The 261,369-nt window shown below is 39.9% G+C and overlaps 1 protein-coding gene and 1 long non-coding RNA gene across 5 annotated transcripts; both read right to left on the bottom strand.

Annotated features, from left to right (window-relative positions):
* Positions 1 to 41,186: 41,186 nt before the first annotated feature.
* LOC121526543 lies at positions 41,187 to 137,984 on the bottom strand. Of its 3 annotated transcripts, none has more exons than XR_005993325.1 (3): positions 137,861 to 137,984; positions 137,426 to 137,780; positions 41,187 to 41,591 (listed from the first exon to the last, which is right to left on the bottom strand). It is a non-coding gene; the product is annotated as an uncharacterized LOC121526543 (long non-coding RNA). The 3 variants fall into 3 exon arrangements; XR_005993323.1 differs by lacking the exon at positions 41,187 to 41,591 and adding an exon at positions 53,267 to 53,564; XR_005993324.1 differs by lacking the exon at positions 41,187 to 41,591 and adding an exon at positions 69,763 to 70,394.
* A 13,821-nt stretch (positions 137,985 to 151,805) lies between these two features.
* Positions 151,806 to 244,230, bottom strand: LOC121526062 (protein jagged-2-like). 2 transcript variants are annotated; one of them, XM_041812358.1, is made up of 26 exons: positions 243,925 to 244,230; positions 242,724 to 243,047; positions 211,505 to 211,562; positions 193,359 to 193,613; positions 192,803 to 192,863; positions 183,553 to 183,683; positions 181,079 to 181,198; positions 180,831 to 180,944; positions 179,997 to 180,110; positions 176,191 to 176,304; positions 175,011 to 175,057; positions 173,361 to 173,534; positions 173,115 to 173,265; positions 172,834 to 172,998; positions 172,326 to 172,439; positions 170,504 to 170,617; positions 169,949 to 170,062; positions 169,661 to 169,777; positions 168,148 to 168,175; positions 165,591 to 165,676; positions 163,609 to 163,722; positions 163,038 to 163,153; positions 162,683 to 162,946; positions 161,499 to 161,630; positions 158,454 to 158,613; positions 151,806 to 156,245 (listed from the first exon to the last, which is right to left on the bottom strand). In XM_041812358.1, exons 1-26 carry the CDS (start codon positions 243,991 to 243,993, stop codon positions 155,734 to 155,736), a joined length of 3,768 nt encoding a protein of 1,255 aa, XP_041668292.1. In that variant the 5' UTR covers positions 243,994 to 244,230; the 3' UTR covers positions 151,806 to 155,733. The 2 variants fall into 2 exon arrangements, with proteins under 2 accessions (XP_041668292.1, XP_041668293.1); XM_041812359.1 differs by lacking the exon at positions 176,191 to 176,304.
* Positions 244,231 to 261,369: the final 17,139 nt, after the last annotated feature.

Below are 261,369 nucleotides of genomic sequence, written 5' to 3'. Positions count from 1 at the left end.
TGTAATGAATAGGTATACATGCATACAGGACAACCAAATGATAAATGACATTAACTCTGAATCTTAGTATACTTTTTTGTCAATTACATTGGTCACTTTGTCAGATTAGGTGAGCGTACAGCCATAAATTTCTGTCATGAATTGACTGACTTGAAGCAATAATCTACAACATTGTATTGTAAACCCATATTATGAAGCCAATGATGAGCACTGGTTCTTTAAATGCTTATTCTCAAAAGGGGGGCCCTTGGGGGGGTTTCCTACTGTCACTGCAAATTTTGCATATTTTGATGCACTGCTGAGGCTGAGAGTGCGTCAGCCTTCAGGGACCACTTGCTTGAGGCCTGATGGAGTTGGGTGCCTTGCCTGGTGTCAAGCAACATCTGTGGCTTGAATGTTTCAACTGATATTATGAGCAACTGAACCAACAGGAGACCAGAAAAAAAACACAATAAACAAAGTACTTAGAGTGTATGTTTGAATCTAAGTGAAGTCTGTCCTCCTGTATAAATGTTTTAATATTTATTAGATTTTCTTAGGATGGGCACCAGTGTAGCTCAGTGGGTACAGCAGGTGTCTATAAGCGCAGGCTATAGTCCTTGTTGCACTGGTCGTGGGATTGATTCCTGGTCTCGATGCATGTCTCTCCCATTGACTGTAGAAAGAATTGGACAAACCCTACGTGACGTCACCCATCTGCTTACAATAAGCGGACTCAAATGGCTTTTGAAGCCAATCCACGGAGGCCTCCATATTGAAACTGCAGTCCCAACGGCCCGCCCACTAAGTGCAACTTCCTGTCAGCTAGCTAGCTAGCATTCTGGTAGACAGAAATGGAGCCTCTGCCTGCTGAGCTATCTGTCAATCAAATGATACGCGCCAATCAGCGGGAAGTGAGGTTTATCCTGAATGTAATCCAAAGATCGTGGTACAAAAATTTCACCCCCCGTACAGTGAGAGCACAATAAGACACTACCTAATGAGACACGTTTGGTTTTTTGAACCAGGCTGTAAACCAGTTTATTTCTAGTGTAAAAACCAGCTGTTTAACAGGTGTCCAGACGGGACTTCCGGTGTTCCTGCAGCCAGCCTCAAGTGGACACTCGCGGTATTACAATTTTTTGCACTTCCGCATTGACTTCATTTTTCAGGACCCGAGGTTGCTGCTTGGTCTTGCCCCTCTCTTCGCACATATTCTGTGTCTTTTCAGCTGTCCTATTAAATAAAGGCAAATGCCTGAAAAAAATAATTTAAAGACTGAAACATTCAGAATAATCCCAACATAAGCTTAATTTCTTTACCACATACACACCTTGAATTACAGTAATCTGTACCAAAAAAAATTCAGTGTGTGAATTCATTCAAGCAAACACCAGCCTTGCAAATATTTTAACTTGCTTTAACTGTGTTTTAATTTTTGAGGCTGTAGTTCATTGTGTTCCTACATTATATAACATATTATCATGAGGTATTCATGGTATTGTGCCAAATTCTTCCTTGAGCAGATACCTGCAGACCGAGAGGTGCCAAGGTAAGGACAGTGACTTAATAAAAACAGCTGCCAGAGATGGTGATAATGGTCATGCTGTCTGCAGGCACTCATGATGGTGACTGACAGATTTTATCCTAAACAAGATCCAGTATCAAATAATGTGCTGAATAAACAATAGCTGCCCTTGACAGCAGGAACTTTTCCAGGAACCTTTGCGGAACTCTGTGCATTTTCTAAGAAACAGCCAAGGTCTAAATTTAGTCCCTGCTGTCATGGTTTAGTGGTTTTCACGAATTATAAACCTTTATACATTACATTTCCTCACATGTACTAAAAAGACGTCTAAACCTTTTAATGATGCTACAGCATACAGACAGATTCAAGCTGATTATAGATGAAGAGTTTATGGTTAAAGCAGACACATTAATTGCTTGGTGAATGTCCATTTGCCATTCAAGTGCCGAATTTATCACCTCACAAAATTAAAACCACCCTAATTATTTCAATTTGATGCTATTAGTCTTTTTGTTTATCTGTGGTGTTTTTACACTGTGAAGAGCCGATCAGAATAACCTTTTCAGAGAGAGCTTTATGCAGTGTTATTTCACTGTAATGTGGCTGTCATCTCTGAGCAGGATTTAAATCTCCTTAATTGCCCCTTTTTGATTTGATTTCCGACTTTGATTTATAATCTCAGCACTATTAGGTCAGGCTGCTTTATTTCATCCATCTCCTGCTGTAACCTCATCTCCATTTTCAGATTTCTGGGACTTTTTTGTTCTTCTCTCCACATAACCTACAGGTGAGGTGGTCAGCACATTCAAGGTTGTACAGTTGCATATTTTAAAACGAATATGAGCTGAGATGAAACGCAAGGTTGAAGATTTTTAAATAGTTCCTACTGCCACACAGAGGGCCAAAAGGTTAAATTGTTCTGACTTTGGAGTCATCTCTCTTTGTGTCTGCAAGACAAGAAAATAGCTCTGTAACATTCATTTTTCTTGCAAAACTTGTGCTAAAAAGTGAATAGTAATTGTGTCCTTGTTGCTAAACAAGACTGGATTACAGCTTTAACTCTAGTGCATTTACTGTACATCTACCACTCCTTTCTAAGAACTGAAAATAAACCCTGCTCTCTCGATTTGGTGGACATTGTGATTCGTTTCCGCCAGAAATGACATCCATACTGCATGATGCAAAATATTAGGGTTTTGAATTAACATACAGATCCAAAGCAGTAAGTAGCAGTAAGTAGATTGGTTATCCTTGCAGAGCAGGCAAACCCATCCTGAAAGCTCCAATCCACAGCGGTGGTGCCGAACCAAACACGGTTAGGACCAATCAGTGTCTTTTGAGGAGAATGAGGTGGTAGCTACCGATGGGGTTTAATCGTATTGAAAGCCATTTACAATGGCTGCCACTAGTGTGTAGCATTTAGCTCTAATGTAGCAGCAGTTTTTTCAGAACTCATTTATTTCTTTATGAAATGAAGAGCAAAGAACTGCACTGAAGGGTTTTTATGATGGAAAGGCGTTTTTGCTCTTCTCCAAACCTGCTTTGGCATGGGTTTGTGATCGTTACGAGGGAGGGTGAATTCTACTGTAAGCCAATAGCTACTCCTGAAGCATTTAGCAGTCGAAAAAAGCATTCATCTTATTAGAATTGTGCCACATATGTTTATTAGGACAAAGAGCAAAGAATGACACCATAAGCTTGGCTTGGTGGAGAACACCTTTATTGCTCCTCTGCTGACAAGCCCCGGCGTATGTTTTATCCACATCATGCTCTACTGCTTATGCACTACAGCATAGTCTGCCTGTCAAGCTGACTTTACAACTGGAGCCGTGCATGTGAACAACATTCTAACTTGTCTCCCTGATTGGCCTCTCATGAATATGTAAGACCGAATATTTGCCCACTCACCTTCTTAGAATTTTTAAAGAAGTCCTGCCCTTCTCAAATAGTGGTTTCCCATTTGAATGTGAAATATATCCATGCAATGGACATATGAAACAGTCCATCCGGTGTGTCAGGTGAGATGTTGGTGTTCACAAGATTTTGAGTGTTTCTGTTGGAATTTGTGTCCATTTATTCTGTAGAGCATTTATGAGGTCACTGGTGTTGGATGAGAAGGCCTGACTCACAATCTCTGGTCCAATTCATACCAAAGGGGCATAATGGGCTTGAGGTCAGGGTTCTGTGAGGGCCAATCAGGTTCATTAACACTAAACTCATCAAACCATGTCTTTATAGTCCTTCTTTGTTCACTGGGGCACAGTCATGTTGGAATAGGAAAGGGCCTTCCCCAAACTGTTGCCACAAAGTTGGAAGCATAGCATTATCCAAAATGTCTTGGTATGCTGAAGAATTAAGACTGTCACTGGAGATAAGGGGCTTAGCCCAAACCCTGAAAGACAGCCCCTTACCATTATCCCTCCTCCACTGAACATCACAGTTGGCACAATGCAGTTAGGCAGGTAACGTTCTCCTGGCATCCACCAATGATGCTTCCACTGCTTTCAGTGCCGGTGTGCTTTACACCACTCAGTCTGACGCTTGGCATTGACCTTGGTGATGTGAGGCTTTCATGCAGCTGCTCCATTCATGAAACTCCAGCCACACAGTTTTTGAGCTTACATTAGTGCCAATGGAAGTTCAGCATGGAATCAGCAGAGAACTTTTACACACCATGTGCCTTAGCGGTTGTTGACCACGCTCTGTGATTTTACATGGTCTTCTGCTTCACAGCTGAGTTGCTGTTGTTCCTAAACGCTTCCACTTTCTAATTAAATCACTTACAGTTGACTGTAGAATGTCCTGTAGGAATAAAATTTCACAAACTGTCTTATTTCACAGGTAGCATTCATCACTGTACCACACTAGAAGTTGCTGAGCTCTTTGGAACAATATTTTTTGGATCACAAATGTTTGTGAATGGAGACTGCATGGTTGGGTGCTTGATTAACATGTATGGACTATTAATTTTATCAGTCGTGTATGTCCGTTATAAATACAGTCATGGATGAAAGTATTGGCACCCCACAGTGGACAAAGGAATTTCAAGATCTCTGGAGATGGTCTTGTAACTTTGAGATTGTTCATATTTTTTGTTTTTGTTGTTTAACAGTGTGATAATTGTCCAAATTGCTAAAAGTTATTCATTTAATTTATGACTGTATTGTTTGGTAGAAAGGTTTATTTATTATTGTGTGTACCAATAAATAGTCAAGTAAATAAAAAAATAGACAATAATGGACAAGAACAACAGTCAGAGGAGTGCATACAGAGAGTGAGTCAGGCTGAAATAGCAGCCAGTAGGTGGCGATATGACATTTTTTGTTCAGCCTTCTGGCACATACTGTATGTGCCATACATACTGCATAAAAATTTAAAATCTAGTCTTTTTTCTAGTATTTGTGAGATGGCGATGACGTCATTTTCCACGGCCGGAGTAGTGTCCGAAATCATTTTTGTGTTTTGCAGTTGAGTCCACTATATCGTCCACTATGTGCTGCTCACTATATAGTGGATAGGGAGTAGGGAATGAGTGTGGTTTTGGACATAGCCATAATGAGCATCACATGCTTGAAATAAAATAATTTACCCACAGTTTTAAAAGGGTGCCAATCATTTTGTCTGTCCAATTTTTTTAGTTTTGTGTAAAATTATGTCAATGTTGGCTTTTTTTCTTCTGCTTTTTTTGTGTTGTTTTAATGCACATAAAGGAAATAAACATGTGTATACCAAAAACATTTGTACTTGCAACAATTTCTGGGAGAAATGGTGTATTTTCTGAAAAAATTCCAGGGGTGCCAGTACTTTCATCCATGACTGTACTGTGTAATGTAAATGATGGCTGAGCTAGGTGGAAGAAAGGCAGAACACCAGGGCTGCACCCTCCATTCGATAGGGCTAAAGGTCTTAATCTGAATCAGTTTTGTAAACACAAAATTAGTCAAAGTGCCTAAATGTGCTTTTCATGATATCATAAAAGCATAAACAACCTAATCAAATGAAATATTGCTGCTACATGTTTATGTGGCATGTCTGGATACTTTAAAGGTGATGTACTGGGCATAATCAAAAAGCAGCGGAAACATTGGAGAGGAACAAACTGAGCTTTGAATGAAACCAGCTTTGTTTTCTGCCCTTTGTTTGTTTTCCTCACATGATTCATTCATCTGTTTTCTGGTCTATTTAACAAAACTAGATTCTTTTTCTGACTCCTGGAGTCTTTCTCTGCCTACTTCAATTATCTTCCGATAATTCTATTTGCCATATATGAGCTGCTGACACACACACCGCTGACAGCGTGATGCTTTATGATCCGAGGCAGAAGCAGGGGGGACTATTTCCTTTCCAAAAAATCCTGAGTGGAAGGAGGAACTGTGTGTTCCCTCTTATGTCCTCTTGTCTCCTTTAGCCTTTGCTCCAGTAGCACAGAGACCAGTGAGAGAGAAGAAAGATAAACGTGCCCTCCCTCTCAGACTGGGAAATGTGTGTGTGGGAGGGTTGTGAGTTTAAGATCCCACGTGTTCGGACAAGGTTTGGGCATGAAACGTGGAGTCGCTCTGATTCTTTGGAGTCCAAATTCTTTGCAAATGAAATCTGATTCATCCTTTGGCCACATTTCTTTCCTTAATCATTTCTGAATGAGTTTCATCTACCCTCTGTGCCTCGCCTGCTCTGAAAGTAATGACTGATGGGGAGAAGGGAATGGCTTCCCAATGCTTCGGTGTGCCTGCTGCCCATTTCTCCAGTAATAGATTGAATATACAGCTGCATATACTTGGAGGTGAAGCACAGGTTAAGCTAAGATTGTTAACATTAATTTAGATGTAGGCTATTTCTAAAAGTGAGGAGCAAAAGAATCAGGACCAACTGTATTGCAATCAAGCCAAATGGAGAAATCAGAGTTAACAAGACTGAAGCTCTGGAGCTCTGAAGTCACGGCAGGACCCCAAAAATAGTCCCTGAGTATGCATCCTTTCTTAAAGTCTATTTCTATAATCAGATTCTGCATAAGAATGCAAAATCTGTAACCAATTCAACACAATTTTGTCTGTATGGCACATCAAATACAGTGGGGAGTGAGTGGGGCACTTTTGCAGTGGAGGCTTAAAAACCTCCCTTAAACCATTGTTCTCAACTTTTCCCAAAAGGCCCCCCTTTGACTGATGAAAATGTTTCAAATAAATAGAGATTCAAACATATTCCGGAGAGTTCTTTCCCTGATATAACACTTTAAAGCGTCAGATCTAACATCCTGAAGTGTGGAAAATGATTGTGCCAAAGATCCTTGTTAAACAGGGAGTTTTACAAAAAACTGCTGCAGGGTTTTTTGTGTCTCGTGGTCTCAAAGTAGCCGATGTCCTGCCAGAGAATTTAGCAAAAGCCCTAAATTGTCCAGACAAGAGAAGGATTTCCACAGGACTGGAGGATCAAGAGTTCAAGGTAACCTCTCCTGCAGCTCCTCCTCACTCCCACGCTGCTGTACTCCGTGAATCCGGATCACAATTAAGAGCTCAAAGATGCTCTGCTAGGAAACTGTTCTAAGGAAAGGAGGTGATGTCAGTGTTTGTTTTAGAGTGTAACTTAACTGTGAATGAAGAATGATCCGAAACAATTGGTCACTCTCTATAAAGGAAGGCTTCAGAATTAAGCTTAATTGAAAATGTTTTGTGGATAAAAGTTTGTTGTGTGTTTTCTTTAGTATGAAGGATTTTAGATAGTGTGTTTTTTAAATCTGCACCAGTGGGCTTCTGATAAGAAACTATGTTGACCCTTACCCTATTTTGTCATCAAAAAATTCCAAAAATCCAGACAGTCTGCATGCTAGTTTGGCTTTTGGTCAAACTGAAAAGCTAAAAGAAATAATATTTTCATCCAGATTCCATTTTGATAGTATCATCGTGCTAACTTGTGTAAAAGTCCTAATGTTTTCTGACTTGCTTTATCCTAGTTCATTATTTTATGCAAAAAAGTTAAGCTGATGTCACCCATTTGCTGACTGAGAAATGAGTTCACATGAACAATGTATACAACATATTTGAGCCTCTAAGTACAACATAAACACATTAAAGAAGTGCTGTCCCATCTGTGTGTGAATAAAGAGCTGAACAACAAACTCAGAGGAAGTTTGACTTCATTGTTTTACAGACGCTACTCCAGCGTACACAATACCCTGCAGAGCTTTTAGGTATGTTTGGGCCAGAAATATTGTGGCTAGTAACACCACCTGATGGCACAAGTGGCATCTAGTTATGCTCTACAAATTTGCAGAGGCATGGGAAAACGGTTATGTTAACAAAATAACACTCCTTTAGGGCAGAGTAAGGGGTGGATGTGGCGAGTAAGCACGTCTTTGGGTACCGTCCCTATGTCTTATATTGCAAGAGCAAATATACTACTGTTTTCTCAGGCTCAGTACATTTTTTAGGAATCACTAAGAATGGAAAAACATCACCTGTACACTACGGTTGTCATCAGAAGTTTCTTTATCCATCTTATTCCTGGGGCCGCTACTGTAAATCTGAATATGGGCGAAACTTCCGGTGCTAAGGCGGAAGTACATAATTACATTGTAATTTAATACAGAAGCTAACGATAGATGCTAACTATGAACGACAGTTGTTTGATAGAAATTCACCGTCAGTTTGAAAATATTGATATATTTTTGAATATCACATGTTCACATTATTTGTTTTGTAAGCTCTAAGTAGGTAAATAAGGTGGATACTACATTATTCCTGGGGCGTCTACTGCTATAAATATGGTTTGAATTTCCTGTACAGCAGCAATAATAGCAAAACACGGTTCTTCCAAGGGATTACCAAAGTGATTTAGCATCAACAGTGGTTGTTCTGAAATAAATAAATATTTGCTGCAATAAATACTGCTTCATTTTTGTTAACTCAATAAAGTTAAATGAGCTGAATGTTTAAATAATATTTTCTGTAATGCTCAGTCCTTGTGGTACTAATTATGTGACAAAGTTAAATATATGTCTTTAACAAAAGTTTTTTAAACATGCTGTTCACTGTTTAAATGCATGTGGGGTGTAATTCTTTCAATATTAATTCATCATTAATTCAAAACTTGACATTTACTAAACTGAAGAGCTGACAACTTCAGTCATGGATAATTTTATCTACTGTAATTCCCACATTTTAAGAGGGATTAGTTGGTGGAATAAGGATTTCAGCAACCCAAAAAACCTGAAATGTTATGTGACGGTGGTGTCCAAACTCATTTAACAAAACATGATTATTTATTATTATACTGATATGAAGCTAATAAAGTTAGCTAAATATACTTGGTTATCTGTGGTAATGTCTCACTTTGTACTCTTTACTAGAGGGCAGAGAAATAATAATATTGTCCCAATTGAGTTGAAGCAGTCGAAAGTTACATATTTTAATGTCCAAATGCTCTAAAAATCACGTTTCACATCTTGTATTCAATGCAAAGTCCCATTTAGATAGAAGGGACCGGAGGTTGTGCCCATATTTCACACAAAGAACCATAGGGACTTGGAATAAGGTGAATACACTGAGTATGAGCCCTACATTTGACAAAAAAGTGTACAGATCATACCTGGCACAAATGACTTGGTCCTGCAGACCACAAACAACAACATTAGCAAGATTAAGGAAGAAAGGAGTCTTGTACTGAGCTAAGAGGCTTGCTGTGCCTCTTCAACAGCTTTACTCCAATGTTTTGACATAAGCATGTTTTACTGGAAACTCTGATGTACTTTAATAACCCTCGTTGGGTAAGTGGCCGATAGATGCATGTTAAACACATGTATATCGTTCCATTCTGTCTTGAAAAAAACTGCAGTTTTCTGTGGGAACAGGCATTTTGGGAGTGCAATTTTCATACTTTGGATTTTCATTTACCACTACACAGTAGATTAGCATCAAACCCACAGTTGGAAAACATGACAGCCACAGAAATATTCAACTAAAATATCTCAATCGCCCTCTTGTGGCAGGCTGCAATAAAGGGACTGATATCACTGTTCGAGCCTAAAGATTACTTGAATTTGGAAGAAAATAAAACTACTTAAACAGAAATGTGTTAACTAGACTATTTTTTAAAATTTCTTTAGTTTATTTGAGAGTTCGGCCCCCTAAAGTGCCTGATAAGGGAAAAGCTGGCCCTTGCACGAATGTAACTGATGACCCCTGCAGTAGACAAAGTAGTGGATGAATACATGCACAAATCTTTCTTTTTTTTTTTTTTTTTGTCAGATTTGCAACAACAAATCTGACAAAACAAAACAAAAACAAACAAACAAACAAACAAACAAAAAAACAACAGACAATTTTGGGATACATTTGGAAACCCCACAACTGTAATCCTTTTTGAGTTTCATTATACACTGCAAAGTTTATTTGGCTGTTATCTGTCTGACTTTAGGCCATTGAAAGTTGTGTCTTTAATTAGGAAAGTGTTTGTTCTCCATCAGTTTTACTCTCCTGATGACACTCTATCATTATCATAAACAACGTCCCTGATTGGGTGGGGCCATCTTTCTTCCTTAAAATACCTTAAATAAAGCATATTTGACTCTCTGAGTAAAGCATGAACAAGCAAAAAGGAAATACTATCCTGTCAGTGTGAACAAAGAGCTGAGAACAACAAATATAGAGAGGGTTTGGCATTGCTGTCTTTTTAGGGGAGTCATTCCTCAACAGTATACAGTACTGTGCAGAACTTTCATGCATGTTTGAGCAAAAAAAAACAAAAAAAGGGCGTAGATGTGGTGAGTAAGCCGCCTTAGAGCACCATCGGTTTGAAGGAGGATTGATACAACTCTTGTCCCAAAGGCCAAAAAACCACCAGCAGTCTCAGGGCGTATTACCAGGGGTGAAAAGGCCTGGACAATGCGTCACACACGTATCAAGCTTGACTCTGTTTTAACTAAAGCTTTTTCCTGCTTATCAACTTTATAAAAATCATCTCTTATTGGGGATCTTGCTTTTCTAACAGCTAATTTTTTCACACCAGTCCCAGCTTTAATGAAAAAAGACCCCCACTATTGTTAATAAAAAGTAGAGGAATCTTCTGAATGTGTACCGAGGTAATAAAATCTGGATTAAAAACTGATCACTTATGTTTCATCTTTCTGCCAGCACAGATTCTCACGTCTCTGTGAGGCTACAGGCCGCTCTAACACAGCTGTCCTCTCTCCTTTAACCTTATGTGTGTCTCTCTGTCCTTGTGCTGGCTGTGTGTTTATTTGTGCTTGTTGTTGGCAGCGTGGGTGAGCACGCGGCAAGTGGTAAAAATCCCATAGCAACAAGCAGATAAAACATAGATAGCAGCAAACAACATAAATGGGAGGTAGACTCGATCGACCAGTTTGTGTTTGTCTTTTGCTCTGTGTGTTGCGATGAGAGGTGTGTGCTTGTGGGTTTTTGTGTGTGAGAATCTCTACTTTCAGCTAAAAAGGCCAAAATACATCTGCTGCTCTAGGTTCTGCTGATTTGGTTTACTTCAATGTAACTGATTCTCTGCTTTTGTTTGACCATGGTTTTATAGTTTTGGACGAACAGAGGGTACATACAGAACAGATCACAGAAGTAAATCTCAGTGTTGATTCATGCAGGAAATGGTAGTCATACGTCCAGCTGATCCCAATTATTGCCTTCCAGCTCTAACAGCCAATCACAGCTTTCTCTCTCAACACAGCGGTGTATTTAAATATGACGTACTTCTCACTGATCCCTGCTTGCATTAATGCTGATGCACCACTCTGCTGCTGCTGGCAAAGCTTAACCTCCTCCACCCCAGCCTCCTCCTTTATAGCATAAAGCTTGTTGCACCCTCAGATTCATGCTACTATGGATTAACTGCCTTTAACTAATTTTATGGTATTCAGTATGCATCGTCATAAATGTGTCCATCCATATGGGGGTTTCAAGCATGATGCTTGGCTAACCTAGGGAGCATCTTTTGAGCAGAGCCTTCTCTGCCAAGTAAAACTGTACACCCATTTTCATTAAAATGGTCAAATTTATGACGACAGTGTTCCTGACTGAACCAAATTCTCACAATAATCATGTTCTGGTGACATCACGCTCAGGACAGAAGGCTCATGTGTTATTTTTATGTTGCACTGCTGTATTTTAGGTCGTCTCTGAGATGACTTTTCATTTTAGAATTTACTGGTGGAAAAGCAAAAACAAAAACAAGGGATACTGAAAAGTCTGAGAGACTAAACCACATTGTACACTATATTGCCAAAAGTATTCACTCACCCATCAAAATAATTGAAATCAGGTGTTCCAATCACTTCCATGGCCACAGGTATATAAAATCAAGCACCTAGACATGCAGACTTTTTCTACAAACATTAGTGAAAGAATGAGTCGCTCTCAGAAGCTCAGTGAATTCCAGTGTGGTACTGTGAAAGGATGCCACCTGTACAACAAGTCCAGTGGTGACATTTCCTTGCTCTTGAATATTCCACAGTCAGTTGTTGGTGGTATTATAACAAAGTGGAAGGGCAGCAACTCAACCACAAAGAGGTAGGCCACGTAAAATGATGGAGCAGGGTCTGCGGATGCTGAGGCGCATAGTGCTCAGAGGTCGCCAACTTTCTGCAGAGTCAATTGCTACAGAACTCCAAACTTCATGTGGCCTTCAGATTAGCCCAAGAACAGTTCGTAGAGAGCTTCATGGAATGGGTTTCCATGGCCAAGCAGCTGCATCCAAGCCATACATCAAGTGCACCAATGCAAAGCGTCTGATGCAGTGGTGTAAAGCACGCTGCCATTGGACTCTAGAGCAGTGGAGACGCGTTCTCTGGAGTGACGAATCGCGCTTCTCCATTTGGTAAGCTGATGGACGAGACTGGGTTTGGCGGTTGCCAGGAGGACGGTACTTGTCTGGCTGCATTGTGCCAAGTGTAAAGTTTGGTGGAGGGGGGATTATGGTTTGGGGTTGTTTTTCGGGAGCTGGGCTGAAACTGAGAGCCAGGCCTTTTCGTCCAACATCAGTGTGTAACCTCACAAATGCGCATCTGGAGGAATGGTCAAAAATTCCCATGAACACACTCCTAAACCTTGTGGAAAGCCTTCCCAGAAGAGTTGAAGCTGTTACAGCTGCAAAGGGTGGACCAACGTTATATTAAACCCTATGGATTAAAAATGGGATGTTACTTAGGTTCATATGCGAGTCAAGGCAGGTGAGCGAATACTTTTTGCAAAATAGTGTATGTTAATAAGCGTACTTGTTGATGCATCTGCTATCATTATATTGAAGCTAACCTTCATATCAACCCACTGAAACCACTTAGCATGTAGCGTGTGTGAGTTGTTCGCAGAAGGGGGGGGCGGCAGTGATCCTGTTAAGAGGAGCACTATCAAAATGCCAAATTTTGCGGAGGCTATGCAATTACTGTGAAAGCTGCAAAGACAAGAGTCAGAGGAGACATGCATGTCACACTTGAGCAGAAAAACATGCAGCTAGTCTGAAACGGACGTTAGAGTGACCAGTGTTGGCTACATTAACGGAAGAAGAATAACCCAGGTTGACTGACAAAGGTGTACCAACTGAATCAGGGATGTACATTTTAATGCCGATCCAAAAACACTGTTAAAATTGACATTTTTATAATGATGGAGGAATTTAGCATCATAACCAAGAAGCACAGAACTGGTTTAATACTTCTTCCACCCTGATTATATGACGGCTCCTCTGTCTGTTGGCCCTTCACCAAGCCAAGCCCTGAAACTGCAAGGACACTTTCACCGGTCCCAATCAGATAACGACAGTCACATCTGTCCTCTAAAATTTAAGGTCACATAGATATATTTTCTAGAGGCGGATGCTCCACAGAAAAGACCAACTTCACTCCCACATTTAGAGCTGGGGGTGTTTTTGCATCAGTGTTGAACTGCTCGCAGCACTCTGCTACCATGGAGACGCTGAGGTTGTTTACTCAGCCCGGCCTCATGTGCGGAGGAAAGTGAACTAATTCAACTTGTTTTTCCACTAAATGGAAGTAGATTTCTGTTTTAGTATGAATGTTTTAAGCGTGTTTTACTTTTATCCTTAAACATAAAATTAACAGCCTTTCTCTAATTTTCATTTATAGTCCCTACATTATATCTACATTTGCTTTATGGCATTATTGCTAAAGAAACAGCAATAAATGAAATGCAGAAACATGTCATTAAGGGATAATGGATGCTCACCGGAGGACTGGTGTTGTCTAATGGATACCAGCGAGGTCAAAACTGATGTTTGAAACTACTGCAGTTTATTCATCTACACCATCTGATCAAAACTACAGACTCAAAATATCTCATTTCTTATCATAGCTGTTGCCTTTATATCTGCTTAAACCTAAGAACAGATGAAGACATTTTCTCCTCTTGTTGAATGCAAAGTTTGGATCTGATTGTCAAGATCAAAAGGTCAGCAAACGTCATCAAGCACATCATCCTGGTTGCTATGCCAATTCTGACATGGAGGCCAGAAATGATTATTTTCTGCCTAATACATGGTAACAAGAAGATAATGATATCCAAAATAACCGTTAGGAGAAAGCTTCTGATGGTTGCTCTTCATGCTGCTTAAGAAAATTACAAGAAACTGAAGACAAGGGTACAAGACGTCCCATTAGAGGAAGCAAGTTGGGTTAAATCCTGCCTGCAATAACACTTCTATTGGAGCTAATCAATCCTGGAGTTCTGACCAAGTCAGCTCCATTTGGCGTGTCAACAAAGCCATAAGTTTTGGTTTAGAGAATCCCGAGGCTATCACAGATATTGTGGAGGCCAAAGTCATTGCATGTGACCTGTCAGCTTTGTAGATTCATCCCTGCTATGGAGACCTTGAGCGGTGATTTATATTAAAATGTACTCCGTGTCAAAGAACATGGAGAAGCGCACAGTACATTCATTGTCAGACTGTCCAGTTTTATCATAAAAGCCTTGAACGAGCTTTCGAGTCATGCCAATGTGCAATAGGAGGATTCATGTAGAAATGGTACTGACATAGGGGGATGATTACAAAGATATGGGAGAGCCAGAGAAACACAGATGTTTCAAGGAGAGATTTTCCCGATATGAATGTAATCTTTTGGTAAATAGAATACAAAATTCTTATTCAGTCTATGCTGTAGTTTATGATTGGCGTTTAAATGTTTGCTTTTGAGTACTAAGGTATCATAGCAGCTTAACATTCTGGTCAAAACTACAATTTTTGTTAAGTTGGTTTAGGACAAAAGACCACACCAGATAACCAAACCTTACCCGTAACTTCTTCAACTGATGCTGCTTCCATGCCCATTCATTGGCTATTTTGATTAGAGCACGAGGAGACAGTTCCTTAAACTCCCTCTCAACCCAATTCTTTTCAAGCCCAACATTAACCTGTTCATTCTTTGACCCTTACCTTTATCCCCAGCCTTTACCTTTCTACCCTGACCCCCACTTTATCCCATTCATCCTTCCAACCTTACCTTCATACTCTTTATCCCTTAACCCCTAACCCTATCCTTTCAGTCCTTGGTCTCTACCTTTATCCTTTCATCCCTTAGTCCCTTCACCCTCACCTTCATTCCTTTATCATTTGACCCTTACTTCATCAGTAATCCCTTGACCCCTACTTTCATCCCTACCCCCATCCCATTGATCCCTTGACTCTTACCTTCAACCTTTCCTACCTTGACCCCTTCCCCATCCCTTGATACATCCCCACTTATCCGGCATCAACCCCTTCTAAATACCTTCATCCTGCCCCCCTCTTCATCCCTTAACCCCTATCCTTTCATCCTTCAACCTCTTCCCCTCCCTCTAACCCTGAGCTCTATCCCTTAATCCTCAACCTTATCCCATTTATCTGTCAACCCCTACCCCCAGAATCCATTAACCAACCCCAGTTCCAATCTGTTCTTTCACCTCACCTGAATCCCTTAGTCTTCCAACCCCTACCTTCATCCATGACCCCCATCCCCATCCCACTGTTCCTACCTTGACACCTTCCCCATACCTTCCTACCTTCATACCCCATACCATCCTCTTCATCCCTTAACCCCTATCTACATGCTTTCATCCAACGACTCTTAGCTTCATCCCTCTAACTCTTCCCTTTATCCTGGCCCTCGCCTTAATCCCATTCATCCATCAGTCCCTACTACTATCCCTTTATTCTTCTACCCTCACTTTTATCCCCAAACCCCTATGTTCATCCATTAATCCACCATTCAATAATACTCAATCTTATCCCATTCATCTGCCAACCCCTACCCCATCCCTACATCCTTCCATCCTCACCTTCATTCTCTTCATCCCTTAACACCTATCCCCATCATGCACCTAACCTCTAACTTCATCCCTTTATCCCTAAACCATAGCGTTCATTCCTTAATCCCTTAACCCAACTTTATCCTTTGATCCTTCAGCCTCTATCTTCATCCCTTGACTCCTACCCCTATCCCATTGATCCCTTGACCCTTCCCTTCATTCTCTTCCCTGGCCCCTTCCCCATCCCTTCATCATCTTCATCCAACAACCCTTACGTCATCCCTCTAACCCTTCCCTACATCCCCTTACCCACACCTTTTATCCCTTCATTCATACATCAGTCCCTACTCCATCCCTTCATTCCTTAATTCATCACCCTTATATTTATGCCATAACCTCTAAGTTCATCCTTTCATTCTTCAGCCTCTACCTTTACCCCTTCATTCCCCCTTCTTTTGGCCCTAGCCTTCACCCCTTAATCCCTGGACTCTTATCTTATCCTCTAAGCTTCATTCCTTTTGATCCCAAACCCTAACTTGACCTATGTCTTCCATCAACCCTGACTTTGTTCTTTGTTCTCGATCCCTTGACCTATACCCTCACCCCTTCAACCCTTGACCCCTACCTTTATCTCTCACCCCCCCTTAACCTTAATACCTCCATCCCTTGACAACTGCCCCATCCCTTCATCCCTCAACCCCTCCCCTCATCATTCATTCCTCAATCCTCTCCAGATCAGTCATTTTAGTTCCTAATCAGTCCATACCATCAACTGTATGTCTGATTAAAAAGTCTAAATCCATACCTCCTCTAAATAGTCATTGTTTGTGAATATAACATTAAAATTAGCATATGTGGCCTCAATTTGATTGATTGCTAAATGCATAAACAGTGACATTGCATTTGCATATTGAATTCAAATAGGAAAACATAACTTGCTTCCATGAATGGACTTCTCACCAGGGTGGACCTAGGTAGAGTCTGCTGCATTAAAATTATTTGATTTAAATATTGAATATTTCTGAGCTGCTGGGTGTTTTTGTGCTTCTTTAACAATCTACAACAGGTGCAGGGCATGTAAGGTAATAAAGATTTATGATAGCTAACACAGTCAATTTGTTTTTGCTCATTCCTTTGTTCACTCTCCAGACATTCAGATCAATTCATTTCAGACACTCACTCTCAAAGACATTTTGTGCTCTAACCTTAACTTCAACTTGGCTGAACAAAATCTCAGTTTACGTATAAGGATTTCGAATTGTAATCGCATTTTTTTCAGTGCTGGAGTGTCCACTTTTATAGTAGGGTAGAGCACCATGAATATGAACTGAAAGTTTTCAGCTGTCTCTTTAACCTGATTGTGACTAGTGAAAAGTTTGTATTTATTTCCTAACATTTGCTGAAAGCTTGTTGTTTATTTCAAGTTATCTCTTGTCAGTATTTGAAAAAAGTCAATTTAATCAATAAAGGTCTAATTAATGAAACAAATATCCTCACTTATATTTCAAGAGACGTTAAAATGCTCCTTGGATTCAACTGATACTCGTGCTTTTATCTTTCACAGCCTTCATGACAGCTTGACGGATTTCGATGCTTTCCAGATGAGACTCAACTTTTTCCCTCATTTTTAAACTTCTTAGGTGTCAAGAAAAAGCTGGAAAATTCAACTGCAGTGTAATGTTTTGGTGCTTTTGATATGTAACAGCTGTAATCACTTGATTAATTTAACTTATTATAGTGTGCTTTACTCAGATCTTGTGCAGTGTGAGTAATGTGCAGTATGCTTTATGCTGCTTGTATTTTCTCTTGTATGTATTTTTTTATATTTGGATTTTTTCTTTTATTCTTTTTGAAACGTATTAGTCCTTGTGTTGAAGAAGCTACATGTCTGCTACACTTGAAGTCAAAGAAAAGTTAACCCTTTAGATGCCACAGTTTTTTCAAGAAAATATTCAATTGTGATATCAAGTTTTCAAAAGGCTGTAGCTTGAAAGTGGTTAGAGATAAAGGCATACTGTAAATGAGAAAAATCTTCAGTTTGACCAAGAGTTTGTGATGGAAGTAAATTCACTCAACTAATTTGCATATTCTGACATCATATGACCATATGGCGACCTCCACCGCCACGGCTTCTACCACGTCTGCCTCTACCTTTGCGGTGTTTTTTTATTCCTTCTACCACTGTCAATATTCGTGTTTTGACCACCCCTGCAACCCCTACCATGTCCCCACCCCTGCCACGGTGAGGAAAAGCATCGGCTTTGGTATGTGCTGCTTGTGGACTCTCATGGCGCACAGAGTCGCTGTGGCTCCGACACACCGGCAGTCTCGGTCTCACCGGATGACTGAACGTCATCGTCAGAGGGGTAAATTGTGAGTATTCTCGCTACAATTCGCTCTCTTTCTCTCTTTTACGCACCGACTTCAACCACTTCTACCACTTCCTCATTTCCTCAACCGGCGGTGCGTCTTCAAACTCTCTCTCTCCAAAACTCTGAATAGAAACACGCCCACAAATGCTGCTGGGATTGAAGATACTCATGTCCGCCATCTTCTGGTGTAAAGTAGTAACAACATTAGGCACCATATTTGCAGCTACAGCCTGTTTAATTCAGCAATGTTTCTTGTCGCAATTTTGCGACTTTGGCGCTTAAAGAGTTAATCTTGTATTGGATTGTACAGTATTGTACTATATTGAATAATGTCACTTCCCGCTGTATCGTATCACATCCCATCAGATCAGATGGCTTTATTTGTTGTATTCAAATACATCTTATCAGATTGTATCATATCTTGTTGTGTCAAATCCCAGAGAGCCACTATGTTGATCAATTGCTTCTAGCTTGCAATACAACCAAACTCTGCCCATAGCTACCGCCTTCTTCTTCTCAATTGATAATAATTGTTCTGGTTCATTCTCAGTCCTTTCAGATTGGCTGTTTGCAAGATGACTGATGTCACATTGCATTGTACACTCCTGATCAAAATTTTAAGACCAGTTGAAAAATTGCAAGAATTTACATTTTGCACTGTTGGATCTTAAGAAGGTTCTAAGTAGAGCTTTAAAGTGCAAAAAGAAGAAATAGGAGTGAGACAAAAAAACAAACAAACAAAAAAAAAACTGAGTAAGCAATTAATTGAAAACAACAATTAAACTGAAATAGGCTGTTCATCAGCTGATCAAAATTTCAAGACCACAGCCTTTAAAAGCCCAAATCTGTGCAAAATATGTGGATTCAATGTCATTTTCTGTCAGGTATTCACACTGTCATGACCTCCTGATGGCAAAGGCCAAAAAGCTTTCTGTCTTTGAACGTGGTCAGATTGTTGAGCTGCATAAGCAAGGCCTCTCACACTGCGCCATCACTGCTGAGGTTGGATGCAGTAAGACAGTCATTTTAAGGAGGATCCGATTGGCTGTCCGTCAAGACATGGGACGATCCTTGACCCAAATTAAGGCCGTTACTGGTGCCGATGCATCAGACAGCATCTGTGAGGGAAGGGCTTAATAAACAAAAAACGTCTTCAAAGGCCTCGTCTCTCTCAATGCCCCTAAATTGTCCGTTTGGAATTTGCAAGGGAGCACCAAACATGGCAGATTGAAAGGTGGAAGAAAGTTTTATTCACTGATGAGAAAATTTTACCTTGATGGTCCTGATGGCTTCCAAGGAGATCCCACTTCAGATGTTTTCTTCGCGGCACAGTGGAAGGGACAACATCATGTTCTGGGGTGCTTTTTCCTTCAGTGGAACAATGGAGCTTCAGGTTGTACAGGGATGTCAAACGGCAGCTGGCTACATGGAGATGTTGCAGCGGGCAGCACCCTCGTCTATGTGGTAATGACTGGGTTTTCAACAGGAAAATGCTGCAGTTCACCATGCCTGACTGTCAAAGGACTTTCTTCCAGGAGAATAACGTCACTCTTTTGGACCATCCTGCGTGTTCCCCTGATCCAAATCAAACTGAGAACATTTGGGGATGGATGGCAAGAGAAGTTTACAAAAAGGGACATCAGTTCCAGACAGTGGATGCCCTTCGTGAAGCCATCTTCACCACTTGGAGCAACGTTCCCACTAGCCTCTTGGAAACACTCGCATCAAGCATGCCGAAACGAATTTTTGCAGTGATCAACAAGAACAGTGGAGCTACTCGTTACTGAGTCCTTTTCTGAAACTTTATTTTCTGTTTTGAGGGGGTTTTGGTTCATTTTTTTGGAGCTGTGTTCTTAAACTTTTGATCGGCTGATGAACAGCCTTTTTCAGTTTAATTGTTGTTTTCAATAAATTGCTCACTCACATTTTTTTGTCTCTCTCCCATTTCTTCTTTTTGCATTTTGAAGCTCTACTTAGAACCTTTTGAAGATCCAACAGTGCAAAATGTAAATTTCTGCAATTTTTCAACTGGTCTTAAAATTTTGATCAATTTGATAGTGCTTTGCACAGCAAGTCATACACAATCATTCAACACACTGAGGACTTTCAGTGTCTATTATATGGTTTTGCATTGTTCTGTATCGTTTTATGCCTTATTTCATTGTAACATGTTGTATCACACTGTCCCTTTCCATACTGTAATGAAAAAACTCATAAACTTTGACATACACAACAAATGCTTTAGATGTCTTAACAGCATCTGGCAGGAATCTGTTTTTAAGTGTGATCATACTCAAAGTCAATTATGTGTATTTATGTGCGTTTCTGTCTGAATGTGTTGCTGCTGTAACAAAGCAATTTTCTGCGAAGGATTTATAAAGTTTCTATCTAGGATCTTGCATACATTTTTTTATATGCAAACAACATTTTGTCTCTTTTTAACTACAGTTGACTGTTTTCAAAAACCGTTTAAGGAGTTACTGAGTACATTTGAATTTTCATGAGAAAACGATGCACTTTTAAAGTGTGGTTTTTTCTTAAAAATCTTCATCCAAGTCAGTAACAAGTGTCAGTTTTTCTAACCTGGATGCTTCAACTTTTCTCATCCAACTGATCTACAGTAGTGGAGTCATGAAAGTTGGGAGATTTTCAGAACAGCTTATCCACCAAATCTCTGCAGATAAACTCAGCCAACCATTTAGTCTCATTAATTCTGAGACTGATACAGTAAACACAGTTTTATTAGAGTGCAGGGCTGTAACCGCAGAGGAATGTTTGCTCACTTTTAATAACGCTGACTTTAAAATCCTCTGAGCTTTATGGGAGAATCAGGGCGAGGTGATGGCTGAATACTCATGCAAGCAAATCAGAGGAGGAGACCTAATACCCTCATTTGACTACGGCTTTACTGGTGAAACTTCTGTCAAAGAGGTAGAATTTCCTTTTTTATCAGCCTTTTTATTACAGTTTTTCTCTCTTATTCCTTCCCAGTCTTCACTGTGAACTGACAGATACTTAAATGCACCGAGCAGGCTTCTTCTTGCAATGACGCTATTCAGCTCTGACCTTTTATTCTCTGTTGGCACTGCACTATCTCCCACAAAGGAACAGGAGGAGGTTAATACAAGTTTGGCGCTGGAAAAAAGTGAGTTCGGGAAGGTTCGAACCTGCTTTTCTCTCCTTTCATTGTTCTGTCATCACACAAAAGAGGGCCTTTTGGCGTTCAGATGTGATGGAAATTGAAATCTGGAGTAAAATCAGGGAATAGTGTTCAACACAAAGGAGAAGACCGTTCAATCAGGGAGAAATCCTGTTCGCTCAACGGTATATCTGCTCCAGATGTTACGTTTGTTACCTGTTATACATTAGCACCAGAGGAACGGTGGACAGAAAAACATCTTTTTATAGTAAAGAAACGTACATTTGATCATTGGCAGGTGTAGACCAGAGTCTTAGCGAGAGATTAAGCTGCAGGGTTTAAAGGATGACTTCACAGGAAAACAACAGCGTTTGCTGTTCACTTCAAGCTACAATTTTACTGTACATTTTAGCATCTTTAGTTTTAATAGTACTTTTGCAGGAACTAGCTGGTGGGTTTGGTTTGTTTGTAGTGGTGTGAAAGCTGTTAAAAGAACCAGACCAAACAACCATACCAAGACTGCTTAAAATAGGCTACTGGCTGTTGGTCTGCCTTTATTTGCATTTGGTTAGTGCTTTGATTTTGACGTCACACTTCAGTGCGGGTTTGGTTCATTGGGAATAAACCCAATAAAAGCTCCAGATTTCAAGGTTTCCTCTCTTTCAGTAGGTCCTGCTGCATTACTGGCAGTAGTGCAGCTCATAGTTCATTCCATCTAGTTTGCTATTCTAGCAAAACTATCTGCCCTTGGCCTGTCCACAATCCCCCAAAGAATCAGAACACCTCCCCCCCTTCAGAAAATGTGTGCTGAAACAAGCTGTTCTCAGATTTTCCCCTTATGATGTCATGTGGGGAGTCAGCACTGCCCCCAGGTTTGGTTGGCCCTCCCCTCTTGGAAGAAAGTTCCGCCCTCCTCTCCTGATCCCCTGATCTGGTAGCTGAAAGGAAGATCAGGAGAGCCACATCCATTTCCTGAGGGGGGCGGAGTCAGACAGATCAGTAACATTTAAAGCCACAGACTCAGAAACACCTCATTCAGAGCAGGGCGGAAACAGAGGGGTTTTTAGACATGCAAAAATCCAATCCTGGAGTGTTTTTTCAGCAACAAACTTCACGGGCATGTTTTGGGGACCCCTGAGACCAATATAAACTTTTCATAAAGGATTAAAATATGTGACCTTTAAACGTTAAACAAAAGGAGGAATATCAAAAAGTAAAAGATGTCAAATAAAGAAGCAACAAAGAAATAAAATGCCTAATATTTTCTGGTTTGATATGATAAATATGATGTCAAAAAAATCCAAATTAAAATACATGCATTTTTTTAGCAATGTGCCTTATCTATTATTAAGACTTCTATGATCCCATCAAACAGTTGTGGGTAAATTACAAGTACAGTTTTTGCAAAATCCTTCCTTATATTTATCTCATAAATTTACATGCAAAGTCATATTTTACTTTGCATGGGTGTTTTTGTCAGAGTCAGCAGTTTTGAAGAACCACGCAAACATAATAGTTTGAAACTCATCCTTGGAGCTAAAGCTAAAACTGACTGTGAGGAGGCTAAATGGCGCCACCTGTTGAAGGGGGCATGTCCTTCCATTTGGTTCATTTTCTGAAATCATCACAATATGAATTGTCTTTTATGGACTTTTTACAAAAGTAGTCAAAAAATATTACAGCAAGGGTCAGGGTTTTAAAACAAATAAAACTAGAAAAACTCAAGACTAGATTTGAGGTGAAAAATGCAAGGAAACTTTTAAAATGGCCAAATATATTTATATTAGTGCTGTCAAACGATTAAAAATTTTAATCCGATTACATCACAGGGTTGCTGTGGATTAATTTCTGTTAATCATGATTAAATAACATTCATTTTAATCTATATTACTCGCGTTTCATTTTGCAAGCTTGGCGACACGTTAGCCAAAGTGCTAACAGAATCCCAGATGAACGTGTGCTGTGCGTTAATGTGGTATTTTAAGATGGAAGTGCTTTCAGTGAAAAGAAAACTCCTTCCTGCAGAATGTGCATAATACTTTATGTCGGTCGACTGTTCCGTCTTGTTTTTTCTTTGTACTCAAATTTCCCATTGAGAGGGCCAACGTGCTCTTTAATGTCTTCCATATCGGGTTGGTTGGTCACTACCGGATCAACGGCCCATTTGCGAATGCGCGGCAGCATGCTGGACGGTAACCCTACTTGGACATACTGCCCGAAATGCGTTGCCGGAGATGTTCCAGGGATTTTGAGTCAATCTGCGCTGTAGATGGATTAATTGCGTTAAAATTTTTAATCAGATTAATCATGATGATGGATTAATCCGGATTAAAGCGTAAATTTTGACAGCCCTAATATATGTATATCAATTTTAAGATTTTTTAAAGATATGTTTAGAGAAAAAGAAGACTGATCTAGAGTTAAAGATAATCCTATTTGCTCATCAATGATGTGTTTGGAAATTTATACCACAAAGCCTCAAATTTTTTCAAATTTTTGTTCTTTGCACATCATAAGTATAATGTAGTCTTCTGTCCAGTTGCACTCATTTAAAGTGACAACCACACTTTAAAAATGACAGCCTGATTTAAATCAGAGGATTTTCCTGATGAATGCAGGGTAACTTAACTCCAAACCTGACATGATGATAACACCTCAAGATGTCAATCTCTGTTTGACAGAGACGGTACGTGATAAAAGGATGCAAGAACAAAGAAGTGAAATCTTTTACTCTTTGAAACAAACGCACAAAACTTTTGTGCAACTTCTAAAAGTTAAAAGACCCCACAGAGATAATAAAGTCTGCATAAACCTGCTGCATCCACTCCAAACCTGATCAACTGTCACCCTCTCTAATGACAAACTTCTTTCTAGGAATCTGCTCTCACTGCTTCCCAGAATCTCACTGCAGCTAATTTACTACATAAATATTCACCTGGCTAAGTTTTGCTGCTTTCCTCTGAATAATTTACAGACACAGGCAGGTGGTCACTAATGAACAGCTATATGCTAAAGTCTCACAGTAGCTCCATGATATAAAATCAGTTCATTTCTTTGTGACAATAACTTTCAGCCATCACTATATAATGATAGAGCTGCATTATTAAATCAACAGTTATCACTGCTCTGTATTAAGTATAGTATGTTTCCATATCCAGATACATGGTATTCTATCTCACAGAGCTCCTAATAACACTTCAGTGAGCCTCAGTGTTTCTCTGATTTACATAAACACATACCACAGTTTGTCTTGACTCACACTCATAAACTTCCCTGCTTGTTTACACGCTCACTGGAGGAGTGAATGTGAATAATCCACTGCCTAAAGTAGTCTCTATTAGCAGTCCTAATGAGGAAGTAATGCATGATTACACTGACTGACTGCTGCTCTGACTAGCTGCTGCCAAGTGTTACAGAGGCTTTTTAAAGTGGAAAACAAATAGCATTCAGATCTAACACTCTTTAATGTTTTCTCTGTATGTCATTGTCTGTGATTGTTAATAAATGTGATGAAAAGCAGGAACAGGCTGACATAATGATTTAAGCTGACAGTTTAGCTCCATCCATACTAGGGATGGGCAGCTTTTGTTACGGAGAGGGCCGCATTCATTTTATTGCCAAAGGGCCACATTTTTACAGATGGTTGGATATTTTGAATTTAAACCTGTGATCACTAATTCAAAGACAGGATGAATATGCTGCTTTCATGATCATGTATTATACCAACATTTATGCTTTTGAATTTAACATGGGCGTAGCACTGGGGGGGGGGGGGGGGTACTGCTTACACGGGCCCACAGTAGGGAGGGGCCCTTGAGAAGCCTAAAATGAAAAGTGTGTTTTTGTTTATTTTTTCGTAGTAATTAGAATCATCACTGAATCAAGAGCGACTAAATGAGTCTGTGACCAGACTGAAATTTGTATCAAACAGAGTAAGATACAATACTGGGGGGCCCCTGCTCCCCCCTTAAAAATATCCAAATGGTTTGACCATCGCTGCAAAACAATGCAAGTAAATTTAGATTAACAATAGCAAAATATTGCTCATATTATGCCAAGCAATATTGCTCATATTGCTTGGCTAGCCCGTTAATAGGGGCCCTTTGTAATATTCTTTCTGGGGGCCAAAAATCCCTAGCTACGTCCCTGGAACTCAAGTGCCATTAGAAATAGTTAATTTAATCAGAAACACAGAATTAAATTGATTTGAAGCTGTCTTTTCAATGCATTTAACATGATAGTTACCTGTTATTTCAATTACATATTCCTGTTTTTTTACAAGTGCATTTAGTGATGAAAATAAAATTGTTTCATAGAAACACTTGTGGCCAAAAAATCTACTAAAAGGAAAAACAAAATAAAACCAAATAAAAGAAATTAAGAAACAAATCGCAAATAACATTTAAATAAATAAAATTTGGAAAATAAAAAAATAAAATGAATTAAATTAAGGAGTTAATAAATGAATTAATGAACTGGCAAACATATTACGTTTTTTGAAGCATTTCTCCTCTTTCCTTCATAGTCAGTCATTTTTGTAGATGCTGTTGGGGTTGTTACGGTAACTCACTAAGCACAAACGTGAGCGCTGCACTAATGTATGTGAGCATTTAGAGAGGTCTATTCCCTCATTCTTGCTGTTCACATTGACAGCTAACAGCAGGCCAGGCAAAATGTCCCTGTCCTCCAGCCATAGGAGCTGTGCCTGATGTAAAGTAAAAACTGCTTTGCTTTGTGTACTTAATCTTTAACTTATCCAACAAAAATGCTTTTCCCTCCATAAATGTGCCTTTAGTTCATCAAGATGGAAAAGGAAAGCATGGATTACTACACCAGTTTAACGTAGGAGCTGAAAATGTGATTAAAGTTCACCAATCAAAGTCAAACTTCATTTCAAATTTCAATATTTCAACCCATTAGAGTCAGAATTTCACCAACTGCAGCTTTTAATTATTCCGAGCAATCATATTAAACCAAACAGGAACAATTTCTCACTTAAACTTTGCCTTTTTATGAACTTTTTAATAAGGTTGCAGGGAAATTAAAACTTTTTATAAACCGCCAGATTATTGGAAGGAAAACTCATTACAGCTTCAGTCAGATGCTGATTTTAAACAGAAGGTTCAGCTTTAAAAATAACTAGTACTACTATTCCTTCCTGAAGGGCATTTGCAGCAGCAAAACTATTGCTTTTTTAAAATTTAAAGCAACATTTTTTCCTTTATGCGACACTTTTATAAAAAGTGGACACAGATACAGTCACTAAAATACGATCATACAGGAACATGGAACATGTTGAAACTCTTGGTGAGACTAAACATCAGACAAATGGAAGGAAACAACTGATTGCATCTTTGTCAACAAAAAAGGCTTAAAATAAAGCTTTGTGATTTAGGGTGCCACTTAGCTGCAGTTTAAAAGAGAGCTACCCTCAACAGTTCAAATAAAGTTGAAGAAAAACTGAGATTTCAAGTCTTCATGACCATGAAGCTGCAAAACCACAATTTCCCCAAGACAGTCCAGCTGCATTTCCTGGTGCATCTAAAACATTCGTACGCATTTTTCACAGTTTATCTTATTATCAGGTTCTAATTTTTTTTTTTTTTTTACATAAAATACATGGCATGGGTAGTGGCGTACGTCTGTTTCGTGCATACACAGCATTTACAAATGACACCTCAGGTTAGCAGAGCCAACAGGGCTAGTTAAGTCTACTGAATAGTAATAAATAACCGAGCAGCAACCTCCATCGTTGAACGATGAAGCTAATGCAGACGTGCCAACACCTGCGGTTCCTCGAGAGTCCACTTGAGGCTGACTGCAGAAGCAGCAGAACTCACATACACACCCTATAATAAAATACAGATTTTTACACAAGCAATAAAACATGTTTACAGCCTGGTTCCAAATATTTTAGTGGTCAAAATAGTTGCTGTCGTAATGAACACATGTATATTATTCTTTTTTTATATAACATGTCTATTTTTCTCTATACTAATTTATGCTTAACTCTCTGAAACACCTCCATGAATGGGAAAATTGCGTCTCACTTTCACCTTCACTTGCCATTCCATGTGATTCACAGCCAAAGTTAAAGGGCCAATAGGAAAGCAATGGGCACATGTCGCCACCTCTCACTGTGCTTCATTGGTTAAGTCCATCAACCGTCTCTCAACCACTCTGGAATCTCTATCAGTTTTTGCAGGAGAGATAAGACAAGAGGCAGGACCTGTTGATCTCCAATGATGGCGAAGCGTTTGAATATTGCAGAAGACTTTTAAACAAATACTGAGAAGCTTTTATGAAAATCACACAACTTCATTCAAGTGAGAATAGACTGACATGCAACATTTATGCTCAAAAACAATATGACAAACTTTCATTTTAGACATGTTTTCTGTACTTAATTTTTATCTTATTCATATATTCCGCTTCTTTTGTGAAGCTAAGACTTTGATAAACCCATTTCAAGCACCAAAACAATTCGTCCACATGAGTGAAGGTGTGTTTTTAAATGAGATTCAAAAACCTGATTTTAAAATCCAGCATTTGGGCTAAAATAACACTTTACACAGTCTTCTAGAACAAAAAATAGGCCCCAGTATTCATAAAGCTGAGATTGTCCTGAAAATGTTGATGTATAAAACTTTGGTATTGTGTTATTTTCAAGTAACTTAAAAAGGTGAATTAAAAAATTACGTAAAAATCAAGGAAATACCCTTAGACTTCAGAGGGTTATCTAGGAACATGACTACAAGTCAGCATGATTTGGGAGTTGAGGCCACCTCTTTGTCTGCATCCATAGGCACAGATTGAGCTCAGAAGCCAGCTCCAGTAGGCAAATGGCCCAGGCCCAGTTTTTTTCTACAATCCATGCAGATATCAGTATGTCTCTTAGACTGTCCCTTACAACAGAAGTTACTGCGTGAATGTTTTCATAAGATAGAGAGTGCAGTCAGTGATGGCAAAGCTGATTTACAAGTTAAAGTATTGTATATTTTTGCTATTTTTCCAAGATTTTATGCCCCTTGCCTTTATTAATGAGATAAGACAGTGGATAGAGCTGGAGATGAGGGAGCCACAGGCCGGACCTGAACCTGGGTCTCCTGCACACATGGGTCATGACCCCACCATTAGACTACCTGTTTTACTATTTTAGCTTCTTCTATACCATCATGCATGCAAAGCTTGACGTGAGTACATAAAAGCCCTTTGGAGACAGAGTGCACCAACCTAAACACACCACTAGAGTGCAGCATTGGCCCATGTTTACTGATTGCTCTGCCTTACGGTGAAACATGAGACCATTTCACACTCTGAATGCCTTCCTGGTTCTCTGAGAAAAGCACAAACACCTGCTGAGACTGAGGATGACAGTCTCTCTACATAAGCAGATATGAAACAGACTCAACACAGGTCACTTTATCAATATGCTCAGCATGTAGGACAGTGTTTGATTACTTTTGCTGTACTTCAAGATGAAAAATGAATGGTTTTTATTCATCTCATTTGCGATCCACAAATGCTCCTTTTTTGTTACCTCTTGACTTGAAAACACTTTGCTACTGTTAGCAGATAGCCTGCTCAGCCAGACCATTTAATGAACTTGCAGGACTACAGAGCATGCAACACTTACACTTCAGACAAGACTTAACAAGCTCCTTGAGGACTTCCACTACAGAAGTGATAACAACATTATAGCGAGTGTTTGCTGCAGAGCACCATGGGAATCTAAGCGTTGCATCGAAGCTACTCGCTGATGTGACACGTTTACACTTTCACTCCCCTGTTTATCACTGACATCACGCGATCTGTCGGGCTACAGCTGAATCCTCCTCTACGTCTTCATCCTTGACCTCCTCTGGGAGGAAGTGGAGGAATCTGAGCTACTTTGGATTTGTATGCTGGAGCTGCAGGAGGACTCCAGTGTCTCTTTTCTTCCTAGAATTATAACAGCTGTTAGGTACTCCATAAGAAATCTAATGTTCCTGGTGAATGTTCTGTCTTTTTGTTTACCTATATCTGCTCTAATGAGTTGAATATTTACCTCCGCCAAGGAGGATATGTGATCGGTAGGGTTTGTTAGTTAGTTTGTTAGCAACATAACTCAAAAAGTTATGGATGGATTTTGATAAAAATTTCAGGACATGTCAGAAAAGGCATAAGGAAGAAGTGATTAGGTTTTCGGAGTGATCCGGATCACCATCTGGATCCAGGAATTTTTTAAAGGATTCTTTACTATTGGGAGATAGGGGTAATGGCAGAGGTCTGCGCTCGCTGAGTGCTTTTCTAGGTATTAAAAAGTTGACAGTAAGAAAGAGAAAGACAGAAAAAGAAAAAGAAATTATATTCTGGGCAGATTTTCCAGTTTCCACTCTTTTTTCCTGTTTATTTTTTCCCTGTGACAAAAACTTTGCCATATACTCCTGATTTTGTTTCCGTGTGGACAGGGCCTTAAAGCTTTTCAAAAATCAAAAGATTTTTTCACTCTTCTGCTAACCTGCTTAGGTATGAATGTGTGAGAGTGAAGGAGGAAAGGGTTAGTTGTAGTGTGTGTGCTTGTATACTATGGCTGCTAGTGGAGTGATGTAGCCACAGCGGCAGTTTTGTCAAAACTGGACATTTCCTTATTATAACAAGAGAAAAGAGCCACAATGAAAGCTTTTCATGACAGAAATTATGTTTTTGCTCTCATGGTCAGCTTTGGCATGAATTTGCGATTGTTACAGGTGGGGTCTATCGCAGGATTGCCAGGTCTGGGTGACAAAACTAGCCCAATGGCCAATAAAAACAAGCCAAAACCATCCCAAAACCAAGCCTGACACTGAAATTCAAACTAAGCCAAACCTCTGCCACACCACCTATATTGCTTGTGTGTGCAGGCGTGCTGCTTCTGTGTGTGGCGTGTCTTTGTGGCAGTGCGGCACAGCAGGTCTGTAGTTGTGTGCCATGTTCTGTGTTGTCCTGCTTCTCTGCTGGTTGATTTTATATGTATTTGTGGGTAAATAAAGTAGTTTATTATGCTTTTCTGCTACACACACACAAGGCATCAAAAATGGGTCTGCTTAAACTGAAGACCAAAAAAAATCTACCCACAGCAGTATGTAAAAGTAGCCCAATTCTGCAGGAAAACTGCAAACCTGGCAACCCTAGTCTACTGGTGTATCCAGTGGCTGCTGCTGTGGTAGCTATTAGCTCAAATGTAGCTGAAGGAAAGCGGGAGTTTAACTGAAACTAAACCACATTTTCCTGTGAAACATGAAGTAAGAGTCATGGCGAAAGTTTGACATGGCAGAGCCTTGGCATTGGTTAACTCACCGAAGAGCTGCACCATTCACGACTACAGCAGTGGTAACCAGTCTGCTCAGCAGAAGCGCATGCGTAGGACCTTACTTTGCCTTGTCGCTCTGATTGGCCCATCAGGAATGTCACAGATGAAATGTTCCTCCAATTACCTTCGAATATTTTTGAAAATTTTAGCCCTTCACTAACACTTTCTATGGAAGCTTTCCCAGATGAGTATGAAATAAATCCATACAGTAGACATATTAAATAGTCCGTGTGTCAGGTTATGATTTATCAGCTTTGTTTTCTTAACCTTTTAAGAGACCCCAGATTTGCTCCCCTCTAATTAAATGGAGCTATAAGAATAGGACCATTCCTCTGTTCTGATGTCACTTTCTGTTTGCTGTTGTGGTCTAAAATGAGCTGCTGAGCATCGTTTAGCGGATTCTCTGAATGCTCCACTGAATGATGGAGGAGGCCTTTTGACTCTGACTGTGTTTGTTTGTGTTATATTTCAAACAAGTCTTAGGTTTCATGGCATTTTGAGTCATTTGTTTTCACTTGTTTTCTTTTATTTTAACATCATAATTAACCGTACTAAATTGTTTTAAAGTTAAACAGGTTATGATTATTTGACTTGACTTGTTTTTCTTGTGTTTGTGCTCAGAGTTTGAACTAAGGTGCTCCTTTTGTTTAAAAGTCATTCAGTATTCATTACAAGAGGATCTCAGGAAACAACCAACCTTTGTTATGTCAGGACAAAATCAGAAAATAAAGTTTATTTCTGATCCAATGTGCTACTTTAGGGTTAGTTAGTCATTACAAATTCAAAAGGTTGATATAAAAGACAATACTTCATTTTTTTATACTAAGGAAATAAAATGTAAAACCAGGGCCAGTCATGACCATCAGGTAAAACTTTTTAAAAAGTAAGACGGCTCTGAGAGAACTACAAATACAAGAACGATGGTGACTTGAGCATGTACAGCCCTTTTCTAGTCATCTGACTACACCACAAGTCATAACTACCCATTCAGACCCATTCACTACATTCATTCAGTGATGGCAGAGGTTGCTATGGAGAAGTGGCAGTCATTATAAGGATACGTTCACACTACAGGCCTTAAAGCTCGGTTCTGATTCTTCTCAGATCTGATTTTTTTGGTTGCCTGTTCACACTGCATTTGAATTCCAAAAAGAACAAATACACATCTGGTTTAAAACCAAATATGAAATTGGCCTGAATCTGATTCGAAAAGGCTGGATTCAATGTGATTCATGCTGGTCACACTGTCAGAAAAAAATCAGATTCAGGTCGAAACCCACAACCTTCTGATTGCCTGTGAACCAGAATTGCCCCAAATATTGCTGAGCTGCCTACCCAGGATTCAGGGTAGGTTGCTCAACTCCCAAAGAGGATCTGGCTGCAGACCTCTATGGCTGCAGACCTCCACAGTGGGGTGACCTCTGCTGTGGGCTGGTAAGTGACGTACATTACCCAAGCTGAAACCAGAATGATGCACTGAATGACGTATATTTTCTGCTCACTGGCAGAGATGAGTAATTGCTATTTTTCACAACAGCAGGATTTTATAAATAAAATTGAAAATTTACTGAGAGGGATATGTTTTAATCTAACACACCACAAACTAAAGAAAATCCAAAGAGGGGTAGGGTTAGCCACCTGAATTGTATTACTGGGTAACTGGGAGAAAGACAGAATTTTAAAATTAAGACACCACAAGCTAAGGAAAAACCCAGCAAGGGTTATCTACGTCACTTCCCACCCCACGGTCAAGGTCGCCCCACCTTAGAGGTCTGCAGCCAGATGCCTCTTTAATCTGTGGGTTGTATGTGTATAAAATGTTGGGATAAACCATAAAAATTAGATTTACAAAAAATGAGGAGAAGGGAAAGTTTAATAAGAAAGAACAGCATCCTGACAAATACATAGCAATTACTTTTAAAGAGAATAACATGATGAGAACTGCAGGTTTGTATTTAAAGAGAAGATAGTACAATTAAGGTTCAAAACAGTATTAATTCAATGCAATACATTTCTAACAGTCACATAAATCACCAGCTGTTTTGCCATTGTAGAGGCACCATGGTTACACTACCACGCTGGCAGAGCATTGACTGGACATTGGCTTAGAGCACTGATCATCAAATGGCGGCCTGGGGGCCACATCAGGCCCCCCCCCCATATCTCCCTATCCGGCCCCCAGATCGTGATCAAATTCAAAATATGTGCAGAGAAAAAATTCAAGAGGAAATGTGTTGCTGTATTTTGGGAATATTTTTCACAATTTTATTTAATTTTCTTTAATAAACTCCCTACAGCTATTAAAATGACTCCAAAGACAGCTATCTACCTGTGAGCCATTATTACCAAATATAATATTTGTTAAACATGTATTTATAATTTCATTCTTATAAAAACTTTCACTTTCTATGGAGACTTTCAGCTTCAGGTGTTTTGGGAGTGCAATTTTCTTGCTTGGGTTTTTCATTCATCACTAAGCAGCACAGACAACATGGCAGCCATGGGTATATATAGCTAAAATATCTCAGTTGCCCCCTTGTGGCTGGTTGCAATATAGAGGCTGATGTTGGAGCCTAAAAATTGCATACATTTTAAATTTAAAAAACTGTGTACAAAAATAGGTTAATTAGACTATTTAAAAAAAATCTTTAGTTTATTTGTATTTGTTTATTGATTTTTTTTTAAATTATTTTTAGTTTGGCCCCCAAAGTGCCTGTTTGGGAAAAAGCTGGCCAAATGTAGTTGATGACCTCTGGCTTAGAGCATTAGCCGCCGCCCTCCACCTCCTCAGTGCCTTTGAATGTCTCATTTCAGTTTGAAAAACTATTCTTCAGCTATTTTTCCCCTGTGGTAAAGCAAATGTTGTCATATTTGATCTGCCAAAAGTTCCTTATTAGCTTTTACATTTAAAGCACATTTCCAATTTGAACAGGAAGTGTCATACCCTTAGCTGAAGACCGCACACATTACAAAGTAAAAGCATGATGAACTGTTTATTGAGAAAATCTCTCAGCCTTAATGTTAACCTTTAATGGGTTACTTGAGCAGATAAAACAACTTAACTGGAACTCCTGAAATATGCAGATGCCATCACATTAACCGTGGATCATTGGACTTCAGTGAGTCATTTTGTACATGCACTCCATATTTCATAAACACCATATTTCACAAAATTGTCCCTTCTACCTCAAAGTAATAGTTTAAAAAACACACTGTAACAGCACAGCATCCCTTATCTACTGCAAATAATAGATCTGAAGTGAAGACGATGTACAATATATCGATTTGCAGCCCCAAATCAAGACATGGATTGCTTCTTATTGTCAACATGGACTCAAAAAAATGAGTTTTGAAATGCAAAATAATTTGAAAATGTGGTTTATCAAAGTTAACAACCAAAATCCAGTGATTAATCAAAGTTTCAAACACCCTCATTTAGCAGCCCAAATTAAAAATGACAACTGCTGTTTAGAATTTAATGCCTTCTTTGGGTTTCACATTGTCAGCAAAAAAAAAAAAAAAAGGTTTTAGGTTATTGCACTCAGCTGACTGTTTATTGACTGACTGTGTATTACTGGCACCCTCTCCTTGTCTAAACTAGTAACGTTCAGTCGGCTGAGAGCTCCATTAAGCTAATTGCTTAAACCACTAGAAGCTAGTGGCACTTTAACCACACAGTACCAGACCCAGGATCAGATCTAGGACTAGACTTATCAACCAGCTCCCCTTGAGTGGCCCCCACTGAGAATCCCGCCCCTCTCCAGTCCAATAAGTGGCCCCTCCTCAGTTGAAACGCCTAATTATTCGTCTCATTGTGGCTCAAACTGCTCACGCTCACATTGTTTTCATATATTCATGTTTGGTTACCATGGCAGGGGGAGGCATGGAAACGATGGGGGTGAAGTCAGGGCACATATATCTACAACAGGAGCGTGGCACCAGCCGGGCTGACATGTAACCACGCTTTTATTCTTATTGCCCTCCCTCCTCTGTCTTTTTACCACTTCAGTTACACTGAGGGACATGCGTGTGACAGCGGTAGGATTACACAACAGAAGGACTGGGGGTGGGGGGTCCAAATGTATCCAGAGGAGGGAAAAATAGTCCCATTTCTCTGCTGTGTTATTTGTTGGTGTCAAGGGCTCTTCCAAATGCCTCCATGCAGCCATAATAACATACTATAGAAGTACCACGCTGCGTGCCAGTGTATACTGCTACAACTGACCTGAATAGAAAAAAGCAAACACATGCTGAGTTTTACTGTCAGTCAGAAGTGTTTGGAGAGTGTTTGGATGGCAGGGGTTTGGAAAGTGCTGCAAAATGTTACAAGGAAACAAACAAACAAAAAAAAACAGACTGGAATAGTAGGGGGTTATCCAGACTCTTTTGACTGGGGTGGGATGGCCCACATGAAGAACGTATGCACATACACTGATTTATTTAGCCTTTCTGTCCACACTTATCTACTATTACATCTTACGTGTTCCTGTGCATGCTTTTGTAACTTTTAAAAATAACCCAGTTTTGAAAAATGAAGCCAGAAGTATAAAAAGGATAGCTCCTTATTGGTCCAAGAAATCCCATTGAGTCCCATGTTAAAATGTCCATTTTGGCAGCAGAAATAAGCATGCTGGTCAAAAATGGTTTTGGTCTGAATAGCTCATGTCTTTATTGGTACGTTTCTCTGTTTTTATTACACTAAAAATGACATTTCATACTCATTTTCCACCTTTTAACAGTCCTTTGTGGTCTAAGTGAAACGTCTGTGCCATGTTTAGTCAATATGTAGTACAGATCAAGCACCACAAGAGGTTTTTGACCCTGTTTAAACCAGCTCTTACAAGCCTTTCTCAGGAAGACTGGTTTTAGAGTGTCTCTTTAAATGCAAGTGAGCTCCTTTTCATCGAACTTCTTTCTTCTACTGCTGGGCACAATTCATCCAAGTACTTGGACACTTCTTGGGTAAAACATTCCATGAACATAAATGACAGAAAATTGAAAAATGGGATCTTCGTGGATTTAAAAACTGAAAGTATAAAAACTGTACAGTGCAATGGTAACTTAGAGCCCAAATCAGGTCAGCCAGATAAAAATGGTAACTGTTTTTAACAGAGGTTTTCAATAAACTGGACAAACGGGCTTATCTTGTGATGAAACACCACAGAGTGCTTCTTCACACTCTTGTGTCATGTGCAAATAATTAAAAAGCTAGAGAGCACTTAAAAATGTTTTATCAATAAACTCTGGATGGCTACTTTTATTATGATTTTTCCACAGGGAGATGACCTTAGAGGGCACTTTATCACAAATTGTCCATTGGGAGGGCCACCGGGAGGGAGTTTTATTATATGGTGCCAACTGGGAGGGTTTTCTGAAGGGCACTTTATCTCCCTTTTGGCAACTTAAAGGGAACAATAGGGAGCACTTTATCACATATTGTCAACTGGGAGGGCACTATATCATATTGGTCCAAATAAGAGGGCACTCTATAGAGAACGTTATTACTCATACAATAAAAGGGCACCTTGGAGGTTCATATACAGTATTGTCAACAGGGAAGGCACCATGAAGGGCACTTTATCATGTATTGATCCAATAAGAGGACACTCTAGAAAGCATGTTGTTATTGGTTGTACAATGAAAGGAAACCATGGAGGGCACTTTATCATATTTTGTTCTGTGAAAGGGCACTCTGGAGCTGACTTTAGCATGTGCTGATCCACTAACAGAACACTCTGGAGAGTATATTATCACCTATTGCACAATGAAAAGGAACCCTAGAGGGCACTTTATCATACATAGGCCAATGCACCCTGCAGGAAAAGTTATAACGCACTCTCCCATGGAAGAGCACCCTGGAGGGCTACTTATCATATACCGTCTGTTGGGCAAGCACCTTGGAGGGCACCATAATGGGCACTTTATCACATATTGCCTACTATAAGGAAATCTAAAGGACACTTTATCATGTATTGTGAGTTTGATGAAGGGCACTATCACATATTGTCAACTGTGAGGGCACCATAAAGGGAGCTTTATCAAAGTATTTCCAACCAGAAGGACACTCAAGAGAAAACTTTATTACATATTCCCAACTGGAAGGAGACTCTAAGGGACACTTTATCACCTAATGTCAACTGGCAATAGGTGATAAAGGTGATAAGTGAGCACAATAAAGGGCACTTGTTGCCTAATAAAATGACACTATAAAGGATACTTTATCATCCATTGCCTTATAGACATACACTCTAAAGTACTATCACATATTTCCTACTAGAAGGACACTCTAGAGGGAACTTTAGCACATATTGCCCATTTGGACTCTATACTAGATACTAGAAGGATATATAAAGTGCACTTTATCATGTATTGCCTATTAGACGGACACTTTAAAGGACACTTTATCATCTATTGACTACTAGACTGACACTCTAAAGGACCCTTTATCATATATTGACTGCTAGAAGAACACTTCAAAAGACTCTTTTGCATGTATTGCCTTAAAGAAAAGGCTCTATGAAGGGCACATTATCATATTGTCATCTGGGAGGGCACCATAAAGGGCACTTTATAGCAAAATGTCCACTGAAACGGCCCCCTCAGGGACACTTTATCATATTGATCCAAAAAGAGGGCCCTCCAGAGAGCACTTTATAACTTGCTGCACAATGAAAGGGCATGAAGGTTCACCTTATCACACATTGTCCAACGGAAGAGGCCCCAGAGGGCACTTTATCACATATTGTCCATGGATAGGGAACCCTGGAGGGAACTTTATCATGTACTATCCATTAAAAGCGTATCGTCCCAGCAGCTTTGTCGTGATTTATGTACGAAAATTAGAATTGAGAGACCACAGTTGTCATTTGTACTGATTTTAGTTTAATTTTTCACTTTTATCTTTTATGCAATAATTCTTTATGCTAATTTTGTACACAGTGGATTGTCTAATATTGTTAATGGTAGCTTTGAAATGTATAAAACTTCAAAAATTAGTTTTAATTTTTTTTTTTTTTAGTTTTAATAACCGATTTCTCAGCTTTTAAAGTTTATGTTTCTTTACTAATTTAATAAAGTCAGTATTCTGCAATTTTCCTCTCCTTTATGTGCTAACATTCATTCCTGTGTGTCTGTGGAACCTTTGAGATAAATAATATTTTTAAAAAACCTGCAGAAAAATGCTGTGACTGAAAAATAAGTACTGTTTTCACTAGTCGGAGACCGTGTATCCACTTCAAATTTCATGCCATGGTGAAAACGAGGCTTGCAGTTGCAGCTTGCCTCCACCGTTCACCACAATCTCCTAAATCATACCGGGGTGAGGAGGGTGACGGGGGTTGTGGGTAAACCAGCATGTTTGTTTTACAGTGATTAGCCTATTATGGGATCCGCCGCTGCCAAGCCCCGCTGAGTGCTACACGCATGCCTCTGTGACTTTGCTGAGCTGCGTGGGCGAGTCACAGGCGTCATGATGGTGGCTGTCGTGAAAACGGGACAGACGGGGGAAAGAGAGGTCTGCGAGTTCAACATGTAGAGAGGTCACAAGAGGTCAAAGACAGCTAGATTCGTGCTTGTGTTGCATCAACCCTGATGGCGTAACAGCACAGAAAGTTGAGTATATTTGAGCTTTTAAAGATTAAACTCTGGTCTGCTGTGAGTTTTTCTCTGCAGTCGTGAGAGGAACAGTTGTTTATAGCTGTCAAAGACAGCTATCCAATCTGTGGTCACTTTGGCTTCACCCACCGATGGAAACACAGAATAAGAGAGAGGGAGGGGGGGCTGCATGTATACTTTCTCTTCTTGTGTGCTTCTCAGTGTGTATGTTTGAAAGTGTGTGTTGCATGTCCATAAAATTGTGAAAGCTGCATGAGGCGGTTGGTCACACTTGGCCTGCGTCGTTGGCCTTGTGGATTTCCTAAAACAAACTGAAGCTCTGACAACTTTGTGGTTTCTGTGAAAGCAGAGACTACAACTGCATTTACGTATGCAGAATGAAAACAAAACAGACGCAGCGACTAAAGGCTCTTAAAATAAACTTCTTTTACTCTTTCCTCATGCGGACTTGAGACTATTCAAAGCAGCAATACAGAGGATTTCCTCTTTATCTTATCATTATGAGGTAAATGTCTATTGCACAATATATGGCTCCAGAAGGATAACAGAGAACAGTTTAGACTGGTTCTCTGTCTGCTCAGTTCAGTCTTCAGGGAGAATGGAGACTCCTGTAATAGTCCCAGAAACTGTAGACTGTTGAACAGAAATTTTAGAAAAACTCCCAAAAGACATGCAGAAAGAGGACGCCAAAGATGATTATGGAAAAACTGAGAAAAATGTTACGGTGAATTTGTCCAAATCACGCCATGTCATGCTCCGTCTGCCTACGTTGCTAGCTTTTATTTGAATTGAGTAGACCTACCATTGCTCTCTTAATGACGGATCATAACCCAAATTCCTTAAAGTCCTGAATTTTTGATTTAGACCATTAGAAAGTCGTTCACCTTTTTCTTGGCCTGGTTTTATTTGAGACCATTACATCACAGTCTTGATGGGGAATAACCCCGCCCCCCTAACACTACAATGATATAAAATCACTGAATCAAAAATTTCGAAGATATCACCCACAGTGGACTATGAGCCATTAAAAGTCTCTTAACAGAGAGATTTGTACCAGAAAACAGTAAATTTAAACCCCGTCTTCTGTCCCTGCTTTGGTAAAGAGCTAGGCAAGTGCACTCTCACCAGGAACATTTATTTAAATAGAGTAGTGCAGGAATAAGTCCTGAAACGTGGAAGTGATTTAGCATTGTAGCACTTCCGGTTTTCTCACCTGAAAGTCTATGGGTCTTTTGACTGAGTTCTAGGTTGGATGCCTGAAATAAGGTCTGTGGTGAGCACAAGCTCAAGAGAGTATAACGTTTAATACAACAACATATAAAATACATCTGAAGAGAGCCCCGCCTTTGAATTGTGTATCTTTTCTTTATAAAGGCAGTTGCTGAAGGCCAGCAACCAAGGACTACAGCGTTTGTGGGGACCATATACGTCATCGCCCTAAGTGCAGCAACTGAGCCTGCCGCTCACTCGTATCCGCGGGGATGACGTTAAACTCAGTTGACCGCATTGTAGTTCAATAAAGCATGGGATTAGCTATTTACTTTCATCAGTTGTATTTGCGAAACAAATATGTTGCTTATATTATTAATCTATGAATATTATCTTTATGAACAAAATGTGTAAGTTTCATAAACTTTCATTTTTCTTATTTCAGCAATGATCAAAAAAATTTTTTTTTTGAAAAATCCCATAGACTTGCTGCCAAGGGAACCCATGTGACGCTAACTTCTGGGTTTTGCCAACAAAATTACATCATGACTGCACCACTCTGAGAGGACTGTATTTCTTGTGAGTGGGCGTGGCTTTAGTTCATTCAACTGACACGCCCACACCACCTTAGAGCTGATTTTATTGCCTCATTTTTCATGATTTTGAAGCATGATTTTATAAATTTAGAGATGCTTTTCATGACTGAAATTTGGCCTGGTGGTTCATAACTCAGTTGCCTGTCATAAAACAAACATGAAATAAAGATTTAATTGATCACTTTACGGGGACTTTAACCTTTTCAATCATAATCAAATGTTTTTAATCTAAAATGGAGAGTCTAGACTTGAAATGGGACAAAAGATGTGAGAGAATATAGAGAAAAAAAAGCCTATCGTACACTTTTGGCCATATATTTTTTTAAATGGCTTTGCATGCCACTTTTGGCTCTCAACCCACCTGTTAAGGAACAAGGCTCTGCACAATCTACAGAATCCTGCGCTGTTCTTGCTTGGTAGAAGGCCCGTTTAGCATGATCAGCATACAGGACCAAGTTTCTGTTCAATTTGGGGGAAAAAAACATTTTTTTTTTAACTGCTTATTTCATCAACCAAAACAATGACTGAAATGTTTGTAGATGAGCTATTTTCCATGAGATAGACAGGGCTGAGATCACTTAAACACAGACCTTTAATGACTAAAAACTCAAACTAAATGTAAGTTAAGTTTTTGTTAAGGTTACTACCATGAGACTAAAACCAATCAGACATTAAGAATCCATGATATTTCTCCACTGTGAATAAATGCATACAAACACAATGCATCTGTACATGTAATCACTTTCTATGAACTTAAACTGGACTAAAATGTCATTTACTTTTTGCCAACTAAAACTATTCTAAAGTGGTTGCTAAATATTGGATATTTCTATACTCTGAAGCAGACTGGCATTTTAAATGTTTTCTCTAATTAGGCTATGGTAAAAAAAAAAAAAAAAGGTAAATGCATGGGTCCGTCTAAATTGTACTTGACACATCAACCACTCCAGCCTGAAAAACGTCTTTCTCAGCCTCTGATTGTACTGAAAGAATAGTTTATGAAGTTCATTTTTGGTAGCCTAAAGCAGCGACCATCAGATATCACAATAGCCTCACCACAAGATTCATTCCATTTTATTGTATTACTAGCTCTTTCCACAATTTCAGAGCACATTTAAGGGCATTTAAGGAGAATGAAATTATGTTGACAGCTCGTCAGTCTCCATGAATGCAGATGTGTGATATAAGTAACAAAATGGACCTCTTAACTCATTTTGGTTTAGACCACAGAAATCAAACACAGCACTATTTTTGGATGTAAGCTGTAGTCTTCAAAACTCATTTAGGTTTTGTTTATTTTCTCTTCATTAAGTCATACCTAAAATTGTGAAGACCAGAACAGTTATTGGGGCTTTGTGGAAACAGTTTGTTCCTCAGGCAGAGGAGAGCGATGGAGGGAGGATCATCTGCCTCCACACTGCTGATTAGGTGAGTGCGGTTTCAGCTTTGAGAAGGTGATGATGAAAAGACTGAATATGGATTGTTTTCACAGTTTAAAGAGTTGCATCTCTGCGCCATCCCATTTAGTGTGGCAGGTTGATCCGTATGTGAGTCAGCTCTTCTCTGGCACGCTTCTGTAAGCAGAGAGAGTACAGGTCACGCCCTTTATCCTGCATCACATCTAATGTGGTTATGTAACTTTATAGGAGCAGAGCTGATACAAGAATGACAACACACCGTTTTCATATATATACACTTTTTAAAGATTTATTTTTGGGCTTTTTCTTGCCTTTATTCGATAGAGGAGGACAGTGGATAGACTCGGAAACAAGGACAAGAGTGGGGAGAGACATGCGGCAAAGGGCCTCGGGCCAGATTCGAACCTGGGCCACCCACATACAGGGTGCATGCCTTAAACCACTCGACCATCTGTGTTCCCTCCTGTTTTTGTAATTTACGTTTCCCTACGGATGTATTTTAAAATTTTTGAAAAAAAATAATTAAACTTTCTTGATGCATTATAAAATAAATCTTAGACAATCACTGAGATGATGGGTCCATTCTCCACGAAAAATCGTCAACATAAGTATTGGAGTCCTACATGTTGTACAGTACGCATTAGCTCATTAGCAGGTCGCTAAAGGGTGGTAGGCTACTGACGTTAAAACAAACAAAAAAGAATGCACTTTTTGGCTTTGTAAGTACAAGAAGAATTCTTCAGGTCCAGTTGATGTGAAAAAAAAAAAACTACACAGTTTGTCCCATGTCTGCCTTCGCAACGTTCACTATGCTACTAGTGTGCGCTAATGTCGAACATTCACACTATCAAAATTTTTTAAGCATTTTCTTTTGCAGTGCAGGCTTTGGCTACCGACAGAAACACAGAGGCTTTCAGGGTAAAAAAAAAAAAAAATCGTATTACCTCTGCCAAGGAGGTTATGTGATCGGGTGGGTTTGTTTGTTTGTTCTTTTTTAAAAATTGTTTTAGCAACATAACTTAGAAATTTGTGGACAAGTCTTGACGAAATTTTCAGGAAATGTCAGAAATGGCAAAAGGAAGAACTGATTAGATTTTCAGAGTGATCGGGATCACCGTCTGGATTCAGGAATTTTTTAAAGGACTCTGTTCTATTGGGAGATAGGGCTAATGCCGGAGGTCTGCGCTGTTACCACTTTACACCAGGAGATGGCGGACATGAGTAACTTCAATCCCAGTAGCATTTTTGGGTGTGTTTCTATTCAAAGTTTTGGAGTTTATAGTGTTTGAAAGACGCACGCCCGGTAGAGGAAAAGAGTCGGAGCGTAACAGAGAGAAAGATGGCGAATTGTAGCAAGAATACTCACAATGCTGGGAGGAATAGAGGAATATTCACCCTCTGCCATGACTTCCAGTCCTCCAGTGAGACTATGGGTGAGACTATCAGTGCATCTGTTGGCACCGGCAGGCAATGCTTCCGCCATGACAGTCCATCCATAGTGAAGCCAATGCTTTGCCTCACCGTGATTCCACCCCACCAGGGAGGGAGTAATCGGCAGATGCCGTGGTGGGGGGCACATGGGGATGGATCCAGGAATTTTTTGAAGGATTATTCACTATTGGGAGATAGGGCTGATGGCAGAGGTCTGCGCTCTCCGAGTGCTTTTCTAGTTTATTATAGGAACACTGCTCACTGAAATCACTGGAGGCTAATGCCACTTCTACGGCATAACCGCCCAACTTCAAAAAACTGAAATAACCCTTTAACACAGGTGGTCTTACCTTCTTGCAGTTTACTATGACTGGAGGCATATTGTCAACATCAGGTGCCAAGGAGGGGGTGATGGTGGCAGCTGTGCTTGCAGTAGAAAGATACTTGACTAAGAATATGTTTCTGTCACATCATTATACAGGACACAGACAATTTTTAGATACATAAAGATTTTGCCTTATACAGCAAACTTTGCTGTATGTCAGTATGACTAATGTCAGCCAGTTTAGGAATTACAAATCTGTAGAGTATCTTTAAACAGCCACAACTTCTGAGATAGACTTAGTTTAGTGGTAGAAATTAAAAAAAGGACAGCCATCTTTGACACCTCTGTGACACCATGGAATCCAGATATCACATTCCTTCTTGGTTATAGTGATTTCTTTGCAGCTTTTTGGAGAAAAAAACTACAAGGTTCCAAAAATGTTAATAAAACTAAGTTTGGGGGCGGGTTAAATAATGAGGCCACCCAAAGCTAGCTACACCCTAACTTGTAACATGGAAAAAAAAACTTACAGGAAGAAAGCATTTGACTCGATAGATATTTGAAAGTATTTTATGACTGAAAAAATGTGAGGCTGACAATGAAATTGCTTGTGTGGTGCATGTATTTTAAGGAGCAACTGCACTGAAGCAATGTTTAAAAAAAGAATTCAGATTGTTTGGATACTGTCATCTCATTGAATGGAAGCGTGGAGACTCATTCATTAAACAGGAGTGAGTCATAATGGAAAATTACTGTATGATCTACATGTTCAATACATGCATAGCTGAAGGAGCCTCTCTGGTCATTCATTTTCTAAAGCATCACAACACTACGCCCATAAAGAAACATCTCTGCCAAGAAGTGAAAGCTGACTGATGCAGGGGACTTCTGATTTAGACCAAAGTCAATAAAAAATCCCCGACATTTGAGGTTTATTAACAATAGTGGAGGATGGAAAAAGCAGCCTTGACAGGCTTGGTGCCGCTGGGAGAGCTCCAGTGTCTCCACATTGTCTTGCGTCTCGTCTCTCATCTGACGTCCCCGCCTCACTCTCGCTGACTGGCTACATCATGTCTTGGCACGCAGATAAAAAACTCTGTGGAGGTTCCTTGGACGTGGAATGATAACCACATGAGGGCAATTACAGCATTACAGAAAAAATTACAGCCGTTCCTAAAAAGACTGCCTGGATCAATAAATCAAGCTGGAATGAGTGTCAGCTCTTAAAGGCACAATAGATGTGGTGAGGTTATTTGTGAAAATGCACTTTAAAAGGCAATTTAAGGCTGTAAAATGAAGTGGTTGTAGAGTGTGGGGTACGCTGCATTTTGAACTCATTCAGTCATCCTGTCAGCGCCTGTGACACCCGTCTGGTGTCTGTATCAAAGCAGAGAGATTTATCAGACACATTTAACTCTTGTCAGAGAGAAAAGATGAAGCTACACTACAGGATTCCTAAAACCAGATTTAATGCTTCAGTTCAGGGGATTTGGATGGCATATGTTAGACAGAAAGTTGTAGTTGTATCCAATCAGATTCTTTCACATGTTACTATTGGCACAAAAAGGCTCAGTTGCAGGAAATACATGGATTTTCTTTTTACCTAAATGGGACAAGCCAAAGATTTAGTTTTACTCTTGAAGAGGACTGATAAGGCTGGCTACAATTCTAAAATCTTAGCTGATTTTGGAAATATGGGAGACCACATACATAGGACAGTTTCAACCAATGTCACCAGACGAATCTACAGACATGAAAGCTCACAGAAACTTGCATTATCAAACATGATTTTAGAAGACAAACAAATACAGAAGATGAATAAAAATATCAGCTAGCTATCCCGGCATGCATTCTTCCTTGCAGCAAAGGCAAAAAAAGACAAAAAATATAGGAAAAAAATCCCATCTGAGAAGAAAGTATAGCTATATATGAGCTGCCTGGTTTGTTAGCTTCAAGAGTACTTAACAGCTGGTTGGTGACAATTCCCAGTCTGTTTGCTCTCATTGGCTACTGCAGGTATTCAACACTTCCAAGGAGACTCCTGTACACTGCCCAAATTGCAAAAAAGAGGTATTTATTTGCAATGTTTCGGAGCTAGACCGCTATCAGGCAAATCTGATGAAAGTCTAGTTTGCCTGATGAAGGTCTAGTACTGAAACATCGCAAAGAAATACCCCTTTTTTTGCAAGTTGGGCAGTATGCAGAAGTTCCCTTTAAATTGTTTCTTTGATAGGCTTCTCTCCAACACACCTGTCTGAAGACCTGTCTGAAGAAAAAGATGTTTAAAGCAATTCTTCCATTTGGTATTCCACACTTGAAATGGGATATCAAACATGTTTTTACGATTTGAGATGACAGAGGTTCTGACATGATTAGGAGCAGTAAGCTAACTGTATCGACACCACATTATTGAGGATTATTTGGACATATAATCAGCTGTGATAGGCCTTATTTCAGGTCAACACCCCCTACATTGTTTGGGGCAGAAAATAAGGCCCAAAGGCAGGCTTAAAAAACAGTAATTCCTAAATTTAGGTTCAAGGGGAAGTTTTTGTGGGGAAAAAAATAGACTCAATATGCAAAAGCTTTAACCTTGCAAAACAAATGGATTTGCCAGATTCCATGTCTGTTATCAGGCAAATCCATCTTGCAAAGCTTCAATCTGAAAACAGACCTGAGCAATCAGCATCATTCGAGGAGAATGAGGCGTTAGCTGTGGACAGGATTTAGTAGTACTGGAAGCCAATAGTAATTGCTGCCGTTGAGGTAGCATTAAGCTCAAGTTATAGTAAAGCGGCCCTTTAATCAGAGCTGGTCCACATTTCTCTCTTAAATAAAGAGCAAAGAACAGCACTGAAAGCTTTTTCGTGACAGAAGTATGTTTTTGCTCATCACTGCACGACCTCCTTACAGTTGGGGTTTAGTTCAACTGTAATCCAGTACAATGGCTGCCACTGGAGTAGTGACTTGCTATAGAATGGCACCAGTTTTATCAGAACTGGGCCACATTTCTGTCTTAAAACGAGAGCAAACAGCCACACTGAAAGCTTTTCTCGGCAGAGAATACATTTTGCACTTCCCCCTGTTCAACCTCGGCTTGAGTTTTATCCACCAACAAGCTCCACTGTTCATAAACTATGACAGCGCCTGCCTGCCAATGCTCATGTTACTTACCAGATCTACGTATGTGCGCCACCTCATTTATTCTTGTAGCTCTGATTGGCTCATCATGAATGTGACAGCCAGAACGTTCGTCCAATCACTTTCCGAGAACTTTTTGAAAAAGCCTTGCCCTTCTCAAACTCTCTGGGAGGTTTTCCAGCTAAATATGAAATGTATTATTTTCTCAAACCAAATATCAAATAGCACACAGATTAGACCACTCATTGAAAACAGCCTAATCATTAGTGGTGCTGTATAAAATACATCAACATAAGTTTCATATTATTACAAAATTAAAACCCTGCTGTTAAATGAGATGTAATGGTCCAACAGAAGAATATAAAATCCCAGAGAGAACTTCCAATATGAGTCAGACTGTGAAAAAGAATCTAAAGTAAACTAAAACAATGGAGGTGGAGAAACCCTTACTATAAGTCCATAATGATAAATAAAAATGACAGAGTGGTATAGAATCTTGAGCACTTTTAAATATGATACCCGTGTTGTTTTAACTGATGATTTGTACATAAAGAATGATCTGACCTCTAACCTCTGCCTCTAGGATGCCCTGACATGCAGCCTGAGGATGACGGCGAGGTCAGTGTCAGCCAGCGCTCTCCAGGGGAAGAACAACTGTGAAAACAGTCATGCTGAACTGTGTACGCCCCCCTCTTCCTCAGTCCTCTCCCTCCTTTTCTGTACAACGGCAGAAAATGCAGCAGAGACGATTGAAGATGAGACAATGGGATCGACTTTCAGAGGCATCTGAGGCCCCTCTGCACACTCCCAGAAGTCTGTGCTGCTGTCTGTCACACGGCTGTCAAGTCATCAGTCAAACCAAACACACACGGACACACGCTGTACATGCTTTTCCTGGAATGAGCGCGCTGACATTTAGAGATACACATGACCAGCACTAACCTGATCACAAACACATGCAGGCATCACATTTACACGGAAAAAAACAGCCACTCTCACAGCGCAAAGACAATCGCATCCTCACACACGGACACGCTGTCAGGACTCAGTTTGTCTTTGTTGGTGTCACCTGTTGATCTTCCTCACACACACCTCTCACCCACAGACTGGCAGACACCAAGAGTGTGCCGGATCAAAATGTCGCTAACGGCTAGATGTGTCTGCCATCTGAGGAAACCAGACACTTAAACAGGACATTAAGCTTGTACTGAGCAAATACTTGAAAGTTACATTCAAAAATAACACAAGAATGATTTAAATTCACCAGATATAGAGCTAAGGTAAGGTCAAGCTTTGAATATGTGCCGGAAAAAAACTGCTCATGTGAGGTAGGACATGAGATTTAAAATCACACACTGCTGACAGACTACTGAAAAGTATGATGCAGACTTAACTTTGACAAGGCAGTTTTGGATTTGAGAAAAAATGCAATTTTTAAATAATTCATGAAAAGCAGTGATTTGGGAGGGAAGGTTTAAGTCTGACTGTGACAATATCCTACTGACAAGTTAAAAATTGAGAGACTCATGGAAGCAGCTATGGAAATGACTCAAGGCAATCTACTGCATTTATCAGCTGTCTGAAATTTGCAATGTTGTTAATGTTTGAAAGGGAAGGGAAAACAATCATGATCAATAATTAAATGACTGGATGTGTGTACAGGTGAATAAGGTGAAATGAAAAAATGGATTGATGTGAGAATGTAAGTTTGGACTGTTTGGAGAAATGTCTGGATTAATGGATGGTTGGATGGATTGATTTGCACTACACTTGTTAATAAATAATACTGTACAGTAAATAGCCATCCAACCCCTGTATACATTGTCATTACATTGCAAAATAATTACCCGTCTGCTTCTTTTATTTATATATAATTATATACATTTTTGTGTGTACATTTTGTGTGCAATTCTTTCTCACTGCCAAGATGGATGGATGGAGGGAGGGATGGATGGATGAATGGCTGCATGGGCAGAGAAATGGATGGATGGATGGATGCACAGACAGGACGGATGAAAAAATGGATGGATGAACAGAGAAATGTCTGGATTGATGGGCAGATGGATGGATGGATGGATGCACAGACAGAGGGCAGATGAATAAATGGATAATGGACAGAGTAATGTTTGGATGGATGGTAGAAAAATGTTTTGATGGCTTGATAGAAACGTTATAAGCTTTTTAGTAACTATTCAAATATATCAGGATTTCTCTGAAGTTCTTTTTTCACCTTCCTTAAAAAGCAGGGCCTTTGTATATTTGAGTGTGAGTGGTGATTTGAGAACTCAGTTGAGAGTAGGTCTCAACACAGTGGCTGTTTTTAAATATTTCATTTGTCATGTGAAATAAAGGAATTTTAATTCCACACAGTTCCTACATTGTGACTTGAATCTTTTAAAAGCACAACTGCAGTTTGATTTTTATTTCTAATTCAGAATAGTTTTTTCTTACTCTTGCAATTTACCTTCACAAGATACAGGGAAATATATTACATACCAAAACTGATTAATGCTGGTGTAACAAATGACTTCAGGAAGAAATCAGATGTTCCCAACCACTGTTAGAAAGAGGCAACCTTGCTGCACGGCCACAAAGCAGCTTTTATATCACCTTTCACTCTTCTTTATTTCTATTTGAATCACCTTGTTGTGGCAGCAGGAAAAGACGATTACGGTGACAAATATGTTTACACACTCTAAAATGATTAGAGATCATTTTTGAATAAAAACACACACTCATCTTCACTACTGTCACACCAAACACTGAAGAAACCATTTCCCTCCACAAACCTCCTAATCCTGAAGTGATAATTACACGCCATGTCAGATAAGACAGGCCAAGAGTCAAAATAAACACTCTCTCTTTTCTTCCCACCGTCAATCAACTGAGCTGAGGATAAGAGCTTTATGCAATGAAAGAAACAAAGCTGATGAAGTGATGCTGAGAAGGTAGGGAGGGTGAGGAGCTGGCTGAGAGGAAGATGGGGCTGGTTAGAAAAGGAAAAGTGACGTGCTCAAAAAAGAGGTGATAAAAAGGAAGTGAAAGACAGAAGAGGAAGAAAATAAGGGCAGGTAGATGCAACAGGTGGAGGGATGACACATGGAAGTGGAGAAGAGAGACTATTGACAGAGGAGATAAAAATAATAACAGACTTTATAAAAGTAAATAGAAGTAATGAAGCAATACTTAGGAAAGGAGAAGAGAGAGTAGGGAGTGGTGGAGCTTGGTGAAGCTAAGATGACAGTCTTAAAAAGGAGAAAACTGTCTTTTGCATCTCACAACTACACTGCTGTAACGTCTGCAATACTGCAGATTAGTCTAATGGTCCAGTCTACCCTCTCTTGTTAACAAGATCCCCAAGATACTTAAACTCCCTCACTTGTGGCAGAGACTCAACCCCCACAAGGAGGAAGCAATCCAAAGTTTTCGTCAGAGAACCATGGCCTCAAACCTGTAGGTGCCAACCAGCATCCTCACCTCTTTGCACTCAGCTGCAAAGAACAACATCTGAAAAAAAAAAAAAAAAAAGAAAAAAACAGATGAAATTTTCAGGTCACAAAACCCCTCTCCCCCGGCTGAGATCTAGCTTAAGGCGTAACCCTGGTGGAGGCCATCACATGGACTCCAAAGGGGGTCGTGTGACTCTAAATTTGCGGCTGAATCGCGGGAAAATCGCAGCGTACACCCAGCTTATGGCTCAGTTCATATTACAGTGCAGTCTATGATATGTAGTCCTCTCAAATTATCCACCTTCTGTTTGCTTGCTGTAACTGCAACTGGACAAATTTCATGAAAGATTCCCCCTTGGGGACGATACAAGGGTATTTTGTTGCTCCCACGGGGAAAAATGTAAAAGCTTAAAATCAAATTAGTTTGAATTGGTGGAACTTCTGGTGTAGTAACAATAATACCAAAACATGATTCTCTAAGGGCTTACTAAAGTGATTTAGCATCAACAGCAGTTGTTCTGAAAGAAATAAATATTTCATCATTCTTGATACAAATTTGAGATTTACCAGGTTGAATAGTTGACACTTGAGTCATGGATAACAATATAAATATGACTGCCACATTTTAAGAGGGATTAGTTGGTGAAATAAGAATTTCAGCAACTCCACAAACTAAATACAGAAATGTTATCTGAAGGTGGTGTCCAAAGTCCTTTAACAAAGCGTGATTGTCGATCAGTATACTGATACGAAGCTAATAAAGTTAGCTAAACATGCTAGTCTAGGTTATATGAGGTAATTTTCCCACTTTGTCCTCTCTGGTAGAGGGCCGAGAAATGATAATATTATCCCGTTTGAGGTGTAAAAGACGGAGTTTACATATTCTTATCTCCAGATCACTCTAATAATCAACTTTAGCATCATGTTTCTTTAAAAAGTCCCGTTTAGACACAGAAGACCGGAAGTTGCATCCACATTTCACTCAAAGTATCATGGGGGCCAGGAATAAGGTGGATATGGATAACTTGAAATCTCAACAGTTTATACCATCTGATGCTGGGAATGTTGGATAAATTAGGAAAGTGCTTTTTCCTCATTAAGAAGTAAGTTAATGTTAATGCTAGCTAGCTAATGTGACAGAGAGCAACATCAACACTACATTAAGCTAACGTTACGAGAACATAGCATACGCAAGTCTGCTACTATGTGAAATTTCATCTACTAAAAAATGTTACTTACCTTCAAAGTAACTGAATAGTTGAGTCAATGGCATTTTTCAAAATTAACTGTTGGCTTAGAAGACCAGGCGTAAAATACTTTCAGAATAAGATGCTGATATTTTGAGTTGCTCTTGCAGAAACCTCACGCACACCTTTATAACCACATTGAAGGAATAAACTTGAGGTCACAATTTAAAATAAGCAAATGGACCAATTAGAGAGCCAGCAAACTGTCAGTTTTGTACATTTTTTAAGACATGTACAGATGAAACCAGAATAATTGTTACAGAAATAAATGGGTCAAAAGTTATGATAAGGGAAGATAGAGAAGGTGAGACATAGAGGGAACCAAGTAAGAAAGAAAGTGATAGAAGGGACAAAGGATCATGCAGGGACATAAAAATAAAGGAGGTGAGAGTGTGATGAAAGAAGAGATAAGGAAGGACAGAAGTGAGAGAAAAAGTGATGGATGAGGTTCAGACAGAGAGAGAAAGAGGGAGTGACAGTGGCAGCGAGTGAGCACAGCCATTGTCACCCCATCTGTCTGTGACGGCAGGATTTCCGGCACTGCTGGTTTTGTTTTCACTCCTTTATGTGGTTTTCAGCCCCCAGGATATACAGGGAAGCTTCAGGATATCTTAACACACTTCCTGTACAGCACAAAGCGGCCCAGCGCTGCTCCGCAGATCACAAGATAATCCCAACACTCTGAGTGTGTGTTGAAGAGAGACCCAGAAACATGAGACCTGAGAGATGCTTTACATCACACCTGATGCCACTCTACACAGACTAAATCCCTAATATTAAAGCTGCTTCGAGGACAATGGCTGTTTACAGTTTTCTGTAGTGTTGCTGTGATTTACCTTACAGTATGTACTTACAGATATATGTAGAGAAACAGATACTGTAAGGAAAGTCAGGCTTTTTGCCAAGTCGACCCTGCAGCTGAGCAGGAATGTCTCCTAATGCGGTGCTGCATCATTTCTCCAGCTGAGTGGAAATTTAAAGCAAGGATGTAAAAATGTCATTACTTGTAAATATTGTGCATTTTTTGGCTCATCCATACGAACATCCGTACGTACTTTGAGGGACTTTCTTCTAACTTCGAAACAAAATGCCCACTCCTCCTCTAGGATTGCTATTGGTGGTCAAATATCCAAGTTCAATGCCATATGACCTTATGATCATTATAATTTGTGACAAAGGCAGAGAAATTAGCTCACTTAGAAAAAAATAAACATCCGAATGTGGACGTCAAAAGAAGACTTATTGGGATTGTGATCAAATGACCCAAGAAGGTATGTATAGCTTTCATTCATAAAAAACACTTGGCTTTTAGTTGTGATATAAGTTTGGAACTGGCAGTGTGGAAAGAAGAACTTACGTGAGTACAAGAGACTTAGGAAAAACCAAAGGGTCAGCCAACTTTGGCTAACACTTTAAATGTTAGGCAGAATATTCCAGAGACTACTCCATAAGCTAGCAAAAGCTGTTGTTAGTTAGTGCAATTGCATATCATTTTTTGTTTTGTGCTTGTATGAATAGCACGGATTGGGGATGTCAATACACAAGTTTTGCCCAACACTGCAAAGATAGAACTTTAATTTTTACTGATCAAAATAGTGGCAGATCTGTTGCTCCTATTGGCTGCTATATTAGAAGAGAAGACCCATTAACCATGACTAAAGCCAATCTGTGGCTACAGCCAGGGCTAGTGGTGGGTGGCTGTCAAACAGTTTGGCCATTAAATTTTCAAATTTTAAACATACAAAAGTACTAATTATTCAACAATTAACTATAACCAGCACTGCTATCCATACCTTGGTGTTAGCTATAAAGTGAAGTTTGAAATTTGACGTTTATCACTAAAACATGCAATACAGTTGTGTCACCTGTGTGTTAAAGCAAGAAATAATGCTAAATTGCAGCTAACTTTTGACATGTGATGCTTTAACAAACCTTGCGTGAGCTGTAGTAGTCGACTAAGTGGAAGGAACAATAATAAAGATTACCTCTGCCTGAAGCAGACTTATGAGGCATCATAGTTTCTGTCTTTTAGTACATGTGTTTGAGAGCAAAGGCCGTCTCTTCTTCCTCTTGTGGCTGAGTGATGGTGTGTTCTGTTTAATCTCGTAATTCAGAAAGTCCAAGCCACCAGTCGGATAAGTCCTCAAAAATAGGCCCTGGACTCAGAATTTCAACTCAAGAAATCAACCCCCAGTATCCTAGGTAAATGAAATGAGCGTATGTGTTATACAGGGGAAGTGAAAGGCACAACAACTTTGGATTTTATTGAAAATCTGTACATATTTATGATTTTTTTTTTTGGCACCAGTTTGGAACTAGTACACTGAAGACGTCTACTGAGAGGTATCAAGGACAATTGGAGCAATGCTGTGGCATGCAAATCAAAACAGACACACAGTGGGGCGCGCAGATGGTTGAGTGGTTTAGGATGGACCCCATGTACACGGGCAGCCTGGGTTTTAATCTGTCCTGTGGCCCTTTGTCGCATGTCTCTCCCCACTCCTTTTTTCCGACTCTATCCACTGTCCTCCTCTACCTAAAAAAAAAGCACAAAAGTCCCAAAACTTAAAAAAAAAAAAAAAAAATACAAAAAACAGACATATAGACATGCTGCCAACTACAGTAGTAGCATATCTGATCTTGACAGGTGAGGGTGACAACGTTTAACCATTCATCCAGTGAAGTGGCCCCTCCCTATCTCACCGATCTCCTTCAGCAGCACTGCCCCACCCGCCACCTCAGATCAGCCAACACCAACCTCCTCACTCCCACCACCAGGACAAAGCATCGGACCTTGGGGGACCGAGCCTTCGCTGCAGCCGCCCCCACCCTATGGAACTCACTCCCACAAAACATCAGGAACTCGGACTCAATACAAAAACTCCAAATCACTACTCAAAACTCACCTGTTTAAACTTGCATTTTCTTGAGCCCCTTTGTTCGTTTGTTTTGCCTTGCTTGTGAAGCGTCTGAGTGTCCAAAAAAGCGCTATATACACTTATATATAAGTGTGATGTATTATTATTATTATTATTATTAAATGATATAAAATTATTGACACTACTTAGCTAAGGTGATTCACTTTTAGCCTAAAGAAGCTCTTATGATCTTTTACTTGAAGTGTTAAGAAAAATTCAAGCTTGTGAGTCACATAAACTATTTTATATTGACCCTATTGACTATATTGACAATACTGACCTTTGCAAAACCAAACTTTTCTCTATTTTAACCCTCAAAGCAGACACCAGAGACAGACTGAGAACAGTAAGTCTACTTTGATAAAACTTTATAAATTACAGATAAGTCAAATAGCTAGTAGACAGAATCTACAGGTGTGACCTTCAACACTCTCTATTCCTTTGACACAAATGTGTATGACAACACCCAGGTACATTGGAGATAAAACTGCCTCGCGGGCCTCTTGAACTACAGGAGAACACGATTACACTCAGCCTAAAAAGACTTCTCAACACAGCGGTCTAAGTTGACTGATGCATTTGTGGGCCTGAATAAAGACACTTGTTGGCAGCACAAAGGCAGCTGCTAGCTTTTGTTGCCAAAGATGACAAGCAGAATCGCCTTCCTCTGGCCTGGACAAAGGAGGGCTGCAATGATACCGTATTATGTGTCAGCATTATCTGTGGCTTTGCTCTGTTTTTTAAAGGTCTTTGTAAAGAGGTGCTCTGCCATCACGTAAGGTTTGATTTCTGGTGAAGGCCCTGCACAACAGAATTTTAAAAGGCAGCTCCCATTTTTCTGCTAGTAGTCACAGGGATGAACAATAAAAAGCTCCCTGATTCATAGCGTTACAGCTGTTTTCAAGTGCAGGCCCGAGGAGGCTTAGAGGGGAAATCCAGCTTGAAACATGCGTCAGCTACACGACTCCTGTGATCTCCAGCATAATGATGATCTTCCTGCCTGTGATCTGGGAATGTTGAATATAAACACTCCTTCCAAAAGCTGTTTTACAACAGAAGCAGGACTGCCTGTGGTGATGTCATTCAGAGACAAATCCTGCAGCTGCACCACTGACAAAAAAACACAAACACTTTTATTTACAGGGATTTTATCTCATCCTGTACAGCGCATTTTTGTTCACCGTGTGAAATGAAGATATTTCTCATTGCCTTAATCAGAAATTGTAAATCGACAAGTGCCTCAGCTTTCTCTCATTGAACAGGGAAAAGAGGATGACTTGAACAAAGTATGGTGATAATTCCTATCATAACTGTTGATGGGAGTAAGGGCAAGGTAGAGCATGTGTGGCAAACACTGGACATTTATTACCTCTTTAAAATAAAATTCTAGGTGATTTGAAATGGTTGTTTCTACCCATTATTGTAAAAATGTACACAGAAAATAAGATCAAAACTGTAGTTATTAGGTTATATTTATGGTGGAATGAAAGTAATGGAGAGGGGTCTGGCTGCAGACCACAGCACTCGGGTGCCGCTCTTGCAGACCACTACTGTGAGATGCTGCAAAAGTCAGAATGAAGCGATAAATTTGCTGCTACATCGTTTGATTTTTTTTTTTTTTAACTCAGTTGTATTTATAAACTACATTCATGAAATAACCAAATTGCAAACATTACAGACTGCACAACTTGCATAAATAAAATGGAAAATAGGGCAGATGCCCCGTTTAAGAGGTAGTTATGTGAATGGTGGCTCGTTTTAGCTTTGTTAGCTTTAGCTAACATGGTAGCTTTGCTAGCTACGCAGTTTAATTTACTTGTAGTGAAATGTAATATGTAAACCACAGTTGCTTTGATAGCTTTAGCCAAAGCTAACAACGGTAGAATGAGCTATCATTTGCATAATTATCTCTAAAACTGATCTACATAATCTTGCAAATTAATGTAGGTCAATTTGGTTAAGCTTTAGCTACTTAACTTACATAGCTACGTTACCTACATAGCTAACATAGCTAATATTGCTTTGCTTGCCTTAACTTTAGCTACATTACTTACATAGCTATGTTAAGTACATAGCTTATGTAGCTAATATAGCCTAGTTTGATTTAGTTTCAGCTACATTACTTGCATAGCTACTTTACCTACATAGATTATGTGCTAAATATGGCTTAATTTGCTTTAGATTTAGCTACATTACTTACATAACTGCATTACCTATATAGATTACGTAGCTAATAAAGCTGTGTTTGCTTTAGAATTAGCTACATTACTTTTATAGCTATGTTACCTACATAGCTTACATAACTTACATAGATGTGTTTGCTTTAGATTTAGCTATATTACCTACACGACTACATTACCTATAAAGATTATGCAGCTTACTTACCTTTGTTTGCTTTAGCTACATTACTTACATAGCTCTGTTACATACATAGCTTACGTAGCTAATATAGCTGTGTTTGCTTTAGATTTAGCTACATTACTTTCATAGCTATGTTACCTACATACCTAATATACCTATTGTTTACATTACCTACATATTGTTGTTTGCTTTAGATTCAGCTACATTATTTACATAGCTACATTAACTACATAGCTTACATTACCACTATAGCTGTATTTGCTTTAGCCTTAGCTACATTACTTATATAGCTACATTACCTACATAGCTTATGTACATAATATAGCTATGTTTGCTTTAGATTTAGCTACATTACTTGCATAGCTACTTTACCTACAAAGCTTATGAGGCTAATATTGCTGGTTGCTTTAGATTTAGCTACATTACTTACATAGCTGTGTTACCTACATAGCCAACATAGTTTTGTTTGCTTTAGCTACATTACTTAAAAAGAAATGTTTCCCACATAGCTCACGTAGCATACTTAGCATTGCATTTGGCTGGGTTAGCTGCATTATCTCAAAGTAAATGTAGCTTAATTAGCTTTAGCCTTGTGTAGCTTTGTGTAGTTTTCTACGTAGTTAACTTGGTTTGACCCTTACCTGAACTGGTGGTTTAATCCAATTTTATTTTCAAGTTTTTCATTCTGAAAGATGTGATATCTCACTGTGTTGGTCTGCAGGAAGGACAACAACATGTTCTTAAAATGATGAAGTCCACTGAGCACTTAAGTCTTTACATGGAGATTACTTACATTCTGATACTAGCCTTTCTTACAATACTTTACTGATTACAACAATTTAAGGGCTCTCACGTGATCTTAAATTGGAAATGGCCTGTTGTTAAGGGAGCATGGCTTTGCACAACATTTCATACTTTAACGCAAACATTTTAGGGGTTGAGAGCTCACAAGTTTGGGAACCCATGTGATAAATGACTCTCTCTGGGTTTGTCACTTCAAGCCACAACTTTCCTTTACAGCAAGTGTTTTCTTTTTAAATTGTTTCTAGAAAATAGTTAGAAATCAGCTTTTAAGCTCCTTATTTACTCTCAAAATAAATCAAAGTACATTGGTTACTGTTTTTACATGCCATTTGTTGTAACTCAGTAACCCTCACACGCTCTAATTGATTCCAGTGAGCACAGTTGTCATTCCTGCAGACAGAAAAAATGCCAGCAGGCAAGAATGTGCAGTCCCCTGCAAGGACAGCAGTCACTTAAATACACACAGTCAGTCAGAGACATGGCAGGAGGAACGGCAGACGTGTGTTGACCCTCACAGATAAAATCCCACCACAGATTTGACTTTCTAACACTCTTTTACACACAAAACACTCATTTTCACTCTCACACATGCATTCACATCTCTATTTTTGACGTTCACACACTATAACATGCACACTCTGTTACTCAGAGGTCTAACTCTCAAATTGATTCTCACAAACTAGGAGAACACACACACACACGGACCAACTGCTGAGCTGACTACGACAGACGACCACAAACACTCCAGGGGAAAATCAATAACATATACACACCCTGAATCACCCTCAGACCCCCCTCCCTGTGACCAGAGAACAGGTGATCCGCTGCAAATGGGTGAAGTAAGGGAGAGAGGAGGGGGGAGGGGAGGGAAGACAAGCCATTCATCACTCCCTGAGTCTGCCACCATCTCCTCCCACCACCACCACACACACAATGCAGCAGACATCTCCATTTAAGAGCACTTGAGCGGCAGCTAAACAAACCCGGGCCCTCAGGTCGGACACTCAGGGGCCACACAACTGGGTTTGAAGCTGGGCTGACGTGCAGCCTGGCCTCCTATTAGGGCGAAGTTCAAAGGAGACGTGCACACACATCTTCAATCACAGGCGACACAGCAGGGAGGGGCGAGGTGGGCTCCATACATCAAACAGGAGCAGAGTGCTGCAGAGCAAACAGTCGCCAGGTGATCACTGCATCCTACAGCGGGAAAGTTTACCTCTGTGTCACTATTGGTTTAGTTTGTTGTGGTTTTATAACTTTTTTTATATCAACATGAAACCTTATGAGCTTGTCTCCTTGGCCACTTAAGAGAGGATATTACTAAACAACATTTAGGCTGCAAACACATCTGGTTGTAGAGGTTCTGCCTGATATATTTACTATGAATGAATGGAAGTTTTCTACTACTTGCATTTTTTTTCTTCAAAGGTCAACGAGGCATATCTGTTATTAATAATCAATGTAAGCACTTAAAAAAAACAACAACATATATAGTAGTTTTTTGAGATGTAATTGCTGAAACCAGTTGGTAGAATTTTGGACTTATGTTCTGAAAAATACATGCATCCAATGCCAAGATAAAATATCCCCTGCGACAAGAAAGTGTATCGTATCATATTGTATTGTATACTACTATATCATTTAGTGAACTGGCAATTTCTCTAAAATTAAAGCTTAGGTTTAAAAATAAAGTTAAACCAGAAATCCTGTCATATCACATGGTGATGTGTCATAATGTTTTGCACTGTAGTGAATTGTATGATAACACAATGGAGTATAATTAATTGGAAATTCTTCAAAATATAAGCTTATGTTAAGATCTAAAACTGAGCCTGAAAGTGTTTAGTATCCTATCGTTCCATTATTATATCCTAAATAGGACAATCCCTCCATAATGTAAGGTTCAGATTAAATTTAAAAACTGAGCCTGAATCATCATCATTTATTGGATTGTACTTTCCAACATTCAAACTTAGTTTAAATATAAAAATTGAGCCCCAAAATTAAAGTGTTTTATCATATTACACTGTGTGGTTTCATATCTTATCAAATTGTAATGTATTGTGTGGTTTGGTATGAATGCGGCACTTCATCCCAAAATTCAAGCTTATGATTTTGCATTGCATCCCATTTAATTATCATATTGAATCGTATGTTATGCATCATATTGTATCGTGGTAAATTGTGTGGCTTGGTGTCATGAACGGGGCACTTCCTCCTCTTCCAAAAGAGGCTACAGACCAGAAAGCATTGGTCTAAGAAAGTTGTTCTCCACACTACTAGTGTTGCTGGGACTTTCTGTTACCTCAAAGCTTTCAGTTTTGTATCATATTGTATTATATCATATCGTATTGTATCACAGATCAAATTCCATCGTAAATAAAGATGGTAAACAGTATCTCTGCCAAACTAAGCTTACCAGCAAATATAGTAAAGTAGCAAAAAATGCAGTTATATTGGATAATAGAATATTGTATCATAACATTAAGTATCTTATTATGATTAGTGGAATACCTCACAAAATTTAAGCTTAGTTCCAATAAAAGAGGAAAAATTTGCCTAAAAACAGAATATTGCATTTTATCATATAAAGTCCTATCATTTGGCACTATGTCATATTGTATTGTATTTTATCGTATCATTTTGTTAACCTAACACGCCAGATGGATGTGTTTCACACATCCATCTTGGAAAGCTTCAATAGGAAACGTTTGAGGAAAGGCAGAGGCTCTGAAAAAAACTCGGAGTGTGACTGGGTGAACGTTCTGTCTGTCACATCTCTACAGGCCAATCAGAGCAACAAAACATGTGACGTAGCTGCCACTGAGGAATAACGCAATACCTGGCGACTATAGACATGTAAGTACTCGACTTTTGTCATTTTTGAAAAGAAAACAACTCACTCTTGATTTTTGTTCTTCTTTCAATGAAGAAATGTTGTCAAGTTCTGGTAAAACTGGCGCTTTAGCAGCATCCACGCTAAGCTCTTCCTTCAGAACTGCACCAGCTCTTGTTGCTGCTTGTTTATGTCATGACCCTGCTGCACCTGAAAGTACTGCCCCTTGTTGCTGATTGGTCCTGTCACTTTCTAACCGGGCCCAAACGGTTTGGATGGGAACTTTACAAGATGGGTTCACAAGTGAAAAACAAGGAAATGGGCATATCCATCTGCAAGGTTATCATTTTGTACTGTTTGGCCAAAGGTTGAAAAAGTACCAAACTTTTGTACTCAAGTAAAAGTAAAATTACTGCATTGAAAATATAGAAGTAAAAGTACCAACCTATAAATCTACTCAAGTAAAAGTAAAAAGTAATTCATCTGAAATTTACTAAAGTGCTGAGGAGAGTTGGGACTAGCAGGTTACTAAGTAACACATTACTGTAACTGTTACTTTTTATGGTAACTAGTGGTGTAATGCGTTTCTTTTTTCTTAACGCCGTTATAATTGCTGAGAATTTAAATCACTCGTTGATGAAGGTTAGAAAACATCTGGGTCAGCGGACAATGTGACAGGACCGTAAGCACATCTGCATCCTGTGAGGAAGAATACAGCCGTGGCACTGAGACACACAAACAAACACACTCACTGAAACGCACACACACACATCATGGCTGAGCACTCGAGCGTGAGCTCTCTGTGTTGTATACAAGCATTACTTGTCCCTCCTTGGAATTAAGGATGAAAAAGAACAGGAAAGGAAAGTTTCCCACCACCAAGAACAGCTATTCAAACCTCACAAAGTATCAAGTGCCTAATAAACGTTAAGTAGATTTAAAAACACAGAAGACAACACATAATTTTAAAGTAGCATTATAAATGCAGACATTGGTTTCAGAAAATAGATCAAAATGCAAGAAAATAAATGTTTGGAACTTAAATATATTGTGGGATAAGACCTCCAAACCCCCTTACCTGATGCTGCCAACTATGAAATTTAAAAAATATATTTAAATATTCATTGCATTGACCAACAGGATGCAGAAGAAAAGGAGAAAAACCTGACTTGTTGACACAGTATTTGAAAAACTATATAGAGGAAAAAGGTTGTTTTTCTGGTTAATGACTAACAAATTTTTCTTAAAAACTGAAGGAAAAAATTGTGATAAAATTGAGATTGTGATCTGGCCATTAAAAAATCTTGGTATGATTTTTTTCCATATCCCCCACCCCTATCGTATGGTATTATATAAAATATTAAACCTTATTTTTTTATGACATATAGTATCATGAATCAACCGATTTCTTCCAAAACGTAAGCTCATGTTTAAATACAAAACTTCAGGCTTAAACCGTATCCATAAATGGGAAAGGTGAACCTTACAGCATTCAACTTGATAAAGTCAGTTAACAGTTCTGTACTGAGATGTAGCTGCTCCGTTAAATAGGATAACAACTGAATAAAACAACATTCAAATAAGGGACTCAAAAATATGCATACTTAACAGAATTTCACTCACAGAGGATACAGCAGGAAATAAAAGCATATTGTGAAAACAGTAAATGTAAAAGATCATTCTCAATGAAGACTTGTTCCCTGCCTCCCTTTGCTCTTCAGCAGTTCCCTTCCCATTTCACACTTTATAAATCAGCTGAGAGCCACGAGAGGTGAACTCAGAGGTGAGACTGGCTGTCTGCTGCTTGACATCTCAGTCAAAAGGCCGCTGACCCCCTGAACTTCATGTGAGACCACACTCACAGCTGTCCACTCAGCCTGCACAGCCTCTCAACTAAGGTCTGCAAACCCAACTAAACTAACACTTCCATCATAACAACTGTTTATCTGCTTTTTTTAGTTTGAAATCAGGGCTTTATAAGGGTTTTTATTAACATGGTTTTCCACCTGGGGGCAGTACAGACAGCAGATTCACCAAGCTTACGTCTTCAGCTGTGATGAGCTGATCTCTCTAATTACTGTACAGTGAGGGGGAAAACCTGTACAGGGGCAAATCTGCGTCCAGACTCAATCTTTTAAGTGCAGGCTGGAGTCGCATTGGGCTTAATGTTTGTTTATGCTTGTTCTCCAGAGGTTATGATTACCGGTGACAGCGGCGTCACTCAGTCAGCAGGTGCAGACGGAGAGAGGATGACCAAAAACACAAGTCTGGGAGATGTAACAAGCAACCAAATGTCCAGCTCTGTTATGAGCTACCTGACTGCTGTAAACTGTAATCGTTCAGGATTATTTCAGTGACAAATTGTTCAGCAGGATGGACTGTGTTGTCAACACTTGCTGTGGAGGCAGCTTATTAAAGCATTTAATCATAGCAGGAGCACTAAAATTGACGGATACACCTTTAAATGACTGTTATTGGTATTAACACTGTTGTGAGTCCACCTTAAAATCAGACATGAAGAAATTGCAATGTGTACCTTTAAATATTCCGGTCCTATCATGCGACATCTACTTAAGAGGATTAACAAATTAAGTATTTGACAGCCCTTACTTTTTTTGTTTGCAACACATGTAACCTGAGAGAGTGAAAGCAGGCTGACAGACGGCGGTAACACTCAATGTTGGCAAAGAAGACAGGCAGGCACAGGCAGTGCCAGTCAGTAAGCCCAAACTGCCCCAGGCCACTTCAGCTGTGTGACACACCTCTGAATCCAGGAGTCTACTTTGCCTGGACTCTTAAATCCTGGATTTAACAAATATCTAAGGCACACTTATTCAAGGTACTACATTAAAGCATTCATGGACAAGAAGTCATCCAAATTTGGAATATCTTAACAAGCACATCCTCTCTATATTATAACATTGACAGGGGTCTGGCTGCAGACCATAGATCTCAGACACCCCCTCTTGCAGACCATGACTTTATTCAAAGTCTGGCAGCTATATTCATGAAATAACTACATTGCAAACATTAAAGACTAAGCAACATTTCATAAATAAAACAAATATTAGGTCTGTTTTCTAATCTAGGATTAGATTATACATAGACACATTTTAGAAGTAGTTGCGGGATCACTGGTTTGCTTTAGCTTCATTAGCTTTAGCTAAATATAAAATAGCTTTGCTAGCTACAGAGTTAACAATGTTACTTCATAAAGTGTAAGCAAACATAGCTTTGTTAGCTTTAGCAAAAACTAGCATGCGCAATTGAGCCAACGTTACCCTAGCTACTTCCAAAATGGGTAAAGCGTTAGCAAATGTAACATAATCTAATGTAGCAGCAACAGAAAGCCTTTTTTTTTTTTTTGCTTAAGCTTCTGTTACATCAGTATGTAGCTATGTTTACATAGCTAGCTTTGGAATTAGCTATGTAATTAGCTATGTAACTTTGTTACCAATGTAGCTTATGTAGCTTTGTGAGCTTTAACTACATTAGTTATGTAGCTACGTTACTTACATTGCTTACATAGCTAGCTTAGCTTTGTCAACTTTAGATATGTAACTTTGTTATCTACATGGCTTACAAAACTAACATAGCTTTCTTAGCTATGTTATGTAGCTATGTTACCAACATAGTGTAGCTTACGTAGCTTTAACTATAGCTTTAACTTTGTTAGTTATGTAGCTCTGTTTTGCCAGTGTAACTTAAATAGCGTTGCTAAATTTATCTATGTCAACTATGTAGCTATGTCTACATAGCTTACTTAGCTAACTAAGCTTTGTTAGCTTAAGATTTAGTTACAAAGCTATACTACCTATATAGTTTGTGTAGCTAACGCAGCTTCCTCAATTTTAGATTTAGCTATGTTATCTACGTATCCAATATCATTTCATGAGCTTTAGGTTTAGCTACATTAGTTATGTAGCAATGTTATCAACTTAGCTAACGTAGCATTATTAGCTCTATCTTTAGCCAACATTAGCTGTGTTAGAGTGGACAAGGTTTCTCCTGTAAAGCAGAGTGTTTACTCAGCTTTATTATATGTTTTGTATTTTGGTTTTGTGGGTCAGGTTTTTGACTTAACTTTTAAAAATTTACCCTAAGCTCACCCAACCAAAGTTTTATCTGATTTTATTTTGAAAGTTTTAGCATGCATTTCTCCAATAGAGTGTGGGGAAGGGGGTTCTGAGATGTACAGTCTGCAAGCAAGGCTGTATTTAAAACATACCTACATTTATTACTTGCTCACAAGGTAAGGCTTGGTTGCCTATTTAAAGTTTGTTCAGGTTCATTCATTTACTTAATTTCCACATTTTAGTTCTCATTCTGGCTTCTCTATTGTTTCCTTTCTATCTTCAAATAGTCCCCCTTTTTCCGCTGTATTTAGCAGATTTTTTAAAGCTCCCCTCTGCTCTCAGTAATACAGATGTCTCTTCTTGACCTGAAGTTGAAGGCCTCGGTGTCTACAGTTACTCCCCTATGTGTTGTGATGCACTATATCACATCCAAGGGTGTGTAAAGAAAGATGAAAAATGAAGACTTGATGTCACAGAAGCATCCATGTAAACACCAAACATGCTAACATGATTTAAAGTGGTGTAACTGAACTCCACCTCTGCGTCTTCCTCCCTCCAGCCGGCCTCTGTAAACTGACATGACGACCCATGGATAGTCATAAAGATGAACCTCTGCACCGTCTACCACCTCAGCAGCCGTCGTCACTCCCACCCCTCAACAAATGCATACAGCTCACATTCCTCTGGATCTTTAGACCTGCAGGAGGGTCAGCGTACATGTCTGGACATGTCCACGGCTACTTCCTGCACAGAGGTGAAGGCAGCACGGCTTGTTAGGTAGAGACCTGCTGTTGCTAGGATGCTCTTTGTAAACAGTGAACTGTATTCTCACGTGACATAGATAATATTTGCTTTTAAATAAAGTTAGGGTTAGCTTTTTATTTCATAGGCATTTTTGTCATGGTTGTTTTTTTTTTTCATGACAGCTATCATAAATACACTTCTATTAAGAAGCAAAAATAAAGTTTATATCAGTGGTTGTTAAAGTTGTCTCACAATAATATCCATTTAACTTTAAATATAGCCAATTTAACAGTCTGCTTTAAAATTAAGTTGACGACATAGCTAACATAGCTAACATAGACACATCAGCTTCAGCTTTTGCTATGTTAACGACATATATACATTACCTACATTCATAGCTACCTTACCTTTACCTATGTCTGCTAAAGCTTACATTGCTAATGCATTAAGCTAATCTAAGGTACACTGGCTTATACAGAAGTGTTGAAACACTGACTATGTTTGCTTTAGCTAAAGCTAATGTAGCTAAAGTGGGCCAATGTTCAAAAAGCTACTTCTAAAATGGGACATTTGTTGTTCTGGTCAATTACTCTAACAAACCTAACAAAGCTAAGCTCAATCTAGGTATGTTAGCTACGGAGCTACGTTGATCACGTAGCTAATATGCTTACATAAGTTTTGTATTTGTGGCTAATGCGTCTACATTACCTAAAGCTATATTTGCTAAAGCTCAGGTTGTCTAGGCATTAAGCAAAGCTAAGCTATGTTGGCTTATGTAGAAATGCTTAAACGTTGACTACATTAGCTTAAACTTAGGCTAAGGCAGCTAAAGCAGGCAAATGTTTGCCTAACTACTCACAATGAAGCTATGTTAGCTACAAAGCTATGCTGACTACACAGCCAACATAGCTACATAAGCTTTTGCTTTAGTTACTGTATGTTAGCTACATAGATACACTACCTATATAGTTAACATTGCTACCTTACCTTGAACTACTTTACTAAAGCTCACATTGCTAAATGGCTTATGCAGAAACGTTGCAACGTTGACTATGTAAGCTTTTAGATAAAGCCAATGCAGATTAAGCAAGCCACTATTTGCTTAACTACTTCTAAAATGTTACATTTGTTACTCGGACACTAAAGCTAATGTAAATATGTTGGCTACAGAGCTATCGTGACTATGCAGCTAACATTACATTACCCATGCAGCTTACATAACAAAGGTAGTTGACATAGCTAGAGCCCAAATATAGCTACATTAGCTATAGAGCTTTGTTGACTGCAAAGCTAATAAAGCTTCGACTTCAGCTATGTTAGCTATAATGATATATAACCTAATTGCTAACATAGCTATGTTACCTTTAGCTATGTTTGCCAAAGCTTATGTTATTAAAGCATTAAGCTAAGTTAAGCTATGTTGACTTGGTTATTGCAGAAACATTGACCATGTGACTATGTTAGCTTCAGCTAAAGCTAATGTAGCTAAAGTGAGCCACAGTTCACATAACTACTTCTTAAATGGGAAATTAGTTGCATCGGCAAATTACGTCACTACTGTCCCGATCAAGGTGGCGTTTCAAAGAGGGGCCAGAACCTTCCCTATATTGTCCTACCCCTTTTAAATGTATTCATTAGCTTCACATTGAAAATGTAAGCAGATATTGGGGTTTTTTTTCTACTTTTTTGTTCTTTTAGTTATTCATTATCTTCTTTTCTTTAATTAACAAGGCTAATAAAAAGGTATCAGCTATTCAAATTGTATTTGACAACTGGATTTTCATTCATTTCTGAAGTTATATCTCACTCCAGGCTGAGGGAAAAATAAAACATTCAGAACATGACAAAATAATTTCAAAAAGCTAAAGGTGCAAGAAGAAATATCAAAGATAATTCAGTGAATTTCTTCTCAGTAATAATAAAAGACACCCAGTGCAAACAAAACCTGTTATTATCACACAGGTTCTCACAGAGCAGCGACACAGAGAAACCTTTATGTGGGTGGGATGGAAATAGGTTTTTCCTCCTCCAATAATTAGCTTATCAGACCATTTACACGGCTAAGAATCATTAGCACGGGTTTAATGAGGTGGCTAAAAATAGGTGAAGCACATAAAGGATCAGAAGAACCTGCTGGAGCCAGAACTTCACACTCTGAGTGTGTCTGAGCATAAATTCACAACAGTGCTGCTCATGTGTGGCGGTGCATTCCTGCATCTGTGTATTTCTCAGTGAGTGTGTATACAGATGTGTGTGTGATCTCTCCCGTGGGTCATGTTGTTGTTTGTTTATAACTCTGTGTTTGTCTCTTCTTCCTGTACCTCCATGGTCCTCGCTAAGAGAGCACTGAGCAGAGAAATCCCTAAATTCAAGTTTTAATATTTTCATTTTGTCTTGTGTGTCTTTGTCCTGTTTTTATGAATTTGTTTGTTTCATGGGAGTAAATGATATGTTTGACATCAATAAACAAAAAATTATGGAAATTAAATAAAACAGGGCCTGACACAGTATGGTGCAGTACAAAACAAAACCATCAGGCCTGCCGAGAGAATTTTCTGGGCCGCTGAATAACCCAGAGGAGGGGCCTCCCCAGCTGTGATGTATATGTGTGTTGGATCACTAGCATTGGTGCTAGCACCCTGGCTAACAGTTACTTCATTTAGGACCTGAAAAGTGTGTGAAAGTGTTACTGGGTTCTAATGATTAATTGCTCCTTTTAAACCTATTTTCAACACATATTCCCCCATTGTACTTCTTTTTGCTGTTTCTAACCCATTTTGGCAGTTTTTCAGCACATGTTTGCAGTTTTTGCCCTTTATTGCCACTCTTTCGCCAGTTTAAGCCCACCTTTGCCACTTTTCTTCTATTATCCCACAGGTTTTTTTTTAGATTTATTTTGGGGCTTTTTAGTGCCTTTATTTGACAGAGGAGGACAGTGGATAGAGTTGGAAATGGGACGAGGTAGGGAGAGACATGTGGCAAAAGGCCACAGGCCGGATTTGAACCTGAGCCGTCTGCGTACATGGGTTGCACCTTAGACCGCTAGGCCATCTGAGCACCTTATTATCCCACAGTTTTGACACCATTTTTCTCATTTCTTTTAAGCATCCATATCTAATTTTTGCTGATTTTCACTCATTTTATTTGCAATGCAATCATTTTTGCCACTTCTTTTCACCAGTTTTTACCAAATTTATCTGTTTTTTGCTACTTCTTTTCGCTATTTCTAAACCATTTTAGCTGTTTTTTGCCCCTTTGTTACCAATTTACGCTGATCTTTGCCACTGTTGTGCCTCTTAACCTTTTTTTTTTGCTGTTTTGTTCCCTTAAATGCCCCCTTTTTTGCAACTTTTTGCCCATATTTCCACAGTTTTGCCACAATTTTGCCACTTCTTTTTGGTGTTTATATCCCGTTTTTGTCACTTTTCACCCATTATAGTTGCTTTTCAACCCCTTTTGCCACTTTTTGCCCTGTGTGCTACTTCTTTTTGCAAGTTTCTATCAATTTAGTCTGCTTTAAGGCCATTTTTGATTCTTCTTTTTACTATTTCTAACCCATTTTGACTGTTTTCTTGCCCTTTTGTTGCCAATTCATGCAGTTTTTTGCCACTGCTGTGCCTCTTTTAACCATTTTTTGCTGTTTTTTCACCTCAATTTCCCCTTCTTTGCCACTTTTTCCCATCTTTGAGGCATTTATATCACATTTTTGCTGCTTTTTGCCCATTTCAGTGACTTCTCACTCATTTTGCCGCTTCTTGCCATGTTTGCCACTTCTTTTACCCAGTTTAGCTGCCTTTTTGGCCATTTTTGCCACTTTTTTTTGTCTATTTCTTTTGCCTCTTTCACAATAATGTAATTTATTCTATTACAGTAGTCTCAAATTTCTTAGTTTTATTTTCTGAATTCCTTATCCTTGTGCACATCATGGCCTAGATTTGAAGTCTTGCAATACTTTTCATCTGCTTTATTTTAGTAACATTACCAATAAAACAGGAATTCTGTTTTAAGAAAAGAGGTTAACATTTGGCTGTATTTGTACTACAGCATAAAGAAATAAAATTCATATTGTGTGGCTTTGATAAGAGTGGTGATTATTCAGTATAAAAATATTGTTATCACAGATTAAGCTCCTCCTTATGAGCAGCCTTGCTGTACAGTATATACAATAGTAGACAATATGATGCAGTACACTACAATCTGACACACAATCTGAAACAATATGAGGCAGTTTCATACTAAAGCTTGTATGTACGTGATAATTGCAAGGTTGGTTTAGATATAAAGTATCTCTTTCTCCATGTAAAGCTTTGAGCATTGATAAACCTCCATAGATTCTTCTTGAGTCTCTCTGTTTGTCTGCTGTTATGTCTGTGGGTGCTTGGTGTTTTTGTGTGTGGCTGTTGCTCCAGCTGCCCCAGACTGTAACTTACTCTTCTAGCAGTCTGTGCCCACACACACCCTACTTGACCCCCTCAGCCCAAACAGTTGCTCACGTCACTTTAGTGGAGGCGAGAGCAGCCAGACTGTAAACGCTCTACTCAAATGATCAAATGATATTAGTGAATAAATTCCTGGTTTCAGGTGTCTGCCCGTCTCACTATGCACAGTTTGTGAGGTCCTGCCCTTCTTGTACCTCTATGTTTGAGCGTGTCAGCATGGAAATTAAAGGTATGGATTTATCTTCCCTATGATACTACCATTACCAACAAGGACTACATGTAATCTGGATATTTGTGTGTGACAGGTTATGGCTCTTTTTGATCTTAAATCCTCAGATAGCAGAGGTCTTTCTGCAGAGGGTGTCCTAAATCTTGAAAGCCTCTGACAGAGTTGGAAACTTTGCACAGTAACCCCAATATTTAAGATGGTTGCATTGAGACTGCAGAGAAGCTAAAGGAGTATAGATTTCCCTCAGAAGAAAACAAATCATATGGTTGTGTTATTAGTATCACAGCAGATGTCGTTGTCAGTGGATTGCCATTGAACTGGTCTGAATCAATGTCTTTCAAACAGATTTATTTTGAGTTTAGTTTATACAAGTGCTAACACTTTTCAAACACAAATATCATCTGGTTAATCCAGTTTGCGTGACACAACAGTGATTCCTCTTCAACCCGTCCAGGAACTTGTTGATAACATCCTCTTCAGTGTTTATTTGAATGCATCCTGTTGTTTCAGTTATATATTTACATTAGTGTCATTTTGTAAGTGCTGTGCAAAAGTAGGTCTCTAAAAATAGTCTCCCATTTTTTTTGCAGCAAGTCTAAGTTGGGGATTATTTTTGATCTAGTTACAACGACAGGTACCCTTTATTGTTTGATTATTGATGATTACGACTCACAAAAATCTACTATCTCAAAATATAACAATATTACAAAACAGCAGTCTCATTGGGAAGCGTATGCTCATATACACTCAGTAGTTGGTTGATGCTCCTTTTGCAAAAAATACTGCAGCAATGCAACACAGCATAGAGGCGATCAGTCTGTGGCACTGCTGGGTTGTTATGAAGTCCAGGTTGCTCTGATAGCAGCCTTCAGCTCGTGTATTGTTGACTCTGCTGTCTCTCACCTTCTTCTTGACATTTTCCTAGAGATTCTCTATGAGGTTCAGGTCAGACCATTTGGCTGCAATCAAACACAGAAATACCATGGTCAGGAAACTGGTTTCTGGTAGTTTTGGCTTCACTTTGGGCAGGTGCCAAGTCCTGCTGGAAAAAGAAATCAGTATCTCTACATGCTTCTCAGCAGATGGAAGCAGGAAGTGGTCTAAACTCTCCTGACTGCGTTGAATCTGGACTTGATGAAGCACAATGGACCAACAGCAGCAGTTAACATGGCACCCTGAACCATCACTGACTGTGGAAACTGAAAACGCTGGACTTCAAGCACCATGGATTCTGGGCCTCTCCAATCTTCATCCAGACTCTGGGACCTTGATTTCCAAATAAAATGCTAAACTGACTTTCATCTTAAAACAAGACTTTGGACCACTAAGGAATGGTCTAGTTCTTTTTCCCCTTAGCCAGGTCAGACACCTATGAAGCTGTCCATGGTTCAGGAGTGGCTCGACACTAAGAACACGACACCTGTAGCCCATTCCTTGGACCCATCTGTGTGTTGGCTCTTGATCCACTGACTCCAGCCTCAGTCCGCTCCTTGTGAAGCTCCCCTAAATTCTTAAATCTGTTTTGTTTGACTTTCAGCAGTGACCTTCTGTAGCTTACCGTCCTTGTGGAGGGTGTCAGTGATTGCCTTCTAGAGAAGGGGTTCAGCATGTGATCCCAAATAATGGTGGCAGAGTCTGGGGGCCCCAACTCTACCTGGAGATGGTTAAAACATAGTTGCACGCAGTCATGTAAAGACTTATGTTTTGAGGATTTTTTTAACATTATTTGGATTTTTAGCATTTATCCAACTAATGACTACAGGTTTAAATCAAACTGAACACACACATACTTGGCAATTATTTGTCAAATATAAAATGTGGAGTCATTTAAACATGTTCTTTGGAAGGCATCCAGTGACCTCCCCCCTCAGTGTCTTGAGACCCCACAGGGGGTCCCAACCCTCACTTTGGAACCACTGTTCAAGCATAAGTCTTCCTAATGATTATGGTTTTATGCACTGAACCAGATTTAGAGACTTAAAGCTCAGAAAACCTTTACAAATGAGATTTTGAGATGGTGGATTTTACATTAAAAAACTATTTAAAATTATTCAGGACTAAGTTTAACATAAATATCATTCTATCCTGTGTATAGAGTAAGTATTCTAGGGTGAATTGTGTACACTATAATAGAAGAGCTTTGACTGTAAGCCTTAGGTGATAAATGTGTTGTTTCATCACCTGAGCTTCTATTAACAGTCTGCAGACACATGTAGACACAGACTGGGGGCAGACTGAGGGGTGGTGTTTGGGGATGGGCAGTAAGACTACTCCTGAGAGCCTCTTGGCCGTATCCCCGTCCAGTCTGAAGCTGTTAGAAAAGCTCAAACTGAATGAAGTTACTGACTGACAGCAGCCCTCCTGTTTCTCCAACAAGCAGCCGTAGCCTTCAACACAACAGAGGAAAACACAAAAAAGAGAAAATAACACTCAGGAAGTCATACTTGTGCCATCGGCATGGGCATTCCTGTACAAATAAACAGGTTCAACAAGAAAATTACAATATTATGACACCAGAGAGCTAATCCAGAAACCAGACATCAGAAACCAAAAACCCCACAGTACACAGAGAAGTGTTGAGAAAACAATCAGTCTAATTGAAGCATGATCTGAGGGGTAGAGAGTTTAGAAAATGCCATTTTTCATTTGTTCCAGTAGCAGAAAACTCAATAATCTACCAGGAAAATGAAATAGCTTTGCTAGTTATGAAACTATTTCCAGCATTGTACCTTGATTTGTCAAACTCTCACCTTTTTGGTGAAAACCAAACTACCAAGTAAATGAGCTTATGTGTGAACACAGCAGAAAATAAGGTGTTAATGACACAGATTCCAAAAAAGTTGGGACGTCATATAAAATGTAGTAAATAAATAAATAAATAAATGACTTTCAAATCTCATAAACCCATATTAAATACACAACAGAACAAAAAAACATATCAGATGCCTAAACTGAGACATTCTACCATTTCGTGAAAAAGACCAGCTCATTTTGAATTTGATGTCAGCAACACATCTCAAAAAAGTCGGGACAGGGTCATGGGTACCATTGTGTAGCATCCCCTCTTCTTTTAACAACAGTTTGTAAACATCTGGGAAGACCAGTTGCTGGAGTTTTGGGAGAGGAATGTTGTCCCATTCTTGTCTGATGTAGGATTCTTGCTGCTCAACTGTCTGGGGTCTAGAGCATATTAAACCTCTACCTCCTTTACATCATTGATAATGCCATTCCTGATGTGAAAGCCATAAGCACTAATGCAACCCTGTACCGTCAGAAATGCAGGCTTCTGCACTGACAATGATAATAAGCTAGATGGTCCTTCTCCTCTAAGGTCCAAAGGAAATGGCGTCCGTGAGTCCTAAAGAACTTCAAATTTTGATTAATATGACCACAGAACAGTTTTCCATTTTACCTGAGTCCACTTTAGATGAGCTTTGGCCCAGAGAAGACAATAGCATTTCTGGATGGTATTCGCGTATGGCTTCTTCTTTGCATGATGCAGCTTTAACTTAGGGAGCTTTCACATTTGGGGCCCGGTCCCGGATCCCAGTGCACTTGAGCCCAAAGTCCAGGTATTTTGGTAGTGTGAATGCAAACTAACCGCGCCTGGTCTCGGGCGCGATTTAGGTGGACTCTGGCTTGGTTCGGATGAGATGTGAATGCAACCGTGCCTGGATACGGGACAGAGCAACGCATCAGCTTTATGACGTCATCATAAAAACTAAAATTCTTTCAACAGCGCAGTAGTTTGTTCACTTTTTTCCTCCAGAAAGGGCGGAAATCATCAGAATCCAGTCAATAAATGGTCTCTTGTTACTCACCTTACAGATGAACACAAGTTGGAGTCAATGACTTGAGGTCTAAAGGCAATAAAAGTCTCCTGTCACCTCAAAAACCATTGTATCTGTGCAGCGCGAACCCCTTTAATCCTCTGGGCTGCACGGAGATGTGCAGATGTGAAGAGCGATGTTGCTGGCATCTTAAAAAGTGATTTTAAATCATCCATGGCTGCAGGATAGACTTTTTGGTTCAAAACAAAAACAATCGTCGCTCAGGTCTTGACCCCAGTTGTTGCCGTGGTAGCTTTTTCTTCTCTCTCCTCCTTGGCAGGGTTGTAAACCAGCTACATGCATACCGCCACCTGCTGTTTCAGACTGAGTAAATACGCAAGTGGGCCCAGGCACGGTTCGATGTTGCTAGTGTGCAAGCAAGCCAGCGGGGGAGGGGGAGGGGGAGGAATCACATCGCGGTTTGAAACAACTGGGCCTAATGTGAAAACATCCTTACATTTGTGGTTTGCGGTCCTCATCCATCCCTGGAGATGGTTAAAGCATACAATGTTGCACAAAACATCATATTGAAGTTTTTAAGGAGATTTTTTTACACACTACTTTCATTTCTTATTATATTTATTTTATATTATAATGGATAAAATTTACTTCTTTGAATAATTTTTTATTTGTCTTTACTTTTATTTTTAAGACATCCCACAACCCTGGTTAGTATCTCATGACCCCCAGGGGTCCCAACCCTCACTTTGGGAACCACTGCTGTAGACTGTGGGATAATCAAGTCTTTGTAATTCTACTCTGAGGGACATTTTTCCTTAAATTATCCCACAACTTTTGGACACGGTTTATGCAGACTGGTGAACCTCTGCCAATCTTTACTTCTTTGAGACTCTGCCTCTCTAAAATGCTGCTTTTATACCAAGCTATATTCTGACCTGTTGCAGTATGCTCTTCCAGCTGTTTTTCAGTAATACCACTTACTTTTCCAGCCTTCTGTTAACCAGTCCCTACTTTTTTGATTTGTGTTGCAGCTGTCCAATTCAAAATGAACTAATATTTCTCTTTCAAAAGGAAAATGTCTCAGTTAAAACCTCTTATATATTGTTTATGTTCAATTGAATAAAATATGGGTTTATTAGATCTGCTATTTATTGCATTTTGCTTTTATTTACATTTTACCGCGCCCCAGCTTTTTTGGAATTTGGGTTTTATACTGCAAAGGGAAACCAGTGCAATCTCAAACTGTACAGAAACTGCTTATGAATGTTTATCTCCACTCTTGAAGATGTGGCCTAGTGCTTTTCATCTGTACTTGAGCACAGATGTCAATACAACTGTGCTCGAGTACAGGATGCTTTTAAAAGCTCTAAAGTAAATGCGTCCTGTCTCTTTAAAAATTGTAGCAGCAGACCAGCAAAGCAATCATGCTCCAGCAGGATATGATAAATGTTCAGCTATTGTAAAAACGCCAGTTTATCTCTCATGTGCATTGTTTTATGAGTTTTGGACCATAGCAAGCACACTGATATACTGCAGAGATCTTTTGTTTTGCAGTCATAATGACCCAATTTCCCATTTTATCCTTGGAATAATCTCTGTGGTTGTAATGTGTTGAAGACAACTGTGTGTTTCCTCATGGAAGAGAAGGTGCTGATATTGTGAGTGAGTTGGTGGTGATGATTTCACAGGGCTGAGTGCTGGTGTGGGTGAGCTGTTAGCTGGGAGAGGCCAGGATGGGAAGTCTGGGAAAGTCTTAATGACAGACTGGTGGCGAGACGAGACACAGAGCCATAACCATGAATCACATGGTAATTAATGACCAGGTTCCCATGGCCGGGGCTTGTTTGATGCTAAAACAAAAGCTATCTGGACCACGCAAGCGTTATTTACACACACATTAGACAGATTAAGCTTGGAGGAGGTGGAGGAGGGGGCGAGGTTAAAGGGAGACACTTACACCGTGTTTGTGATAAGAGGAGGGTTAGTAACACGACCAGCAGGTAAAGAGGAGACGAGGTGGACGGCAGCTAATGAGGGAGTGTGGGACCAGCTGGCTGCTCGGCTGCAGAGTGAAGGGGAGGGGCCAAAGGTCCCGCTAATGATAGCCTCGACCCTTTCAAACGACAGCGGGGTCGCTCCGAGGGGCAATAAAGCAGAGTCAGCATGACATGAAGACGTACTGAAAATCAGGTCTGTTTGTGGACTTACAGTCATGTCTCATCATTTTCTCACCTTCTGAACAATGAGTCACGTAGGAGGTTTCTCACAGGAGAGAAAAGAGGTGAGAGAAAGGACGAGAAAAGAAGCTAGCAGGCTATGAAGTTGTGAATTATGTGATGCTGGTTGTGTTGCAATAGAATAAACTGGGGTGAGAAACTTCCAGTGACACTTTCTGATTAAATTCTAACGCATTAGGGTGGATTTAGAGGTGAAGTTGCACTCACTGTCAGCAAGGATTCAAGTCTGATCTGTGGCTCCTTTCCTGCATATCAGGAAAGAAGTCACTCCATCCAAAGTCCAAAAATACATCTGCGGCACCATTTAGCCTCCAACAGTGGTTCTCAACTGGTGGGTCAGGACCCAAAAGTGACTCAAGTATTCATTTTCAGCAGGTCAGAAACATGTGACTAGTATAAAAATCATGTCATATCAAAAATCTAAATTTATCATGGGGCAAATCCCACCCTGCGAACCGCTTTGACATTAGCGGGGCACCCTTGGAGGTGGGGCTCGCTTGCTTGGGCAGTTTGGGCGCAGCTTGGCGTGGCTTGGCTCGGCCAAACTGGTGATGGAAAAGTAAATTAGCATGGCTTGGTGGGGCTCGGTGCAGCCAAAAGTCACAGTGGGAAAGCCCCACAAAAGTCAATAAAGCACTTAAAACATGCTTTTCTCTCCATTTATTTGTCTTATTTGTCTTTGTACCCTTTAAAGTCCAAACTGCACTCTTTTTTTATTAAATAAACCAAATTGGTTCCAAATGTTCGAAAATTTGGCTCTCAATTTTTCATGAAGATAAAACTGAATACTCTAATTACAGTTACCAAAGGGCTGTTATTAAAAGGCACAGATAAAAATTCTTCGTAGTCAGAGGCAACAGACAACTTACATGGCTTGAAATACGCCACAATTAACATATGCCTTTCATGAAATGATTCACTTAACCTTACTTCAATTGGCTCATTGAAACATGCACATTAGCATTTGTTACCAATGGACTTTAATGGTTTTCAAAATGATGCAAAATGTTCAAGATGGTGACTTCAGAATTGCATTTTTGCAGGTGACATAGTTCTATTGGCCTCTTAAGCCAGAGAGCTCCAGCAGGTATTATGGCATTTTGCAGCTGAATGGGAAGTGGGAAGTCTGAGGCCATGGTTCTCTGCCAAAAAATAGTTGATTGCTCTAGTGCTCTATCAAATATCTTTAGGTCTTCTAATGCTAGCATAGAATGGAGTGTGATCTAGACAGGCAGATTGGTGCAGCATCAGGGGTATTGCAGTTGTTGTACTGGACTTTTGTGTTCAAGAGGGAGCTGAGTCAGAGGGCCAGTCTACCTGTCGCTCTTCATCCCAACCCCTTACCTACAGTTATGAGCTTTGGGGAATGACTGGGAATGAGATCCCAAATACAAGCGGTCAAAATGAGATTCAGGAGGATGGTTTGGCTCAGCCTCAGAGATCGGGTGAGCAGCTCAGATACACTATATTGCCAAAAGTGTTCGCTCACCTGCCTTGACCCGCATATGAACTTAGTGACATCCCATTCTTAATCCACAGAGTTTAATATGACGTCGGTCCACCCTTTGCAGCTATAACAGCTTCAACTCCTGGAAAGGGTTTCCACAAGGTCCAGGAGCATTCTTCCTGAAGCGCATTTGTGAGGTCACACACTGATGTTGGACAAGAAGGCCTGGCTCTCAGTCTCCGCTCTAATTCATCCCAAAGGTGTTCTGTCTGGTTGAGGTCAAGACTCTGTGCAGGCCAGTCAAGTTCATCCACACCAAACTCTCTCATCCATGTCTTTATGGGCCTTGCTTTGTGCACTGGTGCACAGTCATGTTGGAACAGGAAGGGGCCATCCTAAACTGTTCCAACAACGTTGGGAGCTTGGAATTCTCCAAAATCTCTTGGTATGCTGAAGCATTCAGAAATCCTTGCCCTGCACCTACTTTTCTTAGCTTGAGGTATATCCAGACTTTGAATGAATCTTATGTGTGATATATTTGTGATATTTCCCATTTATCATAAACCTCTGCTAGGATTATTGAAGGAATGGTAAACCAAAAAGTTTGCCAGACATCATAACTTCCATTTATGGGCTCTAACTCCACTAAAAGACATTTGCAGTTGATTATATCCACTATATAAACGTACAGTAGAGTGTGTTGGCTAGCCACAGATGTCAGACTTTCTTTGTTTCACCTCCCACACTGTACAAACACACTCACCACCATTCACAATAAAAGACACCACGCAGAGTCCATAAAACCAGCTTCCTAGTGTATAATGTAGGACAACATCCTAAACACGCAGACCAATTAAAGGGGCCGGGACGATTAAAGGGAAGGACGTGCACCCCGCAGAGACGGCGAGCAGGCGGGCTGTCGGCCACGCAGAGGGCGGGGCCAGCTGGGTGTGAGCAGGAAGTCCTGACAGGCGTGAGAATTGGAAGATGAAAGGCTGACAGAATTTGGATTATGGAGGAGAGCGTGCACACAAACACTCAGCAGGCAGAAGTTCTCACAATTTAGCAACAATGCTAATCATACTGCATCTAACTGAAGCTGTAAAACAAAGTGACAACTCTGCTTTGTGGTGTTTTTTTTCTGAGCTTTACACCCCCACATGGTTTCATAAGAGATGCATGCTGGGTTAACATTGTTCACATGCTGAAAATAAAAGCCAAAAAGCTATGACTTTCTGCATTAACTGTGCATGTATCATCACATCCTGTATGTGCAAAAACTCTTTCTGCATGCACACATAAAACAGGAGCAGAGATCTACACTATGACTTGTTCACCTTGTTCTGAACAAATCATTTCACCAGAAGTTTCACCAGAAGTATATGAGATAACTTTTTGTGTGCTGCTGCCCAACCTCAAACAACAGGTGCCATTGTATTAATTATGCCAGGACCCTAAAAATCCCAGAGTCCACCACAGTGTGTGTAAATGCTGTCTGGCTTAATAAGGAGTTTATTTCAAGCATCTTTCCATAAAAAAATAAATTTAACTTTTTTTAATACCAAGAATGAACCTAGCTTTTGAATTATGAAAACTACAAACTCAGAAAAATCAGGATTTGTATGATTTCTTGGACTTCACAGTCCTTTTCAGCAACTTTTAAGGTAAATAAAGACTCAAAGATAATAATTTTTGAGCCAAAAGCACTGCTGTGTTCCTCAGTGCAGCTAGACTGAACTTTACCCACGTGCAGCCCACAGCTGAGCGTGAACTCCAAGAGAGTGAGCTCCAACACTTGGAGATATCTAAGAGGATTAGTGGGTGGAATTTTCCTTTAAGAGAAGTTTCCACCCACGGCGGCGCTCTTGTCACATCCCACAGCCTCATGCCGTTTCTCTCTCCGAGCCGCACAATCAGCTGTGAGAGCCCGGACACTTCACGCAGCGACGAGAGGGAGCTATTTTCAGCTGGCGTCAGAGGGGAGCTCTCTGGAAAATGTGTACAGTGTTAGACCTGTGAGTGTGTCTTAGGAGGGGAGCAGAGGTTGCAGCACATGTGTTTGTGTGTATTAACGTTTGCATGCATATACAAATATGTAAATGTGCACAGAAGTGTGAATGCAGGCATATGTGTCTGTAATGTGTCAGCCGACATGCTGGCAGTGATTTGATCACATGTGTGTAGGCTCAAACTATTAAAACTAACATGGCATCAGGCAAATTTTAAAAGAATGGGAATCAACAGATATAAGAACAGTTTCAACCCATTTTTAATATTGTAATCCTCCACACAAGATGAGTCAGCCAGATGTGGGACCACACATCTGCTGTTTGTTGATTTTACTGCGGTCATTTGACATAAGTAAGATCTCACCAAAACTCACATGATCAAACATGCAGGCAGAAGAAATCTGGATTTGACGGATGATTACAATCTGGTTGCTGGTCTCCTCACTCTCATTCGCAATCACATGTGATTCATCAGAGACAGCCTGGCTTAGAATCATAAATATAAAATGTTAAAATTCAATTATGATCTAGTGACAATCATATCAACAAAGTGTTCAGTTTAACACTATGTGAGTTGAATTTCATTGTATTCAGTTCATACTGTCATTAATGTCCATCCATCCATTTTATACAGCTTATTCTGTTCATTGTCGTGGGGCATGCATTGGGCGAGAGGCGGGGTACACCCTGGACTGGTCGCCAGTCAGCTGCAGGGCAGACAACCAGGCATGCTCACACTCACTCCTATTTAGAGAAACCAGTTAACCTTACCCAGTGTTTTTGGCGGTGGGAGGAAGCCGGAGCACCCGGAGAGAGCTCACAACTGCACGGGGAGAACATAAAAACTCCCCACAGAAAAGCCCTGACCAGGAAGTGAACCAGTGAGGCAACAGCGCTAACCCCTGCACCGCCGTGCAGCCCTGACATAAATGTATCCACCCTATTGGGGTTTCTAGCTATGCGCTCCTTGGAAAGTCAAAGCATGCTGTTTGATTAACCAAGGGAGCATCTTTTGAGCAGAGCCGTCTCCACCAAATAAAACTCTATATGCATTTTACAATGAAATGGTAAAATGTATGATGAGAATGTTCCTGGTTGAAATAAAATCAAGGTATGGCATTAATATTTAGGCTCTTTCAGCACTATAAGGTACTTTTAATCTTGGACTCGGTCGTCCGAATGAACGAAAAGGTCAGTTTCTATTATTGGACTCTAATTCAGAGAACTAAATTTGAAAGGCTGGGCAGCTTTGAGGAGGGTATGCTTTGTGCTCTTGGAGAGCTCTCTGGTTTGCTAATCTCATAATGAAGCATCAAGAGGTCATGGGGGGTTTGGAGATGGAAGGCTGTGCAGTTGCAAGTGTTTAAATGTCAAATATTGCAATAGGAAGATCAGCATTTAGAGCTGATATATAACCACAGATAGAAGCAACAGCAAACACTGTGCAAAGCCAAAGCAGAAATCTGGTATACTCATGAGATATTAAACAGCAACTTTAAGCATCAAAATCTTTCAAACTTGTACTGATCAAACTTGTACTGATCAAATCTTTCTCAGCCATCTCTCTTCTCCATCATTCATCAGTCAGTGGCTGCAAATTTGACAGCTTTATTGTGTATTACATTGACAACATATGGAAATGCATCCCTGGCATAACACATACGGGTTATAAATAGATTTAAGAGCAGGGAATGACAGATTTACTGTTGATGACATGAATAAAATTAGATCTTCACAGCTTATGAATAAACAGGTGTCTCCCTCAGTATTGTTATGATTGTTTATGTAACTCCGTGCTTGTTTTTTGCCTCTATATCCATGTTCAGGGGCTAATTGTATGGCAAACACTTCAAATGTATTAATATAATCACCCTGATAGTAATAATAATAATAATAAGTTTATTTATATAGCACCTTTCAAGAACAGCAAGGTCACAAAGTGCTTTACAAAGAGATAAAAGAAACACAAGCAATTCATGCAAAGGTACAATAAGAGAATACACAGTACACAAAACAGATTAAGTAAAGGCCAGACCTAACAAGTAGGTCTTCAGTTGCTTTTTAAAGGAATCAACTGTTTCTACTGATCTTAAACCCAATGGAAGAGCGTTCCAAAGAGTTGGAGCAATGACCTTAAATGCACAGTCACCTTTAGTTTTTAGTCTGGAGTGTGGAACAACCAGCAGACCCCGATCAGAGGACCAAAGAGTCCTGCTGGGTATTGTAAGGTTTTAAGAGCTTCGTAATGTAGGCTGGTGCCTGACCATGCAGGGCTTTAAAAGTAAACACAAGAATCTTAAATTGTATTCTGGAGTGTATGGGAAGCCAGTGGAGAGAATACAGATTTGGTGTGATGTGTGACCTTTTTGAAGACTTGGTAAGTAGTCTGGCTGCAGCGTTTTGAACTAGTTGTAGACAATTTACAAATGTTTTACTGAGACAGGTCAAAAGTGAGTTACAGTAGTCTAAATGGGAAGAAATGAATGAGTGAATAACCATCTCCATCTGAGCTGTAGAAACAATGTGTCTGAGTTGAGCAATATTTCTGAGTTGGAAAAAACAAGAACGGACCAGATTATTGAAATGTTGATCTAGAGACAAGGAGTGGCTAAATGAAACACTGAGATTACGCAGAACAGGTTTTACGCAAGTGGACAGGGTACCAAGTGTCTCCAAAATGCCAGGCACTAAGCCATCCGGGGCCGAGACAAGGACCTCTGTTGTGTCAGCGTTTAGCTGTAGAGAATTATCCGACATCCAATCTTTAATGGCACTAAAACAACAAAGTAGAACTGACACTTTAGTATAGTTTTGAGGAAAGATATATGAAGCTGGATGTCATCCACATAACAGTGATAGGATATGTCTTTAAAACTGTTGATTATGTGGCTGAGTGGGAGCAGGTACAAAGAAAATAATATTGGGCCAAGGACCAAACCTTGGGGAAATCCACAAACCAGAGGGGAATTAGAAGAGGTGTGGCTGTTAGCAGTGACAGAGAATGTTCTCTGACAGGTAAGAGGAGAACCAGTCAATGGCTGAGCCAGAAATGCCCACCCACTGCCTTAGCCTATTAACTAAAATGCCATGATCCACAGTGTCAAAGGCTGAGATCCAATAAAACCAACACAGAACATTTACCCTCATCACTGCTAAGCAAGAGGTCACTAAAAACTCTAAGAAGTGCCAATTCTGTTGAATGGGACTGAGGAAAACCAGACTGAAACTTATCCAGGATGTTATGAGTGTCCAAGGCAGCTGTAAGTTTTTTGGCAACCACTTTTTCTAGAATTTTAGAAATAAAGGGTAGTTTTGAAATAGGCCTATAGTTTTGGTGATGATGTTAATGACCAAAGGCATGCCTGAGAATAAGCCAGTGTAGCCAGTGGCGTGCACAGATAGACTCTAGGTGGTGCTATAGCACCTGCCCGTTGCCATCTGGACTAAGGGAGTGCCCTTTTAAAAATTTGTTTTTGTTGTTTTGTTGTTGTTGTTTTTTTCCATGTAATGTATGTGGCCCATGTTGACATGATCATCTATAAATGCTTGACGGTTAAAAGCGTGCCATAATAATGCCGCCCCCCCCCCGCCCCCCATCCTCCTCCGCACACACCTCTCTTTCTTCGTCAACGTGAACGCGCAGCGCGGACACAAACAGAAGCGCAGCCCACTCACACCTCCTCCCCTGCCCCACCAGCCAGCCAGGTAACACATCAGTGAATTGAGTGTATTGTTTACCCCCTAAGCCTCAGTTGCCAAGCTGTAACCTGCATTTATTTGTCTCTGTTGTGAAGTAGACTGTCTCATACAGCACCAAACACAACTAAGCATAAATTAGCCGACTGCTCGCCTGCTTAACAAGCGACGCTAGCCCAAATCAATAATAGATATGGCGTGATGACTACCACATAACTAATGCTAGAGTTTGTCATTGGTACAGCATGTGAATTTATCAGTATATTTAAGCTGAATATTTACTGCTAAAGGACAAACAGAAAAAGTAGCCTTCTGCCTTGTTGTAATGTCACCAAGCAGTCTTATTCATACTTTTGGTCTCTTTTATTTACTAATTGCAGCATTCGCATAATGCCTGGAAAGGAGAGGGCAAGAACCAGCTGTATGTGAAAGAGATGACACAATAGCAAAGGTAGCTACATGTGCCTGTAATGTTTTTTTTGTTTTTTTAAATCTCACACTGCTATGATAAGGCAGCCAGCAGTTCTACATGCCGTACACAGTGCCCTTATTTTTCACTGAGCACCTGCCCCCCAAAATGTCTGTGCACGCCACTGCGTGTAACATTTATTCTTTGGGGTTTCCCAATCTCCCTGGCAGCTTTAAGACGTAAACCAAACTACTGTCATAATTTCATGCTCTGTGAGTTTTAATCATGCAGTTATAACAGGAAACAGAGGATGCTTTCACTAGAAGAATGACGCTCTTTTTGGAAGTCAGTTTCATCATCATCTCCTGTTCATGCTTGTTTTACAACAGTCTGTGAAGTCATAAGACTGTCAAACCATTTATGAAATCATCTTTTTCCCTGGACTCCAATCGGATTTATTGGGTTTGTGGGTCAGGTTGGAGTTGTGTTTGCCACAAGACCATCACATCACACATAAAAGGATATCATTAAGAGAGACCACATATGCAAATCATACATAATAAGTCTTTGTGCCTGAATATACAAGATGTCCTCAGTCAGTGTCAGGAGTTAAATATCTTCAACAGTCAAGAAATTATTCATTCTCAGGTTTGTCTTCCTTCTAAACTCACTGAAACTTAAAATTGTCTGCCCACAGCTTTAGGTACTGCATATTACACACTGTAAAGGGATATTTTCTGTGGAGTGCACCTTTAAACACCAGAGAGTTTGTTGTAGTAGTAGTTGCTGTAGTAGACGGAGTAATCAGACCATGAGGCCTTGCCAGGCAGAGTCAGGAGCCTTAAGGAGTGTAATCTAATCTGTGACGGGTGGAAAGGATGTTCTGCCAGTCAGCCACTCTCTTATTAGGACATGTGGGACCAGCTGTTTGTGTATGTTTGTTCCTTCAGCTCACTGAGCGCATGAGGAAAGCCATTAAACGCTTGTTTGGATGCAACACATGGCGGTACACATGCATGCACGCAGGTCCTGTCAAACAGACCAACAGCACTGGAGCACGTACACATCCTGCTTCCTGCTGGTTGTCAGGCCTCCACGCCGTCCCTGATGATAGCGGAGCCGCTCGTCAGGCAGGCCTCGCTTCACTCTGCTGGCCTTTCTGCTGAGTCGTTGCTCCACCAAACGTGTTTCTACTCGCTGGCCTGACTTCACATGTCAGCTTTTCATCCTGATTGTTCTCACTCTATATCACAGGCAGAAACTCAGCGTCTCAGTTAGTAACTTTTCTTTCTTCCCGTTCCTTCCTGCAAATGTTCTCAACAGTGCCTGAGGTTCATAAAACTCTCTGAGGATATAAATGACCGTACAAATCAGCTCTACTATGTTACTGTGTGACAGCAAAGATATGGAGCAACAATAAAGCAGGAAAAAGTCAAACAAACATGGATGAAATTCCTCTGAGTCTGTTTAGCATCACAGTCCTATGCTAAATTTACTCTCACTGTGTTACTATGCTACTAAAACGAACAACTACTTTGTCAAAAACAAAATTCATACTTCAACCTCTTGGAATGAAGTCCTGATATCATGTATAAAAGTTAATATCATATAATTGTGTCTTATTTTTCATTCAAAGTCAGGTTTTTTGTTCATACCAGCAAAAGGATTTGTTTTTGCAATTCCAAAAAAGTTGGAAAAGTGTAAAATGTAAATTAAAACCATAATTTATTCACAATGGAACATAAACAACATATCAGATGTTGAAGCTGAGACATTTTAATATTTCATTAAAAAATATCATCTTGGAGGGAGCAGGTGGCCTAGTGGTTAAGGCCTGTCCCGTGTATGTGGACGGCCCGGGTTCGAATCTGGCCTGAGGCTCTTTACCACATGTCTCTCCCCCGCTCTTGTCCCTATTTCCGACTCTATCCTCTGTCCTCCTCTATCAAATAAAGGCACAAAAATGCCCAAAAACAAACCTTAAAAAAACCACACATATACATCTCTCATATCGGGACGCTGGTGGCCTAGTGGTTTGAGGCACGGCCCGCGTACGTGGTCGGCCCAGGTTTGAATCTGGCTGGTGGCACTTTCCCACATGTCTCTCCCAGCTCTCTCATCCCTGTTTCCAATTCTGTCCACTGTCCTCCTCAATCAATAAAGGCGTAACAGCCCCAAAAATAAATCTTGAAAATAAAAAAAATCATCCCATTTTTGATTGATGGCACAAACACATCTCAGAAAAGTAGGGACAGGGCATTAACAAACTGGAAAAGTAAGTGGTACTAATGAAAAACAGCTGAAGGAGCATTTTGCAACTAATTAGGTGTATTGCAACACATGACTGGGTATAAAAGGAGCATTTTAGAGTGGGAGTCTCTCAGAAGTATAGATAGATGGAGAGAGTTTCACCAGTCTTTGAAAAATGCATCTAAATTTAAGGAACAATTTCTGCAAAATCTCCCTCTACGTATAACTGCAAAGCTATTGAATATCCAACCATCTACAGGACATAATCTCATCAGTTATTCAGAGAATCTATGGCCCTGCATAAAAAACAGGAATGATTCTGCACTACGTATAACTCCATTTACTTTTAAACATGGATAGTGCCTTTCCAGATATATATGCACTAATGCAACCCCATACCATCAAAGATGCAGGCTTTTAAACTGAGCACTGATAGGCTGATAGCCTGGGTGGTCCCTTTCTGCTTTAGTCCACCGCATATGGCTGCTGTTGTTTCCAAAAAGAATTACCCATTTTTGATTCAAGTGACCACAGAACAGTTTTCCATCTTGCCTCAGAGCATTTTTAATGAGCTCTGGCCCTGCAAAGCTGGCGGCGTTTCTTTAGATGTGGCATCTTCTTTGTATGAAAGGGGTGGGCAATGAATTGCATTGTAAATCAAATTGCAACACTACACACTGCAATTTTCAAATTGCAGAACTTGCAATATTTCTTTGACCTGAAATGTATGTCAAAACACCTCCTTAATAAATGTTTTGCATCATGCAACACTTTGCAAAAATTCCTGCTTCCCCTCTTTTGTATGTTTGTGTCATTCAAAATGAGAAAGACATAAAATAATATTCCTGTGAATATAACAGGGACTCAGATTGATCACAATTAAATTGTTGAGTCTTCGTTTAATCCACCAAATATTTTGGTTATTATAAAATGCAATGATTTATTTCTTGTATGTTTAGAAATATACAAGCTGATGAACTTGAAAATAATCATACTTTAAATTACGATCGCAATATTTTGAAAATATATTGCAATTACATTATTTTGCCAAGTTGTTCAGCCCTACATGATACAGCTTTAACTTGTGTTTGTGGATGACCTCGTGAACTTTGATGACAGACAATGATTTCTGGAAGTGTTCCTGAGCCCATGCAGGGATTTCCAGTACAGAATCATGCCTGTTTTTAATGCAATGCTTGAGGGCCCCAAGATTACTTATGCTCACATCGTCCCTTGCCCACAGAGATGTCTGCAGATTCTCTGAATCTTCTGATGATATCATGGACTGTAGATGGTGGGATATTCAAAACATCTTGGAAATTGTTGCATTGAGAATATTGTGAATAAAATACTAATTTATGGGGTTTGTAAATCATTGTATCCTGTTTTTATTTGCATTCCACACAGCGCCCCATCTTTTGGGGATTTGGGGTTGCACTGCAAGGACCAAAAGGAACTTTGATGGACCATTAGCATCTCTTTTGTACCTTCTTTTCTGACTGTACCAGTTTAGCTAAAACAGTTCACGGCCTGTGTTAGATAAAACAGCCTCATAGTCCAAATTCAATTAAGGCAAAATAAATTACACTCAGTTTAACATCAGAAAGGCTGACATTATGAGTCACATTGTGAAATTCATAAAATCTGATGGATGAAAAAAAATAGCTGATGAAAGGCCCATTGTGCAGCTGTGAAGGTGTAACATCCTGATTTGACAAGAAAAACTTTCTGTTTCTGCCAAAAATGCATCAAATCTTTCTGCCTCATTTAATCCTGAGTGAATGAACAGACAAATTGCTTATTCAGGGCGAAATGAACAAAATTAGCCAGCAGCTTTTGTCAACTTGAGTTTAAATTGCTTGAAATTAGTATCACCGAGGTTACTGTCAGGATGTTAAACATAAGATATTGTTATTAAAGGTCTTATTATTAGGAACAAGAGGATGCATGCTACAGACTAACCCTAACCCTTCAACAGCTCCAACTGTGCTTCAGTGAGTGCCTACAGAGTCAGGACGTCCTACCATACACCAAAGTACCAGCCTGGTCTGGAGGACAGTGGATGTGTGCCACCTCTCTGGAGGGTGATTTTGGGAGGGTGGGCTTTTGGGGTCTGCTGATGTTCTGTTGACAGTGTGTTCAGGAAAAAGGCAGCTGGGAATGCAGAGCCAGCGCTCCTCTGTGTCTCGCTAATCAGGCCTGTCCTGTTGTTAGCCGCTACCGGCTACAACCGCCTCAATTCTCTCACGCAACTCAACTTCAGTACGTGGAATTCGGATGTTCTGCACATTCAACAGGCTGCAAGAGGATCTGCCTCCTTTCCTTGCCCAAGAGCTGTCTCTTCACATTATGAGTTTTACTCTTTCACACAATTCCACTTTGTAATGTCTTTTCAAATGGGTTTTGGCACCGTTTCAAAACTATTTTCCACTCATACTGATACACCTGTCACAGCCTTAGCATGGGCATTCATATACAATAGGCTTAGTGAATGATGAGACACAGGCAGCAAGTGTTTTGATGTCTCTCTCTTTCCACCCTTACACACTTAAACTCAATCTGAAGTTTGAGATTTGTTTCCAAAAGGCTGACTCCCAGAAGCCACAAACCAAGTTCATTCAAAGACATGGATGACTCTCTTAAAGCAGGGGTGTCAAACTCAATCACAGCAGGGGCTGGATTCTGAATTTGGGTCTAACCTGAGGGCCTAACTGTTAGGCCCTAACAGGGTCAATATTTAACCATTGATTTTGAGATTAAAAGGTAAACATAAGTTAAAAACTCAACATCTGAGATAAAAAGTCAGTCTTACAGGTTTAAAGGTAAAAACAGGACATTTAAAGTCAAAATAATGTTTTTAAAAGGCAAAGTATGAGATAGAATACTGAAACCATGATTTTTAAGTCAAAATATGATATAAAAGTCAAAATCCCGAGTTTTAAAGGTTAAAAAAAATTATCTAAAATTCGAAGTTAGGAGTTGAAATTGTCAGCAAAACTGAGATAAAATTTGGCGCGCTGGTAGTCGAGTGGTTAAGGCACATGCCATGTACACAGGTGACCCGGGTGCGAATCCGGCCCGTGGCACTATTTCCTGCATGTCTCTCCCCGCTCTCTCCCCTGTTTCCGACTCTATCCACTGTCCTATCAAATAAAGGCAAAAAGGCCAAAAATTTATCTGAAAAAAAAAAAAAAAAAAAAACTGAGATAAAATTCAAAATCATGATATTCAACAATCAAATGTGAGATAATTATAGAAATCATGAGTTTAAAAAGTCAAAATATGAAACAATGTAAAAAATCACGAGTTTTAAAGGTAAAAAAACTAGATAAAAGTCAAAATTAGGAGTTGAAAAAGGTCAAAACATGAGATAAAAGTCAAAATCATGACTTTAAATGGTCAAACTATGATTTAATGTAAAATTATAAATCTAAAAGGTAAAAATATGAGATAAAAGTAAAAGTTATGAGATGTAAAGGTTAAAATATGAAATAAAAAGTCAAAACCATAATTTTTAGTCATAACTGTGAGATGCAAAATTTAAAAAAAAAAAGAAAACACAAATTTCTCCTACGTTCCTGACTTTTTATCAAATTATTTTTACTGTTTAGTTATCCGGTTTTTATGACTCAGCAAGGATATTATAAATCATCCATGTTTAGTTTATATTTTTATACTGGAGGACTGGTGGGCCTGTTCTAATGAAAGTATCATATGATCTGGTGGGCTGGGTATAACTGCACCACAGGCCGGATTTGGCCCCCAGGCCTTGAGTTTGACACCTGCGCCTTAAAGGCCCAGTGGACAGGCCCCTGCAGATGTCTTCAAAATAACATTAACATGTGCCTTAGATCAGTTGTTTCAGTGCCATCCTCCTGATTTTACACACAGTCCTACATTACAACAGTTTCAGAAAGGGTGCATGTTTGCTGTGTCGCTGCTGTGGCACGTGTCAGCTCATGCTGTCATGGCTCTCGCATCAGATGGTTGTGTGCCAGTTGGCTGAGTCTCCTTTCTGTCACAGCTTTGAATAACTGAGGCATGAAATTCAGAAGGCAGAAACACCAAACAGTGCTTTTAGGTAAATATGGTTTTCTTTTTAATTATTTTTCTGTCTATTTTGACAGAGTGATGTGCATGGCTTGCATTAACAAAGGAGAGCCTTCTGTTCTCTCGATCAATGATTGTTTCTTATAAGGGGGATAAAGGGAAGAGCTTACTGGGGCCCAGCCAAATTGGGGTACCATGGAGGTCAACAAAATCAAGATCTATTGTAAAGTTAAGTTGTGGTACCATATTTTATATTTAACCAGATTAATAACCACTTGTATCATATAAACACATATATTTTGTAATTCTTTTGTGCTGTAGTAAAGAGCATTCTTAGAGGTGCAAATCCCTTTTCTTAAAAAAAAAAAGTATTCAAATAGGTTAAAAGTGGCTAAAATGACCTAAAAATGACAAAAAAATTTGAAATGGGATTTTGAAAGTAGCAGAAATGTGTTAGGAGTGGCAAAAATTAGATAGAAGTGGCAAAAAATGGCAAACATTGGTTAAAGTGGCAAAAAATGTGGTAGAATAGGATTAAAAAGTGGCCCAAATAGGTTTAAAGTGGCAAAAACGGGTGGAAGAATTGGTGAAGTGGGATGAAAAATTGTTTTAAACTGGCAAAAAGGGGTTAAATGAGGCAGAAAATTTGAAAGAAATAAGCAGAAATGGCTTCAACTGGCAAAAATGGGCATAAAAATAGTGAAATGTGGTTACAATGGCCTTAATAAGTGATTAATAGTGTTAGTAATGGGTCCACAGTGGCAACACAAGGCAGAAAGTGGCAAGAATTGGTTTCGAAGTGGCAAAAATGGTTCTTAAGTGGCAAAAATATGGTACAATTGGCAAATTGGGGTCAATTGGCAAATGTGTAATAACAATATTCCTTGTTTTTTAAGGCATCTGGAGACCCCCTCTCATTGTCTTGCGACCCCCAAGCTGAGAACCACTGCTCTAGATTACATGCATTACATGCATGTGAGATGCAGCCCTTGTATGTGCCACTCAAGTGGGCTCACTATGATCAGCCTCTGCGTGTAAACTCACACACAGATACTCCTGTAACCTCATCTTTCAGAGAAACCTTGATGCTGAAAACATGCAAACTTCACTCATTTACTCTTTATCAGTCACTAAAGCACGTCTCTTTCCTCTCGTCTTCATAAATTGTTGTAAATGACGAGGTTAAACTACACATGTGCCAACAGAAAGACAAAAGAAGAGCTGCACAGCATAAAAGCCCTCAGACTTAAGAAAACAGCTCAACATGTAGTGCCACGGTACAGCTGAACATGTGATCTGCATCTCCAGTGGCGGTCTCTCATGGTAATTAGTCTGGATTATAAAAGACTTTAGCTAATGTTCCAGGCAGACACTGCAGTGATTGTTGTACCCAAAAGGTACAGCACAACACAGGTGAACAAACAGGGCTCAACCTCTCCAAAGCACCTTGAGTGCAGAGATATTTTTTTGTCTCTGTCTAAGCTGTTGTCAAACACGATCTTGGTGCCTGGAGACCAAACCAAACAGGAGAGGAACAGAGGGAGAGAGGAGCTCACACACTAATCCATTTGTCTTCATTAATGCATAATACAGTTTTAAGGGTTATTTTCCTTGGCAGACACAGAGAACTTATTCTCACTTCCAGATATGGCCCGTAGGAGTAAGCATAGGGGCACGAGGTGAAACTTTATTGGTCCCTGTAGAGAAAACAAGTCAATGCAGAAACCACTTTAGAATACAGAGCACCAATTAGAAGAACTCTTAGACCATAAGCAAAAACAAACAAGAAAACAACCAATACAGTAAATGTTTTAATGTGGGACTTTACAAACACACTTTAAATCATTAGAAAGGATACACAGATTTTATTGTATGTGTGCAAGTGGAAAAAATGGCAACTTTAAGTGATAGAAAGTAGTTAAAGAGCGGCAAAAATTGGTCAAAATTGGTGGCTGAAGTAGTGAAAAAGGTGAACAGTAGTAAAAATGGCTATAAGTGGCAAAAAATGGTAAAAGGTAAAACATGTTAAACAGGAAAATGGGGGAAAGTGTTTAAAAAGGGTGGCTTAAGTATTGAAAAAGAATAAAAACTAGTCAAATTGGCTAAAAGTGGTAAAAATCAGTTGAAAGGGGCAAAACTTGGTTTGATATGGAAACAAAAGTGGCAAAAATTGCTGGAAAATAGTGAAGTGTGGTTAAAACACTGGGTAAACAGTACCAAAAATTGGTCAATAGTGGCAAAAATGGGCGGCTTAAGTTTGAAAAAAAGAATAAAAACTCATCAAATTGGCTTAAAGTGGCCAAAAAAAAAAAAAAAAACAGTTGAAAGTGGCAAAACTTGGTTTGATATGGAAATAAATGTGGCAAAAATGCCTGAAAAATAGTGAGAAGCTGTCAAAAAAGTTGGTAAAAGTGGCAAAATGAGTGCCTACAGTAGTGAAAAAAGGTTGAAAAATAGAAAAATTGGCTTCAATTCACAACAAATGGGTTGAAAGGGGAAACAGTTTGTTTAATGGGAAACAAATGTGGTTAAAAAGTGGCAAAGATGGGTTAACAGATCTGAAAACCTGTTGTGTCAAAATGAGTGGCTAAAGAGGTAAAAAGAAAAAAGGGTTTAAAAGTAGGACAGTGACAAAAACAGTGTCAAAATTGTATGTAAAGGAAGAGATAAAGCAGAAAAATAAATTAAATAATAATTCTAATCATTTAAATAAGATTTAACTGATAAAAGTAGCAGGATTCTAAAAAAAACATCCTATCACTGTAGTTCATCCTTTTGTTCAAACTTTTTAGCGATATTTGAGTGGTTTTTTGAAATTCAGGTGTTTCCATTACCAGTTCTTTATTGCGCTATTTAGATTTTGTGCATTTCTAAGGGTAATGGAAACACAGCTAGTGAGAGCTGATGGAAGTGTGCTGCAGTTTTTATGATGCACAAACTTTCCAGAGATCAGGAAACAATTCCACCTCTGTAGAAATGAATTATTATACAAGATGTATAAATAACTTAAATATTACTTTGACACTGCTATTACTAAGCCATAACCATGCAGCCCAACGTTGTGATGCTTCATTAAAGCTCCAGATTAAAGTGTGTGCTAAAACTGAAAGCTAAAAATGCACAGCTTTCAAGCTCCCATTATTGTGTTGTTGGCCAATATGCACCAGCGCACAGAGATGCTGAGCCATTATGCAGTTGTTTGGGGAAAACACCACTTTTTATGCATGGTAACAGGATGGCATAAATAGAGTAAAGACTGACCTACTCTCTGTGAGAGCTAATGGAAGCGGCTATTACTAAGCCATAATGCATGACAAGGATGAGCGTTGTGGTTGTTTTCCAGAGTTTGCTTTCATTCTGGGAGTAAACTTTGTCCAGTGGTGCGTAAGTGAACACGATAATATTACCATCCCTTAATTAAAGACACGTATGTTATCTTGAATATTTAACATGGATTGTCAGAATCGGTGTGGGATGGACAGACGTGTTGCGGGTGCGGGCGGAAGTGGAGTGTAATTGTTAGAAATCTGGGGGCGATTTGATTAAGGAAGTGGCCTGTGCAAGGCTCCGCAGCAGTCCAATTAAAAGTAATCTAAAGTAAAACTAGTAAACTAAAAATGCATATTTACAGTGTAAAAATACGCATTCTAGCACAGGATGGGTGTATGACTTTTGTTGCTTGCAGCTGGCCTCAAGTAGACTCTCAAAGAAATGCTATTTTTCCACAGAAGTTGGCATGGATGGGACAGCTGTCTTGTTTCTGTCACAAAATGTCTCCACAATAGCTGGTGGATGAAATGACAGCTGTGGTTGAGGAAGTATTTTAATCACAATTTAAAAGCTGAGCTATTATATATTCAATGCACATCTTCATCTCTGACTTTCATTCTATATTTGTAAAGAATGTCTTAATGACTTTAACAAATTTCCAAAAGTATAACTTGTGAGTCCTTTGTCGCTGATTTATGTCTCTGAGAAAGAAGAAAGTGTGGGAAACACTGACTTTGAATTTAAAGGGTGATTTTCCTTCCTTTATATTCATCATTACAGACTGAAATACTGTTTAACAATAGAAGCCTATATGCATCAAACTCACCACCAGTGCACAATCAAAGTCCACCCACGTGTTGACAAGGACTGAGATTGAAAAGAAAATAGAAGAAGTGGCTCAGGGCGGAAACGTCCTTCTGATGTGTATTTCCTGGTTTATATAAGGGTCCTCCACGTCTCATAAATCTATTAATACACCGCCACAAATTTGAATGCAACCGGGGCCTTAGCATGCACGGTTCCCCCCGCAATGCAACACAACACAGCCAGTGTCGCACGTACACACGCGAGGGCTTTGTGCTTGTGTTTGTTATCAGCAGGAACCTGGGTCTACATGAGGGAGGAAGTGTTACTGGTTCCCACCATAACTCAGCAGAGGCCTAATCAGTAATGCTAGCTTGATGAATGGAAGGCTACAGTACACACAAGCCTTTTGTTGCGAGCCGTAAACAATGAGTCAGACTGGTAGATCTAACAATTATAACCACTCTTCAAGGACTTCTTAATGTATCTAAATGCGGTCTCAGCCCCCCCTCTGCACATATCCCCCTCCTCCTCCTCCTTTTAGCACCAGTCATGTGGTTTTGTGAAATGACAGGCTCCACGTTCTCACACACAGTAAATCAGATACACACACTTCAGTAAATCACTGTCAGCGTTTACACCGTTTGACCTCCATGGAGTAGTTCACCAATGTCAGAGTATAGAAGGCAGCATTACAACAATCCACGAGTAGTAAATGATAACCTCCATGTTCTCACGCTTTGTAGTCACACACAAAGAACTGCATTTGTCAGAATGTTTGACTGATAGTGTTGTAAAACAGGCATAAAAATAATCACACTGGCCCACATTTAGCCAAGAGTTAGGCAGAATAACCATCGAGAAAGAGCTCATCAAAAAAAGACTTACATGCTAGCAAAGACAGCTAAAAATTACCCAAAGAAACCTGTCTGTGATACTTCATTTCAGCAGCTTTCTTATATACACTTTAACGATAAAAGCATTAGGATGCCACACCATTACACCAACAGGGACTGTAACGACACTGCATTCCTATACATGTACCTTAATGGCCCCCCTTTTGCAGCTATACCATGCTCCACTCTTCTTGGAAGACTTCCCCAAGTTTGTGGAGTATTTCTGTGGAAATTTGTGCCCATTCATTCTATAGAGCACTTATAAGGTCAGGAACTGATGTTAGACGAGAAGGCCTAGTTTGTAATCTCAGTTACGGTTCATCCCAAAGGTGCTTGATGGTGTTGGGGCCAGTCAAGTTCTTCCAGACCAAACTCATCAAACCATGTCTTTATAGTCCTTGCTTTGTGCTCTGGGGCACAGCCATGTAATAATAATAATAATAATAATAATAATAATAATAATAACAACCTTTATTTATAAAGCACTTTTCAAAACAGATGTTACAAAGTGCTTTATAGCAGACAAGCGCAACAGAACAGATTACAAACCACAAATTCCATGGGAACAATTTTGTTTTTGCACTAAGTAGGTGCAGAAACCCATTTAAAAACAAAGACAAGCTGATAGTTTCAAAACTTGTTACATTCAACCCCTACAAAAGTCAGGATAAGCTCTCCGGTAAAAATATGTTTTTAAAAGTGACTTAAAAGAGAGCACAGAGTCAGCTGACCTGATTTCCTCAGGTAGTTTATTCCAGAGCTTTGGTGCCCGGACTGAGAGTGCTCTGTCCCCTTTAGTTTTCAGCCGAGCTTCTGGCACAAATAAAAAACCTTTGCCCGAGGATCTCAGGGTGCGTGCAGGGGAATAAGGAGTTAAAAGGTTAGAGATGTAACTGGGACAGAGACTGTTGAGTGCTTTAAAAGTGATTAATAAAATCTTAAAATCAATCCTAAAATGTACTGGCAGCCAATGCAAAGATGCTAAAACAGGCGTGATGTGCTCATGCTTCTTGGTTCTGGTTAAAATCCTGGCAGCAGAGTCCTGCAACATCTGTAGCCTTTTAGGCGATTTTTGGTTTAGAACAGTTAAAAGAGTGTTGCAATAATCCAGACGGGATGAAATAAAAGCATGTAAAATTGTCTCTGTGTCTTTAAAAGTTAAAAATGAGCGAAACTTTGAAATATTTCTGAGGTGATAAAAGCATGACTGTACAAGTTTGGTGGTATGCTGTTCAAAATTCAAATTGTTGTCGAACCAGATGCCGAGATTCCTTGCAGTATCCGTTAATGGCCCAGCAGATGGCAGAATTTGTTTTTCCATCTGCTGGGATCCGTATACCATTTTCCATTTTCGAGGCGTTCAGTTGCAGGAAATTCTCTGACATCCACTTTTTAACATCAATAATACAGTCATTTAAAGCACGTTGCATGCAAAGCATGTTGCCACACAGTTGGAAGCATAGCATTGTCCAGCATGTCTTGTTATGCTGAAGCAGTAAAATTGTCTAATACTGGAGATAAGAGGTCTAGTTCTAACCCTGAAAAACAGCCCCATACCATTATCCCTCCCCCTCCAAACTTCACCGTTGGCACAGTGCAGTCACACAGGTCCTCTGTCATCCGCCAAACCCAGACCTACCCATCTTGCCATTGGACTTTGTGATGTGAAGCTTGCATGCAGCTGCTCGACCATGGAAACCCATTCAATGAAGCTCCCGTCGCACAGTTTTTGTGCTAACATTAATGCCAGTAGAAGTTCAGCTATGGAATCAGAAGAACATTGGTGACTTTCATGCATCATGTGCCTTAGCAGTTGTCAATTCTGCTCTGTAACGTGGTCTTCTGCTTTGTGGCTGAGTTGCTGTTATTCCTAAACGCTTCCACTTTCTTATAATATTACTTAGTCTTACTACAAAGGTGGTATCCATCACAGTATCAAGCTTGAAGTCACTAAGCTCTTCAGAACGAACCATTTTGTATCACAAATCTCTGTAAATGGAGACTGCATGGCTAAGTGCTTGATTTTATACGCCTGTGGCAACGGGTCTGATTGAAACACCTGAATGCAATTTTAAACATGTGTGGCCAAATACTTTTGTCCATATAATGTATGATAACATAGCAAACAAAGCAAAACAGTTAAGTTTTAGATATGTGACATAAGTTTGGCTACATGTCTGCTAAGATGTCAAGAATGGTTACCTTGTGTTTTAACACCTAATAAACAGATGTCTATTGTAATATACACTACCAGTTATAGAGTTAACATGAGGTTAGCACAGCAGCTGTCAGTTCAATCATAATTTATGATACTGTTAGCATACAGTATAGCAGCTAACATGTAGCCATGCCTTGTGATGAATACTTTATTTTAGTTGCAGTGTGTTGACATTCAGCCAATAAAGCATCTGTTATAATGTGGTGTGTTCATTAGTTTTAACAAGCAAATACTTTTTTACCTTTTGCACTAAAACTAGTGAAATTTATAGATGTCTGTATTCAGTAAAGTGACAAGGATGACACTAGACATGCTAAAATAACACAGCACAAGAACTTAGGCTTAGGTCCAGTTACTCAGAGCCTTAAATATCATAGCATAGTTACCAAACAACTGTTCTACTTTTTTATCATCATTGTCTTCAGTCATTATTGCATATTTTGAATCAAAAACATAAGATGACAAAATGTATTGCAAGTAGCACGAAAATACGATAGGCCGACAGAAACATACAGTGTCAGAGGACATATTAGCATAGTAAAGGTTTGAAAAGTCTAAGCACCATGGGTAAGGAAGGCCATGGATAAGGGCTTTGTCATGCAAACTGAATAAGTGATTTTTTTTAATGCATAGGACTTCCATCTGCTAGTTGGTTTCAGTATGAGTACACTTCAAAGTGAAGGAAATAAGTTGTCAGTGTTGTGCCATTGCCAGCACTCCTTTAAACACAGATGAAGAGGTACACCATGTGCCTGAACACGATAGCGCTCAGTTCAAGTCTGCAAGAGAATGAGCCCTGCAGGTACATTTGAGTGGTTTGGTGAAAAGGAATCAAATGATCTCACTTCAGCTAATGACTTTTTAATTATAACCTCTTTGGCAATGATAAACTTTAATATTTATCCTCTGAGACACACCTTCAGTCAAATTATGTAAACAAGAATACTTTTATTCAGAATAATGAGTGCTGAAATGCTATGAATCAATCCCTGACATTTTCATAGAAAATGTGAGTCAGTGGGATTATCCTCTCATCCAATTTGTCTTGATTGCCTCCAAAAAAAAAAAAAAAGTATTGGGTTTACAACTCTTACTAGATATGTTGTGTTACAAGGAACAATAAATTCAAACATTTACAACCAAAAGAGCTGTGGCAAAAACTGAGGTAACACAATCCATATTTAAACATATGTAACCTCAGGTTAAACAGATCTGATGATTCCGAGGTGCACTGCCTCTTACTATGCACCAAATCTTTGGTGCATAGTAAGAAGCTGTTTATCAGGTTTTCCAGTGAAAGGAACTCTGAATGCTTCAGCATACCAGGACATTTTGGACAATCCTATGCTTTCAACTTTGTTGCACCAGTTTGGGGAAGGTCCTTTCTATTCCAACGTGACTGTGCCCCAAAGCAAGGACTATAAACACATGGTTTCATGAGTTTGATGTAACTGGCCCACACAGAGCCCTGACCTCAACCACATCGAGCACCTGCGGGATGAACTGGAACAGAGATTGCGAGCCAGGTCTTCTTGTCCAGCATCAGTGCCTGACCTTACAGAAAGAAAGCCTTCCAAGAAGAGTGGAGGCTGTGAAAGCTACAAAAGGGGGCCAATAAAATAATCATGAGGGTGGAGTCAGTGTTTGGTTAAACTCTGCAGAGGTCTGGACAGAGACTTTCAGAGGCATACCTGGTGCTTACTGTATTAGCCTCAGGTAGTAATGAAGGCTCTGTGCTTTGGTCTTCTTTATGCTGGGTTTGGTGCCGGAGAGCATTGATAATGAGAGGGAGGAAAGGGTGTGTGAGTATCATCTCTAATAACAGAGAGGTGTACGTACATAGTGCAGTTTGGTGCAGACTGGTGGGGTTGATACATGTGTTAGGATACATGAGTAGGCGACAAGTATGGATGTGTATGTGAGAGTGCTTGGGATGGGCATGCCGTTGTCTAGCATTAGGAGCCAGTGTTCAGTCTGCTCTTAGAGACAGTCTGGAGCGTCAAAGAAGTTTTCTTGGCAGGCTTTAAACTAAAATCAAAAGGTAAACGTTTTTATTTGAGATTTTACTGCCTGTAATTTGTCTGCAGGGCATTCCAGGAATGTTGATCAGACTCTAACTGGTTTGTTTTGGAATAAAATCTAACAACACATTGAATTTTTTTATCACCAGACTAAAATTCCCCACCTCAGTTCTCCACCACCAATAAAAGCATCTCAAGGCGTTTCAGAACATCTAGTTGAGCGGTGATTAACTTACGCCAGAGAAGTCATTCCTAAGTCACATATACTCTAATTAGTTATCTTTTCTGTGGTAAAGGCGCTGTACCAAAAGTCAAACCCTATTTCAAAACCACACAATTATGATTCCTATAATGCACCGGCTAGACAACAAGGCCCGTCTCCTTCTGGAATGCTTTAAAAATGAAAATTAGAAACCAGATCAGTGGTGTTTCCTTGCCTCTCCTTGTGGGCACCAACATCTAAAACTCCTACTCATATTATTGTGCACTGGAGAGAAAGTGGTGGATATCTCATAGATGGTGCACGATATGGACATAGTCTTGATATGCCAATTTAATTAACATTAAAAAGTAGCATCAACAAACTGCTTATTTAATCCTCTCTACTTTTTAAAAAGTAACTAAACCCCAGAGTTTTAGCTGAGGTGCATCTGCCCTGGGATTTAAAAAAAATGAATGTCATGAAAAGGCCCAGAAAAGAAGGGAATAATACATGCCCAAGTGTCCCTTATCAGCCACAACATCATTTAGAGTGGCTGATCCTGCCATGCCATGCTCTGTCTGTTTCTGCCATTTCTAGTGGACAGTTAAAATGGGGAAGACGATTAATGGTCATATATAGAAGACATAACCAAGTATGTTATCAACCTTTAAGGAAAGTCAAGGTTTAAGAGGGAATTCAGGCAACAGCCCTACAATACTCACAATCCTACAGTGGCACAGTGATGTCAGTGATTGATGGAGTTGTGAATTTGGTTGTTAATTGTTACGAGTGAAATTAATGGTCAAGTTGCTGTTACTATTGAGGGATGTGGTGATGGCAATTGGCATCATATTGGTCACTAAGCACCCAATCAGTGATGGAAAAAATGCAGTAAGTAATAATCCAATCATTTCTGCTAAAATTTCAGGATGTGGACCCAGTCTGATCAACAGTACCACTAAATACCCATACACATAAACTATATGTACAAACACTCAAATACAAGTTATTTATTATGGCATTGGCCCCCTTTTTGCAGCTGTAACAGCTTCCTCTCTTCTTGGAAAGCTTTCAGCAAGATTTTGGAGTGTTTCTGTGAAAACTAGTGCCCATTCATTCTGCAGAATATTTATGAGGTCAGACACTGGATCATAATCTGTGTTCCAGTTTATCCAAAAGGTGCTCAGAGGAGTTGAGGTCAGGAATCTGTGTGGGCCAGTCAAGTTCTTCCGCACCAAACTCAACAAACAATGTCTTTAAAGTCCTTGCTTTGTGCACTGGCGCAAAGTCATGTTGGAATAGAAAAGAGCCTTCCCAAAATTGTTGCCACAAAGTTGGAAAGATAGCATCGTCCAAAATGTCTTGGTATGCTGAAGCATTACGACTGGCCTTCACTGGAGATAAGGGGCCTAGCCCAGAGCTTGGAAAACAGCCCCATACCATTATCCCTCTTGCACAAAACGTCATAGCTAGCACAATGTCTCAGGCAGGTAACGTTCTACCCAGCATCTGCCAAACCCAGACTCACCCATCTGACTGCCAAACAGAAAAATGGGATTTGTCACTCTATAAAACATGTTTCCACTGCTCCCCAGTCCAGTGTTGGTGTGCTTTACAACATTTCATCTGATGCTTGGCATTGAACTTGGTGATGTAAGGCTCGCATGAAGCTAATTGGCTATTAAAACCCATTCCATGAAGCTCCTGCTGCACAGGTTATTGTGCTTGCATTAACTTGTTATAATCAGCAGAGTGTTGGTGACTTTTACGAACCATGCACTTTAGCAGTCGTTGACCCCACTCTGTGAATTTTATGGTTCTTCATGGCAAAGTTGCTGTTGTTCCTAAAAGCTTCCACTTTTTATCGCTTACAGTTGACTGTTGAATATCCAGCAGGGGTGACATTTCATGAATCGTCTTATTGCAAAGGTGGCATCCATCACAGTACCACATCTGAGGCCACTGAACTCTTCAGAACGACATATTTTTTATCACAAATGTTTGCAAATTAATGCTTGGCTAGGAGCTTGATTTTATACACCTGGATTCAATAATCAACAGGTGACCACATACTTTTGTCCATAAAGTGTCCTAAAATGTCTAAACATTGCAACAATGAAGAAATCTCTTGCTATTATGTGCAAATGTCCTAAAGCACACATGTCCATGAAATGTCCATTTAATTCAAAACGTCACCACTTGAAAAGTTTTTAATCCGGAATGAGTCCCCACTAAGTAGGTTATTACACATAAGCACATGCTCACCAAAACTGAGTCATTTCAGGCCTCTCCTAGAAGAGCTACTGTTTAATGATCTGGATGACACAGAAACAATTTAGCACTTCCACACTTTTGCTGAATTGCACACATACACACATGAACACACAGACTCTGAGCTGCTGAAACACAGCGACCAAATGGATGACAGAGCACACAGGCACACAAACACTTGTTTTCCCTCCCTCTGGCTCGGTGCCAGCTCCCCATCTTTACTCGATTTAAGACTGGCAGTGAGTTTGAACAAATGATGCTCTAAGTGGTTTTCAAACAAGACGCTTAACAAATCTTTAGAAATGTAGAGGCGATGATTACCGACCAAACCACCGGAAAAAGCAGACACAGTGGGCTCCCTGCTTTAGGTTCTTTATGTTGAAGGAAGTGCCTTTTCATTTTCCGAGCCAAACCAAAGAGAACATGTGAGAACAAGAGCGGAGGAGGCCATTACAGCGCAGTGACAGCTCTGTGAATTCTGTCTGCACAAAGGTGGGAACTTTTCCACTGAACCACATGGCAGACTAAACTTTATCTTCAGAGACAAATCCACTTCCTCTGGGAACTTTGGAGTGGATGACAAGGATGTGCTAACAATAGCGGCATTTCAGATTTAATATATCAATAACAAATTCACCATAAAAGTATTCAACAAAAGTGGTTCCTTCACTCATACCACAGCCTAAACTCTGCTCTTTAGTGTGAATGTAGTGGTAGGGACACAGAAAGGGGGCGCTGTTTTCTATGAATGAACATACAATAAAAGGCTTATTTCCAATCTTTCCCAGTGGCAGATGTTCAAATTTAATCCACAATCTCATCGCTTTCTTTTGTTCGGTAAAACCAAAGAGCAAAGAAGTGATGAGGAAGCAGAACTGAACAAAAGGGTTTTTTCTTAATTCTAAGAAACACTATTATGGATACCGCAGATTTAAGATAAGGGCTTTTAGCTGTACCAACAATTGTTTCGTTTGTTTACAGTTATTACTCCAGAGTTGTGCAATCACTTTGATTTATTGAGATTTCTGCACGTCTTTGAACACTTAAAAGCCTCGGCAAAGTGTAGTTATTTCAGCATGAAATCAAACATTTTTGATGCAAAGATCTGCCTGTTGGAATGAGATAAAAAGACATAATTACAAAGATGACAGGACTGAGTGATAGCCAAGCTCAGGTCTCATTAACAATTTCCATAATTAATTCTGAATCAAAAAAAATTGAAAATTTTTCTCTATCAATTTATATACCCAGACACTTAAAGGCTTAATCTTAGCCTGCAGGTATGTTACAGAAAAAAAGAAATGGTAACCAAAATATAACTATGATGGAATTGTATTACACTTTTTACACTTTCTTGTCAAGCAGTTTAAATATCTGTCTGATATTTACTGTAACATAAGCTGCACTGCTCTTCTTCCTGTACACCATAGGCTGCACCTCCAGTCCTGAAGTTCGCAGACAACACGACCCTCATCAGACTCATCTCTGGTGGGGACGAGGTGGGGGGTGGACCATCTGGTGACCTGAACTCTCTGCAGCAGCGAAAGATGATGATTGTGCCCACCATCAAGACACTTCCTGACTCTATTGATTACTGTCTGGTTTGCTCCAGCCACAGCAAAGGCTGTCTACAGTGCATCATTCACTCTGCAGAGGGGTGACCGGTTGCAACCTACTGTCTCTCCATGAACCTGTACATCTCCAGGACTCTGAGGCATGTAGGTAAAGTTGGGACTGACCCTTCTGAGGCCCTCCCCTTTGGCAGGAATCTGAGGTCCATCTGGACCAAAACCTCCCACCACAAGAACAGTTTCTTCCCATCTGCTGCCAGCCTCATGAACAGTACTCCAGCCCTCCCCTCACAGACTTTCACTGAATGATTAATTGAAATCATGGTCAAAAGAGATTTCTACAAAGTAATGCCAATTAAAGAAAAATATGTAATGTACTGCATAAATATTCCCACCCTGTAAAGTGACTGACCTAATTCAGTGATTGTAGAATAAAGGCACCTGTGTCTGAAAGGTGCAGTTACTTGTTAATCAGTATTCCTGGCTACCATTACACCATGAAGACAAAAGAACAACCCAAGCAACTCAGAGAAAGATCACTGAAAAGTATAAGTCAAGGGATCGATACCAAAAGATTTCCATGGCACTGAAAATCCTCTGGGGTTCAGTTAAATCCATCATCAAGAAACAGGAGGAATATTGCACATGTGTGAATCTGCCTAGATCAGGCTGTCCTCACAAACTGAGTGACCGTGCAAGAAGGAGACTAACGAGAGAAGTCACCAAGACACCTTTAACTACTCTGTAGGAGTGGCTGACACAGCTGAGATAGGAGACTCTGCATACACCTACTGTTGCCCAGGTTCTTCACCAGTCAAAGCTTTATGGTAGAGTGGCAAAGAGAAAGCCACTGTTGAAGAAAACTCAGATTAAATCTCCACTAGGATTCACCAAAAAGCAAGTGGAAGAAAGGTCTTTGGTCTGATGAAACCATGATGGCTTTCTGGCCATCAGACAACACACTATGCCTTCTGTGAACCATAGTGGTGGCAGCATCATGCTGTGGGGATGCTTCTCAGTCACCGAATGACCATGTTTGTATTTTACATTTAATTAATTTTATAGATATTTTTATAGAAATTGGTTAAATATGCAATTTCAAGTCATTTGGAAATACTCTTTTTTGTGAAGGCATCCAATGACCCCCATGTGGGTCCGAGCCTCTAAGAACCACTGGTGTACACTGTGAAAGGTTTGTATCTTTTTACACTTACTTATCCATTCTTATAATATTACAGCTAAGAGATTTAAACATTTAGGGGTTTAGTCGATTTGACTGACAGGTGGAACTGCCCCAACTCGGCTCCACCTCTTTGCCTGTTGCTAGACAAACCACAAGATAGTTAGAGACACTGTAAATAAGCTACGGCTCTACTTCAGTAGAAGAACTTTTGTAAGCAACACAAGTCATATTCCTGACCCATGATTCTAATATGATGCAACTAACACTTCACAATGTCGAAGATTTGCGGACTGGAGAAATACTGTACCTCTGCTAGCCTTCATTTGTTATCTTTATCCACATCTCAAAGCTAAAACTGACTTCTTTAAAGACCTGGCTAAAGCACAGGACTCTATCTGTACCATCAGATAATCCTCTGACATTTCATGAATGACTGCAGTCTCAAAGAGGGAATATGCATTTCACTTGAACATCTTCAGATACCATGGACATTTAAAGAATTCTTTGACACTATTCATTATTCAGCAAGATAGAAATCTCGAGAATGAATAAAAGGATTATGTGACCTTTATGCAGCTAAGACTTGTGTCAAGGCAAACAAAAGGCCAAAGCATTTAAAAGTATTTTCCTTTCATTCTCCTTTGGTGTCATGCTTTTTACAGGGTCTTTACAGGAAGTTGCTGGTGAACCCTTCAGAGAGGGGCGTGCCACCAGTAGCCTCTCCTTTCCTTCAAAGGCAGAGAGAAAAGCCAAATCGCCCACTCATGCAGCTTCTCTTGTTGAGTCATAGCGAACAGTGCATGGGCCCCTGCGGCTATGTAAAAAAGGAGTTTATTCTGTGCCAAGGTATTTCACCTATCACTGTAACATCCTGGGTCTCAACGTGCTCGCCTGCTGTTTGCCCAGACAAGCACAGGTAGGCACAACGAGGGCGACATGTTTGGGCAGGGAAAGAGGGTTAAGCTCGCTGACAGTAATATTCAAAAGAGGAACAAAGCAGCACACCTCAGAGTATTAATCACCTGTAAGTATCTGTCACACTGACTTGTCCTTCTCTTTCATTGAGGATCAGCGGCCGAGAGAGCGAGTGGTTTTGATTTGAGTCCACTGGCTGCAGCGGTTTGTGTTGGCAGGTTTTCATGAGGGTAATCAACGGATTAATACTGACTCCATTCACATACCAAAATATGCTCCACCTCCCACACACTTTAGTTGTTGATATCTTGCTTTATGGATGCTGACAGCAAGTATGTGATTCCCAGCAGAATTCCTTATGACCTAAGAACAACTATTTCTCTCTTAGACTCTCCCTTGAACAGGCTTTCACCGTCCGCTTTCTTTGTCTGAATCAGCAGCGGAAGGATCGACTTTGTTGCATTTTATGAAACGTGCCATTCCCAAAATCTAAAGAGCCTCTTCCAACATGCACTCCTAGAAATATCCCCAACATTTCAAGACTTATGTCCTTGAAATGAGCTGCCTCCTTAGGCCCCATCCACACGGAGACGAAAACGATATATTGCCATTTCGTTTTGAAAAAGTTTTCCGTAATGACCGGATGGTTTCAAGAAATATCCATGTGAGCACGGAACCACTGAAAACCACTGAAAACGCTGTAGTGCATACACCAAGCCTGTATGTGACGCTGTATTGCTGCCACCGAAATGCACCAAAAGAGAAAAGAAGATCACAGAAAACTGACACAAACTTTCTTCTTGTGTTGGATTTAAGAACATATGGTGTATGCATTACGCAGTTGTGGTAAAGGAGCATCAGATTTTGCTATAAAAGCCTTAATAAGCTCAGTAGCTTTGCATCACGCACACAACCCTGTAATCCACCATTGTTGTTTTGGCCAGACCGGTACAGGCATCTTAAGAGAGCTATGCTATGTGTGACGTAATTGTAAAGATGCGGCTGGCTGGCCACACGGAGGCGAAACAGTAGTCGTTTACGGATTTGTGCACTCTGGGACCCGTTTTCAAAAAGTATCGTTTACAGCCTCCCAAAACACTGTTTCCGTGTGGGTGAAACGCCAATAAGACAATAACTTTTGCCCTCATGAATTCATCTCCATGTGGACGGGGCTTTAGAGTAAACTACATAGGGAAAGCTTGACAGGAAGCCATTGTCATGTTAATGATTCTTCACTATCAGTGGATCCAGTTGGTAAATTACCCTTGTTGAAGACTGGGGAGAAGGGCAAAAACATCTTTTCAACTTTTGTTCTTTTTTTAATCAAGAAATGTCCAGTTTCCTTTTCACACTCCACTGCAACACGACTCACAAGAACTCAGAAAGAAAAAGCACAACAGGAAAACCTCAAATCTGCAATATCAGACCACTGCAAAAGGAATAATCATGTTATGGACCGGGACAGGGCAAGAATCATCGGAGTCGAGGAAAACAAACACAAACGTTGGATTAAGGTGGCTATTGAGATTAGGAGAAGCGCTGAGAGGGTCTTAAACAGGGACGAAGGGGGCTTCATGCTTTCCCACACCTGGGACAGTCCAGAAGAAATAGGACGGCAGGGGGCCGCAGTGCGCTTGGCGGAGCGGTTGGGTTCGTTTTGGCCCGTCACGACATGCCATTACGGCGTGGGTGTGACTGGCCTGGCGGATCCGGCAGTGACACTGGGTGTGCCGCGTTTGCTGGCTGTCAAAATCTGCCGGCTGACACGTCACACGCCGTCAGTGAGACGCTTCTGAAGAAGGCGAGAGCTGCTCGCCTAAACTGTCAAGGTAAAAACTAACATTTTTATTTTCACCTTATGTCTGAACAAAAGAACTCAAAACTCCTTTATCAATAAGAAGACATGATGAACATTTTTGAGCAACCAGGGAAGCCTCTCTCATATAACCATTACTAGGCCACCTCCAGACAATTTAGACAATTTTTTGCCTCTGCCAAGTCTTTTCTCACCTTGCAAAGCAAATGGATTGTCCAGATTCCATGTCTGTCATCAGGCAAATCTTTTTTGCAAAGCTCCAATCTGAAACAACTGTGCCAGGTCAGAACATGGAGCTAAACAATCAGCATCACATGAGGAGAATAAGCCTGTAGCTACAGACAGGGTTTAGTTGTACTAGAAGTTGATAGCAGTGGCTGCTGCTGGTGTAGCTATATTGTGTTGACAGTTTTATCAGAACTGAACCCCATTACTCAAAAAAGCTCAAAGAACAGCTCTCAAAGCTTTTCATGATGGCTAAGTTGTTTTCACTCTTCCCCTGACCTGCTTCAGCATGAGTTTGCGAGCGTTACCAGAGGGGTTTAGTTCTACACTAAGCCTGTGTTTAAAATATCTGCCACCACCGTAGCAATTAGCTCAGATGTCGTTACAGTGTTGTGGCAGTTCTATCAGAACTGGGCAACTTTTCTTTATTAAACCAAGAGCAAAGAGCCACACTGAAAGTCTCTCTTGCTGGAAAAGACTGTTTTGCACTTCTCCAGAATGGCCTCGGCATGAGTTTTATCCACAAACAAGCTCAACTATTCATAAACTACAGAACTTTCATTGAATTTTTACAAAGTGAATTTAAGTTTGCCTCAGATTATTTCCTAATATCATGTTCTCTGTTGGTTAATAAAATTAGAAAACTGAACCAAGCTCCATGATTTAGGCCCCACTGTATCAATTACCAACAGTTTGGCATGTTCATGCATTAGCAGGGCAGCCTGACCTAGAATTCTGACTCAGTGTTGCCTACACCAACTTCTGCAATAGTGCTCTCATCATCTTAACATCCATCTTATTAAAATATGTTCCAGTGCATGCTTTGGCTTAAATTATTCAGTAAAAACTCTTCAGTTATGAACAATGAACAATGGACAGGTTGGCATACAGCACCGTCTCCTGCCAACAAACTGAAAAGTAAAACAGAAATGGAAAAGTTTTTTTTTTTTTTGGCTGTAAATTCCAAAGGTGGTGGGTTGGTTCATGTCAAACTCTCAGGTTGATGGCAGTCAACCAGCATGGGAAAAATATTATCAGATCAAGAAAGAGAATCCATAATAAAACAAAAAATAGGTCTCCCACGCAGTGGATCATCTACCTATCTGAAATGTTGTTGTTCTGGTCTGAAGCGAATCATGAAGAAAGAATAATTAGTGCATGTAAAAAGCCTTTTGGAGACACCAAACTCTTGTTCTCTTGTCCTCAGATCAAACAAGATTAATGAGGTTTAGAAAAATCAAGGGAGGTGATTACATGGTTTAAGTGAATTCCTCAAGAAATATTAAATGAAGTGAACCTGGTTAAACCCAGACAAACAGAAATTACTGATGTAATACTATGAAATATATACTTAAAAGCTGGTTCCCACATCATGAAATACTAAATCAGCTCATGTAAGATGCATTTGGATGCAGATTTGTTTTGGCAAGACTGAGGAGTAAGTAGTAATTGAAATGTAGTCAGAACAACACTGGATTAATCTAATAACTTCCCATGACAAATATAACTTTCCCATGATCAACTATTACAGGAAGTAAGGCTGTCTATAAGGAGGAAGTGGGGCCGAGTGTCATGGAAGGGCCCATGGAGGTTAGCAAAGACACTGTCTGCCTAAATCTAAGCCACGATGGACAACTGGGTAAAAATGGCCCAATAATTCCTGCTACGTTGTGCTGCATTACTTGCAGGCTGTTAGGAGACTCCATTGGGAAAGAAATTAAATGAAGCCTAGCATTGGTTCATGCAGGACACTGTAGTCCTGCGGCCAGCCATGATCAGCTGACGGCTAGTTGATCCTATCCCATCTTCTACAGCCAGTCACAGCTCTGTCTCACAACACAGCGGTGTATTTGAATATGACGTACTTCTTGCTAATCCCTGCTTGCATTAATGCTGATGCAATGCGCTGCTGCTGGCAAAGTTTAACCTCCTCCACCCCAGCCTCCTCCTTTATAGCATAAAGCTTGCTGCACCCTCATATTCAGATTCATGCTACTATGGATTAATTGCTTTTGGACAATTTTATTTGATGTAATATGTATTGTCACAGATGTATCTATCCATATGGAGGTTTCTAGCCATGCGCTCCCTGGAAAGTCAAAGCACGCTGTTCCTAAATAAAACTGTATATCCAATTTGCAATAAAATGGTTAGATGTATGACAAGAGGGTTCCTGACTGAAGTATATTTTGTTGCTGATGTTAACTCATGTCCTGTGCTGATAGGACATGGCATTACACTAACTTGTCAATTTTAGGATATAAATGTATTATCGTTGAAATGTATTTATTCTATTTCTATGCAGTTTGTCATATAAAAAAGAGGCATTTCAAATGTTTATTCTTATACTTTTTCTGTTTTGCACAATCGATCCAGAATGCACCATTCAACAACAGACAGCAGAACTCTGTATGTCTTTGCACGTCTCTGCACTTGTCTTTCAGGCAGACTTGTGTGATGAATAGATGAGTTTTGTCTAGTCGGTGTTTGTGAGTCAAGTCAGACATTCAATTCATTAGATTTTTTAGACACCACCACAGACAACGTGTAATGGTTACACACAGAGAGACTCACACCAGAGAACAGCTGCTGCGCTGCTGCAGCCCTCAGTCTTCACAGCATGAATAATCAGGCATGGTATGCTCTTAACACATACACACTGTCTCTCCTTTTTGGACGGGTGTTTAGAAGATTCTTCCCCTCTGCTTGGCATTTTTTGGATTTTCACACTCTCAAATGGCTGAGAATGTTTAACTCAAATCAAATCCTCTATAACTTTATAGGATTTAAAATAACTTAAACCATTACTTTCATTTACAGATTTCTTTATCAACATATTTGTCGTGTGGAACAGAGCTCAGCACTTGATTCTAGCTGTAGTTTTCATTTTTTGCTAACTTAAAACATAAAAAGATTTTTCTAGATCAATACCCATTTTCTTAATGTGAGAACCCCACACATGGTGACCAGTTATCACTGATTTTTTATTTTGTCCAAATAATGTAGGGTGCAGAACAACAGGACTGACTCAGCACACCACACTAACAGATTCTGTTCACCAACTACCAGAGTCTCAGCCTGGCTTTACATCTCAAAATGACAAATCTCATGTGGTCAAACGTGACTTTAGAGTAAAGAAGCTACTGTGGTCAGCTGTTAGCTACATGCTAAGTCCATTGTGTTTGCAGTTTCAGTCCATCTCCCTTCCTTGGCTGCTTGTCTGTGGTCTGTTTTACAGTACACATTGTTAACCCTTAGAGCTCACAGCTATTTTTTCACCATCATGTCTCGTCTGGACTTTTTGGGACAACCTGGGCTTTAGGACTATTTCTACTACAGTTAGTCACTTGAATTTTAACAAAGCTATAGAACCCTAAAGACAAAAGACAAAGACAAATCGGAATTTGAAACTCACCGATTCTTAATGATAACAAACAGTTAACAACAGTGACTAAGCCTTTTCTTTGCACAGACTTGTTCTCCAATCTCTTGGGGACAAAACAGTGAAAAAAAGAAACATTCTGTGACTAACAGTTTTCAAAATATCTACATATGTACAAAGGAAGCCCATGTGCTTTTTTGCAGTTAGATTCATTTGTGCCATTCCTCTAAGCAGTAGAGGTGCAAATGGTCAACTGCAACTCCCACAATGCATTGCATGTCAACAAACATGGCGCTGCCCACTGAAGAAAGCCAAAGTACAAGATCAAAAATGGATTAAAAATGGATAAAAGATTCTTATTATTGGATGTATGTAATCTCTAAACACCCTGAAAAGTCACCGAACTTCCAGGCTTGCTAGAACAGCATCCTTTAGAGCAGGGGTCATCAAGTTCATCTGCACAAGGGCCAGATTTATTCACAACAGAGACCCTGGGGGCCGGACTTTCAAATACACAAAAACTGAATAAATATTTTGGTATGATTGAAATATTATGGTAGTAGTATTTGTATTTTCTTTCAAAACACAGGACATTTTTAGTCATTACCAGTGAAATCTATCCCTATCCATCCCCCATTTTTATAACTTTTAACCCCTTTTTGATAGATTTTGCCCATTTTTTCCTCTTTTTTTTTAACCCCTCTTAAACCACTTTTCCTGCATGTTTTACCCGCTCTTTTATCCATTTTTGCCACTTTTGAACCCCTTTTCATTACATTTTTTTCAACAATTATTGCAACTTTTAAATCAATGTTCACCACTTTTCACCCATTTTGCCATTCTTTAATCCCTTTTTGCACCTTTGCCAGGCTATTTCTGCTGTTTTTGCCACATTTTTGATACTTTTTGCCTCTTTAACTCTTTTTTTTTCAATTCTTTGGCCCAATTTAAACCACTTTCTCTGCATGTTTTATCCGCTTTTTGCCACTCTTTTATCCATTTTTTGCCACTTTTCTTCTATTTCCACTTCATAACCCCTTGTCATTAGTTCTTTGCACTATTTTTTTTTTTGCCACTTTTAACCCATTTTTAATACTATTTGCCACTTTTTCCTCTTTCACTAATTTTTGCAAGATTTTAACTCCTCCCAACCCCTTTTCCTGCATGTTTTAACCACTTTTATCCATTTTTGCCTCTTTTTTAACCCCTTTTCATTGTTTTTTTTTTTTTTTTTGGCTCTATTTTTGACACTTTTAACCCATTTTTGTTACTTTTGCCCCTTTTACCCGTTTTAATCACTTTTTTCACAAATTTTTGTCACTCTGAACCACTCCACAACCCATTTTACCATTTATCACCCATTATTTTTAAAACACTTTTGCTAACCTTACCCCTTTTTTAAAAATTTAGGTATGACTAAAAAGTACATTTCTGTAAAAACAGATCGAATGTTAAATCATTCTAAAACAATTTCAATATTAATTGTTTGTGGGATGGATTTAACAGCTGCAGACATTTAAAGCCATATGATACTCTTAAAACCACGTAATCTTCTTTTCCTCCTTTTCTGAATTTAATGATCTTTCAGGGGCCAGACAGGAAGCTTTGGGGGGCCTGATATGGCCCCCGGGCCACCAGTTGATGATCATTGCTATAGGGCTTTCGGAGACATCAATGGTAGCAAACGAACAGTAAAATGGTCAGCTTTCAGATGAAAAAAGAGTGTCTATGACTTATGTTTCAAAAGTTATCAACATTTTAATAAACTTATTGTTGTGTCTGACAACGCTGTCCTCAGAGACCCCAGATAGTCAGCCGGGTTCCAGGCCCACCAGAAAATGTTCTGTAAGAGCTATGAATGCATGGAAGACATGGTAAGAAAGGCACAACAGAGAACTTTCATAGGAATAAAAAAGTAAGTGCCCATGACTTACGGTTCAAAAGTTACCAAAGGGTTGTTCCTGCAGCATGGGTCCATGCCACATGAGCTCTAAGGGTTAACACTTGTTTTGTTGCAACAAATCAACAACTTGCTCCATTTCTGATATCCACCTAAACTTAATGCTTTATGTTTACTTTTGTTTCCATGGCTGGCTGTTCTGGGATCCCTCTGTCCTTCCACAAGCCTGCGTGGAAAGCATCAAGTAGGAACAGCACACGTTCCTGCTCTTCCTATGCCAATGAGGAAAGAATGAAGCAGAAAGGGAAACAGCAAAAAATCTAGAGCAGAGCATCAGTGACAACAGAATGATACAGGTTGAGTCAGAAGCAGGACGAGGAGCTGGGGTGGAGGAGGGTTGTAAGCAAAGCCTGCAGAGAGAGTGGAAGAGCACAGCCAGGTGAGAGCAGCTTAAACAATGCAGCATGATTAACCATTAACAATTAATCAATGGCGTGCTCTGAGGAAATAAGCTGGCAGTCAGCTGATGAGGGCTCCGTGGCCTGCCTGAACTAGCGCTATAAGTTTGATTTTGGAGGCTGTAAAATTTGGAAATAGGATTCAGAAGGAAATTTTTTATTTTTTAAACAGCATTTCAGTTGTCTCAGTAGTTCCCTTGGAAACTGATACTTGACATACACAATTGTTGTTGTCAGTGCAACCAGGTGGACTACAATGGCAAAGTTGTCCTTGGAGTTCTGTTGGTGCAGCACTCCTTCAGGCCAGAATTTTCACAAAAACAATTGTGCATATTGTTCCTTTTTATGTGTAATGTTTGCACAAAGAATAGTTGCTTTGACGGGTGGGAATGCTGTTTGTGCTGTAATGGCCATGAGGAAGGACAGGTATGGTTAAATATGTCTTGTGTTTATATGTTGGGAGCTAGCATGGATAGAGGATGCTCAGGACACCAGAGCTCACTGTCTGAGCTCTTCAAGTTGTTGTGGGGATGATAAGATGAGACATCTGTGAGGGGGGTATACTCAGTGATGTCCTGACTCTTGCTGCCCACCAGTTAGTCATATTTGCAGACCTGTGTGCATGACTAAAGTGGCTCTTTAAAGATCCAAACACCCTCCTTTGTGACAAATTTGACTATTTTTCTTCATATGGACATCTATTTTTTGTCCTTTAGTAATTATTTGCCCGTTTTTGAAGATGCATCCTTCGAAGTCATCTCTCTTTTTTGTGCCTTGGCAGCCAGTGCAGTCATTTACTAGCAACTCAGCAGGGACTGGAAATAAACAGGACTACATCCCTCTGTTAAAGAACACGCTCTCCTACAAAGCTTTGGCCAATGGATGAGTTCCCACAGCTATGCTCTTCTGGCAATACAACAAGATTTTAGAGACAGTAAACCTACTGAAAATCTTGAGGTTTTTAACCCTATATAAAGGCTCAGAAAACTTTGTTAACACTGATGATTAAAACCTGTTAGAAACATAAAAACATATCATGCAAGAGCATAAAATAACATGTCACCACCTCAGCCTCGACACATGAGCCTGCACCGACAAAAGGACAGTGACCTCCATGTCTGCTGGAATCAGCTGTTGCAGCTCCCCGTTGTAAGAGCTCAGGGGGGATGTAAGTGGAGTTGAATAGTCAGTTTAGGGAGGTCAAAGTTGAGCACATTAAATGACGTAAAAAGAAAAAGACAGATGATGACACCTGATGCTAATGCTCGGCTTCCAGCTGTTCCTGCACTCGGCATCAGAGGAGGCATGCAGCCATCGCGGCTTGTAATGTTTTCACTCCTCACTGCATGGATCTGGTAGCTATTTCCTGTTTGATGGGATTCACACGTGGAACAATAAAAGTCCCTGATTTAAAGTCTGTGTCAGCGAGATCAGAGGTGTGTAGCCCTGACAGGGTGGATGATCAATGTATAAACTTAAATAAACTTAAAGGTAGAAGTGCCCATCTGAAGGCAAACTTTAGAGTAAGATCAAACATGTTTAAAGTCTGCTAAAAAAGATGATGTAGGTTGCAAAAGTTTACTGCTGGACCAATTATCTGGAATTTTTGCTGCTAGAAAAAAATTGTTAGCAATTACTGGAAGGTTCCAAAAATTGTCTATTAACACAAATTAGCCAGCCAATGACAGGCTCAGGAAGAAGCAAAGATGGTGGCAGCCTTACTTGCACTCACAAGACTTCACAAAGAGCTTTGGAAGTTCAATGTCCCATTTCAAGTGATGCATCCTTTGGAGGGTTGGGAGTAGTACTGTAACAATACCAAAAAGTACCACACTGATAACCTTTAGTATCTTAATACTGAAACGATACTTGAAGCTTGAAACAATACTAGTTCGACACTGAGTACCAAATGGATCAGAGGCAGGATGTTGGCTAGCGGTGGTCAAATTTTGGAGAAGAAAGTTTATCAAATAAAGCCTAGCATTGGTTCACTCAGGACACGGCAGTCATACACCCAGCTGCCTCCCAGCTCCCACAGCCAATCACAGCTCTCTCTCTCTCTCTCAACACAGCGGTGTATCTGAATATGATGTACTTCTCACGAATCCCTGCTAGCATCAATTAATCAACACTGATGCAAGCTACTGCTAGCAAAGCTTGACCTCCTCCCCCCAGACTCCTCCTTTACAGTGTGGAGCTTGTTGCACATTCATATTCAGATTCATGCTACTATGGATCAATTGCTTTTGAACTAATTTTATTGTATTCAGTACTCATTGCTATAAATGTATTCATGACAGTCATGGGCAATATAATTTGGCCTTTTTCACCCAAAATATATAAACAAAAAACCCTGTAAAGTCAAAGTGGAAACAGATTTCTACAAAGTAATGTCAGTTATACCCCTTATACCCCACTGGCTGAAAAACCTGTTTAAACATGCTAACAATCAGCTCCTGTTAGCAGTGGGAAAGGCTCCAATCGGCATTCAGACCGGCGTCGACTGACCCTGCAATGGACACGGGTTTTTATCAGCTCATCTCTAGTGGGAACGTCACACACAGGTGAACACGTAAAGTGCCTACGTCATACTATCACACCTGTAACTTGGGGCAACAAAAGGATGCCGGCAGCTGAGGGATGAGCATTGTTGTTTTGTGGACTCAGCGTGAGATTTATATTTGCAAGATGGCACAGCACTGGCAAGACAGCGAGATCAGAGAGCTTCTATTGATCCGTGGAAATGAGGAGATTTGGCGCCAGGTCACAGGGACTGTGTGAGACACAACTATATACAACGCGTGCAACATCAATGCGCTGAAGACGCACCAGAGGAAAAAAGAAAAACAGCCATGCAGCTCATCTGCTGGCAATCAGACCTGGGTCTGCTGTCAATGGGAAAGGAGTCACCTGCCGATTGTTAGCGGGTTTACTCGCGTTTAAAAAACCTGCTTTTACATGCTAATTTTAGTGGGAAAGTGGTATTAGTTACAAACATGCAGTGCGAAATAAATTACTGCATAAAAATTCATGTCCTTCATGTCAGTATTTAGTAGATGCTTCTTTGACTGCAATCGCAGCACTGAGTCTGTGTGGACATCAGTATCTTGACACGACAATTTTACTCAATTCTTAATCAATTTTCAATTCCTGCACCAATTCTCTACTGGATTGCAGTCTGACTTGGCAACTCCAGAACATTCACCTTGCTGTCTTTAAACCATTTCTGTGAAGCTTTTGCTGTACGCTTTGGGTCATTGTCTTGCTGGAAAGGAAATCTTCTCCCAAGCTGTACTTTTCATGCTGACTGAATAACATTGTCGTCCAGGATTTTGCTGCATTCATTTTACCCTCTACCTTAACAAGCCTTCCAGGGCTGGCTGGTGAGAAGCATCCCCACAGCACGATGCTGCCACCACCATGATTCACAGTGGGGATGGTGTTTTTGTGGTGATGAGCAGTGTTTGGCATCTTGTCTGATGACCAAAAAGACCATTTTGGTCTCATCAGACCAAAAAACTTTCTCCCATTTGACCATGGAGTCTCCCACATGCCTTTTGGTGAACTCTAGTGGAGATTTAATGAGTTGTCTTCAACAGCAGCTTTCTCTTGGCCACTCTCTCATAAAGCTTTGGTGAAGAACCTGGGCAACAATTGTTGTATGCAGAGTCTCTCTCATCTCAGCTGCTGAAGCTTGGAACTCAGAGTAGTTATGGTGGCCTCTCTCACTAGTCTCCTTCTTGTACAGTCACTCAGGTGTGAGGACAGTCTGATCTTGGCACATTTACACATGTGGCATATTCCTTCCATTTTTTGATGATGGATTTAACTGAACTCCAGGGGATTTTCAGTGCCTTGAAATTGACTTATACTTTTCAGGCCTTAGGGTCTAACTGAATATATTTAGTGATATCTACAATGGCAGTGCTCATGTGGACTTTTACTGCACCAATGACTTTGATTATATAGCAGCAAGAGCCATCTAAATCTCTTAATAGGATTTTATTCAAACCTTTGCATTCATTTTGCACTGAAGGTTTGGTAACTGAAGTTAGAGTTGTCTTTAATTTGAACCATATATCAGGGACAAGACAACATCCAGACCAAAGTTGCAATGTAGTGTGTTCTGAAAAAAAGACATTCAGTTTTTATGGTGGGAAGCTTTGTTCAGAAATGAGCCTCACACTTGTTTTAGGGCATAAAAGTCATGAGAGTTGCCATTTGCCAACCAAATCCTCCAACATATTTGGAGCATTAGATCATGTGCATCTTTGAAGTTTTGACCAGACAAATTCCTGAAAACAGATCAGGCTTTGAAATAAAAGCTTTCATTTTTCCTCATGAGTGGATCCAGCCTCCTTCTGCTGTGCACGTTTCTCTGAGGATCACTGATACAGCATGTGTGCGTGAATCAGAAGCAGCCCTGTGTGTTCGCCTGACACAAACGCTGCAGAGCTCGTGTCCAGCTGCATTGGAGAGGTGACGGTGTGGAAACCCGAGCCGCGGCTGAACAATGTGCTCATATCAGATGGTGCTCGACGGGTTTTCTTGGTTGCTAAAGATGTCATTGAAACTAGTGTCTGCAGCGTTATTAGGGGGCTAATCACCCAGAGTATTGACGGCAATCCTTTGGACCGGAAAATGGAGGCAGCTGTTTATACTGGCCATGAAACCCAAGACAGTTTTCCTTTAAGGACAATGGTTTTAAATGGCTGCCTCCTTAAGCTCAGTATAAATTAATCAGGCAAACGAACAATCAGCTATGGCAACAAAACACAATCAGCGATGTCATATGAAGTGTGCAAGTATTTCTGGGTAAATAACTGTTTCTCCAGAGACAGATCACATAAAATATCAGTTTTTGGAACTTTTTTTTCGACTAGGTTTTAGTGATTCCTGTGGACCAGCAGACTTATTTCTGAGCTGATTCAATCCCATACATGTCTAAGTAGTGTTATTACCATATAACTTAACCTACTTTCTCTTTCGCAGCCAAGTGTATCAGTCATTACAAGTGTTTTCCATAGGAATTGAAAAAAAAAGCTTCTTTTTGTAACTGAAATGTCTACTGATACCATTCCACAGCAGTAACTGTACATTTGCTGTTGTAAGCTATTTAGAGGCATCTATTGATTTATTTTCACCTCACGCAAAGCCACATTCTAAAAAAGCTGGGACACTATGTTAATATGAATAAAAATAGAACACAGACTTACAGTCCTTTTCAACCAATTGAGTACTGCACAAACCCAAGATATATAATGTTTAAAGTCATTGATTTGATCATTTTTGGAGTGTATTTATACACACATTCTAAATTTAATGCTTGCAATGTTTTCCAAAAAAAAAAACATTGGGACAGTAGCATATTAACCACTGGGTTTCATCAACTTTTCTGGCTGCAGAACCTAGATCCCAGATGGCCCATCCTGTAGACCATAACTGTGAGATGGCGTATCTGTCAGAATGGAAATACATGCCAAAACTTTCAAAATAAAACTGGATTAATCTTCAAGAGAGAAAGGGTTAAGGTAATGGTTAGAATAATGAAAGTTAGCAGTCAAAACCTGCAAAACCTAATTACAAAACATTTTATAAAGCCAATCAAACAGTAAACAAAAGCTTGTCCTCAATGTAAATATTTTGATGTAGCAAACGTAGCTTTGCTTGCTGCATAAGCTACATAGATAATGGAGTTAAGTAGCTAACACAGCTAGAAGCTCATAGAAAGCTTTACTAATGAAGCTATGCAGCTAAGGTTAGCTATGTAACTGCGTTATCTATGTAGCTAACACAGCTACGTTAGCTTTAGCTACCTTTGCAAAAGCTCACGTTGCTAAAGCTAACACAGCTACATTGGCTTATATATGCAGTAACCTCAACTACGCAGAGACAGCGTCTGCGAGAGAGGGCGCCAGACTGGCTTTGATATTTCTGTTCTTGGTGTTGGTCCTTGTCTCCATCTTCTCTCTCATTTATTGTGAAGCCAGGCTGTTGTAACTCGTGCAGGATGTGGCTTGACATTGTCTTGCTGACATAAGCAGGGATGTCCCTGAAAAGACTTCCTCTGGATTGAAGCATTTGTAAATGGGGCCTTACCAGATCTATGCCATGGGTGCTGACACACCCCCACACCATCACATATGCTGGCTTTTAAACTTCTCATTGATAACAAGGCTCAGGCCTGGTTAGACCTGGAGAAATGGGAGTGCAAACAAGCAGGGGACTACAGAGGGGAGACAATCATGCTTAGGTATGGTATGGACCAACTTAGTGTGAATCAACTCTTATATTAACGAGGGTCTCCAGCTGTGCTACAACAACTTTAATTCTCTAAGATATAAAAGCACAACTGCAATCTTACCCATTAAACTTACAAGAAAAAAGTCTGGAACATTTATTTTAAACAGCCCATTTCAAACAAACAGAGATGTGTTTCTTCCATGATTGTGATACCTGTTTATGTTTGTTGATGATTAATTAGTTACACTAGTTAAGTAAGACAAAGTTTATATTTGGTAATCATTAAAGAATAAAGTGTAATGTTGGGGCGGTGTTTCCCATCTGCATACCTGTGCAGTGAGAGTTTCCTCCTCCTGTTAAGAGCTTTTCATGTCAGAGCTGGTGTTTAAGAATAATGATTCTGTGAGGTAAGAAGTATGTGCACTGTCTGCTGTATCTCTGCCTGTTTTCCAGCATGTCAGTTATTCAGATCCTCCTCCTGGCACACTGCTGGACTTCCACACAAAGCATCTGGGACTCAAACTCTGTCTCTGTCAGACTTTGGTTAAAAGTAAAGTTGAGGTGCTTTGAAGCATGAGCCAACACACCGACCTGCCTGTACTGGCCAGGCTGAGGTGTAGGATGGCTGCGGGGGGGGGGGCATCAGACAGGAAGTACAGAAATATGCCCTGATTTACATACAGTCGTCTGCTTATGTTCTGTAGCGCTGCTCTGCACAGAGAAAACTGGGATGTTCAGCTTCCACATGTTGAAGCATTATGGTCTGATGATTTATGTCACATGGATCCATTCACAGGAGGCGTTAAAATACCTGAGCAGTCAGAGGATAGGCGTGATTTATGTGCAGAAACAGAAGTGAACCATGTTAGGGAAAAGATGTAAATACACTGAAAGGTCTGGATCAGATTCTCCACCTGCCTTCACAGAGCCTTCATATGCTTTGAATTTTAGTGCATACATAGGTTTATTATAGATAAGACAGCCCCCATTGGTTCAAGGCAGTCTGAATTCAGCTCTCAGATGCAGTATCTTGCAGACCACAACAATGAGTCACTGGATCTGTCAGCATGGAAATACACGCTAAACCCTCGAAATAAAATCGGATTCAACTTCTGGAAAGGGTTAAGGTTAGAGATGAGGCTACTAAAGGGAAAAGTCAAAAACCTGACCAACAAAATCTGATAACAAAACATTTAATGAACCCAAGTAAAGGGTCTGCTTCAGGAAAAAAAAATTTCCTCCATAAAAACACTCTAGCTCAGCTAATGTAGCTAAACCTAAAGCTAACAAAGCTAGGTTAGCTACATAGGTTACATAGCTATGAGACCAAATCAAAGGCCAACGAAGCTACTTAAGCTATGTTAGCTACATAGGTAACGTAGCAACATAACTAATGTCACATAAGCTACTGCAAACAAAGCCAGGTTAGCTATGTAGATTATATAGCTCATCCTAAAGCTAACAAAGTGCCATTAGCTACACAGGATACATAGCTACAAAGCTGATTCTAAAGCAAACAAAGGTATGTTTAGCTACCTAGGTTACCTAGCTATGCAGCTAATTCTAAAGCTAAGTTAGCTAGATTTATTACAAAGCTTTGCAGCTAAATCTAAGGCCAATGAAGCTAGCTAAGCTATTTTGAATACATATGTAATATAGCTATGTAACTAATGTAGCTAAAGCTAAAGTAAACAAAGCTAGGTTACCTATGGAGGTATTGTAGCTAGATCTAAAGCTAACAAAATACCTTTAGCTACGTAGGTTACTAAACTACAAAGTTAGATCTAAAGCCAATGAAGACACTTTAGCAATGCTAGCTCTGTAGGTAATGTAGCTACATAACTAACATAGCTAAATCTAATTTAAACAAAGGTATGTCTACTTCGTAAAATTATGCTACGTTTGCTAAAGCTAGACCCGTTTTAGAAGAAGCTACACCAATCATGGCTTGCTTTAGCTTTGTTATCTTTCATTATACCAGCTGTCATTGTGTCAGAGGCATGGTAGACCCTGGACTAGTCAATCACAGAGCAAAGAGACAGAATCAATCATTTATGCTCAGTATCACACCCACGGGCATTTTAGAGTCATCACCTGACCTAATGACAATGTGTTTCATTGGTAGGAGAAAGCCAGAGTACCTGGAGATTACAGGAAAACAGTCATATTCAAGCTTATGCACCCCACTGTAAGTAAAATGCAGAAAGTGTATTTTGCAACACGCAGAATAGCTGAAAATATAGGCTGATTATTCCTGTGCCATTCTGATGAACATAATGAAAGTGGTACTGGTGAGAAAATGTCCCAGCTGTTCTTCATAGACATACAGTACAGACAATAAAATGTATAAAGCATGAGTTATTATATTTGAAATTTTGATGTCTTTGTCTTCAAAAGAAAGAGACAGGTCTGCTCCATCCTGTCTGAGCTGAGATGGTCTGAAGAGTTGAGGTTTGTCTCTGTTACAGCCCTGATGTGTATCTTAAGATCTGACCTGGAAACTCAAGGGTGAAGTGTCCCATTAACCTCCGTCTGGATGTCTGGAGGACTCTTCACAGGAGCCACTTAGCATCGCTGCTGCCGTCTCAGCTCAGCTACCTCTGAAGAGCAGTGAGCCTCTCTTTTCAAAAGAAGTCATCCATCCCACCCTTCATCCATCCATCCATCTATTCAACCGGGATCAGGAGTGGTGCAGAGGACAACAAGCCAGCTAAAAGGTGTTCAGTTCAAAGGCTTTTCCAAGCGTGGGTCAGCAGAAACGAGTCCTCAACAACCCCACTAAAATCCACTGAAGTCTTTGGTTTCACTTGCAGGATGGAAAAACACCAGTCTGTTCTGTTGTCGGACATCAAAGCTGCAGCTCTGAGAGGAGCAGATTAATATGCTGGTGGTGTTCCTCTGTCAGGTTAATCCGTGTTTATACACGACTTTTTCTGTACTTTGACAGCTGCTGTGGTCAGAATTATAGATTATACAAAAGCTTGGCAAGCCTACAGTAGAAGTCCAGATGCCATGTCAGTAAAAATACAACTATTAACCTCACCTTTAAAGCTGCCAGTCAAAGTTGGTACAGCATGACTCAATGATTATACTTGCTCTTTGATTTGTCACGAAAGATGGTGCTTTTATCACTTCTTTGGGAAAGAGTCTGGCAAAGTCAAACTTAATGATGGCATGTTCATGCCAATTTAAGAAATCAAGAACATTGTTGGCTTTGCCAAAGCATTTAGTTATGACACCTTGTTCATACCTGGGTGAATCATCAAGTACAATGCACAAGATTGCACCATAACGGCTTTTGCAGCATGCACCTTTAAGGGTTAAACAGAACATCAGAAATTCACTCGTTGCCAAGTAGTCCCGTACCTACTTGAGATGTAATGTTATTATTGATTTGGCCGTGGACTTGTGAAGGTTTCAAACGATAGGTCTTCAGGGCAAAAAAGTGTAGTTTTTCAGTGGAGCAGAGCAAAGGGAAGTGAGAACTACAGCTACCAACAGCTCTTGCATACCCATCATCCTTTGTGCTCCACTCAGTAGCTTGATCTAACTGGAAATTGTGGATGCTACGAGTGGCAAAGGCGAACTAAGAGAAAAAGTGGAGTAGGCAATACGCCATCGATGGATTCAGCCTGCCTAAACCAAAGACGAAGAAGAGTAACAAAGTGTTTGAGATTGTGGAGGCTCCAGAGACTTTTAATCTGACATGTGAAAGCACAATATGCAGACACTGCGAAGACACACTTGCTGGGGAGTACAGGTAAATGGTAAATGGACTTGGCCTTTTGAAATTATGGAAACCCAGCCCAGGACATTTTTCTCCACACTAATCTTAACCCTAAACCTCCCCACAGTGCTTTTCTAAACATATAGACTGTATTAAACATGGACGTCATCTCAGTTATGCCACGCACTGGTTTCTGAATAGGCAGCTTGAAGCCAAACAGTGGTACATGCCGTTTGGGAAATGCTTTCTCATTCTAACTTTTAGGCAATCTAGAGTTGATGTTGCGCTTAGTTGGGCTCTTAAAATCTTGGCAAACAGGTAGTGTGCTCACCTGTCTGCTGAGTGATGCATAACTCAGAGATGGGCCAATCCACATTTTCAGTTCTGATCTGATTCCTTTACATCAGTGCTAATACCCGATATGAATTCCAATTCATTTTTAAATCACTGTACACAATTCTGCAAATGCGCAGATAGATTTTCAAATGCGTGCACATATCTGCAAATGTGTGCATAAATGTGTAGACTAGTTTATTCTGGTTCAGAAAACTTACTCTTTTTTGTTTTAAGATGTTAAAAAAAATACTCACAAGCCATCAATTACAACTGATGTATGCCTCTTGATTGGCTCTCATACACATGTGACTTTTGAAACACTTGCAAATCGACACATTTGCAAATTTGTGTACAGATCTTTGTGCACAGTTGTAAATAGTTTGCAACAATTATAGCCCCATACTCAAGCCTTGTCTTTTTTTATTATTATGGTGGCTAAAATGTGTACTGCATACATAAATGTCCCATTAAACACTGTAAGAAAGAAATTCTTTGGGAATCTTTGAGACTTTGGGAATGAGTGCTTTAGTGAGTCCAACTAGAGACATGGGCACAGCTGTGGAGGTAGGACTAAGCTTCTGTCACTGGCAGAGCTTAGTTCCTCTCTCCAACACCCTGAGGGCATATAACCATCATAAAATTGTCCATCACAAGCTTTTGATTAACTTCTTACAACCTCCTAATCTTGTACTGAAGCGTACATGTTGTAGTACTTTGCTGGTAGTACCCGTGTAGTACAGTTTGTTCCCTGGCAGAGCCGTCTGTGTGTTTGCAGCATGTCCCAGATGGGCACCAGAGGCATACACAGACTCAACATGTTAATCATCAGAAACCTCATGTTTATCATAACCCTGAGTGCTTGTGTGTGTCCTATGTGTGCAGTAAAGTCACATAATGCATGAATATGGATTTGGCCAATGTTACGACGCTGCAAGGCCTGAATCCAACAGGATCAGGGAGTGAACGTAAATAGAAGTAAACATGTGCTGGTGATCAGGCGAGGCCTCTTAGAGTAATCCAGCCAAGGTCCTCATGTCTGTTGTGCAACTTTGACCTGCTGCAGGGTGAATGTATGAAATATCTGCAATCTCATGTCCTGCAGGATAAACTCAGGACAAGGTCTGACCTCACTGTTGGGTCAAAGCTTCTCTGTATCTCCAGTATGGAAACGTTGGATTGACAGCCATAAATGTGTGCCACATTTTCTGAGCATGCAAACAACACCATCAGCCAGAGGGTCGACTACTTCCTGAACCCAAAGACTGAATTCTCCATTTCAAGCAGAAGCACGTCAAAAAATCAGCAAAATTGCACTTGTGGTGTTCCTCTCTGACAGCTGCTGTAAGGTAATTTTTCTCACTTCTTGTAAACTGTCTTTCATGTTTCTCTGCACTCTGAAGCAGGCAGATCTTAACATGTTTGATTTAAGATGCCAATTCAGCTCCTCCAAAATCCTGAGGGCAGCAGAGGAGTTTTTCATTGATTAGCTCAAGACAGAAAAAGAACTTGGATTATGATTTCATTAATCTTTGATCATATCATACTATAGCTCTTGTGGTGTAGTGTTGATATTCAGGTATGAATGAAATGTGCCCAAGAGGCCAGAACAATGCCCTGCTTCACCAAAGATGTGGTTTGACAAAAAGGAGGCAGATGTACTGCATGTTACCTGGTACAAAGCAATTAGTATTTTTGTTGAGAGAGAATGAGAGGTCAGAGTGTTCTGGCAGCATCAACAATGCAAGAATGTGCTGTAGAAAGGTAAGACCCATCACAGGAAAAATGTTGCCAGAGTGTGCCATGTGAGCTACGTGTAAAAATACATGCAGGTAAGCTTGGATTTGATGAAAGTCAGAGAAGAAGTGAGCACTTCTGGAAAGGAGTATTCGAGATAGTCACTCAAGTCACCCAAGAAGGTCCTTAAACTGATATTTCATGCTACTTCTATCAAACCAGGTTGAAAAATTAAGCTAATGCAGGAGTGCAGATAAACTGCAGTTACACTGCACAAAAAGCTTCTCAACTCATCACTTATAAGCATAATGCCGGCGTCAGGCTAAACCTTGTATGTCTATTTTTCATTATTTTAAGTTTTTTTCATAAATCAGATCTATTGGTCATTCCTTACTGTGCTTAGTGGGTTTTAACAAATCTTAATGCAATAAAAAGTCTCTAAAAAAAAGATGCTGACTTTGACTATATTAACTGGAACCAGCGTTTGTTTTTTTGTTTGTTTGTTTGTTTTTTCATTCCCAGAAAAGTAGAGATTTTGGAGTTAGAAGGTTTTTGCCTCATGCCAGCAATAACAAAGAACAGGTTTTTGAGGAAGTCTTTTTACTTAATCCTTAGCCTGGACCGGGTAACCTCCACAGAGGGTTCAACTAAACTAGATTTTTAAAAGTGCAAATGCAGTCACAGGGGATCGTTGAAGTTGTGAGTCATTTTGTACTTACGCTCCTGCATATTTCTGCACTGTTTAACTGTTGATTCATGGACTGTGGGAAATATTGGACAAAGCCTAGGTGACATCAGCTGTTCGAGGCCAACCCAGGGCTGTCACCACTACAAAAACGCTGTCTAAGACTATCTAATGCTCAGCCTATTTACAGTTACCAGTTAGCTACAGCTAACAATGAAGTTTGGGTGTGCTGGTGGTGTAGCAGTTAGGTCACGTCCCATCTTCACGGTCCACTGTTCTCCTCTCTAAATAATGACATTGTAAAAAAGCCAAAAAAAGATAGCTAAAAAAAATACAAACTAAAAAACTGATGTCTGATTGTCAAACAACAAAATATTAAGTTGAAAAGATGTTATGATGAGCTAACACTGTTAAGCTGATAGGGGCAATAAAGCTGGTCCTGATCTGCTAGATTACGCCAATGTTACATTGTAGTTTGCCACAACTTGACTGTAAATAGTGCTTGAGAAAGTACTTGATTTTTTTTTTTTATATTTGTAAGACAAAGATAACCTGAGTAAATCCAATGTGCAGTTTTTAAATGATGATTTTATTTACTAAGGGAAAAATTCATTGTCCCCCATTGTTAAATCATGAGTTACAGTTTTTTGGAAATCTGAGTTCAATTTCACTCGCCACACCCAGGCCTGATTACTGCCACATTTGTTGAATCAAGAAATCCCTTTTATAGAAGCTGTCAGACAAAGTGAATTAGGCTAAAAGATCTCAAAAAGCAACACAACATTCCACGAGAAATTTAAGAACAGATGAGAAACAAAGTCTATCAGCCTGGGAAGAGTTACAAAGCCATTTCTAAGGCTTTGGGACTCCAGTGAAGAGCCTTTATCCACAAATGGAGAAAACTTGGAACAGTGGTGAACCATCCCAGGAGTGGCTGGCCAACCAGAGTTACTCCAAGAGTGCATCAACAACTCATCAAGGAGGTGACAAAAAATGTAATGTTGGAAGGCGGGGCTTAGGGTTTGGTGAACTGTTAAACACAAAATAAATTTACTTTAAAAAATATGGAACCATCTAGCAAACACAGGTGACTGTTCAGTCTACAGATGTGTCTGTGTAAAGTAAAAGTCATCTGCATCACCACACAAATCAAAACCACTGACAAATGGTGTATCCTCTAGGAATAAAGTCTACTTACTGTGTTGAGCTGGCTTGTGATTGGTTGATTTGAGGCTGCTATTATGTGTGATGGTATGATTGGAATCCCAAAGCAATATCTATGAGTTATGAGTTTTCAAGAGCTGTATGCAAATTTATAAAAAGTCACATGTAACATGTTCCAACTCATGGATGGAGAATGAGATGTCTGGCCTCTGGGCACAGACATTTTAAAGACATACCACAAATCAGAGCAACAATAGACCGAATTATAAAGAGGTACTTTTATTTCAGGATTATTTTTGGGTCGCTGATTAGTTGTTCTAACTGTTGGTAGTTGTTTTGGCGCTCTACATTTCTCTTTGAAAACTTTTTGTGCATTTGTAGCACATCTTTGTTGAATTTTTAGGTCCCCTTATTGTCATTTGTCTCTTACTGTTGTAACCTTTAGTGCCCAAGGTCATGTTCCTGGTTGACACTTAAAAAATAAATCTCTGACCGAATAATTGTTGTAAGTTCATGTCTGACAACGCTTTACATATCTGTACAAAAAAAATGATTCTGAATTTGTCATTTTTGATTAGTAGTTCAGGTTTTTTAATTAGGACAAAAGAGCTTTTTTGTTCTAATGTCATGAAGATGGATTGCTGTAAATGTGGCCTCTGGCTGTCAAAGTGATTCTGATGGGAGGAGAGGGAGGAGTATGCAGAAAAAAATCAAAGTAGAACAAACTGTGCCTAAAGACAGGGGGTGTGATGAATGCTTTAACCTGAAAATGTAAAGCTGGGGTTACTGAGATTATGCTATATGAATAAATTATACAGAAAGTAGAACTTCATGATTTCCTCTAGTTCTGTAGGGAACATGTCTGCAAACTCTGCTGCTGTCTAAGAAGCACCTCAGGGGGAAACCAAAGATGTGAATCTATGCTTTGTAGGTAATGCAGGATTGTACCTTTCTATTGAAGATGCACTTTGGGCTTATTGTCTTTTAACTGATCAGTGGAAAGAGCTGGAAATCAAGGAGTGAGAGAGGGGGGAATGATGTGGGAATGAAGCAACACACCCAGAAGGAAGGTAAGGGGACATAGCCACCTCTCTGATGACCCTATAGGTAGAAAAATGTGATGTCCTCTTGAGAGCTCTTTGAGTGGACAGAATTTAACAAAGTGCCCTCTGAAGTAGCCCTAGAGTGGGAAAATCTGACAAAGTACCTTTAGGGTGGACAAAATTTGATGAAGTACCTCTGATGTACCCTTTAAGTGGACAAGATCGGACAAAGTACCTCTTAGGTACTTAGTACCGTCTAAGTGGATAAATTTGACAAAGAACCCACAAATGTACCATCTAAGTGGACAAATTTGACAAAGAACCCACTAACATACCGTCTGAGTGGACAAAATTTGACAAAGTGCCCTCTAATGTACTATCTAAGTGGACAAAATTTGACAAAGTGCCCTCTAACATTCCGTCTAAGTGGACAAACTTGACAAAGTGGCCACTAATGTATGGTCTGAGTGGACAAAATTTGACAAGAACGCACTAACGTACCGTCTGAGTGGACAAAATGTGACAGAGTGCCCTCTAACATACCGTCTATGTGGACAAATTTGACAAAGAATCCTCAAAAGTACCATCTTAGTGGACAAAATTTGACAAAGTGCATTCTTAAGTACTTTTGGAGTGGCCAAAAGTTGACAAAGTACCCCAGACATACCCTCTCAGTGGACAAAGAGAGACCAAGTGCCCTTTTAAGTACCTTTGAAGTGAAAACGGTTGACAAAGTGCCTCTGAAGTACCATTTAAGTGGACAACATTTGGCAAAGAGCCTTCTTAAGTGAAGTCTAAGTGGACAAAATTTGACAAAGTACCCTTTGAAGTGGCCAAAAGTTGACATTCAAGTCTGACGTTACCCTCTTAGTGGACAAAATTTGACATAGGACCCTCTGAATAACCCTCTAAGTGGGCAAACTTTGACCAAGCACCTCTGAAGTACCCACTGAGTGGACAAAATTTGTAAAAGTACCCTCTGAGAGGACTGAATGTGATAAAGCACCTCTGATGCACCCTCTGTGTAGGCAAAATTTCACAAAGCGCCCTAAATGGTGCCATCCAAATGGACTTTACATGAAGAACTGCCCTACATGCTCCCTTTCAGTGAACAATAACTGATAAAATGACTTCCAGGCATTCTTTCCAGTGGTCAGGGAGCCCTTTCAGCGGACTAAACTAGAAAAGGGACATGTCCAACGGTGGAGAAAATGCAGTTAAGTTCTAAGTATTAAGTCCATTTTCGTTAACCACACTTGCATCTTTGTGAAATCAATGGTTAAATAATTAGTTTCATCTGTTTTTATAGTTCTAGTAGATTTAATCTTAATAAAAATGTTGAATCTCATTCAAGCTTTGGAACTATTTCATAATAAATATTTCACAACTGTTTGCACTGGCCTCCCACCACATACATCAGGTGCCCTTTTTACCATTTTCACCCCTGCTCCTTAAACATCCTGAGTGCACCACTGAAGCCGCTGCCTTGAGCCCAGGACCCCTGCTCAGTGCATTACACTGTAGTGGACTTGATGTCAGTCTCTGGTCCTGCCACAGAAGTTCCTTCAAACTGAAATCAAGTGTATTGAGTCAGAGTAGGAGCTGATAAAAATTGAGCGGCAGCTGATTTACAGCAGTTATTGCAACGAAGAAAAGACAGGAGACACCAGAGGGGGTGGAGAGTGAAACAGCTGACACACAGTACGGAGGAATCTTTTGCACTCACCAGCAGCAACCCAGAGCTACAACCAATGACAGGGCTGCAGGTCTGTGATGCCTAGTTGCATTTTTGAGGAGGTGCACATCTGCAGCCTAAGTAGGCCTCTGGGCAGAGTTCAGGGCTGTACTGGCCAACAGCATGCTATGAATCAGGCTTACAGGTAAAACAAAATATAGTTTTAAGGTTAAAACTTTTATTGCAGACTTTCTTCTGCAGATTATTCAGGTCTTAGAGAGCAGCTGTAACCCACCTTCAGACTGAGTGTTTTTCACACACCTCCGTCTTTTCAGTAATCCTAATAAATCAGGTGGGTTTATTGGCAGCTGTCTCTCCAAGGCTGAAGAAGCCACAGACTGATTTAAAGCTCTGGTAATAAAGAAAGTCAACATTATCTTCAGTGGCAACTACAAAACTACAAATCTAAAGCCATGAAACAAATGCAACAGACATGTATAATTACCAATACACATTCAAGAGGATAATCCTAACTGAATGAGTTTGTGTATATTGCTATTCCATCCTATCACTTCAACAACATCAATAGAAAGAAAAATGATATTTATGTTGTCAACACAACATATTTGGTCTCATTGCTACTAAGAGTGGAGCATAATGTGCACAGGTGGAACCACTAATTTGCTGTCTTTACTACTAGAAAACAAGTCTCTCATAACAGCCAGCCCCCTTAAGTATCTTGAGCTGTCACTCAAAATCAAATCCAACTTGTCTTTTGACGGGTAGTATCCAGTTCTACAGCTGCTGCCTGTCACTGCAGGATCCATTAAGCTTAGTCACATTTTTTCTACTATTTAAATTTTTTGCCATTTAAGGGCATCAAAGCAGGCAATGTTTCAAATTTTACTCATTTAGTGGGCACTTAAGAGAGCAATTCGTCTAACCAAGAAAGCATTGCAGAGGGCAATTTGTCACATTTAGCTAATTTTAAGGGCACCAAATAGAGAAAATTGTCTTACTTTGCCTATTTAGGGGGCACCAAAGCAGGACAGCAGCACATTTTCCCATTAAGAAGGCATCACAGAGGGCACGTTCTCAAACTTACCCACTATGTTAGCATCCTAGAGGACCCTTTATCATGTTTATATACCAATATCACCAATATCACTATATCAAGCTCTCCTTCCTCCCTACTTTCATCTTTCTACTCAGCAATCTGCATTAACATAATGCTTCAGCTTGAGTGTTGTCTTACTGCTGCATTAAATTCATTGTGACATTACTTTTTACTGCCATATTGGTATTTCATTGTATTAATGGTATTTTGTTGTGTCACTGGTATGCCACAGTGGAACTGTTCTTTTATTGTGACAGTAGGTATTTTACTGTATTGTTGTTGATATATTGTCGTGTCATTGGTATGTCACAGTGACAGCTTTTTTAAATGCACCCTCTTCAGGCAATTTTGTCAACCCGCACCAGGGAAATGTGCATATATTTTACAAACTGTTTACTGCAGGGAAGCTAGTGCAATATTACAGGGCAGGTGCAATACTATACCTGCAAGTCTCTCTTATTCTGGGTCAATGTGGACCATTTATTTATCTGTCTGTTGCCTGTTTGTTTTTATGATGAATGTATTGATTGTGAGCAGCGCTGCACTTATGTCCATGACAAATTTCCCCCCTGGGACAATAAAGTTTATCCTTATCCTTATCCTTATCCTTTAAAAGGGGATCCCAGAGAGCACTTCAGCAGTGTTTCTCACACATGGTACCAGGGAGGGCAGTTACCCCCACTGCCTCCCCTCTGAGTCCACCAGTGCTACCATAATGATGTGCAACTGGATTAGACTCACCTTACAGCTCTCACGATCGTTAAAAAAAATACATTTTAAAAAATAAATAAATAAGGACATGTGTGTGCCTTTAAATGTCTCATTTAAAAAAAAGTACAGTTATGTGGAAAAGTCCGTACCTTGTGATATAAAAAAAACTATTTGTATTGTTTTAGATATTTACAGTTAGTTTTAATCAATAGCAGTTCTTTTTAACTCCATTGTTAAGCTAATAACTTTACTTTTGATATACCAGAAGTTCTTTCTTATTCCTTCAAAATAAAAGTAGGTTTTTACCTGAACAGGGCACACAGTATCCTTTAGTTAGGACAGTAATAGCATGACAAAGAAGAGTTTCATGAGTAAATTATTTGTTAGCCTTAACTAGGATGCTAACACAGAGAAAGCAACTAAACCAATTTACTTCAGAGAGTCATTTTGTACATGCACTCCTGCATTTCTCAGTGTTAATCAGAATACAGAATTTAAAGAGTACGCACTTTAAGTTGTGTCCTACTTCTAAGTTTTGGTTTCAGATCACACTGGTGTTGCAGAGAAGCACTGATTTAAATGATTTTTGTAAAGTTTAGATTATAAAATACATCAACTTGTTTTATTTCCAATCCATAACAATGATAACATTAACTTTAAAAATGGTTTTACACTGAAATGAATACATTTTAAAAATCTGATTAATACAACATCCATTCTATTAAACTTACAGATTGATCACCTGTTAGTGATTGCTTGACAGGTGCCCACTGATGACAGTGTCATGCAACTCACCTTTGAGTCACACACTGTAAAAACACACTGCAGTTACCTTTAGAGACACCTTCTGTTAGAGAGAGAGACTCTTAGTAAATCACTGAGAGGAGTGAAATAAGCGGCAGACCTGTTTAGAAATGTAACCGCAGGGTTGATTTTTTAAATAGCAGTTTGGCACATTTACAGTCTGAACCTTTAGTATCTGAAGGATTGTGGGATGCAGGTACCTCCCCCGAGGCTGAATGTTTGAGACATTCTGTCAAGTTGACTGACAGCAAGTACTTAAAGGCAGCGCCAACAGAATCTGCTGACTCTTGCTGAATTCGCTGGTTTCAGCATAAATATCTCAAAATACAGAAGCTCAGAAGCTGGTTAATTACACAAACAGCTGAAACTTGTGGATTCTCAGCGAGTTCAGAGGGGGGAGGATGGATGGATGGATGGATAGATGGATGGGGGAGGGTGTGGTTGGTGTAAGGGCAGATTTGGATGCAGGGTTCAGTTTTCTGAAAGCCGGCCATGCTGCACTCACAGTTGACGTGCTCACTCATAATGAGAGCTGATTTGGGACTTAATCACGCATTAAGCCTTATTGTTGCACCTCCGGCCGACTGATGACACAGTGGTCCGACCAGCACGCTGTCTCAACCGAGCCGCCCCGGGGCTCGACCTCACAGCGTGCAAATGGCATGATGTCAGGTCCGTGTGGTGTCTGTGTGTGTGTTTGGGTGTGTGGGTGAGGTGTTTAGATCAACAGAGAGGGAGGAGAGAGGTCAAAAAGTCACTTTGTTGTCTGGCTCTCTCTGCTGCTCAGAGAAATATGTTATACACAATATTCAGCATACAACAATGTCGTATTTATAAGAACTTCATTATGGACTGAGACTTCATACTAGGCTCTTATACTAAGCATAATAGAAAAGATAACAAGGTCTTTATAAGTCCTTATGATGTTCTGTTTATCAGAATCATAGCTGAAGACCAGATACAGTTCCAGTATTAACCCCTGGAGGTTTTACTTATTTTTTGATTTTATAAATCAATCATGGTCAATATAATATGGCTCTTTGACAAAAAAAATAAGTGAAAAGCAGATTTCTACAAAGGAATGTCAAACAAAAGTATGTAATGTAAATAAGTGTGCATAAATATTCTCCCCCTTCAAGTCAATATTTAGTAGATGCAGCTTTGGCTGCAATCACAGCTTTGGGTCTGTGTGGATAGGTCTCAGTCAGGCTTGCACATCTGGAACATTCTCCTTATTGTCTTTATACCATTTCTGTGTGCTTCAGGTTGTCTTACTGGAAAATAAATCTTCTCCCAAGCTATAGTTCTCTTGCAGACTCAATAAGATGATCCTCTAGGATTTTCCTATATATTACCCTATACCTTCACATGCCTTTCAGGGCCGGCTACTGAGAAGCATCCCCGCAACATGATGCTGCCACCATATGCTTCACAGGGGCCAAAAAGACCATTTTGGTCTCATCAGACCAAAGAACTTTCTTCCACTTGACCATGAAGTCTCCCACAGGCCTTTTAGTGAACTCTAGTCCAGATTGAATTTCTCTTTGCCACTCTCCCTTAAAGCTTTGACTGGTGAAGAACCTGGCCAACAGTTGTTGTATGCAGAGTCTCTCCAACCTCAGCAGCTGAATCTTCTAACTCCATCAGAGTAGTCATAGGTGTCTTGGTGGCCTCTCCCACTAGTCTCCTTCTTGCACTGTCTTTCAGTTTGTGAGGATCTAGGTAGATTTACACATGTGCCATGATACGTCCATTTCTTGATGATGGATTTAACTGATTTCCAGGGGATGTTCAGTGACTTGGAAATCTTTTTGTATCCATCCCCTGACTTATCCTGTTCAATAACCTTTTCTCTGAGTTGCTTGGAGTGTTCTTTTGTCTTATTGGTGTAATGGTAGCCAGGAATACTGATAATCCAGTGACTGGACCTTCCAGACACAGGTGTCTTTATACTACAATCACTTGAGGCAGATTACTGCAATCAGGTGATCCCTATTTTACTAACTGACTACTAGCCCCAGCTGGCTGGACCTCTAATGAATTTGGTCAGTCACTTTAAAGGGCGTGAATATTTGTTCAATCACTAATTCTACATTACATATTTTTGTTTGAATGACATTACTTTGTAGAAATCTGTTTTCTGTTTGACATTAAAGATTATTTTTGCATTTTTTGTTTTTAAACAGCCAAATTATACTGACCATGATTAATTTGTAAAATCAATACAAGGTAAAACATCCAAGGGGTTGAACAGATTAATACTTGAGTTGGCCATTTGATCATAGCTAAAATTTTGATCTTCTTTTACCCCTTGTCTTTGATCCCTTAGGTCCTCCATTGCCTCTGTTTAAGCCCAGATTAGACCAAATATTTGCAACAAGATCTGGCACTTTTTTGCAAGGGGCTGCTTTACAGCATTCTAACCTCCAATTTCCACATAATCCACCCGTGCTGGCATCAGCTTGCAAAGCGCACTGCCGACCAAATCATTCCTTTTCTAATCAATCTTTGCAGCTCTACTGCACATGTCTGCTCAGTCTACAGTGCATCCCAGAAGTTCCATGCATCACTGTGCTGGAAATACATGCTAGCCTCTTCCAAACCACATCCAACCACATGGAGCAGATCGATCCAAACGGCAGGAAAAAGGTGCACAGAATGCTGCCAACTTTAAAATACAACACAGTGCAGGATTCCTGAAGTAAAATCCGCTCTGTATCACTCAGATGTCTCATACTGTTGCACAAGCAAAAGCTCACTTAGAGGTCAGTAAGTCACAGAGCTACTCTGGCATCATTAACAAGGAACTTTTGAGGTGGAAAACCTCAGTGTTTACATGCAACAACACATCCTTTGTAGAAAGCCAACCTTTAACTTTCTAATGTACTCACCAATGGCTGAAGCAAAACAAATCATAGAATCATGTCAAAATGAATGATACATCAACCAGTGTGCAGGGTCACTTGCTGTTGTTAGGAGCAAAGTGCCACACAGCCGGTTCACCACCAAATTTTACATACTCAGCCTGCACCTTTCCTCCATGTTTAATGCTCAGATTGTAGTTATTGCAGGAAATCCTATGTAAATAAGACGTCATGATATTTATTATTCTCCTGTTTAATGTGAAAGTTTGCCAACTCATCCTAGTTCATTATGGTTTTTAGGTGGTTGTGTAAGACTGAAAGACATGTAAAACTACACTTCACACATTCTGGAGGAAACAGGAAGTTTGAAAAATTCTTGGCCATTGCTGGTTGGCCAGATACTATGATGTCACTGTATATGGCATTGTTTAATATCCCTTGATTGGCTAAGAAAAAATCATTCTGGTTCTACTGTGTTGAAGAGAGGCATGGCAGGGGATGAAGGAAGCTGTGACCATATATGGCTCCTTGCACCTTAAGGGCAAAAGAGTTTAGTTTTTGGTCATGCATATTACTTTTCTCAAGTAGTGTGGTAACATATGTTACTTCTCTTAGAGAAAAGTAACACAGGCTACTCAGACTGAAAACAGGCTCAAAATTAACAACAACATGCATTTGATTATTGTTTTCATAGCTATGAAGCCATTTATTGCTTGGCCATACTTAAAGCATATGACAGTATGGTTACTGTTTGGAACCTCCCAGTTGGATGGCTGATGACCTCTGCCATGTATTATAAGGCAAGTACGAAAAGTGAGTTCCTGTATCATTCTTATAAATTCTGGCTGATCTAGTATACATCCTGGGACCTCTGCTCACATAAAACTGCAAACAATGGATTCAGAAAGCTCTAAGTTTGACAACATTATTAGTATTAATAAAAGGACAGTATTCGGTTCCACACATGGCTTGGTTTTAGACCATCTTGGAGGAAAAGTATCTAAGTAAGATGGATGAAATTCAAGCATCAGATCCATCCCCATGAGCAACAAGTCAGATTTCATCTTGACAAGTAAATACTGAAAGATTTGTATGTAATGATGTGTCAAAGTTCACATTCATAATAAGTAATAAATCAGATCACCTTCATGTTTCAGCCAGAATAGTCAGGGGTTTTTTTGTCATTTCACTGCCTTTGAAAAGTGAAGAGTTTGATGCGACACGCCTAGCTAACATGCACATCACCCAAGGCTACACATTTTAAAGACAAGCCTCAACTGAGAAAGGAACGCCATAATTCCCAATTTCATCCAGCCTATTCATCACAACAAATGGACTGGATCTGTTTCATGTCGGAGTTTTACTGCTCACACATGGTGAAAGCCGAGGAGACGCTCAAACAGGAAGGGGAAAAGTGAATCTCATTGTGTTACTGTAAGCTCATTATCTCCATATGCTGACACAGTTATGTGGACCACAAAGTTCATATGTCAAATAATGTGGGTCTGTTAGTTCTATAAAGCAGCAAAAACAGCCTGAAGGTGAAAGGAAGAGTTCAGCTACAGTTGATGAGTTGATGCTCTCAAAACTTGGTGTCTCACTTTTGCTATTATACAGGCCGCAATTAATATCAAAATAGTCAAACTGAATCGAAATTCCTCTCTTTTACAATCTGTACCAGTATAGACATGAGCTATCCAGAACATTTTGTATTTAAAACCAGTCTTTAAACACGCTTTAATCAGCTGTAAAAATGGGCTTTCTAAAGGAACTGCGCTTTTCGTTCCAGCCTCCAGTGGACACTCGAGGAACTGCAGTTTTTTGCAGCTTTGTTCAGGCCTCTCTAACATTGGAGGTTTCTGCTTGTTCTTTATTCACATGAAACATCAACAAGACAACTCAAAGGTTCATTGCTGCTGACATTCAGATTAAACAGACATTGAGGATGCATTCACACCTACAGCTTATTTGCTAAGTCCAGATTCACATGATCAAATGGTACATTGATGCATTTTTCCCTTGGGTCCTTTGGTGTTTACACTGTTGGCTAAAGCACAGTGACGATGACAGGCTGTCCTAACATCTTGACATCATAGCCCACTTTTCCCAGTGTGACTAGGTAAACGTTGCAATGTGCACTCTTCTCCAAGATGCTAGTCAGCTAGTTGGCCTACCAACTAAATGAGTCATGGGTTGACTCAGAGCAATGATGAGGTCGAATGCTGGAATGACTAGGCAGATCAGAGTATTTGAGAAAAAGTTTGACATCACTGTCTCCAGCTAAAATAGCTGGCAGTCTTCAAGAATTTGGGCAATTTAGATACTACTGGACATTTACTTTACATGGACACGTAACCAATAACTTGCATTTAACAGCAATAAAACATAAATACAGCTTCATGTCAGCGCTACAACAGGACTGGGGTCACATTTTATCCTGAGACAGTAGAAACCCAAGAAACCAGCGTAACTATTACCCTGTTAATACAGCATGCTTGTTCACACAGATTACTTTTGACCAGACAATGAAAATTACTGTGAAAAGTCATTCAATCATTCATCTTTGTGTAAGTTGCTTGAGTAAACATAATGATAATCATGAGCTGTTTCTTAAACATTTGCAGTCACAAGCACTATGTATATGCACCTACATTTAACACATAAAGAACAGCAGCGCTTAGCTTCACATTAGCACCGTTAGCTTTAAGTTAGCACATTGGCTGCTTCCATAAGTTAGCACTTTACAGCCAAATAACACCCTCCTCTGAAAGCACTAACAAATCTTCCAAGTAAATATACAACCAGTGCTCCGTTAACTAGACACCACTGAAAACTCCACAATGAAAAATTGAAAATTGCGTCTTACCATCAAATGTCCCATAGTCGTCCTCATAAGCTGATGATCTCAACTGTAACCTTCTTGGAGTCGTCCTGAAGAAAGATGAGAGTCCACATGGATAGTCCAGTACAGTCCCCGAGGTGCTAGGTTGTACAATCCCACCAGTGAGTTCTGGGTCTTCCCCGGGGTCTCCTCCTCTCCTGGATGTGCCCTAAAGACCTCCACATGGAGGCACCCAGAAGTCATCCTGATCAGATGTCCAAACCACCTCAACTGGCTTTGCTCCTGGTGTTAAGGTTTAATGTGTGACCATGTTAAGTGATGCTCACACTGCTGCTGATTAGCCAGGACGCCCAGAGGATGAACAACCACACAGAAAAATCTGGAGAGTAATTTTTCCAGAGTTAAAAACATTTCACTCAAAAATAGTAAAATGTACTCTTTTTTGAGTGTATTTATTACCAGGCACTGCCAGAGATGGAATAAAAACGCAGAGGAAATTTTCCTGGAGTAAAACTTTGGCCACATCCACTCAAGTTTTGTCTAAGCTGCCATCAGTCATGTCACAGCTGCAGCTCGTAAGGTGTCGCAGCTGCAGATCATCCTTGGCAATCAAGATCTCCACACCTGGTGTTACACTGTCAGGCACCAGTCTCTAGTTAAGTAACCTGGCTCCTCTTCACCCTTTGAATCTGGTGATTTTTTTCAGTGAATTTTTTTGCTTTGCCCAACTCCATTTTGTCCTGTTTTTTTCAGTGTGTCTGTCTCTCTGCCAGTGAGTCTGCCAACCACCAGCCTCCAGATCAGCATCTGGCCTCCTGTGCCTGCACATAAAGTCATTTTTATCTTCAAATGGCATCACTTTCACTCTGGCAACATTCAGAGATAATATGAAGGCTTTATGTTAGTAATAGCTTGCAAAAGCACTATATTTCCTGTAGCGTTCCTGTTAATATTAAAGGCTTCTATAGTAATTATGTAGTGTATGCCAGTAGGCCTCAAGTGTGTGCTACTATGTAATACATCTACCATGAATATGTGGGCAAAATAACAATTTTTGGTGAAGTCTGATGAGTTAAGGTAGACCCCACAAAAACAGTGGCCGAGGGGCCCATGACTAGCCTAAGCTGACACTAAGTGCTTGAATGAAAGTGGCTTTCAACACTGCAGGTCTAGCCATCCATCTTCCTCCACTTATCTAGGGTTGGGTCGTGGTGGTAGCAGGCGAAGCACGCAAACTCAGACATCCATCTTGCCAGTGATGTTTTCAAGCTTTTCCTGGAGCTCCCGAGGAGCTAGGTTGTACAATCCCACCAGTGAGTTCTGGGTCTTCCCCGGGGTCTCCTCCTCTCCTAGACGTGCCCTAAAGACCTCCACATGGAGGCACCACGGATTCCCCCTGATCAGATGCCCAAACCACCTCAACTGGCTTTGCTCCTGGTGTTAAGGTTTAATGTGTGACCATGTTAAGTGATGCTCAGTGGCTGTCATTGTGAATTCTTTACAGTGTAGTGTAGTGATCAATTTTTGTATTATTATGAAAAATTAAAGAGACATGCATGAACTTGACTGCTGTCTGACTTTTTATCAGCAAGTATTTTTTGCTAGTCTTAGTCTCGTCTTAGTGGAAAAAGGTTGTCAGCTAACATTTATAGTAACATTTTTAGCTGACAAACTTAACTAGCTTCTAGTGTTATGATTACTTTTACTTGCTGTACATCTATGTATCTCCAGCTGCCTTGGTGTTCTGTACAGCAGATTTTTAAAATCCTAAAATGGGTCAAACTCGCCTCTACATGTACATACAGTCCTACATGGATGACATTATTAAGAAAAGGATGAGGGTTGGGCTCAAAGTATGTTTTGGACTTTCCTTTGCTCTCTGTTCTCATACCCACAGGACACACGCTTAAACATCAGCTATTCTGATGAGGGGCCCAACCCACTTTCTGCCCTCCTAAATCATTGATCCACTCTGTGCAGAAGTTTGACTCTTCCCTCTCTGAAGTGCTCATTGTTTTGAGTCCTCCTCCACACTTTGAAGTGAAGGGGTCAAGCGGAGGCTCCCTCCTCGTCCTCGGGGAGAGGCGAACAGCAGAATATTCAGTGTCAGGAACATCTGGGAGAGCAGCGCTAAGCAGGGCTTACTTGGCAGGCGGTTGGTATTGGCATTGACAACCTTCCTACCGGGGGCCTTTCATCTCCGTTTGAACATGTGGACTCGGCCCTAACCCTGGGAGGAGTCGGAGGGCTCACCGCCAGCAGAGAGGCTGAGGCGTGGTCGCTCCGAGGAGGAATCTGGCTCTCCTGCTGTCCTCAGGAGCTCCACCGAGCATTCCTGCTTCCCTCCCCGTCTCCCTCTCCATGTGCATGTACCTCTCTCCTCCTCCTCCTCACATGCTGCTGAACCTGGGCTCTTTTTCAACACATCCGATCAGGACATTAGGTGTTAAAGGGGTTCAAAAAGCTCAAACTCCTGTCAGGATAACAAATTATCTTTCATCTTCAGAAACCTACTCAGATTAAATTCTTTGAGGGTTAGCAGCTCCTTGAGGCTAGCTGAGTCATAATGAATGTAGATCTTGTAGATGGGATGAGTGGTGTGGAGCCTAGTAGGAAAAACTTGTGAGTAGTTTGTAAAATGTCAGCGTTTTTTAACTTCACCTTAGTCAAAGTCAATACTGGCAGGGGAAAATTAAGACTTAGTGTATTACAAATCTTACATTTTGTGGACTTAAGTAAGTCCACAAAATGTGCTCCAGCTGATAAGAATGCTCAAATGTAGTGTAGCTACCATAAGCACATGCAAAACTGTAAAACATCTGAGTGTGGAATGACGGATACTTCGCACCATTAATGAACCCCATATTAGTGGCATATTGTTAGCATAGCATGCTAGCATGCTGGATACCATTAGATTTAGCTAGTTAGCTGATGTATTACTTGTGACAGCAGCATATTTTAATAAAGCAGGCATAAAGGCATTTAAAGTCAAATAAGTAAAACCTCCACCATTAGCCCTATCTCCCAATAGTGAAGAATCCTTTAAAAAATTCCTGGATCCGTCTCCATGTGCCCCCCCACCACGGCATTCATTGATTACTCCTCCCCGGTAGGGTAGAAACACAGTGAGGCAAAGCATTGGCTTCACTACAGGTGGACTGTCATGGCAGAAGCATTGCCTGCTGGTGCCAACAGATGCACTGACAGTCTCACCCATGGTCTCACCGGACGACTGGAAGTCATGGCAGAGGGTGAATATTCCTCTATTCCTCCCAGCATTGTGAGTATTCTCGCTACAATTCGGTGTCTTTCTCTCCAGCACCAACAACATGCTGCTGGGATTGAAGTTACTCATGTCCGCCATCTCCTGGTGTAAAGTGGTAACAGCACAGACCTCTGCCAATAGTACAGAATCCTTTCAAAAATTCATTGATCCAGAACGGTGATCCAGATCATTCCCAAAATCTAATCAGTTCTTCCTTATACCATTTCTGACATGTCCTGAAAATTTCATCAAAATCCGTCACAACTTTTTGAGTTATGTTACTAACAAAAACACAAATGAACAAACAAACATCACATGACCGATCACCCAATCAAATAACCTCCTTTGCAGAGGTAATACATTTATTAGTGGGTCAAAACAGCTGATAAATTTGGTTATAACTGCCTAACATCAGCTTGCAATTTACTGTTAAAAGAAGAATAAAAAACACAGGAAGTTAAACTGTCTTCAGTTCCTGTTAAATATTGGAAATGTAAATATACCAAGTGTCTCGAATCACTTCTCTACTAAATGCTAAATATGCATAAGTGAGCGTAGTGTGTCCAGTATACTCAAAAACACTCAAAATGTCTGAATGTCCACCCCTCAATGAAAGCCATGTTGGTATCGTAGCATATATTTTACTGTTAGCAATCTACATGCTTGCTAAAATTAGAATTCACTAGCCAGCTAACGTGTTATTAGCATCGGCAAACTTTCAAATGATTATAATCACCTGATGCCTTTTTATAAATTGCTGTTAAAAAAGTAGAAGAAAACAGAGGCAGATCAACTGTCGTAACTTCCTTTTTGTTCAAAACAACTCGCAATTTGAGACAATACTGACAGGTTACTGACAGCAGGGATGAAAAGTAACTAATTACATTTACTCATGCAGTAATTTAGTATATTTTTAGGCTATATTTTGAAGTCAGCTCTCTTACTTCTATTTAAGTAAGTTTTAACCAGAGTAACTGAACTTTTTCTTGAGTATAATATTCTTGTTCTTGCTCCATCTCTGTTGACTACACAGTAGCACCCAGAGAGAAGTACTCCACATCAGATCTTAAAGCAGCTGTTGGACACAGCTAAAACTTGTGTGTTGATATCTCAGGGTTGAACATTTCAAAGTTTATTTTAACTCCATTCTGAGAGAAATGGTCTTCAGTGTTGGAAATTATTTGACAGTGTGGATTCACCAGTGTCTGCTCAACTCTGTAAAGAATCAACTGATCTAGGCTACTCCCACATCTAGGGGGATGTGTGGGTGGAATTTCCCGTCACGCATTTAGTTGTGTTTGGATGCTTCCTGTTGGAAAGAGATCCCTGCTGGGATTATTTTGTTTGTTTTAGGTGGATCATTTTTTGATTCGAGACACATTTGCACCATGAGTGAAGCTATCCACTGAGTTAGAGTTCACACCTGTGAAATGGGCTGTTCCTAAAGGATGCATAGTGAATATTCTTCATCTGCATTGCCTTGCTATGAGGTTGATGAACTTTGAACCAATACAGACTCTTTAAATTTAGATATATTCACTTGTTTTGTAAATAAGGAGAGATCCTATTTTACTGTGCAACTCCTCAGTAGTTACTCAGTACTCAGTTACTCAGTTCAAGTAAACTTGGAGTTAAATACTTTTTAATTTTATTTTGACTGAAGTATGTTTTAGCTGGAGTTACTAAAAGGGAAATAAAAAGTGGCCAATAACAAATTGCCTTTTTGTTCACTTGATGTAAAAGTCAAGTGAGCAAACAGGCAATTCGTTTTGTCAAAGTCGTCATGCCAAAGTCAAGAGCTGTAGATTATTGATATATTTGCTTGAAGGTGGCTGATTCCTCACTCAGATTGTATTTTGCTGTACTTACATTTTATAAATGTATAAAATAATCGCATCTTCTTGCTATGGAAACATAACATAAACAGCCGTCTGTGTTTATTCATAGTCATGGCGGTCTGAAGGAGCCTCTGGACGTGAGCAGGATACCGACACTCACAGGGACCCGGTCCAGCAGCCGTGGTTGTCGCAGTATTTCATCATCACTGGAGTGTGTGAGACTAAAGCACGCCGATGGTGATCCGGTGAAAACAGGTGTGTGTGTGAGGTCTGAGCGAATGTCGAGACAGGGTGTGTGTGAGAAGCAGGAGGAGGCTGGGGAAAGTCATTGAGCCTCCCGCCTTCATTATATCTGGGTCATTGTGTTTAGAAGCTGAGTGGCGCCAGAGCAGCAGGTCAGGGAATACCTCGGATTTTACTGTGATACCCCGATGAGACTGGCGACGCGCGGATACCCAACGGTGACCTGACCTCACCCACTGAAGCTATTTCACAGGAGTCTGAGGGGTACAGTTAAGGTGATAATGTTAATCATACTGAGAGTTCTTCAAGGATTTTTTACATTTAAAAATACACACATCAGTGCTACATCAGTGTGGAGTTAGTGTCGAACACAGGTATTATAACACAAAGCTTCATTATGACACTGCTGTGGAATTGATAAGTGAAAAGGGTTGATCATAAACAAAAAAACACATTTCATTATGAACTTCAGGGATTCTTTTGTGACTTTCAGACCAGATTTTTGGACCTATACTGGGACTCTCTTAATCCCTCTTTTCCCCCTTATTCTTGTCTCCACACAACCTGTTCTTCCTTTCCGGTTAACAATGTTAAGATTTCATTTAGCACATGCTTCAGCCCAAAATTATGTACAGTGCTTAACAAATTTATTAGACCACCCGTCATAATTGTCTCAAAGACCATCCAGCATCATGAAGTGCTTTAATGCGGACTCTTTCATTTTCAGTCAGCTCTCCACGTTTTACCATTTTGAACAGGAATAAGGAATTTCAAACTGAATTCACCTTTTTATTCCCAAATTTGAGCCGGCTCACTGGGCTTCTCTGAGAAGTCAGAAATTAATCAAGCATAACATTCAACCACTAAAACTCAGTTTTCTGTTCAGGAATGCAAATAAATAACTATAATTTGACATATTGATCAAGAAATATTAATGTGCTTTACTATTTTTTTTAGTTTTTTTGTAAATCAGTAAATTTGAAAATTCATGAATACAATAATAATTATATTTTAGCATTAAAAATATCATTTGGGTTAAAGAGCTTCTACATATTGGTGTATTAACCATTGCAGAAACATAAAAAATGATTTTGGTAATTGCCAATGCTGTTAATTTAGAGCAGCTGTGGCATAAACCTTACTTTGGGTGGTGGTCTAATAAATTTGTTAGGCACTGAAAGTATTCTGATTCTTTGCAACAACCCTTTAAATTTAGCTTCAGTTCCTCCTATTTCTCTGGATCTTTGCTGAGATGTTTCTACACCTTGAGTGGATCCACCTATGGAAAATCAGTTTGATTGGACATGATTTCTCTGTAGAAGGCCTCACAGGAGGTGGCTGGGGTGGAGGTATGACTTCCATGAACTAACGCTAAACTTCATCAGCATTAGACAGAATTATCTAGGGAAGAAGGATAAAAAAAATATTTAATTGCAATTATTTTTGCTCATGTTGATTTTATTTTTAATAATACCTTAATAAGGTCCTTCTCCCTCGATTGCTCGGTTTGGCCGGGCAACCAGCTCTTGGAAGAGTCAAGGTCATGTCAAACATCTTCCAGTTGAGAATTAAGAGGCCACTGAGCTCTTGGGAACTTTCAGAGTAGCAGAACTTTTTTGCAGTCTTCCCCAGATCTGTGCCTTGCAACAGTCCTGCCTCTGAGCTCTGCAGGCAGTTCCTTTGACCTCATGGCTTGGTTTTTGCTCTGATACGCATTGTCAGCTGTGAGGCCTTCTATAGAGAGGTGAGCCTTTCCAAATCATGTCCCATTAGTTTAATTTCCACAGGTGGACTCCAGTCAAGGTAGAAACATCTCAGGAAAGATCCAGAGAAATGGGAGGAACCTGAGCTGAATTTAAAGTGTTGTTGCAAACGGTCTGAATTTTGGAGGGGTATGAATATTTTTTGAAAGAACTGCAGGTGCTATAATGCAGCACCATAAGACTACAAAGGGTGTAAAGAAGCATCAGATGTTTATATTGTCATCATCACCACAACGTAAAACAATAAATCACAACATGAGATCTCAGTGTCATTGTAATCAATGCCATTGTCATCAGCATCTTCGTGTTCAACACTGAACAAGTTCACAGTTTGAGAGAGCTACATGAAATTCAACTCATCCTGCTACTGGGGACTACAGAGGAGAAAAGTCTCACTTAGTACATAGATGTTTCTGGAAGAGCTGGGGCGTTTCATTCATTACACCACAACAGAGAAACAGCTGTCGATAAACATCTGGATACAAGCTGCTGCAATCAATTTCAAAGTAACAGTATGGATCTCAGAAGAAATTTGCTGTTTGTCTGAAGGCAAAAATGAAAATAAAATCTTAAGTTTTAAAGTCTTTTGGTTCTTTTTCAGTTGCAACACTCCAATTTTGCGGTGTGGCAGCTAGTTATGTTCTACCCAGCTTTATTGCTTGTTATCTTTCATTGACTTTTCTTCAGGAAATGCACTGCATTATGGGTATTTACTCAAATAATAAAACAATCTCTCTAAAATTTCTCTTCTGGCTGCTGCAATGTCACCACATATCCTCAATAAAATGTGGAAAAAATGGATCAGATCAGCAGAAGGTGAGAAGAATTGCCAGAGGAGTGAACAACAAAAACATTGTTTTGGACCAGTCAGTGCTTACATTAGAAACATTTAGATTGTTTGTTGATTGATCACTTAACTTAGGGTCTATAATCCCACTGATGGCTATTTTTCTTCCCATTTACTGCAAATTCACATGTTGTACTGCATTAAGTGAAGGTTTCTGATTGCAGCCAAGCTTCATTTTAACCAGGGCTTGACATTAAATTATAACATTCTAAAAGAACAAAACAATTATTCCTACTTAAAATTAATTCTTACCATTTTTTTCTTCATAATTGTACTTTAACGAGAGACAGAACTGCTTTATATCCTTATATTTTGGAACCAAGTTCACCATTAGCTCCCCTGTTGGTGAGCTAATGGGCCCAAGTTGATTCAAACATTGTTGCTTGCCACTGGCAAGTAAACTGTTTCAATTTAACAACTTTGTCACAAATTTGACTGCAACAGTGAGATTATTTATATTGAAAAGTTGTTCATCTTTGTTCTGTTTGCACTTGCTCTAGTAGATTCAAACAGAGTAAAGTTCAGGTTAAAACTTCAACAATGTTTTAAACCTTGTGTTTTTGATTCAGTATTAACTTTTTTGAAAAAAAAAACCTTCATTTAGTTCAGTAGCTTTTAAAAATATATGTTGACTTCAACAGTAATGGTAAAGGCCGAATGTCTGCTACTCAGAGTGAGGCTGCAGTGCTTTTACCTGTCCATACATCCCTTCATTCATTATATGATCCAGTCCTACCGTAGACCAGGTGGCTCCATTGCTGCTGCGTGCCTGGTGGCTGAGGCATCCATTCATCTCCAGAGCAGATTAACCGCTGCAGTGAGTCATCTCTCTCTGTCTGGATGAATGGATGGATGCAGAAGAAGTGAGACTTTAAGTTAAACATCAAGCTGAGCATGTATGTCACTGTGGAGACGCTTTGTTTCAGTCGCTTAAATTATCCAAGAGAACAAGCATCAAATGGAGCATGAAAACCACGATGTTCTGTCATGAAGCTTTACTCTTAACTTGGTGTTGTCCAAGCATGTAGTTAGATTTATGATAACGGGTATGGCGGGGAAATTAACTGAGGAGATGCGTGATGCTAAACATCTGTCTTGTGTAACTGTTTTAAGAGGCTTACTATAATAGCTGTACAAATAGAGGCAGATCTATCTATAGCATATTTGGTATGAAACCGGCAGATTGACATATTTAGAACAATTTGTCATTACTTGTAACTTTTGTTATTTCTGTTTTAACAGGGGTGGTCCAATGGGGAATTTAGCATTTCTATCTGCACCAATCACATTCATGTTACTACTTACCATTAAAAATGCTGTAGTAGAAGCACTTCTGATGTCTAGTTTTTCATCTGGGTATCAGAACGGAAATACACGCCAGTGCTTTCAAAATAAAATCGGTTTAAACTTAAGGTTAGGATGCTAAAAGTTAAAGTCAAAAAGCTGACCTGCTAAACCTAGTTACAAAATGTTTAATAAAACCAAGCAAAAAGTCAGCTTTCAGAAAAAAAAAGCTTGTCTTCCATGAAAACACTCTAATGCAGCTAACATAGCTCAGGCCAGAGTTTCCGCTAGACTTTTTGGTGTCACATCAAAATCACCGGTGTCACAGATTAACTGATGTTAAATTAACTGGTGGTAGTGAGGCAGATGTTAAGGGGGTGTGGCTTTTGATTATGATTTACAGTTTGTGTTTACCTTCCAAATAGCACTAAAAATGCAGTAACATCACCCGTTTTTTCTATTATAACAATTAATGTATTGGTGCTTGTGGGGATATAAACGTCACGTGATAAGGGTTTGGGCGCCAAAAAGTACGTTTAAAGACTAAAATACCTGGAAAGAAAATATAGGTGACTGTGCAGGTGCCTGTTAAAAACAATGCAAACAGAGGTGACACGCCATGAAAAACTTCTTGTTTTAAGTGGAATATTTTTGTACAGGATGGTTGTGGTTATGAATCGGCTGCATTAGGGAATAATCATACTTATACGTAGTATAAATGGGACACAAACTTTATGAGGGATTAGTTTAAACGCAGCAGGTAAGTTGAGTAGAAAGACGTGCTGACTGTGTTAACCTGTGATAGCCCATTGACTCGTGATAAATTCCATGCTTGGTTATGTTTGATTAAAGAAAATGTATAAACGTTCAGTCTACATGGCAGTATATGAGGCTTTTATGAGTTTGGAAAGTGTAAGAAGGCTACGGAAAAATTAAAAATATCACTCGCTGTCTGTTCAGATTGACAGCACATGTTAAACTATCCAACTCGTCAACATGGAAAAACCCAACTGAATACTCTTCTGTCTGGGATGGTTAAGTGTCGTTTAACGTTGACATATTATGGGGCCATATGACAATAAGTTCCCTCTGAACCACAAAAATGTGATACTGATCATGGCTACTTAGGTAAAATAGATAAATCTAAAGTTAGAAAAGTTACATGAATTACATAGATAACAGCAACAACTGGCCCGCACAACCTAATTACAAAACATTAATAAAGCAAAGTAACCAGTCTGCTTAAGAGAGATTAAAGCTTGTCTTCCATGAAAACCCCCTTATACAGCTAACATAGCTAATGCTAAAGCTAACAAAGCTATGTAGATAATGTAGCCATGCAGGTGAAATTGCTAAGTCTAAAGCTAACAAAGCCAAATGGATAAGGTAGATATGTAGGTAAAATAGCTAAATCCAAAGCTATAAATCTATGTTGACTATGTAGATTACATAGCAACACAGGTAAAGTAGCTGAATCTGAAGCTAAAAAAAGCTATGTTAGCTACAGAGGTAACGTAGCTCTGAAGCCAGATTTCAACCTTTTTCAGCCATATCTTAAGGCCCCTTAGAGGACAACAGTCAATGATTCAGGCCTCACTTCACAAATGTGCTGGGATACCTACTGTAGCAATGCAGACCAGATAAGCAGCACTGCTTTCTCACTCATAAGGCCATATTCCTGCATTTAAGGAAAACAGTGATATACTGCTCAGTAAGTACACTTTGTGGACTGAAAAAAGAGTGGTCTGAAGGTATACTTCACCCTGCATGTATCCTCCATGGATGTGAACTCTCAGCCAAAAATCCTTATATCCCTAAGCCTATGTTGTTCATATACAAAAGAGGTTTCCAAATGACCCACAAACAACATGACAACTAAACTGAAGTGACCTTACTGTAGGCCTCTGCCACATTTCAACTTTTTGTTTACAATGCACACTCCAACAAATCTCATTTTATAACCTCCAAATCAGCCTTGCTATGAGCTTGAATTGCAGCTGTCAGTCCAAATGCTGCACTTTTTTTTTTGCGGCTACCATTTCATGGTTTCACTGTAGTGAGGCCAATCATGCAGCATGGAAAACAAAGCAGAGTGGACCCTCAGCGTTCACTATAAGCAGCTCCTGGAATCTGGTATCATCTTACACACTGCATTGTAGAATGACACGCGATCCTTCGGCCACCACCGGCCCTTCCTCCTTCTACTACACCACCATCTCCTTCTCCTTCATTGTTCCTCGCTCCAAGTGGGTCAGCCACCGTGCACCGCACACGCATGTGACCCCAGCGCCTCGCCATCCAGGATTCCAGACACGTTTCCCATTCTTCCCGAAACAACTGCCGGGTTAATGAACACACAGCACGGCACATAACGTCCCACCAAGCATTATGGATATCCAACACAGCTGCTGGAAGGCTTTCATGCAGAGCGGGTTAATGTTAATCATTTCCCACAGTGTCATTAAAGGGGCAGATGGAGGCACACCAAGGACTCACCTCATTGGACTGGCGCTAAATGAAGCGGGAGGCTGAGAGGTGGCTGATTGGCTACCTGTGATGTCCATTTCAGCAAAAATATTGATGTTCTTACCTGTAAATTTAGCATAATGAAACACAAGTATACCAATGGTGGAGCAGCTAAACAACTGATGAGCATCTTACCACCAAAACAGCCTGCAGTCATGGATTTCTTTGACTTTAAGACTGAAGGCTAAAGCTTAGGTAGAATTTTCTCAGCTTCAAAGAAGAATACAAGAGCTGAAGCATTAAGAATGAATACAAACATTGTGCTGATGTAGATATGTGTAGCTACCACAGCTATAATCAGACATTAGCATACCCGCTAAGCCCAAGAATTAGCAGATAAAAGGTACACAACATTATTAAACATGGGGACAGATGACATTGAATATAACACTGGTCAGGAAAATAGACTGTATAAATATGGACATAGACTCAATGACATCACTCATTGGTTTCTGAATAGGCATGAAGCTGAATGATGAAGGTTGCCATATTGGCAATACTGACTCTACTTAACTTTGGGTGAGTAAAACAAAAAGGCAGAGAGGTGAAGCTGACACTTTAAGTCTAACATGCATGTCTGTAAGTTAAATCAGCCCATGCCTTATTATGCACAACTCTTAGTCTTAAAATCATCAAAATGGGTTAGTAATTAAAACATTAACCCCTGTACAATGTAGGTAAATAAATACAAGCTATGGCTACCACTTTCTTTTCCCCCCTAGGCTTTTTTTAATGTAAAAATTACATTTTAACATGGGAGTTAATGAGACTTGCAGGACTTTGGAAGCTTGCCTCAAGTGGACACTCAAGGAACTGCAGTTTTATGCACTTTGGCAATGGTAATTTCATAAACACCAGAGGTTGCTGCTTAGTTCATCTGTAAAGGTTATACACAGAGATGTATAAAATCCCATTTTTGCCACTTTTTGCCCATTTCTATCACTTTATTTTGTCACTTTTCTCAAAATTTTGCTTTTTTTTAAATCTATCTTTGCCACTTTCTGTCAATTTGTACCACTTTTCCCCCCATTTTGCGTCATTCTGCCCATTTCTGCCACTTTACGCCCATTTTCCCACTTTGCCACTCTCTTATAGTACTATTATCAAATTTTTGCTGGTTTGTTTTTCTTTTTTGCCACCTGCAACCATTTTTTCTGTCAATTTATACCATTTTTTTTTTTACCACTTTTTGCTGCTTTCTGCCTATTTCTACCATTTTGGCCATTTGTTCCACTACTTTTGGCATTTTTTTTCCTATTGTTTGCCACTTATTGTACAGGTCTTGCCACTCTTATTGAGTACTTCTATCCAATTTTGCTGTTTTCCATCTATTTTTGCCACTTTTTATCTAGTTATTACAATTTTTTTTACCCATTTTTGCTGCTATATGCCCATTTTTTTTAAAGACTTAGTTTGGGCCTTTTCATGCCTTTATTGGATAGAAGAGGACAGCGGATAGAACCAGAAACAGGGAAGACAGTGGGGAGAAACATGGGGTAAAGGGCCACAGGCTGGATTCCAACTGCGTACATGGGTAGTGCCTTAAACCACTCGACCATCTGTTTTCCGTTTAAGTTGTCAAAGTTTTCTCTGCTTTATTTCTGCCATCCTGAGGTTTGTGTGCATTATGGCCTTGCTATGAAGTCTGACATTACTTTGCTAACTGTTAAGTTCAGTTTGCCCATCCACATTGTCATCATCATCAATAAAAAGGTAATACTGTTTTAAGAAAACCATTTATAGTTTTTTAAAAGGCTATATTTTACTATGACATAATAATAAGACTTCATCTTCTGTTGCTTTGGTAAGAGTGGTTATTCTTCAGGTTAAAAAATAGAATATCGTTATGGCTTAACTTTACTATGCATCATGATTTTGCTGACCTCCAGTCTGGTTGGGCCCCAGAAACCTCCCCCCTTTATCCCCCCTTATGTGCGGCCTTGTCAGTAGATATAAATTAGTTCTGAGGTTGCTGCTAATATTCTATGAAGGCTAATGTTAGCAGTTCTCTTCTGCTTTGAATTGTTTCCAATGGTTTCAGCAAAGAGGAAGGGCTGGCATGCTATATGTGGTAAAAATGTTTTAGGGAAGGGATGCAAAAGCCCCATGATCTTTACCTTTGACCTATGACCTCTATAATCCAAACAGTTCATCTTGAGTCAGAGTGAACATTTCTGCAAAATTTGATGTTGTTGAAATAGATGGATGGACAGTACCAAAACATAATACCACCAGCCTCAGCCAGTGCAGAGGCATGAAAGCAGTTTAATATGGTGCTTAGTTTCTGATTACACCGTGGTTAGCACAGCACAGGTCATTAAAAGTCATTGCATTAATAGTCACACTCATCAGTAAAACTGTGAGTTACTGACTTCAAATGGATGTCTAAAAATGTTAAAATCAGGACGTACTATAGATAACTTATCCCAAACTTCCATAGATAAACCTGCCAACCTTGCACTTTTGAAAAACCTATCTGAAAGCATAAAAGGCAGTGCGACAACAGCACAACCAGGAGAAATGTGGCTTAGTAAACATGGTCTTGCAGGGGACAAAGCTATCAACCAAGGATGAAAATTGTCTCATACAAAATTGAAAAAGGAGAAAGAAGCAGCAGCTTTGGTATAAAATACTTTAATAAATAATAGGGTTGTTCTAAGAACAAACAAAAAAATTCCACTAACAAACCAAGACTTTTACCAAATTTTGTACAAAATAATTACAATGTTCTGCACATTCAGCCCCTCCTGTGGGACTTACAACATAAAATGTACTGACAGAAGATGAATTTGGGTTTATGCATCAGTATTTCTAACAAGAACATGAAAATGAAAACACAATATTCATCCACAAATAGTGAAAACATCTGACTTTGTATCCTCACTACAACTGTGGAGGTAATGCTGAACTTTTCTCTCTTCCTGTGTGTTCTTAGTGCAGAAACAGACTCGTAACAAACACTGGACAACAAGCACAACAACATCAACAACTTGTTCCCTTCATTAGACCAGGATAGAAACACAAGGAGAGGTGAGGGAAAATAAGGATGCAGGGTGATCTTCTGCAGGTAGAGTCCCATTCAAACTACACATATTTAATCTTTCATAAAAGGGGGGAATCAGTGTCTTTCAAAGGGTGCTTCAGTGGGCGACGGCCATCATGAAAAGGTTTTCATACTCAATAAACACCCTGCTTGCCCTGCGCGGCATCTCCACTGTCAACAGACTGTAAAAGTGTAGATTTATAACTGAAGTACGATGAGCTTAGGAGGGACAGGCAGCAGTGCTTTAAAGTTGTTTGGACCCTGTGACCCAAAAGTGTGGATTAACAAAAAGTCATCAAAAGGTTTAAGACCTGATACGCCAACGCAGCACAGGGATATGTTTGTTTGTGCCATTTGGAGTCCCTAATTAAGAGCAACTAACGAATAAAGCTCTGGAAAAGACAGCAGTATTTATCAGACATTTAAATTCAGAGACACCACGACTGTCAGAGGAGGCAAAAATGAATGAATCTCTTATGTATCTTAATATTTAACTGACTGTTTTCAGTTTTTAAAGTACAAAAGTAAAAGTAAAAAGCAAATCAGGGTGTGATATTAGACATAACTTCAAAATTTTCATCAAATAATGGGACAAAAAGTGCAGAAATACAAACAAAATCATTTGGTTTTCTTTGATCACCATCCTGTTGCATATTCCAAAGTGAACTGTAAAGATCACTGGTACATATTACAAAATAAAAAAAGTGATTTGTCATTTATTCAGACAGGGAAAAACAAATGTAGCTTTCTTTTAACCTCTTCTGGCTGCTGTAGTGTCACCAAATGTCACCTGTCTGCACTGAAAGTCTTCTGTGTTTATTGGGGATGCCATGAAGGTCTTTTGTCATTAAAATGAATACATTACAACCAGTTGCATGGCAAAATACAGAACCAAATATGGAAAAAAATGGGAAAGACCAACAGAAATTGAAAAGAATTGCCAAGGGACTGAACAAAAACAGTTTTTGAAAACTACTGCGCTTGAATCAATACCATTTGGATTATTTTGAAGGGATGACTAGCATAACTTCAGGCCTGTGCTTGTTAATGGGTTTTTTTTAATGCTGACAGCGCCCATGATTCAGTTTCAGAGTGCTTCTAATTGTTGCTATGTTAGGAAAGCTGTCTCCAGCTTCCTTCGGTAGTGACCAGAAAGTCTGTTTTAAATAGCTATCCTTGATTTTCTCCTTTATTTAAGGAATTACAACCATGAAAATATAAAAACAAAGAAAAGGAACCATGTACTGGCATTAGTAATATCTCTACACATGTACAAGATGAGTCAGTTACCATTGACGAAGGCTATGGTTAAGTCCCATCCCCCCTCTTTTTTTAAAGATTTATTTTGGGGATTTTGTGCCTTTATTAATAGAGATATGACAGCAGATAGAGCTGGGAGAAGGGATGAGAGAGTGGAAAGTATATGGGGTGCAACCTGACCACTTTTCCACCAGCTCCCCATATGTCATGCCCCTTTTCTGGTTATGATGGTAGATGAAGCAAGTGACATTGACATTGCAGCAGTTTTCCAAAAGTTAAACTGATAGCGCTGTCAGCACAGTGACAAAAAGGTGACACCAAGAACTGTTTTGAGGTGCACTTAAAACAGTTAAAAAAGCTTAACTGCACAGATTTTTTATGAAATTTGGCATTGCCAGCATAAAAAACTGTATATTGACACAGGCCCTTAAATATGTATGTATAGAGGGGTGCTTTTTATGTAATCTGAACGGTGGGAAACTCAAACTCAGAACTGGTGTTAATAAAAGCGTGTCCTAACTACACATGATGCTAACGAATGTCAGCAACAACATCAGCTTGATTACATTGATTTTTATTGTAGGATCCTGACAACCTGTGAGGGATGCTGGGTAATGCAGCCTAATGTGGCGCCACATCTTTCTGCTGTCACCCCACTCCTATTGTCCCCAGTTCTTTGCTGGGCATGAAAAAGGAACAAGGAAAGGGGGCGATGACAAGGAACCAGGAGTGTCCAAAAAGGAAGATTATCTTGATTTTATCTCACTTTCCTCACTTAACAGAGCTTGTTAGCTTGTTTTAAAAAGTGGAGATAGTGGTGCATTGATAATATCCATACCGACTTTAGCCCACACACAGGCAAAACTATGAGACTCAGAGCCGACAAAGGCTCATCAAGTCACAGCCCCATACATCCACTTCTCCACACTTAAAATAAAAGCACTAGGCTGTAGTTTTAAAAGAGGAAACTGAAATTTACAGGGCAGACGATGAAATATTTAGCAGACTTAGCTCGCATGCTGTAAGGACAGTGAAAAATAACAACATTGTAGAGAAGCCTTCCTTTGCAAGTGGGATGACCCATGTAGATGTCTTTTAAAAGACATATCAACTCAAAGATGACAGAAATTTGAACATTTTTTTTGAGAGGTTAACGTTGTAGGTCAAAAGTCCTACTCTTTAACTCTGTCGACCTACAATCAAGTGAAGACTGCTCTTATTAACTCTATTTGGGTTTTGAACAAATAATCCTAACACATAAAGACAATCATGATCTGTTTTTAAACCGATGCTCATGATTCAGTGAAACCTCAGAAACAGTCTGTATAAAACCTGTCAGTGTCAAACAGACACAAATAAACGGAATGACATCATTAAAAAACAACAAGCACAAAAACAGTCTTATTCTTTAGAATAACTATGATACAAAGCATCACTTAAGTTACTAAAATTCAAATATAAACAGCCATTTTTTCATATTTACATATTTACATCGCAAAGAAAATAACTTTTAGTGGGGTGTGAAGAGTTGTTACTAGGACATCTTTCCCTTTATACGTGTTTTAGTTCTGCATAAACTCTTTCGGAGGAGAAAAAAGGAGAAAATAAGGGCTGAAGGCACTTTTCTACTAAAGAAAATACTGAAAATCATCATGAAGTTATCTGAAAAGGATTTAGAGAACACAAGATGGAAAAGATGTTTGTGAATGTAAACAAAAGATGCTCATGCCAGGTATCAAAGAGTGGACTCTCTGTGCCAACTTTGAAGGACTTTAACATGTATAAAATCTTTTTTTTTGTTATTTTTTTTATAAAAAGACAAATTATGAAGACAGTGTAGAAAAAGGCCCGCAGGTTTGGGCTAAGGCAGACAGGAACTGAATGCACCAAACAGTAGAAACAATGTTAACAGCTGCCAGCCAATGACGGTCACTTAGATCTCCAAGGTCCAGAGAAAAAAAGGTTAGTGTTCGCTCAGTTGAAAAGTTAAAAACCAAATAAATCAGCTTGTAAACAGAAAAAAAACAAAGTGAAACTGTAACCAGAAATCCAGAAGCTGCGGTGCTCATTGTTGTTGTTTTTTTGTTCTTTTTTTAAAGTGTTTTGGTTAAAGAAGCCTCCATGTCGCAGATGAAAAAGTTAAATAAAGTGTGACAAATAAAAATAGAAAACTAAAGCATCTGTAATCTTCACTTTTGGTGCTTTTAAGATTTCAAAGTCAGTGACGTTGAAGACATTGCAGTTTGTTTTCCGCCTCTTGTGCTCATACATATTGGTCTTTAACGTCCTCGCTGAGCTTGGCGGCGTTCAGGTTTTTACACCGGTTGTCTTTGGGGCTGTACGTCCGGTGGGGCGCCTTGACCGGCCCGCTGCGCGACGTGCAGATGACCCCTCCCTTCCCCATCATTCCTCTGTCCTGCCCCGCCCCAGCTATGGAGCACTTCTGCGGCGGGCACTTCTCCCCCATGCCCATCACCCTCTCCTCGTCTTCCTCCTGCTCACCCTCCTGCTCCCCTTCCTCCTCACCCTCAGCCCCATCGCACGTCCTGTCCGAAGGGCCCATCAGTTTCTTGCATTCGTACTGAATGTCTTTGTCGCGGTTGTCCTTGAGGGCGTTGCTCCGCAGCGGCTCTAGCTGGTTGTTGACCGTGGTGTCCTCGGATCGGGTCGCTCTTTCGCGCTCTTTCTTTCTCTTGCGGGTCCACCAGACGCAGACGACGATGCAGAAGATCCAGAGGACGCTGAAGACCACGCACAGCACCGGGACCAGGTAACCTGAGGGTAGTCATAGGAAAGGTCAAGCCAGGCGCACACTACAAGATTTATTGAAATCTTAACAGATGTTCAAACAGCACAGCTCACAACCAGAATCAATCTGAATCAACCAGAATCCTTTGCGCTGAAAAACTGGAAATCTTGCAAAATCTTTTGGACTACTTTATACTTGAATTCAGAAAAAGAAAAAATATATTTGGAGGAAATTATAAGGATGGTGTGCACATGGGTCATTCATTACAAATAGGAGGTCAGCCAAAATTTATTAGCTGCAATTTCTTGGCTGCCATCTAGAGGTTAGATCCTCTGTCCTAGCCTGAGATAAGCCCACCGTGGCCATTGGCCTGGATCCCTGCCGCCACGTTTGGGCCCAGGCCTTGTCAGGCCCATGGGGAATCTGTGACATCCTGTCAGACATAGCAGCACAACACACCGTCCTGAATTTTTTTAGCTTTTGTCAGTTTTTCTAATAATAACTTCAGAACAACTTCTCTCAGTACAGACAGACTGCACAGTTTACAGCTAAAGACACACTGCCCAGCTCTGCAGTCACATGACTTTAAATGAAGTATTTCAATGAAAAACTAAACTCTAAGCAGTTTATTTATTAACATTTCTATACCAGTTTTTTTTTTAATATAAGTTTTTGACATATTAAGGGAGAAAAGCTGTTGAAAAGTGGCACTGCCAGTCTGCTCCACTCTGCAAACACACAGTGAAATAGTGCAGTGGGGAAAAGTCAGTGAGGAAAATACAGAGCGTGATTATGCACAGCTGGAGGAAAAAGAAGCACCTTTTCCAATTGATCATTTTTACTTATGCACCTTAATTTACCAGTGAAGAGAAAGCAGAGCAGTGCAGACAGCAGCTGTCTATAAACAGACTGAGTCTCTCCAAAAACCTCTCTGATTATTTTACAGTGATGTCTGTGCGTCTGCTCCTCATCCTCACTGACGCCTGTATTATAAACAATAAAGCCTTCTTATAGGTCATGTCTGTAGTATATGTCTCCGCTCATTAGGGTCTCATCTTAATAGATTTCTACTAGGGTTGGCAAATTATTAGCAAATTAAATTAAATTGCAATACGGCCTGCTGCAATTTTCAAACTGCAGAAAATGCAACTTTTCTTTAACTTGAAATGTGTCAAAATACCAGTTTAATACATTTTTGCAGCAGCACATCCAAGTCATTTTTAGAATAATTTACATAAATGCTGCTTTTCTTGTTTATGTTTGTTTTTCTTTATCAAAATACGAATGACATAAAATTCTGATTTGCTTCAATATAGAAATTGATATCAAATTTAAAATATGAGCAAAAATGAATTTTTTTTCAATCATTTTGACCTGTTTTATTCCATCTTATATTGTGAAGGTTATAATATAGAAGGATTTATTGCTTGTATTCATTGAAAAATATGTAAGGAGTAAAACTAATTGTATATAAAATGGCAACCACAACATGGGGGGGGGGGGGTCGCAATTAAATCATTTTTGCAAATCGCTCAGCCCTAATTTCTACCATTAAACCAACCCAGAATTGTTCTTTAAACTTTTTTATAACAGCCAAAAGATTTAGAAATGTCAGGTTTAAATCAGACACATGCCCATGAACATGGGTAATGGGCCAGGAGAAAACATGCATAGGCTCAGGGAAGGTCAGCCTGGAAGTTTTGGGCTTGATCTAAGCTCTACTTCCTCCTTCAGTCAGCTCAGTCATCACTGGCTAATGTTTTGATTGATGTGACTTTCCAAAGAGTGCATGCTCAGCTGCACTGGGGACTTAACCCACATAAAAAGATCATTATTATCACACTTAATAATTAATAGATACTGTATTTTCATTTGAAAAATACACCATATGTGCACACTGATCACAATTCTGTTGGCTACAGTAACAAAATTATGGCGCACAGAGCTTGAACTAAAAGCATTAATAAACAATTCTAAAAACAGTAATAACTGACTGGAACTAAATATTGCAATTAAGTTCACACATTAAGGTGCTTTAGAGAGTCCAGTGTGCTTGTGTGGTGAGATTGTCAAGTTTAATTCTATCTAAGTCCAAAGGTCTCAAAGTTTGAGGAAAGATACTGCTGCAGAACCTTGCTGTTCTGCACTTCAGGCTGCGGTTCCTCCTGCTAGAGGATAGGTTTTATCCATTTTATCTTTTCTCCAATAAACAAATGATAGTGGACAATACTGACCAACAGGCGGCGACTCTACTTGTGTCTCCACTTTGACCTCAACCACAGCTAGCATGACGGTGCTATTGTGGCGTTTGGACAGGGCGCCGATGATGGTGCTGGCTGCTTTCTGGATCTGACCACGATCGCTGTCCTTTGAACGCCCGTCCTGCTCAAAAGACTGAACAGATGGAGACAGAGAGGGAGAGAGAGGGAGATGAAGAGTTAGCTTTTTTTCATTACAGCAGCAAAAAACAGTTAAAAACTGAGCATCAATGTATTAAATTTCAAGACTCGTTAAAGCTGATTTGTTTAAAAAGGGTGAACCCTGTAAAAGCAAACAGATAATCCAGATTTAACCAGTACAGTAAAGAAAAGAGTCCTCATTTGCCAAATGGTCAGAGTCATGCTCGAGGCTATCCAGCACAACAAAGAGAGGGAGAAAAAAACACATTCATGTGTCAGAATAAAGAGATTCTCATCCTAACATCTGGCAGGCTGCAGACCCTCCTGCTGAGACCACAGAGGGTGGAGTTAATTGCCTAATAAGGTGCTGAGGGTGAGAGCCGGGAGGTGTGGGGCAGAGGGGGATTAGCTGTGTGCTGTGCAGTTCAATTAGGACAAACAATAGAGAACAGGCCAGCTGTGCTCCCCGCTCGGCCTGGGACAAACACTCCTCTTTTCTTCTGCTGGAGAAATCAGCAGCTCATTCACACACCTCTGAACCCGCCCACAAGGTGACTGACAGACCGCATCAAAGCTAAATGGGGCTAAGTGTCTAAACTACAAACATATAGTGCTCAAACTTATCCTCCTCTTACAGGTGGCAGCACCTCCAGGCAGACTCAGAGATCCTGCAGTTCTCAGGACTGTATAATACTGTCTATTTGGGACAGCAGCAATGGTACATGAATGTATTGACCAATTAAAGATTTGGAGCACAATAATACTTACAAAACATCTAACAAGCAAAAAAAAAATCAAAGTAGAATATGGTTTCTTCTTAGCTTGTTAACTTAGGATCCCTTTGTAGTTGGCACCAGAATTACAGGTCAGTTAAATTATTTGTTAACATTTTTTTTAAATTCAGGTTCAAAATCCAGAACAAGATGCTTGCCATGAAGACAAACCCTCTTCATTTTCTTGAACTCTCTGAAACACACTGAACCACTTGTTTCCCTCTCAGGTTGGAGTCCTTGCAGCAGAGCGGCCCGCTGATCAGCTCCAGGGTTTACAAACACACCCAGAACCTTTCAAAGAGAATAAACCAACCCGACATGGCGGCTGAAAAGCGGCTGCACGCAGCAATCCTTGTTGACATTTTAAAGATTTTACCCACACTAGTAAATACATGCTGACATTCTGCGGCACCACTACTCAAGAACAAGTGGGAGTTAGCGTTTTTTTTTTTTTTTTATGATGGTGTTGTCGTGAGATTGGGGTGGATGTCAGGTTCGCCACTCCTCTTCCTGTATCACAGGCCCGCAAACATCAGAGGAGCATGAAGTAATCCCCCTCCATTAAGAGCTTAGAGCCCCGAAGTGACTGATTTCCCCCGAGTCTGGGTGGCCAAGATGGAGAAAGAAGGGAGAAAGGAGAGAAAGAGAGACAGAAAGTAAAAAAAGAAAACATGAGAGGAAAAGTTTAAAGGGCAATAGGAAGAAGAAGATGTTGGAGGAAGAAGAAGGAGGGATAACAGACAAAGATCAGCAAGGTGCTTCAACAGAGGAGTTAAATCTTCTCCAGATGTTACAATCTTTAACCACTTCTCTCTCTTCTTTTTCTCTCTCTTCGTTTCTTTTTTAAACTCAAAGAAAACAGGAAATAAGTGACCTGATTGTATTGGTCTAGACAGATTGTAAACAGCGACAAACTGAGTGTGGTTTACTGAAGGCGGAGAAGGAACGAGGGAAAGTGAGGAGAAGAGGAGGCAGCAGGACTGATATCCACAGGTGTTTGCTTCTGTTTTGCCACTTCACCTGCCAAAATTCTTTTACTCTCTTTTAAACTAAATATGTGAGAGATATTTATTTTCAAACGTCATTAGCTTGTCACAGGGGGCAAGAGCCGATCCAAACTGTCACTGGGCAAGAGGCAGGATATACAGTACTTCAAATGCTTTTAAAATAGGATGACCGGCGGTATACATTTTTAAATCATACCTTCAACAGGTTTTACCAATGTATATGGTATTACCGCCAGGTGTCCAAAAAAAAAAAAAAAAAAAAAAAAAAGCACATGCAAGCAGAGTGTGCGCCTCTGCAGATGCATCCTTTAATGCTTTATCAAAATGTGTCACCTAAAAAACAAAAACATTTCTAGGGTGATGTTTACAGGAGCGCTGGACATGATTTACAGGTGAGCATTGTTCTCATAGAAGTAAACAGTCAGGACTGCACAGACGTGCGCTCTGTTCCTCTCTTCCCTCCCCTCCCAGAGCTAATATGCGAAGTAATAGCCATCTATTATCATGTAGGATCTGGGAATGTTTAATAATGTTCAGTGTGCTTTCAACAGATAAAGACTGGCCTTAAAGGTCACTTATATTACCCTTTTTAAGACAACTTCATATTTGTCTCAGAGGTCCCCAAAACATGCCTGTTTAGTTTGTTGCTGAAAAAAAAACCTCCAGTATTAGATTTTTGCATGTTTAAAAAACCCCTCTGTTTCAGCCCTGCTCAGAACGAGCTGTTTTTGTGTCTGTGGCTTTAAATATTACTGAGCTTTCTGACTCCGCCCCTCTCGGGAAATGGATGTGGCTTAATAGATGTGGCTCTCCTGATCCTCCTCTAGAGGGTGGAACTTTCTTCCAAGCAGGGAGGGCCAACTGAACCTGGGGGCGGGGCTAACTCCCCACATGACATCATGATGGGAAAATCTGTCACTTTGGATAAAAGTGTAAGAATGTCACCTTTCAGAGACCTGCCTGCAGCCTGCAGGTGAGCAGCCTGTTGATTAATCTCAGTACATCAGTGATGCAGAGTGATTAGGGGCAAACAGGCCCATAAACTGAGGCCAGTGAAACTGTTTAGTATGTATGACAAGGTATAAGTGTGGCATATTTACCATTGCAACCTCTACAGCGTCGCTGTTGGTGTAGGACAGGTCACAGAGGATGAGCAGCCCTCGCTCCTCGGCCAGCGTCTGAGTCACAGGGAGGTACCTCAGCTCAGAGCAGATGTTCTCCACGGTGGTGCCCTGTGACACAAACACAGATAGGTTTAACAGATTGGTATCTGCACTGCTGGAGAGGAACAATCAGCTCCTAATTCCTCCTGTGTCTGTTTCAGATTCAGACAATCAGAAAGCTTTGCCCAGCAGGAGAGAGCATGGCTCAGATCAGTATCTCGTCAGAGCAATAGACCCACCTCCATTCATAAAACCTGAATCAGACGTGCTGCAGGGGGCAAGGTAAGGTTTCATTAGACAGTAGTAAACAAGGGAAAAACATCTGGAACACCAGGAGGGTGGAAATTCAAGCTTCATTTAAGGCTTTATGGGCCTGTCACACTAACTGGAAGTTTATGTGTGTTTTTATCACTGTATAGCTATTTAGTTCTTTAGAGTCTGAGCTTCTGTTGTCTTTTTAATCTCTGTTCTTACTTGTTTTAATCAAGAACTTCACTCATTTTTAGTACTTGTGTTTACTCATCTATGCCGGTGTTCTTAATCTTTATATTGCTGTTAATTCTCCTGCTTTCATTTATGCAATGTTATATATATAGAATATCCTTTTTGAATAATCTTGTCCACAAAGATGGATATTGGCTCAGGGATTCCAAAATAAAAGCCTTGCTGGTGTTTTTTAATGATCTTTCATCCTGATTTCAGACGTTTTCTCACATCTTCAGTCACGTCAGTGTTATCAGGGCTGATAAAATGTCTGTCTGGAAACATTTACATCAGTTTCACACCCTCTGTAATAAAAATCTTGCTTTGATATGTGATATCAAAACCACAAAGGAGCATGCCTCGACTGCCAAACTTTAAATATAGTTATAATTGTTAAAGCAGAGTGTGCCACCCATCGTTTCTCTACAGCTGGGGTCATTTTTTCCTCTTTAAAATAAATATCCATTTTATAAGTAAAGGAAAAGAAGGGATTATGACAAAAAATAGTGATGTGGTTTGAAACCAGATGTACAGCTTGGCTAATTAAGAAGCTCAAATTCAAAAGCCTGAACCTTACTTGAGAAGGAATGACGTTTAAAGTCTCATACAACCTGATGAGCATAAATTAAGTCACTCACCTGCGGCACTTTGTCCTTCTTGAAGATGAGCGTGATGCGAGCACAGTTGTTGTCAAGGTAACCGCTGTTGGGCTCACACTGGGTGTGCAGGGGTGTAGGAGGGTCCGGCGTTGAGCACACACCCCACTGGTGGCAGGGCGGTGAGAAGCAAGTGAGGAACTGGTGCTCCACGCACTCGTGACCTCCAGGGCAGGGTGGAGGGCTTGCGTCTGCAGGAAGAGGCAAAGCTTTGGGGAGGAGGCAGGGCCGACGACCACAACGCACCTGGATAAACACAACATCGTTTAATACAACAATACAACTTCTTTGTTGACCATCATACTGGACGTGGGTAAAATTGCTGTCCCAATCTGACCTTGGAGCAGCGAACGTATCCGTTGACACACTGGCAGGCGTTACAGTCCTCCTCCCACCTACTGCCGTGAGGAAACTGCAACCCTGCATGACGGCATGACTTTCCAAGACCGATAACTGGAGAGGATAAAAGAGGGCAAAACAAAGTGTTTAAGTGGTCAGTCTTTCCATTTAAAGAGCCGTAATAACCATCAAATGACCTAACTGTTTATTATAGATGTTTATTGGGGACTTTAAGTCATTTTTATGTGCTTACATTAAGACCCTGACCACACCATAAAGTTAATTTTCTACTAATTTAAGGTGCTGAAAACATCCTTAAATAGACTGTTTAACATCTGTTTATGTTGAATTTAAGATGGAAATATGATCTCATTATTTATGACTTGCAGAAGTGAAAAATAGTGACCTGAAGGCAAAATCAAGCAATGATTTACAGAAAAGACAAGCGCTTTACAAGAGCTCTAAATGCTATGATGCAGGCTCATATTTCTCTTTCCTAAAATAATGCAAAACTGGCACCAAATCAAACGGATTCAAACAGCAAAATAATTGTGTCTTATTGTACTCACACTCTTGACAGCGAGCTCCAGCGTATCCTGGAGGGCAGACGCAGCGGTAGCCGTTGATCTCGTCCATGCAGGTTGAACCCTCAGCGCACGGAGATGACTGACACTCATCTATGTCTGTAAAAGAACAGCAAGTTATAAAGTATAAAACCCACAATTATGTTAAAAAATGTTGGTTTATGGGACAATTGTAGAGTTTCGAAATATCTTGATACACCTTTAGAGATGCACTTGTACTCTATATACCTCCATTGTGTAAAGCATAGCTGAAACCAGTGTCTAAACCAGTTTTACTCAACCCTGCTCAACCAAAGAGCCAAATTGTTGAAGAATGCCTTCACGAGAGCCATAATCTAAATGGTGAAACGTGGCAAAAATGGGTTAAATTTACAATAAAATAAGTGAAAGGTGGCAAAATTTGACAAAATGCAGCAAAAAAGTGGCAAAAAATGGGTGACAAAGGGGAAAGTAGGCATACAATGGACAAAACAGGGTGAAAAGTGGCAAAAATGGGTGCAAAGTCACAAAAAACTGAGTTCCAGGTGGTAAAAAATGCGGCAAAAAATAAGTGTAAAGGGACTTAAATGGGAAAAAAAGGATGGGAAAATGGGGGAAAAGTGGCATTTAAAGACAAATGGCATCTTAAATGAAAGGTGGCAAAAATTAAGTTGGACCATTAAGTTTGACCATTAAAACCTACTGTATAAGTGTGGGAAACAAACTGATTACTGTGACTAATAATTGATCATTTCTCAGGTCAAAGTTTCTATTTTTAAGACATACAAGAGCAACAAATCATCACTTATGAGCCATGCATTGAATATCATTGGTCTAGAAAAACAATTAGCTGATTGTCAATGTTTTTTCATGATTCTCTGAGTCTGTTTTTAACATCAGTTTGAGATTAGATGTATTTAAATTACTGCAGAGCATGCAGACTGTAGTCTTCTGTTCACAGATTGATGCCTGCGCATCTGCTCCCCATCCTTACAGCTACGTTTATCCTTTACATTTAAAGGTCGTGCCTGTAATAGATACTGTTGTGTTGGGGTGATTAAGATCTCATCTGAACAGATTTTCACCATTAAAACAAGACACACAGACTTTACTATAACAGCAAACTTATTAAGAAACTGCAGGTTTTAATCAGGTCTGAGTAGGATGGGCTCAAAAACACATGCACAGGCCAGGGTAGGGCTGGGCTGGATTGTTTTTCTGACTTGATCAGAGTTCTAATCTACATCAAATGATGCAAAAACAAAGCTGAAAACTGCGACTTCTTCTTCCCTGTAATAACCCGACTCTTCATCAGCAGTTCGATAAACAGGCCTGTCAGCTTTAAATTGATTAAACACAACAGACATGCATCTAATACTGACACCTGTTTATCTATGTCTGCAAACAACAGATGGTCAACCAACATAACAACACATCACACTTGTTCGGCTTCCTATTTCATATTTTAAAAGAGCTTTAGAGCCATTTGAACGAAAGAAATCTGATTTTTATCCCTATGTAAACATTTCACACCGGTCTTACTTGCATTCTTTGTTTCTCCTCCGAGTGTTTCTCTTCCTTAAGCCTGACTTAAGCTGAGAAAAAATGGAGCTTTGAGAGATTTGAGCGTTATATTCAAAAATCTTCAATGAGTGACGGAACTCAGAGAATCGATCTCTGCACAATGGGGTTTTGGAGCAGTTTGGTTTGAAACGCTTCAATTGGATAACACTTTAGCTCTGAAAAGGCCTTTCTGAGGAGATTTCTCCCAGAAGACCGCGGGAGAGCCCGCTGACCCGTCTGACGAACCTCCGCTCTGACCTGAGCTCGGCGTCGAGGCTAGAGGTTAAGACCGTCTTCCTAAAAGGCTTCCTAATCTGTCGCTCTGAAACAATCGGCTCACGCTCCCCCGCAGTGGCCTTTCACCTCTGAGCCCCCCGCCCACCTGACCCCTCCACACGCCTCCCCTCCGGTTCCCAGGGACTCACTGATGCGGCAGTCCGGTCCGGCGAATCCTGGGGCGCACTCGCAGCGAAACCAGTTCACGCCATCGACACAGAGGCCGCCGTTGTAGCTGCAGAGAGAGAAAGAAAATTCCGGTTGAAGAGGCTGAAATAAGAACTCCTTTAAAGTTTCTTCAGATTACTTTCCTGAGGGGAAAACACTCGTGTCTCTATGCAGGTGGGTCTGTACAAGACTATAATTCAGCGTAACTGTGGAAGCACTAGAGGTGAACTGTATCAGCTATGAGAAATGTGACAACCAGGGAAAACTTGAAACCTCCATCCTTCATAATATATCACAAAATGTCACAATCTAAAGTAAACACTATGATAGACAGGATATGATGTACAAGCCAAAGGCCAAATAGAAAAAGTCATTCACAATCATTATAGCACCGCCCTGGGATGATTCATTCAATTCATTTTTTTTTCTGTTTTTTATTTGTGCAAAAACATTACAAGAAAGTAATGACACAAATTAGTGAACAAGAGACACAAAACATCAAAACAAGACAATGACATGCTACAGTAGTACATGGGTGAGGTAGAATGTAGTGTTCAGAGACATTTGATGAGGAGTTTTTTGTGTGGGTGTGTGTTTTAACTTCAGGCTTTTTGAGAATGTGTTCAGTGTGAGTGTGAATGGCTGTGTCTAATATTTATTCCCTTTTCATTATTTTTGTGAATCTTAGTAGCAAATGATATTCAGGAATGGGCTAAATGCTAACATCAGCAGTGTTCTGATAATGGTTAACTGGTTTTTCATTAAGGTTTTAGCTTGATTTATGGCCTGATATCTCTCCAGAGTTTTGCTAATCCTCCTAGTTTTATACATACGTATATGTGGCCTTAAAACAGGGGTTGTCAACTACATTTGTACAAGGGCCAGCTTTTTTCTTACAGGGCACTTTGAGGGCCAAACTCTCAAATAAACTCCAATAATATAATAAAAAAAAATCTTAGTTAAAAGATTTGTATTTTCTTTCAAATGTATGCCTTTTTTAGCTTGTAACAATGAAGTCAGTCGCTTAACTGCTGCAAGCCACAAGGGGGTGATTGAGCTATCTTAGCTGAATATTTCTGTGTCGTGTTGTCCATCACTGGGTCGTAAAATTAAAAAACCTCTTTGTAGTAACTATAGGAGGCTCTCATCTTTTTCTTTCAACAGAACCAAAAGTAAGCATGATTTTCAATCCCAGCAACAAATTAGAACTCACAACAGACATCATACATGGCTACAAAAGCATCTGTGTGACCAAATCAACCACCTGAGGTCAGTTAGTGGTCTCAGTTTCTTTCCTCCAGGCTACAAACAAACTCTTGAGACTTTTTTTTTTCCCGCAGCAGACTTTCCAGAGTCTCTGAGTGTCAGCGGGCTGAGGCTGATCCCAGATCAATGTCCAGACTTCATATGTAAATCCCCACTGACCACATACTGAGCCGTCACCCCCCCCAAACAGCTCTACTTCTCACAGCTACCCCCAGGTTGGGCACAGTGAATAGAGAGAGAGGCGTCTCTTCACACTCTTCTGCCCCCCCTCCTCCTAAAAGCAAAACCAGCGCTAATCCACCTGTCAGTCATTACAGAGGAGGGTGAGGAGGACTGGGGGGGGGGGGCTTTTGTCCAGGGTGGCTTCTGTGATCTAGAGAAGCTGTCAGGAGTTTCTTCATTTGTTCCAACTTCATTTTTTTTCTATAAAATGTCAAAAAGGGTATAAAACCTCCAAATGATGCTTTAAATGTCCTGTTCTATCCGACCAACAGTCCAAAATACATGAAATGTACAAATTGAGAAAAGCTGCAAATCCTATCATCTGAGAAGCAAATATGAGAGAATTTAAGCATTAAATTCATGCAAAGATCAACAACTATTAAAACCCACATAGAGAAAAGGGTTGCAAGCACACAGAAATGTGCTGATTTAAGATTCAAACTCACACATATTGTCTCAAATTCAGACTACTCGGTGAAGAACAACATACCAGCCTACTCATGTACAAGCTGAAGTACACACCTGCACTTACACTTCCACACCCACAGTCTTTTGAGGGAAAATCCGAAGCATAAAATCAGATTTGCAGGATGAGAGCAAAGTGTGGGAGTTGATGGGAAACCCTGTAGCTGCACCAACGCTCAAAATCGAAACAAAGCAACTCAAGTAGTTGGAGTTTATCCAGAGTGACTCAGAAAATATGCTAATGTAAACTGAGCTAATGTTTCTAGATCAATACGAGGGACGGTGAGGATCAGAGCTGCCGCCCAGGCACAGATTGAAAGGCATTAGTATTGAAGGCTGTTCAGCTGAAAGATCATGTAAGGTCATGTTTAACTTTAACCATTACATAACAGAACAAATGGTCTAAAAATGCAGGAAAAATCATTAATCTGTGGAGTTTCCGTTCTGAAAGCTTTCTCATCCAATTGATCAATAAAAATGGTCTAAATGCAGGACTCCTGCAGGAATAATTCACAATTAACACAGTTAAATCACTGCATTGCTGCAGATATTTTTTTGTATTCAAGGAAAAGAAACCTGTCTTACCAGGGATGTGGATTGCAGTCGTCAACATCTGCAAAAGAGAGAAAAAAGACCAAATTATTAACAGTAGTGTTAGCCCCAAACCAAAACCTGAAGAACATACAAATCCTTTTCTCCTTTTCTCCATGTCTGAGAAGTAGCATTTAGAAGTACAGAATGATTAGGGACTGCATTAAAGAGAAGGTTCCAAAAGGAAAGTTGTAATTTTACAAAAATAAAGATGTAAATACCGGGGGTGGGGGGTGGGGGGGTGGGGGTGCACAATCCATTGATGTAGATTTATACATTGATTAGTTGATCAATTATCCAATCAGATCAGTAGAAAGTCTGAAGAGATCCACTCCAGTGACTGTTTGGACATGATTCCTACATAAACTACCCCATGTCAGGCTTTCCACCATTTTGCTGTCTAAGCCTGCAACCTTTTATTAACCAAACTTATACAGGTAGAAATAGATCTTCTCTCTTCTTTCTACCCAAGGCTGCAGGAGTATGAGTGGTGTCTGAAATAGGCTCTGCAGCCAAACAGAGAGGGAAAAGTCTGCTGTTGCACAGCTCCTTTGTTGTACTGATATTAGTCTAACGTTGAATTTATTATACAGCAGCTCTCTTTTTTATCTTCTCCCCTCTACCTCTCGAGTTCTGAGGCTGACTTGTGCCTGTTAAGCCACACAAATATGTAAAGTATGATGGGCTGAAATTAAGCAGATACAACCATTCAAGTCCAGCATGTGTAAATAGATTATTTTGACAAAGGAAAAAAAGATGTAAAAAGACCTGATTATTTTTCTGAAACAGCTTAAAAAGATTCATAGGAATGCTTTAGATTGATCAGAAATTAAAATAAGAGAGAAAAATAAATGTTTGTGGAATGTTATAACACAAATGCCCTTAGTTAAAATAAGAAACCTTTCAGCAAATAAACTGCCAAACTGTCTTTCTTTCTCTATCTGTGCAGAACTCATCCATATTATTGTCCTGAATCAAAAACAAATATTGGCAGATTTTGTGATATTAAAAACAATATTGAATCCTAGTCAAAAGAACTGATACTGTATCGTAATGAAACTGGTCATTTATACCCCTAAAATTTACAAGATCCAGCTGTGATTTTTAAATATTAAAGTTGTATGAGAATAAAGTTGTAGTTTAGTCTATGGATAAAAGTGTTTATATCACAGGATGCTAACGAGGTGAAGCTGAGGCAGGCCTGGCTGGTTATCAGGGCAGATATTTAGCATTTGGTCAATTATTTTTATCTGGATTTTGTTTAACTAACTGCTGACCAAATGAATTAAGTAAAAAGTGCACTGTTTTGGCTCCGCTGTGAGGTGTGTCTTCCTCTCTGTTTTCCCTCTCCACAGTCTCACCTCATTTCCCATCCACAACACTACCTGACTGACTAGACAAGGCATGTGTCACATAGCTAATCAACCCTGCAGTTATAAAAACATCACGTTTTCCTATATCCATTCTTGCCAAAAGATCATGGGAAAAATCTCTAACAGTGACATACTCTGTGCACAGGTGGGCCCCTCCCAGCCATCCTTGCAGATGCAGGTGAAGGCGTCTCCTCCTCCGACACACGTCCCGCTGTTCTCACAAGGGCTCAGGTCACATGTGCTGTTCATGGCTAATAAAAGGAAAAGAAGGATCCCTTTTATGGATCTGTTCTTGCTGTGATCACAGCAGGAGCTCTTAGGCCTGTGGTCGCGGCCTGACAGGTCATAAAAATGTAATATCACATTGTTGTTTTATCACACTGCCATTACAGAGCCGTAAAAGAGTAATCAGAGCAGCTGACCTGTGTTGCAGGTGCTGCCACCCCAGCCTGAGGGGCAGATACACAGGAAAGAGTCCCCGTGGTCGTAACACGTCCCTCCATTACTGCAGGTAGTGGAGTCGCACTGGCTCTCACCTGCACAGAGGAAGCATGGGAAAAAAGAATTCAGACTTCTGACGCTGTGCCAGTGTTTTGCAGCGATTACTTCAGCTGCAGATTGGGAGTTCAGAGAAGCCGTCAGAAGTTGAAACAAGCCAGCACAGCAACTGGTGAGGGCATCATGCTTCAATAAGATTAAGAAGCTCAGCTTGTTAAAGAATATAAGACTTGACATGTTGGAGAACATGGAAACTGAAGTCAAAGACGCCATTCATGAGATTTATAAGCTATACTTGAATCTTTGCCCTCTTGATTATATGTTAAAGTTGTACCTGGAAACCTTTGATGAATCCTCTTTAAAACTACACACTATTTTCATTGATTTTACATGATAAGGTACTAAAATGACCATTTTAACTTTAAGTCCAAAGATTTAAGTCCTTCAGAAATCTAACACATTAAGAGATTTGTGCTTACGTGAGTGGCAGGTCTTTCCTTTCCAGTTGTCAACACAGTTGCAGGAGAAGTCGTTGAATCGATCGATGCATTGGCCTCCGTTCTGGCAGGGGTTTCTGCTACACTCATTCACATCTGGAACAAAGTCAAACAATTAGTCAGTGCTTACACTTTGGCAACTGATTCATTATTGACTGCAATCCTGGTAAAACATGAACAGGTAAATTCTTGATGATTCCACGAGGCACAAAATACCAAGAAAGTGTATCATCATTGCCCTGGAGTTATCACCTTGCTGAATTCACAGGATTCATTTAGATCTGGGAGACTTGCCACAATGCTTTCATGGCGAGGCTTTTCACAAGTGCTAGCTGTAAGCCAAACAGCAGATGAGTTACTTAACCCAACTGCCCACTTTTCTCCTACTGTTAACTTAATATAGCATGAATAACAAATTATGACTCTGTTTTTCCTGTACATTTCACCTTGCTTGTTCCTCCAGACGCCCCTGCCTGGCTACTTTTACCCACTGGCTCACTACTCCTTTAGTCTTTTGAAAGCCCTGCATAGTGTTTGTTTTCTTGATGGGAGGGAAGGGAGCATATTAAGCACACGAAGCTATCATTTTATCTGTTACTCAAACTATGTGTACAACAGGAGTAAACAAACCGGGCGTCATTTTCAGATGCATGGTTATACGGGTGCTTCTATGGGTTTGTTGCCCCAAACAACAAGAATGTGACGGTGAAGAGAAAACAAACAATGCTCAGGCCAGATACAACTCTCCAATGTTGTGAACTCCTGCAAAGGCAGCAACACAAAGCTAGAAGCTAGAGACACCCAGAGCCAGAAAGCTTTGTGTTCCTCATCCACTGCAATTTCCCTATTTCTATCACATACTTTAATCTTCAACATTAATGCCACTAAAGGTAGGCCAACTTACACATGACAATAACTGGAAGGTGCACACCAAACCAGGAAGGCCTCATCTATCATGTTCAGTATACCAGCCATTGTGTATTGTGGTGGCTCCACACAGACAGAGCTGTATAGCTGAGTAGGTCACTTCACTCATGGTGCAAAGTATTTATTGCATTCTGGGAAAACTTTGAAATCTAAATTTGAGTAGAATTGCACTACCTGACCTCCAACGGACATCCTGGATCACATGATTGCAAACACCCTGTACCATCTATTGTATTTGGAGGTTGCTCCGCACAGGCAGGACTGTCTAACCCAGCGGGTAATTTCACTCATGGTGCAAAAGTGTCTAATGCCCAAATGCATTCTGAGAAAACTATGCAAATTAAGCGATACTTGTCAAATAATTTAAAGACAATTACAAAAAACTTAGGATGATTGAGTACTGTTAACTTAAAACTAAAAATGTGTTTATTTTTTAACTGTTGTGTCCTAAAGTGTCAAAGGATCATTTGAGTCAATATGCAAATTTCAACTGGAAAGATAGGTGAATTTTTATTGGTTTCTCATTCTTAAAAGGTAAATAAGTCAAAGTATCGTCTGCAAACATGCACAATCAACAGTTTATGAGGGTTGCAAACCAGTTTAAAAGAACCAGTCAGCTGCTTCAGTTGCCACATTTCGTGCTTGCTTTTACCTTAAAAACAAGTCTCTCATTGTTTTGTCTACTGTGAGATTTTCAGACTGATGATCATTCCTCTGTTGCCGGAGGCTTTTCATAGACTCTCTCAAGACTAAACCTGACTCACATGCTATATGACTTTGCTCTGACTTAACACTTCTATACCTTTGCTGTTGCTCATCTTTCCCCCAAATGACAGTATTCTCAGTTACACAAAGACTAAGTGGAACAAATACTCACCAACATCGCATAGACTTCCCTCCCAGCCGTCTGGGCAGAAACACTGGAAGGAGTTGATACCATCAATGCATGTGCCTCCGTTCTTACAGGGGGATGACGCACAGTCATTTATATCTGCAGGCCGAGAGGAGAGCAATACAAATTGTTAGCTATTAACTCCTTTATTTTAACACCATCGTCTTTGTTAAAGAAGTATGAACTTTAAATTCTACATGATTATCTGGTCAAAATGTGAAAGGCATGTGGGTGCTCCAAACCAAACCACAGTTTAAATGGATGTGAGTGAATCTGTCAGTACAATCAACGAGCTTTCTGAGAGAATTTTCCTGCTCTTGTCTTCCCCAGGATTTCCTTTTTGCTTTTTTCCCCTTCTGCCTAGACTAAACTAAGTGAGTGTTGATTAGTGCAACTGGAGTCTGCATTACGGTAAGAATCATGTGCTTCCCACTGAGGGTAACTGTTGATAAATATAGTCTGTGTGTTGTGCGTAGAGCTAATAACAACTCACTCTCGTGGCAGTAGGTGCCAGTGAATCCCGGCTCACAGGAGCAGCTGAAGTTCCCGGCAGGAAGGCTGATGCAACGTCCATGGGGGCCGCACACATTCGAGGAGATGTGCCACACCCGCTTTTGGGTATCGTTGGTTGCCACAGCAACAGTGCAACTGTCGATCACTATCATTGCAAAAACAGACAGCTATCAGCAGGGTTTAAAGTACATTTTATTTTCAGATAAAAACTAAATGTATATAGAAAGAAGAAGCTCAAACACAGTCCAAGAGTTGTTTTACCTTGACACCTGTTGGTCTTGCAGTGGTCTTTGAGCTCTGAGCAGGTTTTGCCCTCGTAATCATCCGGGCAGCTACAGTAGAAATCTCCCATCATGCTGTGGCATTGAGCCTTATTGTGGCAAGGGTTCGGGCTGCATGGATCATTCTGCACCTACATGTGGAAAGCAGGGATTTAGAGAGGTTGTTCTAGCCAATATTGAACCATATCTGATGTGAATATTAATAGCAGCATCCAACCATCCTTACCTCACAGGTGGTACCAGTGAAACCCTGCAGGCATTCACACATAAAGCCGTCCAGCAGGGCGTGGCAGCGACCGCCATTCCGGCATGGGCTGCTCGCACAGCGGTTTCTCTGAATTTCACAGTGGCGGCCAACATAGCCTGCTTGGCAAACACACTGGTATCCTCTGGCTACCTCCTGGAAAAGAAAAAAAAAAAGGGATCGTATTGAAGGTACTGATTTAAGTGTCTTAAGTTTTCCATTGATCATTTTTCTTTAGTCAAAAGGAAAGTTTCTGTAGATCTTAAGGAAACACTCACATATTAAAAGCTCAGAATTGGGGTATCTTTAGAGTCTTTTATATAAAGGATTTTTTTTCTATCAATGCATCAGCTCTTGGTATAAAAGTGACATAGGGCGCCTTATGCCATCAAGGTTAGTGCATTTAACAATGTCATACAACACCAGTTCCAAAAAAGTCAGGGCGCTGTGTAAAATCAGTATGCAATAATTTGCAAATCTCATAAACCCATATTTTATCAATAGAACATAAACAACATATCAGATGTTGACACGGGCCATGTTTACTATTAGGTATCATCCCTTCTTCTTTTAATGATAGTCTGTAAGTGTCTGGGATGTGAGGAGACCAGTTGTTGGTGTTTTGGGAGGAGGTATGTTGTCGCATTCTTGTCTAATGTAGGATTCTAGCTCAACAGTTTTGGGTCTTCCTTGCTGGATTTTTTGTTTTATGATAAGGTGAATGGTTTTCTGTTGGTAAAAGGTCTGGACTTCTAGTAGGCCAGACTCTTCTACTGTGAAGCCATGCTGTTGTGATGGATGAAGTATGTGGTTTAGTACTGTCTTGCTAAAATACGCAAGTCCTTCCCCAAAAGAGACACCGGGATGGGAGCATATGATGCTCTAAAATCTCTATTTACTTTTCAGCATTGATAGTGCCGTTTCAGATATGTAAACTGCCCACGCCATAGGTACTAATGCAACCCCATACCATCAGAGATGTAGGCTTTTGAGCTGTGTCCTGATAACAAGCCAGATGGCCCCTTCGCCTCTTTAGTCCACAGGACATGGCGTCCATGGTTTCCAAAAAGCATTTTGATTCATCCAAAGAACAGTTTTCCATTTTGCCTCAGTCCATTTTAAATGAGTTTTGGACCAAAGAAGACTGCAACGTTTCTCTGTATTTCTCTATTTTGTATGATACAGCTTTAACTTGCATTTGTGAACGGCATAGGCAACTTTGTTGACTGACGATAATTTCTGGAAGTACTCCTGAGCCCATGCACGTACAAAACATCATAATAAATCAGAGCAACAATTTCAGTGTCAGGTGTTCTATTTATGGTGTTTTTAAAACAGATTTAGGTTTTATGAAGCACATAAGTCCATAAATTCTTGCTGTCAGTATTTCAGATTAATTCGTCACTATTCACTGATACTAGGAATGAAAAAACAAAGCAGTATGTATTCACAATATTTCACAACCCTAACACCCTTAAGCTTGTTCTTTTATGTCCTGACAGGTTCTTTGATGATCACCAATAAATCTATTCTATCTCTATTAATGTGTCATGTTAAAAAACGAACTCAATAAAGACCTCAGTGTTTTTCCAAGCTATAGGAATCCAAACCACTATCACTCTTTCATCTCACCTTGCAGGTCCCGCCGTTCTGACACTGACCATGGCAGCTGTTCATATCTGAGAAGACAAAATAAGAATGATCAGATTTGTGCTTGAGGAATGAGGGGCTGGAACATGCATCGGTGTGGGGTCATGCAGCAGCTACAGGAAGTGGTGGGAACGACCGAAGCGAAGAGACTCATGTTAGGTGAAATGCAAATTCAGACGTGCAGTTAAAACATGCAATGACACCAAATGACTGAGGTCAAAAGTTCCCCTGCAATATATTCTCAGTTGAGTTGAAGTAAGGTTAAGTCTTCCAGCTTTGAAGAGTTAAGGAAGGGTGTGAAAACATCTAACAGCCATCATAGTGTCAGGAGAAAGGAGAAGGAATAGAGAACTAAAGCTTGATCCTCTTAGATAGCCAGCCTCTGTTCCACCAGTGTTGACTGTAAGTCAACTTCCCCACTGTAGTTTCTAACATCTTTGTTGCTAAAAGGGAACAAATAAATTGGAAATAGGCAACTGTGCAAGTTTAATAAGTTTATACTGAGTCAAGGTGTTGTAGTATACTAGAGTAACGGATATTTCTGCTGCAGTCCTGAGCAGATAAATACAACTGCAGGGCTTATTTAAGCTGTTGTTACAAAATAAGTACTTTCTGTTTGTTTTCTCAAGAACTTGACATATTGATGCATTTTCTTTAGATAACAACATGGTTTTTCTCATGAAAACACATCAACTTTACAAGATCCTGAGAAAACAACTGAAATGTATTAATTTTGACTGAAAAACCAGCACTGCTATCTCAAGATGATGCACAGATCCCAGTTGGGAACCAAAATGCACAAATTATCACTAGAAAATAAAGTAGATTAGATGCATGTCCACTTAGGGCTTCTACAAGTATCTCATTCCCAATTGATTTTAGCTATTAAAATGCTACAGAAGCCCAATATAAGCAGGTAGACTTTATCTCTAAGTTCTTCAGGTTTTACAGCCCTGATATTCTTGACATCAAACATCTTTACCTTAGACCCCCCCACCCCCCATTAAATTAGCTGATTAAATGATTATCTTTATGAGTAAAAGGGTGAAGTGATAGATGCAAGAGGAACAGAAGCTGGCCAGCAAAGAGGACTCCGGCACTAACAGATTTAAAGGTAGGTGGGAGAGGCTAAAGACTATTGATTTGGTGGTTTGATACTAACTTATGTCACAGTTCTGGCCCACCCATCCACGAAAGCAGGCACAATGATATCCACCAATCAAGTTTTTGCAAGAGTAAGCATTGAGGCAAGGCTTCCCTGCACACTCATTAACGTCTGCAAAATGGAGACGAGACACAGAGAGAATAAATGAGAGAGCTGAGAACCTGCTCAGAAGCCCCATCACCAAGCTTAGCTTCATATTGAACAACACGCAACAAATATGACCAAAGATGGTGGGTCTTTCTTTGACAATGGGACACTTTGTTGACCTGGAACTTCTCTCCAAGTAACTTCATGGTTCCTATAGCCCACTGTTGTTTCAATCAGTGCCTACAGACCAGCTATGAAAATCAGGCATCCTGATACAGCCATGTATCACAAAGTCGATCCACTTAATAATGGGGTATCTGATCATTTACAACTAAAGATTAGGATGCTATGGATCAAACATTTAACACACCAAATGGAATTGTCAGAACTAGTTTTAGATTCTGCTTCCTGAGGTCCTCAAAAGGTTCCTAGTTCTTGGGGAAAGTTCTTGCTGTGTAAACTCACCTTTAGACAACTAGAACCTCTTGTGTAATTTATGACATAACTGGCTTTATCCTGATGTAATTGTGTCTTTTGGTCTTTCAAATCGTGTAGAACACTTTTACATATTTAGTCATCAGTCACTATAAACCTTGTAAGAATTGTATTTTTAAATGTAGGAAGTTTGACTAGAAATTTTCAAGTATTTAATGGACATTTAGGGGATGTGTTTGTATATTTTGGAGGGTTTTATTGAAGTTTTTGGAGAAATTTGCTTTGATTTATTAAGGCAATTTCCTTTGGAGGATTTTCTATCATTTTCCTGGTTCCTGGCAAAAGTTTAGAAATTTTCTAAGAAATTTTCTGGGGGATTTTGCTTTAAAATTTGGGAATTTGCCTGAAATTTTTCATGAATTTAAATTGAACTTTTGGGGGGATTTTTTTGGATGGAATGATTATGCTCTATGATGAAGTTTCACTAAATGCTGGGGTACTTTTTCTATGAGATTCTTTTAAAAAATATTTAAGAATGTTCACAAAAATTTTAAGTAATTTCTTAGAAATTCTAGGAAATATGTGTGGTTTTTGGGAAGGAAATTTTCCAAGAAATTCCTGTTCAAAGACAAGGCTGATGTTTTCACTTATAGAGCTTAACAAATTTATTAGACCACCACCCAAAATAAGGTTTATGCCACAGCTGCATCATGAAGTGCTTTAATGTTGAGTCTTTCATTTTTAGTAAGCTCTCCATGTTTTACCATTTTGAACAGGAATGAGGAATTTCAAACTGAATTCACCTTTTTCTACCCAAATTTGAGCTTGCTAACTGGGCTTCTCTGAGAAGTCAGAAATTAATCAAGCATAACATTCAACCACTAAAACCAAATGTTCTGTTCAGGAATGCAAGTAAATAACTATAATTTAACACATTAATCAAGAAATATTAATGTGCTTTACTATTTTTTCAGTTTTTTTGTAAATCAGTAAATTTGAAAATTCATGGATAACAACAATAATTGTATTTTAGAATTAAAAATATCATTTGGGTTAAAGAGCTTCTACATATTGGTGTATTAACCATTGCAGAAACATAAAAAATGATTTTGGTAATTACCAATGCTGTTAATTTAGAGCAGCTGTAGCATAAACCTTACTTTGGTTGGTGGTCTAATAAATTTGTTAAGCACTATATGAAGTCCTACTAGTCCCAAAAAAGTGGGAGTGAAATTATAATGCATTCCAAAAAAAAGCTCAGGAGGTTAAAGAAAGACAGAAATATTATAATGTGCTTTTGGTGTGTTTAAGTACATTTTAATGGGTTTCTGAGTGAAAATGTCTTCTTGCTTGATTTATAATCAAGTATGTTTTCACATATGCAATACTGAAAGTTTCTAGATTATTTCTAGTTGGTTTTTGATGTTTTACACAGCAAGAGACTATCCATGTCAGATAGGAGGGGTCTCAGGTGGAAAGACATGAAATAAAATGATTGACGTGTAAGGAGCAGGCAATGCAACAGAGCACTGGTCTAGTGCATTATGTCTAGGGCAGGTGTTCCTGAAAGGTGTCCCAAGGCTGGTCTAGGTGTGCCTCGGGACTTGGTGCAACCATACATAAACTAAAGATACAGAGGCTTGTTTGCATGGATTTGAAAATGGTGTGCCCCTAAGATCTGGCTTGATCTCAGTCACACCTTGGGTAAAAACATTTGGAAATGACTGGTCATGTGCTTGTCCCAGGATATAAATGTCATCACCTCCTTCCAGCAGTTTCTGATGAATTGTCTTAATATTTTCTGCTGCATATATACATCAGCGAACCCTAACTTCATGAAGACAATTGCCAGGGTGCTGGAAAAATGTTGGGAAAAGTCAGAGTAAAAACTCTACTTATCTATTTGATCTTCAACAACCTTTGTAAGGAGTTTTGTGCAAAGGTGAAAGCACCAATGATTAATACTGCAGTGTTGAGTTTTTCCTTTCTCTGACGAGTTAAAACAAGCCCTAAATAAGAGATGCACTTTAAAATAGCTCACTAAACACCAGAAAATCAATCAATTTGGTTAATTAAAAGCATTTCATGGGCTATTTAGTCCTTGTAAATAAGAAATCAAACTCAAATGAGGAATTTATTGAGTGGAACATTTTTCTCCACCATCCCTGCTGTGAACTGAAGTTAATGTGACTGGGTTTAATTACATTACAAGTCAGATTGCTTTCATGAATTTAATGGGTGAATGGATAAGGCTCCCTTTCAAACGTGAGAAACTGCCAGAATATTTACAGGGCAAAATCCATATCACACAGGGTTTCATTTCTTGCAAATCTTTCCATTGGCAAAACGCTTCATCCCCCACCCTGCTCCATCAGGGTTAATGTCTCTCTATTGCATTCCCCAAAGTCCAACCTGCAGCATTCCAAGTGGTCAGTTTCAGAGGCAGCTATCGCCGCCCCAGCCGTGCCGCCTCGCTCACTATAAACCGACACAGTGCATTAGTGCTACTCCCAGGAGGTAGGTGGCACCTGTTGGACTGATGAAACTAAACACCCCCAACCCTTTCCCAAAAACCCAACCTTCCCCGACGACCGGCACCCCCTCCTCTCTCCCAGGTACCACCCTGCCACGAAAGAAGGGAGCACTCTGAGAATCTGTAACTCAAACCCAAGCCTTTTGGTACTGTGTTTACAGGTTATGAAGTGTTTCCTGGCTGTAGTTGAAGGTGGAGAGGGTTATGCTATGCTGGGGCACCGCCTCAACGTAGCGTACATACCCCCCGGTTACGCCCAGTCTGGAGCCAAAGATAACCCCCCAGCAGAGTATATTTGGTCCCAAGGCTAGCAGTTGCCAGGCGGGAGGTTATTTTTAGCTTTACTCAAGTCACCTGGCTCGAGTTGCAGATGAGACTTGTCTCGGTTGGACGTGCATATACACAAATACACACAGATTGAAATGAAATTAGTGAGCCTCCTGCAGAAATACTACTAGTTAAACGACACGGCAAGATAAACAAACAGACAGGTATGCTATAACTCTGCAAGCAAATGAGATTCCTGGAATGTATTCACAAGTATGGGAAATAGTGTGGCTGTAACACATACACACAACAATGCACACCTGCTTCAGCACTGCAGAATGAGATCCAACATGCATCAGTGATTCACATCAGGATTAAAACAATTCAAACTTAATAACAGTATAAAACACTTCCCTGAAAGGGTTTCAAATAACACCAACCCCATGGTGTTTGTTAATAAAAGACATTTTATGATCCTTACCAATCTGGCAGGTCTTGCCCGTCCACTGTGGAGGACAGAGGCATTCAAAGCCGTTCTCCATGTCAATGCACGTCCCGCCCTGGGCGCACGGGTTGGATGCACATTCATCTGTGTCTGAAATATAAACATAATTAAAGCCATTATTGCTTTGAATCCATTGAATGCATATAAATATGGACTACACATCTCCATCCTTTTTTGTTGTACAAATGTGAACCCAAAGTTCCCCCCCTACTACAAGTGCTAATATTGTGCAGATTGGATAAGGTCGTTGCAGTTGGTAAATTTACACCACCACTCTTCTGCTAGCAGGGTTAACACTACAAGACAGTACAAGCAAATTTTGGGCTAGATCCATGACCTGACAACAGATACACGGTTTCAAATATTGATTGCATGAGATACAGTCACGTATCTCATGCGTGACTGCACATAGGGTACTGAGAATTCATCATAGGGCCCGTTGTGTCACAACCCGGGGCTGGGGAGGATGTGTCACAAGGCAGCCAAGGTCAAGCTTAATGGCATTTTTATTATATAGGCCTTTTAATTTCTGGTAATACAGCTGGAGACTGTCAGTGGTTTTCTGGCCCCTAGGACATCGACAGGATGTCCAGGGGCTCGTGGCAACCCCACTACCTGCTCGGACAGTACCCTTGGCCATGCTTACCTGCCACACCCAGCCCTTACTAAAAAGGAGTCATTGCTGTAGCTTCACTCTGTAGTGACTGCTACTCCATTCATCTTAATATAAGCTCCATGCTGGAAACATTTTCAGCAGTATGCAGGCCGTTGATCTCACTTTTTCTGAAAAATAAAAAAACAAGCTGCTACCTTGAGCACAGGTCGGCCCCGACCAGCCAGCCGGACAGTGGCACTCAAAGCCTGATGGGACTTCATAGCAGGTCCCTCCGTTGGCGCAGGGATTGGACACGCAGGCGTGCTCAGCTACAGAGAAAAATGTAGGGAAAGTTAGAGCTATCATAAATCTGGTAAACACAATGAATTTATCAGAACTCTGCCCAGAGCGTGACCTGGCACAAAGAGATTGATCTTGAACCTGGTGTGTTAGATTTACTCACCGATTTCACAGTTCTTGCCAGAGTATCCGTCAGGACAGGCACAGTTATACTCGTCTGGCTCTGGGTTCATACAAGTTCCTCCGTTCTTACAGGGCTTGTTGGTGCCGCAGTAGTTCAGATCTGCAAAGCAAAGATCAATGATGTGACCTGCTCAGAGCAAAGCACACTGGCCCTGTTCATATTCTGCATCAATGATGTGCTTTAGGGGTTTAGATACCCAGTGACTGCTCTTCACTACAGCATCCACACTGAACATTAACAATAGACAATCTAGCAAATAAATCATGTGCAGACTTAAATCCCCTTTTTTCTATTGCTGTGTTTTGAGGAAATTCATATACCTGTGAGCAAAGCTGGAAAGACATAAATAAGGCCTTCCCTTTTGTTTACTAGTCATAAACTGCAGATCACATAAGTTGACAGGGCAGTCTACAATAGATGCCATGATGTTTTGAGTCTACATGACCAATCCCATTAAGATGCATCCACACAAAGCATTAAGAATGCCCAAAACAGACATAAATACCTTATAAGGCAGAGTATAAACATGGTGATATTTGCCATATAGACACTAAGGGTGAAGATACCCCACAGCTACGTTTAGTGACAGCTGATAGCACAACAAATTTGTCAAAAAACATCAATTAAAGTCTGTTATTTATCATTCTGCATCTCTGTATGCTTTTCCTTCTAAATACCACTGCCCCACATGTTCACTCCTCTCTAAAAAGCTCCATGTCATTTTGTTTTCCTTACAAAAGCTTTGATTGTAGGGTTACAGGGAACACAATGCAAAAACATATTTACAAAAGTTTAATTCTGACTCCAGTTCCCTGCATCTCAACCGATTGTGTGCCCTCATGAGAATTTTATGTCGCAAGAGGCAAAACTCTAAAAAGGCAATGCCAGCGGTTTTCACATGAAGACAGTAACCTGGAAATTTAAAAATACTCTACAAATCTAGGAGATGCCAAAGATCTGGGGGGGGGGGGGGGGGCTAAGAGCCCTGTCTGCTCTGACAATGTCAAAACCAAATGTGCACATATTTTTTCAAAATCATGAATAGAGCAATAAAGCAGCTTATTAGGGCCTACCTAAAAGATAAAAAATAAAGAAGATCTTTCAATTTTTGAGGAAAAATAGACATTTTTTAGATAATAAAGTCATATATTTACATGAAACTAATCTCAATATTTCTGAATTTAAGAAGTCTGAAATTTTTGAGAAAAAAACTCAAAATTTTAGGGTATAAAAAGTAATAAATTTTGCCTTTATAAAGTAAAAGTCTGGTTTTTAAAGTGATAAATTTAAGACATTGTAATATAAAAAAAATCATGAAAAACCAAACTGAAAACAGTGGTTGATAGGCCAAGTTCAAGCAGGAAGACTGTTTCTACTCGTTCATATCTCCCTTCTTCCCCTCTCTCTCTCTCTCTCTCTTTCTCTCCTCTCGCTCTGGTGATCAGCGGGAGTACTCAGCTAATCAGATTCTGCCACAACCTGGCTTTATCAATCATCATGCACCTGTAATAATTCAATTTTGTCATTCTCTCTTCTGCAGTCAGCCTGTTGATTCTGTGTGGATGCTGCAACCATCCTCCAACCCAGCTACCTCCATCTAGTTCATCAGCCTCTAGTCCAGATCCAAAATGATTCAGGGTGCTCATACTTGTTCTTAATTATGTGTGTGTTTTCTGTGATGACGGGCTGAATGAAGGTTTTTGCAATAACAAAGCAATTTTCAGAAAACGATTAATAAAGCATCCATCCATTAGGTTCTCATCTGCAGGAACTGTGCAAGGAAAACAGCACAAGTTCCCACACAAATGGCTTTTTTTAACTTGATAATCTCAAAAATCTAAGTTCCTCTTTATCTATTTCTTTTTCTTGGAGTGGCCTTTATATTTTGTCATTATAACCGATATATGTAGATCTCACTTACTAAGTCTATCATGTTGGGATTTTGAAAACCATTCCCCAAAAACCATTTTTGAAAACCAGAAGGGTCCTGGGGGCTTAGCTTCACTTAGATATTAGTTTAGGGGGCCCTAAGGAAAAAGGTTGGGATTTCACTGTTCTAGATCAGTGGTTCTCAACTTGTCAAGCCTCAGGTCCAACTACTGACTCCTCAGGGAAAAGCTGTGACCCACATTTCTGATATTTTTTAGGGTTACCTAATAAACAGTAATACAGTTTGGTAATCAGACTGTACAAAGCAGGACAAATTAAACAGACAGGTCAAAGCAGGCTTGTTTTAAGAGTTTCATGGACTTATGGCACAATTTTTGCTTCCAGGAACACATTTTTAGCCTGCTTTTGGGTCCCGACCCACAAGTTGAGAACCACTGTTCTAGACCATGGTGACTCTAAAGCAAGTCCAGCTGCCTTGATTTTATTCCTTCAGACGTGCCAAATCTTTGATGCCTACTTTGCTTCTTTTGCAACAGATAAAAACATCCTTTTGGGCCTCTGACCTTTGTCACACAGCAGGCCTCCCCAGTTCTTCTCACAGGTGCACTGCCAGGGCTCGCTGCAGGTCCCATGGACACAGCCGGGATAGGGCAGACACTCGTCGCAGAGGGGGCCGTGCCAGCCGTAGTTACACCTGCAAAACAAAAGACAGGACTGTTAACTTCATGTTTTTAACATTTTCCCCTTCTTTCCACCTCCTTTGTGCTTTTTCTCAGACATTTTTCTTCCCCTTTCCATTTAATATTAAGTCATCTTCTCTTACAGTATTTTGCATCAACTTAAACATGTTTAATGAACTTATATGGGATTTTTCTACCATCTTTACTTCCTCTAAAACAGTTAAGTACCTGAATATTTGTACCACTTATAATCTTATAATCAAAGAAAGCCACACATGGAACACAGTTCATCGGGTGCATCAGTGGCTGATGACATTTTATGGTTAAAATAAATACCTCTTATTCACAAGCACTAGTGAATGTGTTCTTTATTTACAGCTTCAGCCTGAGGGATGATCAGGCCTACAGAGGCACGTAACACAGAGGGAGTTGGCCATGGAAAAAAGTGATGGTTACATACAAGTTATTTAATACTTTTAGGATTTGTGCAAACACAGAGGGGCACGTGGCAGTTTAACGTTCCCCAGGAAAGAGGCATAAGAGAAAAGGGAAATGCATTTTACTTCTTTATACTATAAAATAATGAATTTATCATGCAAATGCTCACAAATAATATCCAATGACTGGGCTGCAGCTGAATGTGTTTATCCAGGTGGATGAAAGTTAAGGTGCAGCTCTTAATGTAAGGACACATGGTGCAAAAGGTCATCTCTGAGACCAAAAAATAAACAGTCATGGCATTTGTGGTAGATATAGATCAAACTTCTATTTAATAGGAAAATAAATAAAACCTATTAATAGCTTTTGTATTTTTCAGAAAAAATGAAATGTGCATGGCAAAAACTTACAGTTAAAACTATCTTATTTAACATATTTAATGCCATATTTTTGGAAAACTTCAAATAAGCATCTGATTATATGATATAAAAGGCAAAAATATGGTGATAAAAAGCTAAAATATCTGCCACTTGGGCTTATAAAAAGTGCAATGAGATGGTCTGACTAAAATGAGACAATTACACTAGCTAAGACTGATTAAAGACTGAGCCATTTTTGCTTAGAAAGCATTTTTTTGCACTTTCATTTCTTCTCATCATGTCATGTGTTGCACATCTCCTCTAAGTCCTTCTTCTGTGCCGTGAGCTCGCTCGAGGTCACACTTGGAATGAGTGGCGGGTTTGTGGAACGAGGGTTTAGTCGTCTCGAAGGGGAGGCCAAAGAAGGGTTAGCTAATCTGTTGGTTTATGGCAGCACTCTGTTATTCCAAGGCCAGCGGTAACCTTGCCCCACCTGTCCTGTCATTTCTCCGTCGAGGGGCTATTTTAGGGAGTGACACGCCCCCCCCTTAACACCACCTCCCTCCCTCCTCTACCAGCTCACTAACACTTCAAAATGGATGTCGACCAAACTCTTACCGGCAGTGATTTACTTCTGTGTGGTGAGCTGTAATGTGCTGAGGTACAGTTACTCTGGTAGCTGAGGACAGTGACAGACTGGTGGTTTCACACTGGTGGGGCAGTGTGTTGGACCTCATGTGGAATCAAAGTCCTGCAGACTGTCTAAAAGCAACACATGATGTAATGTCTGATCAGACTTGAAATCTCATTTAAATCATCTTTGATGAGAGATTTCAGCAGTTTTTTCATTCAAAGTTTTCATGTGTGCATCAGATAAAACATTTGAAAGAAATGTTGCTGTTCTGGTGAAAATATAAAAGTTTTTATCAAGCAGCAACCTTCAGTGTTGAACCAGAACTATCCCCATCTGTGATTTGTCTGCTCAAAAATATTGATTATCTGTTTGTTAACAAACAGTGGTGGGTAAAGAAGACAGGCTGGGACATTTTCATTGATACATATAAAAAAATCAGTCCATTGAAAGACTTCTGATGGTCTTGTTTGCATTTGCAGGCCATCAACAGGCATTAGTATTCATTTCAGTCTGTTTCATAAACAGCTAAGAATTCCTTACAGGAGCTTTAAAGGGAAGGTTAAATGCCCACAGCCAGAGCCTGGTGCTCTGTGAGCTAAATGCTACCACCTAAAGTTGACTGACTCACAGTACTGACTGGAACATGAAGATCTTATATTCCACTAGCTTGATCCAGCCTGTTTATATGCTAGTGTTTGGACTTTTGAAGAACAAAATGCAGCTTAAAAGTCAAAAGTTTTGCCACAAAGTAGAGTAAAAATTGAAATCTTGACCTCATGTTGGCACTGGAAGGAATGTCAGGGGATCTCTAAAATTGTAGGAGTTATGCTCCAGGGTCCATGAATGTTTGAATGTTTGTGGCAGACTCGATTGCACAACGAAGTTGTTGTCTCAGCAGTACACACGAGCTTTTATATGAAAGATTTAAGAGATGGCAGTACTTTTGATACAGATTTGAAATTTTTATATAAAACTTGTTTAAAGGTAAGCAGTTAATCTTTGACTTCAAGGAGGTGTTATTCTTAAAATTGTATATTACTATGATTAAGCACTTTCAAAATACCTACCCAGAGCTTGGAATACCTAAATGACTGGAGTTTGGATACTTAAAGAAGCTTTAAAAGGCCATGCATTCTACTCCATTTTCCAGGAAATAAGAAAATTTTGGTGCTTTCTTGAGATTTCCACTCTTTATCTCTTTATCTTGGAATAAAAACATTGTTTTTCCAGACAATTCTCACAAGATCTTGAACAATTAGCTTGTTATTTTCAGAAAATAGCTTTGTAATCCTGGTATTATGGTATAAAAAAGTTTAGATCTCAAGAAATCAACTTGAATTTTTACTCAATATTGTGGCAGAACTAAGGCTTATGTCCACTTAAGGCTTCCATAAACACTGGCTAGAAGACTTCATCACATTCTGCTGGTGTAGAATATGCACAAGTTTGCTTTATGCACAATTTGTAAGCTGGAAAGCTTTAACTGCAGGCACGACTGCACAAGCTTTAATCTGATTTCATTTGGAAAGTGAGGCCTGTGTAAGTGACTGAGAGAGTGACAGTGCTGAGTATTGTTTACTACAGTACGCGGTGTTGTCCAGCGCTGCGGTCAGCAGCGGTGCCCTGCACACTGTCAGCCGTTCAGCCGTGGTGACAGCGTGGACAGTCTGTCTGGCTGCAGTGTGGGAGAGCGGGGGAAATGGTTTTGGGCAGCCACAGGCCAAGGGTGGCATTACCCACAAACCCCATCGCCGGGCCCGCTGCTGTCCCATCAATGGAAGGGGCCAGCAGACGCAGCTGAAAATATCCACGCCACAACAGCGGCTCAGACAAACCACACCCAGGGGACGGAGCGGTGTGCAGGGACAGAGGTAGAGGGGGCTCTGTGTCTGTGTGTGCCGGACCACTGAATTATTTACAGGCGAGCCTCGCACCCAAATCCACCGGACGGACTTAGCCCGCTGTTGCCTAGCTACATGTTTAGTAGTGTCACATGAGGGAGCGTAGGTTGTGTGTAAGAAACAAGATACCAAACACACATTTTTAGTCTTCCTGTGCCAGCATCAGATCATTTTTTCCTTTCCTCTCAGTGATTTTCTCTGACTTCAATCCTTTATTCTCTGCATGCCTTGCCAAGTTTATCCCTCTAATGCACTTAATTCCCCATTGGTTTCAACCTTTCATGTTAAGTTCATGATTTAATAGCTTGATTATATTGTTAAGCACGAGGATAACCCACAATTTAAGTCTTAGTTTTGTAGATTTAGCCAAAAAATTCTAGTGCTGCACAATTTCATAATAATGTGCGACTGTAGTGCTCATGGACAATATTGTGATTGTGATAATGGTATAAATAATATCATGAGACTTCTTGCTTGGTTATCAAGGAACTTGCAGACAATAATGATAGTTTTGCAGATATTTCAATTCAAAACATTCAAGTATTAAGTAGCATAAAAAACCAAAACCAGATGTTTCCACAAAATGAAATTTTAAAAATAAAGATACTTCTACATAGTGTAATAGTTGCACTATTGTAAACTTTAAGGCATTTTTGTGAACCTTTAAAGTGCTGCTTAATACAAAAACAACAGCAGCCTTTTATGCGATTCTGTGATTGCACAGCCTGACTTCACGACTGCGATTAGATGAATTGTGCAGCACTAAAAATATGTGATTAGTTTTGATAGATCAAAGGAGATTTCATAGTCTACTTCGCAGTTTTTTCTTTGACTTGCATGTGCAGAAATATGTCATATAAACACAATAATTGCTCAGTTGCAAGATGATGTTTGCAGATAACATGCGTCTTTGATATTTTCAGATTTTACTTTTGATCGACACAACAGCAGTGTTATTTTTTAAGAGATTTGATTGCAACCTAGCCCCCTCTGTATCTGATTTATTCAGATCTGCTGCAACATCTACCAAACTCTCATTCTTCTCTGACAGCTTACTGAGTAACATATAGACCAGACTTTGTCTCCTGGGGTATTGTGCTTGCATCATGACACACTGACCTGGATACCATAACATTCTGAATATAAGCTGCATCAAGTTAATTTTGTTAGATGTCTGCTTAATACTGCTCCCTACTGCAAAGATTCAAGGTCTACTTCAAGTGGAGATTGTAGTATCTGCTTTTGCTCAGTCTGCTTTTTCTTAAACATGGGATGATCTCCCGATCAATCCAAAATGTTTCACTGATTTCCAATTTTTTTCCCAAGAAATCAGAAGGCAGATTCAATGAAACTCGTCCTCAGCTTAATTTAAAATTTGGACAGCTGTTTAAAAACTTTGACATATTTGCATTTTAATGTTTTCTTCTGCACCTTTTCTTACAAAAGTCATTTTGAGGATGCCCAGCAATCACAGGTAGAAAGTTACCCAGTAAGCCAATAATACTAATCTAGTTGGAAACACTGCACCATAACTACACACCATTAAGCACTTAAAAGCTTAAAGGGATACTTCAACATTTTGGCAAATTTGTCCATTGCCATAATTCCTGTAGTCTTAGTAATAGATTTGTTACCTTCAGTTGTCGGTGCAAGCTGTTTTTAGATCGGCCGCTGCCGAGTTCGGACCTGCTGTGCCAACTCAATATAAGCAGACGATACTCTGGCTTTCCCTCAACAAACTCATCAAATACACAATCCAACAACTCCAAAATGCTCTCGTGGACAAGTTGTGACCTGCACATTCACCACGCTATTAAACAATAATGGAACACTACGAGATGGAGATGTTTTAAAGCTAAATGCAAAGCCGGAACTACACCCAGGCATGGCTGCTGCACTGTGTCACTCCGCCCAGTGGTTCACTCAAGAAATAGTTTCGAGTATTTGCTTAATGCGTTGTAATGTTACATAATTATACGTAATTATTTCATAGCGTGGTGAATGTGCAGGTCACAACTTGTCCACAAGAGCGTTTTGGAGTTGTTGGATTGTGTATTTGATGAGTTTGTTGAGGGAAAGCCAGAATACCGTCTGCTTACATTGAGTTGGCACAGCAGATCCGAACTTGGCAGCAGACGATCTAAAAACAGCTTGCACTGACAACTGAAGGTAACGAACATATTACTAAGACTACAGGAATTATGGCAATAGACGAATTTGCCAAAATGTTGAAGTATCCCTTTAAGTATATACTTACCTCATCAATTGTAAAGAATTATTAGCTAATTTGTCATAAACAAACAAATGTATAGACACTGTATTGCTGCACTGGCAAAGCACTGGAAAGCTTTAGTAAAGGGATATGGTTATTGTTAGGCTTAGGCTTAGGCTTACTAATGCTTAAAGTGCAAAATGTTACGTGTCTTTTCTCTTCTTGAGACTGATTTTGTTTTGTAGACACTGAGAGGGGGTCACCAGATGCCTTCTAAAAAAACAAAGAATATTTTAAAATGATTTCAAATTGTATATTTTACCCATTTTTAATAAAAAATATATGCATGAAATTAGTTAAACGTCATCTAAAACAAGGTAATTTGGTGAGATTTATGCTGAAACCAAAGTAATGTAAAAAAAAAAAAAATTAAAATGAAAGTGTGCACATGACTACTCTTGACTGTGCATTGCTGCGTTCAACTATACCTCAACCACCTTCAAGTACAGTGGGGGTTCCTCGTCTTTTGCACCTTTCTTTCAGGGATTGCTGGCTGGAAAGGATGAGAACCTCTGAATCAAACTATGACACCAAGACTAAGTCTGAAAGGAGGTCTAACTGCATTTAGTAAATTCCACAACATGCAGTTTCTGTTGAACTACATAGTTCTTTTAGTACCATCTGTTTCCCACATGTGAACCTTGCAATCCTCTTAGCTTCCAGTACTAAGCCAAGCTCACCAACTATGGTGATAGTTGTGAAGTACAGACACATAGCTGGTAAGTCATTCTAAACACCTCCAATGGTATTTGTTTCCTTTTAACTGAGGAGTCTTTTCACTTAAACCAGCAATCCACAAGGTTTATTTACTTAACAGTAACCAAGTGTTTTCTTTTTCGTATATATGTCCATGTCCAAACGAGGGTGAAAAGCAGTTAAAAAAGCATCTTGCAAGCCTAGTCTAATTCTACCTGAGCATTTCTTGCATGAAGCAGTCACTTGCAATACACAATGATAAATAAATTTTCAGTAGCATCAAACTGTTTGCAGCATTGATGGTGGCAGCTTTAGTTCCATGTCTTTTCAGTGTTACAGTTATATTGGTCACACTAGTGTATAAAATGCAGCTGACATTTAAGGGAGATCGAAGACACTAAAAGTGCATCTTGTACACAAGATTTTACAGCAATTAGCAATGGTTTCAACCTTCTTTTCCCTCTGGATTTCTAAGAAAAAAGTGCATTAATACACTTGCATCACTCTGTTATTGTATGTGGTTATTAACTGTGCTTTATTTGATTTTTCGGTTAATTTATTGGGTGATGATTACATTAAACGCCAACATAGATTAAATGTTTCACTTTTGATTTATGTGGACTGCACCCTCTGAATGAACAACAAAAAGGCTTTTATTCTCTCCAGTTTGAATGGATGTTATCCATCATCTTTCTCTTCTTTAACAGTGTGTGTACTGTACATGCGTGTGCCCCTAATTGCAATGAAGCTCAAATCACATGTTGAGGCACATTCCAGGGTGTTCCTCTCTCTTCCATTCCTCCGGCCATTTTCAATAAAAAAAAATGTCAGCTTCATTTTCTCCTTTTTTATGCGATCTTTACAAAATCAAACCTGCCTCAGTAATAAACCCTCCCCTTCTGATTCCAAATACTTGTTACTGTGTGTTTGCAGTTTCACTTTCTAAGGCTCCCCTGCTTCTATGTGTCTACATGCACAGCTCATTTCCACATGCAATCCAATCTAAATGTCTCCCCTGTCTTCTCTCCTGCTTCAACAAATGTCTGCTCAGCCTTTTTCGATTGCTCATAATTTACCGTGCAGCCATATGACTGATCTGTGTGTTGGCTGGCTTTTAAGCAGCCTGTCTGTGGAGAAGCAGTGGCCACTTGACTGCCCTAGCAACAGCGTTTGTCGAAGTAATATAAACAGAAAAATCAACTGAAGACCAAAACTGGGATTTTTAAAGACATATACGATCGTCACAGTGCTTCCATTTTGGAAACTTTAAAAAAGTAGTACCAAGGACAGTGCTTTCAAATTATGTATGATGCACAATGCAAAGATTCAGTATCACTAAGCACACTGTGACTCATTTGTGGTAATGAATATAACCTTTTAACCTTTACTTAGCCAGTTAGTCCCACTGAGATCAGAGATCTGATTTTCATGAGAGACCTGATATAAGCCAGGTCTGTGTTTTCCACCAGGCCACAAGACCTTTAGGGCCCAAGTTCAATACTACCACTTATACGTGTATCTTTCTCAGTGGATGTCAGAATATTTTCTGATGTACATCATTTATTTTTATTCCACATTTTAATCTCTACTTTGAGATTTAATTTTTGGGCTTTTTAGGCCTCTTTTTAAGAGGAAGACAGTGGATGGATTCAGAAACAGAGATTAGAGTGGGGAAAGACGTTGTGGGAAAGGAGCTTGGAGATTTAGACGTGAACCCAAGGTTTGCTTTAATTGCAAAAACATCCACACCCCTAATGTCTTCTATTATTTCTCTATCTCTTTAATTTACTTTTTTCCTGATTACCCCCTTTTTTTTTTTAGTTTATTTCTTTCCTTTTGCATCCACTATATCTACATAGAGCATTTGCATAGAGCCAATCAGCACAAGATTCTTAAAACAAAAATATATTGATCATCTTTTCACTGTATTTATGTTTTTTTTTCTGTTTTCAGTCTTCAGAAACACTTAAAGCACCTGATGACACATCAACACATATTCGAAAGTTGGTTAACATGAATACCACTGGCTCTTTTATGAAAATGCAATAACATAATGTGAATCAATGCCAACAAATGTGGAGCTGTGCTAATTGTCAGTTTTCATCTTACTGATGTCTTTTAACAAATTCTCTTATATCTTATAATTTATTGAAGGACCCCTGATTGTAATGTTCTGTAAATGCATAATGTAAAGCATACTGTGTCACAATAGCTTTAACATTTAATTAGCTTTTCTTGAGAATGAAATGTTTGAGTGTAGTTGGCTGTACCCCCTCCTCTCTACATCCTTGTCTGCCGGCGGTCTGCAGCTTTTTCAGTGGAATCTACACTGTAGTTGCAGCCATAACAAGGCCCAGCATAGGGAGAGGTGATGTGGGCTGCAGACATAAGGGGGGTGTTTAGAGAGGAGGGGGACAAGGGGCACAGTGCCTCTCTACTGCTGGTGTAGGACGACGAGGGAGGAAACATATAGCAACAAAAACAGGCCTCTCTATCAGTCTGTGTGTTTATGTGTGTGTGCGGGTAGGAGCAGGCCAGCTTTAGAACAGGAAGCAGAACAATGGCCTCTGGATCAGAGTGGAGCTGAGGGATGGAGGTGGAGGGATGGGGGGGCACTTTACAGGACTAACATGGGGGGGATGTGAGGGGTTAGCATGCTTGGTATGTTATCAACAATCCTCTCCACCTCCCACAATGCATCATCACTTGGTTTAGTCAATGCAGTGGGGGTTTCCAACCAAAAACGAGCAATTTTACATCACTCAACGGCCACAGTGCGAGATTAAAATCAAGAAAGAAACAAAAAGTACATTGCAAGAGGAAAAGGACTCACTTGCATTCTCCCGGCACGTTGCATGTCCCATGCTGGAGGCTGCATCCTTGTTTGCAGATGGCTTTGAGGAAAGCAAAGAGAAAGTGACAAGTTAATGTTAGCTCCGGTCCAAAATCATCATCATTCCATCAGCATTTTCTAAACAATAACATCAAATCTTTTCCAAGTTGTTGTCTGGCACATTGCTTTGCAGATGGTGAAATCATTAAAAACTCATTTCCTGTTTTTTTCTTGTTTGTTAGAAGGCAGAGAATCTCTGAAGCCGCAACAATGGATGGTAGAGTTATTGTCGGAAAATTAAAGGTGACAAGTGTTTCCAAACATTCTTTGAATAACAGTGACGTGACTCTTGAAGTGAACTGCAGTGAACTTATAAACATTTCCATCATGGGATACTGGAGGTTAAAATAAGAAAGCTGCACCCATGTGATCCTAGTCTTTATTAGACAACAGTGTTTTGTTGTCTTCTTTTTTTGCCTGTTTTATCTTCACGTTTGTATAATAATTTTTAAGCCATATGCAAATGTTTACAGTGTTACTGAAGTCTTTCCTCTACCTGCTTTGCAGTCGGGCCCCGTCCAGCCCTCCATACACTCTCTGTTCCCAAACTGGTCACACACATAATGGCCAAAGTAGTCGTCCCGGGGTCGGCAGACTTTGTTGCACTTGCTGCCGTAGTAATGTTCGTTGCAGCGAACACGGATGGTGTACTCCAGACTGGCGACTGAGCTTTTGTACTCAACTGTCTGCTTCTCCTCACCGGGGTTGATCATTCCTTTGTGGATGCTGCGCTCAATCAGCAGCTCATCATCTGGACAAGAGACAAAAAATAAACATGAACATGTTATAAAGTGACACTACTGATATATCGATTTATTTATCAACTAATATGGAGAAAGCTGTGGATGGAACTGGATTTTAAGGTTGTCTTCGCATTATTAGAACGAAAACAAATGATTCCAGTACCAGGATTACTCTTCAAACAGGCTATGTCATTAAGTTAGAACAGAAGAATAGCAGCAGACTTTTTTTCTACATAATATATGATAAAAAATAATTTAGGAACAGAATTTTAAAAAAGACAAAATAGAGCTTTATTACAGGACAGCACAATGGACAGTGGGAACTTTAATTAATAGTATCAACTACTGTAAAAGTGCCAAAAAATATGATGCTAATGGTGAAAGCTTAACATTTGTTAAATTTTAATGCAACGTGTTTTGGTTTCAAACGAGACCTAGGCAGCTTCCTATTTCTATCCTATGATCAACTTACTTGCAAATAAGACAAACAATTTAAAGTTAGCTAGTGAGTTAGATGGTTTAAACTGTAAGCTAGTAAGCTAGATAGCAGAAAGTTAATTTTGCTATTTAGCTGGATAGTCAGATAGCAAGACAGCCAGAGAGTTAGTGTAGTTATTTAGCTAGTTAGCTAGATAGCCAGATAGTTAGTTTGGGTACTAAGCTAGAAAGCCAAACAGATAATTTAGCTAGTTGGCTATTTAGATGGATAACAAGTAGGTTAGTTTAGCTAGTTAGCTAGATAGCCAGACAGATAGTCTAGCTAGTTTGCTATTTAGCAGGCAGGTTAGTTTAGCTAGTAAGCTAGATATACAGAGAATTAGTTTAGCTAGTTAGTTAGATAACCAGTTAGTTAGTTTAGCTAGTTAGCTAGATAGCCAGATAGTTAGTAAAGCTATTTAGACAGCTAGCTGGACAGTTAGTTTAGCTAGTTAACTATTTACACAATTAGCCTGTGAGTTAGTTTAGCTAGTTAGCCAGATAGCCATCATGTTAGTTAAGCTAGTTTAACTAGGTTAGATAGTCAGTTAGTTTTGCAAGTTTGCAATGTAGACAGATAGCTAGTAAGTTACATGAGCTAACTGGCTAGTAAGCCAGATAGTTTAGCTTGTAAGTTAGATATCAGTTAGTTAGTTTAGCTAGTTGGCTACTTAGCTGGATAGCCAGCTAATTATTTTCCACTATTTAGCTAGATAGCCAGTTAGTGGAGCTAATTTTTCTAATCTGGCTAATATTAGCTCATTGACTGTAAAAGAAGATCTCTAGTGGTCTTTGAGGCTTTTTATCTGACATTTTTTGAACAGATAATATGTCTTAATAAGCTGGCAGAGTTGCTAACATGAAAGTAAACTCTAAAAAAGTAGTACCAAGGACCAAACAAGTGGGACCAAACTGTCCCAAATGTTGGGACTTCATTAAACATACTGTAAAAACTACAAGTTGAGGTATGAACCATATCGTATAGTGCCACTACTACAGATATTGAGCTAGTTAGCTTGATATGCTAACAATTACAGCTTAAGAGAGCAGATATAGAAACAGTTTAAAACATTCCTAGCATTTTTTAAAGAAGCAAGAAAACAACACTCAACAGGTCAAGTATTTGGGCCAGTTAGATAGCAAAGTCTAAAAAACAAAAAATTCTGAATGGCATTCCACTGAGCAGGGCTGAGTCCGATTATGGGATTTGACCCAACAACCCCCTGTTTAGTGAGATAAGACAGCCCATGAGGCTTCGAAGAATGCCTGTTGTTAATACATCAGAGGGGAAGGTGTAACCTGTGGTCAAACATCAATCTGCTCCACAAAAGAACATGGCAGAAGAAAAAAAAGAAGAGGAAAAATTAAGGAAAGAATAGGAAAATTAAGCACAAACAGAGGGCGTAGGAGGGAGGTCTGCGAGGGCTTGATAACCAAAATGCTTTTTCAGTTTTCCTGCTTGGTGAAATTCTTTTCTGTCCTTCTCTCCCCCTCCTTCTCACCACCCTCCTTTCAGGATATCCAGCCTCGACTCCATCGGAGCCAGGCCGGAAATAATAAGAGACGGGGAACAGACAAGGAAGGGCGACATAGGAAAGACCCTTTAGCTTGTTCTCAAGGAACAGAAGAACCGTGACCGAGTAGGCTTTGCTTCTTTGGCTTACAAAGCTGAGTGTGACCTGAACATGACAGAGGTGGAAGGAAGTGCTCATCGCCATTGCTCACTGAGATTTTTTTTTTTTTAACTTCAGTGGGTTGAGAAAAGCACCAACACAGCCAGAATTGATAGTGTAAATCCTCCAGAAATGCAGTGGCCAGTAGGCGCTACATTTCATCAGCCAGGTTTTATTACTAATGTAAGCTTTAAAGTTTTCCCTCATGGACAGTTAAAGTTTTTTCTCGAGAATATCATGGATGTCCTGTGGACTATAATCTTTTCAAGTTTCTTCTTCTTTTTCATGTGTATGAGGAAAAAACATCACAAACTCTGCCTGAGCATGAATAACTCCAACCAGACAAGATAATTTCACCATTGATGCTTAAACTTAGCACAAAAATGAGTGCAAGAAGAGAAGACAACCATTCAATTCAATATACAAGCCTCAAAGCCAAAAAGATGGAACATTGTGTAAGATGTAAACTAAAACAATGAGTTACAAATCCTGTTAACCTATTTCAGTTATACATAGCAGAATGACAAGATATTTAATGTTGCACTTAGTATGTTGTAAAGATATACACACACTGTCTAAATTTGATGCCTTCAGCATGTTCCAAAAAAGTTGGGACAGGGGCAAGAAAGACTTGGGAAATGCTCAAAAACACCTGGAACAATGCATGATGAAGTAGGTTCATTGATAACGTGATGGTACCATGAATGTATGTACAAAGCACAGCTGTTCACATTTAACGATGGCGCCAGGTTCTCCTCTTTGTGAAAGACAGCATGGGCAAATAGTGCAATAGTTTGCGAACAAAGTTCTACACCATGCAGTTTCAAGGAATTTAGAGATTTCACCATCTACAGTCCATCAAAAGATTCCAAGAATCTGAAGAAATTTTTGCATGTAAGGCCAAAGTTGAAAATCAACAATGAATGCCAGTGACCTTTCAACCTTCACATGGCACAGCATTAAAACCAGCATAATTCTGTGAGGTTATTACAACATGGGCTTGGGAATACTTTAGAGACATTAACACAGTATTTCCTTTCAGCTACAAACTTAAGCCAAGACTCTATCATGCAATGCAAAAAAACATATCAACATCCAGGAGTGGCACTGACTTCTCTGAGACTGAGCTCAACTGAGATGCATGGGCATGGGTTACTTGCACATCTATAAAGTCATCTTTAATAATGAGAGGAACATGCAGGATTTGAAGCAACTTATTTTTCCATCCAGATGTCTTTTTAAGGGACATACCTGCTTATTTCGACAAGATAATACCAAACCACATTCTCCATGACTTACAACAGCCTGGCTTCACAGTAAAAAAGTGTGGGTACTAGACTGACCTGCATGCATTCCAGACCTGTCTCCCTTTGAAAATGTATGGTGCATCATGAAGTGCAAAATATCACACTGTTTTACAATTTCATATATACAAAAAGCAGGAACAGGAAAAAAAAAAGACCACTTGCACTACCTCAACCATAAGCCTTAAACTGGCTTCACTTCTTTGTTGGCAAGTAGGAATGTGTATGTTACTTTAAAGCAAAAAATCCTGATTATGCTGCATCCAAATGAAATTTGCTTTAATGCATGTACTTTTTATCTAATAGTTCTGTCATTCTTATTTTACTTGAGGATTTTTTTGTTTAGTTTCAACCGGTAAAACTGAACCCTTCTGCACACTTTAGTATCCTCTCAGCTGCAGAAGTTTTACACAGTAGAATAAGAATCCATTTTCTTGCTGTCCTGATTTACCAAGTCTCTCTGCGAGCTAACACACTGCCACAGATTTCAGTCCCACACCCACCACCTGAAACACCCAGGCACTCACTCACTGCTGTTCATCTCCAGCAATTAGATATAAAAATATAGACCAATCATGAGCTCTCTCTGTACTGGAGGAGACATGCTTGGAGAGGCCGTTGTTACTAGGGAGAGCAGGAGCGAGTGGGCCATATAAAACCGGCTTATATAAACAACAGTGAGGGGCTTCAGATATGAGCAGCTGATCGTGTCAAGAGCTGCGTGATGGTCCGTGTGAAGAGAAAAATCATCTGATAAACAAAAAGTGACAGTTTTTTAGTTTGTCTTTCGATGCATCATGCTGCTCGTTACTGAGGTATATTGTTGGAGGACTGCGGTACTTCAGCTCTGATCTTTGACCTTCTGACAGCCTGTTGCTTTTAACAGTGGTGACCTTTAAACAGTCTGTGTTCACTCTGTGGGTTAAAATGTACTCTGTGCATTTAGATTTACCTGATATCTGACAGGTTTCAGAAAGATACACTGTTATGTGCATGTGTATGTTAAGAAGCAGCAAAAAGTCTTCAGTGAAATGCTTTTTTCACTGGAGCTTTACTTCAAGACTCACATGCATTTACTTTCAAAGCCTGTTTTTATTTTATAAAGGATATGGCTGAACATTTACAGTTGTCATAAAATATTTGAAAAAATAAATATGCAAAATAAAATTATTACAAAACCAGAAAAGAGCTGTTTGATCTCAAAGAAAGTGAACAAGATTGCAAATTCATTTTTAACATTTAGTGGCAGTTCAAAGGATGGTGGTTTCTACTATTAAGCATGAACACATTTTATTATGGACTTGAAAATCTATTTAAAATCCAGCCTCAGCTGTAACTAATAAACATTTTTCTCAATTTTTTCCACCATTTACTTTTCACTTGATCAGAGGCTCTATAAATGTCCAAAAAGTAACAATAAAAGTTCAACAAACAAACCAAGAGCCAAAACTAGTTTTAAAGCTCAGGCAAAAACAACTGAACTACACACTCTTTAGAATCAGTACTTCTGCATGCACTGTTAAACTGAGCTGTGGTTAAAACTTGATTAACTCTGGTCTCAGTATGCAAGCACCAGGGGAGAAACACACTATTTGGACAAAAGTATTTGGCCATTCCTGTTAATTATTGTGTGTTTTAATCTGACCTGTTGCCACAGTTGTATAAAATCAAACACTTCTCCATTTGCAAACATGTGTGATACAAAATAGGTCGTTCTGAAGAGCTCAGTGGCTGCAAGCTTTGTGAAATTTTATCCCTGCTGGATATTTCAGTCAACTGTAAGTGATATTTTAAGAAAGTGGAAGTGTTTAGGAAGAACAGCAATGGAGCAGAAAGCCACGTATAATCACAGAGCAAGGTCGGCAACTTGGAATGGGTTTCCATGGCTAAGCAGCTGCATGTAAGCCTCACATCACCAAGTCCAATAGGTTCTATGCACAGCAGGGTGTGACATATTTCCAGTGGAAAATAAGGATGCTTTACAACTTCCGCCCAACAATACATCCTAAGCTGAAACTGAATCTAAACCGTCCTATACTGAGTTTATTCGTCAGTTTTTTTTGATGGCTTGTTTGTTTCGATTGTTGTTTGTGTTAACTCTTTATTGTAATGGCATCCAAACCTCCTAAAATTATGTTTCAAAAACAGGTTAATAGCACTTCCGGACAAAATTGCTGTGTGCTACAGTGTAAATCTTTAGCTAAATTTAACCATCATCGAATTTACCATCATACACTGTTCTCTATTGCGTTCAATCTCCAAACCAGAAATTTGGGAGCCACCTAATGCCAAATGCGGAAGCGATTTGTGCACAGAGCCCATACCAAGCTTCAGATGGAGTGGTGTGAAGCACACTGAAACTCTCTGTTTGCTAATCTGGGTTTTGCAGATACCAGGAGAGCGTCACGTGCCGGACTGCATTGTGCCGACTGTGAAGTTTGGTGGAGGAGGAATAATGGTATGGCGTAGAATTTTAGGGTTTGGGCTAGGACCCTTTTTATTGACGCAGTCTTAATGCTTCAGCATACCAAGACATTTTGAACAATACAATGCTTGTGGCAACAGTTTGGGTAAAGTCCTTTCTAGTCCAACATGATTGTGCCCCGGTGCACAAAGTAAAGACTATAAAAACATGGTTTGATGAGTTTGGTGTGGAGCAACTTGATGGGCACGCACAGAGCCCTGACCTCAACCTCAATGAGCATCTTTGGGATGAACTGAAATGGAGATAGGAAGCCAGGCCTCCTCATCAACTTCAGTGTCTGACCTCATAAAGGCTCTGCAGAATGAATGGGCAAAAATTCTCTCAGAAACACTCCAAAATCTTGTACAGAACAATCCACAAAGTAGTTACAAAAGAGTAACATTTCACCATGCCAAGTTTTCTCTTGAATATGAGTACAGATCAGAGTTTGTCCAGAATGTGACTTCTGCCCAGTAATCAATCTCTCTAAACCTATTCAATTTAGCAGTCAGGTACATCAAGATCCTAGTGTTAAAATTGATTAGAAACAACAGATAAACATTGGCTATAGATTTCTGCTAATTTCCCATTATTTTGTAGATAGACAATGCTTTTAACAGTGCCACTATCACTTGATAGTGATCTTAAACCAATGCATCTCTAGAATACACGGCGTAATGGCCAGGTGTGTAAAATGACTTTAAGACCTACTATGGAATGAAAGCACTAACAGGAAATCAGCTTCACACTAATGACGATTCAGCAATTATAACCTGGTTGCCAATGAGCTATATTATCATATTATTTTCTCATCTCAATCTGATTTGTTTAAACCTGCTTGGAACTTCAGCTGGTTGGAGTTAATTGCATCAAAACATTCAGAAAATGTCACTGAAATTGTTAAGCTGAAAAATTTCATCTAATTAACGTTCAAAGGCCACCCTGTGAATGCCAGAGCTGTCTAATAACTTCTTTAACTGCTTCATAAAATTTGGCACACTCTCTTTCACTTCAGTGAAGCAAATTACTCAATTTATTCACTCGTCAATCTTCATCATTATACAAGCCACGAACCACTTTAGTTTTTCAATACCATGGAGATTAAAGTTGTTAGTTTGCGGTTAAGATATTAATTCTTACCTGGAATGAGGCTGCAGAGTTACTTCACGCCAATACATAATCAGAGTTTCTATTCCAGTAAAAAACAAAACCTCAGCATAGTCTTGTTGATCTAATATTTAAGGATAAAGGTAGAATTTTTTCTGAGTATGAGTACTTTCTGATTCCCCCTAACCCACTGGTTCTTTTTGAAAATTAAGGCCAACACCAACACTTAAAATGAAAATTAAGAAAATTGTTAACACAGCAATATGATTACTTCTTTTGTTTCAAGACTGCCACTTTGCCAAAAAAATCCTCACATTTGACCATATAAACAAACCAGAGTTTGTCTAACAGGTATTCCTGTGCCCAGTAAACATCTCATATTTGATTCAGCCTTAAGGTATATCAAATTCCAGCATTAAATTGATTTGAAAAAATTGATAAACTTTGAGAAATGGTATTTGTTTACGCCACATTATTTGTAGATGGCTGTTTGTCAACATATCCCCCAATACCAATGTCAAATTTATATCTCAAAATCGGTCCACAGTTATTTGAACCTGTAATTCTATGTAACTTTTCCACTTGAAAACAGCAGCTTAAACAGTCATGTAACTGTAAGATAACTTTCGTTTAGAGAACTCTTCTAACCCTTTACCAAAGAGCGTCCCGTCTGCCTGCTTTCAGCACTTTGTAACTGTAGCAGCAGGCTGAGATTCTCTTGTTATAAATGCATTTGGCTTTATGGCACAGGTTCATACACTGGCCTTCAGCTAAAAAGAAGCCAGTTAGCCCATCTTGATGCATTTGATATGGTATAAAAGATGAAAAAGAATGACTGAATATAAGGCTATGAAGAGTGAAAAGGAGAATGACTACACGAGAAGCTAGACTATAGTAAATATAAGATAACTTTTTACACGTTGGTGTAAGCTTTGCTAAACAGCAACCTGCAAGTCTGATGCCAAGCTTGGACAGGTGAGTTTATTGCGTATACTTAACATGCAAACAGCTAGCAAACAATGGGCTATAGACACTAACATAGTAATATTTGTGCAAAATCCTGTAGAATCATAACCTTGCACAGCAGATGGATACGCCCCTTTTCTTGTTTTTTGCTGGCAACTCCATCTTGCAAAGCTCCCATTTGAACCGTTTGGGTCTGGTTAGAAAGTGACAGGACCAATCAGGGACTAGGCGCAGTACTTTTGAGTGCGGCAGAGTCGTGATGTAAACAAGCAGCAGCAAGAGGCTGGTGCCATTATGGCGGAAGACATTAGCGTGGATGCTACTAAAGCAACAGTTTTATCAGCCCTTGATGACATTTCTTTGTTAAAAGAGGAACAAAGAACAGCAATGAGTTGTTTTTTTTTTTTCAAAAACAATAAAAGTCAAGTACTTACATGTCTATAGTCGCCATGTTTCACGTTAGTCCTTGGTAGCTACGCACGCGCAGCTTGATAGTGGCTACGTCATGTGTTTTGTTCCTCTGATTGGCTTGTAGAGATGTGACAGACAGAACGTTCATCCAGTCACACTCCAAGTTTTTTTCAAAGCCTCTACCTTTTCCCAAACCTTTCCTATTGAAGCTATCCCACATGGATGTGTGAAACAAATCCATTTGGTGTGTCAGGTTAGTAGAATCACAAAACCTCGTCAGTCGCTATGATTTTTTAGCTTCTTGCAAAGTCTTTTCGACTTCCACAAAGATGTCAGAGGTTCTTTTTGCCAAAAAAATGTCCCTTAGTTATGAGGGCATGCATAACAACACTATCATGTGTTTTATGGCAGTGCCAGAGACTCTTAGTGGGCGCCAAAGCACATCAGACCAAGTTCCTCCATCATGATGCTTCAGTGTTTCTGAAAGACTTGATCATTGTAGTCTGCAGTTGTAACTCAGAAAGGATTAAACTGTGCATTTCTTAGAAATGACTTGCACAGTGCGTTCATTTGGTGCATTGAAATATTAAGTGTTTTCAGCCTGAGGTTAGTGTATGTGTGATATATAAAGTACATGGTGTGTGGTCATTATTTTTTTTGGTAACCCTAACCCTAGCCGTAAACCTAACCTCTAATATATACGACACCATATTCTAAACACAAACACAACACATGCTGGATAAATTAAATGTCACTTATAACCTGCATAATAAAGAAAGTTACCCTACTTGTCCTCAAACTCCTGTTTTCTGACTCTTCAAGGATTCTCCAGTACAGATGTTTCACGGCTATCAGCACACCGTCTGGCACAAGCCCAGTATCTGTAAATCTTTACCCTCCAGTGAAGTCTCATACAAGCCAAAAAATCCACCAACCCACAGAGTCAACAACAGCTCTGTCCTCTTTTCTTCTGCCATTTCTGTTTTGTTTTTAAACAGGCGGGGGCTTCCTGAAGCATAAACAGCCTTTACAAAGCCTTCTTTTTCCTGAGGCCTCTCCAACCTGCTGCCCAGACCTGTTCACACAAAGCTCCTGCAGCACAGACTCTAAGTCAGGGCAGGAAACTCGAATCATGGAGTCTCAAAACATTCAGCAGCGACTACAAGGAGGAGAAAAGAATCAGCCAGATACAGTTAGAGGCACTTTGTTGTAATCCCATAATTATAACGCTCATTATCGTGACGCCATCAGTTTTGTTTTATGGGCAACCTGTAATCCTTTTAAGGCTGTCAACATCAAGACATCTTTAAATGGATCAGTTTACGCTATACAAAGTATGACTGATTTTATACCAAACCACTGAATGCTTTAAAAAACAGAATCATTTCTTATTAAGAGAAAGCAAGTGACTAACAGTCCAAATAAGGAAGAGCCTAGAATACTAGGATTCAGAATACTTGTTAGATCAAACTAGCAGTAACACCTGGCAGCTGTGTGCTTCTGCCAGGTATAAAAGTGCCATATAGTGCAGAGGTTCCCAAACTTTTCTCTTCCATGACTTGAAAATAACTGTGCCAGATACCAGACACCATCAATGTACCTGAAGCACCGTTAAAAACAGATATGCACGTAAAAGAAGAGTCGTGTACAGATTTAAATTCTGAGGATCTTAAAACATTATTATGATTTCAGCAGATGTCTTACCAAATGACCATTTCTTACTTTACATGTAACTATTTTCATGTATATGTTTTCAGTAAAATTGTTTAAAAAAAGGGGTAAAATATACAACTTGAAATCGTTTAAAAATATTCTTTGTCTTTTGGGGGGCATTTGGTGACCCCCACTCAGTGTCTCAGGACTCCCTGGGGTCACTGATATAGTAGAAATAGTAGTGGGTTAAGAAAAAGGGCTGGAGCTACAACCTCCAATGTCTGAAGAAAATCCCTGAAAATGCTCTCAAATGCTTTTGTGTTCAAAAGCCAAGGATAAGCATGACAGTGGCATTGACCTATGACACAATGTCATTGACCTTTGGCCTTAGATCTCCAAAATTTATTCAGTCCATCCTGAAGTCATAGTGGACATTCATGCAAACTTTGTAGAAAATCCCTTAAAGTGTTCTGGAGATATCACATCGACAAGCAAGGAACACAATGGCCGTGACCTTTGACCTTAGAAGATCAAGTTATTATAAGTTAGATTGGACTTTGCAGAGTTTGCATAAAAGTTTTTCAAAGCCTTCTTGAGTTATGCTGTTCACAAGAATTTCCCAGCAGACAACTTGAAAATGTAACGCCCCCTTCTCAGGATATCAATGGGGCATTCTCATAAAAAATGATATTAAAAGTGAATCTTAAACAACAGATTTAAATTATTATATTCAGCAGGTTTTCCAAATTTTATGACAGCGAATGAAAAATCCTAACATTTCAAACAAATAAGCAAATAGGAAATTACCTGAGCTTTTGCCATTTTGCAGACGATTCACTGATTCACTTATCAGATCCAGTAAAGTGAAAATACACAAAGTTAAAGTTAACTGATTAATCTGTGCTTTAATAGGAATCTTTTAACCTTTCTGCCACGGATGACACCCACTGACAATCCCTCTCCTCATGGGGACTGAATATAATACTTAGTTTTGTTTTCTGTAGAGTTTATTAGGATTGAGTATGCACTTAACAGCTGCTACGTTGTGTATGAAAATACACCTAAGTCTACTAAGGATCATGCTGGCATACAATCAGACAACTGAAAATGGGCCCAAGGGCAAAACAAAGGTTGACTGGGACATCCCTAAAGTTTGATTCCTGTGCACACCTGGCCGTTAGCAGATGACGACTCTCTCTCTATAATTATATAACAGCATTACTAATGCTCGCTCCCCTTGCAAGTAACACACAACCAGGCTGGATGCAACAGGTTCATGCCTGCTCTCCGACGTTTGGAAATGGAGAAAATCCCAGTCTTGCAAAAACAAAAAGGGTAAAGAAGTAAACAACAAATGTCAAACTTTGATGTTTCTTTAACATCACAACACATGAGATTTAGAATGAAACAAGCAGGTAAAGTTTCACTTTGACAGGACACTTGGCTGCAGACAGGCTCACTGACAGATTAAGGGATCAAACTTGTAATCACGCAATGAGAGAAAAGCTCAGTCCAGGTCTACAAGACAGAACATGGCAATCGAGGTGTCAGCACTTCCTGTCAGTACCTCCCTGCCTGGCCCCTTAGAGGCGTCATTAAAGCGTTGCCCTAGCCTTCACACTGACACATATACAGGTGGTCGAGCAAGCAAAGACCTAAATGTCCCACCACCAGAGCTGCCATCCAAGCCTAGGAAAGGCAACATGAATGCCAGCCTGTCAAAGTGTTCTGGGATAATGACGTGGCATGCGGTAGCCTGACAGCTGCCATGATGCTAATTAGGAGACAGACATCAGAGGAAAAAAGAAGGGGGGTAAAAAAAAGACCACCATGGCCCGTAATTAATGGCTTAACGGTGCAATGTTCTCACAGGCTTAATATAGAGGAGAGCCAAAAACACTCTGACCTGCAGAGGTTAAGGGAAGGGGAAATGGTGAGAGAGGAGCACAAATAAGCTACATGTCAATCATGAGTCAGATCTCTACTGTAGAGTCCAAACCTCAGCTCAGAGTTTATTTATTTATGGCTGTTCAGGTCCTGATGCCAATACCAGACTGACATGCTTGCTCAGAGCAGCAATCACAAAACATGGCTCACGTCTACCATTCCTTTCATTTCAGTCAAGGGATTGCAGGTGTTTGGTACTGAGAGTCAGGTTTACTGCCTGGCTTTCCATTCCATTTGATACCAAATCTGCTGCAGCTGTATATGTGTTTAAACAAAAGTTCTTTGCACAGAAAGAGAAGTCAAAGGAATAGCTGTTTCCAACATTCACAGCTAAATATGGGATAAAACTGAAGAGAAAAACAAAACATGAAGAACTGGACAAATGGGGGTGGAGGCGCACACTTTTGGACACAATCGGGGTAAAACCATGAAATAATATATTAATCATCTATGAGGGCTGTCCACAAGTGCCAGCTGTCAGCCAAACAGCCAACTAGTCACTCAATTACAGCCAGCTACTTTTTTCTTACTGTCTAACTAATAAAACAGATGGACAACCATTAATCTATCAACTAAAACAAAGCACTTTCTACTAAAATATGTGCATAAACATGCAGCAAATCTGCTTGCTAAAATAAAATACTCATTATTAGGTATTCTATGATTGGTTGTTTTCTAAGGCTTGAGGTGACAACAGGACCTTCAGCATTAATGCATTCATCCTGATCAATTTATGCCATATGTAATGGACTAATTTTTATAATTGCAGTTATCTACTTGCTTTATTTTCTCTTTCAGTCCACACGGATTCAACCAAACACCTCTCTGCAGCCACATTGATATAAATTAAGTCCACCATTGCTTCTTAAGCAAGCTTCTGTTATAGGCTCTTGTGATATAACGCAGTGACTACGGCAATTCATTAAAGGCAGGTCTCCCATCATGCACATTTAGAACTCTACAGATGATCTAGAATGAAGCACATCTGGGCTTTAACCAACCCAAGACAGCACGTCACTCAACTGTTTATCTCTCTACACCGGCTTCAGCTCGCATCAAATTCAAAACTCTAATCACTGATTACAAAGCAGTAACTGAAACTGCTCCCGTTTGCCTGGAATCCCTCATCAGAATCTACACTCCTTCTCACCCGCTATGCTCGGCCAGCGAAAAGCGCCTAGTGCCTCCATCAGATCAGGCTCCTAAGTCTCTAGCTTGACTCTTCTTCTCTGTTGTCCCTTGATGGTGGAATAAATCACCCAACTCCATTTGATCTGCAGAGTCCCTTTCTACTTTCAAGAGGAAGCTAATGACCCAGCTCTTCAGAGAACACTATGCAATTAGCCATGCACCATGTGCATAACACCTTTGTCTAATTGGACTTGAAGCACTTTGGTAGCACTAAATAATGTTGTTTTCTCTTGTCTAGATCTTTGCTTCTGTTGTACTTACTCTCAGATGCACGTCGCTTTGGACAAAAGCGTCTGCTAAATGACATTATAACACTGTGACATTTGCAATCCATTACAATTCCCCTTCCTTTGTAAGGTTTATGTCATAATCCTGGATCTACCTGAAGTTTCTTATTTTTTCAAAATAAAAGCAGGTCTGTTTCTAAACAGGAGGTTATCGGCCCTTAGTTTATAACAGTATAAAATTCTAATTCAAAATCCTTCTACATGCATTCATGGCTGTCCACAATCTCGGCCCCCTTATCTCTCTGATCTCCTCCACATAGCCACCTCCTCCCGCTCCCTCAGATCCTCCTCTTCCATCCACCTCACTGTGCCCTCCGCCCGCCTCAGCACCATGGAGAGCAGAGCTTTTAGGCGCTCTGCTCCCCAACTCTGGAACTCACTCCCACCATCCGGAATATTGACTCTCCCTCTCCTCAAATCTAGACTCAAAACCCACCTGTTCAGGATAGCTTATTCACTGTAATTACTTTGTCCCATTTTATACTGTGTGAGCTTTTAACTGTTGTTTTATTGTACTTGTTTTTATCTGTAAAGTGACCTTGAGTGTTGAGAATGTGCTTATAAATAAAATGCATTATTATTATTAACTTATATACAAACCGTTTCAAGTGCAAATCCTGAGATAAATCATGATTAAAACTCCAATCATTTGTCAGACCTGATTGATAACTATGTTTTCAATTTGCATAGTTGGATTCCCTTCACAAAGTATGTGCATTGTTAAGCTTTTTGTAAGGAATTTTTGTTGTCATTGCCTTTTCTAGAGCCAGACTTGTCCATATTTGGACAAGACATTTAACAAGCATTGCATCGTATCAACGGCACCAACTTGTCACTCACTAGTAGCCATGCCGGTCTAGATCCTACGCTACCTTATCATTCATTTACTTTAAATTGAGTCATATTATACAAATTACCATGTGGCGTTGAGTACATCTTAAAACAGTCATCGTGGTTATGAATGCATAAATTTCAAATGTTGGCTGAGGCGTGAAGTCTGGAATTATTGGCACTGACAACTTTTCCTGGAGCTATAAATGACGAACTCTGGAGGGGAGGGTTGACAAGCATTGTGATGAGTCTTTAATGACTGCGATTTTCCTGTTCCTTCAAAATCAAAAACCAAATTTGGTCTGCTTCTTAATCTTCCTTTTACTCGGATTGGGACGATATTCTTCAACACCTTTATGCTGTACTCAAATTCTTTAAACTAGTATTTCGAGTCGTAGAATTCATCAGAAAAATCGATAGTGAAGTTATAGCTTAAAAGACAAGTTTTATTCCCTGTGTGCTCACGTTCAATCAAACTTCTTTGAGAAGACGTAAACATTTTGAAGATATCCATAGAGACAGATGGCTGGAATCAAAAAGTGATTAATTGATTTGACAGATTTCAGGTTATAGTATCTGCCACTTTGGCTTCACCTTTAAACGAAAGGCTTTTTTCTTTTCTTATACGCAGTACTGAGGCAATACTTGAGCAAGAAAGTCAAGCATAGTAGGCGTGGTTGTCGCCAATTTAAGTTACAAAAATGTTGGACCCAACCCCCTACCCTACCCCGCCCTAGCTAGAAAAATTTCAGAGAAAACCTTGATTGGTTTTAGATACTGGTGCACCTTCTGACATGCAATGTCGTAAAAGCTTGGGAAAATCCCATGAAGCTTTTACTGGTTTAACAGACAACCTAAGCAGATCAAACCTGTCACATGAGTTCCAAATACCAGCTCAAACATTGATTTATCGCCACACAACTCTCAGCAAAGAGAGATCAGGTGCAAAGCATGAAAGTATCATATCAGCTATTAGATGTTTGTCAATTGATTACCAATTTTTGCCGCTTTCAAGACACACTGATCCTGAACGAATCTGGAGGTATTTATATGAAGAGGAAGTCAGAAGCAAGAGCAGGCTGAAGAAGACAACAAAAGAGGCGCTGGTAGGAAGGCCTGAGTCACTGATTTGAGACCTAAATCGACGTCAACAGACAGTGAGAGAACACCAAACAAAACTAATGGGGTGCTGTTCCATCAAACAGATTACATTCCACAATTAACCCATCTTCCTCCCAGTGGTATTGGAGGAAAGTGGCCAAACAGGGGCGGGATTAGAACAGCGTGTATAAACAGGATACACCTGCAACAAAAGATGTCAGTGTGCGGGCAAGTTAAGACCAAATGTGTTGGCTCTGCTGGCTGATTTTTTGCACCCTAGTTTATGTTTAAGTTTGGTTGCTTCCTAGGAAATGTTCTGGAAATTTATGAAAGGTTTCTATGCCAAACCAGTCTAAAGACCAACTGTGCATTGACTTCAGTGCTGATTGCATATTCCGTTGGGGGCGGAGGGCAAAATTTCAAAATGGGGCCCTCTGGCCTGCATTCATCAGCATCATGTTATAAATAATCTGACACCTACTAGAGTATTGTGTCATTATTGCTGAAGTTGTTATGAAGTTTTGATACTGTAATTACTAGCTTATTCATGTACTTTCAGCCATCCAACCAAGCAAACAAGTCAACAACTGGTGTACTAACTATGGCACTCCTCAGCCATTTTACGCTAGGGCTTCTCTGTCTAGTAACTGAACTAATGTTAAACGTCAAAGAATAAAGAAGTTATGTACTTTAAGTAGCACTCCACACTTACCCCTATCTTGCCTTCTTTTTTGCTCTATTTATTTTCCTCCTACTCAGATAATTCCTCTTCATCTTTCTTCGTTGACAAATTTGGGTTTTCACAGGAATTATTCACTCTTAGAAGCACAACAAGAGTACTGTCAGACAGGGCCCCCTTAGGGGGGTTTCTGACTGTCATTGTAAAATCTGTTCATTTTAAACCACTGTTATATTTTGAATTTTGTCAGCCCTCGGGCTCTACTTGCCTGTTAATAAACAGCCCTTCTGACTTGAAATGATCTTATCCTGAACCAATAAAGGGCACATACAAACAGCCTTTTCACAAAGACTACTGGGCTTCCAGACACAAAACGCACACAAGCAGGGCGAATTGCTGGGTAGTGAACAGTCTTGAGAGAGAAGACAACACTTCTCTCATAGTTTAAACAAAGCATCTGCCAAGCTATTGCCCAAACTGATTGCAGGATTTATTCTTAAGTATTATTTATTTGTAAATGGATAATGCTTAGCTACTATCTGATTATTCTTCTGGCACAACAAGCGACATCTCTTGTGATTAATTTCAATGTCAGTTTGATCTAAATTTAAATTTAGACTATTTAACAACTCTAAAGTTTAGAAAACACTCAGAAATTTGCATAATGTATTCAACATGGCAGAAAATGGGATAAAGTGTCTGCAGGTAAACAATGACTTATGGTTTGCTGAGTGTGGCTAGCATTAGCAGTACTAGCACCATCGGCCACTTTGCAGGCTAACATGCCTGCGCTGTGTGCTAGCTTAGCTGTTTAACCTGACTCAGCCTACATTTGACTTGATCACCATTTTTTACTTACAAATACAGCTAAATCACATCACTGCTGTTTACTGTGCTTGTGTACATCCAGGAAGTCACTATAAGCCCTAGCTAGTAGCTGACAGCTTCGTTACAGTCAAGATATACAGTATTGTGCAGAACTTTTAGGCATGTTTGTCTGAAATTGAGGCTGAAGTAAGGCAAGAGGGAGGACTGACACAACCCAAGTTGTGCTCTGCATGTCCTTGCATGTTACAGTGGGTTAAGAAAACAATCTGTTGAAAAAACAACAAAGTCCACACCTTTAGGGTGGAGTCAAGGTGGATGTGGCAGGTAAGCATGGCCTAGGGTACTGTCCGGGTGGGTAGTAGGGGTGCCTGGTCATGCTGTGGATGTCCCAAGGGCTGAAAAGGCCAAGGGTTGTGGCACATCAGGCCCCAAGATGAATCATTTAATGACAACATGCCTCAAACTTATGCACATGACTGTAGCATTTGAGCAGCATTGCAGGCCTGAATTTATGTGAATATTAGAAACTAGTTTAACCAACTAGTAATCCTGGTACCGTTTAGCGAGGCTACCAAATTTAATCATATTGTCTACAAATCACAGAGGTAGAATTAGTTCAAACTTCATCATTTTAAGTTTCCATCGCAAAATTTCCAACACAAAGAGAGCATAAATCCTTCTTGGCATGAAAACCAACCAGTGTAGCCTCAGCTTGCTCTGTATTTTTATGCATAAGCAAATGCAGCAATTGAAGAGAAATAAATCGGACAGATCACAGAAGTCAGAAGTAAGCGAACACTTAAAGTGAGAATCTAACAGATTTACAGTGGAGTCCATGAATCCATGTGTTATTTTGTTAAGCCCTGAATTTGGTGGAGTGTATAATCCTATCACATATGAGGATGAAAAAGAAAAAAATGTATATATGGTTACTTCTCTTTATATCACTGTGTTTAGATTACAGCAGGGGGGATCCTTACCATTGCTGTGTGTGCCGTTGTCTCTGTCCCACGCCTCCACTATCACAGTGTATGCTCGCTGAAAGAGAGACAGAAAAAGAGGGCAGAGGTTATCATGGTGCACACTTACAGTACAGACATGCACAGAGACCCTCACATGCCCACCTCAAGACATGGACGTGCTCATGATTTGGCATTTACACAGAGACTTAGATATGAGCCGCCGTCACTCATAAACAGACACATATCTGCTTTCCCACACACAGACTCTCATATTTTGCATAAAAGGTGAGTAATGATGGGAAAATAAGTCTTGTTCCCACGCCGTTGTCACTGATTAGCTTCCATCTGCCCCAGGCTGGTTAACAAGTGTTCTATCAAAGAATCAAACGTTCACCTGGAAACCGGCAGAACACATTTTTTCATGTTTCATCAGACAGGATTGCTTTTTATTTCAGAGTAAAACATTTGAATTATGGACACTCCTTATTATCTTAAGAAAACCAGCTATGTTATCCAAGAAAACTGAGATAAATATGTAGAAATTTTGAGACAAATACTGCAATTTAAGAAGACATAAAAATGCATGTTTTTCCTGGCACACATTGGCGACCCACTTTTGGGTTCCAATCATCAGTTGAGAACTGCTGATGTAGGTGACTGTCAGGAGGCTAAAGACCCATGTCACCTCCATCTTTTTGTCTGACATCAGGTTGATCTAAAGTAAGTTGTAGACTGTGTTTTCAATATGGCTGCCCCCATGGATTGGACTCAAAAGCCCCCTACAGTAACCAAAGGGAGACGTCACTCAGACTGTCACAGTCTATGCTCTGCTTCTCTTGTTAATGGTCTATTTTCTTGGTTTTGTCAAATGAAACAGATTCCTTCCGGGTTAAAATCAGCACAAAACAATGCTTAATCCATTGGCCTGTTAAAGGCAGTTTTCCTTGTGTGTAAGCATGATGCTAAAGAATAAAAATGTATAGTACAGGGTTTAGCTCAGCTGGCAAAGCAGGCTTCATAGAGAGGGTACAGTCCTCGACATGCTTGTGGCAGGTTTGAAACCTGATCCTGGTATAAGTTTGGTGCATGTCTCTCCTCACTTTCTCTACAATCGTTTTGGTCTCTCTTCAGATATCCTATCCTATAAAGGCAAAAGCCTAAAAATTATTTTTAAAAAAGATTTAAAGTACGCCCAAGTCCATCTGTTTTCTTTGAATAACTGGCTGTGATTTTCGAAGAGTAATTTTCCTAGAAATGGGCACCTCTTGTATTCATATATCCAAATGTAGACTTCTCTAAAAATCTAAGTTATTTGTTGATCGTTAATTGGTACCAACACCGCAGTATGGCCAATGAGCTCCAAGTTTTCAGCTCCACACTCAGACTGTTTTCCTGCAAAAAAAAATCCAAAGCCCACTCAAATGGGACTGTTCAATATTACTTAAGCTCCAAATGCACAACAAACAGAAACCACAACACTTCCAAAACCAAACTTTCGTCCTGTGGCTTCAGATTCTTTGTTAATAATACTATGCAATCACTATACATCATGTGTTGCTATGATAAAGTGTTTAGTGGATATTGTGGAGAAAGCCCCAGCACGTCTGCACACTATGCCCTACTTTCCAGAGAAGACATACTCCGCCAACAAACTCCAACTCTGAAATTGTTTCAGGTGCAGAGCAAATTTTTTTCCGTTTTTTTTCACGGGCATCAGCAAACAAACCAAAATGGAGCTCGCTGTCTGTCAACTGCATGGGGCCGGACGAGCAGCTGTGAGTTCCCATGACCCAAGTGTGACTCAGAGTGACTGAGGGCTGCAGGGAAGATTACAGGGGACATTACAAAGTGGTGCTGGGAGAGATTAGAGGCAGAGGGAACACTGAAACAAAAAGGTAGAGAGCTAAAGTGCTTTATGGCACTTTGCAGGTCATTTTATGGTGCTTAGATTTCAGGGTTGAGGAGTTCACAATCCAGACGGAATTAAGAAAGATGCAGGTGAGAAAATCATGGGAGAGATGCGAGACTGTGTTGTTACAGGTATTTGGTGGTTGCTTCGGGGTGCAATCGCAGCTGCTGTCAAATGTGGCAGCATTTGATCAGTTAAGAACTATGACATTTAATAAGAATAAAACTGAAGGGACAAGTGCTCAAAAATACAGGACACAGTCCCAAGAAAAGCAGACATAAAAGGCATAATAAGAAGGTTTTATGGTCATTTGGATTTTTACTACAGATGCCAATACTGGAATAAATATGAGGAAAAAGTTTTCAGCTGATGTAGGCCTGTTAGTCCATAAGACATTGTAGCTACGATAGCTTTGGCTAAAGCTAACAAAGCTAAAGCGTGCCACTGCTTGAGCTACTATGTCTAAACATGTGTAGTTTTAGCAAATAAGTGACAATCTTACGTAGCTAAAGTAGTTTTATATTCGGCTATGTAGCTAAGTTAGCTACATGTTTATCATTGAGTTAAGCTAGCTTTAGGTAGCGCCACAGCCTGGATCTTTGACTCATCATGGACCTAAAGTCGTGAATTAAAACATCTTTAAAGCCACTGTTAAATGAATCGCTGCAGACCGGGCTCAAGACAAACTAAGACCAGACACCAGCATGCTGGTGGTGTTAGAGCCCCAGACAGGCCCAGAGAGACAGCGAGCACACTTGCTGTATGTTGCAGTCATTAAAGCCATCAAACTTGGAGAGGAAAGAACACATTTCCCTGTTTAATGTGCTTAATTACAGTGGCTAGAGTGGGTGATGTTCAGTTGGTTACCTCGCAGCTCATAATGCAAGAGCAAAATGTGCTAATGACTGGAAGCTGACTGTCAGAAATCACCTTGCTTGCAAGCGGTGGGAGCGGTAACACCTCACAAGTGCATTAAGGCAAAATGCATGCATTTAAACCAGTGTTGATGGTGTTGCAAAAATTAATTCCAAGGCAGAATTTGAGCAGTCAAGGTACTGATACCGGTTTACTGGCCACCACCATGTGGATATGTAAAAAAGTCTACCTCATATGTCATATTAGCAATAAATGTGATCAAACACAAAGTACACCAAAGCAAATACCAATGTTTTGATTTGACAATATTACCAATCTATACCTTGTTTAACTCGTTCAAAGAATATAATTGCATCAGCCTTTTCTTACAGACTTTGGTCCATGTCTGATGTCTGTAGCAAATATTGAAAAATCATCTGTGCAGAAGAAGACACCTGTCTGACAAACTCTGATCTGTTTATGAGGTCAAATGTGAAAGAAAACATTAAAGGCATTACTGAGTCTTACCACAAGAAGAAGTGAAAATGTGCTGTTTTATACACTGGCGTTGGCCTTGGTTCTCAGTTTATCTGTATTCACAACTGAAAAAAAAAGGATTTTACTAATCTTGTAACCCTTGGATAACCTTTTCTGAAAAGTGTAAGCTGCCCTCTAACTTAACTTTGAAGAGGGCTTTATTATAATCACTGTTTTGTAATGCCAAAGTTACTCCACATGATATTTATTTGGTTGTTTTGAAAGCAAAAATGAGGGCTAAAGGAGATAAAGCAGCTAAGGGGTTACATAAGGAAAAACTGATGCTGATAAAAACCCTTCAATCTGAACTCAAATGTGATCTTCATGAGCTTTTTCTGGCTGAAGTGTCTGTTCCATATCTCCTGTGTGTAATTACAGTACAGGGATACAATCTAAGGCTCATATAGTGCAGAAATAGTAGGAACAAAATATGGATAACAGCAACCATTGACTTGTTTCACAGTCTTTTTGAGTCTGAATCTGCTTCCACACTGAGTTAAATGCAATCTCATGTTTTCCCATCCCTTTCCCTCAGAGTTTAAAAACAAATGGCACCGTCAACAAATAAGAGTCAGCCAAATCGGAGCAGTTACATCACCAAAATAAGAGCAGAGAAGAACACTGTGGTCTGCAATAACAGCTTCAAACTTTCTTCTTTAGACTGAGCAGCACTTAACTAAAGTGTCTGCTGGAGAAGCTCTCTTCCTTTTTCATTCTAACACCATAAACTGGAGCAGTAAAACGCAGATGGATCTGGCACTTTCTGAGAAACAGAACTTCAGAGGTTAGATTTAATATCAGATGAGTGGCTCTGTCTTCTTTGTACCACTAAAACTAAAATATGGTCCCTGTTTTTTTCTTTTATGCCAAGGTTTTCCACATATTTTCAGAGGTAAAACTCAGTCAGTACAGCCAGATCTGGGTACCTTCAAACCACACCAACAGTGCTGACACTGACCTGATGGGTCACCCAACAATGACTCAACAAATACAAAATTACCTATCTCCACTTAACATGCAGTGCACGTTTACAGTACTTGGGATCTTTACTTATTTCAACCATTGAAAATCACAAAAACTGACTCATGCTTATATCTGACTCAGCTACTACAAGGTCAAACCCTAAATTCCTCATACAGTGAAAATTCCAGTAGATTGTTAGTGGACTCTGGAATTTTGCTGCAGCCAAAAGTAGTTAACCTCATAACTGCAAGAAAAAACCTTAAGATAACTCAAATTCGTCTTTTTTCCTTCCAAGTACTGCAGCATCCTCTTGCACACATTTCTATAGTAGAAATGCATAACTCTTAAAGAACTGTGGCAAGGTGAGTCTCCTCTGGCAAGAACAAAGTAGAAAGTGAACCTCTATCAACATCTAAAGTGACTGGCAGCAATTCTAACTCAGTGGATAACTTCATTTATGGTGCAAACGTATCTCACATCAAGAATAACAACAATCCACTGGAAACATGACCAGAAGAACCCCAGCAGGGTCACTGTACATCCGGCGACATCCAAACACAGCTAAACACTTTTGAAACTTTTCTAAACACTCTACCCAAGGCATGATGGGGACTCTATCCATACACATCCCCAGATTTGAAATTACAGTGGACAGAGCTTAGATCAGCTGACGTTTTACAGAGCTGGACGAACACTGGCGGACCATCACTTTCAAGTAACTCCAACACTGAATACTATTTCACTCAGAATGGAGTTAAAATCAAACTTTGGTAGTTAAAATCAACTCACAGATGTCAACACTCCAGTTTTTGCTGTGTACAACAGTTTTTTGTGACATGGAATGGTTCTCTCACTATGTGCTACTGGGTAGCAAACAGAGGTGAAAAAGCACAAGGGTATTATACTCAAGTAAAGCCACAGTTACTCTGGTCTAAACTAGGGATACTCCCAGGTGCCTATTTCACCATTCAGCTTAATGTTTGTTTCAACTGGGTTTAACTAACTAGTCTAAAGAGGAGAAAATACTTAGAAAACAGTCAATATCCTCACAGGGTTACTGTGTCAGCGGGCATGGGGAGAGCCTAATATACTCTGTAAAGCATGGCTAACATTACCAGCTAGCTCTGCCAACCTTCTCCTCTTTGCCGATTAATATCGTGCTTGAATATGTCACCTCTTTTCACCATGGTTGAGTATTTATACACAAGCTCAACTCTCGACAGCCTACATACCACTTCATTTCCATTTACTACTTTAAAAAACTGCCATACCGCACTATTCCTACTTCACGCTTCACTAAGCTACTGCTTAGCTTCTCATATTTAAGTCCCGCAAAGTGCCGGGGGAAAGCTCAGACAGGAAGGCAGCAGCCATTAACTGAAGCAACAGCGGCCTCTTGTGGTGGGAGGTTCATTACAGTTTAAAAGAGCATTATAGACTGGGATTTCAAGCCTTTGTTTATACAAAATGATTGGTAATTAGTTAAACCAAGTCGTAAATCTTGCGTTCGCTAACTTGATTAACAGGTTTCATCGTTTAACCATTCACATCCCCAGTTAAAACTACCTTAGGTAGTTGTAAAAGTGCTTATTTCTACTCAAAACCACTGCTGAATTACAGTAATTTGTCACATGCTTAGTGTAATCCTACATGCAGCTACTGTAGCTCCAGTTAAGTGCTCCTTCCCTACTGCCATAGGGTCCTTTGACCTGATGTAAACAACAGTAAATTGATAGCATCGGTAGCATCTCATAGGGACAGCACAGTTTAACTCTACACTGATTAAGAAAATGGGGGAAAAGTTGTACATACACTGTGTTAGAGTTAACTCGCGTGTAACCAACAAGTGACAAAATTCAGCACAACAATGCTGGCTTTAACCTGCAAGGAGGACTGAAGGTGCGAGCACTGCTAACATTAGCCACATTCTACAACCCACCAACTGCCACAATGATTCAGTCTTAAATAACTGATGCTCAATTTGACTGTTTCTTGAGAGTTTCCTTAACTTTGACTGACTGACTGAACACACTTAGGATTTGCATTTCACTTGATTTTCAATTATCTACTGAAGAATTTCACAATCAAGGGATTAATATGACCTTTGAAACCAAAATCAAGTCTGTTTATCCCTGTAAAAAAGAGAACATTAGCGCAAAGTTTGAAGACAAATTCTCAAAGCATTCTTAAGATATTGTGTCTACAAGAATGGTCAACAACAACCCAAAACCATAACGCCTCAATCTCTTTGCCTTTTGGATAAAACAGGTGTTTAAAAGAACTTATGAGAAGTTACATAAGAAGGTGAAATTTAACATCAAAATGATGTATATCCATGCTGCAGGTAACTTAGGGTCTGCATCAGGCATAAAACACAATTCCACAACTGTGCAAATATTCACTTATACCACTAATGATAAAGTTGTCCTGAGGACAATCTTGCCACCAGCTTTGGCACAAAAATCAGCAGCAGTCCCCTGATCAGACTGAGACTCTCTCTCCATCAGCTGGAGATGACACAGCGATGATTTATGAGCTCAGCGAACAGCCATAACTCTATAATGAGTGAAAATAAGTGGACATTATCATAATCAATCTCTCCCTTTGTAATCAATCCTAAATGTCACAGCCACCGGCTCCCAGACAGATGGGGCTGTCCCACGGCCTCAGAGGAGCCTGTCATGAGTCTGAACTCAAGCGCTCAGTTTGTGTCCTTGAAGGAGAGGAGCTGGAGGATCAAAGTGTCACGTCCCTGCTGTCTGCAGAGAGACGACCTTATGAGTCCAATCTGAGTGTGTGTGCTATTAAAATGTGTGTGTGAGGAGAACGGGGGGGAGGGAGAGGAGGGTGGGGGCGTGCTGGAAGACACTTGACACCTCCTAACCAATTTACAGGAGTCAGAGGGATTTGGGTTTTCATTAGGCGAGGAGAAAGCAGCCCACTCTGCACCGCCTTCACCTGTTCAATGAATAAATTACTGCTTCAGCATGGCAGGAACAGCCGCCAGCTACACAGCTCTACTGAGAATATACTGTACAGTCTGGAGCTGCTGCACATACTCAGAAATCTGCCTCGAAGATTTATTTATTATGAATTAGATACATTCTTCTGCTAAGCTTCTTTTGTGATTTACTCACTGCCTTCGTATTTGTTTCTGCAGTCTTGATTCCAGTCAATAATTTGCAGAATTTATTTGTATTATGTGGTTATAGTACTATTGGTGACTGTTGCACTTGATATTACAGGTGCTGGGGAAAATTTTCTTTTTTTTCTTTTTTTACTATTTGAATACATTTTTCTGCATGCACAATCCAACTTCCTTTGTGCACCAATGCTGCAAGAGGTGTGTCCACCTGACTCTTTCTCAGCATCAGTGATGTTTACATGGCTGTGTCTGATACTGACATACTACCAATGTTGATGGAGCTGTAAGACAGTCAGCCTGTCCTGTTTTCACTGGGTTTGTCTTGTGCAAAAAGTTATTAAATCATTGATTTACTGGTCAGTACACTGACTTCCTTGATCTAACCTCAAAACCGGCATTTTCAAGTTATTTTCTTGCACTTCAGCAGTTTGACCTGAAAAAACCCGGCTTTTCATTTGGCCTAAATCTGCATCATGCCGTTATGTTAGGAAAGCTCTGGCTGAACGCCAGTAGTAAGTTTCCACCACAGAATCCTATTGCGTTAATGTGATGCATCAAGCAGCTCTAATTTTGCCACAGGGTACATTTTTGTCTCTTTTTGAACACACCCAAATGATTTAGCATCCAAAGTTGTAGGACTTGCATGAGGTACACTGGAATGCTTTATGCATTTCTCCTCAACAAACAATTACAGGATTGAGTCAATTAAATTAGAGAGATCTTGTTATTTGATAGCATTAGTCGTTAAAATAACTCACACACCTCTCTGAAGTATCAAATTGCTGACAGTAAAAAAACAGTGGTGGATCAATAAGAAGGGCTCAGGTGTGTTCTGTTGGGTGTGACTCATTGATTCTTTCATTTTATGATCACAAATCTCAATGACTTTGACCTTTTGACCTACAGAACCGAATCAGTTCAGCCTAGAGTGAGCAGACATTTGAAGAAAGTGTTCCTCAGTTATCAAGTTCATAAGCAAGAGATGCACATCAGCCCTGATGCCCCTCTCTAAGCTTTAATAGTTTCAAATGCAAGGGCTGGCCATGAAGATCAGTGGAATTAACCTTTGACCTCCAAATCTAACCAGATCATCCCTGAGTCAGAGTAAACATATATGCAAAGACTGAAGAAAATCCATCCAAAGCATTCCTGAGATGTTGTGTTCATAAGGAAGGGATGTATACAAGCAAGCATGACCTTGAACTGTGACCTCAAAAATCACAAGTTCATCCTTGAGTTGGGATGAACACAACACAATCAGAAGAATATGACCTCCAAAATCTTCTCAGGTTAACCTTGAGTGAGGATGAACATTTGAGCAAAATTGGAAAAAATATAACACAGTTCTTTTGATATCATGTTCACAAGAACGGCCCATATGGACAGACAACCTGAATATATAATGCATATTTTAGCATTATTCATATATTTACATACATCTTGGCACACCTGTACAGTATTGCAGGCCTAACTGAGGTCACAAGGCTGAAATGCATCAGTGTTTTCCACATATAAGTTTTTGCTATTCTCTGAGACCATTCCACCACTGTCCAAAGCTAAGCTGGTCCTTCGCTCAGCTATATAACCATCTGCCAGACTGTCATCAGGCAAATACAAATATAAATCCTTAAAAGCTCCAATGCACAACATTTGTGCCACACTGAAAATGGTTAAGACCAAACAGCGTCATTTGAGGAGCACGGTGGTATGTGGTACGTAGTTTAGTTGTAGTGCGAGCTGTTCACAACCGTTGCCCCCAATGTAGCTGTATTATAGCAGCAGTTTTATCAGAACTGGACCACATTTCTTTATCGAATAAAGAGCAAAAAGAAGCACTGAAAGCTTTACATGACAGAAAAGATGCTTTGCTTTTCTTATAACTTGCTTCAGCATGAGGTTGCGATCCTTACAGGGGGGATTGTAGTTTGAGTCTGTATGTGCAATGGCTGCTGGTGGAGCAGTAAGCTCGGATGTAGCCATAGCGGCAGCTTTATCAAACCTGAACCACGTCTTTATTAAAACAAGAGAAAAGAGAGACACCAAAAGCTCCTCTTAGCAGAGAAGATGTTTTTCTTATCTTTCGGCAGGCTTTGGCATGAATTTCAGTCGCAGACCATTTAAACACTATGCTAATGCTAGGCTGTATAGCTCAGGTTAGCACTGGAGTATGGTTCTGCTAATATTTACAACCCCTATATTGTCTGTAAATGTCAGCCTATATCAGCTGTAAATATCGGCTCTTGTAAGTCTGTGGAGTTTTAGGCAGGATCAACATACCTCATCTTCACTCATGAGACCTTTAAGTGAGTTTTACAGACTGAAGTTTGGTCCGATCAATCAGCAGTGGTGTGGGGAAAAAGGAAGTAGTTATTATTGTTATGTCAGAGATTGGCAAATTGTGAAAATCAGGGTTGACGTTTAAAGTATTTTAGATGATGTCTAATACCAATACTGATGTGTTTTAAGATTGTAAGACTGAAAATGCAAACAATGCTGATGTTTTCTCTCAATTTTGACCATAGAAACAGAGAGTTTGCCCAATAGGTCACTTTTTCTGCCTTTCCTCTTAATCAGCAAATATGTGGAGTAGATCCCTGTAATAAATCATTACTACAAAATACAACGGATATAAATCTACTGCTAGCATACGTTCATGCTGCAGTATTTGCAGATGTGCAAATATCACATTAAAGCCGATATCACAAATACCAATGTTGAATTAAAACATCAGTGCATCCCTACAAATATCTACTATTCAGTAGCATTCGATCCCAACTGTTTGATGATACTTCGATATCAAAAGTATGAATGATTTTCAGGTAATGATAGCTCAAAAGAACAACAAAAAGGAACAAAAAAAATGAATATCATCTGCATACAAAGAAAATCTGGTTGTACATTCCATCTGCCAACCTGAATGAAAAGATGTGCCGTGCAAAAACACCTAAATGAATACAAAGCAACACAAAAATCTGGCATATCATCACCTCAGACCTAAGTTTAATGTCTAAACATAAGCTTAAATTAAGAGGAATGTCCCTTTAATAGAAAATTCACAGCAACGGGGAATTGTTAATAGTTTAAAAAAAGCCTGAGACCCAATTAACAACTTTCCTGGAGTTGTGATCAGAGACAGAAATAAAAAAAAAACGCAGCAGCAACACCTGTCACGTCACACCTGTTAGTCTACTAACATGAATAAAACATGTTGCTCCCGGCAGAGAGAAGCCGGGATGGTTAATTTAGCACATTATTAACAGAACCAGCCCCCCCACCCCCATCCACACCCCTCCACCAGCCACCACAACCCACCTCCTCATCCGTGTTAGGGGGACTCAGCGCTCTAACCCCCCCCCCCCCCCCCCCGAGGCCTCGTTCAGACAGCAAATCTAATCAAAGCTAATCTAATCAGGTCTTTATACTGAGCGGCAGAATGGAAAAATGACCCAATTCACTTTTCCCACACCAAACGCATGAGGAGCTATTTCTGTTGCTCCAGGTTACGCCGGTTCCTCCAGCGACAGCTTGTGAACTCGTCTTTTATGGTAAATCGATGCTTTACATGCTCTGTGAGGAGAGCACGGGGGGGGAAATACCACGTTAGATCCATTAGTTATCCTCAAATTCAGTGACAAGCTTGAAAAAAATCTGCCCTTTATCTGTTTTAGCTTCACAGGATGATATTTCACTGTTTTTTCTCATTAAGGGAAGTCTTTCTATTGCATAATAGGCTTGTTCCAACACTTTTTGTTTGTTCTTAAGGTGCCAAAGATTTCAAACAATGATCCCTGTAAGTCACAGCATGCACTAAGATAAAATCTGGGAACAACATTGTGTTCAGTTTGTATTACCTCCTTGTCAAATCGTCTAATCAGATGCTGCTGCAGCTGGGAATAAGGCTGCACCTACTCAACCTACATGCCACAGCTATGCTGTTTTAACTGCTGTGCATTTACACTATAGCACACCCTGCAGCGCAACCACAAAGTATGAGCATATGTTGTCTTATCCTTCATAACTTTGCCTTGTACCTAAACCACAATTGCTTATATGGTAAGGTGCAATGTCAGACTGGAGGCAATGATTAGGTGGAAGCTTGTTTAATGAATCTACAGTGCATATAAAAGTATTCACCCCCTTGTCAAAGTGAAAGTCAAAGTAATGTCAATTTAATAAAAATAGGTAATGAAAAACAAGTGTCTGCATAAATATTCACCCACTGTAAAGCAGATGACACAATTAGTCCAGTGATTGGTTAATCAGTATTCCTGGCTACCATTACACCATGAAGTAAAATGAACACTCCAAGCAACTCAGAGAAAAGTATGTTGAAAAGTATAAGTCTGGGGATGGATACAAAAAGATTCCAAAGCCCAGACCTCCCCAGGACTTCTGTCACGTGAAAATCTGCTGAGATCTGGTCATCCTCACAAAATGAGTGACTGGACAAGAAGGAGACTAGTGAGAGAGCCACCAAGACACATATGACTACTCTGAAGGAGCTTCAGCAGCTGAGATGAGAGAGACTCTGCATACAACAACTGTTGCCTGGGTTCTTCACCAGTCAAAACTTCATGGAAGAGTGGAAAGAGAAAGACAGCGTTGAATAAACTCAGATTAAATCTTGACAAAAGTTCTCCAAAAGGCATGTGGGAGACTCCATGGTCAAGTGGAAGAAAGTTCTTTGGTCTGATGAGACCAAAATTAAGCTTTTTGGCAGACACTCGACACTGCACATCACCACAAATACACCATCCCTAATGTGATGCATGGTGGTGGCAGCATCATGCTGTGGGGATGCTTCTCAACAGCTGGCTCTTGAAGGCTTGTAAAGGTAGAAGGTAAAATGAATGTGGCAAAACACAGGAAGTGAGACACTGGCCCAAAGCATACAGCGAAAGCTTCATTGAAATGGTTTGATGATGATAACGGGAATGTTCTCTAGTGGGCGATTGAAAGCCTAGACACCAATCCACTGGAGAATTCCTGGCTGGACTTGGCAGCTCATGCTGATCCCTGTGCAACCTGACAGAGGTTGAGCAGTTTTGCCAAGAAGAAAGGAGTAAAATTGCAGTGTTTAGATGTGCAAGGCTGATTGGGTCCTATCCACACAGACTCAGAGCTGTGACTGCAGCCAAAGGGAAAAACTTTGCTTTTGATTCTAGCAGTGGTTTCAAAACAGCTGTGTGGAAAGGCAATAAATAAAGTCAAAAGGGCATACTGGTCCAAAAATGGTGTTACCAAAGATCTAAACACAGTTTACCACAAGAACTTGATTGTGAAATTGCTCCATTCCATGGTAAATAATATAAAATGCTACTTCATAGTCTTATTGCTGCAAAATCCTGTTTACAACACTAAAACCCCCTAATCCCTGTGAGGAATGTCTTCTAGAAATTCTAAGCTTCTATATTGAGTAGTGTTTGTCAAAATGTGGACCGTCTGACAGATTTTCTGCAAACTCATATGCACCAGTAATACTGGGAATGAGTCTGTGACCAGTTCAGATGCTTGGCTGGAGCTGATGATTCGATAACAGGCTGTAAACAGAAAGAAATGGAAGAAAAGACCAAAGAGAGAGAGAGAGAGAGAGTGAGAAAAAGTCAGACCAGGCAAGTCCACAGTGACTCACTGAGGAACTTTTGTAGCTTTTCACAACCTGTTTAGACAGATTCTAAGCTAAGTAACTTTTCACATTGCGTAACTGAAAATCTGATGTGTTTAAGTAGGGAGCATGGGAGAGAGAGAAAAAGCAGCGGGTTGCAATGTTTTTAACAGATATCGACAACATTAGAAGGCATCAGCAGCTGCTTTCTCACCTTGGCAAAGTTGCTGAGGTGAAAAAGCTCCAACAGGGAGCTGAAAATAGTTCATCCATTATCAGCAAACTAAAACACCAAGCCACCTCTCTTGGTCTTACGAGCAAGACTTGTTTTTGAACTAGTGGCACAACCAAGCTGGCCCATAGAATGTTTTGTTCTCTTGTATGAACCAGACCTTTAAACAAGGTATTCAATTAGAGTTGTGGGTTAAGAAGAAGAGCTGTGGGGTTCTCTGTAGCAGTGTGGTTCACGGTAATGTTACAAGCAAGGGCTGACCATGACCTTGACCTATGACCCACAAAATCAAATTAGTTCATCCTCAAGTCATGCTGGAAATGTCTGCAAAGTTTGAAGGAAACCCCTCATTGCATTCTTGGGATATTGCAATCACAACAAATGGATGCAAATGGACCTTAAGACCTTGACCTTTGACTTCCAAAATCTTAAATCTGTTCTCAGAGCCATAGGAACACATCATTGTAATTTTTCTGGTAATACAACTGCCAACACCCTCATAGCCTCATTGTTGACAGTGTAGGAGGTGGAAGCATAAAAATACACAACTTCTTGGGCAGAAAGTTGTAGTGGATTGTTAACAGTAGGGTTCAGACTTACCAAAATTTCATCTTCTATAGAAGAATAGTAATAAACAGCATGCATTAAAACCCACATAGCCTGATTATTGACTGTGCAGGAGTTGGAAGTTGTGCAGAAAAAAATACACAACATCTTGGGCAGGAAGTAGAGGGTGGTCAGGAGTATAGGATTGTCACTGTGTCAAAATCACAATTTTGATAGAAAAATAGAAATAAGCAAGATTTATCTAAACCCTAATGGCCTCTTTGTTGACTGTGTAGGAGGTGGAAGTCATGCAGGAAAAAACACACAACTTCTTGGGCAGGAAGTTGTAGTGGGTGGGTAGGTATAGGGCTGTTGCTATGCCAAAATTTTTAATTTGATAGAAAATAGAAATAATAAACATGAATTGATGCCAATTTTGATACCATGGCTACAGTATATAAAAGGATCTACCTAGGAATGTTGTGTGTAATATTGTTTTAGTTGGAATATGTATTTCAACTCTTTAAAAGTAACTGACAATTACTCAAAGCCACCTGCCGTTCATCACAAATGGATTGAGATTTACATCTGTAATTGGCCATCAGATTTAGTATTTTGGTCATGGTGATTTTAATGCAAGACTATTTAAATAACTGCTGTATAAAAAGCATAGAAATTAAATGTAGTTAGTTATTGCATCCATTTAATGCTGGCTATGTGAACCAACCCAGGCTCCAGTTATACTTGGAGAGTACAACTTCCCAAAAAAATCCACTTGGGTCTGAGAAGTTAAATTAATCAGCAGCTAGTCTTGATTTAAGGTTCAAAAGCCTTTCAGTTGAGGAGCAAAACATCTTCTACTACTTCAAACAAGCCCAGTCACCTTTAGGATTATACTCTGAATTACCCTCTCCGGGATGACTTTTAAACCAGCCATACGGTTTGGTAGTTTTAAGGCCTATTAACCACTAAAAATGTCAAACACTGACAGATTTAAGGCTCAAGATGCAAGGATATGAGTTTTTCCATATCTCATATATTACCAAATTAACTATGTCCCTTCAGGATATCTACTGAAGGTCACACAAAGTGATGTGCCGATGACATATTGGGCTCAATGAAGACAAATGAAATGTCAAAATGAAAAAGTAGGACTCATTTCTGTTCTCTTGCTTTGAAAAACCTTAGAAAGATCTACAAATCGGGTGGATGGGAGAGAAAAATCTTTTCAGACACCTTAAGAAAACAACCAGTTGCTTAAGCAGCAATGTAACTTCCTAACAACTGGACAGCTCTATATAGAGAGCGAGCCACCTGAGACTACTATAAAATACCGGATTCAGCATGTTCTAGTCCAGACAGCAGCACTAGAGAGACCTTATATAAATGCTCTAAAATCCACTCCTGACATTTTGCCCAAAACAGCAGCCCTCCTCTATCTCTGCTTCTTTATGTTTCCATCTCTCTCCTCCAGCTCTGTTTCCCCTCCCTCCGCTCGTCCTGATAACTCAGTATCTGTGCAGAAAAGCTGCAGCATAAAGTCATTGTTCCTGCAGAAAGGTGCAGCAAAAAAGAGGTTAAAGCAGGCCTTGTTTTCAAGAGGGTGACATTCACACCGCACGAAAAACACCAAAATAGCCCTGACGTAACTGAGCAACCTGAGTGTGGATGTAACAAATAAACAAGATAAATAAAACTCCTCAATGCCAAGGCATGATGGATAGGAGAGAGCAGGTCTGCTGTGTGCAATGCAAGCTTGAAAGGTTTTAATCCACACTCTTTAGTGGGATGCATGTGCCTAGAAAAAATAATGTGGGCAAAAGTCTATGACGTACAGAAGCCCTAAGCTGAATCGATATATTTTATCTTACTCTAACACAGCACATCACCACAAATACACCATCTTCACTTTGAAGCATGGTGGTGGCAGTATCATGCTGTGGGAATGCTTCTCACCAGTTGGCACTGGAAAGCTTGTAAAGGTAGACGGTAAAATTAATGCAAAAATAAGGGAAAATACTGGAGGACAATTTTATGCAGTCTGCAGGAGAACTACAACTTAAGAACCGTATTTTCCAGAGAGACAATGACCCGAAGCATACAGAAAAAGCAACACACACATAGTTTAAAGACGACAAGGTGGATGGTCTGGAGTGGCCGAGTCAAAGTCCAGACCTCAATCCAAGAGAGAATTTGTGGTTGGACTTGAAAAAGGCCTGATCCTCATGCAACCTGACAGAGCTTGAGCAGTTTTGCAAAGGAGAATGGAGTAAAGTTGCAGTGTTTAGATGTGCACAGACTCAGTGTTGTGTTTGCATCCAAAGGTGCGTCTACGAAAAACTGACTTGAAGGGGGTGAATATTTATGCAACCACTTGTGTTACCTTAAATTACTTTGTTTGACATTGCTTTGTAGAAATCTGTTTTTCTCTTTTACATTAAAGAGGCTTATGTGCAATTTTTTTTTTTTTGTTAAAAATGCCAAATTTTATTGGATTGATTTATAAAATCAATTAGAAGGTAAAACATCCACTACTTCCTTTATAGGCACAGAATAAAAGAACAACCAGCCAGACATTAAGAGCTTAAAGCAAGGTTAAAGTTTTTCCAGGCAGTCTTAACCCCTTTATTTGGAGGTAAAAGTGAAGAGGAGTGCTGCTTGCATACAACTCTAAGCTTTTAGGTTATCAGTAAAATGTGAAGAAACCTTACAAAATAAATTTGCCCAACATCCATTAAATGGGCCCAGTGGATTTTCTTTAAGACATACTGTAGATTCAGAAATGTGTGAAAGTGCTTTAAGGCTTTCTCCATTGAGTGGGAGGTTGGGTAACAGGGGTCACTATCAGAGATTTTGGCCCCTGATGTGTTGAGAAACCCTGCTGAACCTTCACCCGATCCTTCTGAAGAGAACGTTTAAAATGAGCTGCATCACGCCCATGTTCAGAAAGGAGAAGAAAACTACAGTGTATTAGGGAAAGATGAGTCCAGGTTGATTAACTTCCTATCAAACAGCCAGAGGATGAGTCAAGGTGTGTTCCTATAAGCTGTTTGGGGTTTTACTGGGTAAGCTGGTTGATAAAAGATGAGCAGAAAGGCTATGAAGTTTATTCCCAGCTTTATGTGCCTTTAACTGTGATAAACAGTGAAGAAAAATGGCCAATAAATCTGTCATGATTCACTGAAGGTAAGCTACATAAATGTATGCAAGCTGGGAAACAGAAAGGATTCAAACTAGCATAAAAATCAGCCCATGCCTTACAAAATCTCATGCATGATGGGAACCGAAACTCTCTGACTCTGTGTAACTTTGGTTCACAATGTGAGCCCGAATGAGCAAAATACAAAAACACAACACTTCGATCTTTTCCCACTCTGTTTCAGACCAAAGAAAGCAAACTGAAGGTGCGATCACACCCTCAAAACAAGCTAACAAAAGTGGAGCACAGGAGCCAAATGGTTTCTAACACATAAAATATGTAGCTACGGGGTTTTCTCTTAGTGCAACAGGGACTGGGAGAGATGGACAAGATAAGCAAAGGATATGTGAGATTTTCTGGAGATAAACAAATAAAGCAACAATGAAGGGTTTGGTCGGCTTGATCTTCCACCTCCTTCTTTTCCAAATTTCCCATCCTGCTCTGCTTCTAAAGTCAAGTGGGAAATACAGCTATGTGCGTCTGATGCTTTAAGCAATGCTGCTCATCTCACTGCCTGCAATGCATGCATTTCATGCATTGCCTCTATCTCTGCTAAAAATACACACAAACATGTATATCATGGCCGCACACACATAGAACCCACTGACTCCTGGTACATGCATGCAAACTGTAAGTGGATATCTTATCTAGATAGAGGAAAATGTGTTAATACAAGGTGCAAATGCATGGTGAATGCATTCAGTAGGAATGCTATAGGATCAGCGAAACCATATCTGGAGGTGGACTGAGTCGTGCTGTGATCAGATCTCAGCAGGTGGAGAAAACATCAGACAGCAGCACCTTTAAGTTCCTGTCAAATAGACTGAAATCAAACCAGAATGTGACCAAAAATAAAGTCAATAGGACTTCATAGCAGCAGGTTTAATAAGGTCATATGCCTCCATGTGCAAAGACGTCACATGTGCAGTAAAACAGCGTTCTGTACGTACTGTACACACACAAGAATAGGGCTTGGATGTAGTTCAATATCATATCATGGTCATGGTATATACTCATGTCTGATTGGCTGGCAGGTGTCCATTGAAACATTATATTAGGACATGATAAACACAGTGTAAGTTTAACCACAGGTCTATCTATATCAGTGCTCAGTGTAGTGTCAACTACAGGAAACTATGGCAACAATCATAATGTTTCACACACATAAGGAGTGAAGAGGTTGTGATTTATGTGTGATAACTCAGTCTGAGGTTAAAACTTACATGATAATACTCTATGGAGGAGATGATGCTTCCTTTAAGGGAGTTACACAGACCTTACTGTGATTCATTGATTACTGGTCATTTGTCAAATTAATTAAACACTATTTTAATGACAAATTAAGTGGTTAGAGTCATTTTTAAGCAAAAAAACATTAAAATAAATTTGTAAATTCAGCATCTCATAAACATTTTTTTCTGTTTTCTTTAAATCTCAATTCAGAAAAGAGAATATCTTCTGTTTTTGAAAGAAAAAACTGTTGAGGAATTCAACTTTGACATTTGGAGGTACTGGTTTATCTTTATCCTGATGGATAACTTAATGAAGTGATCATCTACTGCAGCCACTGTCACTTGCAACAAATGATTTAATTTTACATTTAAGTCACTATACGATACCTGTCAGTCGCAATGTGGCTGGACAATTAATCCTAAAAAACTGCATCAATGGCTGCATTAATATCAAGTTTGATGCAAATACAGAAAGGATACCAAGTCTAATAGCATGCACACTCAAACAACTGTGCAAGAGCATTGCTGCAAATCTAGATATGAAAATATTAGTCCTCTTGCACTGACAAAAGCCAAAGAAACTTTTGTTAGGACAAATTCACAGCATGCTGCAAAAAAGACGCACATGCAAATGTCTAAAACAAATGCAACAACTGCAATGTGCCAGAGATTAGGGATGCACAGATGCATGGGTTTAGCATCAATATTGACCAGCATCAGCCCTTACAGCCAATACCGGCTATCAGAAGTTGAAACAGTTCTTTCAAAGGTGGCCTTAAAACACTGCTTTCTGTCTATCTTTGTGTGCAGGATTGTGCATGGATTTGAGTAGGCTCCTTAAATCAGTAAATGATGTGGGCATGAGCCAATATCAGATGTTAAACCGATGTTTATGGTATCAATCTGACAGCTGATTTAGAGAAGAGAAATAGTACTGGGCAGAAGATGCAGAACGCTAGGCACACTCTGATCTGTTTTCACGGTCAAACATGAGAGAAAATGGCATTATGGGAAAAAATTAGTATTGGTTAATTTGTTATTTTAAACATTCATACTGGCACCAGCCCTGATTTTAACAACAAGTTTATCTTTGCTACAAATTAAAACAAAGACCCGGCAAAAGAGCTGAAAATAACTGTATTAGCATGAGGGGTGCAAATAAATACCCAGCTAAATGGATTCCATTTTCATCAGCACTAGCATTACAAGACAGAGAAACTAATTATTAATATTATTTATCATTATTTATTTATTCATTTATTATTTATCTCGTCCAAATGCTCTGTCTAAACTGTAACATAGCTGACCGCCACACATATCTGTTGTTGGTCTTGCAGTCACAGTGCTCTTTAACCCGATACAAACATCTGCAAACTGCTTTAGGACACATCACATCGTGTAGGAACATCACAGTTTAGCACTATTTTGTACAGAATGTGGATTAAGCTGTCCAGAAACTGTGTCAGGTTATACTCACATACAACCAAAGGACTGAGTGATGATACCCAGCTTAGGAGTGTGGGCGTTCACTTTCGAAAAGGATCAAAGGCTTGCACCGCTAACGTTAGCCACATTCTGCAGGGCAACTTCGCACAGTTAAGCTGTGACGTCATTTGTGGTTGCAGTTTGAAGTTGGTTTAAAACATGCCCCAGGACAGACAGCATACATCAGGATAGGCGTGCTGCATAGTTAGTTGTTGCATTTGCAGAGTGTATGAATGTGCAGCATGTTTGTTCTAATCTTTGTAATTTTAGCCTTACTTTTCCCTGTGCAACTTATACAGTTATTCAGGATGTTGAAAAATGGAGAAAAACATTCAGTCATACACTCACACCTATGGGCAATTTAGAGACATAAGTTAGCCCAAAGGGAATGTCTTAGGACTGTGAGAGGAAGCCAGAGAATAACCGACGCGTGCACAGAGAGAACATTACGGCACAGAAAGATAAGTTCAACAGGAATGCGGTAACCACTTCAACACATGCAGTCCACCCTCAGAATAATTGTTGCAAATTTAGAGGTTAAAATGCTTCTTTTATTTTTAATTAGGGATAACTATGTTGAAAGTTGATATAGCTCAAGTTGATGCAGATTCTTTTGTAATAGTCTGTGTATCACACTCAGTTTCTGTGTAAAAAACAAATATTGCTTATGACATGTTCCCCTCATATAATGTAGGTCTGATTTAAAAATGGACTTAGGTCCAAATTACATCAGCTATGATTGTAAGATTCAGATTAATTTCCCCATCTTTAAGCCCTCTTAAACTCAATGCATTTGCAGAGAATTAATTCCTTTGTTTTTCATTTTATAATGCAAACTGCTGCAGAAAGAGAGGAAATCATAATGTGACTTGTTCAACAGCGTTCAGAACAGGATTTAATCACAATTTCTATGAATAAACTCTACTGTTATTTCAATAAAAAGCAAAGTACCCCTTGTTTTTACTTTTAAAATAAGTATAACACTTTTTATTTTGAGGGTAAATAGCTAACAGAACACAGCTGATGCATGTAATGTGTTTCTATAATGTGCTCTTTAAGAAGCATCCACCCTCAGTGTGATTAGAGGGGAAATAAATTAACTTCCATTCATTGTCTGGAGTTTCAAACTTCACTAAAGCTAACTTTTAACACCAAAAGTTGCTTAAACTTGTGGATCACTGCTGTTTCCTCCTCATTATGTAACTGTGAGAAAAGATTTATGCCTCCACAGCGTGATAAATACAAGTAAACAAAGCTGCCACTATCCACACACGGGTCACACTTGAGACCAAATCCACCAGCAGCATCAACAATCGATCCGCGGGACAGACTGAGCAGCTAATCACACATTTCTACGCCCCAGGACCGGGTCAGCTGACTCGGACACAGCGGCATCGTGGGAAAGACGAGCAGGCCTTCGTCCTGACCGCAGTTAACCGAGCAGAGAGCGTTCAAGCGGCTCGCTTGGCCGACACACACCACGTAACGGAGCCCTGCTGCGGGTGCCCTGCAGGCTTTCAGGCTTATTAAAGACGCAGAACAGAGAGGGCACGCAGAGGGAGACAGTTGTGGCCTCAGTTTGTTATTTTACACCCAGAAACATGTTCCAGGTTAACCTACATACTCTATCAGACAGCACTCTGGGAGTGTGGATGTTACAAAACTCTGGAAGAAAAATTAAACTGCTCTTCAATATCATTGTTTTGTAAAGCAGTTAAAATGTGGGGTAAGAAAAGGAGATTAGCAAGAAATTAACAGTAAAGAATGTAAACAGCTTAGGAGGACAATTAACCCTTAGAGCTCACAGTCTCGTCTGGACTTTTTGTCTTAAAAAGCTTGTTAAACATCAACTCTGTGGTGCACCGTCAAGCTCCATACATCCTTTTTTTCCAGTGGCACGGCACACCTTTTCAGCCAAGTCTTGGTATGCCGTGGGAATACATATACAATATACAACTATACAATAATTTTAGCTCAGTTAGGTCCACTTTGTCAGCATCAGGCGGGAACAGCACATGCTCCTGCCTTTCCTCTGCCTACAATGAAAGCCTGGGGCAGCAAGAGAAGCACCATAGCACCCAGAGCAGGCATCATGGCAGCAGAATGACACCAATAAAGTCAGAGGCAGAACAAAGGAGAAGCTGGGGTGGAGGAGAGTTGTAAAAAGCAGCTTGCAGAGGGAGCAGCAGAAAGGCAAGAGCAGTTTAAACATGGCAGCATGAGTGCGATTTGCCAAAAGTGTGCTTAGAGTGAATCAGGATGCCATCAGCTGAGGGCTTGAGTGAGATCAGCTGATCTCAGTTTTATGGCAGCGCTTGACTCCGTGCATGGCCTGTCTGAACTAACACTACACACTTGGTTTACTATAACATGTAAGAGGCTGTTTTATACAGATACAGTTTTGGTGGCTGATCTTAGGCGTGCCTTGGGAAAAATAGGATTGAAAACCACTGGTGTAGTGAATATGATACAATTGGCTTTCAACGGTTAAAAGTAACACTGAAATTTTTTAATATGTTCGTCCTCAAACTTTGTTCTTAACTTCATTTAAATATCTACATCTGCTAAAATTAATAGCAAGTATCAACATGTCGGTTAGAATCCAGTCCAGTCCAATCCAATCCTGTTTGTGAGCCAATATCGGCCAATACTGATGTTAAACCTATGCAACCGTGCAGCCTCATTCAAAAAGCTTAAAAGGTCATTCCATTTCATAGGAAACACTACCCTTATAGTTGTGTTTCAAACTGCAGGAATATGTCGGCAACATTTGGCTGTCCAAACACAGAAAATGTGATATAGTCTGGGAGGTTTCCTTCAATTTTTTTAGTAAAATGCAAAAAACCCACCCAGTTTTGTGTGCATAGGACTCCTAATTTTGTTGTCCTGGTATCTAAACAGGAATCAGTATTGTATGATTGTTATCTTTAAAATTTACCTCACCAGATTTTGCTCTCTAAATAGCTTTAGTCCAAACTTATACCTCAGTGTTTTACCCTCAAAAGAGGTCCATACTGCAGCATGGTTGTCCATCCTTTCTAGTCCCCTATTGACCTCACATAGCTGCAGGCCCAGAGTACAGTTACCTCTAAATACATCATCATTAAGCTGCAATTCAACACTCACATGCCTTTATGTCATCATTAGGTGTCCTTCAGTTTACAAGAGCTAGCTGAGACTCAAGAGTCAGCACATTGGAGGACAACTCAGAGCAACTTTATGGACTTGGTGGCCTATTTTAAAATGTTTTGGTCTGATACAGTCCTGTGTAAATCTTGGATTTCCAGTGGTTACATGGCAGTGGTTTTCACTCTATATCATGTTTTCATTATTTCCTGTGCTTGTACTCCTGCATGAACAAACTTACAGTGTTGATTGCCACTTTTTCTTACTGTACCAGAGCCAACAAATTTGGGGGTCAATGTGCTTGAGTAAGGTGGCGTGTCTTAAATATCTCTCAGGTAAACTTCTTGCACGGATGGATCTCTCAGACTGAAACTTGCTGTTGCATCAAAATGCGTCTGCAGGAGAGTATTTGATTGACATCTTCAAAAGTGCAGGTTAGGTAATAAAAATCTGTGCAGTTCATAGTCTACTTTAGTTGCTGCATCTGGTATTGAGAGTCTAACAATAAAAGACTTGCATCCCATTTTTCCATGTCTGTTCCATGCACATGGGACAAAAAAATGAGTCTTTAGTTTGTAGCTCAATTCCTAGATTTAAAAAAACACACCATCATCCCATTATTCTCTGACATACAACCTTACATGTCAACCCTACACCTTCATTCATTATCACACCCTCCTTCTCTTCTCCCAAACTAATCAACCACAAAAGCATCACCAAACCGAGCAGGGCGTCTAATGGAAGAGCAGGTGATCCAGCCAGGGACACACTCGGCAAAATGAGCCAAACAACCAAAGAAGAAGCCAGCGACTCGCCGTCATCCAGCATTGCACTTTGTGATTGCTCACTGATACTCCTCCGAGTGAGCTGATCTGTAATCATAGCCTGTTTTCCTAATGCTATTTCACTAAAACATTTATTCTGGGAGGAGGACAGAGAGGAGGAGGTGGAGGTCTCGAAACAACAGCTGTTCCACCTCTGTCCTCTCAGCTCTGCCAGGCTACGGGAGAGGGAGGAGGGCAGAGAGGGGGGAAAAAGACAGGCCATGAAACTGAAGGAGTACGCACCCTTGATCCTTGATTTACTCACAGAGGGGTGATGGGAGGACAGCAGCTCTAAAAATACCCCATAAGGAGAGAGAGAGGGAGAAGGAGAGGCAGGAGGAGATTTTGGTGAGGAGGAGGAGGGGGGGGACACAGGAGGAAGAGTAGAAAATGCTCCACTTTTTTTGTTTTTGCTCCACTGTAAAAAAGGCAACATCTTAAGTTTCTGCATCCTAAAAATACTCCTCCCTCGTGACTGAAACCTCACAAGACGGCTGTGTGGAGTTTTAATAGGAGGGGGTTTGCCTCCTCCATCTTCCTCTCTCCTCCCCCCCTCGTCCCTTTCATGAAAAAGATGTCACTAAAGACCCAAACAGCCGGAGGGGTTAGCATGAAGGGGAAATGATCGGCGAAGGAGGCGGCAGAACAATGTCCTTCCTTTTTTATGTTCCTCGGCAGTTAATTCATGTCAGGACCAGTGGCCCAGATACGGTCAGACCCACTGAAGGAGTCCACTATAGCAGCACCAGAGGCTACAGGACACGCACACAAACACTCTGTAAGGGACTGTCAGGGCTGTCTGTCTGCAGGACAGCAGCGTGCAAACTGCAGTCTGTGGCTGGAGAGGGTCTTTATGACTGGCGTTTCACATCCTCAAGAACTGAAGCTTCAGAAAATCATGAATTACTGATTCAGTCTAGGGATGTTCCTAGTGGACTCATGCCAAATCTAGTTAGAGGACGATTTAAATTATATTTAGTCAACAAGATTAAAGTTAACGCTCTTTAAGCGGACAATACTGACCATTATTTGGCACAGGATCACACCGTCTGTGGGTAAAGGTTGGTTTGCTGAGTGTGGCTAACACTAGCAGTGACCTTTGAACCCTCTTTGCAGGTTCATTTGGTGACCCTTTTACCATTGGTTAACAGCAGGGCTGAACAATTAATACAAATATTACTGGAATTGCAATACTGCCTTCTGCAATTTTCTAATCCCAGGAGCTGAAATGTCTCTTTAAGGTGAAATTAAGAACCAATTCATTTTAAATGTTTTTGCAGCAGAGATGTCCTGGCAAACGTTTTCTACACAGATGCAAGAATAAAAAATCTTTGTGCAGAGATTGTAAAAAATCATGCTTAACAATTATATTTATACTCTTTCAAAAACATTCAATCAATCAATCATCAATTAAAAAAGAGCAATGTTGATGTAATTGCACTCTTAAATGCCACAAATCACTACAAAATTGCAATACAATCAATATTTTTCTATACTGTTCAGTCATGGGGCGCACGAGGCCTGGTGGTTTGGGGTGCAGCCCCTGTGTTCAGTCAGCTTGGGTTTAAATGAAGCCTGTGGTTTTTTCCTGCGTCTCTCCCCTGCTCTCTCTTTCCTGTTTCCAGTTCTGTCCACTGTCCTCCTCTATCAATGAAGGCATAAAAAAGCCCAAAAAATACACCTTTAAGATTGTTTAGTCATGAAGAATAACCTACATACAGGTAAATCTCTGTTTTAGATCCCAAACTATAGTCCATTAACCCACGTACTCAGCTCTGCTGCTCATCCCACAAATGCATGTTCCTTACAAATGTGGCATCATTTAAAAGGGAAATAAACAGGCTTTCCCACAATGCAAGCTTTATTACATTTAGAAGCATCAACAAATACTAAAAAAACTTGTGACTCTAAAATGTCCGTAGGTGTGAGCGTATCTTCTTGTCTGTCTCTATATGTCAGCCTGATTGACTGGTGACCAGTCCAGGGTGTACCCTGCCTCTTGCCCAATGACAGTTGGGATATGCTCCAGCACCCCCTGTCACACCCAACAGGATAAGCGGTAGGGCTGAACAATTTTGGACAATAATATAATTGCAGTTTTTTTTAACCAATATTGCAGTTGCGATTTGATATGCTATTATTCATGAACTTTCTTTTATTCTTAAACAAGGGTTGAACAATTCTTTTAAAGTGTCTAATTCTGATGATTTTGATTCACATTGCAAATTGGATATGAATTATTGCATTGAAGGGTTTTTGTCATTCTTGTATTCAAATTAAAAAAGTACAAAAATGAAGAAGGTAGGATTGTAAGTTGTAAACTGATATTTTGACACAAATTTCCGGTCAAAGAAATACTGCACCTTTTGCTATTTGAAAATTGCAGCAGGCCATGTTGTGATTTAATCTAATTTTCAATTTTCAATTGCCCAGCCATAATAAGCAGTGTAGAAAATGTTTTTGTCTAGTAATTCTGGTATTAATTATTCAGCCAGCTATTCATGCAAAGCCCAAATCCATTCAGAAGTCTTTACAGTTAATAAGATGTTCAAAAATATATTTGATCATACAGCTGCTACTAAAAATGTGTTAAATCTCAGAAAACTTTTTTTAAAGCATAAATCACAACACATTGCATGAAAAGCAGTTGTGGATCATTCCTTAAGTGATTTGTTGTACATGGATCTGACATTGCTAATAGGGGTAGACCTATTATCAGATTAATGATGCCTATATTTCACATTTAGCTGATGATCAATATCACCATTTTATTTTCCCAATAATTGGCCAAAATCAGTTAATGCAAAGGTTTGCTACTTTGGCTCCACTGCAGGTGACCCTTCAACTCTGGTGTTGTTTTTACTCTCTACTAATGTACTGCCCTCAACACGATCTGACTCACCTAATGGCACATAACAACCAGCCAATCAGCACTGAGGCCTGGGTGGCACTGACACAGGGAGTGTTCGGCATCACTTCCTGTTTCCTGCTGCTACTGTTCTGGTCTGTGCTGTTTCTCATGTTCTAAATTGTTGATTTTCCTTCATTTTTCTGAACATACAGTTACACTTTTGCCAAATCAAGTGCATTTTGTTTGTCAGGACATCGGTCACATGCACTACTAATAATCAGTATCAGAATCTCCCCAGGAAAGCCAATATCAGTTGACTCTTAACTGATAAACCAAAAAGTAAACTCTCTCCAGCACTGAAACGGTAAAAATGCAACTCTTACAGGAGGATAACTCAAGAACAACTGCACTACAAAAAACTCAAATCTTAGCTGGTGCATGAATGTCCCATAAAAGTCAGTTTAAGCCACATTCATAAGACAAGTCATTTGAAATATTTGAATTTCAGATATGAAATGCACTAAATAAGGGCTTAATTGCACGCAATGGATAGAAATATCTGCCAATGCAGCAAAAAATTTGCTGGTTGAGCATCTTGAAATAAGTTGTCTACGTCTAAATAAGATTGTACATTTTGCCTCATCCATTTGCAAACCTTTTCCTATGAGCAACAAAGGCCTTATTCTTGTATTAACTTGGATTAAGATGTTTATCTGGACCTGTCAGGTGAATGAGGCAACATGTGAATGGTAAGTACGATGATGCATTTTTGATCAGAACATTTTGCAGTGCATGTGATTTTCACGCAGATGCACAAAATCAATACTTCCAAGATCGCAAAAACCCCCGTTTAACTTGTCTTTGTCTATTTTTATATACAGAAATTTAAAAAATAAAGGTGTTCTGTGCTGAGCTGCAGGTTCTATTGCATCATTATGAGGCTTAAACTATGCTTTGAAAGCTCAACACAATCATCTTCAAATTCAACAAAAAAAAAAAAAGTCCCTCTTACTTGCACAGAGCTGGATTTCTCACTAATGTGGAATATTAACTTGTACATCTTTGGGTTTGTTATCTGGGGTCTTAAAAATCAGGACGTCTGACTGCCTGATCTTTGGGTTTTTCAGTGAAGTGAAAGGCAACCTTCCCCATTTAAAGGCCATGTGACCAAAGTATCATCCTCTTTGCGGCAGGTTTGTTGGTCTTGAGAACCAAACGCTTCAGGAGAGTCTGATTAAAAACTATGAGCTGTAATGACACTTTAACAGCTTCGACCTTGACAGCCTCATCAGAAGAAGCTGCTGAACACTGATACTCTCCTCCTTTTGTGCCCCCTCTCACTCACACGCTCCTCCACCCTCTTCCGGGTGAATAGTGGAAAATACTGACCCCACACACGCCAAGTGAGACAATGACCCAATAACGGAGAGAGCGTGAACCTGAGAGGCGGCGATGTAAAGGCATCCCCCGGCCCAGATTGAGCGGGGATCTTCACTTGTTTGAGTAGTTGGTGACACCGATACCCTCCGCCTGTGTCACACACAACTTAGTGGTAACCGTATCCGCCCGCAGGGCCCCAACTTACTACTTCCATCTTCCCCTCTGCTGACAGCTGACCATGGGGAGTGATGAATGGAGAGGTCACATAGCCGGCCGAGCACACAAAGCACCCGATATGTCCAATATGTATGTTTCTGACATGAACGCACAGACAGATTCCTGCTTTTTTACTGCAGCTATGTCAGGAATGGAGATGGATTAGGAAGCCTGGAGCGCCGCGTATCTATTTCATCACTGATTTTCAACACTAGATTCACAGAGATCAAACTGAGGGTCAATGATTCATTCAGATTAACTAGTTGTATTATTTATGAATTAACTTCTTAGTCTTTGTTTGTCAAATCTAAGTGATCTTATCTAGGGATTAGAGTCAAATATATGACTTCATACTGCCTTTTTAGCCTGAAAACCATTAGAAATACTTCATTTCATCAACAGGAAGCAGTAAAAAGCCAAATATTTAAACTGAATAAGCTTCAAAAATTACAACAGGCATGAAAATGTTGTTTTTTCTATCATACTAAATTCTAAAGGTATAAATCGACAGGTAATTTCAGTTCAGTTTTGTCTCTCGTAAAGGTCTTAAAATGTCAACTCTGTGATGTTAATGTCTTATCTGGCTTCTAAAGCCAAGTGTATGACTTAATACTGCATGTTTAAACGTGAAAACATAAAAAATACTCAGCTTGCTTCAACAGATAACACAGACACAGGGTACTTCAACTGGATAACCACAAAAATAAAAACTAGAAAGAAAATCTTTGTTTTATAATCTTACTTTACTCCAAAAATATACATTCATAAGTAATTTCAGTTCAGTTTTATCTCTCCAACAGGCCTTAAAATGTCAAATCTGTAACACTGATGCATCATCTAGGATTCAGAGCCAAATGTTTGATGTTATTCTGCCTGTTTGAGCCTGAAAACCATAAAAAAATAGTATGATTTATGAATTAACTTCTAAGTCTTTAAAATGTCAAATCTGTAACGACGTCTTACCTAAAGTTTAGAGCCAAATTTATGACTTCATACTGCTGTTTTAGCCTGAAAATCCTTAAAAATGCTCAACCTCCATCAACAGAAAGCAGTAAAAACACCAAATACTTAAAGTTGATAAGCCACAAAACAGAAAAAAAGAAGAAAAATGCTTTTTTAGGTCACTATACTCCAAAAGTATACTGGCACAAGTGACTGCTGTCTCTCCAATGGGCCTTAAAGTGTTGAAACTGTGATGTTAATGTCTTATCTAGGGTCCAAAGCCAAATGTATGATTTCATTCTGCATGTTTGAAGCTGAAACCATAAAACATACTTAACTTGCATCGACAGAAAACACAAAGTACTCAAACTTTATGAGCACAAAAATGAAAGCAAGAAAGAAAACGCTTGTTTTTCTATCTTATAAAACACCCAAATTAAAGATCCACGAGGACTTTTAGTTCAGTTTTGTCTCCTTAACAGACTTTTAAATGTCAAATCTGAAACGTTACTGTCTTATCAAAGTTCCAAAGCCAAATGTATGACGAAACACGGCCTGAAAACTATGAAAATCACTGAACTTACATCAACAGAAAGCTTTAAAAACAGTGATTCTTCCAATTGAATCATCAACCTGATATTGGTATTGGTATCAAAATTTCAGCCAATGTTTACATTTGAGATTTTGGATGTGCATATCAGCATATTGACTGTAAATTTTGGGCATGTATACTTTCAAGTTAGCGGTGATTTAGGCTGGACTAACAGACCCAGAGTATGTTAGTTGAGGTCCTTCTCTTTATTTATCCTCATTCTTTAAACTTGAAGTGTGTTTTAAGGAATAAAGTGTCTTTCTTTGTTCATCCTTAAACCTTAAAGTGTGTTCAAAGGACTGGAGTTTTAGGTCTGAAGAAAATATTTAAATATCGATATCAGTGTTGGCGAAAATGCTACTTAAAATATCCTATTCTTCTTTCCTATGTAACATCACTTCATTTCAAACATTCTTCCATGAAATGTCTTTATTCCAAGAATCTCCAGGAGTAAATCTGTGTCTAGAAACAAAACTGTAACCAGTCAGCACTGTGGTTAAGAGACACAACACAGAAAATTCTCAATCCAAGCCTAGTTTCAGTCTTAAATGGGCTTAACTCACTCCTTTTGAGGGGAAAAAGACTTCTATGACAAAAAGGCAAAGAGAGCTGAATAGGTAGCTTTATTAATCATCTTAAGAGTCATTACGTTATTCTTCCATGGTTGGCAAGCTTCTTCTCCTCTCCTGAGTGACTCACAATGACTGGAGACTCTTCCTTTGACAGCTCACTCAGCTGTTGTGGGAATCAAACCTGTGACGTTTCCTCCCCAGGACGTCACCTCAACCATTTAACCTCCCTGATACACATCTCTGACTCCTTAAACCTTGCAGAAGCTTCCATAAAACACTGTTCCTGTTTCCCACGCTGTTTCTCCAAATAAGGAGAGGGAGCTGGTTTTGATTGGCTGCTGCTCTGTTTGGATTAGATAATGACTTACTTGCCACTGACTTCTTTATCAACACTGGCTTGAAAATCTGTATTTTTTACCTTTCAAAGACTCATACTACAACCCTTCCTCCTCCTCTACTTCCCTCCACACATGGACTGTAACTGAAGCCACACAAACAGTAGCCTGTTTGGTAATTTATCAAACCGCACTGAACTGCTGCCGTGCGTAAAAGTCGTGCGTAAAGCGCATACAGGGCTGTCGCTTAGTTCAAAACGCACAGAGATCAACTCAAAAGCTCAAATAGAGGAATGTTATGTTCTTCTTGAGATATTTAGAGAATTAAAGACGGCAGAATTGTCATCCAGACACGCAAAGTGGGGGCTGAATAGCAGAGAGGCAGACAGCAAAGAAAGACAGAAAAGTGTGCCAAACTACACTCTGCATGAGAAAGGGTGAGGGATTTCAGGCTGTGCCATGATTCAACACAAAAACATCCGATCTCCCTTTTATGATCCATCATTTTTGGAGCAAACATGGAAGATTACGAGCATGGAATCATGTTTATTCTGTGGCGAAACGCTAAACTAGGATAACCATAATTAGCTCTCAAGAGAATATTTTGAAACTTTCCAGCTTTACACAACAATAAGCACAGAAAACTTTCTCTCTTTTCCACTCAAAACAAAGAAATGCATGATCAACTCACCGGCCATGCGAACTGGAAGGGGATGATGATCTTCCCTGCGTCGTTGTTCCGGTTCTGTCCAGTTTTCTGGCCGCCTTTGAACTGAAAAGTATTCCCACCGATAACTTTAGTAGTTTCCGAGCCGTAGGTGCACGGTCCATTGGTCGTGACCTCCGTTTGGTATTCCTTTAAACACACTCTGAAGTAGGTGTCGCACTCGTCCGCGCCGCAGTGGCCCTCCGCCGCGCTCTTCTCCGCGTCGCAGCAGTCGCCGTTGAGGAGCTGACCTTTCGGGTTTTCCACTGAAATCAACTGCAGCTCGAAGTAACCGGTGGACTGAGACACCTGGGGAGGACAGGAGAGGGTGAGCAAGGCTGCAAAGTCTTTGGGAAGGTGCTTAAGTACAGTTTTAGGTCGTTTTCAGCTGCGTGTTGGCTGATTGATCACTTTTTTTTGTGCTTGTGCAAAAGCAAAGCCACGTCATTAAACAAAAAGAAGCATTTGTGTTACATTTAGGCTTAATTATCACACCTCAGGAGTGCATTAGGTCACGTTTACGCAGTGCAGTCACCCTGCAGGACACTACTGTACGCTTTGGCACGGTTGCACTTCAAGACAGGATAACGCACTCCAATTTAGCTCACTCTGCATATCAGGCTGCAGCTGAACACTTCAAAAGTCCACCTTAACAATACCTGCAGAGTGAGTTTTATGAAAAGGCTCATAAGTGGAAATATTTGGAAGAAAATATGCTTAAAGTTATACATTTGAAAGCGAAATTGGTTCTTGGACTTGTTGTAGAGTTTAAACGGGACCTTATCCTTGCAGGTGAAGCTGCTTTGCAAATATGTAAAGCAAAGCCATCGAACTGTTTTGCGTAATGAGCTCCAAAGACAGCGCGTAAAAGACGAATTTGCGCACAGAATGTTGGCACCGATACGTTTATGTTAAAATTTCTTGATGAAATGCAAAACTAACTTTACTAAAACTATTAGAACTTGTTATTAAACTGAAAAAAGCCCCGAATGTCTCCAGTTATTGGCATGAAAACTGCAAACTTAATTTATCCACCCAGAGGAAGCACGAATTTAGAAATTCCAGGATCACATGATTCGACTGTCGAGCACGCAATTCAATTAAGGTTGGAATTTAACCCTCTCCGAAAAAACACACGTCGATTTAGAAGTTGATTCAAATTTTAAGATGTGAATAAAATCCTCACCTCAGCCCACAGCGTCAGGAGAAAACACACTAGCAAGAAGCGGTGCAGTTTCCCCGGAATATTCCACATGTCTCCGGCTGCTCAGTGTTGGTTACCATGAGGGAAATGCTAAATATGTAAGTCTCAATGAGTCAAAATGATCATGAAGAAGAAGAAGAAAGTCGTTATCCTCCTCCTCCTGGTGTCCGAGGCATGCACGGTGTAGCTGCTCCCCGGGATGCCAGCGGATCTGGAGGAGGTAAAATAGCGCACCGCTGCTGCTGCTGTTTGGTCCACGGACGCACAAGACGCGCGAACTCCACTTTCCTCCGCAGCTCGACGCACTAAACAGCAGAGCAGAGCAGCGGTGCGTCTCTGTTGGACAGATCCAGAGCTCAGCGCTCCCCCCGGTGATTGACAGCTGTGGGAGCCAATCACAGGCCGCCTGGGTGGGACGTTTGTGTGCAGGGAGCCAATCAGAAGGAGGGGCAGGAGAGGGAGTAAGGGGAGGACCGATGATCGATTTTTTGAAGTTTACTCACACAGGAGATTGTTTCTGAGTACAAATTTATTGAAAATGTGTCAGACCTCTGTGGAATAATCTTTCACACGTGTAAATCAAAATTTTAGAATGTTGGCTACAAGAAATTTGTAGAATCAGAATTCAAAAGATTTATGCACAAGACTAGAAACACTCTCTAGGTTATAAATAAAACCAACACAAGAATGAAAATGCAAACATAAAGCAAACATTAAACACATTTTAGTACTGGTTATCTCTAGGACACCTGAGCTGCTCTCTGCTGATGTACAGAGGAAACATGGATGTTAGCGCCCTCTACTGACCGCTTAACAACACCCTTATAAACTAAGGAGGATGGACAAGTCCACACACATCAATTAAACTGAGTTTTTAAGATATGCTGGGACACTTTAAAGCATACTTTCAATCAGTGCCAAAGAAAGCATTTTTCTTTTAAACATTTTCATCCCATAAACCAGAGGCAATTTCTGTTTTTTTTTTTGGTATCCAAGAGAGCCAAATAACATCTATTCTCACTGCTTAAAACTCACATTATTTCAAATTAATGTTGGATATCTTCAACAGGACAATCACGACTTTTAATAAGGGATGTTTGAACTTTATCAAAATATACTATGCCGACCACTTTTAAGCTCAAATTCAAATGCTCAATGTAATGATTTTTTATTAAAGCAAGTTTATGCTCCTTTTTCAATGCAGTGAACTGAGAATGTACCAACTATTGTGGTATATTGGGCTTGCATTTCTTCTGTTTCCAAATGCATTTTGAAATTCTTCATGAAAGACTTTTACACAAACATTTACAGACAAATCTGTCCAGTAACATTTAGTAAAAAAAAACGTTGAAATTCAAAGATTGTATATTAATATTTCTATTTTAAGTTGTGATTCATGCGTGTTGTTGTGTTGGCATCCCAGGCTGAATGACTTCTTGGCTGATGATTTCTTCGTGTTGACAGAGTTATATCTGATTTTGATTGCCACATGAAGAGGAACAGGACTACATGTGGCACCCAGGATGCCCGTTGGCCAGCCCTGCCATAAACTGTAGTTTATCCTTTATTTCCTTCCTCCTTTTCAACTGATTCTAACACACACAAAAAAGAGAGATAGCAGCAGCTCTTCTGGTTTTCCTCAAACTTCTGATGCTTCAGAAAACAGGAAACTCTGTTCATCTGTTTCTTGAAGATGTTTAAAACTGATGTTACACATGTTGGTGTAATTTTAAAGGCCTTTGATATCTTTTGGGGATGTCAGCATTAATGCATCAAAATGTGATGCGATGAAAGACCATAATAATCAAAGTGATTTTTCAAATTGTCAGTCACTGCAGCGTCTCCATGCAGCCACAGTGATGTGAAACATCATCACTGCTCCTTAATGTCACATTTTACGCTAAAAACTCACAGACAGCTGAGTGGAAAAGTCAAACGTCATCTTCACTTTGTAATGGCAAACATTCACCTTTATACTGTCTCCTTATTTTCTGATTTAATCCATAACAAGTTCCCCTTTCTGTGGTTATGTTTCTGGAAATCTTTGCTCTAACTAACTTTATTTCCTCAAAATAAAAGCAGGCCTGTATCCACATATGGGTTGGTTGGTTACCCTTAGTTCAAGTAAGTAAAAAACTCTTTTAAATGCAAAATAGTGACATTTTGAAGTATGTTTAAAAAGGGGGATGATTTGGGATTAACAATATAAATTATAGCTTTAATGAGGATTGAAATATTTAATCGTTTGACAGCCTTGCTGTTTTTCAGACCAGTTTCTGATCTGGGAAACTGCCCTGTTTGTTTTGACTTAGTTTACAGAATCAGTGCCAAAAACATGCTATGTAACTTGCTATGTAACATTTTTAGTTTGAGTTTTAAAGTCAGGAGACAGCATAAAGCAACATGATTGTTTTTCTGCATGAACATTTACATTTCACTGAGGAAATTCACATATGAAACTAATGCATTTATACTACAGAACATTAATGGGCAACTTTAATGTTACTCTCATAGTGATGTTGTAGGAAAGTAACCTGACACGCCAGATAGACTGTTTCATATCTCCATTGCATGAATGTATATCACATTAATCTGGGAAAGCTCCCATAGAAAGTGCTTTTGAAGGACAGCCCTTTTCAATAATTTCTTGGACGTAATTGGAGGAAACATTCTGTCACATTCATGGCAGGCCAACCAGAGTGACAAGACAGAATGACGCTATATGCATGCGCTACTCTTGAGCTAACAGGCTATCACTGCTGTAGGTTGTTAATGGCGGTGAATAAAACTGATTCTAAGGCCGGTCAGGAGACGTGCAAAAACACCTTCTCTGCTAAGGCAAGCTTTCAGTGTGGCTCCCTGCTCTTTTTTTAAAAAGGAATGTGGTCCAGTTACGATTAAACTGCTGCTTTCCTAGAGCTACATCTGAGCTAACAGATATTGCAGCAGCAGCCACTGGATACGCCAGTAAACCCCACCCATAATGATTGCAAGCCTATGCCGAAGCAGACCAGGAGAAGAGCCAAAACATCTTTTCCATTATTATAAGCTTTCAGTGTTGCTCTCTGCTCTTGTTTTAATAAAGAAATGTTGATCAGTTGTGATTAAACTGCAGCTGTGGCTAAGTCTGAGCTCATCACTCCACTAGCAGCCATTGTGTACAACCACGCACACAAAAACTAAGGCCTTGCCCACACGGAGACGAAAACGATATGTTTTCGTTTTGTTTTACATTACACAGGATTGTTTCAGGAAATGTCTGCTTAAGCACAGAACCGCTGAAAATGACTGAAAACGCTGTAGTTTTAGTAACACTGCCACGGAAATGCACCAAAAATAGAGAAGAAGATTATGGAGCATGCATATAAATATTTTGAGCCGTATACAGACACAAGAAGAAGAACATCTAAGAACATCTGGTGTATGCTGTTCTCCATAATCATTTGTCATTTGCAGTGCTGGTAAAGAAGCATTAGATTTTGCCGTAAAAGTGTCTTCTGCAGCACCAACACAACCCTGCAATCCACCATTGCTGTTTTGGCTGAACCCGTGCATGCAGCTTAAGTGGGCTATGCTATGTATGACGTTATCATTTCAAAAAAGATGTTTCAAAAGGTAGCTTTCACGGCCTCCCAAAACGTTGTTTCCATGTGGATGAAACACAGATCCAACAAAATGCGTTTGCGTATACTTCTGAATTTGTCTCTAGATGGGGCCTAACCCTTTCCCCGTAACGATTACAAACTCATGCTGAAGCAGGTCATCAGAAGAGTAAAAACGTCTTTCACACGATGAAAAACTTTTTAAAGATCTATTTCTGGACTTTTTTTATGCTTTAATTGATAGAGGACAGTGGATAGAATCAAAAATAGGGGTGAGAGAGTGGGGGAGAGACACGCAGGAAATGGTGCCACAGGCTAGACTTGAACATGGGCGACCATGAACATAGGGCGCGCCTTAAACCACCAGGCCATCTGCACCTCATGAAAAGCTTTTAGTGGGTTTTTATTCTTTATTTCGTACAGAGACGTGGTCCAGTTCTAGTAAAACCAATGCTGTGCTAAATCTACATCCAGGGGAATCACTGTTTGGCACAAACGCTGTGGACTGGAGCTTTTCAAGATAGATTCGCCTAATGACAGAGATGGAGTCTGGCTAACCCATCTGCTTTGCAAGGCTAGTAGGAAAGAGCCAGGGTTCACAACAGTCTCAGGATCTTTGTGCAAAATTTGAGGCAATATACACCATAGATGCCATGATCTGTCAGTCTGCATCAATTTGACAACTTCTAATTTGCTTAATGGTACATTGTTAGACTCAAACTCTCAAGGCAGTTGTGTTTTGAGGGTATTTCTGCATTTTTTAATACAATTTCAATCAAAATTTTCAGCCTTTCTGCATGAATGTAAACTAAAGATGTGTACTGTATTTCAAATAAAAATGTCATGTGATTAAAAAAGGACTAGGATGTACATCTGAGTTTGATAGGTTGATGCTAGAACATATCAGATGTTGCCATCTGTTTCATGCTAATTCTAAGTTAAACCATCCATTTTCTTCAACAAAACTTACTTAAATAGATTGTTTAATTGATAGATGACATAGAAATCATGTAAAATACTTTTTTTCTTAAGTGAAGTCAAACCTCGGTCGTCACCTGACACTACTGCTGTCTTCTTCGTTTGTCAGCAGCCTTTAGGTGCACTACAGCGACTTTCTGGTGGTAGTAGGGCATTAAAACCAGGCACTGAAAAAGACAAGAGAAAATTTTAATTTTTAAATGGAGATAAGGATAATGATCATTGAGGATTCCTAATACAAACGCTGCCAATCTTGTTTCCAGTTTTGCAGAGAACATTTCCTGTCATTATTCAGCCCAGCAGGCGTCTATTTTGGCAAATGATGCAAGCCCACACTGTCTCAGATGGCGGGCTCTCAAACAGCTGTTTCTCTCTGTACAGATCATCCTGCTGTAGATTTAGCTTGTGCAGACAGTGGATCATTTCTGCAGCCGGCCGGTCAGCGGCCGCAGTGTTCCTGCAGGACGGAGGTGGACAGGTGGCCTCTGACACCCTGCAGCAGATGTTTCCTTCCAAGGGAGCAGGTGCAAACACACACACTCATTTTGCCATTTGCACATACTTATGTAGATATGAGCCATTCACACGCCTGCGCTCAGACACAAACGTATCGTGTTCATCTCTTTACGATCAGGCTTATCAGCAGTGATAAGCATGGGAAACACGGAGAAACAGACCAACTGGGGAAGTAATTAAGTTAATTAGCTGTATTAAACTTACTGGACTGTTTGTAGCAGAGGATTGAGGTCAGTTAGACCAATGTGGAAAATGTTTTAACTTTTTTACTGTCCCTCTGCAATAGCCATTTTATTTTGTGTGTTCAAAGTGTTCACAGCAACCCAAACCAAGTCTTACCCAAAACTGCTGCTGCTTTATTCTTTATGGCATGTCAAATGGTACAGGGAAAACATTTCATTTTTCATAAATGCCCAAATTGATGATTTATAGCAAATTCAATGCCCATTATATTGATAAATATAAAAAACAAAGGACCTTTCAAAATAAGGTTGGGCTGTACCCATTTCACATTGAGTGTCACAATAGTACAAAGCCTATTTATTCATAGTAAGAAATATAAAAAAGAGGGGTGGCCTTGGGGTCTGTGTTTTCCAGGACAATAATGGTAAGCCTTGTCCGTATGGTTGACTATATTTCATCTTGTTTGTTTTAATATCTCTCTTACACTGAGGCGGCAGGGCTGACACTCAAACAGACAGGCTATGTATGGACATGGCTGCTGTAACTGCAGTTAACTGTAATGTGGACAAGCATACATGCACAAAAGAATCATTTAAATCAAATCAATTTGGCTATAAAACAAAAATCAGATTAAAACATCTTAGTAAATATGCCTTCTTAAATTTAACACACCTTAAGTGTTAGATCAGGCAGGTCACAGAGTCAAGTGCTGCCATACAATTAAGATCAGCTGATCTCAGCGCCGATAGTCAAGTGGTTAAGGCCCGCGCCATATACGCAGGCGACCCGGGTTCAAATCTGGCCTGTGGCACTATTTCCTGCACGTCTCTCCCCGCTCTCTTCCCTGTTTCTGACTCTATCCACTGTCCTATCAAATAAAGGCAAAAAGAAAAAAAAAAGATCAGCTGCACAAGGGGATAGATCCAGGAATTTTTTAAAAGATTCGTCACTATTGGGAGATAGGGCTGATGGCGGAGGTCTGCGCTCTCCGAGTGCTCCAGCATGACTATGCATTGCTGATCCTTCTGCAAGACACTTTTTGCAACCCTCCCCCTCCCCAGCTCTGTTGCCTCAAAGCAAGAAGGTTCCTGGTTGCTTCCCGGTCAGGGCCTTTCTGTGTGGAGCATCCATGTTTTACCCTGCATGCTTAGGTTTTCTTCTGGTCTCCGCTTCATGCCCAATGACCGCTGGAATAGGCTCCAGCCTAGCGGTATAGAAAATGGATGGATGTCAAGTTGTGAATTTTTTTTAGAGGTTTATAGGCTCCTCACATTGTCTCTATGTCTCATTATTTTCTCATTTGGAGATGACAATGAAACATTACCAAGTCTATAGTCTCAACTATTGCTCCTAGTGAATTTTAGGAGAAACAAAAAAGAAACAAATAAGAAAAACCTAAAACTTTAAAGAGGCAAGGTTGAGAATCCACACTTTGTCTCATGAGAGTCTCATAAGATGTAGAAGAAAAAACCTTTAGCAGTAAAATTTTCATGTGGGCATGCTAGTATTTTCATACAGTCCATCTCTGCAACATCATCTTAAAACTTGGTGAATCCTCAAAGGAGACAATAGTAGTCAAAGCAAAACTTAACCAACTCAAAGCTTACTCATTATGAAAGTCAAAGTGGTGCAGGAAAATACGTTGTACATCCCACCATATAAAGTCAAATCAGTGCAGACGTATTGTTGTTGTGCTTTGGTTGGAAATGGAAGAGTAAAACTAAAAAATCTTGTTTTCATATTCGGCTGCTAAATGTTTGAAGGATTAAGAAATTCAGCGGCAGATAAAGTCCCATCTCACATTGCTGGGGCCTCTAATGCAGAACAAAGACTAAACAAGAGCCCTGCTGAAGTCTACACAAACTGATCTGATATGAACTGCAGGCCAGATATGAAGCTGCTGTTTACGAGCTCTGCACTACATCAGTTATAACTCCAGTCACCATCCACCTTTATTCTACAATAAAAAAAAACTTTTTTTAAAATCTTAAATATAACAGTTATACGATTTATTCTAAACTAAATTTAAATTTAGACAATGAATTTGAAGATCCAGACATCTAGAAAATGTTCGGCCTCTCTGAAGTTGTCAGCAGCTCAAAGCGTGATGTCTTTATATTTTCATAGACATTGATTAATGCCATCAGCCTGTCTATTGCGTTTATGTCCTCCACTTAACAAGCTCAAGTCTGTCTCTGTGCTGGTACAAATTCCTGCACATTAATCACACCTAGTGATTAAAGTAATCATGCCTCTGATTACTGTACTTTACCATGTGAGTGGACGTGAAATATTCAGACTTCTCCCTCTGTCATTGTTAGAAATCCTGAGTCAGCCCTGCAGCTGAGAGCAGCCCGGCATGTGCCTACCTGCACAGCAGTGATGTTTGACTCCCTTTCATTTTTATCGCACTATTTTGTGATTTTGATGGCTTGCTTTTTAGACATCAAATCGCTCTGCTGTTTCTCTTCATGATAACCAGTTGCTCGTCATTTTTCTTTAATACGCTTTATGTTAGGGCTAGTTGTGTCTTTTTATTTACCCTCACTTTTACCATGGTTTTTGTCTATTTTTTAGTCAGTTAAAAGTAGTTATATTTTAGTCTTCCAGTTGAAGCTTTCAATCTGTTGGAACTCATTTAATAAGCCAAATTGTAAATCAAAATGTGAAACACTCTTGTTCTGTGGGAAACACTAAAGAACATCAGCCTGGACCAGGAGGGTGAAAGCTAGCCCAGGCCAGGGCAACTCCCCCATCTCTGCTTCACCTGTTCTCTTGCTAAGCTCTCTATTCAGACTTTTCTGTCTTTCCATCTTCTTTTTTGCAGATCTTTTTAATGAATGGCTGGGTGGGGGTTCTGGGATGCTAGGGATCACTGTTCAGCCCTCTGGAGATGCTGAAAAAAAAAACCCCACCAGCGAAGGGGGGTTCCCAACTGACAACCCTGGTAAAGTGCTGGCTTTTGCTGCCCATTGGTCTGTGTGGTTTACTTGTGGGGGCCAGTATTAAGAGTGTAACTGGGTTTAGGGATTCCTCACTGGACACTCGTCCTTTAAGTAGGGCACAAGTATTTTGTTTTAACTTCGAATTTCCATCATTGTTACCTCCGCCAAGGAGGTTATGTGATTGGGTGGGTTTGTTAGTTCGTTAGTTAATTCGTTAGTTTGTTAGCAACATAACCCAAAAGTTTTTGATGGATTTTGATTACATTTTCAGGAAATGTCAGAAATGGCATAAGGAAGAACTGATAAGATTTTGTGAGTGATCTGGATCACTGTCTGGATCCAGGAATTTTTTAAAGGATTCTGTACTATTGGGAGATAGGGCTAATGGCTGAGGTCTGCGCTGTTACCACTTTACACCAGGAGATGGCGGACATGAGTAACTTCAATCCCAGCAGCATTTTGGTTGTGTTTCCATTCAAAGTTTTGGAGTTTATAGAGTTTGAAAGACGCACACCCCGTTGAGGAGACAAGTCAGAGTGTAACAGAGAGCAAGATAGTGAATTGTAGCAAGAATATTCACAATGCTGGGAGGAATAGAGGAATATTCACCCTCTGCCATGACTTCCAGTCATCCAGTGAGACCATTGGTGAGACTGTCAGTACATCTGTTGGCACCAGCAGGCAATGCTTCCGCCATAACAGTCCACCTGTAGCGAAGCCAATGCTTTGCCTGTTTCCACCCCACCAGGGAGGGAGTGATCGGCAAATGCCATGGTGTGGGGCACATGGGGACGGATCTAGGAATTTTTTAAAGGATTATTCACTATTGGGAGATAGGGCTAATGGGGGAGGTCTGCGCTCTCTGAGTGCTTTTCTAGTTGTTCCTGTTCTCTTCCTATTCGTCCCTCCATCAGACACATGCATACTGCATCGTGTGTTGATGTCCTGGTAAATTTTTGAGGAAGTCCACAGTTGACACGCCAAACTGATGCAGGGGATGTTTTACAGCACTCAGGTGTTCACATACAACGTACGACAGATGACATGGGTAGAATTCTATCTTAGGTAGGGGGCTAAAAACATGTTTTGAGTACTATCTTGTTTGCATGATTATCGGGCATTAGATTTGGTTCCGTTTTCTTTCTTCTTATCTTACTTTTGAGTCATAAAACCTTGCATTTTGTTGAGTAAAACCCCCATTTCTTTATGACTTATAAGCTCCCTTTTCTTATTGAAATCAAAGACTAATTTGTTTCTATGGGAAAGTGATATGGTTGTAAACAACTGCTTCACCTTCACTCATAGCGTCTGCACAGTAAGGAGTGTAACAGGACACAAACAGGCAGAGAGAGCTGCCATAGAAACGTTTACGAGTCCCATCCTGAAGAATGCAAACAGAGCTGGATCGAGCTCTTATCTGACAAAAGAGTAAACTTTAGACAGTCTTGTTGTGGCTTGCCTATGGGGTCTTTAGACGACAATTCGGCATCATTTTCTCTGGACGGATGACTGTCTTAATGTTTTAAACCCTGGTAAACATGGGAATGAGAATGCCTGTTTAGTGAAACACATAGAGGGCGAAAGTCTGCATGGGAAATAAAGAATATCAGGTGAATTCACACAGTGCATAAGGAGCTGGTCATGATGATTTTTAGGGAGTGGAGACATTAACAGTTGATTCACACTCCAGTTCCCAGCAGGGACTCAAACCTGTGATGCTCAATTCCCAAAGCAGCAACCATCCCATCTGACTGATCGCTGTTGCTCATCAGAGGGTGGGGTCAACGTCTGGGTGAAACAGTAGCTGTGAGCTGATTGGTCACGTCATATTCAGATGTGGTTCAGCGTCTGGAAGCAAAGATCATAATTATTGTGAGAAGTTAGAAAAAATTAAAACAAAATACTGTCTGCTCTGCCTTCACACGTTCACCTGTGATGCATTTATGATCTAAATGCTGCAGTCTTAAGGTCTGACGGGAGACCAATCAGTAAGCAGTCAGCTTTAAAGGATGATATGACCTTTCCAGTTGGAGTTCATGAACACCTGATCAACCTTACAAAGTTCCCCACGGAGCATAGATCCTGGTAAAGAAGGCTATACGAGGTTTTTTATTTTGCATCTTTCAGCCACAAGGCAATTCAAACTGCTTTATGACAAGATAAGTAAACACAAAGACCTGTAAACACAGATGTGAACCAACAAGAAGGAAACAGCAAGACAACGTCAATGATGTGGCTTTTAAATGTTACTCTTAAAGACATAGAAGGGATGAGGAAATAATCATAGACACCATGTGAATACTGACATGACCTCCTTAGATTTTTAACCCTTTTATTGATTTTATAGATTAATCATGGTCAACATAATTTGGCTTTTTTGACCCAAAAAACAATAAAAAAAAACCCTTTAATGTCAAAATGAATACAAATTTCTACAAAGTATACAAAATATGTCATGTAAAAAAACTGACATCATTTGCAGTGTGCAGTGAATGTGTCTCAAATAACTACAGTATAAAGACACCTGTGTCTGGAAGGTCCAGTCACTGGTTTATCAGTATTCCTGTCTACCATTACATCATGAACACAAAAGAACACTCCAACCATCTCAGAGAAAAGGTTATTAAAAAGTATAAGTCAGGGGTTGGATACAAATTTTTTTCCAAGGCACTGAACATCCTCCAGAGTTCAGTTAAATCTATCATCAAGAAATGGAAGGAATATTTCAAAGCTTTATTGGCAGAGTGTTGCGTTCGCCAAAAAGGCATGTTGGAGATTCCAAAGTCAAGCAGAAGAAAGTTCTTCGGTCTGAGGAAACCAAAATGGGGCTTTTAGGTCATCAGACAAGACCAGACTCCAAACACTACATCACCACAAACACATCATCCCCACCGTGAAGCACGGTGGTAGCAGCATCATGTTGTGGGGATGCTTCTAGGCAGCCGACCCTGGGAGGCTTGTAAAGGAAGAGGGTAAAATGAATGCACAAAATATTGGAAAACCCTGGAGCACAATCTTATTCAGTCAGCAAGAGAACTACGGCTTGGGAGAAAATTTATTTCCCAGCGAGACAATGACCCGAACCAAACAGCGAAAGCTACATAGAAATAGCTTTAAGACAACAAGGTGAGTGTTCTGGAGTGGTCAAGTCAAATCCCAGACCCCAATCCAGGAGAGAATTTGTGGCTGTATTTGAAAAGGGCTGTTCACACCTGATCCCTGTGCAACCTGACAGAGCTTGAGCAGTTTTGCACAGAAGGAAGGAGTAAAACTGCAGTGTCCAGCTGTGCAAGCCTGAATTAGACCTATCCACATGGACTCAGCGCTGTGATTGCAGCCAAAGGTGCATCTACTAACTACTGACTTGAAGGACTGGATATTTATGCAGACACATTACATATTTTCATTAAATTGAAATCACTTTGTAGAAACCAGTTTTCACTTTGACATTAAAGAGTTTTTTTTTGTATCTTTTTTGTTTAAATTGGCTAACTGTAGTATTTTTATGCAAACCAAGATTTATAAATTCAGAAGACAGTTTTGCCTAAACTCGGATGCACCCTACAAGGTTCAGTAACAAATATAGTGTAGTAATAAATTATTTCTGTTGTTTTAGATTAATCTCTTAGATATACTTTAAAATCTGTCAAAAAGTAGCATCAGCAGTCTGGTGTCTGTAATTGGGTGTCTCACTTCACTTTGAGCACTTCCAAAATACAACAAATAGGGGTAAATTTTCAGCCGTGTCAGTTTACTTTCAGTGAGCAGACGGCGTCTTCCTCTGCAGCTTTCTGAGTGGTTTGACCTCCTGAAGGTAGAGCGGGTCAAAAAGCAGGAACCCTGTTTGACCTCAGTCTGCAGCTCCTCTCACCTCAGCTTTACAGGCTCACACCTTCAGAGGAAACGCTGTTTGATCACCTGACAGCTCGCTGACAGGCTGGGGGCCCACTCTCCACCTCTGCACATACCGAGCAGCGCACACAGACTTATCTCCACTTTATGAGTGAAGTGTTGGAACAAGCATTCCAAATGAAGCATTATTCGTCACTCCTGCCCCGTGTATTTGAACCACACACCCCACGCATGCATATTTTCCCTCTTCTTTCCACAGCAGAAACATTCCCTATTATGCAATAAACCTGGATTACTGTCATTTTTTTAATGACTGTGGGCCGATCCACAGGCTCCAGTTTCACATCAGGCCTTATTCAGACTGCAGGCTACAGTAAATGACATCTCTACTTTTTCTACTGCACCCTAGAAGACAGCTACATTTTTTCTCCTAATATTATACTCTGAACAAATATTCTGTTAGCTCCCAAATCCTTCATTCACCACCAATGACATGCAAACTCTAAGACGTCTTGCTGCTACAAGAAACAAGTATGAACGAAGCAAATCAGTAAATTTTCTGTGTTGCAATGACCTTCCGTGGTTTATGCTTCTTGTGGAGGATGTCAGTGATTTTCTTCCAAACAATTGTGAAATCAGTTGTTATTCATGCATTGAGGCGCTAACTGCTGTTTCAGAGAAGCAAAAACATACTGATAAAACCATGACGCATATGTACACCCTGCTTCATATCTTCACACAAACCCACAAAAACCTGAATCAGCCTCCACAAACCCATCCACACGCACAGGTCTACACACGATAGATAGCACAAGACGCCCTTACAGGGCAGGTGGCAGGTGAGCAGGTGTTTGTCGGCGGGAGGATTCAGTTCCTCTGAGCTGAGGTCAGAATGTGAGCAGCAGCAGGTGTAGTCGATCTAATCCAAAGGTGTGCGTCTGATAACACTGGAGCCACGATGGTTTACTGCTTTTATCAGCAGGAGAGAGCGAGAGGCTGGAGACTGAAACCATCACCTATCTGAACGTCTGTCTATATTTACGTCTGTGTCTCCTTTGGTCTGTCAGTATCTTTTTCTGATTGCATGCACCTCAGGATCAACAGTGATTTTAATATCCATTTGTCACAGCAATATTGAGACTGTATTAGATGGAGGAAAACTGGTACAGAACCAGCATTGTCTTGTTGTGCTCTTGCTATGCGGCAAGAGAAGCCCAGGAACCATTTAACTAAAAAAGCCTGGTAATATTCCCAGATCTGGTGCAAAAATGACTCTAATAATGTCTACAGCTTTTTGTTTGCACACTATTTGCATGTGACAAATATGCATACTCACTTGTACGACAGCAAGAGAGCTAGACATGCATTGGCCTTGCCATGATTTTCTCTAGCGCTAGAAAATGTGTTAAAAAAATGTCCAAAACGTTCTCAAATATAGCTTCTTGCTTGGTCACTCTTTGCTTAATCCATCTACTGTCCTCACTGTTGTCTAGGCCTCAGCCACTAAAACAATACTGAGATGGACTAACTGGCTTCTTTTGTACCATACGTACAATATTTCTTATGCCAAAGTTACACAGTGTAGAAAGCAGGCAGCCTGGGTGCCCTGTAGAAATGGGACCATTCACCTCTAAAGTGATTGTACTGTTACTGTAGATTGACTTTGAAACTGCCATTGTAAGATGGAAAAATAGAGATTTTTGCTTTAACAGACAGTGATGATTTAATGTTCCTTAAAGCCAGTAAAAATACAGCAATCCATGGTTTTTCTACCAATGACATTGATTTTGGTTTAATACTGGAAGAAAACAATATCAGCTGATACTAATGTCTCAGTATTGGAACTGATTTCTGAAAAGAAAAAAATTACGTCAGATCAACAAGTTTTTGAGACAGACTTTGAATGAGGGATTGATGTGAAGAGTAAGCTGACTCCCATGGTGACAGATACAAATAATGGAGATAAATTTCCACTGAAAGTAGTTAGGTGCCAACTATACATTCAACACAATCATATCTGTGATGTCACCTATTGGTTTCTGTAGCATAGCCCAATGATGGCGGTCACCATATTGGAAATTTTGTCTTTAGCTTTCAGCCAACCACGAAACAAGCAAAGAAGTGAAGCGTGATCAACTCAGTCGGATCAGCCACACCCTGAATAGGTGAACTTGTTGCCTTAATTTAACAAAAAAGAGAAGGTCATGGTAGTCCTACACCCAGCCGTGATCAGCTGATGGCCAGCTGATCCCAATTATCGCCTCCCAAGTCCCACAGCCAATCACAGCTCTTTTTCTTAACACAACGGGTATCTAAATATGACAGACTTCTCACTAATCCCTGCTTGCATTAATGCTGATGCACCACGCTGCTGCTGCTGGCAAAGCATAACCTCCTCCACCCCAGCCTCCTCCTTTATAGCATAGAGCAGGGGTCATCAAGTACATCTGCACAAGGGCCAGATTTAGTCTCAACAGAAACTCTGGGGGCCAGATTTTCAAATACACAAAAATTAAATTAACATTTTGGTCTGATTGAAATATTATTGTATTACTATTTGTATTTTCCTTTAAACTACAGGACATTTTTAGTCATTACCAGTGAGATCTATCCCTGTTATCTAGAATGCAGCAGGCCACAAGGAGACAGGCCTGACAACAGGATTGGCCGGACCCCTGAAAATCCCAGGGAATGGGCCCTCCCCACTTGTCATTTAGCACTAATATTAAATCCTTTTGATGCTTTTAACCCCTTTTTGATACTTTTTGCCTCTTTAATTCAACTGTTGCATGACTTGAACCCCTTTTAAATCACTTTTCCTGCATGTTTCATCCCTTTTGTGCCACTCTTTTATCCATTTTTGCCACTTTTCTTCTATTTTTACCACTTTTTAACCCCATTTATTACATTTTTTCAATAATTTTTGCAACTTTAAAAGCATTTTTCCCACTTTTAACCCATTGTTGATATTTTTTGCCCCTTTTTGCCTCGTTAACCCAATTTTTGAAAGATTTTAACCCCCTTTAAACCTCTTTTTCTGCATGTTTTATCCCCTTCATGCCACTCTATTATCAAATTTTGCCACTTTTCTTCCATTTTTGCCACTTTTTAACCCTTTTTCTTTACTTTCTTGCACTATTTTTTGTCATTTGTAACAAATTTTTGATACCTTTCGCCCCTTTTTTCCTCCTTTACCATTTTTTGGACACCTTTTAACCTCTTTTGACAACTTTTTTTCTGCCAATTTTTGCAACACTTTTGCCAACCTTAACCATTTTTTATATATGGACTAATTTTGACAGTAATTTTCTGTAAAAACAGATCAAATGGTTAGTCATTCTAAAACTGTTTTAATGTTAATTGTTTGTGGGATTGATTTAACAGCTGCAGACATTTAAAGCAAAAGCATACTCTTAAAATCTTCTTTTCCTCCTTTTCTGAATTTTCTTTCAGGGGCCGGACAGGAAGCTTTGGGGGGCCTGATGTGGCCCCCGGGCCACCAGTTGATGATCAGTGGCATAGAGCTTGTTGCACCCTCATAGTCAGAATTATGATTTTATTGTATTCGGTACACATTGTCATTAATGTACCATCGATATGGGAACTCCTAGCCATGCGAGAGTCAAAGCATGCTGCTTGAGCAACCTTGGGAGCATCTTTTGATTAAAGTCTTCTCTGTAAAGTAAAACTGTATACTCATTTTGCAATATTATGACGCAAGTTTTCCTGACTGAACTTCCGTTTTTGTTTTTTGTTTTTTTTGCACTTCAACTCTGGATACTGTTGCTTAGTTCCAATTGCTGGTATGGCATTAGGACTTAAAACATACTTAACTGTCACTGCATCTGCATATCACTAGTAGCTGCTGTAGCTCCAGTTAATAGCTCCAGCAATGCTACTATTTTACTCTTAAACTCAAAGGTAAACAACAAGGAATTGATAGCACTGATAGCATTGCATAGGAACGGCACAGTTTAGCTCTATTTTGATCTACAAAATGGGGATAAAGTTGGCCCAAGGTTGTGTTAGATCATATGTTTATACTTATTACAACAGCTATGAGTGATAATATTTTGAACAGGAATGTGGACTTAACCTGCGAAGAGGATCGAAGGCTGGCAGTGCTAGCCCTGCTAGCATTAGCCACATTCTGTAAACAAGCTGTGCAACACCCCACTGCCACCATGATCCCATCTAAAGTAAAGAGTGCTAAATCTTCATTTAAGTTTAAAAGTGTTTGAAATGATTAACTTAGAAACACCATTTGCTTCTGCTGCAAATTTATCTTTTCTTGAAACTGAGTAATGTTTGAGCCAGACAGTGTTTGAATTTCCAAGGCTCTTTTTCTGGTCGTTTTCTTGAAGCACAACCACTTTTCCAAATACCCTCCGAATTTGTACAGTCTGCAACATTTAAATAATACATATCCTTCCACTATTAGACAGGCCGTCTTGTCCTCTTTAGCTATAAACATTGTTCTTTGAGGGGAAAGTCATACAAGCTAAATCCCCTAAAGAACAACCCCGACACTGCACAGCTCATCTATCTGGAAAAGGTGTCAAGGGAGCTAAGGAAGATCCTGACGTAAACAGAAAATAACAGACCAATAAACCAGATATTTTTCTTTATCTGTCTTGTCCTATATCCTTCTTAGTAAACAAGGTAAAAAAGCTTTAATGTTTAATCATAAAGAGACCTTTTCTTCTAATATCCTTCAGCCCTGTGACTGACAGCAGATGTTATGCTGAGTGTCTCTCACCTCGCTGCAGATCCGTGGAGGCTGCAGGCTCTGATTTCAACACTAAAACCTCTTAACAAGGCCAAAACACAAAGCAGGTCCCTGTCATCTTACACAGGAGCATATGGGCCCCGGTTCCCACACCCAGCTCCATGTAAACATCTCATTAAGCCGTGCTGGGTGGGGAGCCCTCAGCTCTATAAAGGAAGGAACAAAACAGCAACAAGCTCCCCCTCCCTCCCCACAGACAGTGTCAATTAGGCCCCCGTCTGAGATTGCTGGCTGGAGGTGCTGCGGGTCCTGTGAAGCTTCAGGTAATGACTGCAAATTATTACCTGCACGAGCTCTGTGAACTCTGGGAGGCTTTTAAAAAACTTCCTCCTGCATCCTGCACACTTCAGAAGTCAGATCAGTGAGCGTGTGGACCATTTTATAATGACTATTTAACCAGAACAAGTTCATCAAAAAAGCAGAGAACATTAAATGTCTCCTGTCTTTGGCGAGTTCAAGTGTTCAAATGAGTAAAACGGCTGGCTGAGAGGGATCAGAATCTGGGTCCTTTGACTGTCTCTCTATGAGCATCCCAGATTAGACAAAAAAACTAAACAAAACA

Source organism: Cheilinus undulatus, linkage group 18 (genome assembly GCF_018320785.1).
Source record: "Cheilinus undulatus linkage group 18, ASM1832078v1, whole genome shotgun sequence".
NCBI classification, from domain to species: domain Eukaryota; kingdom Metazoa; phylum Chordata; class Actinopteri; order Labriformes; family Labridae; genus Cheilinus; species Cheilinus undulatus.
This window is presented reverse-complemented; position numbering and strand designations above follow the sequence as displayed.

What these genes read in the sequence shown, in the direction of transcription:
- LOC121526062 (XM_041812358.1), bottom strand. Translation starts at nt 243,993, where the DNA reads ATGTGGAATATTCCGGGGAAACTGCACCGCTTCTTGCTAGTGTGTTTT. An exon ending in AGGAAAGACCTGCCACTCAC is followed by an intron (nt 170,063 to 170,503) that starts GTAAGCACAAAT and finishes TCCTCTGTGCAG; the next exon opens with GTGAGAGCCAGTGCGACTCC. An exon ending in TGGAGCTCGCTGTCAAGAGT is followed by an intron (nt 163,154 to 163,608) that starts GTGAGTACAATA and finishes TATCCTCTCCAG; the next exon opens with TTATCGGTCTTGGAAAGTCA.